The sequence below is a fragment of the Amblyomma maculatum genome, chromosome 11 (genome assembly GCF_055883805.1).
Source record: "Amblyomma maculatum isolate TAMU_Amacu chromosome 11, ASM5588380v1, whole genome shotgun sequence".
NCBI lineage: Eukaryota > Metazoa > Arthropoda > Arachnida > Ixodida > Ixodidae > Amblyomma > Amblyomma maculatum.
In genome coordinates this window covers 42,591,313-42,879,670 of record NC_139354.1, presented here as the reverse complement: position 1 = coordinate 42,879,670, position 288,358 = coordinate 42,591,313, and the positions used below count along the sequence as shown (strand labels likewise).

General features: G+C 44.7%; 6 protein-coding genes across 9 annotated transcripts; 3 read left to right on the top strand and 3 right to left on the bottom strand.

Moving 5' to 3' along the window:
- Nucleotides 1-62,969: 62,969 nt before the first annotated feature.
- On the bottom strand, nucleotides 62,970-73,821 carry LOC146173649 (uncharacterized). The gene is made up of 7 exons (XM_084585238.1): nucleotides 73,776-73,821; nucleotides 73,577-73,714; nucleotides 72,613-72,720; nucleotides 71,626-72,003; nucleotides 68,878-69,515; nucleotides 65,187-65,809; nucleotides 62,970-63,420 (listed from the first exon to the last, which is right to left on the bottom strand). Exons 1-7 carry the CDS (start codon nucleotides 73,819-73,821, stop codon nucleotides 62,970-62,972), a joined length of 2,382 nt encoding a protein of 793 aa, XP_084441364.1.
- A 28,965-nt stretch (nucleotides 73,822-102,786) lies between these two features.
- Nucleotides 102,787-121,336, top strand: LOC146173648 (uncharacterized). The gene is made up of 7 exons (XM_084585237.1): nucleotides 102,787-102,832; nucleotides 102,928-103,026; nucleotides 106,675-106,782; nucleotides 109,832-110,197; nucleotides 113,082-113,719; nucleotides 117,706-118,328; nucleotides 120,886-121,336. The coding sequence occupies exons 1-7, from the start codon at nucleotides 102,787-102,789 to the stop codon at nucleotides 121,334-121,336; spliced, it is 2,331 nt and encodes a 776-aa protein (XP_084441363.1).
- A 9,668-nt stretch (nucleotides 121,337-131,004) lies between these two features.
- LOC146173647 (WD repeat-containing protein 46) lies at nucleotides 131,005-150,927 on the bottom strand. Its single transcript, XM_084585681.1, has 14 exons — nucleotides 150,809-150,927; nucleotides 148,044-148,265; nucleotides 147,871-147,983; nucleotides 147,727-147,814; nucleotides 146,948-147,009; nucleotides 144,734-144,989; nucleotides 142,673-142,808; nucleotides 141,227-141,326; nucleotides 140,748-140,901; nucleotides 139,509-139,656; nucleotides 138,580-138,674; nucleotides 136,116-136,211; nucleotides 132,806-132,892; nucleotides 131,005-131,158 (listed from the first exon to the last, which is right to left on the bottom strand). Exons 2-14 carry the CDS (start codon nucleotides 148,263-148,265, stop codon nucleotides 131,060-131,062), a joined length of 1,656 nt encoding a protein of 551 aa, XP_084441807.1. The 5' UTR covers nucleotides 150,809-150,927; the 3' UTR covers nucleotides 131,005-131,059.
- A 242-nt stretch (nucleotides 150,928-151,169) lies between these two features.
- Nucleotides 151,170-222,929, top strand: Wdr81 (WD repeat domain 81). Of its 2 annotated transcripts, XM_084584337.1 has the most exons (33): nucleotides 151,170-151,681; nucleotides 159,592-159,767; nucleotides 161,215-161,392; nucleotides 162,463-162,556; nucleotides 164,510-164,744; nucleotides 164,984-165,257; nucleotides 170,529-170,744; nucleotides 175,221-175,364; nucleotides 177,059-177,262; nucleotides 178,261-178,473; nucleotides 179,245-179,313; nucleotides 179,770-179,852; nucleotides 180,860-181,052; nucleotides 181,808-182,007; nucleotides 183,658-183,907; nucleotides 184,970-185,242; nucleotides 187,853-187,947; nucleotides 189,572-189,821; nucleotides 190,458-190,607; nucleotides 191,820-192,039; nucleotides 193,183-193,316; nucleotides 193,785-193,904; nucleotides 195,889-196,162; nucleotides 199,127-199,282; nucleotides 202,975-203,080; nucleotides 203,594-203,745; nucleotides 206,326-206,479; nucleotides 206,917-207,268; nucleotides 209,897-210,027; nucleotides 210,477-210,678; nucleotides 220,467-220,566; nucleotides 221,043-221,143; nucleotides 221,567-222,929. In XM_084584337.1, the coding sequence occupies exons 1-33, from the start codon at nucleotides 151,595-151,597 to the stop codon at nucleotides 221,693-221,695; spliced, it is 5,715 nt and encodes a 1,904-aa protein (XP_084440463.1). In that variant the 5' UTR covers nucleotides 151,170-151,594; the 3' UTR covers nucleotides 221,696-222,929. The 2 variants fall into 2 exon arrangements, with proteins under 2 accessions (XP_084440463.1, XP_084440464.1); XM_084584338.1 differs by lacking the exon at nucleotides 199,127-199,282 and having other exon boundaries at nucleotides 151,171-151,681.
- Nucleotides 222,930-225,470: 2,541 nt separating this feature from the next.
- On the bottom strand, nucleotides 225,471-250,300 carry sotv (exostosin glycosyltransferase sotv). The gene is made up of 11 exons (XM_084583914.1): nucleotides 250,214-250,300; nucleotides 246,084-246,408; nucleotides 244,154-244,351; nucleotides 242,346-242,549; nucleotides 240,350-240,545; nucleotides 238,050-238,189; nucleotides 237,278-237,503; nucleotides 235,770-235,953; nucleotides 232,984-233,150; nucleotides 232,062-232,205; nucleotides 225,471-230,856 (listed from the first exon to the last, which is right to left on the bottom strand). Exons 2-11 carry the CDS (start codon nucleotides 246,380-246,382, stop codon nucleotides 230,506-230,508), a joined length of 2,109 nt encoding a protein of 702 aa, XP_084440040.1. The 5' UTR covers nucleotides 246,383-246,408; nucleotides 250,214-250,300; the 3' UTR covers nucleotides 225,471-230,505.
- Nucleotides 250,301-250,468: 168 nt separating this feature from the next.
- On the top strand, nucleotides 250,469-268,145 carry LOC146173644 (protein LTO1 homolog). 3 transcript variants are annotated; one of them, XM_084583712.1, is made up of 8 exons: nucleotides 250,481-250,565; nucleotides 251,000-251,212; nucleotides 252,769-252,828; nucleotides 254,555-254,620; nucleotides 258,499-258,604; nucleotides 259,384-259,454; nucleotides 259,597-259,711; nucleotides 264,114-268,145. In XM_084583712.1, exons 2-8 carry the CDS (start codon nucleotides 251,199-251,201, stop codon nucleotides 264,201-264,203), a joined length of 522 nt encoding a protein of 173 aa, XP_084439838.1. In that variant the 5' UTR covers nucleotides 250,481-250,565; nucleotides 251,000-251,198; the 3' UTR covers nucleotides 264,204-268,145. The 3 variants fall into 3 exon arrangements, with proteins under 3 accessions (XP_084439841.1, XP_084439838.1, XP_084439839.1); XM_084583713.1 differs by lacking the exon at nucleotides 254,555-254,620; XM_084583715.1 differs by lacking the exons at nucleotides 251,000-251,212; nucleotides 252,769-252,828; nucleotides 254,555-254,620 and having other exon boundaries at nucleotides 250,469-250,565.
- Nucleotides 268,146-288,358: the final 20,213 nt, after the last annotated feature.

Below are 288,358 nucleotides of genomic sequence, written 5' to 3'. Positions count from 1 at the left end.
CGCCAGTGAGAGGAAAATGCATAAACATACTTACATAAATATAGAAATAACGTTTGACAAACTGCTGCGGTTCATCAGGGCATGTGCAACATGTGCTGATAAATCCTGCAGCTGGAAGCTCAACAATCGAGCATCAAACTATGAACTTCACTTGTAGCATTTTTCTTGGCGACGGTATGCAATTAATTATAGCAGCGATGAAAATATGTCGAATCGGCCTTCACATGTCAAACATTGTGACTTTAGAGCGAGAGCTCGGCTAAGCCTGGCATCGCCAATGCAACGGGTGGGACGATTTGAACTTGAAGGAGTTTTCAGTTTCGCTTATGTAGGCTGCTTAACATGGTGTGAACCGATTGCATCAACGTTTAACTGTAAATTTCAATGCGTTTACCAATCATATAATGAACTGGACCTCTGGCGTTCGACATTAAGTATATATTTTGCCTTTGAGCATAGCATGACACTCGGAGGTTGTATATCTTGTGCGTCAATGGCATAGACATCACAGAGGTGTATACACAGAGATGCATAAAAGGGTGCGATAATGCTTTTCGCAATCGGTTTTCCTATGGAGGAGAGTCCAGCCGGACCGTGTGGATCTGCTCTTTGTCGTAGACGGCAGGTAACGTCGGAGCACCCGGTCAATGTAGGTCGTCGTGCCGCAGCTTTAAATGGGAAACAGGATGCTAAATAGAGAGCATAAACCTGTCGACAAGCGTAACCAAGCCACATAAGTTTTAGAAGAGGTAAACAACTATAAGGTTTTTCTACAGCCGATCTTTCTGCAACCCAGTTTCTTTCAGGACATGGTCTCGTGTCGGGGCGTATAGTAACTAGTGAGATTTATTAGCATGAGCGCAAGTGAAACACCCTATGCCTACATCATCTTTATTACTCAACTACAAGCAATTCATTGTAATATCTAATTATCGCCCTCAGTTTGGACCTTAATCCTCCTTTTACGTGTCCTCTGAGCCTTGTCAATGTAGTGAAGCAAACAAAGTTCCCCTATCATCAACCCTCTCCACTTTCCTTTAATTAAACTACTTTTACTTTAATTACTTTAAAGTAATTACTTTAATTACTTTTTTTTAATTCGGGTGAACAGCGTAGTTGAGGTCTACCAATCAGTGTAGACCACCTGGGCATCTCTAACAGCGTTGCGCCCAGTTTCGAAGTGGGGCACAGGATGAATACCTGAAAGCACTACTGAGCCACTGTATCTAAACTATAACTGTAAATATAACTGTATCTAAAAAGGTGTCCAAACTGTCCTAGAAAGTCCTCAGGAGATACGAATGTATTGACTGCAGCTGTCCGAATGGTTAGCGCAGCTGGGTTTAAAACGAAACTATTTGTTACATAGCTTGCCGAAGAACGCTGCCCAGGATCATTCTGACATAAAGTTCTTCGCTGGAGCTCCGTTCCGGATTTCCAAGCTACTGAGCAGTATCGCTTTATGTAGCGGTTTCTGCACTGAGCACAAGCATATATTCATTTGCTACGTCCACCATTCCCTGTATTGCTGAAGAATTACGTATTCTAAAGGATAAACGCCGGCATCTGGAAGCTAAGAATTGTTGAAGATGCGCTTTGTTCTTTTACGCGCTACCTCAAGAAATATCTAACAAACGAAATGGGTTCTTCATCCAATCTGTAGAGGTGTCCCCTCTATATTGGGCCTGAGGGCCCAAAGGGGCGCCTCTCGCAATAACGCAACTGTGTTTGAACCAAACTCATATGACATTTCAATGTCGTTATTTGTTATGTCACAGTTTTGTTAAATGTACAATATAGTATATTGTCAGCACAGATGAGAAACCTCGCGCGACTGAGCTCTGCTACAAATACCGGTAATGTAAAGGTCGCTTCTATTGAATCGAACAGCTGGTCACAGCATTGTGTATGTCAGCTTAGCCAATAGAAACATTTGCTTATTTTATTCAGTATTTTTGCCACAAGCCTGCCAGTACAGCAGTCCAGAAAATAGATTGTTAACAAAATCAAGGAACAGAGCTGACATACGAAGGTAATTGTCATCTCTTTTGTGTTGGATTCTCTTGATGACAATCCAGACAGAAATGAAGTGACATTCGGGCTATTTCGCGATACCAAGACGGCTTTTAACACGGTAAACCCTAAAAAAGTGGCTATTAAGTTATATTCCTACGGTATTGGAAGTTCTTTCGTTTCTCCGAAGCTATTTGTCTGAACGATCAAAAATAGTTCCACTAGGATCAATTCAAAACAATTCTGTCAGCATTCTGCGAGGCTCAATTTTGATTCTTCTTTTTAACCATCATATTAATGGAGCTTGTGTTACCTCCTCCTCTCAACTATTTTAATACGCGGATGATATATTGCTTGTTTCAAATGATGCGGATTCTATTGCCGCCATTCCTGAACTTCAAGATAATGCTGTTCTTATATCTTATTTGTGTAAATTAAATATGGTATACAAATCAACCCAGCGAAAACTCAAATCGTTTTTTTTTTTTTCACAACCCTTAAAAAACTGTACCATCGGACTGCGTAGTTTTCACCGCGCTCTTGTTATCCTTTTACCTGGCGTCCTTTTGCGAAATATTTTAGTATATATATTGGCAGTGACTTTTCCTTGAATACACATTCTTCCTTTGTCTGTAAGCGGCTTCGTATCGTAGCCTGCCTGCTCTACAATGCAAAACAGTTTATGCCCTTCTCAACGAGAAAGCTGGTTGCGCATTCCCTGGGAAATAATGTTCTATAATATGGTATCTGCTGGTTTTATAGTTGCATACGGCGATGGGTCTGGATCTTCCTGGCCATCCTGCTAGACTGACGGCTCCCTTCTCTGGTTCTTTGTGGAATCCTTGCGGCCTTCTCATCTGACGAAATTCAGGGCCTTCGTATGTTTCCGCAACAAAGGCAGCCATTCGGTGCGTCGCCTGTCTGTTAATATGGAGAGGTAGCAAATGATTTTGGCAAGCAAAAACGTGCGTGACATGAGTACCTCTAGTTTCCTTCGTGTTCTTCTTACCCCACTGGGATCAGAGATGTATGTCACTTTTTCTGGTGAGGAACTCGACAATGTTCTTGCGGGATGTTGGCGTCTATCTTCAACAGTGCAGATAGTATCACATATGCTGCTTTATGCCACCTTAGCCACGATGCGAGTAAGAGCTCCTCAAATATTATAAATGCTCTTGGCTCGAAAGTGTCCCTCGGGAAGGGAAATTTAGTCGGCTAATACCTTTAATAAAACCAGGGAAATCTCCGTTCGACCTCGCCTCACAATTGCTTTGGCCAATTGTCAGGGAAATGTCATGGAGAGTAATGTATACACAAGTTGAATGGTACCTCGATCACGAATAAATATAGCCAAATAGAATGAGTGGTTTTCGGCGTGGTTGATCCTCTTTCGACAATGTTCTTAATCTCGTGGCCGAAGTTAACGACAGCAATAGATGAAACGCCGTTCCTTGACGATTTTCTGATGTGAACGGTGCCTACAACAATGTGGCCGCTGAAGCCCTCCTTGACGCGTTAGAAACAATGCCCATCGGTGGTCTGATATTTGCGTGGATAGAGTAGTTCACCGGCATGTTCACATCACTTCGTAATTCATCATCATCGTAGTTAAACCTCAATGCTGACATCATTTCTTACTACAAATCTCATAGTTTCATAGGGATTCCGATAGACGAAAATATATTATGAAGTCATAATTGCAGCCTATTGATAAAAGCTAACATCTATCGCTCACTTCACTTTTTTGGCGTGGAATCATGGTTTTGTCTATTCAGTCAGTTCTAGCGTTACAAGGAGCATACGTTTTAGGATTCTTGCGGTACAGTGCGCCCGTAATTTCAAGTATGCGCTAGACAAATTTCTGCGGCCTCCAGAGAGTCCAGCGTTAAGCCTTAGTACATGTCCTGTTCTCCCTCGGAGCGAAACATTGGGAAGCCTTGCACTTGCTAATCCACCGTCTTGCGGCGTATTTTGCCCTATACTCCTTGCGAATGAACATACCTCCTATTCCAAGAACTTCACAGCATCGCCTTACGCAAGTTTCTCTAAAGACACCATATTCTGCATTTGAATTGGTCATAGCGGTGCAACAGTCAACCGTGGCAAGACAATTATACAGTTCACTTCTGTGGCACTATATGCCTCTTTTGGGATGTATGCGATTCCCATGTGTGTGCACTGATATCCGGGAGGTAGTGAAGAAATAGAATTTAGCAATACCAACCCTTAAGCAACTCACAATGTTTATGCTGCACTTTTACTATCGCTACAATACTCACGTCTATACAGAAGGTGGGATAACCTCATTTTTTCTGCTTGCGCCGTAGTCGTTTCTGCAAGACAGCCAGAAATCAACCAACAAATTTCAAATCGGACTACCTCTACTGGTACAGAACTAGCTGCACTTAGTGAGGTTCTAAAGCCCGTTTCTCAACAAACAGTTCAACAGTGGGCTACACTCTACGACTCTAATGCTGCCCTACAATGTCTACAATTTACCTTAAGCCATGGTCACCGTGAGAAATTTTTGGCGGAGGTACGTCATCTGTCCAACCAGGTAATAGACGACTGTCCCGAAATCATCTTCCAGTGGCTACCGGGTCGTAGCGGCATTGTTGGCAACAACTTAGCGGTTGATGATGCTATATCGGCTCACGATACAACCTAAATTGTCCATATACCACTCAAATGTGCCACACAGCAATGCTTCTTCCAGTGGTCGGCTGAACAGGGACTATACATTCAAGGCCTAGCCCTGGAGGCTGGATATCCGGTTCCCGCCACTTTGACTTTTTACTTCAACTTCAAATCCTTTTCGGCCTTTCCCGCTGTGACGGTATGTGTTGTACTGCCTGGGGCTGTCAGTGACGTTTGCTAACGCTTATTCTATTTCATCGCAATGGCAGACTCTCAAACGTGTGAGCAGAGTGGTTGTGACGAAACTGTCGGGCACATGTTTTGTGACTGCCCTCCTTTTCAAGCGTTAACCTGCCCTCCTGGGCCGCTATACCATGCGTGGCCGCTATACCATGAGCACTGCCGGTGTTCCGCGCGAGACGTCCCCACCATATCTTTAGCATATAAGGTAATATTTTGCAACTAGCGTGCGCAGGAGCTGATTGATCAGCGTGTTGTGTGATATCGCGAAATGACATCATATGCACGAGAAGGCCAAGGCTGCAAATTTGCAGTTATGCTTTGAAATAGAATGCTATACGACAATATATTCCTCAAGAAAACTTGCACGTAAAATCAGGCATGCTACTCGCAGTCAATCTCTAGGCATTGCAGAATAAAAGTAGCGGAATCTGACTGCACTAGCGTGATTTACAATGAAACTGGTTACGGTCGTAAGTTAGCGCACCTAATGGGTAATTGAATAATTAAACTTTTGCCAAATAACGTTACTCAGACTGCAACAAACTCGAGCGGGTTTTGATGTGTTGCTTTCCTTTTGCTAACTTTCAAAACGTTTATGTAGAAGTGGTCGATATTTTTTAGCCGTCCTCTTGGAGAGGCTAGGAGCCATACTAAACGTGCTCTCAAAATAGATGCCAGAAAGAACAACAGTTTTATTTCGTATGAACACCTTCCACACAGGCTTGTGCTTTCTAAATGCTTCAATTGTAATGAATCACGTGCTTTAATGCTCTGAGTTGCTTTTATTGTCCTCCGAACTCTTGAAGAATCTTGCAACATTTTTAAAATAGTCGCGTCAAACAAGATTTCTTGCTCCTTGTTTCTGCGAACGTCAAAGATGATAACGAGAATTTTCATCGCGAGCTTTTCATGACTGTCGAGACGAAGTAGCGACTAAAACAGGTATCTTGAAGCAAACTGTGAACTAAGAACCGAAATAAGCATGATGCATGAGGCTGGCATGAAGTTTGTTCATTGTGGCAGGATGCAAAGGCTCACATTGCCTTCGCAAACCCTGCCTTTAAAAACGTTGAGCAGCATGACGGAGCGGCTAGCACAACCATTCTAAAGAAATAGACGGTAATTAGGCAATCCAAGGGCTGGATCGTTTATTTATTGCTGACAGCATCCGAGTCCAATAACAAAAAATCTGAGGGTAATCGCCAGTACCGCTGGCTACCCCCGACTCCCTGACGGGTTATATGCGTTCCTGTGCGTGGTTCTAGACTCTTGCCTCGTGAAATACTTGGGAAAATGATGGTTACTTAACTCACTCTCACAGGCAAAAACCTAATAAAGTTGTCATTTTTATTGTACGTTGGGGAGACCATAGTATCCTGTTCCTAAGTGATTCTAGAGTGCGTTTGAAAATCGCTATCATGATCTTCTACATTTCGTACATCTATGTGTATCTATATAGCAGATCTATATGTATCTATATAGAATATAGGAAGTATTTGGTCCTTGCAACTTGTTAAAGTAAAAGCAAGGCATCAGATAGATCTGCCGGACGGTCAGACACCTGTTGTGAAAATTCTTTTAACCCTCATGCTTCAAATGCTGCTGTTGTGTAATTATTTTCCTGAGTGGTTTCGTGAATTTGGATCAGCTGCACTCTTGGAAGTTGCGTAAACTTCGTTTTGGGCTAATGTGCCATGTTAAGTGGATTTTAGTTGCTTGGCTGTCCTTCTTGTTGTCGCGCTGTTTACACTGAGCGTAGGCCAGGGACTGCGAAGTGTCCATGGGCAGCCCCCTGCCTAGAATATGGCTCAGGAGGTAGCTCCTGCTTCTGGAAGCAAGAGACTTTAATCAGCCTCTTTCTCTGCAAAACTTCTCAGCACCAGCATTTTCCCTTTGTGACAGCAGTGCCAATGTGTACAACTGAGTGGTTGGTTCAGCATTTTTTACTGGAACATCGTCCCCTACAGGTACGAATACGAGGTCAAAGCAAATGCATGAACCCTGAATTTCAACTGATTTTCAAATATCAGACAGAGCTCATGTGTTTGTCTTACTTTCGTCTTCATCCCTCATTTAACGCTTCTCCATTCGACAATTCACTGGCACTCTCTTTGCAGCAATAAAAATTGAAGCAACAACATTGAACTGAACAGAATTAAACCTGCCTTTCTCAAGACTATTTGCAAATTGGACTCAGGTGCCTGTAATGAGGGGATCAGAGCGCATCAGCACCACAAAAAAAATATTTAACACATTGTCAGAGAATTCCACAGTGGCATCACCCACGACCAATATTGAAAAGGACCTGTAGTCCACAACACCCAGTCCTAATCAACTCGCCACTGATGAATATGCCACATTTAGGGGAAGGAGCCAGACCCAAAACGATCAAAAAAGGGAAGTGAATAGGACCACTTCCAAAAGCAGCTAATTTCGCAGCTGAGCAAGCACGCAGCAAAAAATGAAGCTATCGCGTAGTCTGCTGGAATGAGCCTTGACAGGATGCCAAGCAGAATTTCTTCTTGCTTGAAGGTAAAATAATGAAACTCATTGCTATATGTCCACTTTAAGGCTCAATTTTACGTTATACCTTTTGAAGTGTAGGTTGAGAGCAAATATATGTGCACTTTGTTTCTTTTGATAACCTGTTGTTCACTACCTGTTCATTTTTGCACTTCCTGCCATACAGCACAGTTTTCTGATATCATTGTGTAAGCATTCCTGTTGTTTAGTCAGTTGCATAGCTGAGATATGATGATTGTAACACTGTTGGACTGTTTCATGGCAAGTATTTTAAGCTTGATTGTGGTTAGTAGACTCCAGACTCTTTCACCACATGATTTTTTGACAGTGAAACCGCCTTAGTGGTGCTGTGGTTACGCCGCTAGACTACTGTGTTCAAGGATGCGGCATCGAATCCCAGCCGAGGCGGCCGCTTCTCGATGGAGGCGAAAAGTAAGGCGCCCGTGTGCTGTACTTTGTCAATGCACGTCAAAGAATCCCAGGTGATCAAAATTTCCGAAGCCCTCTATTATGGCGTCTCTCATGGCCTGAGTCGCATTGGCATGTTAAACCCCGTAACCAAAATCAAACCAAACCATTTTTTCACAATACAAACTGTGACCTCACAATGGCAATTTGATTATATGTTTAGAGTACAATTTGGCAGCACGTAGGAGACACATGCAACAAAAATTCCGGATCCTGCGTTTGTGTTTTTCCTATATCCTGTCTAATTTTGCATATAAAATTCTTTTGACGCACTCTTACAAGTGGTCTTATGCTATAGAATTCTCCTGGTGAGAAACGAGAGGAAATGAAGTGCAGGCCTACTGAACTTCCGCCATATGTTTATTTATACAGTTCATGTTGCATTATATATCAAGCGCCTACCGCAGTATATATTCATCCACACCTTGACATGTAAAACAAAACGTTAGACGAGAAACAAAACGTATAGCATTTTATACGAAACAAGCACAAATATTTATATTAGCTTGATTGTAGAATAATTACAAACACGAATATTACAAGAATTGCTGAGACAATAATGTGGCATATCACCAGTAAGAGTCATTTAACTCCTTAACTGAGTGTACACTAAACTGCTAAATAAAGTTTTACGTTTTGTGCGGACATGTGTTTTTTGCTTGATTTTCATAGAAAAGAATTGTTCACCGTTAATAGAGAACAACTTCATAATGTGCGCTAGCATCGCCAACTACCCTCAGTTGCTATGGCAAGGCACCCCTTGAGAACATGAAGCATTCTGCAAATGCGTCTCGAATTTGGATGGCTTGTGAAGGGGAGCGGCTGCCATTGCCAGTACTCTGATGGTTTATGTGCACTACACGCTGCTGCCTCCAGCCGCCTTCTTGGAGTCTGTCGCGACGGACCCTGCCACCCTAACCAGTGAGCAACATACATTGACAGACAGAAGAAAATTGTGCAGGCTAATTGTAACAGGCCGTACTAACGATGTCTGTTAGCAGCTCCACATCACCACTAATGATTCCCAGGAAGCAGCGTCACAGGGAAGTAAAATTGCTGATACGTTCTCTACGCAATGACGTGCTTTTGACATCCTATAGAGGGGCACTTGACTGCTAAATGTTTGCCATCTGTGAACCCGATGCCATTAGGAAAGTCCCACTTGGTGTCCAACCCGCCTCTAATGAATGCCCATTCTTCTGAGCTAGGCTGACGCAGCACAATTAATAAAAAGCTGTCCCAATAGAAGGTAGATTTTCCTTTACACTGCCAGAGACCCTACAAAAATGGCTACGATAGCTCATAGCAATGTCCTTCATTTAACCACCGGTTGACAGCAAAACCTGTGAATGGTAGAAGCAGAAAAAAATCAACTATACTACAACATTGCTGCTTGCTTTAAGAAACAGATTTCTTGGCTCTTTTGTAGGACGCGTGTTAAGTGCCACACAGTTGAAAAGGATTGTTAATGTACGATCAATCAAGCCAATCTGAAAGAGGGGGGGGGGGGGTGGTAACACAGCTGTCATCGGTTATGTTCAAGAGTTAATTAATTTCTGACGCGGTCCGTCTTTTTTTTTCATGAAAACAAATTACAGAAATGCGCGACATGCACGTGAAAACGAAATGTATGGTTGAAAAGACTAGTGCGAGGAGTAGTAAAACGACATGTAGTCGTTTTCTGCGCTGTTGCACTGCATAATAATAAGAACAATCTAAACGGCAAACCATTTCTAAACATTCTTGGGAAGTTTTGTGCTCGCTGTCATCTGAAATCCTAGGAAATGCTTATTCCCAGTGAGAAACACAAGGCAACATCGTAGGTAAAGCTCTGTCAGATAAAAATATGCGTATGACGGTTAATAGGCTGTTGAATACAAAGTCATAATACTTACTGAAACGTGACTGCCCGCCTTTCTCCTGGGCAGATAAGTTTTTTATGGTTAGGTGGATGTAGGATGCGGCCGCGCACAACGCTCAAACGTTTACCGACGAAGCCTTGGTCATTCTGCGCGGGAACAGTTGTCAACGGGGACTAAGCTTATATAAAAGCGACAACAAATCTCATTAGGAGATGTCACAAGCAGATCACCTAAAATTTAATTGTTCTGTCAAACAGCGTCATGGAGGAGGAGGAGGAGGAGGAGGAGGAGGAGGAGGAGGAGGAGGAGGAGGAGGAGGAGGAGGAGGAGGAAAGGCAGGGAGGTTAACCTGTAAAAGAAACCTGTTTGCTACCCTGCACTGGGAGAAAAGGGTGAGTGGATATAAACGTTGTGAGAGAGGGATGGGTGAAGTTAGTACAGTCAAATCACAGACATACCACATCCCAGTCATATCACGTAACTAAACAGCAAATCATAGTCTTTCGATTAGGCCTGCGCTTTTCATAAAGCGGAGCAGTGCCTGGGAGGCCTTCACCGTAGACGATCGCTGTGGCCAGGGACCTAAAATCTTAATTTCAGTCAATGGGCGTCCATCTAGATGCTCCAGCGCATGGCATAGACACTGTCCTTCCTCACTGTGTAATGGGGCACTCACAAAGAATGGGGCCCATAGACTCGTCGCACCCACAGTTTGTACATGCAGGGCATCATGGAGAGTGAAAGCAATGTGCCTACAAAATATGACAATACGTGCCTAGCGTGACAATATAGTACCGTTCACCACAGTGCATTCTCACAGAAATAATAAGAGCTAACAGGCATCACAATGAGTTATACTTTACCCAAGAAGAAAATGCACCCTTTGTGCAAAGTCTTGAGATGGCACTCTTCTTGGTTTTGAGATGATACTTGAGATGGCACTTTATATGGTTGGTGATAGTGTTCCTTTTGCCATAGTTCTTGCACAAGCTAGTGGTACTTGCTTGTGCCTTTCTGATCAGAGAAAATCTCTGGGACATACATCGAACCCTGTGCTTTTGTCGCAGGTGGTGTACTAGTAACGTGATAGCAAGTTTCCGCCGCACGGATAACATCCTAGCCATGCTTATTGGTAGCCGCAGTGCCGTGGATGAGGTTAATTGCGAAGGGCAATGGGATGTGGGAATGGGATGCAGACGGCACGTTGGTCGGCGATCATTTCGCACATGTTCCAAGGAGAGCCGCCGATGGTGCGCCCTCTTCGTAGAGACCTCCTACACATATACACAGTTAGATAGTCATACAGTCTTATACCGAGAGCACTCATCCAGTGCGCACCTTCTTGTGTATGGCTTTCGCCGCCAGGGTTAGAACACTACGGGTGGCCTGGCGCTACTGTAACTCTGTTGGTAAAAAGGGCATTTCTAATTACTTCAAATATGTATCAGCTTTATCAATTTTCTAAGTCGTCATATTTTCAATATCTATCCACGCTGTAGTGCACAAGCGCCTGTTCTGCGCGTGCACGGCGGGTAGCCCCAGTGCCACCGCACAAAGCGGTGTGACTGTGTTATGAGAGAAAAACTTTATAAGAGATGATAAACTCTCGGTAAAATAAAAAAAACACAAAATGTTCCGAGTATAAGCCTCATCAAATATTTTTCTTAGCACTTTGGATAGTTTGTTTATTTTACTTATATATATATATGACCATAATGACAGACGACGAGGTCAACTGAGCACCTTTATATAGCGAGAAGGTTGGCGAAAGTTGCCGCACGCGGCCACTGTGTGCGCAGGTCTTTAATTCAGTCGGTCTCGTTATAGACCAACACCGTTTTTATAATAGAAAAGGAGGCGCTAGCGAAACCGCAGCATACTGGGGTGAAATCTAGGCTGAGCACCCATAAGAATACATAAAAGCGGAAGATTCCAAAGCAGTTTTCTAATTTCACGGGGCACTTGTGATGTCGTTGTTTGGTATAGAGCAACTATGTACATTCTATAAGAGATCGCGAAGAGATTAAACACCATTTCAGAGACGCAGTATTTTTAAAACAGCGCAAAACGTATTGTGGTGCGAGTTGAGAGGACGGCCGTTAGAAACACATGTACACAAATTACCGCTACATTTTTCTCGTTTCTCAGAGCACTTGATGAAGTGGCTGGTCTTTAAACTTTAGAGCGAGTTTCGCAGAAATGCGTGACAAAGTATGCTACATCATTCCGGAGGCAATCTGTTTTTAAAACGCTGCTAAAATGTGTGTTGTAAAGGCGCGAGTACCGCCGACACGCTCGTTATTCGTTAGGAATTTCTGCGAATCCTGAAAGCTTCGCTTGTAGCCTGATACTCTAGCGAAAAAACCGTATGAGCCACAATAACCTCATACAGATTTGTCATAAAAACTCATACTAACCTCATACAAATCCCATACAATCTCATATATTTCTAATATGTTGATTGATATTTTATGAGACTATATGAGAATTATAAGAGAAACCTGTATGAGGTTATTGTGACATAGTTTTTTCGCTAGGGTATGCTGCCATGTGCTTTGAAAATGCTTTATAATAACGGTGGTTTAAAATGTGCAGTGTAGGGAAAATTACACTCGAGAACCACTTCTCAACCGTCATGACAAGGGAACGAAAGCGAACGGCCCACTATAGAAGACGGCAGCGCAGACGACGCAGTCCGCCAACACGACTTTTGAATTCCAATCTCCGATTTAAAGCACTTCCAGAGCAACATTTTTCACTCTTTGCAGAGCACCTGTATTCTACAAGCAGATCCGGGAAAATCGCGTCCTTCAAAGGAAAATGGGGGGGGGGGGGGGGGGCAATCGCTCAGCCAAGGCCGCTGCGCGGAGCCGAAATCGATGGAGCCGGCCGGAACTTTTCTCTCTCCATTTCCAGCAGCTTGTTATCGTCGTCGCGCAGGTTCCGCTCTTCGCGCTTTGTAGCAACACACTCAGTACTTGCCGCTGCTGAAAATTATCGCCGTGACGTTGCGCTTTCTCTCGGGTACAGCAACTCGGAGAGTAGCCTCAGCATGGAGACCGACTGCAAAACTATGCGTGGAAACACTTTGTGCGTCTATTTTGTACGCTTGAAGCCGCTCAATCAGTTCTCTGCTTTGGGGGACGGAAACTGTGCACCCTGACATTAATTTCAAAAAGTACAGAACTCTCAACCATGTGCGCCTACGTTCGGCTGTGTAAGCATAAATGAAAATTGCGTAGACTGTGGATGTCAATGTCATTTCAAGGAGGAGAGCGGGCAAGTAGATCCATTGCAGGTTTGAAAACAAAAGACACGCGCACATGAATATGGCAGGCTCTTGCTCTGTCTGTTGAAGCGAGCACCATCTACTAGCTCCGGCCTGAGCACGAGTGTTCTACACGAAGAGTCAGAACGCGTGCTCTCCGCCCGATTCAGGGGCTCTGTTGCGAAGCATGCATACTGCTCTGGCTCAGCGACTGTAATTCCCCATTTTTGTGCGTAGACGTTGCATTTTGGTCGTCTTCTGTTGCGTGCAGTCCATTTAGCGTGCTTTGTGAGGAGTGCCTTCAGCTTAAAAGTTTGTATCAACTGAACAGCAGTGTTTAAGAGGGAACGCCTGTGCGCCAGCCTATGCGACGACACGAGAAGCTGTCGCAATTACTAGAGCACCCAACGGATAGCTACTTTTTTAGCTTTTTTGCGGTATGTCGGTCTTTACAGGGCACGTTTATCGAGTCGTTTTAAGCATTTATTTTTTCCAAAATGACGTAGCATACAGTCATACTTTTTCATCAAACCATCCGCTAACTCTTTAACATCTGCCGTGTTTATTGGTGCTCTTCGGATCCGGAATATTGTTTTCTTGCATGTTTTTTCTTGAGACGTGCTCCCGATTTGTGTCCCCGTACGTTTTGCCTATACAATAAGGTTTCATAGCTTCACAATAGGCACTACGATGTTCATACTTACTCTGCCCCAAATGACGACCTTATATTTGCGTTGAAAAATCGGAAAACTGTTTTAAAATATTTTTGTTCCATGTATTCCTATTGGCCCTAAATCTTATCTTCACCCCCAGTCGGCCCAGCCTTAATATAGCAGCGCCACCGGATCTTGCTTAAGTCACTGATTGGTGTTGGACTATAGACGGGATATATTCTGTCTGGGGCAGTGTGGGTAATATAAAGGAAGAAATTCATGGCACGTGAATACATTGGTAAGCATGCACAAAATATCGTACCGGCGATGCTCAGATAGCAAAGAAATGAGACCTCCTTGCGGGATAAAACTAAAGGTGATTTGCTAAAGATACCATATTGCTCCATTGCACCGTTAATTTTTCAAGCAATGAGGTATCATTTCGTGACTGTTTTTGAGTATTGCGGGTACGTTTTGTTTTAGGTTTGCGCTAGTATTTACGTGCCCTGCCTTTTTTCTATATGTGCCCCAGACTTATGAATAAAGCCTTACATGTGAGCTTTGCGCTTGTCCCGTGTCAGCAGTGGCGCGTGCAGGAGCGCTCGCACTATGCCCACTGAGATTCATTAAAACATCTCACAATCATCGGCCATCTACTACTCTCTGTTCTCCTGCGTCCCTCCGCTTGTCATCTCGTAACATTTTGGTTGGAGGTGTTGGGTACGTCATCATCACTCGTCAGCCAGGCCCGGAGCTTCGGGGCCTTGTGTCAGCTTGCGCTGTCGGCAGCGAGTTCCATGGAGCGCATCGTCTGGTTGTTCCCCAGCCTGCCGGACCGCACCCGACGCGACGTTGCTGTTCCTTCGCCCCGACCTCCACTCCGATCACAAGACACGACGAAAGACAGAGCCATTGATCCCACCGACCCTATAGGCCACCCACGACCACAGGCCCCTCCCTACGAGAGACCTGACTGGCCTGATAACCACACTGCCGAGACACTGACCAGAAGACCCCACCGACTCAAGACGACACCACATATGAGGACATGCCCCGCCCATGCCATGCAGTGAGCGTCTGGGTTGCGGATATCGGATCTAGGCCACCTGTGGCCGGAAACATCTTGGACCAGGAGTCATCAGGGAATCATAATGGTGGCAAGCCGTTGTCTTCTTCCTGTTCTCCATCCAGTCACGCCAATCGTCATCCATTGATCTCAACCACATCGACAAACTTCCTTGTCCACGGTCGGGGCTATCTTTCCGTGGCCCCGGGAAATGTTAGCGGCGCTCGCGCTCGCGCTAGGCCTATTACAATTCATTAAATAATCTTTCTGTCATCGGTTATCTCTCTGTTCTCCTGTGTTCATCGGCTTGCCGCCTCATAACAATATAAAGTCTTGTCCCATATTAGTAATATCATTAGATTAACAAATTAACTCCGGTTAATCCTAATTCAATTGCGATAGCCACGGCTGAAGTTCCTTTTGCCTGCTACATTATTCCCCTATCACGCCTCATCAGTGTAAGGTGCAACATTACTGGGGATCCTTAAGCTCATCCTTTAAGAGCATGACGCGAGAGCGTAAGCTACCAGTCCACATACAAATGAGGAGGGTTCAATGCTGCTGAACCGAATTTGGAGTCATTAAAACTTCCTGCTGGGCGAGTTGGTAGTTCATCTTGATGTAGGGTTTTTTTTTTTTGCTCAAACAAAGACAAAGACATTCTTGTTGTCTTTGTTTTTGTTTGCGCTAAAAAAAACCTACATCAAGACGAATTTGGAGCGAAAGCATTAGCTGCTGGAGACCGAGTGTTCTCCTTTTTCTTTTATTGCTATCGCAATAAAGGTAACTCATGGTTCTTGACGCATTTTTTGGGAAGTAAGGCGCAGTATACTTCGGGCAGACAACAAGAAATACTTTATTTGTCAAGGTCACTTGAAGTTCAACGGTGGCGTCCGCCGGGGATACGCGACGGCTCGAAACATGGCGCAGTATCGCTACCGCAATAAAACACATGGCGACTCTTTTTTTTGTCATCTCAGATGGCAAGCTTTCTTAGTGCCCTTTGTAGTACAATTTAAGGAAAAGGCACTGAGGCATCATTTATTTCACTTATTTTCAAGATCCTTGATTTCATCGCCTCAAGTTGTTTCTGCTATCATTTTAGGAGATAAGAAATTTTGAAGAGCGTATACCACATTGGTGGGCACAGCAGGCTGTCATAGTCTGGCTTTTTATTTGCTAAGAAGCTATTTTTTTACCTCTGACCATTAGCTTCGTTGGTTCAGTTTAGGAGCAACTTCCTCAAGCTAGAGTTTCAATTGCTTGGTGTCAAGCTGGAAATTACCAGCATGATGTGACTGCACATTTATTATAGCAAAGGGTGAATAGTGTCTTTTTTTGCATTCAGCCCCTGAGCTGCATTTTGGCCTGCATCTCCCTTGCTTCTTTCTTGGGCATCAGCATTGTGCGGGCTGCGCTATGAAAAAATAGCAAATTTTACAAATGTAGAAATTGGGCAGGCAGTAATTAAAACGTTTAATATACCCATAGTGAAGAGGTTTGAACTGCAAAATGTTTATTATAAGGAGAGGAAAATATCTCGCCTCATTCTAAGCTGAACTTCCTGACATGGGTATCATAATATGTTTTACGTTTTTTTCTTTAGTTACTCACCAGCTAAGATGCTTGGCTAACAGGAAACCTCACGTTTGCAACGTCTATTTCAAAACGACTCTAGTTACTACCGTTAAAAACTTTCTTAACGTTTACAGAACGAAAACAAGGGGCTTGATTTTTATCAAACGAAGGAATCAAGAAATGGTGAAGTAAGCATGTATATGAATGCATTTATTTACATACAATCCTTGCTTCAAATGCATGCTGAAGCTGATTTTGGCCGCCTGATAACCCTCATCCAGTCTGACAAGACCTGGCAGCACTACAATAGCATGTGGCAGCACTACTGGCAGGATGCATACATCATGCGGAGGTATGACGATCTACAGGATACTTACGCCTGCAAGACTGTGAGACGCTCCCCTGCTTGCAGCATAACGTGCAATACGGTTGTTTTGACCGGGTATGGCAGTCTGACCCCTTATGTCAAACCTAGACACAGAAAACAACAAACCTGAAGAAGTTTCGATCCGGAGGTATTATGCTTTGGTTTGAGGACATTCAGGCCTTCTGCTTGAACGTTAACAGGGTATTTTGCCACTGGTCTTGAAGAAAATGACCAACACTTCTTCAAAAACTTTTCAACGACGAATATGTTGCGAACTTCTTAAAACGTTTTTGCCCCGTCCCCACCGATCAAAGAAACTGAAGAGTATGGCCGTGTACTGCTTCCCGGTCTCACCGTCGTGGTCTTTACTGCGCAGAACGTTTTCCCGGCACCCTTCCGCACTGAATCAGAACCATTGCAGGAGCGCTAGTTTAGCCTTTTTGTAGTCTAGGGAGTCTTCGGACGATAATCTTTCGAAAACCCTAAGAGCTTATCTTCCTAAACACAGGCTGAATGCCATGGCCCACTTGTCTTTTGGTCAACCCTTACCAGATACAGCGTGTTCAAATCTGTTAAAGTATGTGTCCAGATCATCGCGACCGTCATCGAAAACGGGAATGAACCCATGAGGGTTTATTTAAAACCTGGCAACACCTTAGTCAGCATCTACATAGCGCACGCCGCCCTCCATACGCCTCACTTGTAACAGTGAATTCTCTCTCCTTCTCCAGACGTTTTATGAATGCTTCCCGCTCAGTGGCCTTTTCCACCCGCTCAGCAGCCCTCTCATCGCGTGCTCTCCTACGCTCCTCCTCCACCCAACTCCGAAACTCTGCACGACGCTCTCAAAAAAGGGGTGGTAGGAGTTTAAGTAGCTTTAAGATTGAGCAGCTCTCTTTGCACCACTGAGTACAAGAGACGGTTATCCACAGTTTAGCACAATAGCGCTAAAGGCCCCATTTTCCAGAAAATTTCGTCGACATTCTGTGCGAAAACTCCCGCGCATGGCTGTGGCAGGCAGCATCTGCAAGCTGACATGACTGGGTAATGATTTGTCGTTGGGCTATGTGTGACGTCACAACATACCCAGCCATATTTGGCAGGTACACCAAAGTCATTCTTCGTCTCTGCGATGGGTGGGTGGATCGGCAGCCTTCCCTCCAGGGGTCTTAGACACCAAATTAGAAAAGCTTTCTACACTCCGCAGACATTTTCATGCGTTTTGCTTGAACTCGGTCCTCATACTTAAGTCAGATGGATGGTTATTGAAATAAATAAATATGTAGGAGGACACAGCAGCTAGGCTAAAAGATTTGGCGCGATCGCGTCTTTAGCGTTGTTTTTTACTCGATCTTTATTTTTCACTCTTTATGTTTCTTTCTGGTAATAGGAAAGTGCAGTACCTGTCATACTACTCGGTGTGTGGATACCTACTGGTGAAAATAACGTCATATAATTCGAGTTACCTGTGTTTTCGGTTCGCATATCTGTAAAAAACTAGCCTCACGCTTGACTAGCAGATGCTAAATGAGAAGTGAGATAGCATGACATCAACGTGAATGGTGCTTGAAGTGCGGTTGCGTCATAATTTTAATATAAATTTGCGTCAAATTATGCTCCGGCGCGTTTGGAACACTGCCAAAATTTTTCCAGACAATTTTAGAGTATGGCGGCAGGTACTCGGCACAACGAGCCCAGTCCGCTCTTGCGTAAAAATGTAACATTAAAGTACAGCAACGTGTATGTGCATGAACTCCAAAGGGAGCTGGCAGACCGGAGCCATTAAGACTCTCAAGTCATACATTTAAAGGCGGACCTTAGTATCCCCATTTGTTTTTCACTGTCGACATTAATGTGCAGCCTAGTATGAACCCCACTTTTTCTCCTCGTGCACAGCACAAATGTCAGTCTCACAAGGCTGCAGCCTAGGCAGATATGCTGCCTTTGAGTTTAGCTTTTCACGCAGTATAGCTCAAAGGTTGAGAAGTTTTTTCACCCACCAACAATATAAGGAGACATCCAATAATTCTGAGAAATGGTATTCTAGAAGCTGGCTTGCTATCTCTCGGGCAGAACTCACAATCTGGTGCGTTTTTAAACAACTCGTAGTTTATTTATTCAAGTTATTGCTGTTGACATTGTTTTTACAGTCGAGTTTGTATGGCTGGTACATTTTCGTCGTGTCGCAACGTTGGTTGAAGTAAGTCTCGCAGCTCTGTGAAGGACCGCCATCAACAGCGCTGTCTTTTATAAACATTTCACAGGTTTCCGAGTCTGAGAGGAGTGTAATCAGAAATTTTAATTTATCATTAGTTGCTAAACTGACATAGAAGTTAAAGGCTAGATTTTATGAAGAACACGAGGCTGTGCTTGATTATGCACAAGACTAGCTTGTTAGGATGGTATTGACGGAGAAGTAGTAAACCTAAATCGGTTATCAGGCCACACACAAAGTATGCACATTATCACGCATGCCGATACGGACATACGCGCTCGACGGCTATGGATACCTTGTGAGAGTTCGCGGTGTGATGCGCATGCGGGTGGACAAAAAGCACTGTATCAATGATATAGTTTTAGTTGAAGAGCAAGTCTTACTGAATTCTTAAGTGGGTAATCATCATCTGCATCATCATTTGCATCATCTAAATGTGAGAGTGGAATTACCAACCTGTCTACATTTTCGAAAACAGATATTTGATTATAGCATGTTCTAATAAAAACTATAAAAATAAAATATTCCATTGATGTCAAGTACTTGTAGAGGACTTAATGCGACTATAAATAATAAAGGACAGCCTCGAATATAAATATTACATAGCAGAAACCACATTAAACTAACATAGCAAAGGTGAATAGGAGACATTTTGAAGCCAAAACCACATAAGATGCATGTAGCTCAGCGGGTACAGTCAGAGAAGACAAATATAACTGATGATAATGTAACCCTATTCTTGACATTTTGTTTTCAAAATAATATTATACTGGGTGACTCAGGTGAAGATAAACCAGAATTGTTTAAATAGTCTTGAAATATCAAGATAGCTTCATCAACGTTGAGGGGCTAGTGTTGACAGGTGAATCGTGCCATCCAGTAAGCTATAGTTAAATGAATTTCAAAGTTTAATTTCAAATATGATACTAATTTGTTTTGACTTCTTCGGAGATATGTAACTCAGTGAGAGCCAATCGCTTTTCGAAATTTTTAAAATCGACTTCTGTCGTTATTGAGGCTGAAAATATTTCGTCCACCGCGCACCATTTTTGAAAACGTGGCTCAGCGATGGCTTCGAGGTGAAATAAATCGCTACGCATTACTGCATGGCACACCCTAATGTGGGCGCTTTCCTGCATGGACTGCCGCAGCGAACTGAGGTGAGCACATCACTGTGTGCGAGGCGCGGTGGTTAAGTGCTTTGCGTTGAAGATCAGCTGTGGAATGACCTGCGCACGAGTTCTGATGAGACCCGTAGGATGACAATCTTGGAGCCACGACATCGAGCGAACGCATGCCGTCTAATTTCTAAAGAGATGTATTGTTGTTAATAACGGGTGGCTAATATCTCTGATTACATACAAGCCATTAAGTATATTCTATAAAAGAAAGGATTTGAATTTAGGCATATAGTTTACTATAGCTAGCATGAATAACTTGTATTTCATTTATTGTATTTGATCCACACACTCCCAATTTCTATAGGCAAAAGTCTAGTTTGGCGCATACTTCCGTCTGCCCATTTTGCGGGGAACAGCATTTCTTGCTGTTTTGCCGCCGCTTCACCATGATAAGAAGACGGGTTTTGTAGAAGCCGTTGCAACTGCTTGTACTTAATTTCAGCCGCCAGACTTTTTTTTTTTTGTCGTTTGGAGTCACTATACGTAGGTACAGCGAGAGGTCGGTTTTACAGCCATTCCAAACTTCTTACATGAATCTAAATGTCTGCCAGGGTAATTTAATTTTTTTTAATCAAGGGCTGCAGATCTCACAGTGTTCGCCTCCCGCGTGCGTTATGATTTATCCTTTCTATTTCAATGTTTTATCTTTTCATTTCCTTCTGTCTTTCAAAGCAACCATTTCTTTTTTGGCGATATAAATATACATCTGCGACTACCTCTCTGCACAACAAGCAGTTTTTCAGCGCGGCCTCAAGAATTTTGCTTGTTAGAGGTAGTTTTTGCAGCACCGTTAGATAGTAAAGCAGTGTGCTGTCAACATATGCTTTTTCAAGCAGAACCATTGATCGGCATTGCTGCCTTAGCGTGTTCCGCATTAAATATGAAAACGTGTGATGCTGCTTTGATGCTGTCCTGAATTTTTTAACCTGTGCTGGGACCAAGGTCACCGTCAGTCATGACTGTCAGTCATAACACTCAGGAATCACTGACTCAAATTCAAATTCAAATTGTATTCTGCAAACAAACGTTTACATGGAGGACAGGACAAAAGCTTTCAGAACAGCTCCTCAAGCTGTTCTGAGCTGTTCTGAACTGTTCTGTCCTGATCCCCAACCACACGGGCAGCAGAGCAGCGTGCTGCTAAGGGAAAACAGTATAATGACGAAAGCATACAGGATTCATGGAACATCGTTTAAAAAAGGAACATTATAAAGCAAAGAAAGTGAAGTCGCTATGTTAAATCATTGTACAAATACTAAGCGCAGTTCTCTTGGCGATATACGATAGATATCAGTGTCAGTTTCTTTAATTATTTGATTAAGAAATGTGCATAATTAGAATTTCAAAATCTGATGCCCATAGATTATTCTACATTTGGTAACATGCCACCTTTTAGGATGGTGTACATTATAAACAGGGAAGTTTTCTGTTAGCCGTGCGAGGCTTGTTATGGCATCATAATTTTTTTAATGCGCCAATTTTAGACATGCGGCATAGCTTGTTATCATATATTGATTAAACAGGAATTATGTCGTGTTTCTTAATTAAACCTGCAGTGTGAAAACTATATGGAACTTTACACTCTAGGCATAAAGCTCTTTTTTTTAAGAGAGCTAGTTTGCTAATGTTTCCCGCTGCTGTTGTTGACCAAACCAGAAATGCGTAACTTAATAAAGAAGAGAAAGAATTGTATATGAGAATGTTAACAGAGGTAGGGAAGAAGTAGCAGTGGCAGCGCATAATGCCGATCGTCCCTGACAGTTTATCAATAGTGTAGTTCACATGATCATCCCATGTGATGTTTTGTGAAAAGTACACTCCGAGCAATTGAAAGTTTTCAACCACTTCGATTTCAGATTTATTTAACAAAATATGGGGTAATTGTAAATCTGTGTGGCGTGGGTGAAAAAAACTGCTTTCGTTTTATTATTGTTTAGTTTTAGGTAGTTCATTTGAGCCCTTGCATTAATTTTGGAAAGCGCGCTATTGGCTTGATTACCCAAATCGGCACATGGTCTACCTGAAAAAGAAAACTAGTGTCATCGGCATAAATTAGATAATGTGCGGTTGCATCAACGCGGACTATCTCATTGATGTAGAGGATGAATAGAAACGGTCACAAAATGCTCGCCTGAGGGACACCTGTTTTAATGTATTTTATCGAGGAGTGTTCTCCTTCAATGATGACAAACTGAGAACGATATTGCAAGTAGGATTCAATTAATTTGTGTGCGATACCTCTTACGCCCTAGTGATCAAGATTTTTAAGCAGAAGTTTATGATTACTTAAGTCAAATGCATTGAAAAATCCAGAAAAAGCCCAAGTACCTTATTTCTGCATTCAAAGTTTTCTAAAATGTATTCCTTTTGGTCAAGTAATGCGAGTTTTGTAGATATGGTTTTGCGGAAACCATACTGTGAAGAATTTAATAAGTTGAAGCGGTCAGTGAAAGAAATCAGGCGTTTCAAAATTATTTTCTCCGAACCTTTCAAAAACATCGGTAAAATCGGTTAGGTCGATTTGGACATGTCATTTTATCACCCTTTTTAAATACAAGTTACCATTGCTATATGTATATTGCGGGGAAAATGTCCTATCGACAAACAAATATTAAAAATATGGGTAAGACAAGGTGCCAGTAAATCGAATACCTGCTTTACAGGCTTCATTTGAATATGGCCGGCATCTACGGTTTTACTATTGTTCAGGGCTAAAACTAAATAAATAACGTACAATGGTGTCAAAAGTTCCCAGGCCACAGGTCTGCTTCTGAGCAGTATAGTAAGGCATGCAGCTATGACGGCCCCAAACCTCAAAATACATGTGGAGGGTAGAAGAAGCATTATTCTAACCTCCGAGATAATTTATAGCTTTAATGGGATCTCACGTGTCAAAATGTGCTGACCAGAAGCAAAACCTGCGGCCTGGGAACTTTTGACCCCCCCCCCCCCCCCTGTACATGGCGAGCGAGCGATATTGTACATAAGGTACATAACATACAACGAACGTGACGCGCTTCAGATGCAGATATCACAAAAGTACCACGGGAGACGACCACGGACTAGATGAAGGCTGAATTACACCCCGTTGTAGCATGTCGTCGACCTGCTCAGCAATAGAGAGTTTTAGCTTACCGTGATCCGCGATCCGCTACTGGGATCCGCCACCGCGCGTTCCACTGCGCATGCCCAGACCCCCCTTGACGCCGACAGATGGCGCCACATACTGGATGTCGGCACACAGACCTGCCACATCGGGACCAATCAGCTTGACCGCCCCGCCCACGCGCGGTAGAGAGCCACGGTGGCGGATCGCGGATCACGGTAAGCTAAATCTCTCTAATAACACGGCGCTCCGTTGGCGAAACACGGTAAGGGCGCTGGCGAAGAGGGGCATGACTGCCGGTGTCGATATGGTGAGAACCTCGGTCGCACGGCCCAAGGAAGTCGTCTGAACGTCAAACGAAGAACGGAACAGCTTGATGAGAGCAAACAGTTGCTCAAGGTGAGTCGGGTCGAGGTCACTGGCCACAGATGATTGAAAAAGGTCCCAACTCGGTATATCGGAAGACGCAGTAATCGGTGTTAGGGAGGCTACATGAGCACTCTGTGGTAAATACCCATCAAACTCAAATGGCGATATGAGGCCAGCAACTTCAATATGGTCAAGGCATTCGCCAAGAAGTAGCGAGACCACAGCAATTCAGACATTCGCAACAACAATGTCAGCGGCACTGTGGTTAATATTGATGATAGCAAAGGGAAGAAGGAGGGGACGGCGAGAAGCGAACATGGAAGAAGGCGCAAAAAGAACAGTCGCATCGAAAGAAATGAGTACATTCACGGGAACAATCACTGCACAGTTGGGCGGAATGTCGGTGTCGTCGGCGACAACACCTCTGGCGCAAAAAAACAAAGACGGCGCATCATCAAGAACCGCATCACAAAGCGCACAGAAGGCGACGTGTGCGCGGGCGCAGTCAATAACACCATTATGGTGCGAAAGGAAATCCCAGCCAAGAATTACGTCATGCAAGCATGAAGCAAGCACTAAATATTCGACGATGTATAAGACGTCCGCGATAGCGACACGCGCTGTGAAAGCAGCAAACGGACGAATGCAATCGGCGTCGGCGGTGTGATGAGAGTCAAGAAGTTGACTTTATGAAGCGACCGGCAAAAACTTTCGCTAATGACGGAGAGAGTGGCCCCTGTATCGACGAGTGCAAGTGCACGAACACCGTCAACAAAAACTTCGAGAACGTTCGGCGGAGACAAACGAGGGTGGTAGGCCAATTGTGCTCAGTTCGTGCCCCAGGAACTGCGGCTGCCAGTTTTTCGAGTCTTGTGTCACGCTGCGACGCCGCATTAGCTACAACGAACGACAGCGAGGGGACGGCGAGCGGTGCAATGGAATGTGCTGGCGGCCCAACGAGCTCTGCGGCTGCACTGGAGATGTCACCGAAGGTGGGCGCAAGGTGTCGTACTGATAACTGCAGTCAGCAATAGTGCGCGCATGGGCAGAACGCAGAGTACGACGGCACAGGCGGACGACGTGGCCTGGAATACCGCAGGCATAGCAGATAGGCGGTTGTCATTCGTGCGCCAAGTATTGTAGGGAGGCGTCGTTGATCGGAACCGTGGAGCGACAGACGATGGCGCCATAGTCAGCACGTACGCAAAGGCAAGTGGCGGCGGAGGGCGGGCGGTAACTTCTGCATATGTGGGAGGCATCTTTACTGGCACAGGTAGAGGTGGCACGACAACAGCGGGGCTGTAACTCAATGGTGCAGCGAGATGTGTGGGCTGCAGTGGAACAGGGTCGACATGAGGTGCGCTGGCTGGCTAAACTGTGAAGTGCATCGGCAACCTCCTGCGTGATGGTGTGTCGGATCGTAGGGGTAAGCAGCTGGCATGTAGACAACGGGCGTGGGCCAGACAAAAGCCCAGGCTGTCGGGAGACCTCATTTCGAACGTAATCCTTTATGTGAGCCAAAAGGTCGCTGCTCACAGTCATGCCAGAGATGGAAGAAGCAGATGTGGGAGGGCGACGAGTGCAGAGGCGTTGCTTCAGCAACTCGTAGAAACTTTGACAAAGGTTGTATACTGAGGCCACCGTGGTAGGGCTCTTTGCCCACAGCATTTGAAATGCATCGGCATTAATGTCCTTCATTCTGTTCTATATCTTTTAGCCTGATCCATAGACGGGTCGACACGCTTGCATAAATCCACGACATCTTCAATGTAGCTGGTGAAGGTTTCACCTTCATGCTGAACTCATACGCGCAAGACTTCTTCAGCGCGTAGTTTCCGCACTGTGGGACGACCGAAAACGTCCGTGAACTTTGGCTTGACGTTAGGCCAAGTTTACATGTCGGCCTCATGATTTCGATACCATAGATTAGCAACGTCACTCAGGTAGAAGATGACGTTGTTGGTCTTCATGCGGTCATCCCGGTTGTTATGACGACTCACCCGCTCGCATGAGGTCATTCAATCTTCAACGTCCTGGTCGCCGTGCCAGCTGAAAGCTGCGGGGTCTCTCTGCCGAATGGCACAGGAGCATGAGATGGACTGCGAAGGGGCTGCCACTGGCTGTTGGCCTACCTCGTTTGTCGCCATAGGTATCGTACGGCTGCGGAGCTCCACGGGGATCGTGTCTTGTAAAAGTCGTACCCCGGCACGTTCCACCAAATAAAGAGAGGTTTATTGGGGGTTGCCCGGAGGACCGGAGACGGCGATCGGTGACACAAGATGACCGTAGGTCAAAGCACAATCTTGTCCGAACAAGGCAGTCCGAGCTTTCAGTGCACGCGCCAGCTGATCGGCCAGGAACCCAGCAGTCTTCATCGTCGTTCTGTCGGCGGTGAATTATCTTTTTTTCTTACACTGTGTATTTCGGACGTTATATGTCTCCGACGGCGTTACCGATAAAGAAAGTTTAAAAACTGGGCGCAGCTTCTATATTCACGGCCTTAGATTTCTTAACATAATCTTGGCCGCTAAAATCAAAAGAGAAACGAGAATAAATAATTTGCCTAATTAATCGTTCACCGCCAAGGTCTATTACGCACATAACGTCCACCTTGCTGTACAATCCCCCCTCACAAACCGCACCGGTGTATTTCTCGCAAGGTTTAAAAATACTCTGCAAACGGCTAAAAGAACTTCTGCCATATATGTATGACTGTGCACGCTGTACTAAAGGTATCTATTATCTAGTGATATTTTACGCAACGTTCATGCAACTTTGCAGGCAATGAACTAGGGCAAGAACGCTCGCATACAATTTTTGTATGAAAACTCCGCATGAAAGCTACGGCGATAAAAACTACTCGAGGAACTCGTACTTAGTTTAGGTACCCGTGACAAGGTCGCCATGCAACCTCTCGCCATCAATTACAGCAGAAATAGAGCTCAGTCATGTAGTGAAGCAAAGCCACAGTAATAATTCAAAACCAGGCAAATGGATTTTCATGGCCCTGTCGCTAAAGCCTAAGAACGCAACATAAAGTGACGCAAGATGGGATGTGGTTGGCTGTTAAGGTAGAATTCCCTGTAGGTTCTAGCACTGTTCGATGTCATGTTTTGTTAAGGTATTTCCCAAATTATACAAAACAGAGAAGGGCCCTGGTCTCCAAAAAGGCTGCATATGTATTGAAAGAAATTTTTTTTCACATCACCTAACGCAGGTCTTACCGCCTGCTGTAGCGTAGTTTAGAACACTGATGGCAAACACGCTGCAGTTAAAGGTAATTTCGTCCGTGTATCGGAGTGTATAAAGGAGTGGTGTATCTTCTCCAGCAATAAAAAAAGAATATTTTACAAAAATCGTAATGGTCATCGACATTTACTTCGGAATGGCCGATGACTTCTATATTCTGTTTTGCAAGAGATACTGATATTGCCCATATACCTAGACAGTAAACAGGTACCTGCAAGAAATACCAAATTCTGTAGATCAGCAGTGTAGCCAGAGGTTTCCTGATTAGTGATTGTATGATTTATACGAAAATGAAAGCTTTTTGCGCTAACACCCTATGAAGGAAAAAATTCAATATCTATGTCGGAAGCTTTTAATACAGTATACAGTTAACTTTTACGACAAAAACCTCCAGGAAACATTCTTAGAATAATGTGTTTCTCGTTCCTCGTTCACACAGCGCTATGTATTATCAACCGCGCGACGTTTCAGCTCATTGTCGGTTGTTTACGAATGAAAGGGCTTGTACTCGCGTCAGCGCTTGCATGCGCGCATTGCTAATATTCTTCTTCCTCCTGATTGGGTGTGTGCCCAGAGAAAGGCACAATTTTTCTACCATTTCATCCCTTTATGAAATAAGAATATCAGCGCATCAAAGGTCTCCTTTATTTCAACTCTTTTTACACTACACGAGAAAGCCCTTGATAAAGTGTTGTATTTAAATATGTCTTGAGATTGACGTTCAATACGGGCTACGAGTAGGATCTGAGCCCTGGAAGAAGCGTCCGGAAACAGACATTGGATCTCGTTGATTTTGTTCATAACGTTCAGACACGAAGTAAATACTATGTTTACTGCTAAACAAGCAGCAACCCTAATTGCACTAAGGTAGTCAGTCACAGATCGGCTGCGTCTGGCGAAGGATCGTTAGCAATTGTCACTATTCGATTGCAGCAATTGGGCAAGCAGCAACTCGCTACTGCGAACACCTACGCTGATTCTGACCACTGAGCAGGTTCCAGTAAGAGGCGATTGTAGCACACATCAGATACAGAACGGCACAGTACACGCCTTATGAAACAGCTTACCTTTCAGCGCATAAGAGTGCGACCGGTTAAAAAATAACACACATTTTCAAGGTGACCCATCGAACTTTTCACTAATGGTATACAGATCGCCGATTTCGCGCACACTTTATTCGGTTGCAGCGGTGGATGGGCACCATGCAGACACGTCTTTATCACGAAATAAACAAGGACGCAGGGGCTACAAGAACGCCTTCACGTAGTAGCTTACAGCGTCAGCGCGGCCAGTGCTTATGCAAGTACTCGCGAGCTTAATTCCATTCGCAAAGCTTTTTCGGCGCCGCGTAACCCTCGTGTCTGGCAGTAGTAGGGGATGTTTCGAATCGGACAGCAGCGGTTGCTGTGGCATTGCCGACGGACTTCAAACTTACTCTAATACACACGCATTAGTTGAAAAAGTGAGAAATGTCGCCGTAGAGCACACCCGACAGAAATGCCACAGCGTACAGAATACGCACCAACCGGCGCCGAAATGCCGGCCGCTAAGCTTCGACTAACTCGGCTACTTCCAGTTGCATGCCCCTCACTCATGTGACACCCTAGATGCTTTTCAACGTCGTCCAGCCGTGCAACCATAGCTTGGATTTCACCGATGCCGACGTCAAGGATCGCCGTAGGCACTCTCTTTCTCTCTCTGATGTCGCGTATTGAGCGTCATGGCTAATACTTTCAGTTTAGCGCTACCGCTTACCGCTACCGTCTACCGCTATCGCATGAGAGTCAGTACACTTGCGCGAATCACCCCGATGAACACAGATGGCGCCATGTTCCTGTCAAATGCCGTTGGACTCGGCACGCAGGGACCAATCAGCGCGTGATATGCTGGCAGCGCACGATAGCGATAGATGGCCACGGTCAGCGGCGGCGGTAAACTAAAAGTCTCGAATAGCAAACCTTCAAGGACGTAAAGTGAATAAGCTCTATAGCAACGCCCATCAAGCGAGATGACCCACAAGACTGGTGGCAACAAGAGATGTTTGATGAGTAACGTGCGAGCCTTTCCGTTTGTATTATTCACGTTTCTCTCTAGCTTATGCACAAGCAGAACATGTCCTTTGGGAAAGGCGCGAAAAAAAATTGTAATATAGGACTCCACGCATCACAGTAATCCTATTTGTGTCCCACTGGATGCGCATGAAAATGGGGTAAGCAGGCCTGTTTTGCTGGAGCAGAAGCAGCGCACGCTGTAGCCCCCGTGCAAGACTGCTCACAGGTGTCTGGCTTTCTAGGATACAGGAAGAAAAATGGCAGTGGCTTAAGCTCGGCTATGCCAGGATATACCTAGCTGGAGGTACGTTTCCCTGGCTGAGCTTCTTGTGTTCATGTATGTTTAGCAATGAAAAACATTGGGTATACACATCTTTTATTCATTTTGCTTGGCAGAGACGAAGACTGCCCGATGATCTGTGAAGTAGAATGCAGTGGTCTCAATTTTGTCAATACATTATTTCGATTCCAAACGCAAAGTGCCACACAATGGATTACTCACCGATGTCAAGTCCATTTGGTGCCCCAGTCTGGCACACACTACACATATGTGTTCCAACAGATGGTTGACGAAGTCTGCTTCAAATGTCCATGTCGCATATGCACCTTCGGAAACTTGAATGGAGTTATCAGTCACAAGACGTGCCTCTACATCATCTTCTGTTGGTTCCCGTCGACTGAAATATTCCACAGGCCCCATTTCGGCGGCTGTGGGCCGTTTATTACGCTCGGCAGCCTGACATAGTATAACCATTTGGCTAGCCGTTCCTCTCTCTGTTCAGTCGTCTGCGTAGCTCTTTTCATCTTCTTACGCTCATTCTCTATTTGCTACTGCTGTGCGCCGCTTTTTGAGCTCTGCATCTTGGCCTCTCTGCTTAGCAAGACGTTCTTTTTGTTCGGACGTCTCTGCCGCTTTGCATCTTGGCGTCTCCGCTTGCCAAGACTTTCTCTTTGTTCGGGCGTCTCTGCTGCGTTGGCAGTGGAGGCGGCACGCGGCCGCGGCGGCCGCGAGCGCTGACATCATGCGCAGTGTACCTGTTCCTCCTCTCCGGTTTTCGCGCATGCGCACTAGTGGCCTCCCTCGCTCGCGCCTCCAGCGCTCCTAGTGGCCTCCAGCGCTCGCGGCCGCGGCGGCCGCGAGCGCTGACATCATGCGCAGTGTACCTGTTCCTCCTCTCCGGTTTTCGCGCATGCGCACTAGTGGCCTCCCATACACGACGAAATGCTCAGCTGGGTAGCGTAATGTAGCTCTCACTACAAAAAGCTTTGAGAACACCACAGAAATCTGCATTGGATAAATGCGAAAAATCTGCGTTGGCTGATCTTTAGTAGCTCCTAGAGTGTGATGTCTCAGCACTTTTGGGTGTCATGACTTGGCCCTTTTGTCTTTCAAGACTTGGTACATTTTAATGTCATGACTGGGCACGTTAGATTACGATGACTGTTTGACATAAACAAGTCATGGGCTCCATAGTCACACACTGGTTCTCTGATCTGGCTGACTCCGTACCAGTGACTATGAGTTATGACTAAACAGAAATGACTCGCATGGCATGATATGTATGTACCATTCGTCATTAAATACACATTCATGAATACCAGTCTCATCTTAATGTGACATCATATCACACATTACATTGTGCTTCCATGTTTTGCTTCGACTTTTTGCGGGCAAGTTTTCACGAACATAGCCAAGTAAGAATTCAGCATAAATAAATTTGCGACCCGATTCGTTAGGAGAGCAAGAAATGGTAAACATTGCTGAGGCTAACGTGGCTGAACCTAATATAGCGTGCGAAACCACTATTTTGGCGTAGTTTGTCTTACTAGATGGTGGGTGTAATTTACATGATTCCAGTCTTCTGGTCATCACCTCTCAGAGATGCTTTTGGGAGGACCGTAATGTATACTAAGCAAGTTGCGAGGAGCGACATAGATTTAAAGCCCTGTTTTAACTCTGCTTGCGTGGCCTATGAGCAGCATGTCTAACTCGATAGCCAATGCGCTAGAAAGGTTGAATGTTCCCTTATTATCCCATTTTAATGGCGAAGCCCCAAAAGCCATTGGCTGCTGTTTCGAAGACGCGGGAAAGTTTGACCCGGTTGTAACTCGTGAAGCAGTAGTTTTGTGCTGGACTGCAAGCAATACGAGCTGCATTTTCGTCCAGACCCACCTTTTTTCCCCGCGTCCCTTCTGAATAATGCGCAAAAACTCTGCTGGCAGCCTCCACGCTCGTGACCTTGCGCCTCTGGGCAAAGAATGTAACCGATGCAGCCTTTATAGAATGGAAATACAGTTTGGTCGCATGCGACGTGCTATTCGGGCTGCGTGGTATGCAAACGCTACCTGAAGCGGTAGCCTAGCTCTTACGTCCGCTGTGCCATGCACACCGTACCATCTTCAGAAGACGTCAATATCTGTGCATGTCGCCTCTAGCCTCTTTGAAGCCAACGCAATGAATATTTATTAGTTCCGTGACAAACGTGGCTACACTCTGAGGACATTCAATCCTGAATATAGAAGTTAGAAGCAGGGTAGAGTAAACAGAGATTGCGCTACCGTTGTCCAGTCCTCTGTATCAAGCCAGTCGACCCAGACTTCAGCTCGGCGCATGTATATTTGTTACCAACCCCTACACTTGAGCGACACGAGCAATGATTAATGGGAGAAGTTCTGAGAGTAGTGGCAACCGTTGAGGGAACGCTGCGAAAATACATTCGATGAGCTCTCCTGAAAATGGGATACGTAAAGAGGTGGGAAAATGATTTTACGTTATTTTTTGCGCGGTGTGGAAACCTATTTTCTCATTCTTCTTCTTTATAGGCAAATGCGAGCACGAACCATTATAGTCGATAACTTGCATGGACTTAGGAGGAATTTCATCTTTGACAAATGTTCCCACATAACATTTCAGTGCTCTGAAAAATGACAAGAGAAAGAGTGTTAAGCAAGAGCTTCCCCTGCAGTAGCAGAAAGTTAGGGTTCCGCGCTCTACTTTTGTTGCAAGGTTTCCATCCTTACACCACAATAACAAGATTGGAGACGATACCGCGCATTTTTAAAGCAAAACGTTGAAAAAGTTGTATTGCGCCATCTTATTCACCCATACCTGGTACACACAATCCAACTTTACTAATCCGAGAGCTCACAATGGCCGGATTTAAAAAGGCTTCAATTGTGATAGATGTCGATACTTCTGAAGACAGTCACCAAAAGGCGAAAAAGGCAACGTGCAAAGGACCTCAGAAACAGTATACATCACGACTGCGGTATGCCTCACTAAGATGTCTCCAAGCGATCAGATTGGAATGAGCGTTAACTCACCCACCGCAAGTCAGCGATTACCACTTTTTGGCGAAATAAAGCTCCTTGTGCGAAATGAGCGGCTTGACAATCTGACAACTTCACCTCTTCGAAATGAGTTTAAGCTTCCTGCGATGCATTTGATTTGTTTTTATTCACATAGACTCTATGCTGCGTTATCGCTTTTTTCTTTCTAAGATGCTTGAGCGCCACCTTAGATTCAAAAGCTCTCATTACGCGACCACTAGGGGGTAGATTGAAGGTAAGTATGTGCGGGTATATAATTATGGTGTAATGTTTTTGCATCTTCCAAAACTTACTGGCATACAGATGTCCTATAACATACGTACCTGTTTCTGTGCACAAGAAACAGGTGAACTTTGTATTGAAGGACTGTGCACATTTCCTTTTCAGATTAAATTCTTGCGCTGACTCGAGTGAATATGAATACTGAAACGTCTGTGCTGTAGTCCACAATAACTTATCGCTGGGTATAGTTAACAAAATTTGGTTTGCAATTTGCAAATATGCTTCATAGACCGATAAGGTAAATCCATAGATTAGCTACGGGGGATGTTATTTAGAAGGCTTCAGCCGCGAAATGTAGTCAAGTTGCAATGCAACTTTGAGTAGCACAAACTGCGTCAAGCAAGGTAAGATGAGTCCAACCTTATGGAAATCTAGTTTATATTTCTCGTGACATTTACCAATGTAGTAAAGGTTGAGCTTCTCTTTGCTTAAGAATCTGTTTGAGCACGACATGCATTGACGTGAACATCTTTCTGGGCCTGAATAATCGATGTGTGAAAATACAGCGGAGATATTCATTATACACCCTGAAAGTTTTTTTTTTTTTTCTTGTAAGAAAGCGGGGGCTTTTTTATTTTACGCCATTTTGTTTCACTAAGTGCCACGTAGCTCCTGTTTCCTGTTGCTAGGTTTTTCTTAAATAATCAAATATTTTGAATATTCTTCATCCAATTTCATCAAAACTGCCAACCTTTTGACGTAAAATGACATGGAGGTTATAATTATCCTGCTAACAAATTAGTTGGTGCTTGTTACAGAAGCTCCAGTGCGTGATACCAGTTACACCAGAGACGGAGTGCACTTGCGGCAAAGTGAACAGCACGCCAGAAGGCCACTCACGTGCACCGATGTGAGGCCGCACTGTTGCTTCAAATGACAGCTATAATCGCTCCGCCACTGTAGCCTTTCCTTCACTGATAACACGGCCGTAGTCGAGTAGAGTTCATGGAGTAAAAAAATCTATATGTCCAGAAACTGAGCGCTTTTGAGGCTAAAGTGTGCAAATATTTACTTATCTTGTTATTTACAGTACCCTCAAGGTAAAAATACTTTTATAGAGGGGAAGGGCGAGCATAAACATTGGGGAAAAAAATCACAAAGGCATAGTAAGTACCATTTCAAAGATAGGTTGGGAAATCTCGCAAGCTGATCATGAAACATTGTATACACTAACTGATGAAATAAAACGCAAAGCCTACAGGAGAAATAATAGAAACAAATCGATAAAAAAGGCAGGGAAATTTTGTTAAGCGCAACAAGAAAGTGAACAGCAGAGACGTTGCTCATTATTAGCTCGCAGAGTTATTTACCATTTATTTAAAGAGTGTTGGCTCAGTAGTATCAACTACTGACGCAGGCAAATTATTCCATTCAAATGAAGATTTTGGCAGAAATGAATTGACTAAAGTAACCGCTCAGCAAGACGATATATGAACTTTGTGTTGGTGGCCATGACGGGCAGAGGAAAATGAAAATGTGTGAATCCAAGATTATAAGAGTGACGTGTTATGGTAACAAATTTTACGAAAATGACTGATGCGTGCTATCTTCCTGCGGGTTGCAAGAGATTTAATGTTTGTCAAATATTTAGAGGAATCCCCCAAGGTGGAGTAGATTTGTAATAAGGGAGTAATTACTCATTGCATCCACCCAAGCGCAGCCATACGGCTACAAAGGAAAGCTAACAGCTTTCTCAGAAACTTCGTAGTTAAAGAAAAATTCGTCCTGATCCAGGAAACACCAGCTTTCCTTTGTAGCCGTATGGCTGCGCTTGGGTAGATGCAATGAGTAATTACTCCCTTATTAGAGATTTAATGTTTAGACCCACTTTCATTTGTGTGGCACTGGCTGTGCGGCTATAGTTAGCCAGTATCAAGTGGACTTGTCAGCTTTGTACTGCTTCTAACGTTTGAGTAGTGGGATATAGTGGGGATCGTTACAAAACAAAATGTAGTGTTATGCGGGTCCCTTATTGATAAAGCACATTCTAACTGTGGTCGAACAAATTAATTGCATAGTTCAGTTTTTAGTGAAGATGATACGAGAAAATATTAGGCTTCAGGTAACGCATCGTTTTACTGGCTTTGGATGTGACGGATTGTTTACGTGGTTTTCAGGACATTGCGTTATGTGAACGCCAATGTAGCGGTGCGATACATCGGTTTCTAAGGGTAAAATTCTCCATTAGCATACGTTGAGTTGGAGTCTTAAAGCGGGAAATACGCATTTATTTACATTTTTTTTTTCATTTTAGGGTCTATATGCCGTGTACTAATTAATCACATTATTCAGGTCAGCTTCAGGAGGACCAGTTTAGTAAAGTTGGGACCTTTGGTTATTTCGCGGTATATTACGCAATCATCTGCAAACAAGCATCGGAAGAAATTACACCGGCTAAGTCGTTTATGTATATTACGATGAGAACTGATCATTGAGGCATCCAAGATTTGACGTATAGAAGAGGGGAATCAGTGTCGTTAGTAGTAAAGAATTGTACGCGGTTAGGAAGAAAGGCAATAAACCACTCAAATACAGTTGAGTAAATGTTGGGACATCGAATCTTATGCAGTAGAAGACAGTGGTTAACGTTGTCAAATGCTTTATAAAAATAGAAAAATATGCCGTCAATTAAAAAATCTGAATCGAGAAGTATGTGAACGCTCTGGGGGAAGGCAAAAAAAAATGTGTATTTCATGAAAATGATTTGCGTAATTTATGTTAAAATGGTAAAAAACGTTCATAACTGCTAGAAAGTTAACAAGGAGAGTTAATATTACATGCTCCATAATTCTGCAGGCTACTGATGAAAGTGTTATTGATCAATAGTTGAACGGGTAATGCTGTTAACCAGATTTTTAGATGGAGGCTATCCTTCCAGTCTTGCAGTTTTTGTGTAATGATTCGCAATTGTTACGTTGGGTAAAATACGCTGGAGAATTATGGAACTGTACAAACAGCATTTTCTACAAACTTCGTAATAAAAAGGTATATTCCGCAGGATGAGCTCTGTTTTAGTTTGGTGATTATAGATTTCATGCCACCAAGATAAGATACGAAGGGATTGATTGCATTATGATTGGGCTCTGGATGTGCACTAATCTGACTATTTGCCGATTTCCGTGAACACGATTCAATGAAAGCGTTATTGAGCAGTGACGCAATCTGCTTTCTGAGCACTGAATCAGCAGGTGTTGATTACTGTGATATAATGTGCATTTTCTGTTTTTGTAATTGTGCTGGAGAAATCTTCGTTGTTAGGTAAGCATTTTTGGAAGGATGGTGTCAAAAATGAAATCTTAGCTGTCTTTAGTGCCGATGTATATTAAGAGGTGTGAGCGATGTGTAAACGATGATAAAGAGGTGTAGTAGGCGCCTCCTAAAGGTTGTTTTTCTCTAATTTAGTGTTGTGGAAATAAAACTGTTTTCATGCTGTAATAAACGGGTGAGATACCATATAAACAAAATGCTGAGGCCAAAGTTTTTAACGCGGTGCCTAATAAACTAGTTTTCAGATATTCACATGAGCATTCTCAAAGAATCTCCCATGTGCTTCACTGCAAATAAATGTAGCGGAACAAGCTAACAGCCATTTACACCAAAGACTACCTAAGGGATTTTAAGCCCAATGACAATTCCTACGCTTGAGAGTCGCGCTGTGATGTACAGAAAAAATATTGAAAGCGAGAAATAAGTGAATCCTGTCCCCGTCATGACTCAGACAACCACCTTGTATGCCCCCGCAGAGCACGCTAACGCCAACTTCCTGATAATGAGTCCTTCCTTAATTATCCTTGCCTAGCGTAAGCGTGCTTTCGTATTCCGTTTTAAGGCGAGATTCTATATTTTTATGTTTCACCGTTGTTTTCAGAGGCGCAACAAGGGGGAACATGCCGTGGAAAGGAAGCAGCACAGCCGAGAGAGGGTTCTGAGAAAGTGCAACAGAGCACAGTCGCAGAGATGAGGAAATTCTGAACGGACGAGCTGGAGAGCTGCACCGCCAGGTGCAGTCCTTGGAGGGAAATGTCACCGGCGGCGCCCGTAACGTTTTCAGGAAATGGTGGCTGCACGCTCGCAGTATACTTGGCTACCTTGTACACTCTTCAAGTGAGCTCCGATCTTCATTCAACATCTGTAAGGGTGGCGACGCGCCAGACGCTATTTTCGAGCTTGGAAGACCCATAAAGGGTGCCCTGGTGAAAGATGCTACCGCAGTAGGGGAATAGATGCTGAAGATGTATGCTGTAGCGATTGAACAGTGTAATGGGAGAGTTGGGTGCAATGGAGCGTGAATCAAAATCTAACATATTTAACGAAACTTCCAATTACGCTTTTGTCTGCCCATCCTTGGAAAGTTATTTGCATCTTCATGAAGTATTTTGATCTTGCTTAACTAGAAATAATCTAATCATGAGGATAATCGATTAGAAAGAACAAACAATCACAAGCCACCGGTTTGATCCGAGAGCAGTACTCCAAATTTCACACACTCCGAATTTCGGGTCCCGAGATATCTAAATAAAGCTTCAGTCCACTTACATTGCCTCACCCAATCGCATTGTCTGCGTGAAGTTGTAGTGCTTTGCTGACAAACCGTCTTTTACGTTGCGGATGCAGGTGCCTTTCGTTTTAGTACCATGGTGTCCAGGAATTGCATCGGAAGTTCTGTATACCCAAAAGTCATCTCCTGTTTCGAGTACCTGTTTACGGGAATCAGAGCAAGTAATTAATGACAGTGGCAAAGCAATATACTGCTGCGATTCCCCGCATCAAGACGTTAAGAAACACTCAAAGGGACACCCAATGTCTCCTTCTGGTAGACAGCGGCTATTTATCCGAGGGCTCTGATAGTCACTCTGTCTGTAGGCAGGTAAAGCTTTCGTCGAATCCCCACCCCCCTCCCCCGCCTTCAACTGAGTTACAAAGCTATAACCGTAGTAAAGTTATCGCCGTGAACCATACAAGCAAAGAACGAAGAAATTTCCACCTGTAGCAGCTATAAAAGGTTATGCGAATTGCGTGTACACTGCAGTCAGCAGCAATCTGTCACAGTGCTCAGAATGTCACTGTTTGTTGTCAGGTAAGCTGCATATATATGTTTATTTTTGCATATATATGTTTATTTCTGCAGCTGACTGTAACGCGATTCGTTGTGCAGCGTTTCATCTAGTACTATGACTGATAGCAGTACAAAGTGTGGTTCGTGCCATGCGGTTTTTGTAGCGGGACGTAGCATTATTTACACAGGATGCAGCTTGTCTTACCATTTCGGGCAGTACTCTCCTAGATTTGCTGAGGCGACATACATGTCAATGAGTTCTGTGAAACGCAAAAAGTAACGTTGTCGTGACTGTCGCGCAGTCTAGAGCTACAATAGCTTCTGAAAAGCTATCGGATGACACCTTTTCAGACATATTAGCATGATTAGTCTTCCTACCAATGCACATTGTTAACTTAGAGCTACGACAGCTGAAATAGATGGAGCAGTCACGGTCATGTCATCAAAATACGACGAGCTTCTGGAACAGTGTACCCACAAGCCACGATGAAACTTGGTCAGAAATTCATCTGCCTTGAGGAGACTACATCAAATCAAACAAAAAGATTAGCCGCCTACAGATGCACCTAAGTGACGCTGAGCAGTCGCCGAGCTTACCTGGAAATAAGCGGATTACCAGTTATGACAAATCAAAACTTGTAGGCAGTCTTTTCAGACCTGGCTGGGAGGCTTTATTTGCATGACCGCACGACCGAGCAAGTAAGCGCTATTCATCGCTTAAGAGGAGGCCAAGGAAATGTACCAGCGGTATTGGTTGGATTCGTGTTCCCATGCATGAGAGAAACATGGCTGCAGGCAAGAGGTAGACTCGCGGCATTGACTGAAAACGAAACGACTCCTGATATTTTCTTCAGCGAAATCCTGATTCATACAAACAGTCACAGAGGGTTCTACCACTCTAAAATTTGTATCAATAAGTCACATTGATAAGATAGTTCAGGTTTTGTACTCGCAAAAGTTTACGGCCGTTTCCAGAGTTCATCTCTTTTGTTAAGACCTTTCAGCCAGCGTTAGTTGTTCTTCCACCGTCTTCACATTAATAATCAGAGCATCAGCAAATACTGAGATTTGTGGTTACGGCCTATGCACCAATTTTTCTTGATGTGTTTGCTTTAACAAAAATTAGCATTACCGACACTCTAACCGGTGGCATTAGCTTCCCGGTTACCATGCCTGTTCTTCAACAGCAGCTCCCTGCGCATCTCGTCTTCAGTGACTTCCCTGGAAAGCACGAGAACCGAGAGGTAAAGTAAACAGCGCTCTGATGTTCTTTAGGGCTGCATGATGCACCGCTTCATACGTAAACGGCAAGTATAATTTAGATAGCTTCATGAAGGAACGGGCGACACGAGAAACGTTTTGCGAAATCAAGATTTAAACTTGGCTAATTGGTTCATGGCTAAGTGGGGAAAGAACAGCGCGAAAATACGAGGACAAAGGAATACACGCAAACATAGGACAGCGCCCCTCCTGCGCGTGATATTTATTCGTCCTCGTTTTGCTAAAGTATCATAGATGAGCACATAATCTTAAAACAATAGTGGAGGTTACTAATCGACCTTCTGTGGAAAATGCTGCACTGTAGCTGTTTTCCTCAATGTAGGATGTAATGTATTATTCCTTCCTATGGGGTCTAGAAGCAGCAGCCCCCTGTATATGAACCAGCAATTTCCTACGCTTACGGTTATACTTCATAGCTATATTGCTTGCAGCGCTGCCAAAAGTCTTTTAAAGTGGCCGCGAAAGTTTGAAGCCAACAAAAGACGTCAACTGAGCAAACAAGACACATTTGCCAAATCAGCACGTTTGTTACAGGCTGGAATGTTGCAGGACAGAACGGGGTTCAAATGGCAGTAAAGAGTTCAGAGCGATCATGTCCAGAGAAATGATCGCAGTTCTTATTTTCGTTTACACCGGCCTTAATTCCCCTAGAACTACTTTTAGCATATGAACGACTAGTACTTTGTTGGTCCAGTGTGTGATGGTCAAGAGTTTACTGATAGACAACTAGTTTTTATATCCTTTTGAATTGAATAGACATCCATTATCCTGTAACCAGATATTGTTATAACTTGACTCCGTTAAACGCCTCGTTCTCTAGAAACTCCGGCGCCGGCGTGTTGTACATACCATATGACGTGACCAAGTTAGCCGCAGCAGCGAACTTGGGTAGGTCGTTTTATATAGGAAAATGAGCAAGGAATTGATTTCCGAGCCCTTGTATTCAAAGTAAGATACGCTGACCACAGGACAAGCAGGCACTTTCGTACGGCTCGCTTAAAGCCGATGCTTTATACCTACTTAGAGTGGCTTTTTAAATATAATAGGCTATGGCTGTATGCTGAAGAACAACTGTGTAATAATAGAAGCACAGTTTGAGGGATTAGCAATCAATAGAGAAACAAAATGAATGCAAGAGTTCGAGGACCCAGGATCGTCAGAATGTTTTGTCATGCGCAGTTTAAATATCCCCAAATTAGTTTTACAAGGGCTTTTCTATAGCGTGATAATGTCGTCGCAAAGTATTTTCTTCTCCTTCAGCCCCTACGGATTGACATTGTCAGTGACACACTGGGAGTACTTTGATAGAATTGCCAGGAGTTGTCATCAGCTGTACTTCTAGATTGGCAACAGAAGTTTAACTTCATTTTAAAAATATACGCAGCGCTCGTCTTTCAAAGAAGGCTTCGCGGGAGTTCTTTCTGACCTGAGGCATGCGTGGGCCCAGACCAACAAAAATAAACAGCATGTCTACCTTACTAAGTTGAGTCAAGAGTTCGGCCATGGGCGAAAATGCATTTGCATACCGCCACCCTTTAGCAAGTCTTCGCGCAGCATATTCATCAACTGGAAAGCGGAAATACATCTTTCCAAAGCTATTCGCAGCTGGCACTGAAAATCGCAGCTGCAAATTGCCTTGTCTACTTCTGACCTTTGTGGTGTCTATTGTTAATTTCGATGCTTTCTTGTGGCAGCCACTGCTGCTGGGGAATAGCCTTATTTACTCGGAAGAAATATTCTTGTAGTAATTCTCATTATTTTCAATAGCGCCGAAACACGCTCTGACATGGAGTCTCAGGAGGCGAAAGCGCTTGTTGAGAAAAATCTCAATGGTGAAGCATTTCGGTGATGTCCTCAGGTAACTCACGAACTGGGATGTTGACAGAGAGTGTTCTTCGTTGCAAACCTGTCTGCATGCATATGGCTCTTTCAAGGATTCCTAACTCAATGACTTCAAACTCTTTCCTGCGGTCGTCAATAGAGGACACATGATATGATTTAACTATGCAGCAGCCGCTTACGACCATGTTTCGGGCGGACATAGTTTTTTGTATGTCGGGATGCCTAACTGAAAATGTCCCTTGCAGATTACAATATGAAATCTAAGAGTATGTTTCCACAACTCGCCTTAACAAGCGGACAGCTTTCTAATGTGATAAAGGTAAACCTGCTCGTGCTGAGTTTAAATATCCTGTTCATTGATGCAAAGTACGGTGTTTCTAATAATTTAATTACTCCCAGCAGCCTCTAGAGTTTATTTTAACTGCGAAGAGGACGACAGCGCCTTCTCAAAACGCACTACTGAACGGAACAACTTCCGGTAGCTTCGAAACGGCAGGGATTTTTTGTCGGTGCAGATGCGGCAGTATTTATGGATTCGATGGAATGCATGCTTCATTTCAGGATACATGTGAATTTTCTCAAGTGAACATTTCAATCAACGAATTGAGAGTATAGGACGGCTATAATGTTGTAGTGGGGCCGAATTAAGACCGGCCTGCACTTTTCCATGACGCGAATAAGTGCTGTCAAAACTGATGACGGAATAGTGGCGGACCTGTTTTTGATTTTACGGAGAGCGCGAACACATCGCTTTGTAATGTGTAGGAGGTGCGTCGGAAGCTTTTCGGGTCACCTTCACAGTGCAAGCGGCGAGTATGGGAGGTACTTTGGGGCGGGTCTAACTTTTAGTTTTCAGTGAACGAATTATTTCGCGCTCGATTTGTCATTGGTAATGCCTGCGGTATAATCCACTTGAAGTCTCATATGCATAGTCTCAAGCAAACCCTTTTAGCAACCAGACGGGGTAGGGCGGCACGCAAGCGCATAGTTGGCATACATGGAACGACAATAAGAATGTGCTACGTCAATAGCTAAGTTTACCTTAAGAACGAACACTTTCATGCCATGCAACATATGGTATGAGCTCAACAATGTGAATGTCTCACGCGTTCTAAAAGGGCGTCTCAGAAAAGTCTATTTTCTAGAGCGAGTGCCTCACCTGAAGGAAGTCATATTGCCCACTAGTTGTACACAGCTTCAAGCCATAACTAGTTTCGAATACTGCTGGCAATGCTGCCAGAGCAGAACACCATTCGTTAAAAGGCCACTTATATATATTTCCCCTCCCGGATAAGAAATTAACCCGCAGCCAATCAGTCACGTTACGCTTGCTCCAAACGAACTCATACCCCAACCCCTGGCGCATGAAGCACATCGACCCAGACTACGACGGACAACATGTGTGTGAACGGTGCAGTGACCGTGTAGACTTAAACCATATGCTATGTGGTTGTGCATCGAGCGACGCCTACGCCAAGAACAAGGAACGTTGGGACAAAGTGTTAAAAAGTGCTTCACAACATGATCAGCTTCGGGCTGTCCAGGAGGCCCGCGTGGCGGCGGAGAGCTTCGTGCTCTCTGTGCCGACGTGGGAGCTGCCCTGTACACCTGGCGCCTAGCCGAGTGTCCTCCAGGACCCCTACTGTGGGAAATAAAGTTTTACCAAACCAAACACGGTTAAGAAAATCTCTGTCGCCGTATGACTAATTTTGGCTCTTATCGTGCCCCCTTTTCTCAGCTGCCCAAAATGAATACATTTCCCTCTGTGAGCTGTGTGCACGAGCGCTAGCGTGGCTCGGGAATTCCTTTTGGCGAGCGTGGTTATAAAGAAGGCTTACCTTTGTGATATTGAGATTTTCGCCATTGTCATCCAGAATGGCGCCGACCACGATTCTGACGTGAATACATGATACAACAGAAAACAGCACCCAGGCAAAACGTGAACCCCACATGATTTTTCTGAAACAATTTGTTCAAATCTGCATCCGGCTTCCAAGCAAAAACCACATCGCTTTTCCTCCTATCTACCAATCTTGGCGGCAGCTGTAGACTCAATACGTCAAAGTGCGCTCTGCTGTTCTCACAGTGTTTAGATCACACTCTAGCTTTGATTTATTTTTTTTCCTACAAAGAATGGAAACGGGTATGCGATTATGAATGTGTGTAGTGCGCATATCCCGTACGCGCTATTTCATAAGTAAAAAGACGAATACTATGAATCATATTAACTGTCAAAATTATCCCCAAAATTGCTTGTTGCGTTTTTAAATATCCGACATTTATTACAACTAGCCCAAAGACCCGCCGCGGTGGCGCAGTGGTTACGGCGCTCGACTACTGTGCCCAAGGACGCGGGATCGAATGTCGGCCTCGGCGGCCGGTTTTAGATGGAGGCGAAAAGCAAGGCGCCCGTGTTCTGTGCGATGTCAGTGCACGTTGAAGAACCCCAGGTGGTCGAAATTTCTGGAGTTCCTCCATTAAAGCGTCTCTCATAGCCTGAGTTGCTTTGGGACGTTAAACCCCACAAAACAAACAAACAACTAGCCCAAAAGTACAATTCTTATAGGCGCTTTGGCTGCACTAGCATACATGATTGAATGACTGTTCTCCGTTGCGTCTCTACTGAAACGCAGCCGCCTGAGGTCGGGTTCGAAATCGGGTACTCCGGTATAGTAGCCACTGTGCCGAGTGGCAGGCAGGCGGCAGGGCTTAATGCGAGGGTTTGAGGAAGGGAGGGCACAGCATACCTTTAAGTGTACACTACGGAATCCTGAACACCGACACTTAATTAGGTCACATTGACTTGAAGGTCAAACGCCTGGCAACGGCAACCTTGGCTTTGGCTTTCGCATATCAATGATAGCGTATCAAATGATGAGCCGTTTCAAAGGTGTGCGCAATGCTAATGCGAGCCGAAAGAAAAGTTTATGGACACAAAAACCTTGAATATTTTCGTGCCTGCCGACGGGTACAGCGTCCATTCGACATTACGTGTTGATGTTGTTGTTGTGGCTGTAAGAAGAAGAAAAAGAAAATGCACGGGCCTGCTACTGGCTCTGTAGCTGAGCCACCTCCGCTCATTTATTTATTTGTTTTATTTATAAGAAGGGAAAAGCGCGGTAACTGTCTCACTTGTGTTCTGTGGACACCGCAACCGCGCCTTAAGGGAAGGAAGGAAGATGAGAGTGAAAGTGGAAAGAGAGAAAGAGGAGCCGTAGTGGAGGGCTACAGAGTAATTTCGACCACCTGGGGATCTTTAACGTGTGCTGACATCGCACAGCACACGACGCCTCTTCGTTTCGCATCCATCGAAACGCAGCCGCCGAGGTCGGGTTCGAACCCGGGTACTCCGGCACAGTAGTCGGGCGTCTTACCACTGCACCACCCCGGCGGCGCAGCACCTCCGCTGCCTCGTGCGGACAGAAAGGAAAATGGAGAAGGAAAGGAAACGTAGAGGGAGAGAAAGAAGCGCGCCGCAACAACAGCCGTTGTCCACCATCAAAACGGTGGCGGGTGTAATGACGGCCTACAACAGATAAAAATTGGCGGCTGGCTAGCCCCCGCCGCAAGCGGCATTGACCTACCGTCCCAGCCTGGTAGGGCCAGGAACTGCCACCCTTCACCACCTCACCAAAATTCCTTTGAGCACTCATGCGGGAATCGGCACTACATGTACATAAACTCAGTAGTCAAAAACAGCATATTTTTTCGTTGCTCTACATGTCCTCTGATCATTACGGAAAATTTTCCAGATCGTTCGAGGTATGCGCACGCCACTCTAACAGCTTCGTCCTTTCGCTGCACTATCTCCACATGTGTAAAATCTCTAAACATGTCTAGGAATACTGCAGAGTGCTATTAGTGGGATCAGAGCCTTCCACACTCTCCATAGAGGGTCCCTCAGCGATGGACTTCCCTTTGACTTTTGAATAGCTATGCACATCCTTGATCTGTCTTGCATGTCTGGCATGGGCCCTGTGATAAGGAGACTCACGCCTTTTCATAGGATGCATTGATTCACGCAGGTGCAATATTTGTGCTGTTTCCACAAGTTACGTTCATAGGACTAACTGGAACCCCAGGTTCCGGCATCTAATCCAGACCTCCCCGCAAAGCAATATTGTTTATATAAAAAATTAGGTAGATTTTTCTGCAACCTCACTTGGAGTCATTCGCACGTGCCTCCTTACTTTCAAACATCGCGGTAATTCGATGAGCTATTGACGCCATGCTTCATTTCCGCCTGAAAAACTACGTACATTTTGCGGCAAAAATAATGCACCACCAACTCATGGCTTCCCAACGGCTTCGCGATATCATTAGTGAATACTTTTGTAGAAAGTTCGAAGATGGTGACATTACGCGTTATGGAATTAATGAGTGCATTGAATCCTGGGAACTGCTGTGGAAAGAATGCAGGTAAGTGGAATTCGTTCCTTGAATCGTTGTTCATTTCTCCTGTAAGGCCGCATTGAAAAGCGACTCGCGCGTGGAGTCAAGCTGGCGGTCAAACCCCCCACGCGCCGAGTCCAAGGAGCGAGCGCTGTTGTTTTTTTTTTTCTCATTTTCTCCCCTTTTCTTGGGCGCGGGCGCGCGGGAGGCTTGGTTTGTTTCGCCCCTTCGCCCCGAGGCGTCGCCAAGGAGCGAACGGCAGACGCATCCTTACCAGCCGGGAACAACAGCAGCATGCTTCTGCTAAACCACTTTACGGCCAGCTCATCCAGCAATGTCCCGCCGTGGCGCCAAGCATGGGTGCAGGGAGACGCCGTTAATGAAGCTTTTTGCACTGCCACAAGCGCTCACTAAATGTCCTGCAGAAGGCGACAATAGGCGCGACCCTTGGCCCTCCCAAGTAGGCAATCAGCCCAGCGGCCTCTCGCTGTGTCGCGAGACATTGGGTCCGAGCAACGGCGACTGTACACTGCTCTGGGACAGTGCCCCCCCCCCCCTTTTCCTCGAACGGGACGGCTGGGTGGCCTAGTCTCCAGATCCCCCGCGGCGTTTCTTTCACAAAGGCGCCAGCTGCAAGGTCGCGTCGCAAACACGCTGAGGAGGGGAGGCAAAGACAGGCGCCGTGTGAGAGGGTTTGGGGACCAGCTAGTGGAGAGAATGTGTTTTGAATATCGTATTTTTATTTGGCGTAATTAAGGACCTGGGTCCAAGATTATTCCCAACCCACGGGAGTTGTGGCATGTTTTTAAATAATTTGATTGGCTGCTTCATTTTCGGGGCGGATCACCTAAGGTGACCGCCCTCGGGTCTTTGTTGACGTTTCTCATCAAAAAGCGGTCCTCGGACCATGTTTCGCAGTCAAGATTGAGGCTCCTGGCTTAGCACGTACTTACACCCCCTAGGCTTTAACCGAAACGCTCGGTAGGAAAGTAAGGGCCTCTAAAGTGACTTCTCTGTGTGAGAGTCTTCATTTTCTTTTAAGTTACAGTTGTCTGTGTGACTTGTTGCTGTAATTATGACTATGTATACTATTTTGCTTCTGTAAATATATATCTCCTCCTGGCCATCATCAGATCATCGTCTTCTGCTTCTTCACTGCCGAATGACCACATTTGGAGAGGCTTCAGCCCCTCAGAAGATTGGCAACGAACGAGCTAAACATCACTGGCGCAGTACGACAGGGTTCGGCAACCAGCGACCACGAGCATCACCCAGAGCACCCAGGCCCTGGGAACCCACTAGGCAACAAGCGTCCGCACGTCCAGCCAGAAGCAGCAAGGTGATCCAGGCCCCGAACCAGAGGCAGCGTTCTGGGGAAGGACTCCGACGAGGCTGCGGCACCAAGGGACGGAGGCCCCAACTGGCGACACCAGCACGGGTAAGCGGGATTTCTTGCGCTTTGTTGAAGTGGCTATGGCTCAAGTGTAAAGTGACGTATGGTTTTAACACGGAGCATGATGGCGAGCGTAGGTGAGAGAGAGACAGGCGGAGATATAACAGATGACAGCGAGCAGTCGCAGCAAGCGACAACTCAGCCTGTAGCAGGAGCGCTACGTGAAGTAGCGGAGATGTCGGTATCCGATGCGGTTGCAATTCGCCGGATGGAAATAGATTTTGAGCTAAAAAAAAATTGAAAATTCTTTCACAGGAACGCCTAGAGTTACAGAAACTTGGGCTAGATCCAGCGGTTGCAATGGCGATAGCGGGAAGTGGGCAGACGTCTGTAAGGTCAGACATTGACGATCAGCGTCGAATGGGGCCCGATCCAGTCTCCCAATGCTCTAAAGTCCTTAAGGGACTGAAGCTGCCGTGTGACGCGGACGTGCCGTTATGGTTCGAGAAAGTCGAGAGAATTTTCACGACGTACAAGGAGCCAAATGAAAGCCACGTTCACTTATTCATGCCAGCACTAGCTGAGCGTGTCAGGTACCTTCTCCGTAGCCTCGGGGACGATGAGTGTGGCAGCTACGAGTCGGTAAAAACAGCCGTTTTAAAGGAGCTGAAGCTTAACCCCTCAGAATACCTCGAGCGCTTTGAGCGCGCGACGAAATTCCGCGATGAAACTTGGGCGCAGTTCACCTCGCGCACTAAGACGTACTTTCAGTACTGCCTTCGGTCACGGGACGTAGAAACCAAAGACTACCTGGTATCATTGATCATCGCAGATCGCATAAAGGGTAACTTGAGCCCTGAGGGCTTAGAGTATGTGCGTCTTCGTGAGGAGGAGAGGTGGCTAAAACCGGATGAAATATTCGACGTTCTCCAAACGTTCGAACAGGCTAAGGGCAAGGGGCGCGCAGCGAAACAAATTGTTGTGTATGCGGAAAAACCGAAGGGACCCCCGCAAGCGGCGAACAATGATAGCAAATGGCCAATTCAGTGTTATGAGTGCCGCGCATCTGGCCACCGAGCTAAGGAATGCCCTCGCGCGTCACAAAACGTGCAAAAGAAGGAGAAACGCGCTCGAGCTCAAAAACTAGCTGTAGCCAACGTAGAGGCATGCGAAACACCGGCGTCAGTAACCTCCCAGACAACCCTAGTAGCAGAGATGAAAACGCCCCAGTTATTCGACGAGGTACGCAAATCGAAGCTACAGCAGGTGGAGATTGAGTGCGCAGGGATACCGGCGACAGCTATAATTGATACCGGTAGCGAGATAACCGTGGTTAGGGAAGGCCTCGTGCCAAGTATATGTCGGGAGCCATCCGGCTCGATAAAGCTGGTTTCGGCTTTTGGGGAGGCGGTTAACGCAAAACTGGTCACTCTTGCGGTAAGCATCAGGCGGCCCACCGCACACATAGCAGGGCCCGAGGCAGTAGACATTGTATGCGCGCTTTCTGATAAGCTGGCGGAGGGAGTGGATTGTTTGCTCTCCAGGGAGGATTGGGAACTGCTTTTGGAGATAGACAGTCGTTACGAGGCACTTGTTATGAATAAGGCCTGCACTCTGTCTGAAGCAGTTAACGCGTCTGTCACCATGGCGGAGCAGAGCGCAAAGCTGAGCCCTACATCACACGAGGAGCAAGCGGCGGGGCCTGAGGCAGACAAACTAATGAGTGGTGAGCAGGGTGTGGCGACGGAACAACCCTGTGAAGTAGATCTGGAAGAAAGCGAGAAGGAAGATGTAATCTCGATCCAGGATGACGCGGATGCAGCCCTAAAACAGCGCCAGGTATTCAGATCCGACCAAGTATCAGACGAAACCTTAAAGAAAGCGTGGGCTGACGCAAAGGCAGGGAAGGCAGGCATATTTGTTTCAGACGGCTTGTTGTATCACTGGGACTCGATCTCCGGTAGCAAAGTGAAGCAGCTTGTGCTCCTCCTTAGCAGGCGTGAAGAGGTACTCTGCCTTGCGCATGAGTCCCTTTGGGGAGGCCATTTGGGGCCACGGAAGACAAAGACCGGAATTAAGTACAGCTTTTTCTGGCCAGGCTTAGAAGGGGACGTAACGCAACACTGCAGGACATGTCACGGCTGTCAAGTCCGCTCAGACAGGCAAATTAAAGATAGGGTTCTCATCACACCTCTCACCATACCCGACCATCCCTTTCAGGTCGTAAATGTCGATATAATCGGGCCGCTCGATGTTCCGTCGAGCAGGGGTCATAGGTACGCTCTCTGCCTCGTTGACTTGTGCACGTGGTGGCCGGAGGTAGTCTGTTTGCGATCCCTAACCGCTAGGGCAACATGCGACGCCTTGCTTACGATTTTCAGCCGCACAAGCATACCTGAGGTAGTCTGTTCAGATCAGGGAACGAACTTCGCGGCGCAGCTGACGTGTGAGATGTTAGCAAGACTGGGATGCGCACCGCGTTTTTCGACTCCTGAGCATCCGGAGAGCAACGGGACAGTGGAAAGGTGGAACCGCGTTTTGAAGAGCATGTTGTTCCATGTTATTTAGAAAGATCCCAAGAACTGGGATAGACTGGTCCCGTTCGTTCTCTGGGCGTACAGGGAAGTCCCCCATGACACTACAGGCGTGGCGCCGTTCCGGCTCTTATTCGGTAGAAACCCTATCGGGCCGCTGGCAATTCTGCAGCGAACATGGACAGGCCAGCAACCCCTCCCGAAAACACTCAGGGAAGAACCCGCGAAGTATTTGCGACAGCTACGCGAGCAGCTAGAAGTAGCAGCAGAAGTAGCGGGTTTGACGTCGAGCGCACGTCAGGGAAGTTACGCGCAGGCGTATAACAGGCGCGCACGGAGCACGTTTGTCGTCGGAGACCAGATATTGCTCTTTGACACAGACCCTGGCAGTAAAATGGCCCCCAAATGGCTCGGTTTATTCGTCTCAACCGCGCAAGAGAGGCAGAACTCGTACAGAATCGACAAGGGAAAAAAAGGCTACAGCGATAGTGCATGCGAACAGGCTGCGACCCTACTACGCACGTGTCAGCCATGTCGGAGTAGTTTTCGAGGGAGACGAGGAGTTTGGTGAAATCGAGTACACCCCTCGGTCTGTGCCTGAGAGATGTAGTGGTTGTCTGATAGATGCGGAGAAACTCGTACACCTACCTACTCAGGACCGCCTCAAGATCTCGGAGGTGTTTGCCGCTTACGCCGATTTGTTCAGCGAAACGCCGGGAGTCGCACGAGTTGGGGCACATAAGATAGAACTGCACAAAGGCCACCAGCTCAAACGCACTTTCTCATATCGCGTGCCGGAGTTATTAAGGAGTGAGGTGAGCCGCCACACTCTAAAAAAAAAAGGTGTGATCTTAGTCTTTTTGGGGGGTAAACTGCTTGTCGCTGAGCTAACACCTTTTTGGGGTAAGGTTACGCTGTGTCTTGGAAGACTAAGTATTTATACCATTGCATGTAGTGTAACATTACGCTTCTGGTAGCATAAACTTGCACCTTCACAAGCAGTGTAACTGTATTCTACCTAGGCATAACGTTGTACCTTTCATAAAGGCCTATGTTTTAGTCTGTCGATGGCATAAGCATACCCTTGCATCAAAGGTGCAAGTTCGCACCTTGACAACATAAACTTATCCTGTATGTACAGGTGCAAAGTTACCATTTTAGAGTATAAATTTATATTACGACAAAGAGCGCAAAGTTTTGCACCTTTATGGTGCAAGCTTATACCACCAGGAGAAGGATAACGTTGCCCTCCAAGCAGTTTAAAGTAATGCCATATTACATAGGGTATCTAAGCATCATCTTGTGGTATATATATGCTATCCACACAAGAGTACTATTACCAATCTGCATCGTAAACTTGGTCAGTGGAAGCAGGAATAAAGCTAACCAATACATTTCAAGATTTTCTGGAAGGAAAGATTATGTTGAAACATTGCAATATCTTTGTGTCGTCTGGAGTGTGACAGTGAGCAATGTTTCAGGTGAGGTAGGCTGTGTCATGTTGTGTTCAAGCCGTAAGTTATGTTGCAGAGTGAACAAAAAGAATTTACAGAACAATCGGTTAAGATAACATACCATGGTGTTTATTTCACCTCATTATACACCGAAGTTGCAGCAAGGGACTGGATAATCTTCTCCGCACAGTCAGGGCAGGGATGTACCACGTATTTGACCTGCATAGAAAAGAGAACTTGTAATCGGTTACTCACGAAGAAAGTCTCACAAAACATGCTTATGGAGTAATTAATTCACATATAAAAATAACACTGTACAAAGGGCAAGTAAAAAGGAAGACAGATGGAAATAGTGCACCAGTACAGGCTTCCAAGTGTTTATATAATGAGAATTGTGAACTCACACAATATATAGATCAATGAAAATTCTCCAAATCTGAGCTTTACCTGTGCCACGAACACACACATAGACAACTAGCACATTGCAATCTCAGAAAAAATTGACAATATGCTCAATAAGACACAATATACAATGAGACATATTCTTGTTAGGAGCAGGGTCAAGCCATAGGCATCACTGATGTTGGACTACCCAGAGGGTCATTTAAAGAAATATGAATGAAAACATATTGATAAAATAGAAGCTAGCCTAATAAAGGCAAAAGATGTGATTTAAAAAACCCCTCCCTCTACTCGTTCATATGTGCAGTTCTCCTTTTTTTATCATTAGCTTTTTATGTTAAACTGTGTTTTATCACCTTCACTTTCACCTTTGTTGTTTGCTGGTTTCCACTCCAACACCCAAACATTATAGTTTGCTTTCACACCTGACCATACCAGTGGTCTTGTTTCTAGTCACTATGGTCTCACCCTCCTAGAAAACACTGTCTCTGGTCCTTCATGACATTATCTTATGTTGCCTATAGTGTTAATGTTTTCCTGAGACTACACTGTCTTTAGTCATCTGATCATCCATCACAAGTGACAACTGCAAATCTCTTCTTCTTTTTTTTTTCTTTTTTTTTGGGGGGGGGGATGGGGGAGGTTCTTTTGTTCTTGCATTCGTTGTCATTTCTCATGAATATAACGAATGAAGCTTGTTCCTGCAGAGCTTGCTCCTGCAGGGGTATGTCTAAGGCCATTCTATTGTTTCTGCCTTTAGTGCAGTTTACATTCCTGGAAAAAGGCATGAATATACCACAGAGGCTATGCCTTATAAAATGCGGGATACCACTTCTGAAAGATGGAACATTTCATGCTAAAAGAGCAATGATAGCAAGGCACATCCAAAGCACCTTCTGCACATGTGCATTACTGCAGTGATGTCACAGATGCAGAATTATGTAAAGCATGACAATAAAATGCAACTTTTACATAAGTTCATTGCTAGTTTCACACCACATCAGCTTATGCCGATGCCAAAAACTTCTCGAGACTGCCGTTTCACTTCAAAACTACATTATCTTGCTCAGGAGGCAAAAAACAATACACTTCAATACCCCTATAATTCCTTGAACAAACCACAAAGCTTGAGATTCTATGTATTGCTGCTTCATGTAATGCTCGCAGCACATGCAGCAGGAATAAAACCTCTCATAAACTGCAATTTGCCAGAACTGTCAACTGCTTATCTCTTTAGATGCCTAACTAATGAAATTGTAAATGCTGACCAATATTATACAAGAATGATTATTAAAAAGTGTTTACAACAAATTTCTCGAAGATTATGTTCTTTACCTTTACAGATTGCAAATCATAAACTATGAAGAGACACCCGTGCAGTCTCTGCCGGTGGGTTGTGCAGCAATGTGGACTTTGGGTACCTGGTACAGCTTCAGGATTAGACTTAATTATCTATTCTTTTTGTTTATAAAAGGCAATATGAAAACTGCAAAATTGAAGGCTATTAATGAGTGAGCCTAGGCCTAAAACCCTCCTAATCATCTATGTGGTCTAACATAATGAGCATGAAAAATATTCCTTTAAAAGCTTTGTAAGTTGGTTTTTCCACATTACATAACTAAAAAAGGGTGTTGCTGACATTTCTTATTCAGATAATATAGACATATTTTGTGTTTTTGATGATGCAGAAGAAGCTAACATGATTCTGGCAACAATACCAAGTGCAGCAACATTTTTTACATGCAATGTGGGAAAGCAAGACAATAGTTTTCAAATATGCCTTTCCTTGTTCAATATTCTGAACTACATTGCTCTTTCAGAAAATTTAAGAACTGGGCTCACCTATAATATTGGGGACCCTCATTTCTGGTATATAATACTGTCCCCTAAAATTAAAATGCAAAAGTTAAGTCAATTTTGGTTGATTAGCCATTCAACCATTATCCTCTACCACAGACATGTCCACTGTGCTGCACAATCCAGTTCTAATTGTACTGCAAATTTCATTTCATTCATTCTCCCTTTATAGGCACATAGACATGACATAAGGGGTGGGGGCATATATATATATATATATATATATATATATATATATATATATATATATATATATATATATATATATATATATATATATATATATATATTTGTTAAATGGTAGTGGTGGAACACAAGGAAAATACGCTGAGTACAAATGGCACAAAACAATATAAAGAACACAAAAGAAACAATAAAGCTGAAAGTGCTAAAATACCGTCCATTACATATCACCTGCAGTACTTCATTTTTAGTTTCATTCTATTGTGGACATACCTAGCAACATAAGAGCATGTGAGTTGTTGAAAATTACACCCATCAGAGAACATAACCTTACTGCTGAGAACCAAGTGCAAACAATTTAAATATTAGGTTTTGAAGAAAAAAAGAAAAGAGGCATACATTAACAGCTCACTCAATAAAAAGAAGTCAACATGTTCAGATCGATTACATACTGAAAAAATTCCTCCCTTGCTAACTTGCTCAATAGCACTGAATGGTTCCAAAATCAATGTAATGCCAGGGCTATTGCTCCTCAGCATAGAAAAATATGCTCTTTGATAGACATAAAGCAACAATGAACAGACCACAATGCCACAGCTATGTCGAAAAATACATACCACATAAATCTTGCCATAAGTAGTCGTCCAGCGCTGAAGAAAGCAGGTTGATCTTTAGAAGCAGGAGTAACAGCACTTCTACACCGTATTCCTCCTACTGGCAGGTACGCTGCAGCAAAGGTATCATTCATAACATTAGCATGATACTCGTAACTAGTACATACATAACTATAGTACAAAAAGTAATGGCACCACACATGCCAAAACAATGACTCAAATATTTTGACAATGAGCTTAGAAGCTACAACTCCTGTTCCTAGATATATCTGTAACAATATCTGCCACCTCTTTACAGTCGAAATAACTGCTTAAATAAACTAGAATAGCAGATTTATGACAAACTGCTAGCACAATGACAATACACATTAACTTCAATGAGGGAATGTCTCAGTACCAGTGAATTGTAGTAATGAGTATAACACAATGTCTGACAACAGAAACTACAGAAGGAAAAGAATGTGTTGTTATTGGTCAGGCATAGCCTCCTTTCTATGGGTCAGGAGGCTGAAAAGTTCAGAATGGAAATAGCTGAGTAGAAACTATAGCAAATCCCCAAATGAAAAATATTAGTGATATAAAAATTTTCCTTAGCTCGCTAACGAAAATTAGCACATTTAATCAAAATAGCTGTTTGGGCCAGTTGGTTCATACTTACACCCTAAAAGACCAGCGAAAAAAAAGAAAAAAAAAAGAAAACAGGTACAAAGGAACACAAAACGTATTTCAGTGCCCGTCCTGTCATTTTTTGTTCCTTTGTCCCCGTAATTATTATTTTTTTGCGCTGGTCTTTTTATGTACCGATTACAAAAAGAGAGTCAGTCTTAAAGCAGAGAAGGGGTGACACATGGTTTGATTCAATGCTGAAGACATCTGATCACCAGCTAACCCAGATTTTTCACTTGTTAAGTGATTTGATCGAGTCCAATATTTATTATCAGTTCTTAACATAAGTGATCAGCAAGTTAAATATAACACTATTTACTCGCACACGCCCTCAAACACAATGAAACTCAGTTGATAAGTCACTGCCTGGGCGTGCACCATATTGCACGGCATGAGCGAAAATGGCAACACGCAAGGAGACACACACATGGCACGCGACATAAATATTCTCCGACGAGAATCCCAAGCAGTATACATTGAGGCAGATGTCAGTGATCAGCAATATGTGCCACAAAAGTGCGCGTGTCAATTTAAACGCCCCTTTCTGGACGGAAATAATGCTTTGGACTTACCACCACGGATAGCAGAGACCAGTTTCAAATTCTTTGAAGAAACGACAGTCTACGTTCTTGCGCAGACGAGACGAAGGACTTGAGCCTGCAGCGAAAAAAAAAAAAAAGCGTGAGAAATGTCTTTCCTGCATATTGCGTCACTGCGACAGTATACATGTACACGAATCGGCTCGGTCCCACCTCTGGTCTCGACGCCATCAGCTCAAAGCGTGACTTTAGGATATCAAGCGCGCTGCCTTCGAACGTACAGGTTGCTGGCAAAAGAACCGTAAACTTAACCCATCACCCTGCATGCTCTCCCGCATTTATGGCAACGTTCCCGTAAAGCAGCAACAACAGACGATCAAAATCGATTGTAGGCAGCGAGCAAAAATAATGCGGCATGCAAACACGCATTAGCGCTCGTCGACGCATACTTTCGGCCGCGGGATATGCTTGTGAGCGTCGTAGACGACTAAAAATGCACCATTAACATCCCGCAAAAAGGTCGTGACCATCTGAAAATTTTGGGATGCGCCGCTCCTCCAGTCTGAACTGAGGAAGTAGTATGCTCAGGTTGGGATCCAAGACGTCGTACTCAGAGGCCGTTTCACAGACAAACAAGCAGCGTCGCGGACGTAAGCAATAACAAAACATGGTCAGGCCAAGTTAAATAGCACAGAAAAACACGTAAAACGAAATGTAAAACGTCACTTACATGCGCGGCTGAAATTTGGCGCCAAGGATCCGTTGGAACACCACCACCGCGACGACCAGCCATCCGCCGTTTCATTCCGAAGTTCACTTTCACGAAGTCGTTTCATAGTGAGGCATCGATGAGCGCACTCGATGAAATAATCGCTGAGAGCAACCGAACTTTTCTAAAAACACAGATGAGTACCAACGACAAAGAGCACGAACGCTGACTCGTGCGGCAATCGCCGTCGTCGTCTTCTCGGACTCGCAGAGTCGCAGGGAACGCAGGCAGGCTCAAGCAACTACGAACACGTGACGCTGCGTTGAGAATAAAAGCAACAAAACTAAAAAGCAACTGCTTCGCTTCTCGCCTAACCACCACTTCCCCCTCACCTCCCCTTTCTCCCTGTTTTGCAGCGTACACACTTGTCTGTCCGCCCTTGTTCTGAGTTCGGCCTTGCTCCCTCCACGGTCAAGCTCGCGTAGGAGTCAAAAGACGGGACAGGGGTGTCGGGGGGGGGGTGAAGGGGGGAGGCACCGCTTTTTGTAAGAAGATAAGATGCTCCCAGCTTTCGACGATTCCCCACCGCCTCAGGGGAAAAACGGGGGTCCTTTTGTGGTAGCTCTTGAAAGGAAAGCTCTTGAAAGGAAAGGAAAGGAAAGCCGCACCCAGCTTGAAACCGGTTACCATCATAAAAAAAAAAAGAAGAAACAAGCGGCAAACTTTTTTTTGCTTGAGCTGCAGGGACGAAATGGTGTAAAGTCATGCGAGAGAGACTAACGTCTTCCGTGCGGGTGATTGCGCAGGGTATATTTAAGACATGCGGTTTCAGATAGCATAAATCCCGAAGTTACCCTCCTTTTACACTCTTTTTTTTTAGAGTGCAGGTAAACCAGTTGCTAGACCTCGGGCTGGTGTATCCGGTGGAAAGCGAGTGCGCCCATCCCGTTGTATGCGTGGGTAAGAAGGATGGATCGGTGCGCATGTGTGTTGACTATCGCGCTTTAAATGCAGCGACGCGCACGGATGCCTTTCCAATGTCACCCCCTAAAGAGCTCATCATGAGGGTGGGCCGCGCTAGGTATATCACTCTTATCGACTTGCGACGCGGATACTGGCAGGTGCCGGTAGCTCCAGAGAGCCAACATCTGACCGCCTTCGTAACTCACGAGGGACAATATGCTTGGCGCGTCATGCCGTTCGGGCTAAAAAACGCCGCGGCCCCCTTTCAGCGGATAATGAACACCCTGGTCTCGAAACATCAGGCTTATGCGGCCGCATACCTCGATGACATCGCCATTTTCTCTTCCTCGTGGACTGAACACTTGCGGCACTTAGAAATAATTTTTGATTTGTTGCGCGACGTCAAGCTTAAAGTGAGCCGGGGAAAAGTGTCAGGTCACACAGGCCCACATTAAGTACCTAGGACACATAGTGGGAGCCGGAACCCATGGGCCCGACCCAGAAAAGATATCGGCCATTCGTGGGCTCGTGCCCCCCGCAACAAAGAGACACCTACGGAGTCTGCTAGGCTTATGTGGTTACTACTGCGATTACGTTGAAGGATACGCCGAGGTGGCCACACCACTCACGTCTTTGACGAGGCGAGGTGTACCTAACACGATTCCGTGGAGCCAGGAAGCGCAAAACGCCCTCGACAAGCTCAAGTAAGCTATGTGCGAAGCTGCATCGCTGAACACCCCCGACATTAAAAGGCCATATTGGCTGTTCACCGACGCGTCCGACGTTGCAGCGGGGGCTTGTTTGGCGCAGATGGGAGACGAGGGACGGGAAAGGCCGATAGCGTTTGCCAGCCACCGATTAACGCCAACGAAGACCCGCTGGTCGACGATCAAGCGGGAAGCATTCGCCATTATCTGGGTAATAAAGAAATCTGATCATTGGGTGTACGGGGCAGAAATTAACGTGGTGTCTGACCACAACCCCCTCTCCTATCTCACTACTAGTACGCCTCATGGGGCAAAACTCGCGCGATGGGCGCTGGCCCTACAGCGCTACAATGTGACGGTGACCCACAGGAAAGGGTCAAGCAATGGTAACGCCGACGCGTTAACCCGTGTCCTCAATGTGACTTGGGGCGTAGAGCAAGCACACGCTTGAGCCATGGCCGTTCGGCGACGCGTGAATGTTCCCGCGTACCCGGTGCAATGTGTGATGTGAACGGTGGAGTGCGCGTGAACTTGGCGTGAGGACATCCAATTGCTCGCGCGCGGGACTTTCACGAACACTGCCCGGTCCGCGGCGCCAGCTGCAAGGTCGCGTCGCAAACACGCTGAGGAGGGGAGGCAAAGACAGGCGCCGTGTGAGAGGGTTTGGGGACCAGCGAGTGAAGAGAGTGTGTGTTTTGAATGTTGTATTTTTATTTGGCGTAATTAAGGACCTGGGTCCAAGATTATTCCCAACCCGCGGGGGTTGTGGCATGTTTTTAAATAATTTGATTGGCTCCTTCATTTTCGGGGCGGATCACCTAAGGTGACCGCCCTCGGGTCTTTGTTGACGTTTGTCATCAAAAAGCGGTCCTCGGACCATGTTTGGCAGTCAAGATTAAGGCTCCGTGCTTAGCACGTATTTACACCCCCTAGGCTTTAACCGAAACGCTCGGTAGGAAAGCAAGGGCCTGTAAAGTGACTTCTCTGTGTGAGAGTCTTCATTTTCTTTTAAGTTACAGTTGTCTGTGTGACTTGTTGCTGTAACTATGACTATGTATACTATTTTGCTTCTGTAAATATATATCTCCTCCTGACCATCATCAGATCATCGTCTTCTGCTTCTTCACTGCCGAATGACCACGTTTGGAGAGGCTTCAGCCCCTCCGAAGATTGGCAACGAACGAGCTAAGCATCACTTCTCCTGACACTAACTTTGAGGCCTTTCCTCCATCCGAAATCTGCGTGCTCACATCGTCATTTTTTGTGTTGACAACACATGCGAAAAGCATGAAAAGAGTAGCAAGATGAAACATGCCACAAATATTTTAAACATTCAAATCTGGTTGCCTCTACAGCACTGTCAAGAGCTGTTGTACGAAGTGGCCTGCAGGAGCGCAGGTATTTCTTTCTCATATAAGGAAGCATTAGCTGTGTGTAGAAGCACTCATCACAGACACGGTCTTCTCTTTTCACGCGGCTGTGAAACGTTTCGGAAACACCCCGCAGCAGCATATGCGCACATGACTATTTGCTTAAGACATCTCCTTTAAATTTATTTCTTTTTAGTTGGTGTCTCAATGCGCTTCGCCACGTTTTACGATCCACAGACCTAGACAGTATAAGGCTGAGCGAAAACGTCAGTTCAGCAGGAGACCGTCATGATGCCTGGTGTCAATTTCGGAAACACCCCGCAACAGCATATGCGCAAATGACTATTTGCTTAAGACGTCTCCTTTAACTTTATTTCGTTTTAGTTGGCGCTCAATGCGCTTCGCCACGTTTTACGATCCACAGACCTAGACAGTATAAGGCTGAGCGAAAACGTCAGTTCTGCAGGAGACCGTCATGATGCCGTGTGTTTGTTTAGAGCCGGTGCAGGCAAGAAACTCTCCTTTGTCTCAATCGTATTTGCTGCTACTGCTCTGCTCAAAGCATTGCGCATGCGCGAAACGCGCCACTGTCGACGAGGGTCTGTGGAAGCATGCAGAAAACGCTTTCTCATGAATCAATCTCGATGAATGGTTTCCCCAGCGAGGTTTAAGTGTGTCGCCTTCACGTGAGGCACAGGGGAGCATGGTGTCCGCTTATCTATCTTCGTGGAGAGTCACGCTGCCCTATGCTTGTAGCTGGTGGTGAACTAAGGACCGCGCCCAGCTGGCTTTTGTCAGAGTACTGTAGCACTCGGTATTGACCGCCTGCCAATTAGAGATGTGGTGGCCTGTATGTCGTCGGTTGCGCTCAGAGCACAGTTCACTGTCACGTCGCGGCGTACTACGTCTCATATGTGCTGCCGACGCGTCAGCTGCACAAAGCAGCAATGTCACCCGGAGAGATAGGTGCACTGGTCTCGGCCAGCGGCATAAAGCGACTGCAGTGTTGAAGAAAACCCTGCGTATTGAAAGACTAATGAGAGAATAGCTCTGCAATGCACTCCAATTCACTCTCTCATCATCTCCCCGTTTGTATTGCTGGTACACCTATGCACTCCCGCTTAGTGCTGTTGAATTAAATTCTCCTCATTTAAGCAGGAGACATGTCCATTCTTAGGGGTGTGAACTAAAAGCTGGAGAAATAAATTCACAAGGTTCATGCCCCTTGATATAGGCTGACAGAGCAAAGAGGTTCACGAAACATGAAATGATACCTTATACACATGTCCACTGTGCATACTGTTTCCGGATCAGAAACTATAATAGGAGAAAAAACAGAACAAAATATCATGGAACCATCACCGTATGCAACTAAATTTAGGTCATTGGACAGATTTCACAATGTAAATGTTTTTCTATAGTTTGCTCGAGCACGTGGAACGTCGTACATTAGCCGTTCTTCTGTTTGCAGGCCGCCGTATTTTCGCATTCAAACGCACCATGCACATAACCAAGCCATTCGCTTCACTTGTGGACGACGTGCTTTTTCCTGCCATTGCGAAATGTGCGGAAGTCTTCTCATGATGCTGAAATTTTCTTTTGACGATTTTATGAGCAGCCAGCCGGGAAAACTTAAAAAAAACTGCCTAAAAGTGCAAGCGTTATGTATGCCCGAAGCCGCTCGACCTGCTTCGCAGACCAGAGCCTTTGTTGCCCTGAGACGCCTATACATGGCGCTATGGCGCTCTCAAAGTGGCGGCAGTCAGTTTACCCACCGCGTTCCATTAAAATGATGCCTGGGCAGATTTAATCATTTGCAAGAAAAAATGCATAAAGGATGTCTTTTACAAGTTTGCACTTGTTCTTTTTGCATTCATTGGCGCTGTTTGGAATGCTATCCATCGATGCTGGTCATTCGTGACTTTTGCAGAACGCATGCTGAGGACCATGCTCTACTTTCTACCATTCCACCTCACCGAATTTGCGCGTCGTTTATCAACAAGACGTCAGAGGATATTTGATTGCTTAGAGGGCTACCAAAAGATTTTCAGAAGCATCCCAAACAGCGAGCCTTTTTGCTACCATGAAATGGCAGCCGTGCACAAACATATACCAACAAATGTCGACACGCGATGACAGCCTTTTGTTTCCCTCAAGATATCCTAAAAAATTTTCATACCTGAGAACAGTGAGTTATATACTGGGACGCATGAGGAACATTTCTAGAGAAGAATGTTTTTCCCGATGAAGTGCTTGAGTCATTCTAGCGCCTCAAAAGCGCAGTAGATATGTTTTGCACATGTCCACTGCATTCAGTACAAGCCCCTTATATATGGTTTAGAGAACTTCTATAGATTTTTTATAAGGCCTATTGTCATTATGTAGACCGATTTCTTCTGTCTTTAGACAATCTATCGATAATCTCTAGGCTAAGGTCTACACTCCATAATTTCCACATACTGCTCAGTACGAGTAAATTCATCTGAATACATCGCGCTGGACGATCGTTTCACTTTTGTGGGATATTCCGCCTCCAGTAACAATGCTTCATCGCAGCTAAAACTTATTTGCCCGAAAGAGTACAAGTAACTTGCTGTGCAGGCACGTCGAGTTTTCTTTTATTCCTGTGGGACGCTTGCAAAGTTCTGTACAGGCACGGCGCTTTGCAAGTATTCCACAGGAATAAAAGGAACCTTGACCACAGTTGCACTTTCTAACCTACGCCTATATAGTTTGCGTAACGCGGCTACAGCGTGGTACGTAGCCAAACGGCAGGAAGCCCAGGCGGTTAGATAAAAATTGGCTTACAAGACAATTTTTATAAACTAGCTCTTTAGAACACTTAAGCTAGGGTATAAACACTATGCCTAAAAAAGAAAGCTTGCATTCCGCCGACCAGCGCGGCCAATCCCCGGCGACTCGAGTGCTTCGTCCTACTATGAGCTTGCTCGTTTTAAGACTAGGCGGCGCTGCATGTCGGATTCCTGACGTCCGCCCGGGCAGTTAAGGTTCTCTATGTACCACCAGTTTACACAACGCAATAGCTTACAGTTGTATTAAAATGACCATATCTGCAGTAATACAGGCGATAATGTGAACCACAGATGGAGTCCTTGAAGCTGCCGCATCATGCTTAACGGCAATGATTGAGCGTCCCCAATTTTCGTTTTTGTTTACAAGGGGAAGATTTTTTTAATGCAGTGTAATACGCCCTTAGGAACATTGCGTTATTAAATTCTATACAGCAGAGTGATGGCTTTATTTCGCTCTTTTTTTTCTCTTTCTCAAAGCGTCCGAGCTTTCTCAGAACGAAACGTCACGAAAGCTTCTAGGTGTTCTATTTTAACGAAATCCTCGTTATGGGGATTTTAGCGCTATAATAAAGAATACAGTTAATGCTGTTGTATGCGGAGAATGAGATTTGAGTACAACGCCCGACGACTTCAACTGCTCCAGTCAAGACCCAAACACGCCCAAGGCAACGTGAGGAATAGAGAGCTTAACTCACGAAAGCATCAGCAGCTATGACGGTTCTGGTGCTTTTTACGGATTCAGATATTAAAATGAGCCTAGAGTACTTTCACAAAAAGATTTAAAAGTAAGAACAAGATGAGCAAAAACTACCGTGGCGCGTAAAGATTACCCTTTACGATTACTTTCTTTTATGCATAAAAATAGCAAAGGTCTTGAAAATGCTTCCATAGTTTCAGGTAGGCAGGGCAAGCTGTCTCAGCACCTTTTTGTCATAGTAATTTTGTATACTTCCTTGATAGCATTCAGGAGACGCATACTTCGTAATGCTTGTGCGATGCAATAAAAAAAAGTTATATATTAGTAGTGTAGTTCCTTTCAACGTAAACCCGTGTCAACCCGAGAAATAACAATTATGAGGAAAGGGTTACTTACTTTGGCTCAATGTTTCGGGGAATCCATGAATGTGTATATTTGTAATTAGAAGTAGACTACTCATTAACATTCACATAAGCGCCTCCATACGGCTACGAAAGAAAGCTATTAAGCTTTTGTTGAAACTTCATTGTTAGTTAAGAATTCATGGTAAAGTTCTCTCGCACAAAGGAAACCACATTTTTAGTTTTGAAGATGTACGATTGCCTGCTGGAATTATTTTCTATTAAAACTAAAGCAAAACTAAAATAAATTATTGAACAGCGAAGCCAGTGACCTCCGGGATACAACAATGATCCCATTGTGCCAAATATGGGAAATGTGGTGATCACGTACGTGTGTAAGGCTCAAATTTGGGTGCAGCCTGTTTTTCCTTCGAATCGAGTGCTGCGAATTGAAAAGACCGAAAGCAGAACTGGGGAACTATTCTTCACACTTCCGTCTATTTTCGCGACAGACAATTGCATCATAGGCAGCACATGAAGGCAGTGTCAAATATTTTAATCTCTATATCTTTTTTTTTTTTCAAAGTGCCTTGTAATCAACAGAGGAAACGCACTTGAGGAAGCAGATGGAGTCCTCCTTTGCAGGCAAGAACAGTTAGAGGTAAGTAAACTGAGCGGACGACGCGCACCACCAGTCAAAAAGGATAGCACATGTCCTGCAACATCTTGTATGATTCGTTGCGGCATCCGAACACAGCCGCGAATTCCGGCATGCTGAGAAGGGGCCATGAGCAACGCTCACTGGGCCTCAGAGGGTCCTGGCGCTCCGTTCCGCAAGACAGCAGGCAGAAGCGCTTGAAGAACTGCCTTTGCGCCCTGGGCCAGTACACGTCGCGCGCCAGTCTGCTGCGGTCGTCGTAGTAGGCGGCCTTCATGGCATCGTGGGCGACTCGAGCCGCACGAATCCACCCGAAAGCGCTGCTCTTAAACGCCTCCGATGTTCTTGGCAGGACTTCCCGGTCAGGATTGCGGAGCACGTCCTCGTCGGCGCGGGTACGCAGGCAACCCAGCCGAACCAGGGCGTCCAACACTGTGCCGCTAGACCACCAGGTTTCGTGTGAGGTGTGTGGAGTGGTCGCGTTTAACCTGCATAAAAGCGCCTCGCGTAAAAATACTTGGCCTCTTACCGCGATCTTCAGAAAGTTTCGTTGACTGCTTCCCTTTGTATTATTTTTTTAATTACATTTCCAGAAATCGAACGAGAATACGTATATGGCTGGCTCTCAAGAGCTCCCAGTCCCTTTCACTACTTACCTGGCTCCCTGCTACAAAGACAAGAGCAAACTTTTTACGTGCTATTGCGTGATGCGCTAAAAGTTATAAACTATAGCAGTTACCCTAATCCTTTGCATAGAAATGATAACCTTTTTTTTTTATAATTATTTGGGTCATTCTATGTCGAACGTCCGCGGTGACTCTCGAGTCACTGAAATATCGCTCCAAAATTTGTACTAATTAGGTAAAATAATAATATTTTGATCGTTTTTGCTTGAAGGCCTACATTCAAAAACAGGCCCAGCAGATTATGTGGCAACCTACGCCACATTTATGATGGCAATGGGCGCACAGTCATATCTATAGAATGACCAATCACATGATAGTCATGTAGCTGCATGCACATGGTCTGCGTTCTGAATCCGTCGGAGGGGGATTCATGTAATACTTTACGCCAAAAGAAGAAAAGACCTTTAAAGCCCCCATATTCGCCTTAATCTTTCACTGAAAAGCAGTGATAATATACCTAGCCCAGCAGCTAGAACTGCACAAAAAGAATGCTTCGACTGAAAATTAGAGTGGAGTAAGAGTTATACTAAAGCTTGCTTCTGGCTTCCTGCCGCACTGAAGATAAGAATCTAGAGCAAAGTTACCACGCCTTGAACGAGATTGTTTGGGTAGAAGCAAAAATGCTGTCGGTTGCATCTTGAAAAATAGTGGGAGTATCGAGGCGTCCAGTTATGGACTTAAGTCTTAGTTTAAACGTTAGCTCTGCAGCGTAAAAGCTAATCTCTTTTGCCCACTAAACTTTTTCACATGCAGCCATTTGTTAGCTCCGATGGAGACCAGGCATGATTCAGGAAACGTTTTACGCATTGCAAGAAGGTAGTGTATATTCGCTAACTACATGCAGCTCTGCAGTCAAGATAACGCAGAAAAGGTAGGAGGCTTCTTCACGCACGTCACTGTGCCAAATCCGTCGTAGAGGACATTACCTGTAAATTTTTCGCTCATTTGCATTTAGCTATCTCCCTTACTTTAATAAATGAGGAGGCAAAATAAGCCATGCTTTACACGGAAGTCAGAGATGCCAAGCTATTGGGTGGACGTGATGATGGCGACCAAGATAGTTTTCAATTGAACTAGATTGGCATCGGCGCGGCTGACTCCATGCGCGACATTCAAGTTATACAACTTTCGCGGGCGCATCTGAGAAGCTCCTAAAAAGAAAAGTAATGAGGCTACTCTTAAATGGATTTTGTTCTGCTCGTAGACAATATTTCAAAAGGTAATGCATATAATTCATCACCATTCCTGGCTCAAAATGAGGGAGAGAAAGAAAACGTTTCGTATTTTTTCTCCAATGCTCCAATGCTCAGTGACACTGTTGTTTCGGTAGTTCAACTTTGGCCGCAGTTTCCACCATGGTTGCCTTCAAATAGTATGGCTCGATCTCTATTCAATTGGTGTTTCTCATACATAGATACCTTCATATATCCTACTAAGATTCTTTCCCCCCATTAATTAGAAAATATTAGAAATATCATTGTTAACTCAGCTGAATTGGAACCTGAAATGAACCCTCAAGACATTTTCAGGAACCCACAACCGACTGCGCAGTACACAGTCAAACTTACCTTGCATAAGGACCGAGGGCATCGGTCAAAGCCTTGGCCAGCGCTGCTCCAACTGTGCCGTAGAGAAAGGGTGCTGCTTTGTGACCATTGTAGAGTAACGGGCTGGTAAGGTACACTGCCGGAAAGAAGACCTTGTCGAAGAGGATATCGTAGACGGGCCACTTGTGTGCCCACAGAGAAGACACGCGGGCGATCACCGCGTCCGGAGACTCCCGCAGCATGGCTTCCTTCTGCGCCTCCATGCGCAATGTGACGTAACTGCCAATAAAATGGCGGTTTGTTCCCGTAATATAGACTAAAGCGCGGCGTAGATACGTTGTGTCCACATTCCTGCTGGCTGCGTAACCGGATGGCGCCAAACTTTCTAAGGACGTGCCGTTAATTTTCTGTCGTGCTAGCGCAGCTGTTTTTTCGTCCAGCCAGTTTGGTACGACCACCTGGTGGATCTGATGGAACATGGACTTCAGCTCGCTGATGCCATCGTGCATGTTGCCAACGGCCACCTCACGCAGTACGATGTGCCAGTGAAGATGGAGGGCGCGGTTCGCGGCGTCGAAACACAAGTACGACGTCTCGCGGCTGTGGGCTGAGTGGAAACGTCTGGCGAAGTCGTAGCGGAGAACCTGCACAAGAGGTAAATGGTGGAGCTGCAGGTTATGTATCATTGACATGTCTCAAAGCCTTCACCATTAATTCACTTCAACTGAACACCCCCTTACAGCCAGCGGCCTAAAGAGCTCCGCAACCTACAGCATAGCCGTGAATTGGCGGCTTCCCCAGACTACTAATAAAAACCGTAAAGATGAAAATAATCATTGGTTTACTTCTTCTGGTTCTTATCATTTATTAAACAGCCTTAAAATTTTATTACTAGCCGCAATCAGACATCTGTTGTGGTAGCCGCCTGAGGACTAACCGTTCTTGCAAGAGGGGGGAGGGGGGGGTCAAAGTTCGTTGTTGAAGTTAGCGCCTCATCGTAGTGCTGCAGTCTGTAAGGCACTCGACTTCCACACCAAGAATGCGGAATCGAATACGGCTACTTTCCTATGGAGGTGAAAAGCAAGGCGCGCGTGTGCTGTGACGTTAAGTGCACTTAAATAAACCCCAGGTGGTAGAATTTACCAGAGCCGTCCACCATTTACTATATCTTATTTACTTATCGCATCAACCACAGCGTCGCGAGCGGCATTATGTAGGGCCTCTCACAGTCTCATTCGCTTTGGAACGTTAAACCCGTAAACCAACCTAATGATTATTGCAATTAGCCTCAATTTGTATATTCTAAGGCAAAATGACAGAAACAAAGCCCTTGAAATATGCTCCCGCTGCCCGCACAAGCACTGTTAAAGGTAGATAGGAAACACTATCAGCGAAATAAATTGGTTTCGTCATCATCATTTCATGCATCTTTGAATTGATGTTACTGGATAACTTCCACTGTTTAGATAACACGGTTCACCAGCCAATGTCAATCATTATATTTCACGTTCGAATAACTTAAACCTCTTGACAAATTCGATTTCAATATACGACATCTGTTGTACATATCAGTGCTGGTAGACATTTGTGTAAAGGTACGTAACCCCCAAAATCATCCTTCGATGGTGTCAGCTTCCTATTACACAGATAGCATGCAGTTTCGGGTGGCTTATGTGAACAATATTTACATTGTGAGTGCTTTTTTTTTTAACCTTGCGTGGTAAAATACTCAGGCAATGACCTCCTTCACTCTCTGATGTTTTCACAAAGTAACTTTCAGTGCAGAGCAGTCTGTTCCAATTCACGCGACACTACCTGTTGTTCTCAACTTTGAGTACATTATACAGTGATTTTTGCATGAATATATAAAGTCACTCTATCTTGAACACTGGAAGTGCCACGCTCGGAAACCTGAGGTTTACTGCAAGAATTTGGGCTATTTGGATAAACGGAAAATAATAACTTCATAAAAAATTGTTTTACTGAAACTATTCTCGCCTCTCTTAAAAAGCCCTGAAGATGAGTTTTGGTGCTCGACACAAGCATATAAAAACAATATTTCAGGAACTGAAGCATTAGACACTTAGCTGCACTCTATATTACTCCTACAACTAGAAAACTTCCGCCATAACGCTCTATGGCCTTATCAGAGTTTTCGTATTCTGATTCTTTCCATGCGGTATTTGTATTTGTAGCCCTGTACTGTTATCTGTAAAATGCTGTGATAGTGATTTCTTTTCGTTGATGCTTTTGTGCATCCAATTTGGTGCATTTGCAACATGGTTTACTAAAAATAAAAATACTAGGCAGAGCGCACAGTATTTTGTAAGCGACGGTCAATTGTTTGCATAGACTGAAAAACTCAGTCTTGAAATGACAAATTCTATATATATTTTAGACAATAGAATATAAAAGCCAAAAATGGTGAAATGAAATCTCTTCCACGCTTATAAGGGCATTGTAATGTAACGCAAGTAGATGTTAATATACATGAACTTCGCAATTTAGCAAGCACTCCAATTTTCACAGCAATGTTTCCGATGAGTAGCTTAGCAAAAAGGCAAATATTCCTTCAGTTTCTAAACCGGTCACTTGTTTTTCTCACCCGAATGATTTTGGGAGATCTGTATTCTTGACAAACCCAAACTGAATGGCTTTTTTAATTATACCTTAGATGACCCAGCATCACACGTGGTAGGTTCTAGATGGAATGATTGACCCTAAATCTTCATTTCAAGCAATGCACAATTTTCACTCACATGGCTGTTGGTGCATATTAGTGCTAAATTGATGCGGTGTTTTCCCGTTGTAAATAACTTCATTTAGTTAACTGATTATTGTTTCAAAACAACTGTTCCCAATGGAATGCTTTTATTCGATGTTATATCAATATAAACAGCGGAAATGCGAAGCAATTTGGGGAGATTGATGGAAAGGTCGAGCTCTAACTGTAAGCTTCGAATTCCGCGTTGCAAAGTGCAGCTAATAATTTCTTGACATCCCCTTCTATTTTCCCGTTATTTATGTTACTATGCCGTTCCTACTTGAACAATAGGTTTGGTTTGTGGGGTTTAATGTCCCAACGCGACTCAGGCTATGAGACGCCGTACTGAGGGCTCCGGGAAATTCGACCACCAAGGGTTCTTTAACAGGCACTGACATCGCACAGCACACGGGTGCCTTGCATTTCGCCTCCGCCGAAAAGCGGCCGCCAAGGCTGGGATTCGATCCCGCGTCCTTGGGAACAGCAGTCGAGCGCCGTAACCACTGCGCCACCCTGGTGGGGTCTACTTGAACAATACATGGCATGCAGTATTAGAAAGAAATATGTAAATCTGGTTGAGGAAGCTGGTACGAGCAAACTTCTCACTGATGGAACAATTTTCTCCCTTCAACGCTTTATAGCTCTTAACGTGGCAAAGCGACTCAGGCTATTGGGAACGATGAACCATTTAAAAGTTCTACAATGCTATATAAAGTTTCACGCGAAACAAGCAGAAAAACAGAACGCTTTAGAATTTTAGACTCCATATTTCACTTAAAAAATTGCTAGCCTCGCCCTTCCGGAAGATATTAGCTCTCACTACAGGCAATTCAGGTGTGGTTAAATTACCTGAAACACTTGAGGTCATTTCCGAACAAGGACGCCAAAAGGTATGACAACCCTGTAGAATCCCGCGCCGCTGCACATATATATATTGCCACTTCGTACCTGTGCAAGAAGGGTGATGGTCAGGTACCACACTGTTGTGCGAACGGGAGCAAAGGTGAGGTTCTGGAAAAGACTTTGGGTCTGCTCGCAGCCGGTGAAGAGGACGACTCCACTATCTGCCACTGTGAGACCCGATTCGCCGAAACGCAGGAAAACATTTCTCCACACGTCCTTCGGGAATCCAGCATGCTCTGTGATCTCGCCATACGTGAGCCATTGGTGTCGCACGTCCAATTCAGCAACGGCTTCAACCTCACTGTCCATGTCCAAAACGTCTCGAGCGATGGCCGTGGCCTCTCTGGTAGAGAGGACATGTTGGACGACGTCTTCGATGTAAGGTTCGACGTACTTATCCGTCGGCTCCGCTCGCAGTTCTTGGCGTATAGATGGGGCGTTGAGAAGATGGAGGTACGGACCTTTGTCAATTTTTCTGCGTTCGATGACTATCGCGCTGTGGAGGCCGGAGGTGAAGGAGATGCCAATGGCGTGCACAAGTGCACTGCTGGACGTACGACTTTCCAGAAGAGATGTCACATTGAGCATCTCCATCAGTGTGGGGATATCATGTAGAAGCAATTGGTCGGTCGTGTTCATGTAGGCGAAGCAATCTTCTAACAGCAGCCTCCCGATTTCAATGACTGTCCAAAGAGAGGAAGACTTCCTTCAGTGAGATACAACTCTCCTGCCGTAGGCAGCATGTATTGTAGTTTTAGAAATCTTAGTTAAAACTTTTGATGTATGCACATGCGACTATTAATCAAGAGATTAGCAGTGAATACATAAAAGTCAAATAAACATGGAACAGCAGCACAATCCGTCTTTTTCACAAAATGTGGTGCCTTTTGGGAATGGTTGAAAATTAGTCTGATACTGGTTCAAAAAGTCCTTGGGAAACGTAGCTTCCAGCGAAATGGCGGTCTGGGTTCTCGACAGCTACCGCCATCTGTCGCATACGTCTGTCACAAATATACCTGCACATGGCCTCCGAGATCAGTTCCGGCTGCGCCGATCGTGGAGGCCAATAATTGCGCACGCGCCGCTGGGGTTGGTGGTTTGTTTTTAACCAGGGGAGTAGCGCGCATGCGCAGAGCGACCTTGTGATAAAGGCGGCTTACCAAGTGTGCTTGCGATATATCATGAAACAGAAAGAAAAATGTTAGCGGGAGGCTTAAACTTCATCTCAAGACTAGATACGCAGCGCCTTTAGCACCTCCTCAGCGGGATTTTTTAAAAATTTTCTCTTTTTTAAATCATTTCAGTTTAAAAATTACCATTGCTGTGACAGTACACAACCCAAACACACGTAAGTCATACGCATCACAATGCGCTCATTAGGTACCCCTCTAACCCACTTTTTACCAAGGATTCTTCTTGACCTATACGTTGCTTGCCCGTTAGGAATGCAGCGGACCTTGTGTTTTGACCTGAATGACGAAAAATGTATTTCTTTAAAATATTTCAAATTTCTGAAATGTTTAAACAAAAGAATGAGTCTCCTCGTCTATTTTAGGATTTATGTGGGCCCTTCTCAAATTCGGTATTTAGTTTTATTTTTGATTCGGAGTGTTCGAAATTGCCAAACGAGGTCATGTGATGCGGACGTCATAAACCGCTATATCAATCAGGATTTTTCCGCACAAATATTTTTGAAACGCGGTCACGAATACTACTGCGCCGATGGCTTTTCGATTGAACTAGCTGTATATGCTCCGTGTCCTAAAGCTCGCCGAACTAAAGGGGATTTACAGTAAGAACACAGGAAGCTACGAAAACGGGTGTTGAAGCTTGCTGCAGAGAACAGACATATGCACAACTGCGAGTTTTTCAATGCAAACATTATTACCCCATTTTAAATCCAGGTATTATTCCTGTGCCCTCGAGCTTTAGCGACAGAGCTGGACATGCAAATTCAAACATCTTCCTGTCCCGTTTCTTCCTGTTCTCTAGTCAAAATACCCAAAACACACCATCATCATAATCAGCCGGACTATACACACCACAAGCCGAAAGCATCTCTCATACTCCGTCAACTGACCCGGCCCAGTGCTAATTTTGCATCCACTTCACCGTACAAACTTAACCTCATCCGCCCAACTAACTGTCTGCCACCCTCTGCTATGCTTTCCTCCGCTGTAAATACAGTTGGTTACCGTTTAAGGACCATTGGCTATCCTCTGTTCACACAAAATGTGCACCGAAGCAGTCTTGGCATCTGATGAGAGGACTCAGACTCCATGTTTAGAAAAGTACGAAACTAATTTAAGTGCTGACAATTTTTCTCAATGGTGTATAATTTCGTGGAAATATCTTCAACGCTAGTTTCAACCGAGAAAAAAAAAAGCCTGTAGAATGCACGTATGTGGTAATCATAAATGGTAAAGCTTTCCCATTAGCAAAGAGTAGCAGTGTCGTCATAGAGCTGTAAGGGTGTATATATGCCACTACTTTAGGCACAGTATCTGACCGCAGACGGAAGCATTCTGAGAAGCTCGGAGACCTGATGTGCTTTATATAAGCTTTCCAGATGTATTCATCCTTTGTCGTGCGTCATTTCAAACGTTTAGCAGACCTCTCCATATGATAAACTCATTTCATGGGAAACACGGACATCATGTCTACGGGACAAAATGGGGGGCATGGAGTAAAGGATGGATGTAATAACTATATGAAGCCTGTACGATTAGCTGCCGACTGGGTGGCGTCTATAGCACATCTCTATACTGTTCGCAACTAGCAGAGGCCACACACCTGGAGTCATATTCTCGCCCAAAGCACCGTCATCCATCTGTAGTAGTCGACGTCGAAAGCGCCGGAGGAACAGGCTGAAGGCGTCCGGCACGAAGCCGACTCCCTGTCTGCGAATGGTCCACATTCCGCACACGTGCCGGTAGATGTCCACGCAAGGGTCCATGTCTTCCTCGACGATGGCGGAAAGGTAGCGCGTCGCGCTCGCACATTGCTCCGAGCTGCAGCTGAGGACATCGGTCCGCCGCCTGGCTCGCTGATTTATCACCGCTAGCGTCGCTACGCCGATCACAATGAAGGCGATGACGCTAAGGCTGAGGCACTGTGTCGCGTTAACCACCTTGCGCTGGAAGGGAGTCATCTCTTCCTGGCCTTCATGTACTGCGATAGGAATGAGAGAGGGCCCAGCTGCTCTTTTGAGCCCCTCTTGAAAGTTAACGGAATAAATACATATCAGTGCTTCCAGTTTTGAGTCTCTTTTCTGTCCGCCTAAGGGCTGCTGCATGATTTTGAAAATGATGTATTAGACTTGTAGAAAATAATGTTTACAACAAGATAGCAAATGTTGCAGTGTAAGATATCCTTCAAAATCTTCGCTCTTTTCAGCCAATAGTAGATGCTATAAACTGCTAGTTCCAAAATATAATTTTGCTAAACACTACTGATGACATGTGAGGTACTTTGCTTCTATGGCGCTTAGGTTACAACTGCAGAAAACAGTACTACTAAGGAAAAGGTTTAAACAGAGTCCTACACGAGGAAAGTAAATATATTGACGGAGAATAATTTTCGAAACCAATGCGGTGAATCTATTTTGTTTCAAAATTGTATTGCGTATTTTGCAGGTGACCGCTCACTAGAAGCTCTAGCTATATCTTCCTCTAATCAGTTTCATTCATAGCCACTATGTGAGAAAATGCATTTATATCGAAATTGCACGATATCATGAGCGCAAGCTTAAATTGTTATAGGCCAGAAAGAGACGCTCACCAATCGGAGGAGACGGGGATACTTGGTTGGAGGAGCCCACAGCCTTGCCATCTTTCGTTGCAACGTCGGGCTGATTGTTTTCCACTCGCTCTTCTGAGGTCAATCGAGCTAAGCAGATTTAAACAAAGCTCACAGTTAATGGCCGCAATGGGCTCGCAAAGCACACCAGTGAGCAAGAGAGCGCAAATCAATTTTCACATAACTGCCTTCAAAATGAAAGGAGGCGGCGCTACATTGCAGTATTGATCCAAATCACTGAACCGTGTATAGTCAGAAGACAGAATATGTGTAAGACTGATGGGAGTCGGCAGTGATTTCGAGGTTAGAAGTTTTGGCAATTACGGGTAATTTGTTTTTTCTTAGTTTATTCAAGCCTTTCACTGCTACACTGAGATGTTTTTCTGTCCAACAAATTGCTAGCTGGCTTGAGTAGTCGTGGCATAATAGAGCTCAGTTTACTTTCAAAATGTGGATATGTGGTGTTAAGCTTTTTGGTGATAATCGAGAAATTTTAAATATGAATCCCTTAGCGCATGGCGAAATCAGTGGACATTTGGCGAAATAGCGTTTCATTGTAATAGCACGTGTTACTGTAATTTATCGTAAAATAACTGGACCCGGCTAAGGCGATAAGGGACTCTCTTCGAAACTCATATGAAAAATTATTTCTTAGCCTGAAACATGTAAGCACACTTCATTCAAAGTAACAACATGAATACCAGACTTTTTTTTTTCAAATAAAAACCTACTTTATAGTTTCGATTTATTACGCTTAAGTACAGCGGTTCTAGACAGGAGCTGAACCTATGATTTAAAGAAATGGCCACATGCAACGGAACCTTACGCTTTATTGCCGTTAGGGCCAGCCACTAAGAATGGGCTCTAAATATTTCATCACATAGAAATTGCTGACTGGAGCAAGTGGAGAAAAGTATTTTAGTGCCGGAGTCGAAAGGGCACTCACTACTAGCATCTGGAACCGTCCTGTCCCTCTCGTCAGGCTGTGTTGCCAGCGACTCCGGAGCATGAGATGGTAAAGTAGAGACTTCAGTATCTTGCGTCCCGTCTGAAATAGTTACATTTGCATTGCGATAAAGCTGCTCTAGAACACATTGCAAACAGGGAAGGTCCGGTGCACTAATTTCTTCCTTTTTACTACGTACCATGATCGGATCCCGGAGCAGAAGAGATCTCTGAACGAGAGGCCATTGTGTAACTACTTCTTCACAGCGCGTTCTCACGCTCCACATTAGCATTCTTTGTCATCTTCTTCGCGGCTGTGTGATGATGTATGCCCCATATGCAATAATGATGGATAATGATGAGTCTGAGAGAACACAGAGCTATGGTAGGCGTCCTAATGCGACCGCACTGTATACTTGCCAACACCCGAAAAATATTGTGGGTTTTTTAAAAAAAACTGATCGATTTATAGGAAGCGAAAGGCGCGGTAACTGTCTCACTCGTTTTCCGTGTACACCTCAACCACGCCGTAATTGTGGCTTGAACTTAGTGATAGAACGAAAAATGTGTGTTTACAATTGGTTAACAGGAAAGGAACAGCATCTCTCGCCCTGCCGGGGTGGTGCAGTGGTAATACGCCCGACTACTGTGCTGGTGTACCCGGGTTCGAACCCGACCTCGGTGGCGGCGTTTCGATGGAGGCGAAACGAAGAGGCGTCGTGTGCTGTGCGATGTCAGCGCACGTTAAAGATCCCCAGGTGGTCGAAATTACTCCGTAGCCCTCCACTACGGCTTCTCTTTCTCTCTTTCCACTTTCACTCCCACCTTCCTCCCTTCCCTTACGGCGCGGTTGCGGTGTCCACAGAAAATAAGTGAGACAGTTACCGCGCCTTTCCCTTCCTTTAAATCAATCAATCAATCAACAGCGTCTCTCACACTTTTTATGTGGACACCTGAACCGCGCCGTAGGGGATGGGAGAAAGATGGGAGTGAAAGTGGAGAGAGAGAGAGTAAGAGAGAGAGAGAGAGGTACCGTTGTGGTGGACAATGAGGGACAACGGCGAAGCCGCAAAACTCGGGAACAGGTGCCGAATAGCTGCCCACTACAACCCGCAGGTAACCCATCTGGGCCAGGTACGGACGGCTGTTTGATGCCTTCCAGCACAATTAGCACCCAATCACTCGCAAGTGGGGCACACAGTCTTGCCTTGTCAGATGAAAGGATGCACTAGGTGCGATCTTCCTGGGAGGGTACTCAACCTGTATCCTAGGCTCTTCCTGGCAAAGCCTCCTATACCACATGGGTGACTCGCCTACCTCTTCAGGAAAAAAAAGAGAGGAAAAAATATATTCAGCACACCGATGAAATTGCAGCAAAAAACATGCGCTTACGTATTGTAACGCAGAAAAACGTAAGTTAAAGCACGAGGAAATCAACGATGTTTCTCTAAATTGTGCGCTCCCATTGAAAAAGACAATCAAATTATCTGCAGCTCTTTGGGTTATCAAAATGTGGGCCTAGGTTTATTAACACAAATCTTAATTTTAATGCTCCTAAGACACGCATGTTTCTGCGTAGCAAGAAGTTTTTAAATATAACAGGTAGGCTAGCTTCACACTAAGTAGGCGCGATCTGTCGCGCCTACTTAGTGTGAAGCTAGCCTACCTGTAATATTTAAAACTTCTTGCTATAGAGAAAAATGCGTGAAAAGGCGTGTTAACAGGGCCCTTTCACTCCGCGAGTTTTCAGCACTCAAAAAAACTGATTGAAAGGCGCGGTAACTGTCTCACTTGTTTCTGTGGACGACTCAGCCGCGCCGTAAGAGAAGGGAGGAAGGTGAGAGTGAAAGTGGAAAGAGAGAAAGAGAAGTCGTAGTGGAGAGCTACGGAGTAATCTCGACCACCTGGGATCATTAACGTGCGCTGACATCGCACAGCACACGGACGCCTGTTCGTTTCGCCTCCATCGAAACGCAGCCACCGAGGTCGGGCTCGAACCCGGGTACTCCGGCACAGTAGTCGGGCGTCTTACCACTGCATCACCCCGGCGGGGCAAATTTTTTTCCAGCTGGCGCAGACTGTGGGGAAGTGTTGAATTGGTTCACAGGAAGGGAAAGGCGCAGTATTTGTCACACTTGGTTCTGTGGACACCTGAACCGCGCCGTAAGGGAAGGGAGGAAGATAGGAGCTAAAGTGGAAAGAGAGAAAGGGGAGCCATAGTGAAGGGCTACGGAGTCATTTCGACCACCTGGACCCCGCCGGGTTGGCGCAGTGGTAAGACGCCCGACTACTGTCCGGAGTTCCTGGATTCGAACCCGGCCTCGGCGGCTGCGTTTCGCTGGAGGCGAAACGAAGAGCCGTCTGTGTGCTGTGCGATGTCAGCGCACGTTAAAGACCCCAGGTGGTCGAAATTACTCCGTAGCCCTCCACTACGGCTCCACTTTCTCTCTTTCCACTTTCACTCCCACCTTCATTCCTTCCCTTACGACGCGGTTCAGTTGTCCACATAGCAAGAGTGAAGATACTGCGCCTTTCCTTTCCTGTGAACCAACTATTTATTGTAGGATCTTTAACGTGCACTTACATCGCACTGCGCACGGACGCCTCTTCGCTTCGCCACCACCGAAACGCAGCTGCAGGTGGTCGGAACCCAGTTAGGAGGTGTTGGTGCAATACGGCCTACAACAAGTTCAACCTCCGGTGTTTTCACTTCTTATATTGGGGGGGGGGGGGGGGGGGGGTGCTCCCGGCCCTACGGGGCTGGGACAAGCGGCAGTTACCTACTTGGGCTAGCCTGAAACCATATTTTTATCTGTTGTAGGCCCTTTGGTGCAGTGCTAAGGATTCTTCACAAGAACATTTGCCGCCGGATGAATGGCGAAGCTGTCGACGAGAACAACAAATCAGAAAAAAAACAAAGCTGGAACAAAAAAAATTAATAAACTCTTTCCTTTTCGTAAACATGGTCGGTTTTGAATTATTCATCAGCAGGTATTTTGGGGCAAGTTTTGTAGCGCATTTTCGAGCGAGCGATTAGCTCCTCCAGCAATTCTCGCGTGCGGGTATCTGCTTCTGGGGCGCCCAGGGTGACTCTAAGCGTGACGTCGCGACGGGAGCACTGCGCCCATGTTTGCCTAGGTGGCCCCTGTCTCCGTCTGACTTCTTTCCAGTTGAGAGATTCTCACTGGCCTCAACAAGCAACCGTGATATTAGCACAACTGAAGAGGTCGCAATAGCGCTCGCATACACTGGCACGAAGGTCAAAATTATAATCAGCGACAGCAACAGGCTGTCTGGAATTTTGCAAAAGGACGGATCTCAGAGGAGGCCAAAAAGATTCTTCTCACAAATCCCATTACTAGAACCACATCCATCATATGGATACCAGCACACTAGTCGGCCCCTGGCAGCAAAGCTGCGCACCTGCTGGCCCGAAATCTCTACCACCGGGCAGCAGTAGAATAGCCCGAATGCAAAGAAATAAAAGATTGCGCTATCGCATAGATCACTGAACCTTACACATTACATCGAAAAGTCTACGCTCCCCCAGATCAGGTTCTCACTAACAATGAAGCACGCATCTGGAGGCGATTACAAGCCGGTAACTACATCTGCCCGGTCTGGGTTTTCTTAACACAGACAGAGGAGGAAGAAGATTCTAAATGTAAACATTGCAGCCAAAAAAGGCAGATAGATCATAAAATATGGAAATGCGCAGACTCCCCAGGCGCCGGAATTAACATTTACATTAGAGAAGCGTGGGAGGCTTGGCTGCGGAGTGTAGATCCCACCGTTCAGCGGCACACCACCTGCCTGGCGGCTGAGGCTGTGAAGAGTGCTTGCAACCTCACCTGACCTCAGCCTCCTGACCCGCGCTCCGGCCTGCGTTCCGGGGGCGGAAGAGAAGGGCTCCTTCTCAGTGGAGATAAAGTTTTAATTCATTCATTGCCTAGGTAGTGATGACCTGCTGGGATGCCGCTATCCTCCTCCTGTCTAGCAAGCGCAGCCAGCGGCGGAACACGCTGCGGGGAGGTGGTGAAGGGGGGCTGTTCCTGGCCCTACGGGGCTGTTGTGGCTGTAGGAAGAAGGCAAAGAAAATGAAAATAGAGAAGAAAGAAAAGGAAGGAGGAGAGAAAGACGCGCGCTGCAACTGCAGCTGTTGTCCACCACCGAAGCGGTGGCGGGTGTAATGACGGCCTACAACAGATAAAAATTCGGTGCCAGGCAAGTCCCCGCCTCAAGCGGCAGTGACCTACCTGTCCCAGCCCTATCAGGGGACTGGGCGGTCAACACCGCTTGCGGCGGGTGCTAGCAACGCCATCTCGACTTCGTTAGACTGTCACCGAATTTTTATCTGTTGTAGGCCGTCATTGCACCCGCCTCCGTTTCAGTGGTGGACGACGGCTGTTGCGACCCGCGTCTTTCTCTCCCTATTCTTTTTATTTCTTGTCTATTTTCTCTTCTGTCTGCCCGAGGCAGCGGAGGTGGCTCAGCCACGCCGGGCGTTTAGCGCTTCTCCCATTAGGTGCGCTGTAGTCTAATAGGGGGAGTGACGTCATAAGCGAGGCTAGGATGGGCTACCAAGTCGGCTCTTCAGCATAGCGTGGCTCGTAGCCACACTGGGCGCTTCGCGCTTCTCCCACTAGGTGCGCTGTGGTCTAACAGGTAACAGCGGGAGCTTCCGAAGTGTCAAATAGATGAGTTCTTTCTTTTATTAACTTTATTTCGTTTTCAGCTAGTTAGGTTAGGTGCAGCCTAAAGAATAGATTTTAGCTCTTTGTCCTAGCGGCCTGGTTTTTCGTGCCGGCAGCTAGGTTTTCTTGGCGTTCATTCTTTAACTATTCTGTTTAGATAAATACTTTTTTTCTAGGCTATTGGCATTCGCAGAATTGGTTTTTAACGCGTGTTTGCTAGTCGTTTCTTGTGTCTTCTTTTGGCAATTTGTATATTCTGAGAATTCGTAATAGATATAGTTCAGTCGATGAGCGCTTAAGATGTGCAATCAAAAGAAGGTAAAGTTGACTAAGTGTGAGGCGCAGGTTAATCTCAAAGAAACGCGTTTTGACTCTGTAGGTGAAGCGGAAGGCAGCGAAGGCAGTGCGCGTCTAGATCGATTTGATCAAGGAAGGGGCAGTTTAGTGTCTCGTGTGGATGATTTAGAAAAGGAAGTACGTTTGCTAAGGGCGGAAAATGAGAAACTGCTTGGACAGCTTCCTGAAAAAAAGGGGGCCGACTTTATCCTTGGAACCAACGAGGACGAACATTCCAATGCAGGCCACGTGGCTGGGGCCAGCACTGGCATGGAAGGCATAAGCAAAGTAGGTCAGGCGGATCCGAACCGTCCGAGTTATTTAGAAGCAGCTAAGAAGCCGGAAAAAAAGGAAGAATTAATGAAGAATGAAAATCCCAGAGATAAGGACACAGATAACCGAAAGCAGGAGCCAACAGTTGGGAGAGGGAGAGAGAAAGCCCAGGTGCTTATCGCCGGAGATTCTACATGAAAAGGTGCAAGCGAGATATCTTGAAACGTGTAAAGGGTGATAAGAGAGTGTTGGTTGGAGCATTTTCCCAGGGAGAACAATGAGGGCAGTACTGAAAGAGAGTAAAAATAGGCTGTTGAAGAATTGCGCAGAGCGCAGTATGGTAATAGTAGCCGCGGGGCTAAACGATGTCCTAAATGGTGACGCTGCAGGAGTGGTGGAAAGTTTAGCTAAGGGAGTTGACGAGATCAGGGAGATAGCACAGCAAACGCAGATAGTTGTATGCACAGTACCAGAGGTGCCAGGATTGAACGGAAAGCTGGAAAAGGACGTGATGACAGTTAATCAAGACATAAGAAAGGTAAGCCTGGAGAAGCGTTTCGAAGTGGTTGAGGTAAACAGGGAGGTACATAAAGCAGGTTTTGGTAGGGCTTTTCGGCGAGATGGCATTCATTTTAACAGAAGGGTGGGAGCAGAGATCGGCTGGCGCCTGGCAGGCAGGGCTGTAGCCTTTTTAGGGCGTCCGCGAGGACTCCGTGCTCAGAGGTAGTTAGAAGTGAAGCAGAAGAAAGTGTAATAATGGAGGCTGAGCCCCCCAAAATGGCAAAGAGTAGGACGAGAAAGAAAAGTACAAAAAAGAAATTTAGCACTGGGATCAGCTACAGAAACGTGCAAGGAGGTAGAAAAAGAGCGAAATGGCTAGAGATAGAACAGCAGTTGAAGGATGGCAAAATAGGTGTGTACGCTCTTTGCGAGACTCATCTCAGGGATCTAGAAGATCCGCCGTTCATAGAAGGCTACGTCTGGGAAGGGTGCAACAGAACGAAAACGGAAAAAAAGGGTGGAGGGGTAGGTATGTTGATACACCACGGAACAAATTGGCAAAGAATTAAATCATCTTGTAAAGAACATATCTGGGTATCAGGAACAATTGCCGGCATAATTAGGGACATGGCTAGGGGTAGTTTATTTAGGAACAGGACACCAATGCAGGCAAGAAAACAAGGATCTTGTTGAATGTCTCAGTAATGATATAAGCCAGTTTGGAAACGGGGCCAATATTATTCTACTGGGGGACATGAACGGCCACATCGACGATCTGGATGGATACACGGATTGTAACGGGAAGCTAATGCTAGATTTCTGTGAGCGACACGATCTGGTTATAGTAAATAGAGAATCAAAATGTGAAGGCCAAATCACCTGGGAATTCCGCAACAGGCAGACGACCACTGACTATTGTCTAATGTCGCAGGAAATTTATACCAAGGTCTCAAAAATGGAAATAGACGAAGAAGGGGAGTGTAGTCTGGGAAGTGATCATAAACGTATTAGTCTGCAGATGGGGCCCTTGATGAAAAGAGAAATGGAACTTAGACAAAACGTAAACGCAACATTAAACGACGATCAAATAGCGCAGATAGCAGCAGACATAGAGGAAGCAATAGAGACAAGCCCCATGGAAGACTGGGATTATGAACAGGTAGAACTACTCATAAGGAGGAAAATTCAGGAGATTAAAGTAGCAAACCGCTGGAATGGAAAGAGGAAGCCACGGAGCTGGTGGAATAAGGAAATCAGGGAAGCTATTGAACAACGACTGGCTGCTTCAAGGGAATACCGAGTGGCAAAGAAAGCCCAGGTATCTCAGGAGAAAATTGACCAAAAATGGGAATCATATCGACAAAAGAAACTTGAGGTACAGGCCGTCGTCCAAAGTAAAATAAAGCAGTCCACCAATTGATGGATGGCTGACATACATGATGCCTCTAGAGGCGGAGCAAGAAAATTCTGGAACCATATAAGCTGGCTAGGGACGAAAAATCAAAGAAAGCAGGATCGGATTCAAGATAACGAGGGAATTGTTTAAAGGGAGACAACGCAGTGAACTACATTACATCAGTTATAGCTGAGTCATTTAAGAGCGACGATAGGGCAATCTCCGCCAATTAGGAAGCAACACAAGGTAGCAGAATACAAAGCAGCTTAGAACTGACCAATCTAAACTGGAAAAAGGCAGAAAAAAATATTCCTAAAAACACATCTACAGGAATAGATGGAATTCCGATCAAGCTGATTAATGAACTCGGTCCAAAAAGTAAGGAAACGTTGTTAAAAGCTCTGGAAACAGTCATAACGAATAAGCAAATTCCGGACAGCTGGCGGTAGAGTAAAATGAATTTGATTTATAAAGGGAAAGGAGACAGGATGCACATAAAATCCTACAGGCCGATTACCATAACATCTATGTACAGGTTAGCCATGCATGCGGTGAAATTAAAGGTGCAAGCATGGGTAGAAAGTAACAAGATACTCGGAGAACTTCATAACGGCTTTAGAAATGGTAAGCGCTTCGATGATAGCCTGTTCGTGCTTACCCAATGCATCGAAATATCTAGAGTGGAAAACAGACCTTTGTATTTGGCCTTCCTGGACATAAACGGGGCGTACGACAACGTAAACAGGGAACTCCTGTGGAACATATTAAAAGAAGAAGGTATCGGTTATGAGATAATAGAGTTCCTACAGGAAATATACCGGGATAACAAAGTAGAAATTACGTAGGAAGGGATAAGAAGTACGGAGGATGTCAAAGTATGCAAAGGATTAAGACAAGGCTGTCCTCTATCACCGGTGCTGTTCATACTTTATATGATAAACCTGGAACGGAGGATACAAGACAGTAACCTAGGTTTTAACCTGTCATATAGATTAGGTGGAAAGGCGGTAGAGCAGCGCCTCCCCGGTTTGATTTATGCAGACGATATTGTGCTGCTAGCTGAGAGTCTAGAAAAATTGCAAACTCCAGTTAAGTATTGCGGAGACGAAGGGGACGCTCTAGGCTTTAGTTTCAGCGCAGTTAAGTCGGGTCTGATGATATTCGACGGCTCAACTGATCAGGGTCTTAAAATACAAGGGCATGAAATACCTAGAGTAGCAGAGTATAAATATCTGGGGGTATGGGTAAACGAAGGATTGGCATACATTGGAAAGCATTGGAAAGGTCAAAGGGCGAAGGTGCCGGAATAATGCAGCATAAGGCATTGTGGGGATACAATAGGTATGAGGTTTTGAGGGATATTTGGAAAGGAATTATGGTGCCCGGACTTACTTTCGGAAATGCGGTTTTGTGCCTAAACTCAGAAGCACAGTCGACATTAGAAATAAATCACAGATCCGTTGAACGATTAGCACTAGGTTCCCACGGCAAAACTACAAATGAGGCGGTACAGGGAGATATGGGCTGGGCATCTTTCGAAGTACGGGAAACTCAGAGTAAAATATTATATGAGGAACGCCTGAAGAAATTGGACAGTAACAGATGGGCAGCTAAAGTATTTAAATACATGTACTTAAAAAGCGTTGACTCACAATGGAGGAAAAGAACTAGGAACTAACTAGTAAGTATGCTAGTCACAAGGACGGAGAAATAAAGAGCAGTAAGCAACAGGTGAAAAACACAGAAGGTAAAAATTGGATAAATTCTATGGAAAAGAAACAGAGTGTGCAATTATACCCAAAGTGGAAAATGCAGATCAGGAAGGAAGATTTCTTTGATAACTCAAGAGGCAGTGCCCTACTTTTTGAAGCTAGATCAGGGTGCCTTAGAACACGCAGCTACAAAAAGAAATTTAACAATGCAGATGACGCATGTACTGTATGGGGTAACTCCAGTGAAACAATTGACCATATTATACTCGAATGTAATGGTATCCATCCGGAAGTTGATGCAGGCGCAATCGCTGTTCCTGAAGCTCTGGGGTTTAGAGATAACAGTGGCTGGGTGAATAAACCGGCGGTGTAAACTAGCAAAACACGACTGGAAGATTGGTGGCTTAAGAGCAGAGAAGTGACATAATGTTAGTAATGTAGGAACAAAAATTTAATAAATAGAATGATGGTTTAGTTAACCATTCTAAATCAATAATTAAGATACAGGGAGAAAAATGAGCATGATAGCTACTGCTACCACCCCGTTTCAAAGGGAACGCTCCTATATTCCATCCATCCATCCATCCATCCGGTAGGGTGCCTCGATGCGCGCGCCCCCCTTCGAAGGCGCGCACATCGAGGAACCCTAACAGGTGGTGTCGTCTTCCATTGGAGACACTTCGCCTCTCTTGCTTTCGCAATCTCCTAGACTTAACTACAGCTAAGCCACTGTGAGGTTTTAAATGTTATTTGTTAATTACAAACATTACGCTAAGTTTTCAAATTTGACTCAAATACACGCAAAACCCCGCTCTATAGATTTCTTCTCTTAAAATATTACCCCAAATAACATTTCAGGGGCCCATGCAACCTACATTTTAAGCCGTGAAAAGTTTGATTTAGTACCGACTGAATGCTCTGGAATTTTATCTCGTGCAACATGCAAATTCTTCCAATTGCTTCAAGCAGTCCATTTAAAAGTGGAACATTATTTCCCGCAATCAAGGATTTCATACTTCTCTGTAGACGCACTTCCTTCATTTCTCCGCAAACTAAAGAAAAGGGAGTTGCGCACGCGTTACGGAGTCCAGCCATTGAGAAGGAAGACCGAGCGACAGCACAGCTTTCCAATGAGACAGTGAGCGTGTCGCAATTGTGGCCGTCATGGCCGTATACACCAGTAGCAGTGTTGTACGAGCTCGTATTACTACGGACTGAGCAGTCCCTTGTTGCTGACGCTCCCTCATATTCGGCCTCCCTACCTTTGTATTAGATACCTTTCAGGCTTCATTGAGAACAAACATGTTGCTGCGGCGCTTCCGAAACATTAGCTCAACGCCGCTCATCGCACCTTAGAGCATATTGCTAACCCCCGCGTACCTTAATTGGCGCTTGCCTTAAAGTGCACTTCCCTGCTCATCGGTTACCGTTCTTCTCCCTATGTGCCTACTTTCACAGCTAACCAAGTGTAGAAGTGCGTTGATAGCTTTTAATTCTGAGATGCATTGGTATATTGAACTGATTTGCTGAATATATTATTTCAAAGGCATTAATACTTATTTTCAAAATCATGAACATTGCGTTTTGAAAGTCGATTTTCTGAATGGGCAGTTGTGTACTATCGTGGAAAAAATTAGTTCTGGTTTAGCTCTGGTTAACCCTAGTTGAATTGCAATAGCAACGGCAGAAGCTTCTTTTGCCTTCTTATATTAATCCCCTATCATGCCCTATCAGTGTAAGGTGCTACATTATCGGGGACTGTTAAGCTCATCCTTTAAGAGTATGACGCGAGAGCGGAAGCTACCACCCCACATATAAATGAGAAGGGTTCAATGCTGCTGAACTGAATGTGGAGTGAAAGCGTTAGCTGCGATTGACCGAGCGTTCTTCGTCTTCTTAGTCTTCTTATTCTTCTTGGTCGTCTTCTTTGTCTTCGTCTTTTTCATCTTCGTCTTCTTTGTCTCTTTCTTCGTCTTCGTCATCTTTCACGGCTGTTCAAGATCAAACATGGTCCTTCCCGGGACTACGCGACGGCCGAAACCCGGCGTAGTATTGCTATCGCAATAAAAATAAGAGACCATCCCTTCATGTTTCAAACCCTGTAGCATTTGATGCAGATGTTACCCCGCAGTGCATCGTGGCCCGCATTTCGAAGGCAGGTCCCTTACTTCCATTGCTCATTGTAGCGCTTCGAATTTTATTAATTCTGCTAGGGACTGTCAGAGTACAAATTGTGTTGTGTTGTGAAAGCAACACCTTAATAAGAACTCTAAGATACAAGGAAATTTACAAACGGGATGCAGCTCCGTCCACAGACCACTGATCAGTAAAATATTAACAAATAGACGGCGGTTATTTATGTCGACACTTCAGCAACTTATTGCCCAGACCCGGTCCATTAGGAAAGCAAGAGTCCAATATAAGTATATTGGACTCTTGCTCTCCTAATAGACCGTGGTGGCACCGCTAGAGAAATTCCATCGATTTTACTCCACACGCATTCGTATCCCTAGTGAAAAAAAGCTACGAGTCACAATAACCTCATACAGGTTTCTCATACGAAACTCATACCAAACTCATACAACTCTTAAATAATCTCATATGTTTCTCTTAAGCTTAATGATATTGGTATGAGATGATATGAGATTTGTATGAGTTTTGTATGAGTTTACTATGAGAAATCTGTATGAGATTATTGTGACTCGTAGTTTTTTTCGCTAGGGATATGGACCGTTTGGACACCAGATATTGTATTTGCTATATCAGACTTCTCCTCTTTTCCGCGGAGCTGGACTACCTCGTTCTGCGGAAGCCCTAGAACACTGATATTCCTAAGCTTTTTTTTTAACTGCGCTGCGAAGCCATTGGCATTTTTTATTACCTCACGTGCTGATTTTCTAAAGTTGTGCTGTGTTGGTCGATGCTTTCTAAATCAATGCCGTAAAACTATTTTGCGAGTCCTGCATCCGCGCACACATATTTATACACTCCAGATGCCCTACACTGTAGCTCAAGGTTCAGATATTTATTATTGAAGTATGGGGGAGTCCCGTCACTGACATAAGTTGTATCGGTATACATTGGAGCGCTGTCCGCAAGGTGCGCCTTGGAGTGGTCCAAGGCAGGGAACAAGGCTGCCTTTCGCCACAAAAGGGATGAATGCCTGCCTACTGTTCTAGAAGCCAGCTAATTGCGTGATTGTTTAAGGTCCGATGCTTACAGACAGAAAGTGTTGGACGTCAGCATATCCGAAGGCTAGTGTGAATTTGCGGTCACAATAACGTGAACGCCCACGTGCGCGAAATGTTAGCTGCGTTTTATATTTCTTCAGTACCGAAACAATTGGTTGCATGACTCTTGTAAAAAGCATAATGCGTGAAAATGCGGATTCCTGGTATAGCTAATTAGACTGAGGCGGGCAACCAGCGCAGCCTTTTGTTCAAACGTTCTAGCACAAGCGACATGGTGGTGATCCCACCGGTGTGCGGGGGAGATAGAAACAAACGCCACTGGGAACGCCTTAAGAAGATTGTGCTATCCTTAAGACCAGCCGTAGTCTTGTCCCGAGCCTTATTTCCGAAAGGCGACAGAAATTTTATTTTTATAAATAATATATAGCGCCACCAACTAATAGAAGAAACGAATGCGTTAATCGCTTTCCATTGTGTTTTCTTCAGCTGTAGTCGAACTTTGTGCTTCTGTAATGCTCACGTCGTCAACGTTCCCACGTGTTGTGTCCGTAAACGTACGCGCCGTTCTTTGGCTAACTCCGTAGGTTTTAGCTGCCCTATATCGCGGCACTATATTTGCAGCAAACTCATCTGGGGGCGCAATCGTTGGCAGGCCGGTCGTTTCCGGGTCACCTGCACCAATGTGAAAGCCGCGGGCAACGACACTGAGCTGATAGAAGGCCATAATACACACGACTGCGGTTACAAGCATAAATAGGTTCATAAACAGGGCCTTCATCATCTGTGATCTCGATTCGTCTCCGGTGGTGACTTGGGTCTCCCTGCTGGAGTGAGAACCGGCGCCGCTCTCCTTTACGATGTAAGACGAGGACGTCATTATGGTTTTCTTCCCGTCCACACTTTGCACACGTGAAGCTAACGGCTTCCCCCAGGGCGATGATGCGCGAGCCGGTTTAGACTTCATGATAACCGACCGCATTAGCCCCCAGAAAAGCGACCGCCAACTCGTTGTCAGCTGCGTCGAAAGAGAGTCCACGTTCAGCGAGGCCTGATCACGCGTCGACTCTGTGGAAGACCTCTCCCTCGGACAACGAGGCTTAATATCTCTAATTTCGTTCAGTCGCTGACCGGGAGGTGGGGACTTACTCTGAATAAGCGTAGCCATAGGCTGCGATGATGATACAGATGTCGTCATCCGATTAGATGTGGCAGCAGTGGAGCGTCCTTTTTTGGTTTCTGAGCATAGGGCTGCAGCTGAATGCTCCGAAGGGGTCGGCGACACGGGTCGCATAAGAACTGCTTTCTTCATCCGCGATCCCCGCAGTGGCCGAGGGGTGTCATGTTCGTGGATGGGAGTAGGAGGGACCCGCCTCGAGACAGCTTTAGAACCCACAGAATTCGCTGGCTGAACATGGAGGTTTTTATCGTGAAAGCACTTCACACAGGCTTGGCTCACCACTGCAATGACCGCCGTCGGATGGGCTGGACCTGATGATGTCTTCTTCGGCTTGGGAGATGGAAGGCATTCCAGTTGGATGTTAGGGACCGAATGGGATGCTCCTTTCGGACAGAGCGGCTGACTTTCAACCTTTGTTGAAGATTTTCCACTTACTGGCCGAAGGGGCTTGTTGGCTGCCATATTGCTCTTCAGTTTCTTCTTCTACTGTGGCATGCAGCCGAGCTCCTTCGGTAATCTGTCCTGCATCTCTAGTTTTGTGTAGCCATTTTCTGCACACTGTCATAATGCAAAATCCTAATTATTAAAACTACAGCGGGTGGTAAATCATCATCATTATCATTATCCGACTTTAGCCCACTGCAAAACAAAATTTCATCCTAGCTGCCTCAATTATGCCTACAATGTTTTTTTAACTACCGGCAATCGACTTTTCGGCTGCCCTTTTTCGCTTTCCAAACAATAAACACGTCTATCACCACGACAGTACTATCGCTAAGCTGGATCTTCAATCTGTCTGTTGGCGGCTGATAAAAATATAAGCTTGAAGACAAAGTGGTGGCGGCGGCTCGCCGCCACCGCGGTTTGAGCATAGTGACAAAGCGTGCAAGTCTACGACCCTGTGCCGTGTGTTTGCACGAAACCATTCACTTGAGGACTGGACCTCAGATCAACCTCATTGTTGGCTGTGCAAAAGCAACCATATACAGCTGATAATGCAGACTACCTAAAACGTACTGAAGAACAGAACTTAGAGATAATCAGAGAGAAGGGCTGCTCAAGAGCAGATGCATTTGCGCTTCTGGACATGAAAAAAGAGTGGTATGGCAGTCGTGTGCGCTGCTCTGTTAGGGACATTGAGTTCAGTTTGGCAACATCAATTGTATCGACTGTTAAAAAGCCTTCAATATTGTGGTTGGGCGTATGATGAACACCTTTTCTGAGGCGTTGGCTCAGATTCTAGAAGATCAATGTCTCATAATCAACATTGGTTCTAGCATCAACGTCTATCTCTGCCAGCTTCTACAGACAGCGCTACCCGTTCATCGGCCCCTCCTGTCCTGATGATTCTCAGGCTCAAACTGCCATGTATGTTTCTAGTAATGCACATCGCACAGATATATGCGCCGCAGATGTTGAGATGACGTACTCGCCTCACATGCGCAGTGCTTCGACACCGTCAGTCTAGTCTATCTCAGTAAAAGCAAAAAAAAAACAAAAACAGGATCACTAAAATTCATTTCTAAAACAAATAGATTATTACTGTCTCTTTAATTGATCAGTTAATCATGGCAAGTTTTAAAATTTTACAATAGAATTGCCACTCCGTCCTGTCTTCCCTACCTGATTTAGAATTACTTCTACACAAGTACAACACTGATATTGTACTTCTATAAGAAGCGTGGCCATCTCCCTATAAATCATTTTCAATGAGAAATTTCAGAATCTTCAGAGCCGATCGCAATATCGGCAGAGGAGGCGGATTGGTGACATTGATATCCAAAAATATGTCATAAGGCATCTGTAGGTAAAGCAATTATATGCCCTGACTGTGAGCTTTTAGTGGTCAGTATTTCGCTTTCGCAGTGTGCCACAATAAAAATAGCTAATATCTGCTTCCCTTTAGGCGTGCTCAGGACAGACTTTTTGAATAGGTTATCGGCCGGCGCAAGCAGTTCTGCAATTGTGTGTTTGTGTGTGTGTGTGGGGGGGGGGGGGGGGGTTATTCGCATCATAGTGACTGGGACAGTCGGACAGATTCCTACGGCCAGCTTTTCTGGTCGTGGATATCTACAATTGGTGTACGCTGCCGCAATTCCGGAGCTGTTATATTTATGCGAGGAGTTTCCTGCTTGATTATTTACTTTACCTTATCAATGGGTGAGATAGTGGTAACTAATTTGCCCACAGAGGATTATGGAACATATAGTGATCATTTTCCGATAACCATTATGCGTTTATCTCCACGCAAAAATATTGCTGCAACCTAAAAAAGTCAGTCCTTAAATGAGTGAAAAATATGCCTGTACCAGGGGGAGCAAAAACTATTTTTCAAGCCTCAATAGCAATACACTAAAAGTTAATACCTATTTAGAAAGGAGGGATTTTTGTACCTTGGGGAAATCACTGCTTCATATGCCGCAAGCCTAAAACTATCGAACACGTTTTCTTAGACTCTTGGGAAGCCTTTTTCTTCTGGGACATTCCACAACGAACGATTAAAGAAGACCTACCCGTGGATGCATTCGGAATTTGATTTTTACCAATTGGAGATGATGATGGGCTACCGCTGGACATGATAATGTTATCGGGCCTGCATAGTATCTAGCGATCCGAGTGGCTTTCAGGCATGCGGAAGAAAATACGGTAATATGTTCGGAAGCCGTTGCGAGCGTTATTTATTTTTTAAGGCACAAGACTAAGTGCCTGAGTGGCTTCCGAGAATGGGAGCGTTGCTACATATGCCTGAATTTTAATGGATGACGCAGCCCCAGCTCGCGTGGTTTTAAAAAACATTGTTGTGTGTTTGTCGCTTAATATTCTTTATCTGTAATATCTGGTTTTGAAGTTGGCAATACAGAAAAACCTATAAGCGAGCGCACTACCTCAGGGTGTATTTTCGTTTTCTTCCTACAGTCGCAAGAACAACAACAACCAAGACCTTCACGAGCGTTCGTCTAGCGCAGTGCCGCTGTCAAGGAGGGTACGCGTCGTGGGCTCCCCGGCGGCCGTCGCTGTGCGACTACAATTGTGTCCGGCTAGTAGTCCTTGACCCCCGTGCCGGCTAGTAGTCCTTGACCCCCGTGCTGATCGTGTGCTGTAAATAATACCGGCTTCGTTCCGGTTGGCGTAACTTAACCTGTTGCCAGACCAAATTTGACGGCCAAACACTCCCACAAGTTTGACGGGCACACTGTGGCTGTTTCCAATCCGTCCACCGCTCGCTCACTCACTTCCTCGGAACTTTCCTCCTCGCAATCCCACGCTTACAATGCCGAGCTTGCCGCTGCAAAATAATCGCCGCGCTCACTCACGCGCGCTCGCTATGACCGTTGGCGGCTGCGAATTTCGACTACGCGTGCTGTGAAACTTATCCTAACCTAACCTGACGTAACCTAACCTAACCTAACGTAACCTAACCTAACGTAACCTAGCCTAACCTTACCAAACCTAACCTAACCTAACCTTACCTTACCTAACCTAACCTAGCCTTGGGAGTGTTTGGCCGTCAAATTTGGTGGAAACACTGGTAGCATAATACTGTACCAAGACACCTTTCTTCATATCATCGATGCTGACTGTTACATCGCTACCGCCAAGGGAGCAAGTGATATCGATCACGATACGGGTGACGTGAGTTAGTTGCCATTCTCCTTCGGCACAATAGCCTGCTCCGTAGGTGATGACTCTTCGCCGCTGGAGTGCAGCACTGTGCCGAGTAAAGGCTCAGCCTCTAGCGTTCTGTGCTTCGTCGGCTGCCAGCGTGGCCGCAATGAGGAGGATTGGTCGCCGTAGTGGGAGGCTCTGGAATAAACCCATGAGCTAATGCTCTTGCACTTTAACGTCTATCAGTCGGGGGTAGCATTTTTTTCTGCTCCAATAATTTATGTGCCTGTTTACATACTATAGGGCTCACCAAGCCTTTTAGAAATCACTGATTGTTGTGTGTTTTTTTCCTTGATTGTTGCCGTGTTTATTGCTAGGCCAATTGCAATTTATTCAGAATCGTCTAAGTATTTATTAATCTGTACCTATGAGCTGGTCAGCTATCTTCCGTTGTGGTCAAATGCGGTGTCTACTGCCGCTTTTCTTCTGAGATATGGACTGGCATCTACATAGAGAGGGTCGTTGTTTTCTGGTGAGGTTGTTTTGTACGTGGCAACGCCTTGCTTGTCGTCTTTCGATGTTGTGCAGGGGTTCATGTTTTTATGGGGATTCAGCTCTGCTTTAGGGATTGAGTGCTTCTATTCGAAGATTTAGTTTCTTGTTGATGGGCCGCCCATTACTTCTAGCGGATGTCTTCCAGTCCGATTTTATTCCAGTCTGCGTTCTTGGTAGACCAGGATAGATTCCTTGTGTTCTTCGTAGGTGGTCGAGATGCTTGCCATAAAGGTTTGTTTGAATGCATGGCTTGGTGATCCGATTTTCTGTGCTGCCGTTTTGGTGACATGATCGTACGGGCTATGCATCCAGTGGGGTGTTATCAGGCATTACTATTCTAATCGCGTCATTTTCCTTTAACCAACCGTTCTTGTTTGCTATTCTGCGGATCGTGCCGCAGACCCGGTTTGGTGTCCGAGTCAATGGCGTCATTTTGTGCATTCTTTTGCTGATTCTGTGCCACTAATTAGTATCCTCAAAGTTTTTACTTCTCCGACTTCTTGGCTAAAGTTGGATTTGAATCGGTTCTTTCTTAAAATATTTCTTGTGAGTCGTGATGAACTCGGTTTTCCAGCGGTGCATTGCATGCCATTTTTCCTTGCAATTTCTTCAATGGCTTCCAGGGACTTTTTCAATATATCTTGCTTTTCTGCCTCCGAGCCTGTCGTCGTCCTTATCGTAATATCGTTGGCGTAGAGTGCGTGACTAAACTAAGGTATGCTTTCCAGTTTCCTCGTTGTCGTCACCATGGCCTGATTAAAGAGGAGCGCAGATTAATCTTTTTGGGGTTTCTTTCCGAGCAGTTTGATCGTTCTTATAGCCTTGGGCCTACAGTTATCATTGCCCTCCGGTCACTCAAAAAGTCCGGCACATAGCTGTACACGTTCCCTCCCAGCACCCTGTTTCCGATACGTTATCGAGAATGGCTTTATTGCTGGTATTGTCGAAGGCACCCCACGGTTCACTGCGAGGAGAGTACCTTCGTTTTTGGCAGCTATTCGGTTCAAGATTACATGCATGATTTTCAGCATCCCGTCCTGCATTGACATATTCCTCTTGAAACCGAACATCGCGTTTGAAAGTAGCCTTTCGTCTTCTAGGCATTCTGTGAGTCGGTTAGTGATGATTCTTTGGAAACCTGTTTCCCATGCAGGATGTAAACAAAATGGACCCCAAGTTATTCATACCTAGCTCCTTCCCACGTTTGAGGAGGGCTATGATTTCTGCTTAGGGTAACAAACTGGATTCCAAGGGAAGGAAAGCGTAGCAGGGGTTGGCAGAAAGTTGCGTGGGCGGATGAGGTTAAGAAGTTCGCAGGGGTCAAGTGGATGCAACTAGCACAGAACCGGGTTAATTGGAGAAATATGGGAGAGGCCTTCGCCCTGCAGTGGGTATAGTCAGGCTGATGATGATGATGATGATTATTATTATTATTTCTGCGTGTTTCCATTCTTTTGGTAGCTTTCCGCTAATGCATATTTGATTGAAAATTGTCGTTATTGCCTCCATTTTTTGGGCGCTGAGGTTTCCAATGGCAGCGTTACTAACCCAGCCTCTGACAGGTGCGGTGTTTTTGAAGAAGGATATAGCCGTGGCATGTACTTCCGCTGCTGCAATGTCCGTGTGCAATTTTTGGGGTTGAGGGTTCCCGTGTACTTATGAGGGACGTCGACTGTTCAATCTTACTGCCTAATGTATCTATCCCAGATCTGATTAGCAATCTCCGGATATATCGATTGATAAGGTGAATTATCTCTATTACCTTCCTATTTTCGCTTCTGGTTTTAGTGGAGTAAATTAGGTGTAAATTTACCAATGCCAGATTTGATCCACGATCTCCGAATCTATCGATTGGTTCAGGTGGAGCATCCTCTCTATTGCCTTCCTATTTTCGCTTCTGATTCTACAGGGATCCATTAGGCATCTATTTAGTTTCCAGCTTTTGGCATTGCCTACGTTTCCGTTGAGTTTATGGCAGATTTGGTTCCAGTTGTTGCGGGCCACCGGCTGCCTGTAGCTTTGAACTTTGTCATTGAGTTGAGTGAACCGAAGTTTAAGTTTCCTGTTATGTTTCTGCTTTTTGAAGTATTTGTTGAGCCCTCTTCTCGCGTCTCATAGGTTGAGTAGCTGTCCACCTACTTCCTTCCCATGGTATTGGGCTCAGATCACTTTCATATGTTTTTTTGTATTTGGCACGAATCTGATCGGTTCATTGGGGGGATCGTGTCTCCTTGCCTAACACCTTGATCCTAATACGCATTCACATTCTAGTGGGTGTATCCTGTTCTTTGTGTCCGTGTGTTTTTACTGCTACCAAAATGATTCCAGCAAGCGATTGCCAACTAGCCCAACTTGAAGATTTAACGAAGTGGTGGCTCAGGGGTTAAGGCGCTCGACTGCTCACTGCTGAACTCAAAGTCGCGGGGTTCCGCAGTCCCGACCGCAGAAATTTCGTTTCCATAGACGCGATACGCTGGCGCCTGTGGATGTCCATGTTAAGGAACCCCATATGCTCGAAAAATTTCAGAGCGCTTCACTACGGCGTGCTTGATAGCCTGAGTCACTTTGGTCCCTTTAGACCAAACAAAACATTTCACAAAGCTTAAATAGCTTGCATTTCGCTTCCATTAAAATGCGGTTGGTGTGATCAGCATCCCATGTGCGCTCGGACCACTGACTCTGTGGCTCGGACTTAACAGCCCAGCCAGCACAATCACGGACCAATATTGGTACTATGTTGGGAGCTCATTGGCCCTATGTTGGGCCAACATTCGCCAATACACTACCAATGTCGGACCATTGGTTTGTGCTGCCTGGGAGCACGTTATCATCACCGTTGAACCATCGCATGCAAAGCTAGCCAATACAAAAATACCGGTGTAGGTTACTACGCAACACGTTCCGGTGTTGCATTACGTCTCTGATGCTTGTTTTATAATTTTTATACCCTGTATTTCGGTTTAGAATCCTGATGAAACTGGTTAGTTTGTGGAGTTTAACGTACCAAAGCAACTCAGGCTATGAGAGACGCTGTAGTGGAGGACTCCGGAACTTCTGGCCACCTGGGGTTCCTTAACGTGCACTGACATCGCACAGCACACGAGCGCCTTGCTTTTCGCCTCCACCGAAAAGCGGCCGCCGAGGCCGGGATTCGATCCCGCTTCCTTGGGAACAGTAGTCGAGCGCCGTAACCACTGCGCCACCCCGGCGGGGTATCCTGATGAAACATTTTATACTTTCACCAAATTCATATTACCAGATAGCTTATGCAACTTCTTTGTCGAAAAGGCTTCGCCGTCGCCATAACCACGAATTGAAGCAAACGCATCGAACAAAAATCACTTAGAGGGTCTCTTAGGTGACTCTTAAAGCTTTGAGGGTCGAATTATTATAAAGAAACTTTCCCAGATCGTCAGTTTACTTTACTGCGGATTTTTAAAGTTCAATATGACAAAAGTCAAGCAAAAGCTGTAGAAAAATATGAACTGTATTTTTGAGTCAACGATGCTCGACATTGCAAACTCAGGAACCTCAGAAAACTCAGTAAATAAGGAGAACAGGAATACCTCGTGAGCGTCAATGACAAATAAGCTAACAGCAGCCCTAATAAAAATGGAAACCGTCTTCCGTGGCCCTTCACGGGAGTGGCCGTAAAAATAAAAATCAAGTTTCGCGTGCCTCCGTTGCAATCACGCGATGAAACCGAACCCACGCAAGGGCATTGCCGCAGGCCCCAGGCGACGCGCTGCAGCTGGGAATCAGTTTTGTTTGTCCCCTGCACGGAAGCGCCTATAAAGATAGAAATGAAATTTCGCGCCTCCGTTGCGATCACGTGGCGAAAGCTTAGTGATCGAAGTCCTAGTTTCTTAGTCATGATTAGTAATGCTTAGTCATTGTAGTCATTACCACTTATTGCTAAGCGTTTTTACTCATTCCCAATCAGTTGCGGTCATTACAAGTCATAGTTTGACATATTGGTCATTACAAATCATCATTTTAGTTATTAGCATTATCATTAACTCTATCGATGTCTAAAGTTTTATTCATTACTATCACCATCAATCGTTTTTATTCTTAACCTTCTTTCTCACACGTCCGCAATTTTTGAGTGAGACTTCAGCGCACAGATACGACGTACAGGTCACGAGCACAGCTCCTGCGCACAGATTTTCGCTCCATGAACCTAGAAAGGCTTTCGCCTCAAAAATGCTGAAGTGACATCGTACAAAAATGGTAACGCAACCGCTTTTTAACCAGTGTTCAGTGGTAAGACGCCCGACTACTGTGCCGGTGGTAAGACGCCCGACTACTGTGCCGGAGCACCGCGAGTTCGAACCCGACCTCGGCGGCTGCGTTTCGATGGAGGCGAAACGAAGAGGCGTCCGTGTGCTGTGCGATGTCAGCGCACGTTAAAGATCCGCAGGTGGTCGAAATTACTCCGTAACCCTCCACTACGGCTCCTCTTTCTCTCTTTCCACTTTCACTCCCACCTTCCTCCCTTCCCTTACGGCGCGGTTGTGGTGTCCACAGAAAAGAAGTGCGACAGTTACCGCACCTTTCCCTTCTTATAAATCAATCAATCAATCTAACCAGCGTTCAATAGATTGTGTGAGCCTTCCACGGATCTTCTTTCTTTTGTACATACCATCGTCATCGTCCCGCGGCGCCGGCTCCAGCACGCGCCTGGGTTCACCATCGGATTAAAACGCTGACACGGCGTACCTTGCCTTGCCGTCACGACTTTGGCGTCTCGACCTGGCCTTCTTTCACAAGTGGTGGAGGTGCGGGGTCCTTCTTTCACAGTATTTTCATATCATTTATGTTCCCATTTAGCAACATGAGCTATAATAAAAGTGGAAGTCTGCATGAGATATGGACCCAAACCGACGACATAGGTGCTTCCAACTTCATGCCGTTAATTGTACGTATCCATCGACAAGTCATCCAAATATCGCACTCCCTTTTCACCAAAGACGAAGCCAACTGAAGATGTTCAACACTTCACCAGTCTGTGTTAGCTGGTCTCTCAATGCCTATAAATTCATCACTCAATCAACACTTCACCAGTCTGTGCCAGCTGGTCTCTCAATGCCGAAACTTCGCGGAGTGAAAAGGCGGTGTTAAAGGCTCTGTCGTGCCTACTGTGTGTGTGAAGCTGCCGTACCTACAATATTTAAAAATATTTGCGATGGAGAAAGATGAGAAAGATGCGTGTCTTATGAGCCCCCAAATTAAGATTTGTGTTAATAAACCTATGCCCACATTTTTATAACACAACGACCTGCAGAAAATTTGAAATTTCTTTTGAATAAGAGCACACAATTTAGGGAAATGTCGGTGATTTCCTGGTGTTTTGACGTATGTTTTTCTGAGTTACAATACACAAGCGCACGTTTGTGGCGGCTATTTCATATGTCTTTGGGGTGCTGTATACTTACTCTTGGGTAAGCGTTAGCCTAGGGTAATGGCTAAAACCATGTGGGGTTGCATGCGTGATTCCGTTCTGTCAACGTAGGTTCCTCTGAACAGCGTCACCTAGCGACAGGTAGCAGAAGTATTGTAAAAATAAGAGCGCATTTCAAGCCTCCCGTATTCGTTGCTTCAGTGGCGCAAGGTACTATACAAGGAATTGATAGCAATGCTTTTTGCGCCACCACTGTATCGTTCTTTATACTTTGTTTGTAAGGGTCATGGTGTGTAAAGAGAGTGCGTAAAATGCAGATTTCTTGCACGAAAATATTTTTCTTTAAATACCATACCGAAGTTCTACCTGTTAACACGTGGCTCCATAGGAAAAATACTTTTGTATCTTCTGTAAACTGCCGTCTGTGTGATGTGCCTGAAACAATTGAGCACTGTTTCATTAATTGCAAAGGCGCAATTCTCTTTTGGGACGGGCTGCAAAGTACTCTAAAGAAAGGCTTTGTTCTAAATTCCTACAGTGTGCGGTATCTTTCTGTTACACTATCTAATTACAAGCCATATGACATGTTTTTCCTTATTGGACTTCATAGCTTGTGGAAGACATGCATGTTGGATCGCAACGCTAAACCTGTTGTTCCACCTAGACTCCATTTTAGCAGAATTATGCTGCAATTGAAGGACATTTATGATCAAAATGACTTTCAACCTGATTGGTTTCCGCTAGTGACACGGTGTTTTTCTTTGCCTGCCTTTTAGTTGTGTTTTCTGTTGTGCAGCTCAGCAACGTCTGAGTACTTTGTACATAACCTTTTCTGTACATAACCTTTTCTGTACATAGCCATGTGTAATAAACACCATGTCAGAAAAAGATAAAAAAGCTTCAGTGGCGCAAAGGATTGGCACTACTTATCTCACCACTGAGCGAATCAAACGTCTGTTCTGATCCTGTAATTGAAACTTTTTTTCTAATTTTTTTAATGTGATGTCTTTAATTCTTAATAGTTTTTATTTCTTAGCAGCTTTGGGTTCTTCATTTTGCTGAAATATTGTGGGAATTGCGCCTTTGACAAGGCGAGCCCGTTTTTCTTTATCGAGTATTACATTTCCTTTATAACTGCTCGTGTATATTAGGGAAAGAAATTCACTTTTTACATGACGCGCACACTCCCTGTGCTTTTGAGTTAATTATCGCCCAATCAGGGAATGTTCCGCTTCCACAGCTCGAAAAGCTTGGAATCAAATGGCAGCCGAAAACAAGGGGACATTGTCGTTTCCTTTGCCGAATCTCGAATTACAGCGGACGACAAGACACTTCATCGCCTGCTCTACCCCCCCCCCCCCCCCCCCTATGCGCATATAAAAAAAGTGCACAGTATGCGCTCCTAGCACGTCTGCCGTGCTGTGTGCCGTGCAGTACGTACTGGTGATGTCGCTGCGTGGTTTGCCGCCTGCATGCCCATGTCGACTCATTCTCAAGAGAATATACGCAGACGACAAGATAAAAACGACACTGGCGGAGCTTTGTATTATTATGCCGTAGTGGAGGGCTACGGAGTAATTTTGACCACATGGGGATCACGTGCACGACATCGGACAGCACACGGACGCCTCTTAGTTTCGCCTCAATCGAAATGCAGCCGCCGGCGGACAGGATCTCACCTGGGTACTACACGTCCTATTTTGCAAGATCTCATTTGAATGTACGAGTAGTGTGTTGTGCCCGGGCGTTGTGTCTTCGCGTCACTGACCTTGACAGTAGTATCCAGGGCCCATAGTGCAAAGATGTTGGCAAAGTTGATCTCCGACACATTGTACCCGGGGAGTTCGCTGCTCTACTGGCTGAGCCAAGAAGGCGTTGGCTGGTCATGGTACGTAGAGCGTTCTTCCAGGAGAGGCACACAGGAGCGATGTCCGAGAAGCCGCTAGACTATAAACTATTTCACGCCTGCGGCGATAGCTACGTGTCCTTGAATATATTTCTTCCGGCACCAATTCCAGGTGGTGGTGGTGAACTCTTTTATTGCACCCAAAAACAGGGGACCAGTCAAAGGACAGGTCGCGCTGACTTAGAGGAGGTGGGCGGGGATCCTTTGTGATGCCGCGGCCTCCACCGTGCGCTGGATAAGCCAGCGTTGGTCTGCTGGCTCGGAAGTACACAGGAGAGACTCCCACGTCTCTGGGGTGTTTATGTTGTCTGTGTTGTAATGTGTACAAGTCCACACCATGTGTATGAGTGTGGCCGGTGCGGCGGTCGCATTTTCATAGAGGATAAAATCAAGATACCTCCATGCTACGCGACGTTGAGAAACCCCAGGTGGTCGAAATTTTTGGGAGCACTCCTATTGCGTCCCTTACAGACCGAGTAGCTTTGGGAAGCTAAGCCCCAGAAATAAACCAGCGATGTCAAACTGGCATTAACCAAGCTTACTTCTTGGTTGGTTGGTTCACAGGAAGGGAAAGGCGCTGTATCTGTCACACTTGCTCTCTGGACACCTGAACCGCGCCGTAAGGGAAGGGAGGAAGGCGGGAGTGAAAGTGGAAAGAGAGAAAGGGGAGCCGTAGTGGAGGGCTGCGGAGTAATTTCGACCACCTGGGGATCTTTAACGTGCGCTGACATCGCACAACACACGGACGCCTCTTCGTTTCGCCTCCATCGAAACGCAGCCGCCGAGGTCGGGTTCGAACCCGGGAACTCCGGCACAGTAGTCGGGCGTCTTATCACTGCACCGCCCCGGCGAGGTGACCTTGACAAGGAATCTGTGCGTACGCGCACAAAAGGGGTGAGCGGACTCTGTCTTTCTAGACCAGCCTAGGGCATTCGATAAAGTGGTAGTAGTGAAAATATTTTAATGAAGATGTTCAGGAGGTTGCAGCGGCGGTCGGAGTCCTCAGTCCAGAACCCCATTGACGTAGGCAGCGGTCCGCGCTCTTTCGGCGAGTTCTTTTTGACTCCTCTCATCCGAGCTGGTCGGAGCAGCCTCCCACACCTCCTGTGTTGGCTGGCTATTAATAGCGGTAGTATGATTTCGTTGGCAAGCCCATACCATATGGTACAGGCCCGCCTTTTCCTCGCAGAATTGGCATTGTGAGTCAAATGACTCTGGACCTATTGCGTGTAGTCTTCGTGGGTTGTTAAAAGTGTCTGTAGCTTGCGAAGGTGTACCTCCTCTCCTTTGTCTAGTGTCTTTGCCGGTAGACTCGGCGTGATAATCTTACGTGCTGTGGTATTTCAGTGTAAGTTAGGAATGGGGTAGGAGGTTCCCCGAAATCCGTATTGGGTTCCCGGGGGAGAAATGCTCGGGCTGAGGTGAGTGCGCTCTCTTCGTCTGGGAAAGAACAAGCGCATCTTTTTGCATGCTTCGGTGCTACGGTTTCCCTGAAACGTTATCGCGTCGCACTGACCTGCTGTATTCGGGCCTAACAAGCGAGTTTCTACTAAATGACCAAAGCATTGCCCAGCTGTCCTCTGTCGCGAGGCATGCCCCAGAAGTGCACCCTGTCACCGGCACTGGAGCACAGTTCAACGATGGTACCACGACGTGCACTTTGGTTTCATTCAATGAGACTTTGCCGGCACCCATTTTCTTAGTGGATGCGTTACGTGTGCTGGCGTTCACTTTCAGCAGCGTGGTGTTCCCGCGCATACTAGGGACGATGTTGTTTCATGGACAACAAATGTGCTTGCAAGAGGGACCAACTTCCACCGGTCTCTTACAGCAAAGGTGATGATCATTAAAAAACAAGCATTGTACTTTGCGTTTTACGTGGCACCGTGGCTGTTGTGCAGCGACGAACTGTAGGACAACTGGCGTCTCTTTTCATTACTTTCTTATAGATGAGAAAACAGCAATGGTAGCCAGTAGGCTGTTAGTGCTGCGTGCAAACAGAGGAGGACTCGGACTACCATGTGCCTCGACAGTGTCCAGGGCCCTTAGTGCAAAGATGTTTGCAAAGTTGATCTCCGACACAGTGTACCCGGGGAGTTCGCTGCTCTACTAGCTGAGCCAAGAAGGCGTTGGCTGCTCTTGGAACGTAGAGCGTTCTTCCAGGAGAGGCACACAGGAGCGATGTCCGAGAAGCCGCTAGACTATAGACTATTTCACGCGTGCGGCGATATCTACGTGTCCTTGAATATATTTCTTCCGGCACCAACTCCCGGTGCAGCGGTCGTGTTTCATAGAGGATAAAATCAAGATACCTCCATGCTACGTGACCTTGAGGAACCCCAGGTGGTCAAAATTTCTTGGAGCACTCCCTTACAGACTGAGTAGCTTTGGGAAGCTAAACCCCAGAAATAAACCAGCGATGTCAAACTCGCATTAACCAAGCTTACTTCTATCAATTTTCAATTCGGTACGGACTATGAGACATTCTTAAGGAATTCTGTTTTACATTGCAGTATCTCTCTGATACTCGTCACCCTTTTTATGAACAACAGTGATTCGCCTTTTCCTTGTTGTAACAGACAAATGTTGCTAAGAAAACTTCGTTCACGTGTGGACTTTGCTGCGGCTATTGCTTCCTGTTTTCTTCTTCTAACACGGTAGCAAAAGGCCCCGTTCCCGGAAAATCCCGCGTAGGCGGACGACATCAGCGGTCGTCCGCCGGCACGCTGTATGAGCAAAAGGCCACAAGCATGGCGCTGGTGAGCGGTAGCTGACAGATGACCTATCGCCGACCAATATATAGACGTAGGGTTGCCTGACATTAGTTTTGGCAGCTTGAAGCTGCCAAGTCGGGCCTCTCCTTTTACATGGGGTGGGGGGGGGGGGGGGTGACATCAGAATCAGTCTGCCAGTACCTTGCATGCACGTTGCCCGTATGCCTTGCAGGCACATTCATTCGTGTGGCTTGGTTAAAGCAGGGCTTTATATGTGCGCTGGTAGCCTACGCTATCGCTTTATACCCCTATAGGATACCCTGCTGAAAAAATTGTATCAGGCAATAACCTCAAATTTTCTCACACTGTCTCACTCAATTCACATAAGAAATCATATACATGTCACATATAATTGCGTAAGGTCTCATAGCTTCTTGCATATTATCATAAATTATGTACGATATTTTATGATAATGATGTGTACTGTATGAGAGTATATGGGATAAATGAGATTTTATGAGGTTATTGCCCCGTAGAACTTTTGGTTTTTCAGTAGGGTACCGATAACCTTTTTCGTGCTGCTCTTACTACGAAAGCAGCGAAAGCAGCGAGAGGCAGGCGGCAAGCGCGCAATAAGGTGGTCGCGCCCCTAACGGCGGCGGAAACCGTAATGCAAAGAGAAAAGCTCCCGTTGCTTCCGCGGTGATTGTGTAGGGACTAAGAAAGAGCACGGAAAGCATAGAACAGAAGAGAAAATGTTTATTAAATTCAGCTCAAGTGTCGTGTGCATCCCATGCTTATCAGGCAGCCGCGATCCTTTATGGCCTGGTGGATTCGAACGCTCGCCCTACTGAAAAAATTATATGAGGCAATAACCTCACATTTTCTCACACAATCTTACTCAATTCACATAAGAAATCACGTACAAGTCGCATATAATTGCATGTGGTCTCATAGTTTTTTGTACATTATCATAAATTGTGTACAATATTTTATGATAATGATATGCACCGTATGAGAGTCAATGTGATTACATGAGATTTCATGAGGTTATTGCCCTGTAGAACTTTTGGTTTTTCAGTAAGTTCTATGATGGCGCCCTACTCTTCCGGGTAATAGCTGCTATGCCTTCTTCCTGTGCTGTGAACTGGTGCATTGGCGCATGTACAAACCGTATGCGACAGGCTCGACCGTCCTCCACATGTCCTACATTTGTCGTTGTTTAAACCAAGCAGGAACCTACTCAATGCGGCTGGGTTCAGAAAAGCGCCAAGCTACAACTGCCTCCATGCTGCTTCCTCCTTTTTGTTAATCTTCCTATGTGGTCTGCTTACCCAGTTATGTACTGCACTGTACTGTTGATTAAACGAAATTATTTGATTGAGATCCCCAATGACCTATTTCGCCCACTTTTGCATCAGCCCCTTGCAAAAATAGCCTCGCACCGAGAGTGACATGAAATGCGGCATGATAGCGCAGATATGTCGCATTCGGCCCAATAACTAAATCGGCTGAATTTTCGCCACCTGCACCCTTATTTCTGTTTATTATAGTAATTATTAATGTCTGAGAGATTTACAGCCCGGTCAGAATAGCAAACCTATATCTTAGCTCTGCTTTCTCTCAAAAAGGATGCGTTGTACATGGGGCATACCTCATTACCATTACAACAAAGCAGTGGACAATATGACAATGAAAGCAACTCTGAAGCGTGAGAACGTGCACTAAAGAAGAAGTAGTTACACAATGGCCGCTGCTTCGGAGCTCTCTGCCGCCCCAGCATCAGATCATGGTACATCCTTGAACGAGATTTTCGTATATCGGGCTTGCGCTCTTGACAGTCACTTCTGGAGCAGCTCAATCTTAACGTCAATGCTACTTTTTCAGAGAGGACACAAGATACCGAAGCACCCACGGCATCATCGCATGCGCTGGAGTCAACGACGCAGCCTGTCGAGGGAAGCAGGAAGTTTCCGGATGCTGCCAGTAAGTGGTCCATCTGCCTCTCCGTCTAAGCATTTTTTTTCCGCTATTGTTCCAATTGCGCGAGATTTATCTGCTTTTATACAGGATGAAACGTTTGGAGCACGTTCCTAGCGTCCAACCATCGAAGCGATTAAACCTAACCGTCCGTTGGATGTTCCCATTTCTATAAATTCTAGTTCAGTACTTGTTCTGAGCCCCTTCACCTATGCATATTAAAGAAAAACGTTAAGGTGGATTTTGTAGCGAAACCTACATTGGCCACGAACGAGGAGTTTCCTAGGGTGGGAGGCACAGAGCCGTTGCCTCGCAACCGCGGCAGCTGGCGGCAGCCGGGCGCTTATCGCGCCATCTGGCGATCAAGAAGCAACCAGAAGAAAAAGATTTCTCGTCTTTTATGCATTAACAACATAGCTAGAGATAGTGAGCAGCGCATCTTCTCCTTCTCTAGTGTGAGGGTGATATTAGTGATGATAGGCTAGTCAGCGCCGCATTTCGGGTGAGCGTGTACTCAGCTTTGGACAGGATTGATTGGTTGGTTGGTTGGTTTGTGGGGTTTAACGTCCCAAAGCAACTCAGGCTATGAGAGACGCCGTAGTGGAGGACTCCGGAGATTTCGACCACCTGGGGTTCTTTAACGTGCACTGACATCGCACAGCACACGGACGCCTTGCTTTTCGCCTCGACCGAAAAGCTGCCGCCGAGGCCATTGGACTGCATTAGATTGGACTAGATAGAATTAAACTCGATTAGACTGGTTTGGATTCAATTGGACAGTATTGGTTGTACTTGATTAGATTGGTTTGGATTGGATTAGATTAGGCTGTATTGAATTGCATTACACGGATTACATGGAATTAGATTGGACTGGAGAGGAGTGGACAGCCCAGCGCCAGGCACACATGCTTTCGCTACGTATATCCTGGACTAGCTGAGCTAAGCCACGGCCAATACTTTTGACGAAAACATTGGATGATGTTGTTTTCCTTTTTAAGTGGAGGCCTGTTCACACTTTCTATTTTCTAAGGCAAACACATGGTTAGTCCAAGCTTCAAATAAATTTAGCATAATATAGCTAAAGTCGACAACCAAGTTATATAAAACCAACTTGATAATGCCGTTCTATCACACGCACAGTTACGCGAAAGCTTCCAAAACAAATAAATGGCTTCAACTTGTTTCGCTCGACAGCCATCAAGCTCATTGTGCTCAGGCAGTTTGTTCGGGTAATGCTGCAACTGCCCAAGCTAGGAATTAAGCAGCTTGGCAAAAACACATCTCAATGTGTAGTAGGAAAGGGATACGAAACAAATTCTGAGAGCACGGCAGAATATGCACTAGAAAATGCGTAAGCCTGAGAGTTAGTGTTTTCCTCGAGATGAGTCAGCTCGATTCAGCGAGTGACAGATACTACACCTTTCCTTTCCTGTAAATTATAGAACGCAGGTGAACTTTGATGCGTTCAACGGAACGCTAGTTGTGTTCGACAAGGGGACGCGCGATGTACCGTATGCAGCAGCAATGTTCAGGCTATCGCATTTCTCCACTGCAGATTCTGCAGGGCTCGTGGAATTTATTTTTTCTATGACGTCCAGTGTAGCCAGGCTATGCCATGACGTCACAGCGCTGATTACCATATTAACCCTCTCTTTTGCTCATTTAAATACCTCTTCTGACACATTTGTTTCATTTGTGAACTTTTTCAGACTGCAGTTGGTTGAGTATCTCCCTTTACACACTTTCTAACCCTTCCTACCCATTTGTGCACGTAAATCACGCCCTTACCCACTCGTTCACGTTCAAACATTTCAATTTTCCTGCCTCCGGAAGTTAAGCCTACCTTACCGGAAATCGATCACGACGGGGGTAAAGCTGAGACCAAAATGAAGTTCCCACGTGTAGTGCCGCCATTATCAAACTCATTACCGTCTCATCAGCCACCATAGTTTTTTCTCGCTAAATCAAAAATGAGCAACGTTTGGACTGGAGTTTTAAAAACTGCGGTAGATAACGTAGCTGTACAAAATGTTTACGTGTGTGTGTGTTTTTTCAAGTTTTGAAAGACTTCTCAGAGATTGTTTGTGGCATAAAGAGTTCATTAATTTGATCTGAACGTCCTTTATTGAATAGGAAAGCTATTACTGTCTGGACTGAGGCAGCGGAAATAATCTATGCAGCAAGAGTTGATGTAGGACAATTGTGAACCATGTTCCCGAGGAGACGCTCTTTGAGCTTCGGTTTGAAAGTCCTGTTTCTGAGTGCTATTTGAGCTTGCAGTTGCAAAAGTAAAGAATTTAAAATAAGGAGCCGTCCGTAACGAAGAGCCGCTTGCACTATCATGCATCGCGATGGAGCCTCATGCATTGTATGGAAGGCCAAAGTTTCAAAAAGATCCGGCACATCTCCTCAGGCTCGTGTGAGCAAACGCGCCGCATTGAACTTCCGTTTGCAAATTTCATGGCAAGTTTTTCCTTTCACAAGAAGAGTTAAATCTGAACTATGGACTGCAAGGCGTGTGAACGAAAACAACCCGAGACAAATGACACCAAGCGAACAGAACATTTTTATTCGCCGATTTTTTTACGGGAACTTGTTCAGCGCCATGGGTTTACCTCCGTTTCAGTTAGACCAGAACACGCTGCTCTGCTCACAGAATTTTCAACCATCATTTATGAAAGAATAGAGGGCAAATAAAGCGAAAAAGTAAACGCACACGCAATCATCGTTTGACGTTTGCTGTACGAAGCGCTGGCCATCCAGAGTAAGCCATACAAATGAGATTCGTGTGTGCTCAATGGACGAAATGCACGTGAAGCAAGTAACAGTCACAGGGATAGCAGATCTTAAGATAACAACGCAGAAGAAACTTCACACCTATATGAGTTTACAATAGATACTCGACGCAACATACCATCACAAATGCTTCACACGCGACGATTTTGCGTTGTTTACAGCAGCTACTCTACAGCAGCCCTCAGTTAACAGCACGCCGCCATCTTCCAACGATCTATTTTGCCAGGTGCAAACCTTGTTCATATCGGCCAGATTTAGCCAGCAAATTTCATCCACTAACTATAAAACGGTTTGATGATGGCGGCAATCACGCGGTCACCGCTCTGATACATTGGCTGAACGGACAGCTTTCCCTCTAGAGTATGTGTATTAACTCTATGGTACTACGTAACCCCATTTGGACCTCATCCCTTACTCTATACGGCTACTTCGACATCCGATTGACTTAATTGGCTCTAATTAGTTACATAATTACTCCACAACCAACCGATATGGCATACCAGCTCTTTTTGTAATGCTGTTTCAGATTATACTATTGCTTTCACACTACGTCGTTCGATTGCGACATACTAATGCTCACACAAACTGCTGTCAAAACCCTGCAAACATAGGCATTTATTGCTTACGCATTAATAATGTGGAATTCATATATTAGTCATAAGGAGCATCAAACAAGCCATCAAAACCACTGCCGACTACTTGCACTGCTAGGGCGTTGTCTAAGTGGACACGATTGGACAATGTGGTCTGCTTTGGAATGAAGACAGTCCTATCAACAGTCCTATCCTGCTTTGGCTAAGTGGCGTTTTGCCAGCTATATTGGGTCATTAAATGCGCGTGCTGTTTGCCTTTTCTTAGCCCGACTGACCTCAGAAGAACGAGTGGACAGCGAGCCGCACGATGTTGCCACCAAAGGTGACAAGGCTGTGGGCTCCGCCAACCTAATGTCCCCATCTTCTCCGATCGGTGAGCATATCATATCTCATCAGTTATTCTGGCTCCCATGACGTCATGCAATACTGATATGGCGCCTTGCTATGCACAGAGGCTTGAAATTAATTAGTAGCGTCCAAGGATACACGAAACATATATCGCTTGTGAACTACGAGACAGTATTGTAGGTATCGTAAAACAAGACAGCAACACAGCAATCAACTGCTCTAAGTTGTTCTCTGTTCTTTTACTTCATTTTCTCTTCTTAGCGGGCGCGCATGCAATCACACTTCATCTTCATCACATTTCCGCCACACTTTAGAAATACGAATGTTGGAGAGTGAAGGTCCTCTAATGCAGCACATAGTCTTTGAACCTTGCGGGAAGTTTCTTTTCACGTGTGCTTCTGCGGGGCGCGGGAAGAAGGCATAGAAGTGCTGTTGTGGCACACGTGGATTGAAGTAGGTCTATTGGTTCTATGTTGGGCGAAGCCGGGCACGAGGGAGTGTCCGGGCTAACATCAGCGGCATTGGATTTATTCGAGGTTGAAATCTGGTGGAACACATTTCCGGTACGTGAACTGGTCGACACTGTGATGCAGTGGTTGCCGACAAACTGTCAATGAAGAGAGCCGCCGGAGCTGAGGACGGACGTTGGCGCTGAACAGCTGCTTGGCTAACAGCCGAATATTTGAACGAGTGCCACACACGCCCATCATCCAGCAGGTATGAGGCTGGTCCACGTCGCTCCAAAACTCTTCGAGGCTCCGAAAGCCGGGCAGCCGACTTGCCTCATACAGTCGGCATGCGAACTCTCACGTAGTCGCCAAGCTGAAAGTCGCGGTGCTTGGCTCCTCTCCGATATGGTCTGCATAAAGCTTATATTCGGCTTGCTTCAGCTCTAGCCGCTGGCATAAGAGCTTAAGCGCTCATGCAGGATCTCGCGAAAAGCACTAATCTGGCAAGTCTACGACGTTAATTCTTGTGCGAGGCATCCGGCCATGAAGCAGGATGGCTGAGGCGATTCCTGTCGTTACATGTGGCAGGCAGCGGGTAGTCCAAAATAGCTGCACGTAGTTGATGTCGCTCGTACAGATCCAGCTGAACGTATGCCTTCAAAACCCTATTAAGTCGTTCTTCTAGTTCATTGGCTTGAGAGTAATAAACCAAGGAGTAGCAGGGGCGTATTCCCCGTTCGTGAAGGAAGTTTACAGATCCGAGGATGAGAATTGTGGTCTGTGACCTGACACAATCTCTTAAGGATAACCTTCGCGAGCGAAGGTACCGAAAAGAAATTCTTGAACTGTTACAGTGTGATGGTATTTGTGAAGGGAACCTCCGGCCACTTGCAGTTGCAGTCAGTGAGTGTTATCGCAAAGCGACAGCCACTTGGAGCTTGGTCGAAAGGTCCCACGATGTAAATTGCACGTTTATCCCAAGGCTTGTCTGGGAAGGAAACAGGCTGCTGAGGAACTTGGCGTCCTGTAGAATAGCAGCACTACTGCAAGAATCATTTTCGACTTGCTACACTTGACCGGAGGGATCCGACGGCTTGCAGACAGAATCGAAATGTGCCATTTTGCCGCACCGACGACTCTTCCATTTGCAGGCTCGGCTTGCAGGGTTGTTCACCGGGTGGGTAGGAGAACCGCAGCGATAGCACGAGCCCTAAGTGCACAGGAAGATTTCTGTACGTGGCAATTGAATTTGCTGCGAGGAGTCTGAGATGCCCGTTCTGTTGTGCGCTCGCGTCCTACACGCTGTACTGAAGCGACCTCTTCCGATATCTCTTTTGTTTCATGGGAAGCTTGCTAGCACTATCTAGCAAGGGCCACGGCACCCGGCAGAGTCAAAGAGGTACATTCCATGAGAAGGCCTTCACACAAATGGTGACTAGTGGTCTTCTCCCCCATCTGGTTTCTAATCATGTTGTCCGCGTGACTCCCAAACCCGCAGTCACCGACAAGGCTTCAATGTGCAGCAACGTACTCATCGGCTATCTCTCCGGCAGCTTGTACTCGGCGGCGAAAACAGTGGCGTGAGACGATCACAATTACGGAAGACTAGTAGGGAGTCACCAAGGTCGAATTCGTCACGGCGAAGCGCGACGTCTAGGGAGTTGGGGGAGGGGGGGGGGGGGGGATGCAACAGCGGTAGCCGCTGAAGGAGACGGCGGCTGTAATGTATAGAAAATGCGCTGACCAAGTTCCAAGCAGTTGAGCAGGATGGCGTTTCGCCGATCCGCAGGAAGTATGGAGGCACCAGACACTAGCATGTAATTGTGGAATGCCCGCTCCCATTGCTCCCACGGAAGGGCAGGACGACCAGGCGTCGGCAGGAAAAAGGGCTGCTGCGGCCGAAGACCCTGGAAGCTCATGATGGGCAGTGAGCAGTCCATGTCGAGGTCCTGATTTAAGCTTACATCCTCGTCGCCAAAATATGTTGTATCGTAAATGAGACAGCAACGCGGCAATTGACTGCTCTTCAGCCGTTATGTATTCTTGCACTTCATTGTCTCATCTTAACGTACGCGCGTGCAATCACACTTCTTTATCATAAGCATGAAGTAATGAAAGATTGGAGCTTGTAACAAGCACTGCGAAAAAATTGGGACTTCATTTTTACATAAAACGGACGCACCATATTTTTTTTCAGACTCATATCCGTGCTTACCCTTTGTTTATCCATATAGGAATGAAAAAACTATGTTCCTCAACGGTACCCTATAGCGCAGCTGCAACTTGAATTTTGACGACGCAAGATCTGCCGTTGATTGTCAACAATCGTAAGCAGCATTACATTTAAGAACCAGCAGTCTATGGCCCCAGCATTGGCTTAAAGTGCCTGATATTACGCAAACTATCTGACGCTTTAAGTGTAAGTTAATTTTTATGCACACTAATTTCTCCTGATAGACTTCCTTTTACAAATGCTACGCGCACTAGCCGGGACAGACGGATGAAAAGGATAATCGAACGAGAAGCACTGAGATGCATTTCTTCCTTTATCTTTCACTAGAAGCCGAATTTAAGGACTTCGTTCGCGCACCTTGGCCACTGTTCTCTCTATCGCCGTACCCGCAGGCCAGGGAGAGATGACGCCCTTCCAGCGCAAGGTGGCCAACGCGACCCTGTGCTTCAGCCTTAGCGTCATCGCCTTCTTGGTGGCCACCATAGCAGCGATAGCGATCCACCAGCGAGCTTGGCAACGGAGCGATGTCCTCACCTGCAGCTCGGAGCACTGCGTGAGCGCGATGCGCTACCTCAGCGCGATCGTCGAGGAAGACCTACACCCTTGCGTGGACATCCACCGGCACGTGTGCGGAATGTGGACCATTCGCAGACAGGGAGTCGGCTTCGTGCCGGACGCCTTCAGCCTGTTCCTCCAGCACTTTCGACATCGGCTTCTGCAGACAGACGACGCTGCCCTGGGCGATAAAATGACACCAGGTAAGTGTTATCTGCTACTTACGAACAGTATAAAGATCTATGCAATACACATCACACAATGAGCAGGTTGCCGTACAGGCTTCAGATTATCACCACTGCCACTTTTTATACCAAGGCCTCCATTTTCTTCCCTAGGTCACGTCGCCATTTTGACCATCAAATGACCTCTTCATATGACAAGGTCTCCTAAAGGACATCAAAACGACGAAAGCCAAACCATGAATACGCTTTGCAAACAGCCTATGCACACCCCGTGTGAATTTGGAGATGCTCAGAATATACCCTATAGTGTGGTCAGATACCGGGCCTAAAGGAAGCACCCACAACGTGTCCCATGTGTATCAAGGTGTAATAAATGTAATATTAGAGTTAAGATACTGAAACGTCCGCGCGTAGACACAAGGACAAGCGCTCGTCCTTGTTTCCCTCACTTGTTTTTGTGTCTACGCGCAAACATTTCAATATGTAATAGTAGAGGTCGGCGAGTATCAAGATGTAATAAATGTAATATGAGAGCTAGGTGAGAAAACCGTGTACGCCTTGTGGGTAGCCACCTTGCGCTTCACAAGTTGTTTTTGTTTCACAATTAAACAATTGGATAATTACGTTTACCAAAATTACTGGACATTGACTTCAGAAAATAAATGGGATAATCAAATTTGTAGAGCACATTAAGAAACCCCATAAGCACACTATTACACGTATCTCTTTTTCCAGCTAAAAAAGAAAGGCCGCGAATTAATAAAGCACGGAATAGCGCACTCGTCTGCCAAGACAATGCTGCTCTCAACTGTGGTTTGAGCGAACGAAATCTCCAGCGGCCGTGACTCGACGCCCTTGACATTTCGGCAGGCCAATACGTTAGCGATGGTTCCTTCGTCCACCTCAGTCAGTTGGCACTCATAACTGATGCAAGTTGCAGCAAGCGCGCCGCAGCTCTAGGATAGAATCGACGAAGCTTCAGTAAGAGAAATAAAGAGGAGCCTTTTACCATTCAGTTGCACACAAAACAAGAAACAAAAACTTTGGAGGACTGCCATGCTGCGCTTATGAGTTGACGCGATAGCATACGCCTTGTGTGCATCATTCCGGTACGACTCTTTAGGCTCTTTGACTTGTCATCTGCTGCATTTTTACTAGATTCTTTTTCAGGACGATGATATGCACCGATGGTAAGCATCATCAATGATTAGCTCTCTAGTTTAAGCAGTTTGGCTCCATTTTTCGTTTTTTGCGATTATTTCAAATAATTAACTCATCAATTATAATCTATAAACTCTCTTCATTAGCATCACAAGGCTTTGGCTTTTCATTGTGAGCATTTTGACACCTTTGAATCTTCTTTCTCAATTTTTTCTCCTAACTAATGAAACATTCAGTAAATTAGAACGATTTAATTAACTCTTCATCGCCTATCACACGCCAATCGATTCATCAATCACTAGAACTAAAAATTACCATGATAAGACTTTTTTACATCGCGGCTGTGACTATACACGCTACCGTGAATTGGAGAGTTTTCGTTTACCGTGATCCGCCATCACGCATTTCACTGCGCATGCCCAGATCCCCTTGACACCGATAGATGGCGCCACATACTGGATGTCGGTAATGTCGGCATATAGACCTGCCGCGTAGGAGCCAATCAGCTTGTGCGTCCCGCCCACGCGCGGTCGAGGGTCGCGGTAGCGGATCGCGGCTCACGGTAAACTAAATCGCTATTATAGTCACGTTTCATGGCTTGGCTCACGCAACCCAAGAAACCATGGCCAAGATATCGGCTTACTGCGGCAAAAAGGCCGTCGGTCCAGGACTTACGGCAGCTGCTTATTTCGTTCGCCAACAGCACGGCACAATCGCTGCATGCTAATTTGCTAATAACATGGCTTTTTTTTATTTTGTGGACTTTTTTTCAGGTGGAAAAAAGATCACCATATAGGCTTTTTTTACCGCATTTAATGAAATTGGGGTTTCTGAGTATGCTCTCAAAATTTGCAAATCTCATTATATTAGGGGATATTTAGTACTTCAGGTTTTAATCTTATATAACCAATTAATTATATCAAATGTAAAACACCTGTGGGGCACAAAGCGACCACCAACAAAATACGACTGGTTCCTGTCGTCGGTTTCTGTCCTCTTACTTTTTTTTTGCCCTTGGCACATGTTAGGCCTGGCACACCCAGTATATCCTACCTATTGCTATAAGGCGACACCGAGACTCAGGCTTAATTCTCGATTTTGCCAAATCTTTGCAATTTCGAGTCACCATTATGTGTTTTCTACTGCATGTTGTTCACCACTGTAAGTAGTGCGGACTATATGTTCACAATACTATGTAGCATCAAAAAAAAACTGCCAGCACTTGATTTAGTTCAGCAATATCTTGAACCTGAAATTATTGGATTTTGGTTACTTGTAGTTCAGTAGATGCCAGAACAATTTTTTTCTGTCAGTTCTATGTCTCCTGCTTTACCAGAATTTTAATTTTTAAAAGGTCATCTGAAATGACTGCATTGCAAAAAACCTGCCATTGCCTGAAACCTGTGGCAAGCTGAAAAACCCTTTGCTGGCAGACTGATTTATCACTCTAAACTAAATTCTTGCTCTTTAGGCTGTATTCCCTTCTGTTTTATGGTATAGTAATCAGAACCATGCTGACCTGGAAGCTGATCTGTTGTTCTCTGTAACATCTGCATCTTTATGTAATAATTGCTTACTATTATAAGCGAGATGAAATGCCGCAGAGGTTCATAGATCAGGTTTCTATGACATTCCTTTACGAATGATAGATTTACAAAGCCGCATCTTGGTAAGGAAACCTCAATCACACAGCACGTGCGTAGTTGTGTCTATTCACTACACAATGTTTTCCTTTACACAGTCGTTCAAATCGGGAAGCGCCTTTTAGAAGACTGCTTCACCTACATGAACACGACGGACCGAGTTCTTCAACGTGACATCTCCTCCTTATTGGATGTCCTCAACGTGACATATCTTCTGGAAAGTGAATCGTCCAGAGGTGCCCTTGTACGCGCCATTGCCATCTCCTTCACCACCGGCCTCCACAGTGCGATCGTGATAGCACGCAGAAAGAGCGACCGAGGAGCGTACCTCCATCTCCTGAACGCGCCGTCCATACGCCAAGAGCTGCAGGCTGAGCCGACGGACGAGTACGTCGAAGCGTACGTCGAAGACATCGTCCGGCACGTTTCCTCTACCAGTGATGCAGCGGCCGTGGCTCAGGACGTTATGGACATGGACAGCGAGGTCGACTCCATTGCTGAATTGGATGTGCGGCATCAATGGCTCACGTATGGCAAGATCAAGGAGGATGCTGAATTCCCGAAAGACGTATGGACCAGGGCTTTCCTGCTGTTCGGACAATCCGGCCTTAGCGCGGCAGACAGTGACACCGTCCTCTTCACCGGGTACGAGCAGACCCAAAGAGTCTTCCAGAACCTCACCTCTGCTCCCGTTCGCAGGACAGCATGGTACCTCGCCATCACCCTCCTCGCACAGGTGATAAGCAGCAGGATTGTTGACGGGGCGCGGGGATTTACAAGGTTGTTATACCTACTAGAGACTTAGACCGCGAAGTATTTCAGGCAACTGCGGCCTATCTTGCCAACAGTGGAAGCTGAAATCTGACGCAAGTGCGGGAACAACAAACTTGTTGAGGTGACATAGGCCAAGAGAGTTTCAAATCCTAAAGCGTTCTTTGGCTAGATGTTTCTCGCATGAGTTTAAATAGGATTGAAAAGACTCCAAATATTTCTGGAACGAAATCCTACGCACGTACAAATATGTTTTGTGAGACTGGGCCTCTGCCTGTGCGAGTGCTTCCAGTCCTGAGCATTCCCACGATTTTTATGGCCATCAATTCTTATCAACGGAACCTAATATTGTTGTGCAATAATCAGCAAACTAAATGAAATATTTTTAAAAGGTAAACATTTACGAGCATTTGAAAAAGGAATGCATTGACAGGCATATCTCTGACAGATTTATGCTTTTTCGGATATAAACTGATTTGCATTCAGTCCACATTTATTAAAACGTCCCAGGTGTGGCGCTCGGAAAACATAGGTTTCGCTGAAAAAAAAAACAATAGCAATGTTTCTAAACAATTCCAATAGAAACAAATTTAATCGCTTGGTAAGGTTCCATATTTTGAACCGCTGTGCCAAACTATACATTTTAAAGATGCATGTTTGGTGTCACCTGAAGTTTATTTTTTCAACTTCTACATGCGTTCTATTGTAATGTTCTTAAAGGCAGGGAAGGAGTTCCTTTTTGTGGCTATCGATATGTATATTTTAGTATTAAAATGTGTTAAACTTTGACATTTGTTTTCTAGAATGGTGGTTTTCTCCTACACTTTTAGACCATTTCCCGGCATTTACGATATATTTCAGATGTAAAAAGAAAACTAAACTAATCACCTGTGTTTAGCACATATTCCTATAAAAAATAATAAATTCGATGAAAAATCATTTTTGTTATCTCAAGTACGCCTCCGCATTGTACGTTCTGGCGTTCCTTGTAAAAATGGGAGACGTGCCTCAAGTGAAAGGCCTTTTTTTACATTCTTCACGCCCGAGCGGTCTTAGTTGAACAATTTTTCTTTGATGATAGCAAACAATTTATAAAGCCGAGCAGTGCACGGATGTCAACGGGCACTCAGAGCATAATAAGTTGTGCCAGTAATGCCGTATTTGGAGTCAGCATGCCCTATTCGACCGGAAAGCCGGTCCGGCTTAATAAGAGAGTGAATGTTCCTTCTCAGCGCATTGCTTCCCCTGCACTGACCGCTGCAACAGGACGGTAGGCACGTGGAGAAAGAAACATTCAGGGGTTGCGCTTAAGTCTGCTTAGGTGGAGTAACGCGAAAGCATTTCCTTTCTGCTGTCGATTACTTTTTGCATGGTCGTTTCTTTAGGCATTTGCCGTTTCTGACAGGCGAATTGGCACTACGCGTCTAACAAGAGACTTGTTGTTTTTGTTTTGTTTTTATTTTGCATGAGCAGATTTCGAAACGTTTTAGTTCTCCACAATGACTCTACTTAGGTTCAAGCTTTTACATTTTTGTTAATTGTATGTCTCTTTTCTTACTGACTCTGATGTCCTTATACCTCAGCGCCACCGGCATCCTTACGCTAGAGAAGGACAAATACAAACGCTTTCCCAAGCAGTCAGCATAGCATCCTTTGCAGGCTCTGCTGAATAGCGGAACGATGGTGGTTCGATGGTGGAAAGATGGTGGCGCTGACACCATCTTTTTCACTTTGAACGTCTGTTCATGCGGACACATTCGATGGCAGGCCACTCATACTCCAAGAAATGTTTCACATTATATAGACATCTGATTTGACAAAACATTGGTTCATGCTGCCCAATTCTTCACGGACCACTTATTTTACAACTGTATCGAAGTCGGGTCTAGTGTTTTACGTTCTCTCACGCACTGAGCACACCGAAGCAAGATATGAAACATGAGCAACCTAGCACTATGCTTTTTAGTTGCCGACTGTTTTGGGTATGATGCGCTAAAATCTGCTTGAGGAGCTGATATAGCGATAACACTCACCAGTTCAAGGCATTTTCGGTGACAGTAAGCAGAGTACTGTAAATAAAATGCACGTGTGCATTATAAATTGCGTACTGCGTTGCGTCATGCCCCATAACTTCGAAGGTACCGAAATCTTGGATGAAGCCTAACATTTATTATTTAATCCACAGGAAGGGTGGTGTCAAGGACCTGAGAAATTGCACTGATTAGTTTACCATCCGTTATGTGCTGGTGTGTACCACGATAAGCGCTAATATATTCTAGGTAACCTTAGATTCAATGAGTCAAAGGTTCAGGCAGGTTTTCGGAAAGAATACTGTACTATCGATCAAATCCATACTGTCAACCAATTGATTCAAAGATGCTCTGGATATAATCAGCACCTATAGACGGTATTAATTGATTACGAGAAAGCTTTTGAGTTCGGGGAATGCTCTTCGTTCATGAAAATAATGCGAAACCAGGGTACAGATCAGCTATATGTGAAAGTACTGGAAGATATCCTCCCAGCAAGCATATAGTCTGCGCAAGCGATGAAATTTCAGTAAGGTATGGTGTTAGGTTAGGGGAAATGCCAACTCTCCTGTATTAGTCACCGCTTGCTTAGAGAAAGTATTCAAAGGGTTGGATTAATAATAGTTCAGAGCAAGAGAAAATAGAAATACCTCAGTTACCTGACAATCGCTGGTGACGTTGCCGAGGTGAGTAGCTCAGGAGATGAAGTACAATGTATGAAAGGATGTAAATACGTAGACTGGCAAAGCAGATGTTCAAAAGTGCGAGATGCCGGGGCTAGTTGGTAATGCATTCTAAAAACAGCGCAAGGTACGACACATGTACACACAGGAGAAAAGGACAGAACACGGCGCTGCTGTGCGTAGTCGTGACAAAACTATAAACTGCGGCTGTGTGTCTAACTCTTCAATGTTGAAATACCGTTTTCGGCAAAGTTTATCTAAAACACTCATATTTGAGGGCTTCTCTAGCTTCCCTTGATGAAAATATTTTGGAAGATTTTTATTTCTTGTATGCGCCAAAGTATGGATTTTGAAGCGCCGTCTCCGGCCGTCTGACGTCGCATCTCGGACGTTCAAAATGGAATACCCACGAAATATTCATGCAAAATGTGCTAGTCCTTGTATTCTTAACATTATTTTTGCATTAAAGGAGCCCTTTATTCTTCAGCAAGAACTACCTTGGACAAAATTCATACACTAAATGATTATGCATGGTACCTTAGTATTCTCAAGTACACGTTTACAAAGCATACGCACAAAAGACACTGTTTTGATCAGCAACTCTAGAGCAGATTTCAAATTATGCTATGGCAAGCGGCAACCATCCCATTTGCGCGTTAAGCAAGCGACACTCAAACACGCAGTGGGCGTCAAGTGTGAAAATAACGCAATTTCTCGCGGAAACTTTTTGAATTTATACCACAAGATCGAGGTTTGTTGGTGCGCTGTGTAATTTGTACAGCGATAATTAGCCTGCATACATCTATTCGAGTTCACAAAAATCGGGATTAGGAAACATTTGGTGATATTATGTTCAATTCACTTTTGACAGTTAGCAGAATCTCTTTTCTAACACCTTTCTTTGTTCTTCTTCCCAAAATATATGAAATGAGACAAAATCTAATATTGAACTCCCTAGATGAATGACTATTATTTACGAGAATTACTTAACTTATATCTGCTTCCGGTTAATAACAGGCTACTAATAACTATTTTCTGAGGTACCATGTATTGTGTGTCATTCTGGCTAGTAATATAGCAGAATCTCGGGAAACCGCCAATTTAACTCTTAAGCTGCATATGTTGCAGAGGTCTTTACGCCATTGGCTGTTAGAGGCGCCTTTAACTTAGTGAACCCTGACTGATTTGACATGGCACTCAATCATAACTTAAAGCTGTATCACTGCCTTTCCGTGCAGCCTCTCCGGTATGACTTTGCCAGACGCTTCCGGTCAGTCCAGGACCGAGAGACGTCATACCTCTGTTTCGACGCCGTGAACCGCGCCCTCCATCTCCACTGGCACATCGTACTGCGCCAGCTAGCCATTGTCTACATGAACGACGGCATTCGTGAGCTGAAATCTATGTTCCACCACATCCTCCGGGTCACCATACCCAACTGGCTCGACAAAGACACAGCAGCACTAGCGCGGCAGAAACTTAACCACACGTCTTTGGAAAGTTTGGCGCCGTCCGGGAGAGCAATTAGCGGGGACGTGGACACGACGTACCTGAGCAACGCTTCAGCTGCTTTGGCGGCATCAGACCGCAATTTCGCCGGAAATTACCTCACATTACGCACGGCGTCGCAGAAGGAAGCCATGCTGCGGCAGCCTCCAGACGCGGTGATCGCCCGCATGTCTTCCCTGTGGGCACACAAGTGGCCCATTTACGATGTCCTGTACGACAAAGTTTTCCTGCCGGCAGTCTATCTTTCAAGCCCGCTTCTCTACAATGACCGTAAGGCGCCTCCATTTCTCTACGGGACAGTTGGAGCGGCGCTGGCCAAGGCATTGACCGATGCCTTTGGTCCTTATGCAAGGTTCGTTTGCTTCTATGTTACGCTATCGATTGCGGGTCATTGAAAATAATTTGCACCACCTTTTCAGGGTCCACCTTGTCCCATTTAACTTTCAAGTTTATAAATGTTTTCGCTTCAGTGCGAGAAACAACGATTTAAGAGAAACAGTCGTTTCGCGAGAGACAGAACCACCCTATTTGGAGGCAACTATCTGTAGCACTGCAGCCAATGTTTGTGGGTGATTCCTCTGCCCGAGGGATGCGCACGACAAATACACAGCGGGCCGTGTAACAAACATCTTTAATCTCACAGGGATCGTCGAAGTCGGTGCTAGGTCGTCTTCCGGGGGGCTGCAGCCTGCGGGTCGTCTTCCATGCAGAAGCTCCAGGCGCGAAGCAGGAGCGAAGCAGGAACGAAGAGGCAGGGACCAAGAGAGGCGAGACGGCTGCGCGTTCCTTCTTTTATAGCCCCCTCGCGCGGGACCGGTTATCCCCGATCGAGCGGGGAGAGGGAAACAGGCAGCGCGCAGGGAGTATTGGGAAGTGGCGCGGCCTTCGAATGTGCGGCGCGCCACGAGCCCTACATGTTTAAGTAACGAACCACCACTGTCAATGGGCACCGCAGTATAATTCCGTAGGTCTGCCACCGTTTCAGGAGTGAAGGACAGTAATACTATATTGGTTAATTTTTGTCCTATTTTCGACGTGATAGCAAGATAATACCTCCTAATGATGTTATTACTATTTTTTGTCTTTAACAATGGCCACATGAGAATATGCACCCGTTGTTACTCCGACCACCCTATATTGTGACGATAAATTAACTGGCTTGGTGGCCAAATAGACGCCCACCTGATAGCATAGCATTCCTCGCTTCCGAGTAAAACAAGTTTGGCTTAAGCCTCTCGTTCAGAATTTAAATCTAACATTTAAGATGCAGATTGTGATCAAACAAAGTATTTGACGCAACCACGCATAAGGAGAAACCTCTTTACCTCTCCTTCGCAGCTTTGGCTGCAGTAAAGCGGAACGTTGTTCGCGATTATACACTGTTTCTCCGCAATATGTAAAACATTTTCAGAAGTGCATCCGCTCAATATCTGAGCAAAAAAATGGTCAGAACTGTGGAAGTGAAGTAACAAAAACGCATTATTCTGGAAGTGCTTCAGTTGGCTTTATAACCAGAATTACAGCGCAACTGGAAACCGATGTCAGTTTTAAATAAACTGAAACCTACCGCAATTTCGTTTCAAAATGTTCATTATCCTTCTATTGCTGTGAACAATTGTTTCTCGATTTTCTTTATTTTGTATCCCATGATCAGTATATTCTAGGAACTATATCCGTAGTAAGTAAGAATGAAACTTCATTACTGCCACTTGCTCCGCGCTAATCTTCTCTTTGTCTATATTTTTTGCACATTTCTTGCTGGCCAAGGAAATGTCATGTATAGTTGCCAATAAATGGTATTGGCCAACAAGTTGCAGATATGCGTCTTTGTGTGTGTGTGTGTGTGTGTGTGTGTGTGTGTGTGTGTGTGTGTGTGTGTGTGTGTGTGTGTGTGTGTGTGTGTGTGTGTGTGTGTGTGTGTGTGTGTGTGTGTGTGTGTGTGTGTGCGCGTGCGTGCGTGCGTGCGTGCGTGCGTGCGTGCGTGCGTGCGTGTGTGTGTGTGTGTGTGTGTGTGTGTGTGTGTGTGTGTGTGTGTGTGTGTGTGTGTGTGTGTGTGTGTGTGTGTGTGTGTGTGTGTGTGTGTGTGTGTGTGTGTGTGTGTGTGTGTGTGTGTGTGTGTGTGTGTGTGTGTGTGTGTGTGTGTGTGTGTGTGTGTGTGTGTGTGTGTGTGTGTGTGAAAGTTCTCGCACGAAGCGTCCTCCGTCGGATTCAGAGCGCAGACCATCTACATCCAATCACGCGATTTTCATTTGATCGGTCCCGTGACAGTCACTTGCAATATCATCACCAGCACCAGATTGTAACCATAAGCCCACTTCATTCATTGATGTAGCCCAGAATGACACAAAGCATGTAAGTCCTGAACTGTACTGTTGGTCATAGCCTTTGGCAAAAAGGAACACCGCAGTGACCGTTTTTCCTCAGTTTATATAAGGGGTTAATTGGAGAAATATGGGAGAGGCCTTCGCCCTGCAGTGGGTGTAGCCAGGCTGCTGCTGCTGCGGCTGCTGCTGCTGCTGCTGCTGCTGCTGCTGCTGCTGCTGCTGCTGCTGCTGCTGCTGCTGCTGCTGCTGCTGCTGCTGCTGCTGCTGCTGCTGCTGCTGCTGCTGCTGCTGCTGCTGATGATGATGATGATGATGATGATGATGATGATGATGATGATGATATAAGGTGTTACGCAGAAGGATTGAAAACATGACAGCTGTCTAAAGCCCTGAGCGAGACGCAGAGGTCCAAGAGCAGAAGGAACTGAGAGCTGCCAAAGGTCTTTCATGTGTAAAAATGTAATCGCTCAAGTGCATGAAATGTAAAGGAAAAGAAAAGACTAAGGTGGGAAGTGCTCAATGAAGCTTTTTGCAGAGAAAAGGAAGTGGCGAACTATTTTTCCACGAGGCATTTTTTTTCTGCAGGTGGAACGCCACCGCACCACACGCGTCACACGAATCCTGGTGGCCCAGTGGCACAGTTTTTGACGCCCAGCTGCGGCTAGGTTGCCTGCGCACCCGGGCCGACGAAGACGTCATCCGCCAATCTGACCGGGGCATCCAACCGAGGACGTCGGAGGCGTTCAAGAGCAGTGCTTTCGGGTGGATTCGTGCGGCTCGAGTGGCTCACGACGCCATGAAAGCCGTCTACTACGACGACCGCAGCTGGTTGGCGCGCGATTTGTACTGGCCTAGGGCGCAGAGGCAGTTCTTCAAGCGCTTCTGCCTGCTGTCCTGTGGAATAGAGCGCCAGGACCCTCTAAGACCTCGTGAGCGTTGCTCGTGGCCGCTTCTCAGCATGCCGGAATTCGCGGAGGTGTTCGAATGCCACAATGAATCTTACAAGCTGTTGCAAGACACGTGCTATCCTTATTGACTGTGATGTGCATCGCCCGCTCACCTTACCTGCCTGCCACAGACTTTCTTTTCCTGCAGATGACTTACCGGTTTTCTCAAGAGCATCTCCGCAGTTCATTTTATAGCAAGCCACTTGCAAAAAAAAACAGCATAGTGATTAAATCAATCAAACTCACATATTGTTTCTAAATGGCATAATTTCCTGATACAAAAATTGACGGAAGTGCGGAGAAAAGTCTCCAGCTTTTTGGCGTCCTTTCAAAGCGCATCACCCCATACCCAGCAAGATCTGTGCCAGTTTTGAATCATAAAACGTGCGGTCATTGCATTACTTAGACTTTGGATACTACGACAATACCTAACTCCAAGTCTTTGGAGCAACAGAAAACAGCAAAGCATGCCACTAATGAACCATTACCGTATCCTTCCTAAGATGGAAGTGCACTTTTTGAGCTGCAGTCTACATCAGCGTTAGCAAGAGGCCCAACCACGTTTCGAAAGACTATACTTTCTGATGATTTTGAGGAACGAAGTGTTTAACAATACGTCAACATCCACAGTCCGTTTTCTTTTAAGATGCTGCAGACATCGCTGTAACGTCACGTCTAAAGTGACGTCTATAACGTCCACGCCCGCATTGTGCTTGCTGCTTGTACTTGCTAGCTCTTTGCGACTCTCGATGTGGTGCAAGTCCAGCCATGCTAACATCTTTGCATTCACACGTCTTCACTCCCCGATGCACTCAGCGAGCATCACTTACCGACGTTAAGGCTCCAGAACATAACGCGAGGGTGTACTCCGTATCACCCGGAGCACTGTACATGGAACGGCAGCTGGATGCCGTGAAATCCACGGGCAATGGTTTTCCAGCATATATTTTTTGTTTCTCCGTGAGCCCGTAGATGGAACCTTAGCTGAGGTAACTCTCGCCGACCACTTTCGCTTCCGGCCAGCAGCCGCTCCTCTCCAAATTTGGAGGGTGCTTTAATCTCGTCTACTGGGGTGGCATTATATTGGGATCACACCAAGTGTTTATTCAGAAGCCACGCTATCAAAAGGGTCGTTTCAGGCCAACTGGTGTTTGACCGTCTTTGGTTTCTTTTGTAATAAGTCATGGCCTATTGAATTACTATGACAAACATTATCCCAACTTGTGTTTGGCGAAAATTAGTTTTCTGTCCGTTGGTACCGTATTAAGCTTGCAAGCAGTCGAAAAACCCAGTCACGCAATTTTAAATAAAATAAGCTTTCTGGCGCATAACATCAGTTTCTCCTATAAAGGTAATGCAATGCGCTTTCATATGCAGCAAATTAACTCTTATTTTTTTTAATATAAAACGCAAGAAGTACGAAATTATGATATTTTGAAGTTTGCTTGTGAAATTTATCTTCTCAGAGCACTCAATGCATCTTTTTTCTCTATTTTTTTAGAAGACAGAGAAGCCTATAAAATATACTAAAGATCAAGCAATGTCACCCAGTAAAAAAAAATCAATGGGTCCAATTGGGACGACCAGTCAAATTGAATTGGTTCTGCCTATCCCAAATGATTTGTCCAATAGGTACTGTTCAACCCAGCAGGTTTCTTCACTCCCAATTGGGAAGCCAAGTTGGCTGCTTCACTCCCAATTGGGACGCCCAGTTGGTTTCGTGACTCCCAATTGGGAATAAGGAAACCAACGGGGCATCCCAATTGGGATTGAATAAGCCCATCGAGCTAATTAGGAAGCCCAATGGCTTTCTTCAATACCAATTGGGATGCCTTCACTCACAATTGGGACACCGAAATGAAACCAATTGGGCTTCCAACTGGGCTTCTCATTGGTTCTAACTGGTCCAAAAGAAACATTCCCATCTGGGAAAGTCAAGTCAGTGATACCTTTGACTGAGATGTGCACATATATACATACCTCTATAAAGAGACAACAGTGAAAATTTTAAGTTCTCCATTTCTGCATCTCCATTTTTTTCAGCTATGTGAGTTCAAACCATTTAGGCTCAATTGGTATGGCATTTGAGTTCAATCAGTGAACCATTTAGTCTTCATGGTTGACCAATTATTTCCAACTGGAAGTACCAATTCATATCCAATGGCCAGGCCCAATGGGTGGCGAAAACACATTTCAGTTGGGAAATTCCCAATTGGACCCATTGAATTTTTTTTACTGGGAAGGTTCATGCTCAAAAGTCCTTTAGCGCAAAACCAAAGCCATAAAGTTTTTCACCTTCACCACGGCATCCCTCATAGCCTGAGTCGCTTTGGGACGTTAAACCTCATAAACCAAACCAAGCATCAAGTTTTTCAATCGAATTAAAAATACTTGTCTCCCCCGCATCACACCTGTCGTGGCACTACAAGAGAACGCTCAGCTCAACACATTAGATGAACTGGTACAGCAACAACGTGATACTTGTAGCCTTAAGGCGACAATTTTGCACTCACCGCGAGCACTCCGAACCTGTGCTACATCGCATACCATATGGTCACCGCCATCGCCACTTCTTCCTCTATGGAATTTTGTTTAGATGAGCGAGAACAAACCTACTGACCTACACCGACCAACCACATCTTATGCGGCATCATCTCTTCGTGAAAAGATCGCAGAACAAGATGCCAAGCTGCCTCAAGGCTCAATAATTATATATGTAGACGCCAGCATTGACGAATGTAAAACGACAACTGCAATTCATTGTCCTTGTAAGCCGGTGCTTAATGGGACATCCAGGTATCAATTTGCAAAACCACCTTCTTTCTGTGCTGAGCTGGTTGCAGTACAATACGCGCTTATCTCTCTATCCGTCATGACAGCTACTACCTATAGCTAAAATTGTCATCCGCACCCACACCCTTCAAGCAACATGTCTGCTGCAACACGTCAGTCACAGCCCAAAAATCTGCCAGAATATACATCGTCTGGCGGCTCGCATCTCGCAAGCCGTTCGAATTGAATGGGTCCCACGTGACCTACTCAGTCCACAAACCTCTGCAGATTCTGCAACTCGCCAGGCGATTCTACCCTCATCAATGACACGCTTCCTCAGTATGGATGATACCACCCTGCTTCTCACAAGAAAGGAGCACCTCTGGCGCGCCACACACGGGCTCTTATCCCACTGTGCGCCGTAACCCTCCACAGAGGTTTACCCGTGCAGATGAGGTTGCCCTACGGAGGATCCGGGTCGGAGTTGCCCTCAACACGAACATGGCCTCAATGCTAATATTTATATCAACGTTCAGGATGTCCTGTCTGCTAATCCCCAAATAATGAGGCAGATAGTCACCACTTGTGGGTTTGCCCTACACTGAAGCCGACAAGAATTCGGCTCCTGGTGGCAGTGGGCCTTTCGCCGAACAACCCATCCTTGTACATTGCATGGACGCTAGGGCTTTATCATCATTCTCTTGAACTTTATTAGAACAGCAACCTTTTTTCTTTCATTTAATACCCTCTTAATTTTTCACATATTCCTTCATGCCATGAGGCATAAAAGGAGTCATTAAAAAATGCTTAAAAAGGTTATAAAAGTTATCTACATGTCTAATACAAATTAAGGAGGGAACGAATGCGTACACAATGACATGCAGACACTCCCGAGTATTCAGCCCGCTGCGGCCATATGTACGACACACATCCTTATTTAGGCTGCCGCTATTTTGCACGAGATGAGCCCTCATTTAGGAAGCGCCAGCCCTCATTCGTAACAAATCTGACGAACATGCGGATGCGCGAGTTTCCGTTCCCACTAAGGCCGATGTGAGACCTAAAACGGCTTTGTGTGGGCAGCCCCGTGCTGTTTGCGCCTAGAACACACTTGCTGTTGCACGTGCCTTCGTTGCACGTGCCTTCAAATTGCCTAGAAGGGAATAATCCCTGTAGCGTGCGGGCATTCCCGCCTTCAAGCCCCATTACGGCCGATGTGGGATTTCAAGCGATTTAGCCAAGGCCGCGGCCTTATAAGGCTTCACGAGGGATTTCCCAAATTAAACTCTCTTTCGTATTCCACCTGCCCGCAAATAGCCTACAAGGGACCGAGTGGGGCAGCATGTGGACACGCCCGTTTTTTTTTTTTTTGCCCTACTACTGCCGATATATAGTTCCAACGGCGATTTATGCGAGTGGCCCCATTTCGGATCTATGAGAGCTTTCCCACAAAGAGCCCACATTGAAGTTTTATCTGCCCTTAAGTATCCGACAAGAGACCTTTGTGGTCTGGACGCAGGAATATGCTTTTGCGTTAGCCCGAGCAACGCTGATATTCGACCCATGTAGCAGGAACAGGAGCAAGCCTAAATGTGGCTTGCCCATATTTGCCCAATAGAGGACCGATGCTGGTATCATGACGATTGCCCCAGTCCTGCTTACCCACATGGGACCCTCATTCGGATCCACATTTTGTCCTACCTCCGTCGTGTCATGTTTGGCCTAACATTCCGATTCTAGTAGCTTTTAAATTTGTCAAGTACGCGAGGCAAACTTTCTGCGAAAAATATTTTTTTTTTTACATGCAGCCATGAAAGCGCAGTCCATGCTTATTTGGGTGCTATGAAAAACTCATTTTTTCTGCGCAGCAAAAACCCATTTACTTTGGCGGCGCGGCACATCCTAGCAACAAGAGTTGTGGGCAGAAGTCAACGCGCCGCGCGAACAATACAGCGGCGCCGTCAGGCAAAGTTGCGCAGCGCTACCGCTCCCGTCGCTGAGGGCGCCACTGACGTAGGTGTCGAGGCGTACGGGTACGAACGTCGACGCGAGGGCATGAGCGCTGTTATTCGCTCGCGGGATAACTGTCCCTAAGCATGAATCGTGCATACTTAGCATATTTATTTGTAAGGCCGATATCCTCTGAGCATAACAAGTGATCATGATACTTGTTAGGCACTGACACTAACGCTATGACATTTTATGTGAGCCAGATTCAAGAAATTGCGCATGGCTTGAAAAACTGCATGACTGCTCCGCTAGCGCCAATAGTAACAAAAAAATTACAGTGCTAGTTTGCGCTGCAGTAAGACAATTTAAGAAAGGCACCAGCATTTATTTACACATTTCACAACAGCAGGATACAAGAGTACCAGAAGTGGAGTGATGAATATAGTTGCCACAAGTAGGGAAAAATGTTCACGGTGACTGCTGTCACTGACAGTACACTTCAGAAGTCAGCTTTATTTACAGATGATTGGAACTGCATCGCAGTATGCCATTGAGATCTGTAGGGAGAACAATTTCGGTATCAGCTGTTACTTTCAATGATTCAGCGCGTCGTACAAACTTTGTTGTCTTTTTTTAACTAGAAAAACAAGGAAGACATATATACGCGTTGCATCTCTCTGTTTCGCTCACTCCAAAGTAATTGTCACGATAGGCAAAGCTTGTGTTTTTATTTTATCACAGAATTGCGCAGCTAACGAAACAATAAATGCGCTGGAGCACATATAACATACCACACAGACGAGCTAACCAGGGAGGAAGTTAGCACCGCAATCCAGAAAATATATGTGCACATTTAATATTATTATTACATTACTGATGCGCAATAAACACATTTTCTGATACTGTCATTATTTTTCACAGGCCTCAACGCGGTCGAGTACGTGTTTTAAGGTTTCCGATGCTAGAGCGAGACACAGCGATTTGCACGATTCGGTTTAACTCACTCTAAAGTAGTCATCTTCAAAATAGGTAAAGCTTGCGTTTCTATTTTATCACAAAATTTCGTAATTAGCGTATACTGCGAAAAAAAAAATACATTCAGCACATTATGCAGAGCTAGGCAGGGAAGCAATTAGCATTTCAGTCCAGAAAGCACACTTGCACATCTAACATTACTACTGCAGTATTGACGCTTAATAAACACAGTTTTTGGTGCTGTAACTTTTTTTTCACTAGCCTCAAAGCAGCTGAACACTACACAGCGATCGCCGGAAAGATAAAGCAAAGCTGGCATTTACCAGTTGGTGCAATGCTGTATTCCTGCAGCACCTGAAGGCAGAGAAAAGTAGAAGCATGACCTTGCACACTGCAAAACAGAAACAGCGAGAGCGATAACATGTGGCTATCCAGACCGCTTTGCAACACGGCGCACCCGGCACTCGCCTGGCGAGGGTGACCCTATGTCGCTGTCACCATCTCTCGGCAGCCAGCGGCGTAGCTTCTCAACGGAGGAGCGGCGGTGACGGCCGCGGAGTTGCCAGGCACAGAGAGTATAAAGGAGGCTATGGCAGAACTGAATACTTCAATGTTATGCCTTATGTCGTGCACAATGCCGATGTGCAGCATTCCTTTGCAATTAGCGTGAGGAAGGTGAATCGTTTCTGGTAAGCAATGGAATGGTTGAACCACTAATTATTCCGTAATCGAGACAGCGCTGTACCAAATTTCTGCCGAAAACCAGGTTTGGCCACCAAGATGAGTTTCGCTGTGCAGAGGAGCTGACTTTCAGAATTTTGCAAAGGGTACATTGCAGTTAGTTCCCATTCTTCGTAGCCAAACGGCAGCACCCGTACGCTGCTATTGTTGAAATGCTTACATCGCAAGCATTTAGCTCTGTAGAAAAATTACTGGACGCTTCCACTGCGACTGTGGGACTGATGTCAGTAGAGCGAGTTGTAGAAAACGACAGTTGAGTTTGTCTTGAAGCATATGCTTCAAGCAAGCCTACTTGCTCAATTTCTACGTTTGTGTTGATGGTTATCGTAGAAATGTAGCAAGAAATGTTCAAACATTTAGGCTTATATATCAGTAGCGCTATGCAGATTGCAACCCCAGTTTTGGACGTGGCATTAAAATCTTCGACCAAAGACGCATGAGACACACCAGCATGTCCTGTGGCAGGCATGGGTGTGGCATCAACATAACCTTATTGACGACCTGGGCATACATGGCATTACCATGTCCTTGCCGAAGTCATGTGCGTGGCATTAACACGCTAGAGATGGGCAAGATGGCTCACTTTAGTGAGCGGATCGGAGCGGCTCCGCTTACTAAAGTGACTTGGTTTGGTTTGTGGGGTTTAACGTCCCAAAGCGACTCAGGCTATGAGAGACGCCGTAGTGGAGGACTCCAGAAATTTCGACCACCTGGGGTTCTTTAACGTGCACTGACATCGCACAGCACACGGGCGCCTTGCTTTTCGCCTCTATCGAAAAGCGATAGAAGCGAAAAGCAAGGCGCCCGTGTGCTGTGCGATGAAAGTGAGCCGGCTCACTTACATCTGTAGAGGTGAGTGGGTCGTTCAGGAAGGGCAGGATCCTTTATATATACTATATATAAATATATTGTCACGTCTCGATAGAACGCCAAGGAGGGCCCAAAGATAGGACGGGTTTAATAGTCGGCCAGGACAAGTCTTGTGCTCAAACTTTCTTCTGTTCCAGCCTCGCGCTTGTGGTCCCAGTCATCATCTTTGGTGTCGTCTTCGATGCGGCAATATGTTAAATCTCGTTACAAGAGACATTCGGTTATAAGAGACATTTGAAAATGGTTTGGTTGGTTTTCCTATGTCTGACATGTTAACAACATTGCATACAAGAGACATGGTTACAAGAGACACTCGGTTACTAAGGACAACTTTTTCAGGTCCGTGGAGTATTCTTCACTATTTAGAAGAGACACAACCCAGGTGTACTCATGCAATGCATCTGAAACGTACCAACTCGTACATGATGCACTTCAGGTTCCCTTAGCTAAATTCTGTTCCATATGTGTCCTTTTTGTTGTGTATGTCAGGAACTGAGGAGTGCTTCCCCATGATTGGAAAGTCAAAACGGCATTGCATTACCGTTACCTACGAAGCAAATCAAAATGCATGAAACTCACTGTTAAGGTTTGATCGCAAGATGAAAGCTTAGAATCCTGATGTCTTTCTCTTTGTGAGTAATCTGAGGGTGACGAGCATGTAAGAGTACCTCAAAGGTATTAGAGCAAAAGGAAGGCTTGCAAAGTGAAGTGCTTTACCTCCAGAATTTGGGAATACACTCTGCACTCACAAAAATACATACTAGTATGAATAACTTCTTTAAGCTTTCCTGAATAATTTCCTGTTAATGCGTGTGAATGCATTTATATACTGATGTACAGTAAACTGATCAACACAGTGCTTTTAGAATTTTTGGTTACAAGAGACCTTGCTTACAAGAGATGTTTTTCGGGTCCCTTGAGTGTCTCTTGTAACGAGGTTTTATTGTATTATAGTAATAAAAAGTGAAATCAATTTTGGCCCTCACGTGACACAGCAAGCGGTGGCATTTAGCATCAATTTATGCCTGCAGTTGTGATTGCAGATGCCTATTCTGCCTGTTGAGACGACTGAGGAAGGCGCTACGAAAGAATGCGGAACATTCGGACCACTTCGCTCTGCTTTTCTCCTCTCTGGAGCATGGCTCCGCTCTGGACACTAAAAAACACCGCGTACCAAGCACGCTTGGAGTGTGACAACATTGGCCTCAATCAGTGGATGCAGCGCGAAGGCAGGAAGGTGGCATTGGTGCTCAACAATTGCACTGCGCACCAAACAGCTCAGAAGCTCTTGCATGTGGAAGTTTTTTTCCTCCTACCTAACACCACTGCTGGGCCCGTATTCCGAGTTTGCGTCATTATCGAAGTGTCGCTATCTCATGTGACCTCGAGTCATCCGAGTGGTCGAAACGCCAGAATCGGATGAGGTGGCAATATCACGTTTTGGCGTTTCGACCACTCAGATGACTCGAGGCCACGTGAGATAGCGACACAAACTCGGAATATGGGCTCAGGCTTGCAGCCTATGAATGCAGGCGTGATTGCTTACTTCAAGGCACTGTATCACAGACGTGCATTGAGCAGGCGTTGAACCTCGTCATTTCTGTCCGAGAACGCCGACCGGCGCCAGACTTGAAGATCTCGCTCCTGATGGCAGTGCAGTTCATTTTGGAGCGTAGGTAGAAGCTCCTCCATCATCATGAACTGCTTCAGGAAGGCGGGCTTCACTGGGGATGTCGGCATTGCGGAAGGTCGCGAAGCTCCTGCCGACACAGCAATGACCAAACTTTGGTTCACAGTGAGCGGTAGTGACGGCAGCACATCGGGACTTGAGGAATTTTTACATGCCGACGATACAGTCACGACAAATGGAGAGCTGACCGACGAGGCTACCGTCCCAGTAGTCACTGGCGCAGATGATGACAGTAGCGACGGTGAGGAACCGGAACCTGTGCAAGTTGCGTCTCATCAGGACGCTTTGAGAACGATTGACTCCCTGCAGGACCTTCCACTGCGCTGTGTTCAGCAGTTGGATGTCTGCAGAAAGATGTCGGCCAGAATGCCGTGAAATAGATGCTTACGGATTTCTACCCACCACGAAATAAAAAGTGTAAGCTACCTTGTCCTCATTAAATGTGTAGTTTAACGTTTCTTTGTTTTTCTCACCTAACTTGGTTATAACAATTATCAGTTATAACAATATTTCCATGGCGCTTCAATATAGTATTGTTATAAGTGGGTTTGACTGTACTCATTTAACAAGGCAGAGTAGAGCACAAAAATATAAAAGCAACCAATGTTTAACAGGAAGAGTAATCTGACCATGATGTGGAGGGCCAAAGTAATCTTCTTAAATGAAAGAGGCCAAAAAATAAACAATGTCATCTTTGCCTGCTTCGCATGTGGTCATTTTTATATTTTGCTAATTTCTTACCAAAGAAACTGCACCAACTAGCTCAGCAATAAGTTTTACTCGAGTAATATGTACATAAGTCGCAACTTTTGAATCATTTGGGTAGAAACCTGTCTAGGACAGTCTTCGGCATCTTCTCCCTGTGATCTTTTCGCTCAGCCTTTTTCTCTTGCCGGGCTTGCTTTATGTGTTCCTGCAGAGCAAAAGATTTTCATACACTGAGATGCCAAATCTCAATATTTCGACACTGCGTAACATATACTATCTGCACATGAAAACAAAAGAATTGCAGAAAAGCAGCCATTCCAAAAAAACAAAAACAAAAACAAGTAGCTGAAGTAGATAAATTATTATTATTAGTAGTAGCATGCAAGCAAAACACTACCAGCGTAGTTATGATGCAAGCTAACTACTCTTGCATATAAACTGTAAACGTCTTAATGAGCCACATCCTATCACTTTCACAGGAAAACAGTCTAAAACTTGTTGCACATATAAAAGCCAATTCCTTTAGTGCAGTTAAGTTTGGTGTTACCCACAACATGAATCGTTGCATTGATGTTACAAAAAAGTGTGCCATTCAGCAAGAAATTACCCAAATGTCAGAAAATGTTGCAAATAATAGAGCATCCCAATATTTTGCCGAGAATTTGCTTAAGTCCGCCCGCCAAATGGTTAACACGGCACCGATTGGACAAAAAATTAAATGGTTTGTTACATCACCATGGAAGCGAAGTGACAATAGTGAAACAACTTGGCTTTACACATGCCACAACACTTGTGCAGTGTGCTCTGGAATGCATTGTTCTCAGAGTGTGCAGTGTGTGGGAGCTTCATTCTTTCGCACCCGAATCGGTGCCACTTCTTTCGAGTTCCGTTTGAGCCAGATATTCTCTTCAATGATGAGCACGAGTAGTAATGTGCATTAGGATGTGAAACAATGGAACAGCGCAACCTCTGAATGCTGAGGAAGAACTTGTCTATTCCTAAAGCCAATGATAATTGTTCCTGATGCACTACAAGGCATAGACAAGTACAGTACAGTTCACTGTTAAAGGGAACATGAGGCCGCGTTGCTTCCGTGCTTTATAAAGCACTCCCGAGAGCCAGTGACAAACGACCGCAAGAGGTGCATGTGCAATAAGCATGGCAGACTGCCCTTTCCAAGCATGCACTAGCTGCCGCGGTCTCATGTTCCCTTTAACAGTGGACCGTACTGTACATGAACATCTGTACTTGCTGGGCGATTGCATGCATTCCTGTGACCATTTAAGAAGACCAAGAGGTTCAGCACTAAAGGATGCACCCTCCACCCCTTGCAGAGAAAAAAATATCCTTGTCAAGAGACTCCCTTGATGACAGCTTCCACAATGTGCCTGCTGTCTCATTGTTTGGTAGCGGTGTCCTACATGAAAGTCCACCAAAGAACGAAACTTGCAAGTATATCCCATTTTTCGAGACGGGTGCAATTTCTTAAGATAGTACTTATGCTACAGTGCATCACTGACTTTACCAGAAGCAAATGTGGACACTGCAATCAGATATAATTCAAGGAAGACGCGCCCCTTTTATGACACCTCGCAACCGATGGTGTCAACCTACTGCCACGACATCGCAACCTAATGCTTCACACCTGCCAAGAACACACTGGTAGGTACAATGTGGTTCAAATCATTGATTCGACAGCCTCTTTTTGAGCGCATCTTCTGCTTTCTTCTTGACTTGTACGAGACTGCAGCACACTTGGCAGCCGGAACGTGCCCGAATGGAATCGAGCAGACCCCTTTCTCAACACGCCTTGAAATTGCCCCCGAAAGCCAAAATTTTCTCTGAGAACTACCTTCACACTTTGGTCCTTCAAAGCTTGCTTTAGTTTTGAAGACTTCTTTTGAACCTTGGAAGTGTCAATCACCTTTGGCTTCACCCCCTAGAAGCATACAAAAATAATGGCATTACAACAGACTTCATATTCACAAAGGCATCACAAGTGAGGACGTGATCTAATGTTGCACAAAAAATTAACCACCTACGACTACAAACTAATCGTCTGCACTGTTTACTAGCTGCTTCAAACAGTGTTGAAGCGTTTTGGGTAGGGAGCTGCAAACATTGAAATATTAAAATACAAACATGTAGAACAAAATGCTTTTGAATATTGAATCGAGCACTGGTTCAGCATGATAATGGTGAAAAAGTCTATTAAAAAGCAAAAAGTGCTTGGGTTACAGAAGGCTTTGCCAAAGGAGGACACTATTGGCAAAAGCCTCTGTCCAGTCTGTTTTCATGAGGGCTCCTTACTCCTCAAAGCCCAAGCTGGACAGGGCTGCCTCTCAGATCTCTGACATTGAACAATTTATATTACGTCAATACCACTGCTATTTTCCTGGCCAGCCCATACTGATATGGTATAAATCTGCCTTTTGCATGCAGAATTTACACTTTCCTGAAAAAGACTATTCAAGACAAGCCTTTCTGGAGCAGATCCAAATACTAAAAGTATGATTTTGGCACTTTCACTAGTCACTGAGGCAACATCATATTCTAAAATGGCGAGAATTGGGCCTAGTTGGTTATTCATATTGGTTTCACCGCGCTAACACATTGAACGATGTGTTAGCGCGGTGAAACCAATATCATATTCTACATCAAGCAATATCAAGAATATGAACTACATACTTCATTTGATTGCACCCACTGACCATGACTGTGAACGTCAATTTCGAATGCTGCTGTACCAGTCCTCAACCCGCTGCTATCAGCCTTGAAGCTAGAAAACTAGTTTAATGTTCTTTTTAGTTTGGTTTTTTACTACGACAGAAATTTGACTGCGTCAAAAACCAGCGCACCGGTTTAAAATGGCTGCCTGTACGAACATCACCCATACCCTGTAATGTTATAGATCTTGTCATTCAGCCATAACTGCGGTTGATTTTGCTGATGATCTAGCGAGCAGCGACTCTGATGATCCTGCCTCGTTATACAACCTTAGTTCAGAATGCTAAGAAGATCTAAGGAACCAGCCCACCAACTCTTTCAGGGAGGGCGTTGACATTAACAATGTTATTTCTCTCATTTGTATGCTTCCCTCCTCGTTTGGGTAAAATTCTTTACTGCATACGCTGCGAAGGGCTTGCCTGACCAACTCGCCCCATGGCATGCCAAATAATAGGGCCTCAATTGATTGCTGTTTAGCAAGAAAGCTATAGCACTCTGATTCCCGAGATTTTTGCAGCACGAAGGACAAGGACGATCTAGACCAATCAGGATGACACGCACAACCTCGTTCATACACAGTGGGCAACAGGCATGTAGAAACACAATCATGTAGTGCTTGCCATCCATATTGGCCCAGGCCGCCCTTACCTTTTGCAGTTCTGCACACTGCATGTGAAACGAGTACAAGGATTACAGCTTTGATTTTTTTTTAAATTATTAGTTACTAAAAAGGAGACATTTTGCAGATTCCAAAGTTCCTGTAAGTCTTTTTCCTTTTAGATAAATGCATAATTTTCCAAGCGTTACTCAAATGCTGCCTAAAAGCATATATTTAATAAATAAAATTTGATACCAAGACATGACACAGTTTATCGAAGATGACAACGTTATAAAAATGTATGTATGACCGCATTAATTTTTATCTACTAAACAAAATTTGAAACCTTATAGCTCATGGACCAAAATATTTGAGCAAAACCCACAAAATACAGCCATGTTTCCTATGGTACGGAAGGAGTTCATTAATGAAAAACTGCTGATAAAGGCAAGGTTTGGCCAGGACGCATGTAAACACTATGGCTAGGGTGTCAAGAAGGAGAGGTGTGAAGAATGCGGCGAACTGCCTATAGAGAGGTGGGACCCTCCGCCCGTGAATGCCGCTAGAGGAGAACAGAGCACTGCAGTCAGGGTCACCGTGCTGTCAGCGTTTCAAAGTAGATGGTGAAAAGAAACCAGAGAGCTCGTGGTTCGGCATGGTTTGTCAGTGTGTATTTTTGCGTAGTTTAATGCGTGCGCTGCTTGTTTACACTAGCTGCCTGCTGCTAAGATACAATCAACGTGAAAAGAAAAAAATCTCAGATGGCGCTTCGTTTCCAAGTGCGACTCTGGGTATATATATCGTGCTAGCATAAAGTGTCCCTTTTACGTGCACCGATGTGCCCAAATCAGTTTGCGAAGTGGGCGCGCACCTTTCTAAAGGCCATCGAACCGCTGCACAACAATTCAGCTTTTGCGAAGGCACTTCGACAGAATGCATACAGTTTCTACACATGTTATTGCTTTTAAAACAACTGGCGTAACGAGAAACAACGCTGTAAAGCTGAAGCAGCACTTCTAATGATGCACTGCACATCTCTCAAGATTGTATTTACGTCTTGACGGTAACAGTGCAGCAAAGCGTTGATTTTTCTCCTCTTGTCTGTCAGCAGGTATATCCAATGCAAATGCACTGAATGCAAAATATCGGACATGACATCGTAAAATAAAACCATGCCTTTCTAGCTAAGAAATGCAACATAAAAATTCACTAGATTAAAAAAAAAAAGCAGAAAATGCGTTAAAAATTCGTATCGATCCCAAAACTGCTCGCAGACTTCCCTACTTTCTGAAACTGCAGCGTAACAGCAGCGTAATGCAATTTTTCATATCTAAAGAACTGCAATACCTGCTAAGACTTTGAACATTCAGTAAACCTCATTTCGACTAGAGCCTTTCCCTGCGCGATAAAGCAGACTCACCACGGGAGCTAACAGCACCCCTGACAGCAGCGCTGCACCACAGAATTCACACGAGCAAGGCGTTTCTCCCAGCCAGTTTTCACGCCTCCCCTTCTAGGCACCCTACTATGGCTACACAAAGAAGTGCATCTTTATCACCTCATCTGCATACTTAGCTGTCCTCTTTCGAGCTTTGATGAAAATTCAGCAATAATGGCAATTTATTGCTCAGGATCATAACAATATGCTAAAGTACAGTGCAAAGATGCATTAGGCTGGCAGTCAGTCTAAGCACATAAAGGCACACAAGCACAATGGCTATTAGCAAATCACTGACAGCATGATCTGATGACAGCTTACACATCCTATTCGTAATGACCTTGGCTGTAGAGCTACAACCCAAGAAAACACAGTACTATTGGCGAGCTTTTGACATACCATTTTCTTTTTGTATTCCTCCACCTTTGCATCCATCCGTTCAACATTCACCTTGCCAAGACGTTTCGGGTCTAAGCAGATCAGCTCTGGTTGAACCTGAAAGTGCCAAAATGCTAAATGTAACAAACTTACACACTTATGCTGGCATTACCTTAGTTAAGGGGAGATGCTCCTCGAAAACACTTTTTCTTTAATATTGAACCTAAGGTTATGAAACATTGGCCATTTATAGAGTTTTTAATGCTGATTCCAAATATGTTTTTACTTTTCACATATCTTTATTAGTTTTTGTGTAGAAGTGTCTGCAAAAGCACAATATAGGGCCTTTTGTGCACACTTTTTTGATAATGAAATGCATGTTTAGACCAGCTTGCAATAGCTCATTATGTTGCTTTGGTAATATAGTATGTCGAAAGCTACTTCAAATTTATTCATTTTATCCTATAATTGTAAAAAAAATTCAGGAACACCAATGTGTATATTTTGGGCACCATGTGTCAACATTCTGAATTTTGTTAAAAAAAAGTTCAAGAGATTTTTTATAACCAGGTAGATAACAACATTCTACACACTTTGAAGAGGCTGTGCGCAAAATTTCATCCAAATCTGACCACTGAAAGTACTCAAAATTTGTTGCACAAAATGTAAAAAATGCTGAAAACTACGAATGGAGAAAATTGCATTTGAAAGTTTCAAACATCTGTATTTTTTCATAAACACAACAAAAGCACATGAAACTTCTTGCCACTGCTTTCATGGCCGCACCATGAACTTTCTTGCCGATAGCAGCAAAGTTCTTGTGGTGTAATGGGTTCGGCAGGTCAAGAATTGCACAAAATCGCGACAGCTGTTCGTGTCCGATGCCAATCGCGCGCGCAGCCACCACCACCTTCACATTGACGGCGAAGCTGTCGCGAGAGCTTCCACTCCGATAGTCCCGATTTCCACTGGCGCTATCTGCAAGTCCACCGGGCACAACGCGTGCACAGCAGAAAGCACTGATGCTAGGCACTCGCTACTTTCACAGTGCAGCTCAAGAAAGGCCGAAATCCCCTTTCGCTTTTCCACCGGTTCGCGTACCGCAAGGGTACAGGTGCGGCACGTAGGGCAAGCAGCACCGCTTACCAGCACCGTAAGCGTGCTAATCTCGCATATCGCAACACTCTTAGAATATCGATGACCGCATGCTGCCCTATCTTCCTTGAAGAGTCCAATCTTCACCTCCGAGGTGCTCACAAAGTTCACCGCGGCATCGATCTCGTCCGAGTGCACGTTGGCCTGGTTAGGACTAGCTTGCGTCTCCCGCTGCAGTTTTCCGGTGAGGTCCGCGACGGCGTCCTCGGTACGGGTTCTTCGACCGAGACTTTCGAGCTCGGAAGTTGCGCTTTTGCGTGTCGTTCATCGCGAACTCAACAAATGCTAAAAGGCCGCTGAAAAGAACTAGCAGAGCACGATGTAGCGCGATCCAAACGCTGCACAAAACGAAAGCAGGAGGTAGGCTTCGCCACAGCGTCGTATCAGTCTAGGCCAATGACGGCCTCTCTAGAGCACCACGTGATTTAAAAGGTCCAGTAGGGACGCTCGAAGCGTGCGCGGAAAACGTTTTTTTTATTATTTGCAGCCGAGATACGAAACTGCGAGAGATGCTATCTACAAGAGAAAGGCTTGCTCAACCTCTCCCAGCAAACGGCAATGGCGGGCGACGCGGCGTTCTCGAAGTATAGGCGCACGAAAATTGACGATTTGCGCGGAAAATAGCACTTTCTCGAGCCACCGTGGTTGAATAAAATGGACTTTTTACTAACTTCACGATCGAATTTTGCCTTGATCTTTTAGAAAGTTGTAGCTAAATGTTCAAAGATAATTTTACAGGCAAAAACTCAAAACTGAAAAATTACTCGGAAAACTCGCTTTTTCGACGCGCATCTCCCCTTAATATGGTTTACAGGGTTTAGCATCCCCAAGCAACTCAAGCTATGAGGAACACCGTAGCAGAAGAGTATGAACAATTTCAAATACGTCAGGTTCCTTAATGTGTACTGACACTGCACATAAAGACTAATTTGTGCCTACTGAGCCAGGCAACCCAGGTCTTAATATGATTTGCTTTGGTTTATAGGATTTGACTTTCCAAATCGACTCAGGCTATGAGAGACGCCGTAGCGGAGGGCTCCGAAAATTTCGACCACCTGGGGTTAGCAATGTCAGTGCACGTTAAAGAACCCCAGGCGGTCGAAATTTCCAGAGCCCTCCATTATGGCGTCTCTCACAGCCTGAGTCAATCTGGGACGTTAAATCCCATAAACCAAACCAAACCAAGATAAAACCTGGGTTGCCTGGCTCAGCAGCGAGTGCCCTAACCGCCGAGTCGCGGCGGCTTAAACACATGAGAAAGTAAGCAAAGTAAGACGGATGACAGTTCTGGGGCAAAATCCACAAGAAGTGATGAATGATTGGCGCATACCTTCTCCAAGAGAGCCTTCACTTCCATTTCTCTTCGCTGCTGCTTTGTCATGTACGGGTTGCTTTCAAGTGCGTCAAAGTTTGGCTCTCCAGAGCCTGAAAATAGAACAGCAAGAATGACCATCACATGAATAAAAAGCAACTGAGTCATGTGCAGTTCGTACAAAAACCTTGATGTCAACAAAGCTCCAGTACGTCGAGCTGACCAATGACCAGGATTACTTGCCGTCATCCAACAAAAAAAACCTGCGTTAGGGCAAACTCTTTCGAACCACATTGTTAAACCTTCCATATCGAAGGGGTTAGACCAGTGGTTTGTCACAAATGTCCTCACTCATCCGCTAACCTAACAATACGGCAACAAATGCTCAACCTCAAAAAGACAGAGTTACGTGCTGCACTTCTGTTTTACAACTCACAAGAGCAGCCCCTCTCGACCGCTGTTGACAAATTTATGCCGTAAAACAACATTAGCATAATTTCATACGCACTTTTTTACCACTTGCTGACAAACAGCCACACGAGCAAAACACCGTTTCCTTTATGTAAAATGCGCGGTAAGGTTTAAGCAAAAGAGCGCTTTCTATTTACAAATCAAAATTCAAATTTTTGAAAATGCTTTCATATCTTTGCTTTCTATGATGCTAGCACAGAAGAACCATGCAGCCAACATAAGAAAGTGCTGGCTTCCACTACAGTTCTCCTGTTTCATTCTTACCAATGTTTCTAAATGACCTTATGGGGTAGATATGGTGCAGATGTGGGGCAAAAACAGTTGGAAAGTTAATTTTACAGAAGCATGTTGCTGGATTTGCCATTTGGTATGTTTGGCACAATTGGCACGAACTCAACCAATGGTAGCAAAGAGTTTGCACAGGAGTCCTGCGGAAATGGTCCAAGACATTGATACCAGCAGCCAAAATGACAAACCTGGAACAAGAATGCTGGTGAAGCCTCGCTGATGCCCAATACCCAACACGTCTTCATAAGGGCAGAACTCCAGCGAAGACACTGTGCCCGGGGCCTTGTGACGCAAATAGGGCGCAGTGGCGACACTGCCGCAACAATCCTTATACACCTGAACAGGAAGAGGTCAGAAAACATGTTTTACTGCTTGTGCATCACATTCACATTTTATCTATGCCTACAATCGTGTACAAAGCAAACTCGAAGCAACTTCTTTCATCGAACTTTGCATCCTTCATTTAGGAAGATTAAGACGGCACCACTCGCGACTGTGCTTGGCTGGATTTTGTCCGCATGGAACTATGTGTCTACGGACAATGTATCCCGTAGTTTCAAGGTGACCGGGATTTCAAACAGTTTAGACCGGACTGAAGACGACAATTGTGGGGTGAACGTGCACCAGAGCACAGCGCCAGCTATGAGTCTGAAGACTCTGCGAGTGACGATTGAATGGCAAACACCGCACATTCACTGATTGGTCTGTTTTTACTTGAAAAAAAAAGGCAATTTTTTTCGTATGTCGCACGTATGGGCCGCACCTCGAAAATTGGCCCTCTAATGTGAAAAAAAACAAAAAAAAAACAAAAAAAAAAACGCGGTCCTTACACAAGTTTTCACGGTATTACAAATACGAATTGGTCCAATTGGCAGTAGATATTGGTCTGATACGTGCGTAAATTGTCCTGGTTGTGCTGTTTTTTTCAGCAGCAAAGCGTCCATTTAATGCTGAAAAAATTCCCTCTGAAATTTCTCTTGCCACCCGACACAAACCGGCAAAGCTTACAATGAAAAGAGCTCTGTGGTCACTACCTTGGAGTGGATAGCAGCATGGATTAGCCAAAAAATGGCACTGATACATTATGCTTTACCTGTGACGTCTACATGTGATCATGACGCATGCAACATTTGACTTCCTTCACCTTTTTTCCACCTTTTAACAGCTTTGTGAAAGTGTGGCCTTTGCCATTAGGGCATGCGGCAACTGATGGCAATCCACTGATAGAGGCCAACTTCAATGGTTCTCAGTGACTCTTTGAAAGACCAATGGCCCGCCATATTTAATTCAGTGTCTCCCATTAGACATATAGTCATACTTACGTATTAAAGACAAACATAGCATGGATTGAGTGAGCCAACACTGAAGAGAAAGCAAGCACTGACTTTTGGAACATCTCGCTATACCGCATGGCATAAAATTCATACCTCAACAAAGTTCCCAAGTGACAATGCGACCATATCCTTCTGGCTGAAGGCAACATGACCAGGACCCGATTGAAGCTTGTAGGCATTCAGCGTTTTGTACATCCTCAAATCCCAAATCTTCAAGGTCCTATCAGCAGAGGCTGTGGCAAGGTACCTGATAAGATAGTTGCCAACAGTGAGTATTTTGCGCCCACAATAATTCCAATCATTCACAACAAGCAAAGCCACACTTAAAAACAAAAATGCATACATACTGCACATACTTGTCAATGTACTAATAAGACTCATTTAAAACAACAGGGAAGGCTTAGCGCTAAGCAATGTGAATCGCATTTCACAGAACAATGCCCTCACTACATAATTCAAAACACAATTATTTAATGAGTATAGCTAGGAGGTCGAAACATTCGACTTTTCCAAATTAAGAAAGGTGAAATCAACAAGGTTCTACTGCGTTATGTTACAGGCAGTTTACGTACAAACCGCGCTGATCCACGGCAAGGTCTCTGACTGGAGCCTTGGCACACAACATGCTCACAAGTGGCTCCTTCACATTCGGTGTCCACATCTTCACAACACCTGAAAGGAGAAAAAAAATTATCTTTTACAGCGGTGCTACTGGCTCAGACAATCTAAAATATTACAAAGTTAAAAGACATTATGACAAAAATACTATAAGACGAAAACAGGTAAGCTCCACGAGCTACGAAACAGTATTTACCATGGTTAAGCGAGGCAGGCAAGAAATAGGCATTCCATCACTTGTCACGCAACCACAAGAATTTTAACTTTGTTACGGCGTGAAAATGGCCGTTTTTGAGAGGTCTCGGAAGATATTTTTTTGCCAGTACAAATAATAGTGCAGTACACGTTGCAGCATACAGAACTGCACATAATGGAATGCTCTTTCCAAAAAACCTAACTTACAAAGCAAAAAATTTATTTGAGAACACACAAAAAATTAGAATAATTGCCATTTTCGTGACGAATTGATAAAAACAATATAGAAGAGGCACAATATCTACAGACTTATTAACAAAAAAAGTTTAGAATATACATTTTGAAGACCAATGACCCAGGAACACACTGCAAAAAAAAAAATTATCTGTACAACGGCGCTCTTCAGCTACGTAAGAAAAAAACTACAGGTGGAGACAGACTCATTTCTCGTTCTGTGAGTGTGAAGCAATTCCTGGCTTTCATGAGGCATAATGCTAAAGCTTCAGGAATGCGTTTTCGCGGAATAAAACCACCCGGACCTAAAGTCAAAGCTCACTAGTGAATAGCTGGCGCAATTTTCGGGTAATTATCACCACTCAACACCATCACATAACAAAGCCGACAATATGATTTGATACTTGCCTTGCTGGAAGTCTTTTGATCCCAAAAATTTGATGTTAATGCTTCATTACCACGAATGGCAGGTTTTTTTCCCTTCAAACACAGCCACCCGGCCCCTTTTCGCAACAAAACATGCACATGAGTTCTCAAAAAGGTCCATCAAAAATCAGAAATTCGCCAGAGCGGAGAAAGTTTAACTGGTTCTACAAGTGCAGTGCCTAGACCAACCACTGGGTAGCACTAAGTGCACGGGAAACGATTCCAGCATGTCAAAAACGACGATTTAAAGCATCGATCACCGGAGATCGATTTGAATAAGCGTGGTAACGAAAGAGTTAAGTGGTAGCATCAAGAGTGCTATGGGAGCAAAGTCGGGTTTAGAATTTCTAGTTTTTCATTAGAATGACATCGCAAAATAACTTATTTTTGGTGGTCACGCACGATTCGTTATATCGAGATTTTACTGTAAATGGCATTTCCTTTCTGCATTAAGGTACAGCTATGTCCCATACTTTGCATATTAATAAAAACCATGTGCTTTATTTGCGTCACGGGGCACTTTAACCCCTTAACCTGCTACTCACCAGTTGTATGTCCTGTTAGGATGACTGCATTGTATGGATTTTGCTTCATGACATTCAATCGGCCCGACTTTGCATTGAACTGAGCAACCATTTTCCCAATGGATGTATCGAGCCATGAAAGGTAACTCTTCTCATTCTGCAAAAAAAAGAAAAAAAAAATGGAAGGATTAGCGACAATCCAGACATTGCTGCAACAGTGGACTTCACTTAAACTGGAGGGTTTACTGTTTCCAAGACGTCAACATTTCTACAAAGTGAAAATCCTGCCATTTCTACCGTGAAGACTTGATAAGAAGGAGCTTGTTAATTAAACACCCATTAATTGAGAAATATGAAAATTCAAACTGCCGGCTTGGTCCCGGCCAACACCCTTGCGCAAGTCTATGGTATCAGACGCTCATCACATCGGATTCTATGGGTCTCATATTAGCTCATCCGCCCACCTGACATTCTGCCGCCCCAACTAGGCTTTCCTTCCCTTGGAATCCAGTTTGTTACCCTAAGAAACCATCGGTTATCCTCTCTTCACACTACATGTTCTGCCCATGCCCATTTCTTCTTGATTTCCACTAAAATGTCAGTAACTTGAGTTACTTCTCTCATCCACTCTACACGCTTCTTATCTCGTAATGTCACTCCTACCATTTTTAATTCCATAGCCTTCGGCGTTGTCCTCAGCTTAAGTATAACCATTTTCGTTGGCCTCCACTTTTCAGCCCCAAAAGGTGAGTACAGTAAGATGCCATTGTTATACACTTTCCAGACTTTACAACTTAAACCCAAGTACCCAGAAATGCACAGGATGGCTGTAAGGACATTGACACTGCTTCTTGCCAGTGTGTCGTTACTTCCGTAATTCACCTTTGTCTTAAGGGTCACCATATTTACAGTAAAGCCTCGTTAATTTGGCTCCCTGTCAATTTGAACAATTCAAACTGCTACAGTAGTCCTACCGGAATGTCCACGCAAGTATATGGCATCAGAAGCTAATTTATTCGGGCACCCCGGGCCTGGCGTCACTAATTAATTCAAACAGGTTTTCCGAAAAGGCACTGTGTCGAGGTGCGACTTGTTCAACAAGCGGCCATCCAGATATCCATGCACAGGTCTGAAGTGCATGTAAAGTTGTTTCCTGCATCCTTAACATGCCCACAATGGCAGGTGTGTTTACAATCAGCGGGACCCTGTATAGGCCAACAGTGTCTGACCGCATTTTTTCACTTACGGCAGTACACCATCAGCCCACAGTGGTGTAAGAGGGCGAAGCATCCAAAAGCAACAAAGGAAACGATTCCGGCTCATTATGATGGTTATGAACCGGGTTTTTTATTAAATCTCTTTCGTGCTTAGGATACTATAAATATAAAACGGAATTATGCAAGTACTGAATAAAAGTAGCTGTTCAAACTTGACATCAAGAACGGTTAATCTACTTTTTTAAGCAGTGAAGGTGTCAACTCTAAATGACTTTGTACCTCATTCTACAGTTACATTTTTCAAAATCAGGCAGTTCAAATGACACGTTTGATAAATGAATGAATGAATGAATGAATGATGTTTACTGACTCTCTCAAGGTTCAAAATAAGGTTAATAATAATAATGATGTCTGTTTTTTCTGCATTAAAAAAAAGTATCAATGAGATCTCACTACATGCCAGCCAGCTGAGAACAATAAGCCGTCTCGGTGATTTTTTTTCTAAATGTCGCAGCTGCAATGCCAATAAACACTTGCCTTCACCTGCGTGAAATCTCATTGTTACGGTCCTCCTTAATACACTTTCGGCATGTCTTTTTTTTCTTTCCTAGCCGAAGCATTCAGAGGTCATGCATTTTCGTACGGCTATTACAATCGTATTCCCTCGGGGGTTTGGATAATAAGATCGCGGCAATAAAAAAATCTCTCATGGTTTCGATTTTCGTGCCAAGAGGCAGAGACATTTCTAGCAGTAAGAAACTATACAACGACAGCAGCAACATGTCAACAATGCAAACAGCTGAAATGCGAAATGTCAAGCCCACCCCACCAAAGAAGGGAGAGTAGGAAAGGGGGGCCAACTTACAGCTGTGACCAGTAGGAAGTGGTAGGGCAGAAAGGCCATGCGGAGAACATTGTTCAAGGACTTGAGGCAATGCAGCTCCACACCCTGGCTGTCGTATATGTAAGTCCAGGACTTCTGAGCCACTGCGAACATGGTGGGCATGTGCAGCCACTGGACGGCGTGCACGGACTCCAGCACATTGGTCTCGCACAGGAGGTGCTTGGTGACCCAATCCAATGCCGCCACGTGACCCCGACCACCGCCTAACAGGAGGTGCCTGCAAGACGCCGCAGCACGGCTCACTTCAGTCGCAGCCACAACGGGCCGATCTCTGCCGAGAGCTACTAAGCCAGGTTGACAAAGCAATTAGCAAGAGAAACTATCAAAATACTAGCATGTACTTTAAACCAACGTCTCTTATTCTCGAAAGAGCACTAAGTAAGGGTTGAGGAGGAGCCTTAGTTTGGAAGCCAAGCAAACGTTTCAACAACAGGACTTGTCTTCGTCCAAACAAACACAAGCCAAAGACAAGTCCCTTTGGCGAAACGTTGGCTCGGCTTGTTGACTAAAGCTCCTCCTCAACTCTTATTCAGTGCTCTTTCATACTGTGTAGCCATCTTCTTCCTCTTGTTCTACCTTGGATCTCTAATAATTCGTGGTGTATTTTAAGAAATTTTTACCTTTCACACCTTGCAATTAGAAGAGAGCAAGGCGGATATGTGACGTGCATTCCTTTTATTTAAAAGGTTGTGCAGTAATTGGATGTTCACTGACAGTTGCGAAATTCTAAGTTTCATTGCAATTTTTTTACAATGAAGAAAGTAAAAAAAAAGCTTGCTCAGTTTACAGATGAAAATCCCGAATGAAATTCCACAAACAAGCTCAAAGTTATACAGCAGCAAAATGTTTACTAATAATTCCTTCTTTTTTTCTTTCAACAAATTTTGCTAAGCTTTTCAAAAAAATCTTGCCACGGACGTTGTAATGGCAAGTAGTAAACGAAGGAACGAATTGCAACAAATGAATGAGCGTTTAGGCAGACAGAGTGGAACGGTAAGCTAAAAATTATAAACAAAACAAAGAAGAGACCTTCGTCCTGCTGTGGCCCTAACTCTGCTGTTTTTGCTGACTAAGCCACAGGTTAAGTAAACAGAAGGCACAAATAAATGCACGTGAGGGGACTGCAACTAATCGTCCAAACCTGAGCTCTTGTGACGGCACACACTGCTCTTAAATATATTGCATCCTTTTTTTCCCGCATGCCTTAGCATCCTTCCCTTTTTGCCATAAATGTAAGAGAGCGCAGACACATGCAAAGTGTCTCGAAGAATTCCAAAATGCAATTACTAATGATGGGCTATTTATAGAAAAAGATGCCTTAAAAGCAATTGGTCCCAAAATAAACACGGTAAAGAAAAGGTGGGAATTTAGGTATGTATGGTTATATATGCTCAGAGAACATGAAAAGCATTCCAGGGAATCTTTATGGCATAATAGATGCTGTCACAATGCACAATTTGTTTCTGAATAGCTTTGTAAACTACATGCTCACATAATCTCCAATTCACCTCCATTCAGTTTCCCAGCACAACACAAAATTTCTTCTTGACACCAAGAATAATGCGATAGTGAATGCAAAGCTTGACCATATTTTAAGTTTTGATGACGATAATGATGATACTTGTAATTTCTTTGTAATGGAAGATTGACAGTGCGAGACCGGATCAAGCTAAGAAAATGGAGCGTAAAAAATGTCTCTCTCTCACACACATACACACACAACTTAAGCTTTTAAGGAACATGCCCATTTCGTGTGCATTACCAATGCTCAAACCACTGCTTAGTCATTTCGATTAACTTCCACAGTGGTGACTCGCTGGACTGGTGGAAACGAAGTGCCATCTCTAACGCTGCGAGGTCATTGACGCTGCTACAAGGTTGCCACTTAGCAGCTTTGTACAAGGTTGCATGACTTAATGCAATGGTGCTGATGACCTGCCAAAGGTTCACTGAATGGAATGCATTTAGTAATACATCTCAGAACTGTAGAATTCTATCATAATAGCAAACATCTTGCAATTGACTTCACACTCATACCCCCTTACAGGCTCTTTCTTTTTTTACAGGATGAATAAGAAACATTTCACTGCAAGGAAGAAATCTGTTGTTGCTTTGAACGATTATTTGCATGAGGTATGCCATAAATCGAACTGTACAGCTAGAAAATGTGCTTACCTGCTTTCTCGTGAGTAGTTAATGGAATAAGGGCCAAACTGTGGCAAGTTCAGGTCAAAGTACTGAAGAAGAAAAAAAAAAGCAAAGATGGAACTCACACAGTAGGAGTTATACTTAGCAATATTCAGCCAAGTCAAAAAAACAAAAAGCAAGATAATAAATCGCAGCAAAATTAAGTGCTACAAGGAGGCTATGAAGGGCACCCGTAGTGGAGGGCTCTGGAAATTTCGACTACCTGGGGTTCTGTGCCGAGATTGCACAGTACACCGGTGTCTAACTTTTCACCTTCATCAAAAAGCAATCACCGTGACGTCTTTCGGATTGGCAGTTAAGTATCCTAAGCACTGAGCCATCATGGCGCGGCTACACAACATGTGGGATCACTGATCAAAACCACACAGTGTTGCATACTAGCTTTGGCAAGTAACATGAAACGAGATTAAGTGCTGAAGAACAACAACTTTTAATTAGTACAACCAATACTGAAATGGAACAACAAAGAGTATCAAACCCTGACAGAGCATAACTAACCTCTATGGGCTCTCACTTATTTACGATATGCCTGACTTCATTTTGCAGCAGAAAGCTTTAATATCTGCACAATACCAGTAAACACGCATGCAACCTTCAAAGGAAACACAAATTCTAAGACTCAACAGAAGCCAAAGAAACTGCACTAAAGGAAGCCAATATTTACACAACTGCTTGAAAGGTGTTCAAAATCTAAACAAAGAATAGGCAATTCCTTTTAAAATAATGGAACAAAAATAAACAATTACCTTGGTACAGCTTGTGATGTCTACTGCATTTGCAATATCATGCTGACGCAGCTGGAACGTTTCTTCACCTTCATCGGCTTGTAGGTACCTGAAAAAGGAAGAATTTGTTTCACAACGAGAAGAACAGGGATGCTGAAAACTTACCCAACGTCTTCAGGTAACAACAACTCCGCACGAGCTGCCTGCAGAACCGACTGCCTCACTTTCTGAGCACTAGCTTGTATTTTTTTACGGTGAACTTCGGTTTTAATTCCACGCTAGGAAGAGGAAATAGCATATGTAAATAGAGGCGCGAACTGAAATGACGGATGACTTACAATTTTTACGCGGCCGGACCGTTCATACTTTGCAGCTGCCTTTTTCAACTCGGGTGGGAGGGCCACGGTTTCAGACTTCTTTGCCTGATGCCCTGCCATTTCTTGGACTTGCTTCTTTCTTTTTTTTGATAGCACTTTCTTTGGAGCTTCGGCCACATCTCTGGTGAACGGGTTTGTCTCTTTTTCGGATGGACCTGCTTTCACCGAGAAATACCGACTCATCTGCAAAACAGATAAACAACAGACAGTTAGCTGATAAACTCTTACACACAAACCTACAGCAACAAACCCAGTGAAGATGATAGTAAGTTAACACGAGCAAGTTTCAACCAAATATGCTTTCCATTGCAGTTTTTTAAAGGAACAAATTACACCGTGGATTGTAGATAACCAGTGCCCTAGGTATGTTTAGGTAGATGTAGGGGTAATTTAAGTGGGGTTGGGTGGTTGGTAAAACTTTATGTAAGCCACTTAAGCAGTTTAGTGAGGGTGGAGAAGGGCTAGAGGAATGAGCAGGATGGCAACAAGCCTCTGTGACGCTCTGCATGACTGGGTATAGGTGGCCCTCAAGGCCAATCCGAGGATGCATTGCTGTAGCGCCGGTTGTGAGCTGTCCATCCCTCCCATGATACCGAGCTCGAAAAGGGGGTTTCAGTTTATTAAGGGCAAGTTAGGCAAATGTGCGTGAAATCTGCCCTGGTGTTTGACTATATAATATAGAGTTTGGAGATTTGTCCCCTGTATGTGTGAGGGAGAGTACGAAAGGGGATGGCATGGTGGCCGTATGTAGTCAACGCCGTGCTACTTGCTCAGTTTTGGTCAGGGAATAGATAAGGAGGGCAGTAGATTTGGCGGGAGTTTCTATGATGAATAGTAATATCATGATAGATGAGGAGGTGGTTTGTCGCACTGCAGAACGAGGACAGGCTGTCCCCAGCCTCGTTGACGAGAGCAAGGGCCTCTTTGCGGGCAGCCATGTTGTCCAGGTCTCCGCAGTGCGCTAGAACCCAGAGGAGGGTGATGTGGTGACTGGGAGGGGGAGAAGATTGCAGGACGCTAGCGGCTGGGTTGTGGGTTATTTTGCGATCGGCTATCGATAGTTGAAGCAGCGAAAATTTTATTTTTTAGCACAGAAGTGGGTAATCTACTGCTGCCTTTTCCGCTCGATAGACTGGGTTGAGTCAGTCTCAAAAGATAGCATAAGTAACTAAATTATGAGCCTTGTCCGTCACTGCAATCATGAATGCGGACTGCTGAGGATATTCAGCAGCCTCCACATAGGAGAGGAGGGCAGGGGGTAATGCTTGTGAAGGGCCTTAGCTATAGCCTTCTGTCAGTGATTGTGCTCCAGATGGGTGTTTTTCAAGAGCATCGGGATGTAAATATTTGTGCTGATAGCCTTGGGAGGGGAATCTAGAGCTGTGGTTTGACCAGGGAGACAATGTGTCTTTCTTCGTTTGTCTCATTATCCCACACTGTTTTTGTCCAAAATAGTCAGTGGTATTAGCCCATTAAGTGTGCCTCAACTAGCTCTTCAACGGTATATGTACCCCTGCTGCTGAAGAAGCTTGGTGGCAGATGTCGTTTTGGGAAGAAGGACAGTTTTGTTTTTGTAGGCTGATTTCATCAAACTGTTCACCTGGTAGGGTAGGGTATACGTAATTCTCCATAGGCAAGAAAACCCAATAAGTGACAAACATTTCATAAGCCTAAAAAGGTGTGGAATCTTTTCGCGAAGCTCTGGAAGTCTGCTCTCTGCCCAGCAAAAGCCCTTTTATCAAAGCGGCCAAACCTGTCTTGGGAGCCTAGTACCTAGAAATGTGGCGCAACATATACAAACACATGAATAGAAACACAACACAGGCGCACTCTACCAACTGCAATATGAAACTGAACATGCGCTTCCTCATCAACACTCAGCCACAACTTCCTCTTCTACACCCAAGCACATCTCACTCGCACATTTGCCCCCCAAGCTGCTATTCCGTCTTGGGAGCAGAATTTCGGTGCAGCGTTGCAGCCATATTACCAAGCCCACATCCTGCGCGTCTCTGCCTTGTGTTGCTGTCACAAGCAAGGGATTAAGAGCAGTTTAGCCAACCCAATGCTCTGTTTTCGAAATCAGTTCAACTGTAGCAACTTTCTCATTCTCACGAAAATTTAATTCATCCTCGAACTTAAATTTAAATCTCGGCACTAGGCTCGGGAAACGAAATACTCTCTACTATTCTAGCTGCTGTTGACCACAACTGCAGGCATTGCACTTTTCATTACAGTACCAGCAACAATACTGCATGTTTAGAGCATAAATTCAGCCTGCAAGAGTGATCATGCGTTAAGGCGCAGATGGCAAAGGTCGTACTGTTGGACAAACAACTTGAAAACACTTTCAATCCTCACTGAACTCGATCTTCATTCAAATCAATGAAGATCGAAGTTGTCACACGGCACCTTTCAAGTGCAATCGAGCCCGCGCTTGCTTGACTCGAAGCCGCTTCCTCAATCGCTCTCGAGTTTTCAAGCACATTCGAGACCATGCGTCGCCACCCTCGACGTCACCTAACGCACACGAAGGAAACTTTTCAATGGTCATTCAAAACGCCCGTGTGGCACCGGATGCTTCAATCCTTCTTGAAAGCCTCGATGCAGATTGAGTTCAATCGAAAGTGCTCGTGCGACAGAGGTAAACACACCGCTCCATACACACACAAGCACTGAATTCACGAAGCACCTAAACATTCAAGCCTTCTAAAAATTACGCATACCTTGGCCAACAGCAATGGTCAAAACAGTCAGCATGCGTTCAAAATCACTGCGAAAACAACAATCTGCCACCGGCAACTGACACACACGTGTAGCATGTAGCACGAACAAGCGCCATGGCACGAACATATGCGCATCACTAGCACCACCACCTGGCATCACAATAAAACTTGGCTGAAAAGGCTGATTGAACAAAAAAAAAATATCGTCACAAATGACGCAAAAAAATTATGTGATGTTATTTGACGTCATGTTTGGTCTAAGTTTTTCTTGCGTTTCTGGCTTCGTAGCCGAAACCGAAACTGATGATAGTTCTGCTAAAAAACAATAGTAGTTCGTTTTGCATTCAGTACAGTAAGCCCATAGAAGCATAAAGTGCATACCGTTTAAAGCAATCCTAAAGATGTTTCCGTACATATTTCCGCATCACTTTGCAAAAATAGCCACGTAGGAACTGGCCACAATGAAAGGGGGAGGAACGCTTCAGTTGCTCTCCCCCTAGTCAACTGGTGAATGAGATCTGCTTGATGTTTGAGCGCAACTACGAATATACTACCGCTTATCAAAGGGAAGGTAGCCACTGTTTGTTTTAATTCTTGCCACTTTCAGCTCAAGTAATGGAGTGATAGCCAGTCCATCGCTAGTGCCTTCGGGAAACTTTCACTGAGCCGCGACCACGACACTTCCATTCAATGTAAACAAACTGCGTGCTTTAGTTACTTTAGTGGACCGGCTGGTTTGTACGCTGCGCGTAGTGTGTCATGCGTGCGCTCGACAACAGCTAGACGATGGATATCAAGACAGTTCTCAGAAACACAGTCGGCGTGCGTCCGAGTTACATCAGGGCGATCGGCATCGATAAAGCGACATGTCTGGTAAGTATGGATGGTGTGGATAATGGATCTATGCAGTTAAGATTGCACATGTTGATGATCTGCGAATCGTAGAACGTACGGCGGTCAACTGTCGAGAGCACTCCCACCAAGTTACCTAACTGTACACGTTGTACAGATTTCCAGAGTAATCGCTTTTATTCACACTCCATAATACTGTTATTTAAATAATAAACAAAGGGGTGAAAAAAAAAAGGTGGGTTGGGGGGGGGGGGAATTTAAGCTCCGCCTTTAGGGAATGACGTGGCGGCGTTAATGACACCTTTCAGTGGATCCTCGTTCACATACTGTACATTGCATTTAACTGCTCGCTTAATCACTAATCTCTGAATAAGTATGTGCCTCTATTATCTCACGTATCTCACCATAATGAAATCTGATTATGAGACGCACACGCACATCTGTGCCTTGTAAAATATCAAACTCATTGGCAATAAAGTAAAAGTTCAGCTCAGTTGTGTGCATGAAACGCTGAGAGCGCCATTTTCCTGTACAGTGCAGCAGTCGACCGTGAAGCGGGCCGCGCAAAGTGTCAAAGCGATGGTCTATTGTGCGGTTGTGGGCTGTAATAGCCTAACGCAGACTAAAGTGCAAAAGGGGAAGTCGGGACAAGACGACTGTGGGTTTTTCAAAATACCGAAGTTACGCTTGCATGAATGCGACAAGACCGGGGGCGATTAGAATGTCGCAGACGAGAGTGGCTTGCACGTCAATAGACGCATTTACAAGAGTCCAGACAAATACCAAGTGTGTGCACGTAAAATGAACACGTGAAGCTAGATTCATGAGCTCCTGCAACAATCCATGCCTCAATGTACAACATTCGAGGTGCACGCATAAGCCACTCTCATCTGCGACGTTCCGATCGCTGGTCTTGTCGTATTCGTGCAAGCGTACCTTCGCTATTTTGAAAAACTCGCAGTCGTCTTGTTCAGACTTCACCTTTTGCACTTTAGTCTGCGTTCATCTATTACAGCCAACGATCGCACAGTAGACCATTGCTTTGACACTATTTGCGCGGCCCGCTCCACAGTAGACTTGTACAGCAAAATGGCGCTCTCAGCATTTCGTGCAAGCTCCCTATATCCTCGTCTATGAGCACTGTGGTTCCATAATTACTGACAGAAAGCAACTAGCCCGACGACATACCGTGCCTGAGGTGTTAGTCCAGCATTGTGCTGCGTACTGCTCCCCCTTGTGTTCTTGTCTTTTGTCGCATGGTCCAATCATGTTCAAATCACACGAACTAGGCCACATTGTTGCCCTGTTGCACTCATTAAAGCTGTTTTACAACAAAAGATTGAGTAAATGCTCATGAGGAACACTTCATATTCATTATAAGTACTAGGACTGATTTATGCGGCAATTTGATCACAAAAGCTCACAAATATTTCGCAAATCAATCAGCTGGTGCCGCTTGAGTGATAAATGACGAATAGAGTCCGACTGGCCAATTCTGACAGGTGAAGCTGTCGACCAATAGAAGCGAGACTGATTGACAGGCTTGTGACAGTTTTTTGTGATGTGATTGTTGCATATTTGGCCCCTGAACTCAAACTTTTATGTGGAATGACTATCTGAAATACTGTATATTTAAGTAATGATAGCGAGATAGCATACAAGGCTTTATTGGGTATCCTGGGTCCCACCTGTACTACGTGCTTTCCAATAGACACAATGAGATTAGCACGGTACAGTCTCAAGCCTCCAAAATAAGATAAGTTTATCAAAACTGAATTTATGGCCTTAATATATTTTTAAAAAGCCTTTTGAAATCATTTTGGTAAAGAATAGAAAAGGAAACCAGGAAAGGATAACATATTAATCAGTTTGAATCAGCACGCAATCATATCCTATGGAAGAACCTGAACAGCCTAATAACTTGCAAAAGAAAAAAACAACTTTACTTTCAACATAAGATATAAATCTTTAATGTGCCAGGATATAACTTATCAGCTTTAAGGAGTTTTTGTTCACCTTTCTAGAAGAATGATTGTACAGGATAATCATAACGAAGTTCCTTATGTAGGGGATCCTTTATATGTTAGCCATGTTGATGACTACGAGATAATAGTGACTTTCAAAAAACTTAAAGGGACACTAAAGAACGTTTTAAAGGAGTGTGAACACCAAATTTTTGGGTTGAAGTTTTATTTTTTATAATGATGCGTCAGGCATACATGTACAAATGTAACCCCTGCTGCACTGGTGCAGTGGTTAGTGTACTTAACTGCAATGCTTAAGGATGCGGGATCGAATCCCGGCGGCTGCCACTTTTTCATGAAGGTGAAAAACAATGTGCCGTGTGCTGTGTGATGTCAGTGCACGTTAAAGAACCCCAGGTGATCTCTTATAGCCTGAGTCGCTTTGGGACGGTAAACCCCATAAACCGAACCATGCTCACATATAACCTTATGATATTTGCCTATGACAGCAAAATAATTCATAATCGAATTTCTTCTCTCACCTGTTTTGATTTCAATAGCCATGCGATGTCCGAGACGTCAAAATAAAGCCTAGGTGGTATGAGAGATGAAAAAACAGCGATAGAATCGTTTTTCTGTCATATTAATTCACAGCAACACTAAAGCTGTCCTGCCTCAATAACCAGAATCACAATAAGTTAAGAGCAATTGTATCGCTGCATTCTTTTTCATTCCTTACGTGACCTTAACTTGTCTTTGCTGTTGCCGCCATCCCTTGGCTGTTGAAACTGAAACCAAAATAAATGAGAGAAAAAAAAGTACAATATTACATTATTTAGCGGTTTTAGGCGAAAACCACATGGGGATCTTCATACAGTAATGTTTTACGCATTATTAACAAGAAGAAAAGTGGAACCAAAATTTAGCGTCTATACTTTCTTAAATGTTTTGTTTTTATGTTTGTTTTTGACAGGGTTTTAGCCACAAACAACACAGTCACAAGTTAAGCTCGTGAAAATAAAAATACGCAAGCACTGTTTCCTTTTGCAAGGCCCAACCTATTCACTCTGTGGTGGCCAATGAAAACAGTGTAATCTGTGAAGTTACCAAAATATTTATTACTATTTTTAGATGTGACTTAAGTAATGCTTTGACAAAACCGCTACATATTTCTAGTTCAGAGAAGGCATCATTGAAACCAGCCCAAAGCTGTACGGATTATGTTCTCTAGATCACTGCTCATATTACTGCACCGACAGCAAAGTAGCAAGCTGCCATGCAACCGCCTCAAAAGGCACTCCGCATTTTGGTTGACTCCTCCTACAATCTGGAGTGATTTAAAAAATAAAAAGGTGGGAACTGGGGTGTTAATTTGATTTTAATAGCAAAATCACCAGCACAGTAATCATTTGAAGTTTATAAGAATACTTGGAGAGTGTACATAGTTTCTGCAATCAAAAGATGAGCTCAAAATTCTGTTTAATGCATCTTCGATAGTACAACAGCATGTGAGTTTGGTAGCTTAAATATTAAGCCTATTGTTTGTCGCTCATTTAATCTTTATTCTATGTTGCACATAATAACCTATGCATCTTTATAGCTCTGCATGTATAAATTCGCCAGAGTCAAGTCAAGTAAGCCTGTCAAGTAAAATACCAGTTTTTGGGTTCATGTATGGGTTCATGAATGGGTTCATGTGGGGTAAAGTAGGCGGCAGAATGGGTTAACTCCCTTGCAGGGGGTAGTTTAACTTGCGACTAGGAGAGTCAGCGAAATTCAGGGCTTTCTAGTCCTCACTCCTCAGCTATAAGAAATAATAAGCGAATCTCTCGACTGTAAAAGTGAATGGAATCAAACACAAAATGAAGGTTTCACAATAAGTGCAAATCTCGATGCTAGGTGCCACTGCTATACTTACTCGCTAGGAGCGAGTTCATGTAGACACCAAACAGGTTGAGTAAGGTTGACCTTGCCTACTTAATGCTCACTCAACCCAGTGTTGTCAAGTTCATGTATACAGGACTTAATGCAGTGTTCCCACATCATAAAGACGGTTGCAATGCTAAATGCAAACCGCCATAATGCTCTCAGTTAAACTGGTCTCTTATAAGCGCTCAAATTTGGCGCACAAATATTGTACGACCATCTGTAATTTTCAATACCATATTTGCATGTTGCACGCGTACCCTGTTCGATTACAATTTTTGCAGTCTAGGTGTGTCAGTCAAGCAGCTTTTATGTTGACGATGATGATGATGATCTATTATGTAGCTGATGCTGGTGGCGCCATCTTGTGCATATCTACTGAGTGATTGTTTTACCTTGAAGCTGCAATGATTAGTGGGCGCGTACGTCAGCATTATTGAACAGTTAGTTTGAAGATGATTTCTCAATTGCTCCAACAATGCTGAGAGCAGAAAACGTTTGCACGATTTACTGCCACAGTTCAACAAGTTTGGTTCGTGCCTGCCAAAATAAAATGATGTAATCGTTTCGTGAGTGTGCATTAGATGGCAACACCTGTATCAGTCATGCGAAAGCTGCTTGGTTTTGAATCGTCAGTGTTGCTGACATGGCAATTTTTAATAATTTCTGAACAAATCCGGTAAATGATATGATCCAACCATCCTGCTGAAAGTTATAGATAGCCATGTGCCATCTGTGGGCCAAATTTTGGCACGAATAAGTGAGACGCTCAATCAAGAGAAGCATTCTGCAGGGTGCATTTAGCATTCCTTCTGTCATACATAAGTTGGGCATTTTTGGTGGTTGCTATAAAAGATAAGAACAGTTTTAACAATTATAGACTGACATAGCATTGCTAATGTTTTCAAAGATAAAGGGAAAGGGTATACATAGATGTTTGGCTTCCCTAAAATTTTATGATCATCGCATATTAACCCCTTAAGGGCCAAATAAATAAAAAAATTATGTTCCCAATTTTATGTTGCCACATTTTTTTATTACGTTAAATGCTTCAGTAACATGTTTGACACACAAAAAAAATCAGAGAAACAATTTCTGGCAGATAATTACATTTTATTAGTCATTACCTGCCCCCTTGTGCAATACTCCATACCTTACAACTTTGAGGAGCATTGAGAAATAAAATAATAAATTCTGCCTTTCGCTTCTGACTCGCTGTCGGTATAAATGTCGTCCCTATCCTCTTCACTTGAAGAACAAAAAACGGAATCGTCATCACTTGCACTATCATCTGGCGCAGAATAATCTCCCGCACCAAATCCACGCACGCATGATGCCATGTTTTAGAAAACGTGGGAAACGGGATGCAGGAGTTCCACCATCTAGTGTTCAAAAATGCGTTCAAGAAAAACGCCAAAGATGGGACCCATGCTGCCATCTATGTTTTATGTGGTAAAGTTCTGTTTCAAGAGCTGGGCTCGCCAAAAGCACCTTGTAATATTGCGGAAAAGCTATGACGACCTCAGCTCGTCATAAGCAAAAAAAGGGCCGATCGCTTGTGACGAGCTGAGCTCATAAGCCCTTAAGGGGTTAATTGATTTAAAGTTTGATTTTTGAAAACACTTATTAATGGAACTTACAATTGCTACAGAAGAAAAATACAGATTCAAAAAAGTTTCAAAGAAACAGGATAATGGTTGGTATCTTCATAGATATCGCCATGGCATTTGGCGTGATAAACTATAACTCTATTTCGAAAGTATTATTATTATGCCATATTAGGGCATGCTACATCACTCTTGAAACCATATTTCAGCACCAAAAACAAGCAGTATCCTTTTTTGAAGACCTATCAATCTTCAGCAGCATTCCACAAGGAAATATTTTAGGTCTGTTTCACGTAAAAATATGTATTGATGCTCTGGTCCATATTGCATAACTTGTAAGCTTTATGTTGCTCGTGGATAACGCAAGCTGGTTTATAACAGCAGTAACATTGACAGTTTCAATGAATTTAACCATTCACATAAGAGCACAATTAGACTCATAAGCTCAAAAAATTTCAGTTAATTTTATTAAGATGGAACCTATCTATTTCAGAGCTAAGTTCATCGAACAAATGCTTGAACAAATGAGGAACAAATGCTTTAGGTCTCTTCCATTGGAAGTTTCGTTTCATTTAAAACATCACATACTATTTTAAGCGGAAAGATGTGCCGGTATGATTACGTCAGTGTAGAAACATACGCGTGTGGCCGCAATCAGTCGAGATACAAATCAGCAAATCAAGATTATAGGGGCTTACAGCAATACAAAATTGTCTCATATTTCGAGTATTTTCAATTGCAATTGTCGTTCACTACTAACTTGTGTAAAAATTACAATATAGCAATCTTTGTTTCATTCTTGCCTAAATACCAACATATTTAATTATTCATTTATTTATTTATTTATTTATTATACACTTAAGGTACATGGTACATTATAGAGAAGAGGAGAAAATAGCAGAGGCAAATTACACAAACTTGAATAAAGATATATAAAAAGTAGAAATACAAAAATTCAAAACAACTAAAAAGGCAAACACAACAAGTCTCTATCTGGGGTTTAACAGTGAAGGAATAGCTGTGAAACCTCCACATAATACAAGGAAGCTTTTTATATGTAATGAAAATTTTTTTTGAAATATAAAATAAACCGTCTATACACCATGTCGTATTTACAGATGAGGACAATTTTTAAATGTGTGCATTCTTTGAGCACTGGTGATTCGCAGAAGTGAGAACAACCATATGAAACCTGGAACTGAAATTCTTAAAAACTTCAAGAAACGCTGAAAGACAATATTTGCGGCAATATTCTAATGCAGCAAGTTCAGAGATGGCCTGTGTGAGTGTTCAAGTTTAAGAGGTCTGCATGTTCCCTGTAATTTAGAGATAATTTTTTTTAAATGTTCCTGCCGACCGCTTGCAACCAAAGTGGAGCGACACCTCACTGCATGTTATTAGCCACCGCTTGCCGTTCATGTCAACTTTTCTTTTTGGGTGCATCCAAGCGACACGGATTTGATTGGGTGTAGTAATGTGTTAAGGCAAACTTTTTCTCTGAAGTAAGCTAGCTCTCAAATTTTTGCCTTGCGGAGATGACTGACTGATTACCGATTCTTCATGCACGTTTCCTAGTTTCAGTAAATAGCTTTTCATGGCCCTCTCAATGCATACTGAACGACATGTCACGTATAGCCTGCACACATTAAAAAGTAAGCTGCCTGCCCGTTCATTTTTTCCCAATTAAGCATCTTGCATCCAGAATGAAACTTTTATTTTTTTTTTATTCAGCATCATCCTGATACTAGGATGTTTTATGATAAAAAAAAATAGTTGACATTCTTTCGCAAGAAAATGTGCACATCCTGCCAAACTTGCTTTCCCTTTCATATGCTTTTTCTTTTATTTTCCCGCTTTTTTTTTTCACGCACACAAAATTTCTCTTGTGTACATTACTGTCATGCAATTTTGATTTGTGACCCTGCAGTGTTTATGAACGCTTTATTGTTTATTTTAGTATGCTCTGATTGAAATCCTGTTCGTGCTTATATTTTGACCACTAATATGCCATTGCCCACGTGGGAGGGAGCCCAAGACTCTGTCAAGCTGCCACAAAACAGCTTTTACTTTAGGTCCTCACTCACTTAAATATTGATGGCAAATACCTCGCCATGGTGGTGCAGTGGTTAGGTCACTTGACTGCTGTGCCCAAGGATGCAGGATTGAGTCCCAGTCACGACGGCCACTTTTCGGTGGAGGAGAAAGTCAGTGTGCGGTAAGGAACCCCATGTAGTTGAAATTTCCAGAGCCCTCCACTACAATGTCTCTCATGGCCTGAGTCGCTTTGGGACGTTCAACCCTATAAACTAAACCAAACCATTGATGTCAAATAAAACTTATGTTATGACATTCTTGCCATGACATGCTTGTTAAACTTTATGCCGAAACACTCTCAACTCCGTTTTCCTCATTCTCTCTCACCTGATAATGCAAGGTTTACAAGGAATGGCTGAGCGCGCTGCTGAGAGAGAGGAGTGTCCCCGAGCTCTTTGTGCATCGAGAAGACCTGACCGACGCGGAATGCGCTGTGCTGATGCACGAATCACCTTCGACCCTTGCCAAGGACTTCACCTTTGTCACTGTCATCAGAATAGCAAAGATGGAAAACAGGCAAGTACTGTACTGTGATACTTCGGCCAGAATTTCGTTGGTGAGGATGGGGCTAGACAAACTATCTGGTGCGTAGCGGTGCGGCCCTTTTCACGTTCATTCAGTAGTAAGAAACTTTCGTCGTTAAAATTTAAAGTTGAAATTGCAGTATTTCTTTATAGGGGAGTTAATTTTTTTCAATGTTTCTTGCCACCATTTGCAGCAGAGATGGAACTGAGATTGTTATGGACTTTGTGATTGCTTTTTTAAAATGGTTTCGCCGCTGTGGTTTAATGGTTAGAGCGTTCTACTGCTGAGGCCAAGCTATTTTTCAGCGGCAGGGAAAACTAAGACGTTCATGCACTGTACAGTGTCTGTGCACGTTAAAAAATCCCAGGTGGCTGAAGTTTCTGAAGTCCTCTCCAGGCATTAAACCTCATAAATCAAACCTAACCAAACCAGACTAAAAAAAATTTCTTAAAATTGACAGCGGCGCGGTCCAACCTTGGATGCCTGCCTTAGATAAGTAACCAATCACTATGGTTGCAGTGTGCTTGTGTGATGGCTGCTGTACGGAATAGTATTTCATTTTTTATTTTTTTCAGAGAATGTAGTCTCTCTATAATTACAGCCTAGTAAACAAAAAATCAATGTTGGCCTACTTTAATTTTTTCTTAGTATGTTTTAGGCTTAAGCCCATGCATGGGCACAGTAACTGTGGGGGTCTGGGCTTATCGTAGAGCTAAAGTGTCTCTTTGCTGCTTTATGGAGATCATAAGGTTCCGCTTCGGTGCATTTAGATCCTTTCCTTGAAATGGTATTTAAAACTGTAAGAAGTTTTCATATGTTTTCAATCAATATCTGGCATGGTGCTTTGTTTAAACCCACAGCTTGCCACCCTAACGAATTTTTTCATTAAATGTGACATGCCAGGCTTTTGTCTGGACTTGAAAGGGTCAAACGTTTCGCTACATATGCTTAACTGGCTGCAGTGCTTTGAAATCTTGAAACTTCAAACTAGCCTAATTTAGGCTGGCAGCTTATCTGAACTTATCTTGTCAGTATGAAGTGCATAAAAGGTTGTTGCTTAACGCTTTGCATATTTAAAGAATCTTTTGGCCCTGATCGTATTCGAATTACAAAAACTTGACTGAACTTATAACTGTCACACAGTTGACAGGGCTGGTATGCAATCATTAGTGGTCAGTGAAAGATTGTCCGACCGTCTTTTGAACAGAATAGTGAAGGCGTTCGTTACTCATTCCACACTGAGCACTGGCATCTTTGTACTGCAAATCTGAGACTACAAAAAACCTGCACGCGCGTAAAAATTTTTTTTTTTGCCCGGTCAAGTTCTACTATTGGGGAGATAGACAGGAGTGCACATGGAGTAAGTTGCATGAAAATGATTGTTTCAAGATAGGGTGCAAGTCTTTGTCATGCTGACTTCTTTACGATGCCCATGCAGGTACGTGTCTCTTCGTCTGAAGGAGCCCTGGACTCGATCTCACGACTTGGGCTACTTGGAGCTCATCCGCTACGTCTCTGAGACCAACTACCGCAACATCTGGAAAGAAGCCAACAGCTCCATTTCCAAGACGGCAGACAAGCAGGATGAGAACTTTGTCAAGCTCAAGCCGTTTAAGGTGTGTCGCCATTCTTGAAATGCCAAGTTTTTAAAGAACAAATCACATTTTTTAACATTGTTTTTTTCAAACAAACAACCTGGTACCTTTTGCAAAAGAATCATGATCCCATCTTGTGGCAGTCTAAAGGTGCAGGCAAAATTGTTACCTTTACTGCCGTAACTGAAACTGAAACTCTTCTGTTTCACATTCTTCAATTCCTTTTGATTGTACTTCAACTATTCGCAAGTGTAATACTTCATTTTCCTCATCACTCTTACGTGTTCAATTATGCCGTTTACTAGAGTAATTGTACCATCACGGCCATAGGCTTGGAGAACGAAGAGGACAAAGCGCAATGCTTGCTTGAAGTATGGTCACGCCCATGCGTCACAGATAAGGTGGCGTGGCACTTGCGCCTCTGACGGATGGTGCCGGGGGTAGTGCTTAGAGCGCGGGTTTTACAAAAGAGGCGAGAGACCCAAAATTTATTGAACCACAGCACTGAGCGTAATCGAGGGTAATTACTCACCTGTTTTTGTATGTCAGCCAACACCGGTAAAATTGCACCACAGAAGCCATCTTTACGTCTCAAAAAAGGCGACCGTTAAAAACGAATAGCGGGCTTACTTGAAACACATGCATACGCGTACATGCACGTGTGTTGTAATGAGCCCCACGCACGCAGAGCTGTTGCGTGAGTTGTGCACAGCAGGGAATCGATGCTGGAGGTGACGGCTAATCGCTGTAACAATTCTTCTCATTCTCTGATTTTATTCCATTCACATCACCCCTTGCACCATCCGGTAGTTCGTCATAAAGGGAGTCCGCTGCATTTTTGTGGTACTCAGTCTGCCTTACTTTCCGGTCTATTGCTTGGGAGCTCATAGTTTAACTGCAAGAACTAAATTCCATAAAGAAATCCCCGTGATAAATTTTCAGGATGCAAAGCACATATTGGCCCATTCACTGATAAAGCACTGCTGAGCAGAATTGATTGGCCTTCCCTTTTTGTAACGCAGTTATAACAGCTGTTGCATGTTTGTTTGGAAAGGCAGGAAAAATTTCCCTTTTTTGCCTTATTATCTTAGGACTACAACAGTGCTGTTCGAGAGATAATCTCCCGTCTGTACGGCTGTCCGATCATCAAGACGAGTGGAGGTGGCCCTGAAGAGGATCCAGAAAGTAAGCGCTTGTTTCTATTGAACCGGAAAAAGAACTATTTAGCGAATCTGTTATATCTTGCCGCAATTAATTTAGAGAAATCTCATGAGACCGCTGAGTGTGTTATTTCCCATTTTGGCACATTATTCTCCTAGTGAGAGAACCAATTATACACGAGCATGTCTTTTGTTAAAGCAGCTTTAAACCTCATGTGAATTCAGCCTTGTATGAACGTTTGCTTTTAATAAAGAGTATCCTAAGTACACAGTGCTCTGTGACGGGAGCTCGCTCTTTAGAAAGAAAAGGTACAAATGTCAGATGTCCTTGACAACTCACTGTACAGCTTGGAATATAGGAAACAACTTTATTTCCCAAGGTTGCAGGATCGAATCCCGGCTGAGGCGGCCGATTCTCGGTGGAGGCGAAAAGGTGCCCGTGTGCTGTGCGATGTCAGTGCACGTTAAAGAACCCCAGGTGGTCGAAATTTCCGGAGCCCTCCTCTACGGCGTCTCTTGTAGTCTGTGTCTTTGGGACGTTAAACTCTATAAACCAAAGCAAACCATTACATCTCATGTTGCATAGACATGGTAAATCTTCGAAAAGACAATTGCATATCCCTTACTAGTATAGTTTGTGTTTAATTTGCAGCCTGTTGTGTCCAACATATGCATAAGGGTCAAGCTCACCTATAGCAATATCAAAGTGTCACGACAATACCATTGTTATAACCAGATTAAGCAAAAGAAACAAAAACAAAGAAAACATTACAAGCTTGAGAAATTTTATTGAGAGGGAAGAAGCTCACACTTTTCACTGAATCCCGGGCAGAAACCTGTAATCAGTCAACTCTGACTGCCTGACAGCAACCTTCTTGACATCTCTCTGCAAGGCATCCGGTGCGGTTGCATTAGTATTTGTGAGTCCTTTTTTTTTTATGTTAGGCTTAGCACTCAGTGACCAGACTTAATTGCTACAACTGATAGTCTACCTTGACAGCATTGCTGTATGCAATGTGTTCTACCATAGAATACATGGTAAAGCCTACTGTGCCGCGGTTGTTCATTGTTATACCGGATACATTGTTCAAAACGATATTGGTATAAGTGGGTTTGACGGTAATATTATTGTATCGAAAGCTACATTGGCCAGGAACAAGGAGTTTCGCGTGGCAGGAGGCACAGAGCGGTTGCCTAGCAACCGCCACAGCTGGCGGACGCCGCGCCATCTGGCAATCAAGAGGCAACCAGAAGAGGAAGATGTCTCGTCTTTAATGCAACCACAACATAGCTAGACATAGTCAGTAGCGCATCTTAATTCTTCTCAAGCGTGAGGATGATAGTACTAGTGATAATGATAGGGCTAGTCAGCGGCACATTTTGGGTGAGCGTGTACTCAGCATTGGACAGGATTGGATTGGACTAGATTAGATTGGACTCGATTGGACTGGTTTGGATTGGGCAGGTTTGGATTGATTTGTATTTCACTGGAGTGAACTGTACTTGATTGGACTGGATTTATTTGGATTGGATTAGATTACACTGGATTGGATGGAAGTAGGATTGGAAAGGAGTAAGCAGCCCAGCGCCAGGCACATATGCTTTCGCTACGTATATCCTGGCCTGACTGAGCTAAACCACGGCCAATTTATGAGACCTCATCATAGATGAATTTGGAGAGCACCTGCTTACACTAGCGAAGTGTACTTTCATTGCACTAGGCTAAGTGTGTCCATAGCTTCAAGGTGTCTAGTATGTATCAGCATGGGTGGTCATTCCTCTTTTGGTGAGCTGTTTAGACCGCTTTAAAGGAGGACGCACAACATTTTTTTGTTGCTGTTGGTATACAGTGTTTGTATACGCGTGTTTGTCTGTTCTGCATCCCCTCGTTTTTCGCAAATTCAGGCTACACACAAATAAATTTTTGTTTCCTTTGTTCAAATTCTCTTCTTCCGTCGACCCCGCATCTGTGGAGCAGGTGAAGAGGAGCAGGCGCCACTGCACCCACACCTCGTTCCCGCGCTCTGTGCGCTCGAGACGCCGGCCGAGTTTCTCCTTTTCCTGGAGTTTCGCGAGTACAGCATCGAGCACTGCGGCATGTTCAGCACATCCGCGCTGGTCGGCTCGCGGCTGCTGTTCGTCGTGTACCAGCTCCTGCGAGTCCTCCGCTACCTGCACGACCTGGGCCTCCCTGTAGGTCCCCTGACACTTGCGTGAGTCATCGGGCCTCCTTCCTCTGCCATTTTGTTACTATTCTGTTCTTGTCACAATGTCACGATGGGTAAAGTAGCATATCCATTGTGATGTACAATCGTGACAGGTCGAGGAATTTAGCGGGATGTTATTGGGGGTAAAATAGTGCCTGTTTATAGACCGTTCTAGACCAGTTCGGACATTCTCGTTTATTTTCGGGACGTGACGAGCCCTGCACATAGCCTTTGGTCTTTGACAGTGACCTGAGCTTGGACCATCGCTTCTGGCTGCAAGTGACACCGCCCTGGTGGCTGGCACTGCAGGCTGACTCATGGGAGGAGTCGTCGCTCACGGGACAGCTGCCGGCGAGAAGTGCAGGCTCACGGAGGGTGTCACGCATGACGGCTGTCCCCTCGACATCCGCCCAGGAAGAGATTGTCGTCCAGCAACCTCTTCCACCGTTGAACGAGCTCGTCGACAGTTGGGTCAGGGGCAAAATGAGCAACTTTGACTACCTCATGGCACTAAACCAGGTCTGCGAGCAATGATGGCTGTCATGTTCATGTTCATGTCCTGTTCATATCCGAAATGTTTCCAGTAGTTGTAGGGGAGGCACACTGTTGAGAGCTGTAGCTGGTTTATATACAGTAGAATCTCGTTGATATGATTCCCACGGGCTCCGACAATAAAAGCGTATTATCTGAAAATCGTATTATCCAAAACGGACTCCAAAAGATCGCGAATAATACATGCTTGGCACAGAACTTGCTTTTATTAAAGCACGTTAAAATAATCCGTCACTTTGCGTTGCACTTTTGCTTTTCGAGGTCCTGAAGAAAGCTTTTTTGGAACTCGTAGAAACGAGTAGCAGTTTCCTCACTCAGCTCCGCAGACGCGACAAAGCCACGAAGCCCGTCCAAAGCTTGGAGTGCACCGTCAGTATTTAATGGCCGACGATCGCCGCTGCAATCTCCGGCGTCTTGGTTGTCATCGTCGTCGCTCTCCTCTTCAGCGGTAACATCTGCAATGATGTCTTGGACGGTGCGCAATTCGCATGTTGCCAGTTGGTCGTCCGCCGATACAAACTCTTCCGGAGACACGCCGACATCGAGGTCACCCCAGTCTGGGATGTCAATCTTTGCGCTGTCAGCTCCATGTTCCTCCGTATCGCCAGATGCACAAAAAAAAGCCACACTTCTTGAAGCAGTTGTCGATGGTGTCGGGTTTGACGCGATCCCATGACATCGCTAGAAAATGAATGGCATCAAGAAGATCCACCTTCAAGCTGGCATCTTTCCGGTCAATCTTGGCCAAAAAGCGTCTGACCAACAAGCTCCTAAAGTGAAATTTCACGTTTCTAATGATTCCTGCATCTAGGGGCTGCAAGTGGCTGGTGCAGTTGGGCGGCAGGAAAATTACTCTGACGTTTTGCAGCCACGAAGTATCGACAGGGTGCGCGGCACAATTGTCGAGAAATAGAAGAATTCTACGGTTCTCGGCACGCATCCGGGCATCCAGATGGGTGAGGAACTCTGTGAAAAGGGCTCCGGTCATCCATGCCTTCCTATTCGCTTTGTAAACGACAGGAAGGCGTGGGTTACGCGAGAAGCAGCGTGGCTTCCAGAACTTGCCAATGACGGTAGGCTTGAGCTTCTCGGTTCCATCAGCATTGCAGCACAACAATACGGTGACTCTTTCTTTGCTTTTTTTTTCCACCTTGACACGTCTCACCTTTCATACTGAGACTTTTTTCGGGCTGGAGGTTGATGAACAACCCAGCTTCATCTGCGTTGAACACGTCCCTTGACTGGTATTGAGCAATCACCGCCGGCAGAGTCAAAAGCCAGTTGGAGACCTGATCTTGGTCGGCAGACTTCCCTTCGCCGGAAACGGTTTTATACGACAGGCCATGTCGTGTTTTAAAACGATGGAGCCACCCGCCCGAAGCTTTAAAATCTTCAATGCCCAACGAGAGTGCAATCTCATCAGCTTTCTCTCGAACAACTGTCCCGTCCACGTTCACGCCCGCCGCCCTTACTTCCCTGAACCACGCCAGTAGAACCTCTTCCATCTTGCCATGCTGGGCGCCCCTGTTTGCTTCACGCCGGCGCCGAAGACTTGAATGTTTTTCCGAATTTCTTCTCGCTTGCCGACGATCGTGTTCAGCGTGGAGACAGGCAAACAAAGTTCGCGTGCCAGGTCGACACGTTTCTTCTGCGGATTGTCGTCGACTTTTACGAGAATATCAAGTTTTTCTTTCAGCGATAACGCTTCCTAGACATGGTGAAGCGCACGGGTGAAACACGGCACCAAAACAAAAACGATAAGTGCGAAGTGCAAGCTGAACGCTCGGAAAACCAAAATGGCAACGAGAAATGGCAAACACAAAGCCAACAAAGCCTACAGCATCGTCAATGCATGCGCCAATCACTGCTTCTTGGTCACGTGATTTTACCGTGATTACTATGTCTTAGGATAGATGGCGCTAAAAACCTTCGGTGCGTAAAGCCCCTCTATCTGCAAAGTAGCTAAACTCTCCTCCCTTCGGCTGCTTTCCTCCTCAATTCTCCTCTGATTTCACTCTCCCACCGGCGGGAGCGCTGCGCATGCACGCTGAACCTGCCTCCGCTTGAAGGGCGCCGTGGAAGGGTCACTGATAGTGAATGGCGGGGGCTTTTGTGCTGCCTTTTAAAGCGTTCTTTTAAATCTGTTTTGCACAGGTAAATAATAATCGATTTGAAAATGTTATGTTTGGTTTTAGCGGCACATAATGTTCGCAATAGCAAAGAAGGAAGAAGACACGCTTAAAACGGCAAGAAATGTTTGCATTCAGCATCGCGCTCGGGTACTCTGAAGCATCAAGAATGGGAAATAAACTGAGCAGGCAATTATGGTGTCATCTGTGTTGGGTGAGAGATAGATGACCTTGAATGAGAGCCAATGCCCCCTTCAGAAATCTTCTGCATCTTTGCGCGTGAGCGGCAAACCGGCGAATTCTGACATCGATCGCTTCTGGATAACCTATAAGCAAAAGCGTCAATTGTTGTATGCTTTCATTTTCAAATCGCATCTGTAAGAAAATGATGAAGCAGTGTTCCTACAGCTGCTAATCAGAGGCAGTGTAGGTGAAAAAAGTGGCTTTTCTTTCTTCGCAAAATCAATTGATCAGCAAAGTGACTCACACAAAATAGGGTCTTATTTTATTGGCACAATACTGGTTTGCTTTAAAGGTCGTAAGATGTGGCACATACAAAATACGAAGTCCCAAATACAGAAGAAATGTAGCGATAAACACTGTTGCACATTGGAACCAAGTAGCATCTTTGATTTTACTGACACAGCACTGGTCGCTTTGAAAAGGGTCCTAAGACTGGCGCAGGCACATTAATTCAAAACACACATTTTCAAATAAAAATAAATGCACAGACGAACACTGTTAGACAGTTGGAAGATGCTGAGAACCCTTAACGAAATGAAAAGATATGAAAACGAAGCGCAAGCAAATAATTTTCGTACAAAAAGTTTTCACACACGCTGCAATCCAATTTTAATTTCGATGATTATAAGCTTCAGATATGCACGAGAATATCTTTAAAAAATGCAAGCAGTTACCAGAAATTTTGAACAATTTACAGATTCATTCAGGCGACAGGCAAAATATTAATTGTACGCAGATTTTCAAACCACAACTTTTACAAATGTTTCAAATTAATAAAACATGAAATTATGAATGCATACTGTCACCGAATCTGAGCTGCAGTGACCCGCATGCCTACGCTTTTGCTACCGCATTTACTGCTAGTCACTGGAGATATTTTGGAGGCTTCATCTCGGACAAAAATCTGGATCCGTACTTTCACGAAAACACTCTCAATCTCTTTTACAACATCGTGGCGGGCTGGGAAGCAAGATACCAATGAAATGCTATCTTTTATCCGGGCCTGCAGTTGTGCAGTGCTGATTGAATTTTTGAGGAGACCCTCTCTGTTACTACGGAAAAAGTTCTCAGCAATTTTTAGTTTCGATTACGGCTGGCGATGGGTTCGTCAGTGACACGTGAGACTGTGAAAAGTTCAGCTCAATTAACCTTGCTGGTGCCGTGTTGGTAATCAGCGAAGCGCGGCAGTCGTTCTGTTCTATTATTCTATGTTCTTTTTCTGTTCTACTTGAACACTGAAACGCGCAGCAGCACGGCATCGCGTGCACGAAACTGCACGCGCGCAAGCCACAGGAACGGTACGATGAGGCAGTTTAATGGCGGCAGCGAGAAAATAAAAAACAAGAACAACAAGATTTTGCGTGCGCTGATGACGTATGGTGACGTGTTTGTCACGTCAGGGGGCCCGGCAGCCAACGACAAACCAGAAAACCCGCCCTCACTCTCTCTTTGGAGAGGGGAGCGTAGAGCAGCAAGGAGGAAAGCGCCGGGTGTGGGAAACGGCGGCAAAGATCTTACAATTTCGCTACTTTCCAGAGATAGAGGGGCTTTATCGGTGCGCTTCGGCGCTTTTGTTGTGCGAGCTTGGGAAAATGGCTCCCAGAGGCCGCCACACTGCTGCAGACGCTGTGCTGAGGCACGGCCGGACTCGAGCCGAGCCGAGCCAGGCCAAGCCTCGAGCATACGAAGCGCATGTCGTCGCGTGTTCAGTCCGCCGTGCCTGTAGTTTCGCTCGATGCGATAATTTCAGTAGCTCTGCCCACCCTCTGCAAAGGACTGGCTCTGATGTCATCATCATAGTTGGAGAGATGTGATTCCTACACGTGTCTAGCAAAGGTCATGTCCAACATCGAAAATCGGCCACGAGCGCTAGGGGAGTTACGACCACTGCAGCTACTGTCAGATCCCGCTAGGACACTTTTGCTGCCTCCTGGCGCGAAAATCGAAACTGCGCGAGATTTACGGAAGACATTTCCACGATCGTATTATCCAAACCGACGTGGAAATACGATCGTATTAGCCGTACAAAAATGCATTACCTCTATAGGGCATCGGCCGGGAACGAAAAAAAAAACTTATTATGCCGAAAAGCGTATTTAGCCGAATCGTATCAACGAGATTTCACTGTATGTGTATATAAACAAAAAGCTAAAAAAGAGAAGTGATTATATTTTGGTTTCCGTATATAGTATAGTAGTGCATTGTTTTGTGTCGTTAAGATGGGGCATTGGCACATTGAACTGCACACTCGTGATTAAACCTGTGTCCGTGATCTACGCAGGCAAAGGCATTCCATGACTAGTTCACATAGCTACAAGAAATTTATGGAATTTTTCACTTAATATGTACACAGCCAAGTGATGGAACTTTTGCTGTAGCATTGCTAATTTGTATAATTAGTAATTACTTGTCCCATCTTTCGTGTGCATTTCGTGTACTTCGATTACCTGTAATGCTAGACGTCATGTGGGATGTCTAGCGTTGCAAAATATTTCATCCTATGCAATCACTTACATGTTAACTTATCGACTAGATTCTGTGTTCTTACACTAAGGGTTTGTGGCGCCATCGTGGCAATTAATAATTTTGCATGCGCATAAGATATCAACCCAGAAACTTAACCTGAAAGAGTTAAAAGTGAAATGTTTTTTCTTTAGCATTAACTGCTGTTCAACAGGGCTTCCTTGTTCTGAGCAATGTGTAGTATAATTTGTGAATTAAATTCTTGAGAAAGCTGAGGGCGGTGAGCAAGGGCAGTGAGCAAGCAGTTGAGTGAAGGGGTGAGGCGAAATATGCAAGCTTGACAGTTAAAAAATTCTGATCATCTCTCAATTTGATCCTGATTCGGATTTGTTGTCGGAAGCAGCTGTGCGGCCGGACCGGAGCCAATCCACAGCACCACCCCGTGCTGCCGTGGGTGCGGGACCTGTCGCAAGTGGAAGGTGGCTGGCGAGACCTGAGCCGGTCCAAGTTGCGCCTCACCCGCGGCGACGACCAGCTGGATGCAACGTACAATTCGGCCACGCAGACGCAGTCCGGATCGCAACCCCAGGGGTACCTGCCCGTGGACCGGATGGTTCAGGTGGGCGCGGTCGTGTCTGCATGCAGAAACACTGGAACCAGATACCATTGCCACTTCTGGTTCCAGTGTTACCACCAGTAAGATGACTCGAGGTCAGGGAGATAGGGACACTTTCAATAACGACGCGAACTCTAAATGCGGGCTCCGACTATATTGAACGTAACACTGAATTGTGACAAGAGCGCTGCAACAATATGGTCAAGTCTGTTAGTTTGTTAATATTTGGGGGACGGAAAATTTGACCGGACTCTGTGGCGATTAGATCGGGGAGGCCTTGTTGTGAGTGGCATGCAAGTGTTAGTTTGAGAAAAAATAGGACATTTGAATTAACACTTTTAAATGTCCATTTCGTTTCCATACAGAAGAAATATTTTTCCATCCAAATAGCATATTCAGGCCTTAAGGAAGACAGTTATTTTTCCAGTGGAAAATAATAATAGCTGTTCATTTGTTTGTGTGGACATGCAAAATTTCATACCAAGTGTCTTACCGCGTTTACTTGCGTAGTGAACCCGCGCACGTTATGACTCCCTCTTGTACATACACAGGCTCTTGTCATTTAAAATTTACTTTTTTAATGTTAAATTCTAACGCATTCCTCAGTTTCCTCATTTGTAATAGCACGGACCTTAGCAGTGTGCCGATAACATAACTGTGTTTTGTATCTTTTGACGGGAGTTTCTGGGATGGTGATGCATTCGGCGAACTTGGCTGAGTACTCAAACATCGGAGAGGAGTGTAGTCATTATACCACAACGTTGCTTAACGTCGTTCACGCTGAGAGGCTCTGGAGAAAGCAGGGCCCTCAGGCCCCCTGGGCAATTTGGTGAAGTCGAGGTAGTGAGCAAAAATCCCTAACCCCTTACCACATGATACCTACCACGCTTAAACATTAGTTTTACACACTTGTGACTGTCCTACGAGTCTTTAGTGAAAAAGGTAGGGCGCATGAAAAATCCATACCTGACCTTCAATAACACTGTTCAGTATGTTTATTTCGCCGCAATAGGCCGGCATCGTACGCTACCGCGAAAACATCAAAGACGCCTTTAGAAGTAAACAGCAACAAAAACTGGCGACACGGCGATTGTGGTTGCCCACATACATTTCTTGTTGATTGATAGACTAGTCTTCTGGTGAGCTGAGAGTGGACGTACGAAATGAAATTTCGAATCTCATAAAAGAATGTTTTTTTCTCCATTTGATCAGCCCTAACCCCAGTTGATGTCAGTTTTCCTTTAAAAAAAAAAGCGGGTTTATGCATGAGTAAATATTATAATGGAATGAAAATAGCAACTTCAAAGTGCTTGGACTTTTCGGGTAAATGCCCTAGACTTGTGAAGAAAAACATTTCTAGTTTCAAAGCGCTGATTACATTTGAAACTGTAAAAAAAGAACAGAAATTTGAGTAAAATGTCCCCAAAATCACTGAGAAGTGATTTTGGGGACTTGGTAAAACACCATGTGAGTCCATGTACAGTCAAACCTCGTTATAACGAACATGCATATAATGAATTATTGAATATATTGAACTTTTCCGAAAGAATTTTGTCAAACACATGTATATTTAACTTCCCATAGCGAACGTGGTTCGGCATAAAATGGATATAACAACATTAAAACTTCCTGCTGGGCGAGTTGGTAGTTCATCTTGATGTAGGGTTTTTTTTTAGGCCAAAGACAAAGACAAGAAAGGCGAGACGTACACACACAAGAGCAGTGTGTACGTCTCGCCTTTCTTGTCTTTGTTTGTGCTAAAAAGAAAATAAAAAAAACCCTACATCAAGGATATAACGAACTTCGCGACGCCAAGCACTACCTCACTTTAAAAGCAGGAGGCAGGCTTCGTTGCACTACAAGTGTGTTGTGCGGCATAACAAGTGTTCAGGACTACCTCGTAGGCGCTGACAGCGCCACAGATGCCACGTCGGCATTGAGAGTAGACAGCCAAAGAAATTATTCGCACCTCACAATCGCTGACAGCGCCGCTTCAGCAGCAGCGTAATTGAATGTTGCTTTTGCCTTTTTGCGTCCTTTGAGTTGTAGTGTTAGTAGTGTAGCAGCGGTGTCGCGGCGTGGTCGTCGTGTCGAGTGTGGTGTGCGTAGTGCTGTGATGGTGGTGAACATGAAAAAAGAGCAGCACTGACATTAAAGACCAAGCTTAAGATAAAATCAGGGCCTTCAAGGTAGTTTACAAGAGGAGACTGATTGACACTCTTCTCGTGAAGCTTCTTATGAAGCAGGACTTGAAGATCGACTTGCTGAGAGCATTGAAGCGGCATCGGACAGCGTGAAAGGCGAAGCGATTGCCAACTACTTTCGGCACGCAGGTTTTGTTCCAGCGGAGGCCCGTGCATCAAGTGACGATGGGTACGATCCCGACGAAGCAGAAGCAAAGCTCCGCGAGCTCGATGAGCCTGGAACGATTTTTCGCGTTTTGTTGGTGACATGCCCGCAACAACGACTGTAGAGGACTTTGTAGGCGGCGACGACATCGCGGCGACCACGGCTGTACTGACGGACGCCGAAATCGCTGTGGAAGTTTCTGAGCATCCCGCAGACGAAGCTCAGGCTGACCTTGCAGACGATGAGAACATTCTGACTTCACAAGAAGCGCTTGCTGCATTGGATTTACTGCGCCGCCACTGCAGTGCTATTGAGAGCAGTGGGTTTGCCCCTGTTGAATGTTTGCAAACTGTGGAACAGGGCGTGACACGGAACACAATCAACACAATTGGCTGTGGCTTAGCTTGGGCCTGGTGATTGCGAAGCAATACATGGTACTACTATTGTACCTCTTGTGGTGATGCTTGGCTGTGCCGTATTCACCATGGTGATGCTCCGGTTATGTTTGCTGTTATGGCTATGGTGACGCTTGACTGTACTATGTTTAGCTATGGTTTTACATACGTCTGGAAGAAAGGCGCAGTATCTTACACACTTTCTCCGACAAGTGTGCGTTTGGATTGTACACCATCGCTCCTGTCTCGTGGCGTTACTTGGCACGCGTTTAAGTTTGGGATTGGCAGGAACGCTAGACAAGGTGAGACTTCTCAGGCTTTCGCCATTCACTACTTTAGTCGCCGAACTGGTAGTGCTGCTAGTAGATGCACGTTCCAAACTATTGGACAAATTCGTACCTTCCTCTCCTGCTTCTGTCGTCAAATCTGCTACCGAAGACATTGACCGCCTTTTCCGTCTAGCTGCTTCTTGCGCTCGTCGGTTGGAAAGCCGTTCTTCTCGCTCTTCTTCTGTCTCTGTGGCTCGCTTTTGCTTCCTCTTTGCAGCCTGCGTAAGCGCTTTGACTGTAGACGGCATCTCATGGCTTGACGAGAGGAGCGGAGTCAAGCCATAACTGCCACCGCGCAAGGCGACGGTGAGCCCCCGTTCTTACACAGATGGTATGACGTCACGCAGCGCCACTGGTGAGAGGAGCAGAAGTTAGGCGGTAACTGCCACCGCGCAAGGCGACTGCGTGAGTTGAGCCTCGCTTTTACACAGATGGTATGACATCACGCAGCGCGCAGCCCCACTAGTGAGAGGGACAGAGTCAGGTCGTAACTGCCACCGCGCAAGGCGACGGTGAGCTATGACGTCACGCAGCGCTCAGCGCCACTGATGAGAGGAGCAGAAGTTAGGCGGTAACTGCCACCGCGCAAGGCGACTGCGTGAGTTGAGCCCCGCGCTTACACAGATGGTATGACATCACGCAGCACGCAGCGCCAGTAGTGAGAGGAACAGAGTCAGGCCGTAACTGCGACCACGAAAGGCGACGGTGCGAGTTGAGCCCCCACTCTTACACAGATGGTATGACGTCACACAGCCAGGTCACGCTAAAGGTCAAGCGTGGCTGCCACCGCGGCGTCTTTTGACGGGCTGAGGTGGTAGCTAAAGTAGTATTGCTTCGCAATAAAAGCAGGCCGCGATAACACAGATCTTTGCGCGTAAATAAATGGATGTGACCCAAGTAAGCACCTTTCGAGTTGCTGTGCCTTCTCTGATTGAATTTTGCTGCTTTTGCGTGTATTTTCTACGAATTATGGATATAACGAACTATTTTCTAATTTTTTAACTGTTCATTGTAACGAGGTTTCACTGTATAAGGCTTTTTGTTTCCCTGTCTTGTAACCCATGTTTTGTGCTTCTCAGCAAATGCGTGTTTATAAATATAATAAAACCTTGCTTCTTTGGGGTCAGAAGATCATTTGCTGAAGAGGTAAATTGGATACATAATGCAATATATAATACATCTGGTACATAATTCCTAATAACCCCACCTCAGTGGGCCAGTAAGTAGTTAGGGTGCTCTACTATACCATGCCCAAGGAGACAGGATCTAATCCCGGCGGCCGCTTTTTGGATGGAGGCGAAAAGCAAGGTGCCTGTGTGCCACGTGCTGTCTGTACGCGTTAAAAGACCCCAGGTTGTCGAAATTTCCGGAGCCCTCCACTACAGCTGTGACCTTGAACGTCCTAGGTGCCCCACCACTTGTCTGAGCTGCTCGCGGACATCACCTACTATGTGTACTTTGCGAGGCGCCTACCGCGAAGCATCCTCTGCAAGCATGTCCGCCAAAAGTGGGTTGCCGCGGAGTACCCGGCTTCCATTCAACGGCTTCAGGTATGGATGCCAAGTGGACCTTTCTCAAAGAACTGCAACGTTAAATGGTGGTATTTCAGGTTATTGCTGGTGCCTGTAGAAAGAAAAGCCACTCATATTTTTATGCAGGAGCCTTCAAATTGAGCTCCTTTGGAGCACTCTTTACTTCTCTAAGCAGCTGAAATCATACTTGCCTCATAATGTCTATGGTCACGGACATGTCCAAACTCTTCGGTCGTGTTGATTAATGCAAATAGAAATGTTTCCTGCTTTTATGTGCAAAGGCAAAAGTAAGTGCAGTAGACTTCCGTTCGACTTGGTCAATGAGAATGCTCAAATGCAATGAAAAATTTGAGACCATCGGTCACCTTCCGAAGGAGTTTTTTTTTTTTCATTAAAAAAAAGTTTAAGGGAAACTGTTTTGCATGTTCATCAGTTGAAATAAACTTTTGCAGCGACCGCAAACCATGGCCAGACCGCGCAACAGCATTTAACGCAGCATTGAACAGGTTTAACGCAGTTAAACTGAGCAAGACGTGCAAAAGCACAAGGTCGAATGCAGTCAGTCATGACCCTGGCCAGAGGTCGAAGGTCAAGTGTTATGGAGGTCAAATGCAGTCAGTAATTACAACCAAAGGTCAGAGTCATGACTCTAGTCAGAGGTCAAAGGTCAAGTGTTATGGTCAGTCATGATGATGAGTGGTTAGTCATTAAACTGAGTAAGACGAGTGAGAGCATAAGGTCGAATGCATTTAATGATAACAACAAAAGGTCAGAGTCATGACCCTGGCCAAAGGTCAAAGGTCAAGCATTATAGTCAGCCATGTTTTGTCATTAAACCGAGTAAGTCGAGTGAAAGCACAAGGTCGAATACAATTAATGATTACAACCAAAGGTCAGAGTCATGACCCTGGTCAGAGGTCAAAGGTCAAGTGTTATGGTCAGTCATTATGACTAGTGGTTAGTCATTAAACCAAGACATACGAAAGCACGAGGTCGAATGCAGTCTGATTACGACCAATGGTCAGAGGTCAAAGGTAAAGTGTTATGGCCAGTCATGATGACCAGTGGTTAGTTATGGTAAATATTCAATATTGATGTTATATCACAGCATGTCTTGGTTTAAAAACTCACTGTTTACTATGCTGAGCATCAGGGTCTTTCTAATGACAAAAAACACGAAACCTGAGGTCAGACTTAGCACCTCATGGAGTAGCACTTTCACACATGCTTCTGCACAAGAAAAGTGCACCCCCCACAAGATGGCTTCCGCAGACCTTTGGGGAGGACCGCTGGAAAGGTGTCTTGTTGGAGAATGTTTTCAGAGGAGAAACTTTCTTGCTGGCACAGAAAATTAACCGCTGTGAAATACACCAAGAAAGATGAAACAATTTTATTTTCAGTTTGGCCAAGTTCGAAAAATAGATGGGTTGGCTGTAAATTAGGCAGTAAAGAATACAAGTCAAAATTCGGGGTTCTTCAGATGCCTTTGATAGGTACTGAAGTTTCCCCAAGGCCAGCACAAGGCTGAGCAAATTTAAAGCTTTTAGTGTCTAGGAGTTTTTGTTGTTGTTGTTTTTTTGCACATGACAGGACTATGACCAGGACCCAGTGTTACACTAAATAAACTGCATGTCTTCAAGCAATTCGCTAATTGAGACAAGAAGGTCGATGGCTGTGATATCTCTCCATCTTCTTGCAAATGCGTCTGGCAGGCATGGACGGTCGACGAGTGCATCCCGGAGTTCTTTACGGACCCGACTATTTTTGAGTCCATCCACGACGACCTGGATGACCTCGAAGTGCCAGTCTGGTGCTCCGGTCCCGAGGACTTTGTCCGCAAACACATGGCCATGCTTGAGAGTGAGCGTGTTTCCGAACACCTTCACCAGTGGATTGACATCACCTTTGGCTACAAGGCAAGTAACTGGCTCTCTTTGTCATCGCATTGGGCGATGATTTTTGTATCTACTATGCTACATATTAGTAAAGGCTGTTATAATTGATGAAAACTGGTTATGACAGCTGCGTAAAAACTTCTATTTGTTGCTGCACGCGAGAACTGCTAGGTTTCGTTTTCAGCTGTTTGATTTACAAGGGAGCTAGCAAGAATGTGCATGGTTACTGGAGAATGATGAAAAGTTTGCCTTTTCTAAACTATCATGAGTGTATGGGACACAGTGTTGAAAGATGTTATTGAAGGTCAACCGACACTTTAATGAACTCTGCAGCCTCTTCAGGTGGTAAAGCATCCACTGCTTTGGGTGCAGTTTGGACGCTGTCAGAATCATTCTTGCATCCAGATTATTAGATGCAATGATAGCGTGCTGCAGTCCAAAAATACCTTGCTTGGTATTTTTGTAGACGTTTGGTCATATTTTATGCAATAAATAGTATATTCTCCTAGCCAGTTTGTTTGTTGGCCTTGGGAATAATTAACTCTACTGTTCAGATGCACTTGAACTGTAGTAAGGGAAATTCGTAATGTTTGGAAAGCACCTCACAGGTGCTCATGATATTGATTGCTTTGCAATTTGAGTTGTAGGGCTAGAAATCACGGGAAAATTCAGATACTTCAAAGTAAACAAGCTAACTCAAGCTTCTCAATTCAGGGGAGGGGGGGGGGGGGGGGTGGATGAGATGGCAACTGGACCCTCCACCATGGGGTTCCGAGTCGAAGGCCTTACCCCTACGCATTGCAGGCATGTTTGTACGGCGCACTTAAAGCGAGGATTTTTATTTATGTTAGGTTGTCTTTCACATAATGTGGTAGCTTAATTACTGCCGTGTGCTAATGAGTATGTGCGAGGTAACAGAGGCAAGAATTAAAGGTTTTGCGATTCACTTTTACATAGTTTTCTGAATAGTAAAATGTGTTGCGAAGGGGTTAAGCCAATGTTCTTTTTTTTTCTTGCAGCTGACTGGGCCGGCTGCGCTCAAAAGCAAGAATGTGTGTCGTCCCCTGGTGGATGGCCACACCTCGTTGCACAGCTGTGGCATGGTGCAACTCTTCACCGCTCCACACCCGCACCGAGCTGCATCTAGCTTGTACCTGTCGCGTTGCTCTGCACCCAAGACATTCCGGCTGCAGCACAGCTCCGGGGCTGCCCTGGGGTCGCCCCAGTCACGGGTCAGTGCAGGTCGAGGAAGGCCGTGCGCTCACTGGTGAAGCAACATGGAAGCGATTGATCAAACATTATTGTAGTTAGTAACAGTTGGCACTTTCAGATGCTATGGACTATGGGGTGGCAGCTTTCCGAGAACTCCAATAGGTGTATTTTCTGGTGATTAGTAGATGGTGATATTGTTTCAGTGCAACAAATGCAGGGAACAGGAAATAAAAGATTACATTCATTCATTCATTCATTCATTCTTTCATTCATTCATTCAAACATTCACTCATTCGTTCATTCATTCATTCATTCAAACATTCATTCAATCAAATACCCTAAAGGCCCTCCGGAAAGGTATTACCTAGGGGGGACACACGAGCAGTATTCTTGTACAGTATTCTAGAAAAATATGAGGAACAAAATCCAGTTTGCCCGTTACAGTGTACTGTTGAATAGCAGCGCTGTCAGAATGACTTGTTGAAATACTATATTCTAGTTTAAATTAACAGTCTCGTATCAGGAGCTTAGCGAAGTTGAAGTTACACTCTTCCATGAAGACAGCTTTTACCAGGCTTTTATATTGCTACACGGTTCTCTTTAACTTTATACACAAGTAAGCATTGAAGTTTGTCTTGTGCGTTCGTTTAAGGTGCAGTCTTTCAAAGGGAATAGGTAAGATTTTTGTCCAAGATATTGAACGTCGATTTCTGTTGTTTAGTCCAGTTCGGTGAGCTGGCGGAAGCTTGTGAGGCCACTTAGTGTCGGCATTTTTTCAAAATTCTTTTCAGCCTCCGTCAGGCTCAGTGTCATCTCGGAGGAAGAGCCGTCAGGATACGCTCGACAAGGAGCTCAGTCTTGTGAGTTTGCTAGCCGTCAATTCTTGTTGTCATTGTTACTGTCATTGCCATTAATAGCTTTTATCTTTGTTTCATTGTCTTGAGGGAAAATTTGGAAGGAAAAAAACACTTAAGTAAGCAATGAGGCTTTTCTTTCTTGTCTCTTGTATCAGATGTGGAAACATCATTGCAGGATGTTAGTTACTATATACTGCAACTTTTTTCTTTTACATTGCTTTCACGTGATTAATGTGGGATATCGTTTGTCATGTTTCTTTTCTTTTTCTGCGAATCAGTGTTAGGTGCATTAAATAGCATTGGAATTTATTTCACGTTTACAGTAATGCGAACGAAAAATTAATGTTCTGAAAACGAAACTTGGAACTCAGCGCAAAAGGTGTGCATGGGACAAACTTATCATGTAAAGCCGAGTAAAGTCATGCAAAACTTTTTTTTCTCACTTCTTTAAAAACGTAGCCGCCTGAAGCCAAAGACAGTGCCGAAGACGAGTCAACTACTGAGGCTCCCCAGAACAAGAGGAAGTCATCGACCATTGTCAAGTAAGCCCCGCCGGGGTGGTGCAGTGGTAAGACGCCCGACTACTGTGCCGGAGTTCCCGGGATCGAATCCCGGCCTCGGCGGCTGCGTTTCGATGGAGGCGAAACGAAGTGGCGTCCGTGTGCTGTGCGATGTCAGCGCACGTTAAAGATCCCCAGGTGGTCGAAATTACTCCGTAGCCCTCCACTACGGCTCCTCTTTCTCTCTTTCCACTTTCATTCTCACCTTCCTCCCTTCCCTTCGGCGCGGTTCGGGTGTCCACAGAGCAAGTGTGACAGTTACTGCGCCTTTCCCTTCCTGTGAACCAATTTAATTTAATTAATTTAATTGTCAAGTAAGTCTGCCGGTAACCTTAAAACAAGGCATCGTGGCCAGGGCTTTGGCTGTGTATGAATTAAAAGTGTATTTGCTGATTTGGAACACTTTAAGGTAATTTAACAGTGATAGCTGTAGGTTTTGGTAGGAAGGAGACTCGGTCATTACTTTAACTTCACTAAAGAACTTTGGGGTTTTACCCGTGATTGTTTTGCAATAAAAAGCGACGTTACGAAAATTTAAACATTTTATGTTTTAGTCCTGCATCTGCTACTGTTGCCGTCTTGGATGTTGTTCATCTCCTGGGTCAGTGTCGCTGATCTAAAATTCATTATATTAACTGCTCGCCACATGTACGCTTAAGATTGTATAACTCTTCCTCAAAACTTAGTGACCATTGAAGAATGTGTGGGAGAAATGTCTGTGTCCTCAGGGGCATGCAGGCCCGTAATATGTATTTCAGCATCAGCACGCATCCAAATTTTTTATGATAAGAGCTTCTTTTTTTTAAATCTTATTTTCTCATTTGCATACTGTTAAATGCACCCCCCTACTCTGGTCCATCCACATTATTAGGCATCCATTTCCTGTCATCGTAACTGAATAATGCTGTCAAGCATGCTGATGGGTGGCCTTGTTTCCACATTTGTCTGTGCATATGCCAAGAGTGAGTCTCCCGACCTTCAACGTGCAGGTCAAGGTCGGTGGGCCAGCAGCTCGCCTCGACCAGCGGTGGCACGGTGCCGGCTGAGACTCAGGTGATTGTCCTGCCCAAGGACTACACACCCCTGTCAAAACTTCAACAGCTGGAGTCACTTTGCACCTTCTGCCTGCACCATCCACCTCACCGCCTACCTCCATCCGTCAGCCTGGCCTCGACTAGCCAGGCGAGTTCTTTTCGTGACAATAAAGACTGGGCATGACGAGGAAGCTTAGTTAGAGAGCGCCACAGCTTATGGCTGTACAAGGGAGCTCAAAGATCCATTTTTGCCAAGCGTATTGTCTTGAAGTAAGCCGAGCACCAGACACCCAGCAGTACCTGGTACTGTTACTAGGTGCCCTCCGTTTCCTCCCACCACTGGAATTTATTGCCACTAAAGAAAGGGAGGTGGATATCAAGGAGTCAAAAGTAAATCTGCGTTAACAGCTAGCTTTCCTAGTTCAAGCTTCTACGTTTGAGATAAAACTGGCCTCTGTAGTCGGGTACAGTTCTAGAAAAAAAAAGTGACGAATGCGACCACAAGGTACCCCCGTGCAGCCATTGCTGTGGCCAGCATCCGGTTATGCGGCAAACACACCCGGTCCTCCGCCACTGTTTTATCGCAGGAGGCAAGAATGTCACAAGCTCACTATAACCATGCACGTGTCTTATGACGTAGTATGGCTTGTCCCACTTGAATTGGCTGCATTTTGAAGGAGGGAAAATGCGGAATGCACCCGAGCTGCTGAGGTGCAACCTTAGTGTAACGTTCATGCAGCATTAGAGTTCCCTAGGTGTTCGAATCCAGTCTGGAGCCCTTCACTACGGCGACTCTTGTAGACCATGTGTTGCTTCGGGACATGAAACCCCTCAATTTTCGATTCCTTATTTCTTTCTTTCTGGTTCTTTCTTTTTTCTCTTTTCTCTTTTTTTTCGCTGCAGTCTGGGGATGATGAGCAAGATGGGAGTTTCCCTCGCCACCGAAGCCAGACATCCCATGCCGCAGATATGTACCTACTGGGCTGCCTGCTCGTGGAGATGTCGATATTTTCAACAACTGCTCCGCACGGCTCGAGGAACCTTGCTGAGCGCTATGTACACGCCTTACAGGTGCTCAGGATTCAGTCGTCAAAGCTGCCCAAGTAAGTTTTTATTCCTTTTTTTTTTTTCTTTTCTCTGCTTGTGTAGCTTTCATTATAAGAGACTTAACAAGGTTCCAACTGCATTTAACATGACGGTAGTTTTACAGGAGATTGAGGTTATGTCACACAATGGTTGGATGGTCTCTTCAATTGATCAAATTATTTTATTTTATTATTATTATTTTTTTACTGCACTACAGATAATGGGTCAGAGCATATTTTTGATATCATTCATTAATGCTTTGCTGGCCTGTGGGTTTTTTTTTTCTCTTTTGAAGGAAACCGCTGTCAGTGCCACACCTCACAAAATTGTATGTAACACCACTTCCCAACGGCCAGTTTGTCCGCGTTCAAATTTTACATACATGACATTTGGAAGTAGGCGTAAAAATATGTTTCTTTATTGCCTTATTTGTGTGTGTTGGAGGGGGGGGGGGGGGGGAGATAGGGAAAACTGCTCTTTTGTCAGTGAAGCTTGTTTCTAAGAGAGTTGGAAAAGCCAGGCGGGCCTTTTGAATAAAACAGTGGTGGTTGTCTGTTAAAGGGAAGAAAATAAGCAGTTGTATTGTAACCCTCTGTGAATTTTGCCCTTTCCCAAAAGATGGCGCCACTTGACTGGTGCACAGGGCTAAGAGCCAGGCTAGGATGACAGCGAGCCGTTTTCGCTGTCTGAACCAGTAAAGTTTTAGTACATCTATTTAAAGTGGTTTTGCAAACTGCACTTGACAAGGAGTGCTGTAGCAATGTACTTATCATGCATTTGTGGTACACTTTTTTTGTCTTGATTCATGGTTTTTCTGTCTTCTTACGGCATCTCCATCACACCCGGGGTCCAGTACCTGTCTAACTTTTTCGATTTATGATGCTACATTTCCAGCTTTCAGCAACTTTTTCGTTATGTCATTGTCTGTCGTTACAAAAATGTTTTTCATTATAATTGATCATTTCATTATAGTATCTAAGTATTTCGTTATATGCAAATCTTTCTCCATGTCCAATTTTTCGTTGTCGGTATATCGGACTCTTTCGTTCCAGGACAGGGATTTCACGACCACGTGCGTCTTTTTTCACGGTAGCATGTCTCTTATTGCTAATGCAATAAAAACCTGCTTAAAAGAGTGCAAAAATAGGTCACGGATGCCTAGAAAGGCAAACTCTTCACTGAAATTAATCTCGCTGGCTTGTCACACATGGAGCCAAAAAGAGAGAAACAAGGTATTGTCACCTCTCGACATCCCTTTAATGTTTGTTTAATTTTTTCTTCTTGCAGGCATTACACAGTTAAAGATTAATCAGAAACAATACAGATTCTGTATCAAAAACACAAAGTTCTATAAAACAGGAGTGGACAGACAGAGAAGCCAGGTATGCACGAATATAAAGTGGGAAATTAGTGGGAACGGCATCAAATTTTTTTGCTGGGTGAGTTGGTGGAGTTGGTGACTGAACATTTAAAAAAAAAATAGTGTTCCTTTGTCCTGCCTTTTTATGCGCTGTTGTTTGTACGATGAAGGAAACTGGTACCGGAAAATTGAGAAAACTGCTAGCGTTCTTCCTAATTTTTACTGCCATGGCTTAGTCAGAGTGATTGCACTGCAAAGTCTCTAGTGCCAGCTGGCCTGTGAGTAAAATAGCTTTTTCTGTTTGTAGGTCTTTGCAGAATGCCGTTCAAGTGCTATTGCAGACCGAAAAGCCGGTCACTGTGCCACCTGCCAAGGGTGGCGGCAGTGGTGGGCGAGTTGAATGGCGCTACCCCTGCGTCTGTGACGGCGGACTTCCTCCGCCTTCCGCTCACCAGCTTCTTCAGCCTCTACTTTCCACCATTCCATTCCCGACCTACTATCCAGCCCTGTACGACTTCCTCGCAAAGCTCGATTCCCAGCCGACGGCTCCCGAGAAGGTGCGATCAAGTTGTAGTTGGATTGGATTTTTATGATCTTGAAAGCTTCTGCCAGAGAAATGTTCTGAAGGGGTAACTAAAAATAAATTGAAGTTTGCGTATAACAGGTGATTACTGCATTCTAAAGACACAGGGGCTAACTTTACTGCAAACAAAGCTTTCACAGTGCACCCTAGGGAAGGCCAAAAAATGAGCTGTAACCATTGCTGTCGGCAGACTTTTTTTCACTAGCAAATTGGGATGATAACGGCCTATTTTCTTAATTTTTATTATTGTATACCTCTGATCCTGGGCCAGGCTGACGTTCACTTTCAACCATTAATTGTGGAATCCTTAATGGTAGTCTCGATGTTGCCATCAGTACCAGGCGTTGATGAGAAAAAAAAAAGACATTCTTCTTGAAATTCCTAATTTCTCAGCAGCAAATGCTGTCAAACAGTGGCGTCAATTGAGGTGCAAAAAGTTACACAACTTAGTAATTTTAATGAAAATTAGAGGTGCGCGAATATTCGGAAAACATATTCGAAATTTTGGAACGTTCGAAAACTGCCAAACGTACCGAAAATTTTCGCATTCACCGCAGTTTTCTTCGTACTGCACGCTTCGCCGCAGTGCGCGCGGGTTGTGCAGTGAAGCATCCTCAAAACGCGACGGGGCTGTGATCAGATATTCGATATTCGAAGGCATTTTTTTCCATGTTGATATTTTATTCATATTCCAAAAGTTTAATATTTGGATGCCCCCTATCGAAAATTAATGTACGATTGAGCTCTCTTCATCGTCTCTTCAGCCGTTCATGCCATGATCAGAATAATATTGCCCTGCTATAATGTGCAGTTCACAGTAGCGTCCAACAGTCAAATAGATGACTCATAGTATAATCGTGTGATTGCAGTTTTATGTTTTTATTTATTTTTTTTACTCCATTCAACAGAAAAAAGTGCTGGTAAAGGCTGACCTGTAACAGTGTGCATCTTAAGGGAACAAAAATCCGCGAGCTGTACATGTAGTTACGCTGGCATTCATGGTAACGGACGACTACACGGTTGTGTTGTATTTCAGGTGTACTTCGTGGCACGTGAACTGCCGCAGCTTTTGAGCCAGCTGAGCCAGGTCGACCTTGACCTCGTCATGAACCACCTGAGTGACCTCTTCTCGAATCCAGACTCCTCGTTGCTGGCTGTGTGGCAGCTGTTTGACCTTGTTGGGCTTGCCCTGGGGCCTAAGGTGCTTGCCGAACGCCTCCTGACTGTCCTCATTGGCCTCATGACGACAGACCAGCCGACTGTGCGACATTTTCGGCTTTTCCACCGGTCCTTCTTACTCAAACTGCAGGTGAGGCTTCTTTGGCTGAATGATTATTGACTGGGCTGTGATTTGAATGGTTATTGATCAAGATGGGATTTTCGGAGAACTGACTGAATTGTATGTTTAAACTCAGAAAGAATGCGTGTCCATAGGAATCACAAAATGTACATATAAGAGGATTTTCTTCAGTGCAGAAAAATGACAATAAAACTTGCTATGTTTATGACACTAAACCTTATAGCTGCAGATAAAGCGGAGACTAGTTTACTTCAGTGCTTTATACTAATACTTGTTTAATGCTTTTTTGTGAAGAACAGAAATTTGTCTATCTTCATGTACAGTAAAAGCTCTTCGACTCAAACTTCATGGGGGTCGGTAAAAAATGTGAATTATGCAAAGTTCAAATTATTGACTGGCGCCAAAAGAAACTGATCAGATTATGACATTTGTGGTAAATTTATTTGGCTAAAGACTGGGCATTAGCCGCCTGCTTTTTAGACTGAACATTGCGGTATGATGTCACCAATAAATGTCCAAATTGTCATGTAGCGGTAGCTATCGGCTGGCATAAACGGCGTGAAGCTCTCAAAACAAAACTGAAACTAACTAGTCAGCCTATTCTCAGAGACAAGGCCAATGAGGCCATCAGCTTTCACGTGCCTGCCATTGTGGAAATGTCAAGGGTGCGCGGTCAATTCTACAGCACGTAATTCAGGCTTAATTAGGGCTGTTTTAACAGTCGCTTACTGCGCTTATTTGGACGTGGCCCAAGTGGTGCAACGTCCCGTTACACCTATCTGACGCCATAGCCTTACATAGCCATTAGCTGGGACCTTGCCGACAGTAAGACTTATCTATATTTTCATATTGACAGGGGTCGAGTTAACGAGTTTCAAGTTTCAAGTCTCGATAGATCACGTGCTCATTAATGTTGTTAATGTGCATCCCCAGGATCACTGAATAGAAGCGAGAAGTTTAGTTGATGTGAAAATGATGCTTCCTCTTCTTAAAATGATTGCCATATTATGAAAAAAAAACCTCACTGAGTCTTTTCTTTTTCACCTCATGGTTCGCTACTTTGCTTCAGAATTTCCGTTTTATCTTTCATTTTATGGTCTGTTTCATTTCTCGTAGTTCATCGTGCAGAAGTGCCATATTTTTCTATTGCCTTTGCGTTTCTTGATTCTAGTTGTTCATGGTCATTTCCCGACTAGTACTTGGAAAGCATTCGCAGAAAATTTATTAGTTCTAGGTTATAAATATAGTTGCATGTTTCAGTTATCATTGGTGCAGTAAGAAGAAGGCTTGGGCCAAAAACAACATTGCGTGTAGTGCTTCACGAATGTACTGTCATGCTCAGTATGAGCTGCAACGCAATAGTCATCATCATCATCAGCCTGATTATACCCACTGCAGGGCGAAGGCCTCTCCCATATTTCTCCACTTAACCCGGTTTTGTGCTAGTTGCATCCACTTGACCCCTGCGAACTTCTTAATCTCATCCGCCCACCTAAATTTCTGCCAGGAGTGCGTGATAGTACCTAGCCATGAAGCGAGAAGTGACGAATGACTTATGTGGAATAAATATTGGGCACTCCTGGCAGTTTTAGTGAAATAAGCTAAGGAGCCCTGGAGTTTCGTGGTTTGCTTCTTCCAGCTAATATAACATTTCTGTTCAGTATATATTGTTTGTTTGTTTTTGTAAAATCAAAATGTATTGCTTTTTGGGGGCTCCTCTGCTAACGCTTGTTCTATCGCAAAAGACATATTTATCACCGAGAAATTCAGACCAAGAGATGGAATTTCCTTTTTTTTACCACTTGATGTAAACTCGTGGCAACGATGACGGGGAAATTGCGTGATATGTTCTATCCTCACATAAATTTGCGTATAAAGAAGTACTCAACGCTGTCAAAGCTTGCTTGCAAAAGTGGCTGCTGGTATAATAATGCCAGTGTAGTCCAGTTTGGGATTTTCTCCGTAATATAAAAGCTTCTTATTTTCTGTTGATGTAATTTCTCTACCGCATGCTCTGACCTAAAGCAGAAGTCTAGTTGTGAGCATCTGTATTGAGTAGTTGATGGAAGATTTATGAACTGGGGTTGACCATTCGACTGTTCTTTTTTTTTTTTTTATTTCTGTGCCGTAATCCGCCTTTTTCACAAAAATGCGGCGCCGTCTGGGAGTGGTTGAAAATTCGTCTGCTACTGGTTGAAAACGACCTTTGGAGATGCAGCCGCCAGCGAAATGGCAATGCGCGTTCTGGACAGCTACTGCCATCTGTCTCATACGCCTGTCACTAATATTAACTGCACATGGCCACCGTGATCAGTTCCGGCTGCGCCAATCGCGGAGGCCAGGAACTGCACATGCGCTGAGCAGCCTTGTGAAAAAGGCGGATTTGGCTTTTCATAGTTTACTTACTTTCCGGCTATCCACCTCCCCTCCACCCGCAGCTTTTTATACTTTCACAGTGCGCTGTTTGTTGCTGCATTTCAGGAAAAGCTTGTTCCGTAGGACAGCCTTGGGGCTTTGGCTCTAAAGGCTAGTCGAGGAGCATTGATCGACATTCATTGTTACGGTGTGCACTTTCCTTTTGTATGCTGGGAGCATATCGGCTGCCTCTTTCATGTGCAGGTTCGACTAGGAATGCGCACTTTCCTGCACTGTTTTGTGACCCTTCTCGTCGAGGCTGTTGGCGGCTACCGAGATACCAGCACCACCCAGATGGGGTAAGATCACTGGTCGAGCTTTTTCGAGACGCGCTTTTCATGTCTCTTGAATCGTCATCTTATTTCGGATTGCAATAGAGATTCTGTGACTAGCGTCTTGTCTATGTCTTGCTTGACTAGCTTGTGGCAGACATCTTGGCATCATGAAAGGAGTGCGCGGCACCTCAGTGGGTCAGTTTGTCACACGCTAATGATTGCTTTTATTGATGGCATGTCTATAGCTGAGAAACATACAAGACATAGCAGCTTGTTCGTGAATGTTGTTTCCTTTTTTTTGTTTCTGTAGTGTTTGGAATGTGTTTTTCTTCTTTTCTTTACTGAGCTCTTTCTTTTGTCACGTACAGTGTAGTAAAGAAGAATCTCCTTGTGTAGAAGTCGATACAAACATTAAAAACAGAAAAACATGTCGGCTAACGAAAATTTGTGAAATATGTTGAAGTTTTTAGTCTTCGTCGCGAACGACGGGGAAACTAGGATCCCTAGAGATGTGTGGCATGTTGCTCCAATATTTTGTTCTTTGTGTTCAAGAACAACTAGAGATGAGAAACACGCTTCAGCATTTTACTGTCCAGTATCGCGAATTCATGACATACTATTTGTCTGCCATCTATCGTAAAAACTGGGTATCGGTCACAGTGAAATATCCGTCAACCCCGCCCAACTTGCAAATTATGAAAAGTGAAAAAAAAAATTATTTGAGCATTCAATGTATTGAAAGCCCTTATTTTCTAACAGATGCGACTCAGCCATCTGCACAGTGATGACACTATTTATATCTTCATTTCTTCTCGCCACTCACATCCTACGGTGCGTCATCCTCTACGTCATCCTGTGCATCACTGATGCTAAGTCTGAATCATTGAAGGACATTGAAGGGATTGTCAAGCTTCTCTCTAAGCATCCGTTCATTATAAAGTCTGCACACTCAATCTTTAACTGGCTCTTGCTGAACCACTTATTGACCGCCTGCAGCGCCACCACTCGATGGTGATGGAGGCGCTTTACTCCAGCAGCCAATTGTTGCGAGAATCCCGTAGTTTTCTTAGGCAAGGACCGGTTATGAGATGGTGGTCGACTTCCATCATGGTTTATTGAAAAAGTACAACTTACATTCTTGTTTTTAATGACATATTAATTTAATGACATATCAGCAGGTAGCCATTTTTCAGAAGGTTCAACATCCCCTTGAATGTGCAATTTCTAGCCAATGTAGTCTTAATGTGACAAATGTGAAGGGGAAAATGGAAAGTTGTGTGTAAAACAAAATATCTTATGCTGTTCTAGCTCCTTCATGCTTTGTTGAGGTTTTTGATTTGGTTTCTTACTCAACTTGGAATACCGGCACAGAAAAGACCAAATGCTAACTATGGCCAATCGGCGACATGCCACTTTCTCATATTTTGCCGTTGCTAACAAATTTTGGGGTTCACTTTTGAATATGGATACATTGACTAGCATAACATGGCAGTATGGACTGCTTTCGTCGATTCCTTCGTAATCTGGGCATTAAAGACTCGAACATTAACAAACAAAACTTTTGCTGAGGTGTGAAGAGTGTATAGCTTCACTCGTTCCTTGCTTCAAGAATCTGTTTGTCGTGCTTAATTTCTCGTTCCTTTCACAGGGAAATGCCAGGCGTCGTCCGGAAAGGCTCGCATTTAGACAATGCAGAGCTGGACCCTCTGCATCAGACCAGCACGGCGTCTCGGGAAGCGTCTCCCATGCGCGGCCCCCATGGGAGTTCCTCTTCTGAGCGCGATGCGCTGCCGTCGGCTTCTCCGGAGCCAGCAACGTTTGGCGAGCCGGAGATGTTTGAGCTTGACCAGGACCAAGAACTGGAGCAGTCTTCGTCGTCATACACGTTTGAGCGAAAGGTATGAACTGTGTATTGTCTTGTCCCCTTATAGGAAACAAGCCACAAAGCGTAAAATAGTTTGATACATAGTTTGATACAGCTAAAACCTCTGATGTAAAATTTTGTCTAAAACCTATGGAAGAGCAGTGCAGTTTGATAACCGAAGTAACAGCAGTACAGGAGACTCTTACTAGATTATTTATTTATTCATTTAATCAACCTACTGTAAAGGCCCTTTCTGGAGGGTATTACTTGGAAAGGGGTGTGTGGGATAGGGAAGGAATTGGCAAAATTGAAAACATCAGGGGCAGCAAAAGGGCAATACAGTCTCAATCAAAGGGCTAGTTATAACGTGGTAGTACATAAACTAATTACTTGATGGTCAATGTAGAAACGTAGGTGGTTAATAAAAGAATAAAGTATTGCAGCACATGCAAAATTTAGTGGAGTACTCCATTTTGCTTGCAACCAATTGAAGGAAGCAATTGTGAGAGTGAAAAAAGACAATAGCAATATAATTATTCAAGGCTGGAAGGAGTAAATGCTATTCAGTTAATGTTTCTTTTTTTCTTTCTTTTTTTTTTTCCAGAAAAGTTTATTGTTAAAATAGACCGCACTGTTACTCCATTTCTCTGGTTCGTCTTTTTGCTCCCAGGAAACAGGGACATTTCCCGGAGGCGCAACTTGGTCCCCCTCGGGTGACAAAGACGAACAGCTGAGCGCTACGAGCCATCTAGACCAGCCTGAATCCGAAACAACAGATCCTTCGTCACAAGTGCCGGCTGTTTCTAGCATTCCAGTTACTGTAAGCCCCGTCATTTTCATTTTTTTTTCTCTATGGAGTTCCCAGGAGTAACAAAAAATTAGTTTTTTTCAGTCAGTCGTGAGAAAAGTTTTTTTTTTTTTTTTCGCCAATATGGTGTGGTCGATTTGTTTAAATATTTACACTTTGCCGTCAGTGTTGTGAATATATTTGCCTGACCTAACCTAATCGCAGCTTTCGCTCCAGCCTCGAATTTATGGCTTTACAGAAACATGCCCATGAGGCTGAATAATTATTTTTGGATATTTGTGTCCAAAGTTTACGTCTCGGCTGGAAGGAAATGAAAGAGAAACACATTTATTCTCTAAGATATCATTAATTTGGTACTGTGATTAACATGCTGCTTAATTATCCAGTTGGGGAGCACTTGTGGTGTACTGCGAATGGTGAACAGGAGAAACAAGTGCTCTAGAATTCTTGTTCTTTGTGGCTAGGTAGTTGGTGTTCATTCGCAAGCAAAAGGCTCTTTTAATCAGAAGTGTCCTTACAAGTGTACAAGCCATAAAAGCTTCATTTTTTATGAAAGTACTAGGTCTGTCATTACAGCGGATTAAGCGATTGATACCGAAGAACTCTTTTCTCCCCCCATTTTCTTCAGTGTTTTTTTTTTTTTTTTTCTCATTTATGTAGACATTGCACATTACTCTGGCATTTATGGCATAGCAGCTACCTTTCCAGCTGGACTTTTTCCTTTTAATTTAAGGGACCCTGAGTACAAAAACCAAGCTGATTTTTGTTCTGAGTAAAAATCGATTGCACATCTCTCTGGCTACATCGCCACTCGTCGGGCAGCGAAAGACGCACTTATCGCTAAGAAAATCACAAGTAGACAATTTCCCTGCAGCTCGAATCAAACTTGCGACGTTTACACTGGAAAGGACTCTGTGATCACATATTGAAGCGGCCGGTTATATATTACATAGCTCTGAGGTCCTTTCCCCAAAAACAATGTGAATACACCGCAACGAACTTGCAAAATTAATGCGTGATGGTGAACTTTGTTTTATTTTTGGCCTTTAGTCACTTATAGAGGCTCCATTTTTGCTAATTAAAATGTGGTACCTCATCAATAATGGCCTACTCCAATTGTTCTTTGGTATCGTTAAGCGTTGTTTTCTCGGTGGTTCATCGTTGAATAAGGCTCCAATTTTTGTCCTGTCTGGCACGCCCACCCTCCCCCCGAAAACTTGGCAGGAAACGTACGAGATCACGGCTCAGGATACCAGCTCGGAGAGTGGCGGTGGGGGTTGCAGCCTGAGCGACATCGCCTCAGAGAGCGTGGTGTGGCTTGCGCACCGTCTGGGGCCAGTGCTGACGGCCAAGCATCTGAGCCGTAACCTGCTCCGCATGCTCACCCTCTGCTACCTGGGGCCACAGCAGCTGAGTCCGGCCAAGGGCGCCCTGCTCGAGGGCGGTAAGTCATCCCACGTCCCTTATGGGGATGGCCTCTTTATGGCCTTTATGGCCTCTGCCCCTGCCTCTCCTTTGTTTCTTTTGTTTAGGACTAGTCACACTGTAATTGCTTGTTGCAGGCCACTTCGCTGCACAGCCAGTCAATGTCAATTTAATTGGAGCAATTCTTGGGGTGCACGTTCCTGAAACTCCCTTTTCCTTGTATGCTAGGTGTTCTTGCTCCTCGGCACTATTTGGACGCCTCAAAGTTGCCCATAATTAAATTGATCGAGAATGTCTCACGTACAGTTTCTAGAAGGATGCTGGAGAAGCGTGCTGTGAAAGTCTGAGAAACGGTATTTATACCAGTGTCATTTTTCTGCTGTTTGTTTGGTTGCTCAAAATTCTCTTGAAGGCCTTGAAGTGATGAAAGAAGGAAATGTAATCTGAAGCTCTGTGTGAAGCAATAGTTACCGCATGGCTTCTTTGTGCTTCCTACCCCCAGCACCAAGCTTCGTTTTTTTGGCAATCAATCCCATTGTTCTAATGCCACTTTTAAATGTGAATGCAGATTTCGAGCCCATTGTTTGTTATGAACAGAAGATGGTCAGTGTTTCCTTGAGATCGAGGATTAGAATCCTGGACAATAGAAGCATAGCATGCTGTGACACTGTCATACCTATGTCACCTAATGTCACTTTGGGACGTTAAACACTAAACCAAACCAAACATAGCGTCACATGACTGGATAAGGGAAGTTTGCGGGGATAAGGCGGCAGCAAGACTAGCAGAACAGGATTAATTGAAGGTCAATAAAATTAGCTATTTCTCTATTGTGTGCACCTTCTATATTGCTTTATTTTATTCAATAAGCACTCTTTTTTTTATGACCCCCCTAACACAGCACGCTCTCTTTCTCTATCCAGTGGTTTTTCAAGGCAGAAGCTGGCAACTATTTCAGTAGAAAAGGATAAGATAACTTGTTTATGTTTGTAATAGTGGATGATTTCGTCTTGGTGCAAAGCAGTTGTGACCAGTAAGGCTATCAGAGGGCTCTCTGGTAGAGCCAAAAAGCTGGGCTGGAAAGTGTTGAGAGCTGCTGTAACCTGTTGAGAGCTGCTGTAACCTGATTGTTCGGTTTTGTCTGGTTCCTCTTTCTTTCCAGATGTCAGCCTTTTTGAGCAGGGTGTGGTTGGGGACCAGACAGCTGCAAAGGTTCTCGAGACACTGGCCAATCTGGCAATGCTGTACGGGGAAAGCTTCATCACGCGCCAGTACTTGCCCCATGCCGTCGAACTGGTAGGCGCTGCTTTATATGTAGTTATGCTGGTTTTTAATCTGCGTTGCTGTGTGGCAGTAATTAGTAGCATGTTCTATTTTAGTCGAATCGTAATGTTTGAAAAACAGGCCCTTGTTTTCACGACTGCACGAAAGGGTTGCTGCGAAGTGCAGAAAAAACAGGATTGCCACCAAGTCTGGAAATGAATTCCAGTCTGTGAAATTCTGAGAAGCCCTCTGCATTAAGAAGTTCTTTAGCAAGCATAGCTTTACCCCGTCATTATATTGAAATACCAATTGATTTGGCTGGTTCTGACCGTGTTTACAAGCTAATTTGAAGTTCTGGCAGTTTTAATTTCCAGGTTTCTTCATTTTACTAGCCTGTCCTTATTGGCAGTACTAATGTGCAGCATGTTTCCCATAATTGATAATCCTTGCTTTAGCTAATTTGAATTACCATTTTTTTACCTTTCCGTGTGTTTTCCCCAGCTGTGCATGTGCAAGAAGCACCTCACGGAGACTCTGGAGGCTGGCCTCATCGGAGCCATCACAATGGTCAAGCACGTGTTGCCATTCCTCTCCGATACAACGCTGATGAGCCAGCTTCAGGTTGGTGCCTTTATTTTCATCATCCCTTACCACTTCTTTTCAGGGCTAGGGGGTCTGCTTCTGAGCCACTTCGTGCAGTTTGTAATGCATTTCCAGTGTTCGGAATCTCTTGAAGGTGAGGAGATTTCTTGTCCTACCCTCTCTACTGAGAAGGACCTCCACTAATGCTAAATCAGCGCCACTCTGCGGCTCAGAAGCAGACCCCTTGGGCTCTACACTTTTGACAAAGACTGTACATATCGAACTCGCATCTTTTGCCGAGAGTTGAACAAGGCCTAGCAGCAATTTCTTTGTTTCAAAGGTGAAAGCCTTTAATGGCTCTTGACTCGTCAGCATGTCTGTTCATGCGTCTGAGGCAGCTGTCATTCATCTTCAGAAGGATTATGATGGTTTCAGTGCTGATAGTTAATCAATCAATGATGTAGTAGTAGGTGTATGAACATTAGTTAACAATAAATAGTTAATTAGTTGACAGCATCTTTATTTAATCAAGGTCAATTAGTGATGAATAGTTGATGATGATCAGTTAAATAATCAGAGTTAATTAGTTAATGTTATTAGTTAATTAATCAATGGTAACTAGCTAATTAGTGAACTTTGAGACATCTTAAATGTACGTACTTCACATGCACAGTGCCCTCGTGCATAAACCTCAACCGACTCCTAGTGGCCACCACAATTACACAGTGGGCTTTTTGCCTCTGCGCAGTTTAGATGGTCAAAGTGCCCCCTGAATTTTGGGCAAATTTAGCACTTTTTATGTTGCCGCTGGTATATTGTTTGCCGATGAGTGCCGCAAGTGTAATCCCTATCAACACGGAGAGCATGACGCCGTTTCCTCAGCTATAACTGATGTAGGCCGATTTTGTCAGAAGTAATGGTATTGTTACGGGTTCGGGTTAATTTTTTTGGGCACAACAGGGCCTTCCGACTCCAGCTCGGGTTTCCGCTTGCTGTCCAAGCACCAGTGTGATCTTCGTTTTTCTCATGCATTCCCGGTTTTCGGTGTTCTAGTATCATGCTAATCTTTGAAACAAAGCAATGCCCCTATTATCCCTCCATGTTTGTTTCACAGGTGCTGGCATTCTGACGCTGTAGTTTCCGGTTATTATTAGGCTTTGTACACAACTTCTTGCGTGTTGGCAGAAAATTTGCAGTTGGCGCTTCACGTTTCTAAGTTTATTGGGCCCTTTCTGACACTTTTCTTTGGATGTAGATGGGAAGATATTTGTATTGAAGTGATGAGTGGCACCTGAAAAGTCTGAATAGTTTGCGAATAGTTTTTGCTCTACTTAGCTTCCGCCGACGTCATAGCAGCTGTCAAGTTCACGAACCAGGAGCACTTCGAGTAGGTGCGCATTTTTCTAATCCAGTTACCGAAATTCATTCCAGCCTTCACTGGTGAAGCTTTGCGGGGCCCGTTGCCATGGCACCTCAGGCATCAGGTACAGGCTGTCTGCGTGAATGCCTTTCCTGTGCTTCTGGAGGCTGATTTTTGTTTGTCTTGGTGATATGAATTTTCGGATGATACGAATATTTGTGACCCTGTGAGATTCATATCACCAAGATTCTACTGTATTTGAAAACCCATTTTTATTATGCACAATCACTTTGCAACCGAAAGTGTAATATTTTCATACCTGTTATGCAAAGGCGTCAATTATTGTTTCTCACTTTGGCTTGTGCAAGATGAGCTGCTGGGCAGTCAGCATCATATAAAATGTGAAAAAGGCAATGGATGTGTGAACAGCACAGTGAGAAGGTCTTAGTTCAAGGAGTCTCATTGTACCTGCATAAATGATTTTACCTTTTGAAGACACAATGACGCTCTGTGGAAGTGCTAATTGGACGTGCTTGCATTTTCTCTACATTAACTGATAGTTTAGTGTTCTTTATGTTAGCGTTTCAGATTTCCCTCTTCATGTTGACCTCTTTGTTGCTGATCCATTTTATTTCGTTATTTTTGTGCTCATCTTGCTTAAAGGAGGTGGTGCTTAAGAACATCCTCTACCCTCTGGTGCAACTGGCCTCATCGATCCAGCACTGCTTTCCACGAGGGGTGGCCAGTCGCCAAGTCCTCACCAGAAAGATTGCTGACACCCTGTACCTGGTCGGACTGCGCATCGGGTTCCAGATGTCCCGGCGGCACCTCTCGGTGCTACTGCGGCGTTTTTTTGCCTCGTTCAACCGTGCCTTCCCTCCGGGAGACATTGCAGATGTGCAGCATTTGACTCCTCTGCCTTCCGCAGCAGACAAAGGTAACGTGGATGTTCACTACCTTTTGAAGCGAGAGCCTCACTACGCTAGGTAGAGCCGGTCTTCTTATGGAACTAAATTAGACCTTTACCAAACTAGAGGTCATGCATGGCTTGAAGTCTCTCCACAGCTATGTCCTTCAGTGTAACCTTGTGGGCCTCTCAAACTTTGACCTCTCAAACTTGGAGCCGAGGAGAGTAGAAGGTGGTGAGTACGTGATTAATCATGTGGGTGGCTTCACATCACGCCATTGCGCAATAGAAACAGCTATGATGTCAGTCGATAGGCGTAAAAACAAGAAGTAACCGCGCCTCGATTCAGAGCCAGCCATGAATGCCAGTGGCGATGATGCTGCACTTAGCCATCTGAACCATGTCTGAATAAAGAGTTCTACCAAGCGTAACCACACTGTGAAGCTTTTTCTGGATACCATGTTTAACTATGCTAAACCTCAGCTAATATTTTATCATTTCTTGCAATTTAGATTGATGTGCTGTCTTGCTCTTGTGCGTATGGTGTTGGGCTGTTGAGCACGCTGTCGAATGCCTTCCTTTACAATCGTAATTTTATGGAGACAAAAGATGGCCTGTGTGCTTTCTGATGTCCAAGCACGCTTGAAGGAATGCTGAAGACCACCCAGTCGAAATAGTTCTCGGTATAAATTGGCTCTCTGGCTCTTTGGATGCATTACCTCCGTACAGCAGTGAAACACACAATTATGGCCGATAATATTATAGTTTAAAATTTCCCGCCACTTAATTCAAATTTGTGCGACGTCTACGCTCAGAAGGACTGGTCGCTGCTGTCCTGAAGCGAACGGGGGTGTAGCTCACCCTCGGGGATCCTCGTCCCATTCGGTGTCTATGCACGCAATTTACTTGCGAAATTGGCCAGTGATAGCAACATTTTCGTTTTTATATTGCTAGAATGCAGTATAGTCTACTGAATACCTCAGTTTGCCTGTAGTGTTTTATTAAGAACTCCCGCTGCACTGATTACTTGGAGTCTTCCGCTACTGTAGCTGTTCCTTTGTGTTTGTTCCACCTCTCAGCCCTTACCCTATGTCATGGTTCAGGTGTTCACTCTTGGGTAGGGTACTGCATTTGTCCCCTTCCAATATAACTTTTATACTGTGTTAGTAGAGTGGTTCTTGTTTCCTCAAAATCTGTTGTGGGCCTTGGGACAGGAGAATTGTAAAGACACTGTGAAGAAGTGCAGTAGTAAAAGAAATGGCGAGGATGGGGAGCAACCCTTGTGGTAGTGAAAGAAAGCAAGCAGGTGCGAGTGGAAAGGGGAGAAGAGGATAAATATAATTAGCACCATCGCCTTTTTATTAGGGTGACAATAATTGCCCCCAGCCGCTAAGTCCGAGGGTGCTAAATTGCTTCGCATTAACTATTCTTTCTTGTTCCCATATTTTTTCCCTCCACCAGCAATTTTCTAATCACTCCTTTTACTTGCTTTTACTTTGTTAATGCTGAGCATGCCCTAGCTATTCGTAAACCCTGGCAAATTTTGGCTTTCTGGAATGGTGCACTGAAGGGGTTCTCTAGTAAGAGTTTGAGGAACTAGCAGAGAAGGAGCGTTCAGCACCAGTACCCCCCAGGGCTGTGAAATCGTAAAGCAGCAATTTAAAGTAGATAATGTAAAGGAATTTGAAAAGACAAAAATTAAAATGATACTTGTGACGCAGAAATTGCACGTCACATTGTGTCATCACCTGTAAAAATTTTAGAGCGTAGCGCAACTAGCCGCAATCTCGGATTCCGACGCTGTCTGTCCGAGGCCATTGTCTCTCTTCTCTCTCTTTCCTCTCTCCATGAACTTGAAGCACAAATGAGAAGGTGATGACACCTCTGTCGCATGAAGCTAGTGAGGGAGCAGAGAGTCTGCGCAGCTGCAGCCAGTCAGAGAGGGGTGCATATCACGGTTGCAGCCGTCACCAGGCAGCATTGTACAAACATGTTACGTTGCGCGTGTGGCATCAACTTCGGCCTCTCTCCCCTCCTGTCAGTCACCCCTCATCCTTCATGGACAGCAGACGTATGTGCGGTGCTCCCTAGACCTCGACTCCGCGTCATCTTTCTGCATTGTGAAGCAGCTTGTTCTCTTCTCCGCGTCTTAATGGGCGCTCACCTGAAGAGCGCTTCCTTGCTCTTCGATTACCTTTCTTTGCACCAAGCAAAACCAAACGTGTAAGAGTGCATAGAAAACTAAAGTGAGGTAAGCAGTACTAGCAAACCTACTTTGCATTTGATTAACCAATTCTTTTTTTTTATATGTCAACTGCCTTCCGGTTCCCACAAATGACGGTCTTCTTATGGTTGAATAACAAGTATCAGAGGCTGCTGTGTTACAGGCAGCTCCCGGAAGTTGCTTAGCAGTTTCCTTTGAAGCCTCAGCAGGCCTTGAAGTTCGTGAAACAATTTCAACCTTTTTTTTTTTTTTTGCTCGTTCTGAATTCTTTCAAGGTGTTTGAAGATTGCAGTCATAGTTGCTGGAGTGGGCTGTCAGCTTGCCGATGGCTTCGTGAAAAGAAAACGTCTTATCGTAGTAAACATGTTTTACAAAATGTTTTAAAACCTTTGGAGGGTCCTTGATGTTGCTGGTTACTCGAAGAAAAAGAATGGTTGCAGTCTATTAAAGTCATTGAACTATTGGTATGCTTTCAAATTGTTTTGAGCTCTCTGGACTTTTCATATAAAGTATTTCAGAAATTCTTTCGTGTTGTATACATGAGTACTTGCGACCAAAGCAGTCGTCTGAGGCTTAGCTACAGAATCGCTTGCTTATGCTATTTCAGTGAGTTCCAACTAGGAGTTTCATGATAGGTGTTACGGAGAAGCAATTCGTGCGATGTGAATTTTAATTTTCTCTGAGACAAGCTAGGCTTAGTGATTTGCTGAGCAGCGATCGGTTCTTATCATACACTTTTAGTGACTTGTCTCCTCCTCCCAATTCCGCAGAAGAGCTCTGCCGATCGGCGGAGGAGTATCTCCCCATCAAACGGGAGGCTGACAGCCAGGAATTGAAGATCGGCACACCGGTCAAGTTGTCCTCTGTGCTCCAGTTCCGAGGTTCACCACCCTACCCTCCCACTCCCCCATTTGAGGAGAAAGAAGGTGCTTCGACGCGTTCCTCCCCCTCTCCATTGAACATCAGCGATTGCCGTCAGTCTATAAAATATGTGTTGTAGTAGATTAGGAAGTACTGTTACTGTCTCTGAGGGTTATCTGAAGGTGGTGTGCTAAATATTTCTTAATGCCCTGTAAACACCAAGTATTAGTAATCAGCTGTCAGTAATCTGACCTAAAGAGCGGGTCAAAAATTTTCAGCTGTGCGTAGCTGAAATTTTAAAGGGGCCCTAATGTATTTTGCGATGGTGACACCAAAATGTCTTGAGTAATAGTACAAATTCATGAAAATTTCCTTGAGAGATACCAAATCTATCCTTGGAATTATTGAAGGAATATACACGAGGGAATGAAATGAACCTGCCTCTCGCTGCTTCCTAGACATAGTGTAAAATTATAACAATGCAATGATTTGAACGTTTCGATAATCTTGATCGTTTGGGTTCTGGGGAACAGAAATTAATCGATAGTTCTCAAAGGGCGAAGTTCAAAGTGAGGCCAGTCCGTACAAAACAAAATTTTCGCCGTAAATTCAGCTCCAATAGGTTTTCTATGACAGCTGAAAGGTTTCCCGATAAACCTAAATACCTTGCTTTAGAGTAGAAACTGTGTCGCTGTGGAAAAAAATGGTTTTATTACCTTTCTGTGGTCGAGGTGGTAGTGTTTCCTTTGCATTCACAGCTTCCATTCCATCTGTCCTTGCTTTCAGAAGTTGATTTTTCAATAACATAAAACGTTGCAGGACTTGGTCTCTTTAAAGTCTTCTATTAGCACAAGAAAGCAGCTTTGTTTCTTTGCTGAAACTTCTTTTTTTTTTTTCATTTAGCAGCCCATGTGAGTAGCACAGTTGGATTTATAAATCGCTATTGGAGGGGACAGTTTGTAAGGGAGGAGTTCTATTTTAACTAAATATCTCTTGGATTTAATTTGCCCTAGAAATGTGGTTCAGTATGATTTTCCTAAGCAAAATTCTTTAAACCCCCCCCCCCCTCCCTCCTTCCCTCCCCAAACGAATCCACCTTCAGTGTGACCTGGCTTGAATACTACTAGTTTTATGTCCTGATTTGCAGGACGGCCAAGATTTTAATTAAGTACCATAGTCGCTCATATATTTCAGAAACGCAAGAAAAGAACAGTGTGAAATGAGGTTGAAGACTAATGTTTGTTTTTTTCCTCACATACGTCAGTTGGTGTGTTGGCATGTCTCTGTGAGATACACCTTGTCTGGTGTCACATTGTTTAGGCTACCGAATGTACCAGTTTGGCTGGACATTTTTCGTAGCATTGCCTTTGTCTTCGGGTGTGTTACACCTACTGCGAAAAGTACTGTGAAGCTGCATAAACATAGGTATTGGGGCCTTTCGCAGCAATTCTGCAACTTCCGAACTCTGAAGGGGTGAGGAGGGTAGTCCCTCTCACCCGTGAGAAGTCTGAAGCCTCAGAAATACAAAATGAGCTGCACACCGTATCGGCCGAAGCAGATTAGCTGCGCGGTTTGTTTTTGACTCGCATATTTTATCGCAAAAAGTTTTCCACTTTGGTTCACACTTTCTTCTCCAAGTGGTTGTGACTTTTTCCGTCATTTGTCGCAAAACTGCTTCTGAGTGAAGTAGTAGGCCTATGCGAATATTTGATGATTCAGTCGAATTAGTAAAAGTATTTAATACTCAATCAATTAGTAAAGTATTCAGCTCAGGCTATAAGGAAAGCCATAGTGGAGGGCTCCAGAAATTTCGCCCACTTAGTGTTCTTTAATGTGCAGCGACATCGTACAGTGTGAGGGTGCCTTGTTTTTCCCTCTATCGAAAACCAGCTGTTGCAGCCGGTATCGAAGCCATGTCCTTGGGTTCATCTGTCAGGCACGGTAACCACTGAGCCACCACAGTGGGGTGTATGCAATGGCTTTGTGTTTTAAAAGAGTAAATGATTTCGAAGATGCCTATTGGGCCGTTCAAACTGTTTGTGTATATGGCAGAAGTAGTCAAAAATTCTGGGAGGCGCTTAAGACCCCGAGCGAGAAGGCAAAAGCCTTTCAGCAGCGACGGCATACTCTCGTTGTGCCGCTTGGTCTTCACAGCTGCCAGCAGATGGCGTACGGCTGCTACCGGTCACACTCCCCCCTTGGAGACAGGGATGAATCACAGCCGCCAGCAGATGGCGTACGGCTGCTACCGGTCACACTCCCCCCTTGGAGACAGGGATGAATCCATCATTGTTGCACCCCTACGTTGTCATGGAGACGGCAGTAACGCTAGACGAGGAGAATTAAGATATGTTTCTCATGTGCCCGGCATGACGTAGTTGGTTAGCGCCCTCGACTGGTGATCAGAGGGGTAGGAGTTTGATTTCCAGCGGAGGAAGATTTTTTTCCTTAAAAGTTAAATTCTGGTCTGGCTTGTTATGTGGCTTGTGTTGGATTGGCTTTAGATCTGTCTTGTCTGCAGATGCCGCTCATGAGCCAAGAAAGGCTTTCGCCTTAAAATACTTGCTTCGCATTCACTACGAACAAAAAAAACAGTTTGCACTGGCCTGATAAAATGTCTTGGACCAGTGTGGGATGGCTTTAGCGGACCGCATTTAAACGTTGACTGTCTTTTTTTTTCTTTTTTTTTCAATTCAAAACATCCTTGTTCTATGGTCCTTACTGTGTCTGCAAGATAACATAATTTGTGCATGAAGCTTCTGGGGTCAGCTTTAATCAATGCAGTATTTGCGTTAGTGGCACAGTTTGGGCCTCCCTTTCAGCTGCATTAAATATCTGGCTGAAATTTCTACAATGTGTTAATATGAAAGAGGAAAAACTATGGAAGGATGACCAGAAAATTCTGGCAGTTACTAAATTGAAAGCGTGCATTTTAATGTGAACCAATTTGACAATTGGTTTACAATAATTTTAAACACGCATTATTTGGTTCGTTTGCCAAATTGAAGCAGACAGTATTGGCTGTTGGAAATGTTCGAAATAGTCGCACAGTCTTATGATGTAGTTTTTCTATTGATATCTGGGTTATCGATTGAGCCTTTCTCACTCACCTGATCCAAATTTGATCTTCCCCGATGTCCGCAAGTGGTGATTAACTGGTAGTGCACAACTTAACATTAGAAGTTAACCTCAGTGCCATACACCAACAGAGTGTCCACGGAAGGAACAAACGTCATGCGGCAGGAAGTTTAATTCTTTCCTTTTTCTTGCCAGTTTGCACTACTCTTATTACGCCATCGAATTTATGGTTGCTGTGCGTAATCGCAGCATGCAACCGGTTCTTCTGCTCCTTTCGGAACAAACCTCAGCAAACTGTAATGCAGTTTAGAATTATTCAAAATTCTTCCCTAATTATCTTGTCTAGAGAGAACCCAGAATTTAAGGAAGGACAACCATTTAGACCTGTTTTGTTTAGTGGGACTGCACTCAATGTACGAAATGCAAGCAATAATGGTGGTGGTGGTGGTGGTGGTGGTGGTGGTGGTGGTGGTGGTGGTGGTGGTGGTGGTGGTGGTGGTGGTGGTGGGTAGTGGTGGTGGTGGTCGTAGTGGTAGTAGTGGTCGTAGTGGTAGTAGTAATGGTAGTAGTAGTACTAGTAGCAGTAGCATTAGTGATATGGGAGAAGCACTCCTCTCTTTGTTCCGTAGCGGAGGTAGCCATACTGACTGTCATGATGATAGCAACAACATTCTTGCAGGGGACGACCGCAACATACCCGAGCGTGCCCTACAAGAGGTCAAGGAGGTGTTCACCGCCGAGCTGGCTTTCATGACCTACATCCCGCTGTGCAAGCTAGCTGGAGGGTAAGGAATGGACGTTTGCAAACACACTTCTACAAACCATTGTGCACCAACTCACTCAAGAAGTTTTAATGCAGTTCCAGTGCAAACTATATCACGTAGTGGTCTAGGCGACAGCGACATTTATTCTCCACTAGTCAGTGCTCACTAAAGCCATTGCAATCACTGCAGCTTTGCTGCAGTTTTCAAGCAAAGAGGCTAAAGCTGGAGGTTTGATATTTGATATTGTGGAAGAAGGCCAGGTCGAGACGGCAAGGTCGAGACGGCAAAGCAAGGGATGCCGTGTCTGGCGTTTTACTCCGATGACAAAACCCAGGCGCGCGCCTGAGCCGGCGCCGCGGGACGATGATGATGGTATGTACAAATGAAAGAGGAAGATCATGGAATGAATAAATTAAAGAACATCCACGGAAGGCTCACAATATATATAACACATGTATGGTGTTTATTGTACCAAAAAGACATGAGCAGCTACGGGGTTGAAGGAAGATTATGTGCACTTTTTATTGTTTCCAGTATCTACATGGAGCAGACGCTGAACAATCACGAGCTCATACTGGAACTGTGTGCTGTCCACGACTCCGCCCTTGCCATGGGTGAGCCGGGCAGCGACGCGTCCAGCGGTTCCCGGAAGTTCAGGAAGGGACATTACCGAATGCCTTCGGCAGGTAATTTGCCAGCCGTGGATTTTCTTGGAAGTACTACCAAGCACGATGTGGTCTGTACCTAGTGTTCCACTCAACTGGAACTAAAAAAGGAAGAGCGTTTATTTCTCAGCATCCATCTCAGTACTGCTGTATATATATCTGCAAAGGCAAGGAAAACCACGTAGTGCAGGACACCCTGTATGACTTGCAAGAAGTGTGGACCATTTGACAATGGTCAGATTGTTCCCGTTTCCTTTGCGTTGCTGAATTGAAACTTCGTAACGTGGGAAACTACCTTTCCTTTGACACCTTCAAAAGCATTTCTTAAGCTTGCGTATCGCCTATTGCCATTCCGATATCTGTCCTGCGTAAAAATGCATCTGGTGTTTCACTAAATTGCCCCAGTGACAACAGGCAATAACCCGTTAACGTAGTCTTTACAGAAAGGAGCAGCTATAGTTAAAGTTACATTTAAAGTAGATTTCATTACTTGATAAATCAGGCAAAGAGAAAGAAGGAAACAGTAGGGGTACTGCCAAACATTAATAAAAGAATGTCAACAGAAAGCAGTTGACTGGAGAGAACCACATACAAGGCACACAATAAATGATAGTAGTGTATAAAATTATGCTAGTCTCACTGTATTCAAGTGTCATAGTGGCACACTTAGGCATTTGCAGCATGTTGAAGTCATGCACCACTTCAACATGCATCAATGTGCAACAGGTTTTTTATTTTATGGGAAACATCATATAAACCGTATTACTATAGGTCGAGTGAGAATATAGGGAAGTGGACAAAAATTAAAAGGTAAAGCAGCGCATATATTTACATCGGCTGTGTCCCTGCATCACCGGAACTACAACCTCACCCCAAACTTTCAGCAGCATCGTTGGAATACGACTCTTTGCTGCTCACCACCTCCTAGAGTGTGTCATCTAGTTTCATCAAACATGTTGCTTACGCAGAATTTCTTGAAAGGTTGCATGCGAACAGCTGATCTTATCCACAGCACCGCATGCTTTTTTGTCGCTGAGAGAGCGGCCACGTTACCGCAAACATTACTTTTTCTGGAAAGCTACTGTAAACTGCCTTCACATGCCATTATTCATTGCTAAAGAGACATTTTATACTGTCATAGATCGAACGAAAGAGTGCACGCAAAGATAAATGCGCTTGGGACGGAAAAAAAATGCCAGCAACTACAGGATGTCGATACAGTTTTGGCTGTCCGTTCATAAGCAGGCACGTCACTTGTTTCCAGCCTGTGCCTCAAATTCTGCTAGATAGATATATAAGTCGAGGGGTGACTTTAGCTTGCTTTTTATTTTTCTAAGAAAAAATCTCGACCTATATTTCAGTTTATACGGTAATTGTGTTTATTGTAGCAAACTTGAGTTGTATCATTATCAGCTCATGTTACTCTCTAGTTACCAAAGTACTGCACATTTCGTCGTGCACATTTGCAATATGCTTTTTGTGCAAAGTCTGAGCGAGACTGCTTTTCTAGCAAAGTTTGTGACCTGGCAAGCTCCTGTGGTTTAGTGCATCTGCATACAACGCAGAAGTTGACAACCTAACAAGTGCTATACACCTATTTTTCCGGGCACTTGTTCATGAAAATTTTCATCTTTTTTTTTTTTCAAGGAACATTTGTAATTTTATCTGTTTCCAAAAATTTTGCAGTTTTGTTTTTATCCTCGTCACTGTAGCGGCATTGTGTACGTGTTTAGTCTGCAGCGTATTGCATCGCTATTGTTTTGATGTACCGAATGATATATCAATAATTAACTGAAATTCTTCAGATTACTGTCCTGATAAATTGGCCTTCTTGTATTCCTGGGATTGTGTGTTTGCTAATGTACTAATTAAGTAAATTGGTTTGGCTTGGTTTGTGGGGTTTAACGTCCCAAAACAACTGAAGCTATGAGAGACGCCGTGGTAGAAGGCTGCGGTAATTTCGATCACCTGGGGTTCTTTAACGTGCACTGACATCGCACAGCACATGGGCACCTATTCATTATTAATATAAACAGCGCGAACACGAAGACAAGGGACAAGAAACAAGAAAGCCACAGTACATGCGCTTTCTTGTTTCTTGCCCCTTGTCTTCGTGTTCGCGCTGTTTATATTAATAATGAATAAGTACCAACTCGCCCAACAAAGTACGAGCACCTAGCTTTTCGCCTCCACCGAAAAGCAGCCTCCGAGGCCGGGATTCGATCCTGCATCCTTGGGTGCTGTAGTCGAGCGCCCTAACCACTGCGCCACCCCAGCGAGGTACTAAATAAGTACAGTCAGGGACAAAAGTTTTCGGGACGTTAGTTCCTGGAAAATATTTATTTCTGTGTGTTGTGACTGGGCAAACATAGTGAATGAAATGTGCTGACTCACGAGGGGAGTTCCTGGAAAATATTTATTTCTGTGTGTTGTGACTGGGCAAACATAGTGATTGAAATGTGCTGACTCACGAGGGGACATGCCTGCCTCATTCAGAGAACAAAACATTGCGAGAAAAACTAGGGAGACAACAAAGAAATAAATGCTTTTCCAAAACATCGCATCCCGCAATTTTTTGTCCCTGACTGTATATGTTTGCAGGGCAAGATGAATCTATCGTGAGTGGCGAGTTTGGCAAGAATGTGGCCATGGTTGGAAACAGAATCGACGTACAGCTCGGTGAGGAGAGTCACCTGGTCCCTGCCGGCGAGCTTCCAGATGCAGCACCCAAGTACGACATCAACCTCCTGATGAGGTGAGCTGGATGTCGCTGTCAAGAAGCTTGAGTAAAACGAAGGTTCAGACCGTCTGAATTTTGAGTAAACCGGAAGTTTTAATAATTCAAAAGTTCAGATAACCTGAAGGTTTGAGTGCGCTATAAGTTTGGGTAGATAAGAAGTTTGAATGCACTGGAAGTTTGAATAAACCAGATTTTTCTGAATAAACGGTAAACACGAATAAGGTGGGAGTTATTTAAGTTGGAAGGTTGAATTAAACAGAAATTCAAGTCAAGTGAGTTGAAATTAATAATGCTCTGCTGTGTACATTTAACCTGTCATTTGGTGCATGATAAGCTAAGTTGCTTATGCGCCCTAACGACCGGTGCAACGCACTACAGCACACTGTGCACAGCTACATGGACTAACCACCCTTGTATCTTTCTTTATCCCGGGGCTCCCTCCTCTTCTGCAGAAAGATGACCAATGGCCAGCGTCACCTCAAGGGCAGCTGGCTAGCCTACTGGGAGCATGAGATCGGCTGCGGCGTGGTCAAGGATGGCCACTTTGACTTCAAGCAGATCAGGCTGCAGACGTTTACTGGCCACACGGGCAGCGTGCGCTCCCTGGAGGCGCTCGAGAACGAAAACTCGTTCCTTTCGGGCAGCAAGGACCGCACGGTGAAGCTGTGGTCCCTGCGCAGCTGCGGGGACGGCTCGACGGTCGTGGCACCCCAGTGGACGTACCCGCATCACCGCAAGTCGGTCGCCTCAGTCGCCTTCCTGCCCTCCCTACGCCTGGTGGGCTCCAGCGACCATGGCGTACATGTGGGTGATCCTCTCCCATTGTTTCCTGCTGCTTCTGTGTTCCGGTTCATTTGGGGAAACACTGTTCATTGTTGGTATACTGTGAAAAGATCAACTTTCTTGTCAGTGTTGGAAGCAAAACTAAACAGCACAGAGTCTGTGATTTAATAAGTCTGAATGTTAGTCATGCGGGATTCCTTGCTGGCCCAGCTACTCGCCTGCCAAATTGGCTCTGACTTTCTGCACTGCAGGCGGTGTAATAATGGGGTAGTCGGTCATTCGCATCCTTAAGGGAACTTCTGCACTGCAGGCAGTGTAATAAGGGGATAATTGCTGATTAGCGTCCATAAGGAACCTTCTGCACTGCAGGGAGTGTAATAAGCAGGTAGTTGCTCATTAGCATCCATAAGGGACCTTCTGCACTGCAGGTGGTGTAATAAGAGGTTAGTTGCTCATTTGCATCCATAAGGGACCTTCTACACTGCGGGCAGTGTAATAAGGGGGTAGTTGCTCATTAGAATCCGTAAGGGAGAAATTACTCATTTGAATCTTCGGCCAAGCAGGTGCATTGCCATTTGGATTCGCTTGGGTGGATGATAATGAGTGGTAGTTGCTCCCCGTTTAGAAACTTACTCTGTATCTGGGGGCTTCCCTGAAGCACATTAGGCAGGAAGCACGTTCTGCCTTAGCCCTCTGCATGCGCATGCATCATGCTAGCTTCAGCATTGCATCTGTGGATTAGAGGCAAGGATGTCGACCTACCGCCAGTTGCTGTGAAAGTTCGAACGGTGTTTAGCGTCAATATTAAGTCCCTAAATTAGTAGCTCATTGGTAACATGAGTCCTAGCAAGTAGCTTATGACCTTACTGGAAACTTTGAAAAGTGTCGTGATAAGGTTTGCTTTCTTGCAAACAGACTCCTTGAAGAAATAAACCCCACTTTTGCTTGACTCTGCATGTTTCGCAGTAATGCATGGATCCACTTACTGTGAAATTTGGATACAATGAACACTATTCGCTTCATGACCCCATGAAAATTACTGATTAATGATAAATAATCTACTACTATTAATTAGTATAATAATGATACAGTAAAGGCTCGTTAGTTCGAACTTCACGGGACCGGGAAAAAAGTTTAAACTATCTGATGTTTGAATTATCGAATGGCCTCGAAAAAACTGACAAGAACCATTACGGTAAATTTACCGTATTTACCCGCATGAACCCACCCACCCTTGATTTTCGCCTAAGAATTTGAAAAAGAATAAGGCGTTAGTCGTTAGCGTGTCCCTCCATTTCGCGCCATCACCGTCCACAACGCATTTCTTGGCTGTGCGCCAAGATGCTGCCCAGCGATAACATCACTGTGGGTTTACTTTTTGACGTTAGATCTAAAAAGGGGGAGAAGGGGGGGGGGGGGGTAGCAAACTTGGTAGAGTGCCAGTGCTTGTCTGGTTCGGCAAGCCTAGTTTTCAGTATGTTCGCCTTATTATGCTATGGGCGATTGGGGCGCCCTTCTGAAAGCTAATGTCTTCTGAAGCGACGGATGCTAAAGCCAGCATCATGATCGTGGCTGATCACGTGCTTTCGTTCACGACTGGTGGGTGGAAGGATGGATGACTCTTACACAAAAAAAATAAAGAGGTTTTCTCACGTAACCCGTATTGCCCATAGCCTTTCTTGGGCTTTGGCTGGGATATCGCCAACAGTATTTATCAATTTATCTGTATTACCAAATTTACAAGGTTCGAATGAATGAGTATTTAGTTGCAAGTTTCAGGGGTTGTGCAAGAGCAGGCAGCCGTGGCCGCCAACCCCTACCCTACGGCGCTGGCCATAGCACCATTTAGGCTTTACCCACTCTTCCATGGTTTTACTGGTTTTGGCCGTGCGCAGATCTAACTATGCCGTTCTTTCGCGAAGGTGCTTTTTTTGTTGTTGTCGTGCTGTGCGCCAAGCCGCGCCTAGATGTGGTGGCGCATAGTTCGTATAATCCATAGTAGAACCAACTCGCGTTCCAATTAATGCGCTTTTTTGTACCCAGATCTCTGTGGAGCTTGGCCAGGGTAAGTAGTTTAATTCGACTTATCTGAAAATTCAAATTATCAAGGTTTTAATTAACGAGCTTTCACTGTAATAATAACAATAATTGATAATTAGAAATTTAATACCCATAACTAACTAAATTTCTAAAAAGGGAGCAACTACTACTCATGATCTGCCCATGATAAGTTTGTTGTGTCTCTGCTTTTCTGAATGCCAGTGTGGAATGCCAAACTAAAACGAGAGGTGTTGTATTCGTAGCTAATCTTTGCCGGTTTACTACATGCTGAAGCAACACCACAGGTTATAAGGCACGCCTAGTAGGGGGCTCCAGATCAGTTTCATTTTTTCGGAGGCCTTTGGCAAGCCGTAATTTTTCGCAGTGTGAGCTTCATCACTTACGGTTTAAGTGGATCTCCTTCTAAACTAAACACTCAGCTTCAGAAGCTCTCAACTTCTTCTAAACTGCACAAAACTTTGGAGCGTCACACTTCCTCAGTTGGCAATAAATTATTGCCTGTGAAATTCTTTTTGTATTAAGGACACGCTGTTTGTTGTTTATTGGTGTTCCAGAGGGATATGCTACAAGATGTTTACCACATTCCAGATCTGGGATCCCTTCATGGGGTCTTGTCTGAAGCAGTTCGACTCGAGCAAGACCCAGCCGGTCACAGTGTTGCTCGCAATGCCGTCTCCAAGCACAACGTTCCTGGCCGCCACGTCAAACTCAACTGTTCGGTGAGCCATTCTAACGTTTTGCAGCATCAGCTGTGGCACTGTCATTCTATCTGGCCTGATTGTTACTCGGCAGTTCTTGAATGTGCTGGATTGGGCACAAAATTGCAGCGCGCTGTACATAGTGAATGAAACTGCATTCGTGCGAGCGGCTCAGAACACACTTAAACCTGTAGATTTTCAGCTGCAACTTGCCAGATTCATTTGTTATTCAATTGAGAGTATCCGATATCAGTTGATTCTAGCAGTTCTGCTGAATTAAATTCAGCTCGTTACCACTGGTGCACAGAGTTCTGCAGACAAAAATTGCTCCAGTGCGGCCACTAAAAATCATGCCTTCCTTAAAGTTATTATATAGCTACTATACAAGTTTTATTTACTTACTTATTTACTCATTGTACCTTCATATGTTCTGTAACTTAATTGGTTTTGTTTTCTTTTCATAACTGCAGCTTCCTGGACGCCCGCACCATGCGCTACACCCACGAGCTGCGGGTGTCCATTGGCTCAGCCGGTCTGATCCGGTCCCTGGCCGTGGGTCCCAGTGGCAACTGGCTTGCCGTGGGACACAGCTCGGGAGTCATGTCGGTGCTTGACGTCAGGACGGGCTTCATGCTCGGCTCATGGGTGGCCCACGACGGAGAAATTCTGCAGGTAAGGAGTTCTGCTGATGCCAGCTTCAGTTTCCCATTCAACAGACTGGCTGTCATCTGCGTGGTTCCGTTTTCTCTTTGTTTAGCTTTCACTTGTATACTTAGGGAGGACACTGGAAAAAATGAATTAAGCAAAAAACAGCGCAACAACGGAGACAAGAGAGTAGAAAAAAGACGGGACCAGCGCTGGGTCCCGTCTTCGCTGGGTCCCGTCTTCTTTCTCTGGGTCGGTCCCGTCTTCTTTCTACTCTCTTGTCTCTGTTGTTGCACTGTTTTTTGCTTAATTATGCACCAACTCACTCAAGTTGCCGTTTTAATGGACAAAATGTATGTAATGTATGTAATGTAATTGGTTCACAGGAAGGGAAAGATGCAGTACAGTAAAAGCTCGTTAATCCGGATCTCAAGGGACCGGAAAAAATGTCCGAGTTAACCGAATTCCGCATTATCGAATGGACCATGAAAAATGTATGGCGCATAAACATACCTTTATTGCATGAAAAACTGCGTTATTTTTGTTTGCCTAGTCGCCGGAATTTGCGCGAGAACGATTTTCTTCAACCCCATCTGGTGGTGGTGCGCACGCTCACTGTCGCGACACTCTACACAAAATTCCTCTAGTACAGCGAGGGCCTCCGCGGCCTCCTGCACGGTGCGACGTCGCGACGGTGGGTCGCGATCGTCTTCATCGGAATGATTTTCGTCCCCGTCGAGCACTTCCGATAATATGTCATCGTCAGTCAGCAGGCCAGCAACGGCAGCATCATCGTCTATTGCTACGTAGTCGGCAAGCTGGACACCACTTGGTAGGAGAAATTCAAAGCGCCTGTCATCCACCTCTTCGTTGTCCATATTTTCAGTGGGCTCCGGGGTATCCTCTGCAGTCACCTCTGGAGGAACGTCACAGTCATCAGGGCGGACAAACCCGCTGTGCCTGAAGGAGTTGGCTATGACCTCGGCCGGCGTGTTGTTCCAAACTTGCACTAAAATATGAATTGCACTGAGGAGGTTTAGGTCATATTCTCGCCCTGCCTCCTTGCACAACAGCATCCGTTCTAGCACATGCTTCCTGTATCTGCATTTTACGTGCTGAATTATGCCTTGATCCAGCGATTGCAGTGCAGCCGTCGTGTTCGTAGGAAGGAATACGAGCTCGATGCACTCTAGCCCTGTCACTCGGGTGTGCGCGCTGCAGTTGTCCACTACAAGTAAAACCTTGCGCTTGTTAGCGGAGAAGCGACGGTCGAGCTGCCGCAGCCAAGCTTGAAAAATATCCGAGGTCATCCAGGCTTTTCTATTGGCTCGATACTCCACAGGCAAACGGGGAATGTTCTTAAAACATCTTGGGTTCTTTGCCTTCCCGATGACAAGTAGTGGCAGGTGCTCCGTGCCCAACATATTTGAAGCGAGAAGCACAGTGACCCTTTCCTTGCTCCTCTTCCCTCCAACGCACGGGTCACCCTTAAAGGTGATTGTTTTGTCTGGCAAGGCTTTGAAAAACAGTGCCGTTTCGTCGGCATTGAAGACGTCGGCAGGTTCATAACGAGCCAGATACTGAAGAAGCTCGGTTGTCTTCCAGTCAGCAATGCGGCGTTCATCCACCGCTGCCTCCTCCCCACACACGTTTCTAAAGACTAATCCGTGCCTTTCTTTGAAGCGGGCGAACCATCCTTCAGACGCACTGAAAGATTCTATGTTCATTTTCTGTGCGTACCTGTCAGCTTGCTGACAGATCAGCGGGCCACTCAAAGGAAGCTGTCCATCACGCATATCTGTAATCCACCGTAGCAGTGCTTGTTCCAGTTTCGGACGCGCAGCCGTCCTTAGCCTTTTTCTCTTCCTGGTGAATTTGCCGCTGTCAAACGCTTCAAAAATTTTTTCTTTGTTTTTCACGTAGTCGCTGTAGGGCTCGTGGCGCGCCGCGCATTCGAAGGCCGCGCCACTTCCCAATGCTCCCTGCGCGCGTGCCTGTTTCCCTCTCCCCGCTCGCGCGGGGATAACCGGTCCCGCGCGAGGGGGCTATAAAAGAAGGCACGCGCCGCCGTCGCGCCTCTCTTCTTGGTCCCTGGCGCTTCCTGGTCCCTGGCTCGTCGCTCCCGCTTCCCTCCCGGCTCTCCACGGAAACGACCCGCAGCCACCCGGACGACAAGATCCCTGTGAGATTAAATATGTTTGTTATACGGCCCACTGTGTGTTTGTCGTGCGCATCCCTCGGGCAGAGGAATCGCCCACAACTGGCACCCAACTGGGGCTGAATTAGCACCCATGTGGACGATTTTTCTGCCAACGTGGCAGCGCACGGCAACACGACGGGCCGGTCCTTTGTATGTTAGGCGCGACGCCATTTTGAGTTTAGGGCTATCGTGTGTACAGATGACACGGAGTGTAGTATAGTAGTGTTTGTACAGTGTTTTATTTTGTTTTGGGTTATGTGCGTGTTTGTTAGTGTCGGGCGGTTTGTGTTTTAATTTTTTTTTGTGCATATGTTCGTTTTATGAAGTGTTTAGCCTTTGTGACTAGCCTCTTGATGCGGGCTAGGTGGTAGTCGTGTGCGTTTAGGCTCCCGACCGGCCTTAGTTATTGAGTGAAATGCCTCCGAGAAAAGACGTGCCAGATAGGGCCGCCGCTTCGGACGCCAGTGCGTCCGGAAGTGAGGTAAAGGACGCGGTAGAGTCTGTGCAGGTTACCGATGCGGCCGCCTTGATGAGGCAGATGAACGAGGTGTTGTCGGTGTTCGCCCTTCAGCTCGGTTCGGTGGCTAGCGCCAACCAAGCCACAGCTGCGGCGGCAGTCTCGCGTCCGCGGATAAATGTAGAGGTTCCCTCCTTTTCCGGCTACACGGACGTGAAGTCAGTCCACGAGTTCTTGCAAGAACTCGAGGATTATCAGACGGCACTGGGTTCCCCAGACGACGTGGTGCTAGCGCAGGTAATCCCCGTGGCACTTGTTGAGAGCGCGGCGCGGTGGAGACGCTGCCAGCCGGCCTTCCAGTCGATGGCAGACTTCACAGATCGCTTCCGCGCCGAGTTCTTGCCGCCCGATTACGAACGCCGGATGCTTGAGGAGCTAGCGTTGCGCACACAGCACCCGGAGGAGAGCCTCCTCGAGTATGTACGCGCAATGCAGGAGCTCTACAAGAGGGCAGATCCCACGGCAACCGATCTAGAACAGGTCACGCGCGTGATGAGGCAATGCCATCCGCGCTTCAAGCCGTATTTGCGGGGACGTGGTTTTGCAAACCTCGAGGCCCTAGCACAGGAAGCGAAGGTAGTACAGGCGGATTTACTCGCTGAATTGCGCTACCAGCCACCCCCCAGGCCAGCCGAATCGCTAGAGCCGCGATGCGCCTGGGCCGGAGGCCAAGACTCCGCGCCGCGCGCCAGGGGCGCAGACGTAATGACGGTTGGGCAGGAAAGGCCAGCGGAAGGCTCCGATATTCCTCGCGCTCTTGACCCGTACGCGTTCGAGCAGCGGCGTCGAGCTGGGCTCGCCAGCGACGTCCGCATAGGCGCGGAGAGAGGGGAAATACGTCCCCAACCGCTTCGTGGAACGCGGCATCCCCCGACCGCGCGGCAGGTGAACGATCGGCTTTGCTGGAATTGCAACCAGCCGGGCCACGTGGCACGAGAGTGTCAAGCAAGGCGTACGCAGGGAAACGCGGACCGCCGGCGGCCATAATTGGTAACACCAGCCTGTCGCCGTCGGCGGGAGAATTTCGTGGTAACCACGGCGGAAAATGGGAAATGTACTCCCACGCCGCGTCACCGGGCGACCGCCCCGGGGGCGCAGAGGCTTTTGTCCCCCTCGCCTGTAGAGCGCAAGGAATGTTGTCGCGCTCGAGCCCTTTTATGCTAGTGCGGTTAGTTGGTCAAAGCTACTCGGCACTCGTTGACACGGGCTCAACTCTGTCATTGGTCGGTGATGATGTTTTCGAAGCCTGCCGTAGATGTAACATCCGTGTAAGGCCAGCAGAAACCACTTTGAGCTTAGCAGCAGGGACAACAAAAGCAGAAGGAGCGGTGCGTCTGGTCCTGCGTTTTGACGGCAGGAAGCGGAGGCATCGCTTCGTCTATCTGCCCGGCTTAGCCATACCAGTTATTCTGGGAAGAGATTTTCTTTCGAGGGAAGGCATTGTGCTTGACATGGGGGAGAACGGCTATCGCTACAGCCCCTTCACCCCCCTCATTCCCTTTGTTAGCGCACCCAAACAGGAATGCGTCGCTGAGCGAGCGAGCGTTCACGCTTTTGTCGCAGAGGGCTCCCCCGCGACACTGAATGGTAGCCCATTAGAAGCAATTATCGCGTCCTTCTCGGGAACCGGTAGTCAGCGCCGAAGGCTCGTAGAAACTTTACTCCCGTTTTCGGATTGTTTCACAGAGAAACCAGGCAGGACCGACTTGCTTCAGCACGAGATCGAAACGGGTGATGCGCGCCCTTTCAGATGTAACCCGCGGCCGTTAAGCGCGCATAAGAGACAGCTTCTCGACAGCGCCCTCGACGAGATGATTGATACCGGCGCGGTGAGACCCTCACAAAGTCCCTGGGCGTCCCCAGTGGTTCTAGCGCCAAAGAAAGATGGTTCGGTCAGGCTGTGTGTTGATTATCGAAAGCTCAACTCACTGACGCCTACGGTTGCGTACCCTTTCCAGTCGATCGAGGCTGTGATGTACGCGTTAGGGAACGCAAGGTTCTTCACAGTCCTGGATGCAAGCAGAGGGTACCTGCAGATTGAGGTGGCGGAAGGTGACATTCAGAAAACCGCATTCACCTGTCACCGCGGGCTCTTCGAATTTACTCGACTCCCGTTTGGTTTGTCTAATGCACCGAGCACGTTCATGCGACTGATGGACATCGTGCTGGGCGATGCAAGGTTCAACTACGCGATGGCGTACCTCGACGACGTCGTGATATTCTCACAGTCGTTCGAAGAGCATCTCATTCACTTGAATTCCGTTCTTGAAAGAATGAGACGTGCGGGTATAACGATCAACCCAAAGAAAGTGCAGTTGGCATCGAAGAGAGTTAACCTCTTGGGATTTGTGGTTGATGATGGCACTTTGAGACCGAACGATGACAAACTGCAGGCAATTCTGAACTACCCCTGCCCGACGGACGTGAAAAGCTTGCAGAGGTTTTTGGGAATGGTTGCCTTCTACAGACAATTCATCCCTAGTTGTTCAGAGCTCGCTAGGCCGTTGAACCAGCTGTTGCGGAAAGGCTCGAAGTGGGTCTGGGGCAAGGAACAGAACGACGCTTTTGTTGCCTTGGCTCGCGCGATAGCGAACACCGCTAGTTTGCGCCTCCCCGACCTGAACAAGCCGTTTGTCTTGCAGACAGATGCTAGTGATGCCGGTGTAGGAGCTGTTTTGTTGCAGGAACACGAGGGCAAACTGCGCCCTGTCGCGTTCGCTAGCCGCACGCTCACATCGGCGGAGCGGAATTACTCCGTGACCGAAAAGGAATGCCTGGCGATAATGTTCGCATTGTCAAAGTTCGACATGTACCTAGACGGAGCGGTTTTCACCGTGCAGACAGATCACCAGGCACTTTCGTGGTTAAAGAGGCTGAAAAACCCCGCAGGCAGACTCGCGAGATGGGCGCTGACGTTGCAACGTTACGCGTACGCCATTGAGTACCGCCGGGGCAGCATGAATAAGGTGGCCGATGCGTTATCGCGCGCACCGTTGAAGGCTGGCAGAAGCGCAGAAGAGGCGCAGACCAGCTTTGATGAAAGCGGCGTCGCCGCTAGTGGAGAGGAGGAGAGGGCGGACGCGAGTGTCGCGCCCTGCGTAGGTAAAAAGAGAAAGGAGGCGGACAGAGTTGCCGCGCGGTGCTGCGAGAGAGAGAAGACGCAGCAGCTGGTGGCGGCGACTACTCGCCTGCCAAGAAGTGAGGCAGAGAGAAATCTGTCTTGGGGAGTAGCGGTCAGTAGGGAAGAGCTAATTGAGGCCCAGAAAGCAGATGGTCTATGCCAGCGGGTGCTGACAGAGCTTGCGAGTAGTGCAGCTTGCACCGGGAACGCTGAGGGCAAGTACGACGCGTATCTGCTGGGCGAGGATGGCTTACTGCTCCGCTACATCCCCCAACTTGACGAGGAAGAGGCGATTGCATCCCCCTTCCGAGTCGTGGTCCCGAGGAAGTTGCGGAAACGATTCCTCCAGTACTTCCATGACTCAGCGCTGGCAGGCCATGGCAGCGGCAGTAAGACTTACGACAAGTTATGCCGTGTCGCGACCTGGCCAGGTATGAGAAAGGATGTGCTGGGTTACGCCCGTACATGTCCTGTTTGCCAGGTAGCCAAGCCTCGGGCGGGGAAACCCGCTGGCATGATGAAGCCGGTAGTTAGCAACTATCCGTGGCAAGTGGTCGCGTGCGATATCATGGGACCCCTCCCTCGCTCCGCGCGCGGACACCAATATATCCTGGTAATAACGGACCACTATTCCAAGTGGGTTGAGGTTTTCCCCCTTAGGAAGCTGGTGTCAGAACGGATTTGGGAGAAACTGTTGGAGACATTCACTCGTTTCGGTTTCCCTTCCGACTTGATTACAGACAATGCTTCGTATTTCACAAGCAAAGTCTTTGTTGATTCCTGTCGGGCGCTTCAAATCCGCCACAGGAAAACGAGTCCCTACCACGCTCAGAGCAACATAACCGAGAGAGTGAATCGGAATGTTAAGAGTATGCTGGTCGCGACGACCGAGCAGCACAGAGATTGGGACGCACGGCTGTCCGAACTGGCTTTCGCCACTAGAACAACCGTGAACAGGTCGGTAGGTATGACACCTGCTTACTTGAATTTTGGGAAAGAGATCGCTTTTCCGCTAGAGAACGCCCTACTTGACGCGGCGGGGCCCGCGCCCCCTCCGCTTACACAGTACGCGGCAAAGCTCCGCGAGCGCCTTGAGGCAGCGCAGCGCGCGGCTCGTGAAAACCTCGATGTCGCGCGCATGGAGCAAGCGGATCAGTACAACAAAGGTCGTCGTCACGTCGTTTTCAACACGGGCGACTTGGTACTGAAAAGAACGCACCCGCTTAGTAACGCAGCGCGTGGTTTCGCCGCGTCGCTAGCGCACAAGTGGGTTGGACCGTTCGAAGTTACGGCACGGACTACGCCACTCACCTACCAGCTGCGGTTGTTGGCGAGCGGTGAAACCGCTGGTCCGGTGCACGTCGCAGACTTGAAAGCTTACCACCTTCGCAAGGACGATAACTGCGAAGCGGGGGAAGCTCAAAACGATGCAGGTAGCAACCCGGTTCGCAACCGACGCTATAACCTAAGGCCAAGGTAGTGCACTACTTTGTCTAACGTCTTTGCTTCTTTCAGAATGCATTCTGATAAGATTTTGCAGCAGCCAGATGAACCACCGTCGCTGGGGCGGGAAACCGCACCCAGCGCTTGGTTCAAGGAGGGGCCACTTAAACAGGGGGTACCCCCCTAGTTTGTGGCCCATTATTGTGACCAGCGCGGCCATGCTGGCCGTCTTCAACGCGTCTGGAGTGGAGCCCGCTGCCCAGGCCTGGAGTAGGGGCCTCAGGAAGCCAGGTGTGCCCGGGGCGAAAACGCCTGCTGCAATGTACATCCAGCACGGCGCCACGTGGAAAGGGGTCAACGATGTAGAGCAGCAGCTCAGGGCCGCTGCCAGGCGTATCCAGGGCCAAGCCCAGCTGCGCTGTGACCCCGAGGATGTGGCCGCTGCTGGAGAGGGACCAGCCGGAACAGCCCCGCCATGCCTGCTGCTCCTCCCGTCCCACGGACCAGCTGAGATGGCATCCCGCCAGAGCCAGGCGACAAGCTTTCATATTTTACGCTGACCCGGGCTCGGACATGGACATGGCCCGGCTGTTGGCGGAGCCCGGGTCGGACGCTGAGGGGGGGGGAAGATGTAGGGCTCGTGGCGCGCCGCGCATTCGAAGGCCGCGCCACTTCCCAATGCTCCCTGCGCGCGTGCCTGTTTCCCTCTCCCCGCTCGCGCGGGGATAACCGGTCCCGCGCGAGGGGGCTATAAAAGAAGGCACGCGCCGCCGTCGCGCCTCTCTTCTTGGTCCCTGGCGCTTCCTGGTCCCTGGCTCGTCGCTCCCGCTTCCCTCCCGGCTCTCCACGGAAACGACCCGCAGCCACCCGGACGACAAGATCCCTGTGAGATTAAATATGTTTGTTATACGGCCCACTGTGTGTTTGTCGTGCGCATCCCTCGGGCAGAGGAATCGCCCACATCGCTTAGCGTGCTTCTCTTGACGCCATACTTTTTCATTATCTCTTGCCGAGAAATGCCTTCGTTCAGCTCCTTCAATATCTTTACTTTTCTTTCTAAATCATTTGCTGGCTGCTGTGGTCGTTTCGCTGGGGTGGCGGTCGCCATCACTATGAAGAACGATGGCGATGGCACAACGCACAAGCACAGTCGACGAACGCAACGTACACCCACAACACAAAGAATGAAGCAGCGCTACAGGGGCACTGTAGCGTAAAGCGTAGCACTGTCACACGTGGCGTTGAGCAGCAGAACAAACCGTCCCGTCGTTCTTGCAGCTTTCAGTAGATGCTGGATGGTCCCAGCGGCCCAAAGCCCCAAACCCATGCATCAAGTGGTGGCTGGCGCCACCTAGCCAGTGCTCGCTCATTCACTATCATCATCATCATTCTCAAGCTCCTCATGCAGCTTTCGTTTGGTTTCGGTTTCTTCAACTCTCCTGCAGTCTCCTGCCACGCTGTCGGTTACGGCAAGGAGTGTGTGCCTCCGAACCGCCGAGTATTGCGCGGCTTACTGGAAGTTGCGATAGCCTTCGGGAGTTGTCCGAGTTAACCGGTGCGCGGCTAAATTCCTCCGAGCTAACGAGCATTTCACACCATTGAACTATGCACAGTTTTTCCGGGACCGCGCCGCGAGTCCGAGTTAACCGAATTTCCGAGTTAACGAGATCCGGATAAACGAGGTTTTACTGTATCTGTCACACTTGCTCTGTGGACACCTGAACCGCGCCATAAGGGAAGGGAGGAAGGTGGAAGTGAAAGTGGAAAAAGAGAAAGGGGAGCCATAGTGGAGGGCTAGAAGTAATTTTGGCCACCTGGGGATCTTTAACGTGCGCTGACATCGCACAGCACACGGACGTCACTTCGTTTCGCCTCCATCAAAACGCAGCCGCCGTGGTCGGGGTCGAACCCGGGAACTCTGGCACAGTAGTCTGGCCTCTTACCAATAAAGTTTGCCTATTTTGATAGATAATCACATTCTAATGAAAACTGAGCTGTTTTAAACTAGGCGTGGTCATTGAAGATGTCATTGCCAGCTGCCATGTCCACACTCAAAACTCGAATGAGGTGAATAGCAAATTTTTTATTCTTTTCCAAGCTTCTGCGGCTATGCCACATCCCCATTTTCTTCCAAATGGTACTTAAAGGGTTCTTTTCATTATTGCTGTCACAAGGTCGAGTTCAGTGAAAAGGAAAAAAAAAAAAAAATTTCTACACTTAAATGCAGTTTCGTCGGAAACATTTTTTGCTGCCAAAAAGACATCAAGATAGTCATGGAAAGCCAAACTGCCAATTATTTACTAGCTGCCCTCAATGGTCCCCTTTATGCTGGAGAACACTGAAAATTGAATTGCAGTCAATTGAAGGCCAGACAGTTACAATCTCCTATCTCCTCACATCATTGTGTTAGCAGATTTGCCCCTGAATCACTATTTTAGTCTCAGCTTTTTTATCACTGTACAGCATATAACAAGATAGCAGCATTTAGTCTGAAATCTACATTGGGGGTGGTTTGTGTTTGTTTATTATTCCAGACCAAGGCCTTCAATGATACATACTTCATCTCATCTTCGCTGGACCATTCCATCTCCGTCTGGAATGCAGCTGAAACGAAACTGCACTATCACCTCAAGGGTAAAACCTTTGTTTTCAGGACTGTCTCGGTACAAAAGATTCTCAGACTAATTTGTGTTGAAATTCAGGTCTTTTTTTGGATGTAAAATTACTGGCTATCCCACTGTTAAAAAGATGAAGTGCTGTTTCATTTTTTGTTTAACCATGAAATTATTTGTTACTCACCAATCATAACTTATGTAATTGCGCCTTTTATGGTTAAACTTGCTCTGTACACTGCTGCGAACGCAAAAAGAGCTCAGAGGACAGCACACGCAGAATAGAATCTTTTTTTCAGAAGACGAAAGCAGAAACACATTTCTTAATGGTACTAATGTGCCCTTGAGCGAATGTGATGCTTTGAGTGTGGTTACCACAAAACACTGTTGTGAGCTTCTTGCCTTGCACACTCTTTCATGCGTTTGTTTACATAGCAGAAACAAACGTAGCGTCAATGTTTATTCTGACGTTTATTTACTCCTTCTTTCTTTGTCCAGGTGCGACAGAGCCCGTAACTTGCCTAGGCTTGCACAACGCTGGCGTCGTGTCTGGGACCACTGCTAACAAAATCAATGTCCACACTACTATTGATGAAAAGGTAGTTGTTATCACTGATGTTTTTCTGTCGATATTCAGGATCTTCTAGGCACTCAAGGGCATTGGGATTTGGTGACAAGATGATCGCAATCAGCATTTCTACAGTGCATGCATTGCTTAGAGTGCCGTTAGCTTTTCCTGCTTTATGTTCGTTTCATACTCGTCAAACATTTCGAACATTCTTTGAAATTTCGCAAGAAATTCCATCTCTTTGCATCAAACCACCTTCAAATCATTGTCAGCGCATTTGTTTGGTATTCGTGAGATGGTAACGCATGCGCTGTTGTCTCGTGCAAGGAAGTCGAGGAGCGACATTCTGTTTTCACCGACAAACGGGAACGATGCAAGTAACGTGTTTTGGAAACTTCTTCAGGCGGTTTCTCACTGTTAAGTGTGTATTTTTCGATTTTTCTGTCCCTTTCAGGGCATGTTCACAAGCACAAAACTGCGGTCGGAAACATTCCGTGGAGTCATCGCTTCGATGGCAGTCCTACCCCTGAACCGCTTGCTCCTCCTGGGTGCCGACAATGGCGGCATCTCATTGTTGTGCTGACGAAACTTTAAACAATGTTGCTATGTACAATGTCGCTACGTTTTGTTAACAGAACTCGCTGTGAGACTCTCGTTGCTCTCCACTGTGTAATTGAGCTACGTGTAGTATACATTCTAACATTCCCGTAGTCGTAAGGTAAACTGTTTCAATGCCTTCACTTCCTGCAATGTTTCATGGGAAGAATCGCTGCATCACCTGGCGATGAAGAGTGATTGCAAGCAGCATTTTATCTCCTCAGAGAACACGCATCGCTGGAATTGAAATGAAAAATTTTCTTCAATTTGTCACAAGGATCGTCTTGCCAGAACATTGTACGCAAGCCGCTCGCCTTTGTCAGCTGTATCGATTCGTTCATGATTGGCGATTGCGGTGCTATGATTGTGTTGCCTGGAGACTTTCGTTTTAACGGTTGCGATAAAGCTAACTAATATGTAATGAAATTAGCTTCGCTCACCGTTGTACAATTATGTGGCAGAGTAACAGTTTGTAAAACAAACCTTGTAATGAAATTCTAAATCATGGGAATATCAAATTTATATGAACTGTATGATAGTCAATGGGTCATAGGTATGCTGCTAAAGATGCTGGTATGAAAGAGTCATTAGCATAACTTTAAACGCGATGACATCTTGTAAATAACATGGGACCGTAAAAAGCCTTCTGTATATTTGTTTCTCTGTAAAGTGCTGGAACTTTAACTGGTTCGTTTTAATGAATATTTAATGTTTGCATACTTGAACCAGTCTAATTTTGCCTCAAACTTATGAACGTACTTATATAGCAGTGATGTTTCGTTAATTCTTATAGTAAATGGAACCACATTTTTTACTGTGGAATTTCGTGCATGTTTTATCAGAAAGTTATAATTGTGATGTCTCTTTCCATAAGTACTTTTGCGCATGTTTGTTGTAAGAAAATAGTGTCAACAATTTTGCATACGTCAGTTTCTAACGAGCGAAATGTGCTTAGTTGTGGAAGATCCATTCCTGTGGTGGGCATTTTTACCACAATTGTTTTTTCTTTTTATGCCTTTATTATAGAATTACTATTATTAATGTAGGCAAGTATTTCGTTTAGAGAGCGCTTACTTGTGATATTTTACTTTTTTGCACAGATTAAGTCTAGCAAGCACAATGCCTCATACCAAAGATGTGAAGTCTTCCTTCCAATCCTTGTCTTTATTGGATATTATTTATTGCTATTATCTTGTCTGTCTTTCAGTGTATACATGGTGATACTATATGCTCTCTCTCTTACTGAAATAAACTCCATATTTCAAGTTGAACTGGAAAACATTGAGCAAGAAATAACTGCTGTGAAGTTCACGGCTAGTGGTCTCTGTTTTTTCTGCTAATTCTTGACAAAAATAACTTCGAAACAGCTCTTTGTTGGCCATTTCTTCAAGTTGGCAGAACGCTTTTTATTGTCATGAGAAAAACAACAGAAAATTAGTTTATTAGAAAAGGTGCACAGATCTTTGGCCACCTGCAAAAATGCATAGCCGTTCCAATGCTTGGCATCGTATGTCAACTGGATTATATTCACTGCAAGCCAATGACCTCATCTCCAAGCACCCCTACCCTGCACCAGTCTCAATGACCATGTTCAAATTTCCTAACCTTACCTCTCTCTACAGCTTCTGGCCATTATAGCAGGTCATCGTGGACTCATTGAATGTCGCTCTGAAGCCCATTTTTTACCTCATATCCACTGGGAAGTTTTTATATTGAACTCGCATTTTAGCAAGATTTTGTCACTATCCATAAGTGATCTTCGAGCAGTTCAAAACTACTTTATTTTCATGGTAGGATAAAACATTAAAGAACTGCAGTAACATATTAACAGGCAACGGTTTCGTGCTACCTTACTATGTATGACTATATCAAACTAGCCAGAGACGTAAGAAATTCTTTAGCCCACGATTTTGTCCTTCGAGTGGCCTCTTGTTCAGATCAAAAAAAAACCTTTAACAACAGACTTTGCCACGGGGGCCTTTTGTACGGAGAGTTTAAAAATATTTTGAATATATGTGACCCTCCTGATTGCCGCATTGCAAGGCATTCTGGCCATTTGGCCACCTCCTGCTTGCACTGTGCACGTGCACTTCATCTTGATGACAGATGCAAGCGACAGATGACAGAAGCTGTCAGGGCGGGTTACTTGCCATATTGCAGGTGCAGATATCCCAGCCAACTTTCTATTGCACCTTTGGACGGTGCATCGCCTACCACAGAGCCTGCCGATGTCAGCATCCACCTCCTCGCCCAACTCTCCCCTGACGGGACATTGTCTGCAAACCCTTTCCCCCATCTATGTCACCTTCTAATTCTATCTCACTAAATACCCATCCCAGTGCCATTACTGCCAAAAACAACCCACAATATACCACTTCACATGGGCCTATCAAGAAATTATGGGGGACTCTTAAGCTTGCACCTTTAAGGGTATGACGCGATTGCACAGGCTACCAGCCCACATATAAAGCCCCGCTCTAACCAGGCCGTATGAACCAACATGTCTACAGCTAAACAGCTAGGAGGAGGATTATCCACGATATAACATGCACTTCCTTCATACAATGAATGTATTTAACATCAAGCACAGCAGGCATTTCGTTAAAACTGGATCACGTCTGTCTCCTGCGTGTTTTCAACCACGTTTCGCTCATCCCTCGAGGGCTTCAGCTTTTGAAAAAGGCAGACTGGTACTGTAAAGGTGACAATTTAATTTCTGGAAATCAATCCAATTTTTGGCAACAGTAGGATGCCCAGCTGCTACAGAAACTTTAATCAGATTATTGCATGTTCCTCACCACCTTATTGTGATGAAACTCTGGCATCTCTTTTACCTCAATCTGTTTTACTGAAACTGATCCTTTGTGACAACTGCCACCAACAAATGTGGCAAATGTAAAACGCTTTAGCTCAAGAGCATATTTAGTTTGTTCGCAGGCTCATTCGGGGCAACTACGGGCAATCTTGCGTGTACTATCTTACAAGCTGCATTTCTGTGGATGTTCATTTTATGTCTAAAGAAATTTTGAACTTGTTTTCACTCATTTTGGGCAAATAATCGAAACAGTCACGTAGTCGCCAGTTTGACCAACACGCACAAGACAGCTTTTGGACAGTAAATGTGAGGTCATACTTTGCTGAAATTATTTTCCTTGTTCTTGCTATTTTATAACTGCTTTTCTCACTATGGTTAGCTATTTATAGAAGCTTAGACAGGATCTGATAAATAATGCAACAGTGGACCAAAAATGCTCAAAAATCAGCTGGAGTTAGCTATTAAGCAAAACTAAGGTGCCACAATTCTTTTTCTATTATATATTCTAGAAAGAAACTATAATGCCCTATTCGACTCTTTGCCCATCTCACGCACTTTTCATATATTTTGATTAATTCTACTATATAATCACTGGTGACTTCAAAGTATGTAAGGTGCTTGTGGTTTAAACTGTGCTGGTTTTGGTATGCTGCCATAACTAACAATTCATTATTAACAGAGCTGATAGGGCAAAATAAAAAAGAATTAAGTCCAAATATAACTTATTCTATCCTTAATTTCTCCGCAGTTCCTGCACGAAGATATGGCCAATGGCAAAAGTTCTGTTGAAGGTCTACAAAGATAACAGTTTTACATACAATTTACTTTCCTCAATAAAAGAAAACTATCCACAGTAAAATGTTTGACAGCCTTGCATTTAAACTATTTTTTTTTAGGTATAGAATGTGTGTGCAGCTTGGCTTATCACTGTAAACGAAACCAAACATTTTAGGCTGACACAAACATGTTTAATAAAGATGCTTTTATTCACTGGTGAACATTCCCTTAACAACTGGCCCGTGGCATTTGTCTCATCTTTGGTTGCTGTTTGCACACGAAACCTTGTTCACTATTAATGCAGCAGTTTCTCTTCACTCATATTCAAAAACAACTGTATTGCACATTGACGAATAATATGTACCACTGATATGTGTTGCAGGCATTGGTTCATTAACAACACCTAGGCTAACACTCATGACTCTGGTATGTTATTGTTCACAAAGATTTGAAATCTCAGCGGCCAGTAACAAGACAACTTGCAATCCACTCGGATGTAGTCGCGTAAAGAATACAGTTGTTCGAAAATAGCTAGTGATGAACAGCGAAGTTGAGTAGCTTTGTACAGACTTATAAAAAAAAAGCTAGTGATATAGAAACACCATACAAAAAAGGAAATATGGAATGCAGATAGAAAGGAACATAGAAAAGAGTGAAGAAAGCCTTTGCTTCAAAAAATGCTCGTACTGACAGCATGGTCTCGACAGCTTTCTTCAAAGACGCGTATTGCACAATATATCTTTGTATAAAGATGCCACTCATAGATTGCTACATGCTTCATCAACGCATCCAGTGAATGATGCTAAAGCATACATTCGCTTTACTGTGTTCCAGTCTTCAACCATGAAATCGGGGTCTTCAAACTAACTCAATACACACACACACACACTGCATGTTCATAACAGTGGAAGTTGTCACAAAAAAAAAAAAAAAGGCAAAGTTCCAGACGCGTTTTCCTCTTGATAAAACAAATACAGTCGAACCCGGATATATCGAACTCGAAGGGGATCGCGAAATAGTTCGATATATCGATAATTCGATATACAGAAATCGGCTTGTGACGGCACTTACGATGCGAAAGAACGATACCGTATTTTTCGCATAATCAACCCACTCGTATAATGAACCCACCCTCCACTTTTGCACCGAGAATCTGAAAAAAAAAAAAAAATGCGTTAAAGCTAGCTCGCTCACATGCAAGCGATCTCAGCAACGAGCGGCAGCGACAGAGCGAAAAATTTCAAACTTGCTGGAACTGCGTCCCTCTCGTTGCTCGAGCCACCGCAGCAGCTCAAAACAAGGTTTCCGTGTCGCCGCGGCAAAAATCGGGAGCGTTTTCGCTTGCATGTCCATGGCGCGCGTCACTCCGTTTCGGTCGTCTCATCTACAGCTCATTTCTTGGCAGCGTGCCAAGATGCTGTGCAGCGATAACGTCAGGGCGCGTTTATCTTTTGATAGCTCCTGCGGTGGCGGAGATCGAACTTGGCAGAGTGCCCCTGATGGCTTGATTGCACAAGCCTGGTTCGATTTATCACGCCGCGCTTGGGGCGGGCGTCATGATTGCAGCAGCTGACCGCGTGCTTTCGTTGATTCATACATGCAAGAATAAACGACTCCCGCAAAAAAAAAAAAAAAATGCCGGTTCTTAACGTCCGAACAGCACAACGATAAGAAAGACTGACTCGCAAAAAGAAAAACAAAGAGAGAGCTGCCGCTTTTTAACGTCCGCAGGCGCCATAGAGGGTTCGCAACACACGCTGGAGAGAGCGTCCGACGCCTGTCTGAATACGGGCTGAGCTGGCTTGGCGCATGCGTAGCGCGTGCTGAAGGAGAGATATAACTCGGCAAAAGGAGGGCACACCCAGGCACATGGCTTGCAAACGTCATGTGTTGGCGCGCGGGAAACGATAACTGCAGATGCGCGCGCCTTCGGGGAATGGGCGCGGCGCTGCCCAGACCAGACCAGCCGTCGCCGAACTGTCCCCTCATTCCTTCGCGTGGCTTGAAAACGTCACGCGGCAAACGGCCAAGGGTGATGCGATCGTCTTTGGGGAAGGCACACATTCCAGTGCGTGGTGCAGAGTTCAATATATCGAACGACCGGTGAAATTAAGTTCGATATATGACGCGACTTTCCTATTCCTTAACAACGGATTTTCAAGGGGATATTCCGTGAGTTCGATATAACCAAAATTCGATATATCCGGGTTCAATATAACCGGGTTCGACTGTATTGCTTTCATAGACGACTTAAATTTCGTCTGTCGCATAGAATAGAAACATGCAGATGCGAAGCATCTGAATGCACAGTGCTAAGGTTTATTCTCTGGACCTTTCTGGAATGCATTCAGAAGAAACACTTCACCCACAGTATGTTCATCAGGAGCTCGATCGTCTTATTTTTTGTTATTTCTATCTCTTTACAAGCTGCAGCCGTTAAAGTAGTTGCTCAAAGCCTGAGCTGCTTGTTACAAAATAATGGTGGGGCTGTCCTTGAGATATGTTACTTCAGTACACTAATCCAAGACCACTTTCTTGTTCTCACATTTGGGTACATAATCAGCTATTCGCAAGAAAATAGCTCTCCAGTTTTCTTGGTTGTTGTGATATGTCATAATAAGACCACTAAGGGTGCCTATCTTCACCTAGCAGCTTTCAGGCTGTCTGATTATCTTATCTCAGCCCCCTCAAGCTTGTGTTTGAGAAAACAATGAGCCTTCTTGTGGTCTTTTGTTCAATGTGCATGCTTCGGAAAAGCAAGCAGCCTATAAAGAACATAACTACGAACTAGAGCAATGGACAGTGAACAGAGCTACAAGAACAATACACCAGTTTAAAACTCAAAAGATATGTAAAAGAAAAGCAAAATAAAAGCAAGAACAGTCAAGAATACATGGTGCTCAGAAGAGCTTGAACAACCCTGCATAGAGTCATACATTTGCAGAAGTCGTGTGGACAAGAAATGTTCAATGTAGCATCCAAAACTACATAAGTGACATAAAACAAATTTTCAGCAAACCTTTAGCAGGCCCTCTTCTTAACAGCATGTACCAACAATTTACAGCTTAATGAAACTTCACAAAGGCTTAAAAAACTGACCTGCTTTCCTTCAAACATCACGACATCCTATTGACATTGAATCAGATAAAACTTTCTGGCAGTAAGCGAAGTAAATTAAGAAAGTAAAGCATCAGTGAACAACAGAGAACCTCCTGCTTAAGTACTAATATAAGTGGAATGAGAACTCCAACCTGTATTGACACAAGACAAAGTACAAAATATAGTCACTAAACCATTTTACAGTACCTTATAACCGTTATACAAACAGCAACATGACCAAAAGCTGCCAGAAATGAGTTGCACACAGCCTTTGACCGGGCAAAGTCGACAAGCTAGAACGCTAGTAATCTTTAAAAGGTTGAACAAAATGTAGATAACCAACAAAGCATTCTATGGCACAAATAAGTTGAAGGTGGGCAAGCATTCCTAAACAAAATCAGATCTGGTTCGAAAATGCATTCAAACATCATAAACATTCTGACACCTGCCAGTGAAGCAGAAATAACCAGACATCACATGCACACGACAACATAATTACTTGTAGACAACATAATTATGAGGTGGTAAACCCAGCACAGTAGTACACAGCAATCCTAAACCACAAAGCCGTTAAGAGAAAACAGCTGATAACTTGCCAAGAGTGTAAGCTCTCTCAACGCAAAAAAAAAAAGACCCCACAAACTGCCAGAAACTCGAGAAAAGTGGTCAGAAGCAGAATTTGTACTCGAGTATGAAAACACTTTTCATCAAAACGGTAAATATTTTCCTGCTATGACTGATTATTGCTTTCCAGCCGGTGGACTGTCTAAGCAACAAAATTTGTTCAAATTATTTTTAGGTCAGCATTTAATTAGCAGACATCAGTCAGCTGACCCCATAAATTCTCTTCTGCTAAATCCGTATCAGAACGTAAGCTATGGTGGCAGTATATTGATTCAGCAAGCCCCGTAGCTCTGAGACTGAAGCTTCACCAGTCAAGGCAGGTGGCATTTCCAAAGCAATATAAAAAAAAAAACACACAACGGCAAAAAAAATTTCAGTTATAATCTAGGTTAATGGCATACCAAGCACACATTACGAAAACTAAAAGCGATAATAAGCATCGACCGGCTATCACAGGTTTTGGCAGATTAGCTATCAATGCCCTCAATGTTTCACAGATGTCCATAACTGACACACTGGCCAAGCCAACAGGCAAGCTGTCCAAAAGCACCAGTTCCCTTTTGATGAGTGGCTGTTGCCACAGAACACATGTAAGTGAAATACAGAATTGCCTATTTTAACTACGACTCCATCTAACTGAAAAAGCTGTTGTTTCTCAGCTATTGACACAAAACACATGCAAGTGAAATGGTGAAATGGAGAATCATTTATTACTATATTTAACTACGATTCCAACTAAACTGAAGAGGCTCTTATTGCTTCTCACTGGGAAAACATGAGTCAGCCATTCCAGTCGACAAACACGCAGCTCAAAACGAGTGGGAGTCAAGGGAAGGATCCCATAACTTTCGCTCTTACAACTGTACAGGAGTGAACAGAAGCAAACGACGAACCCCCCCCACCACTGTTCCAACAATAACTCATGCCTGCAATAGTGCATCTGTTGCACCAGTGCACGAGCGTGTATCTGACACTGTTGACATCTATGCGGAGACCATACTTTCAAATCTCTTGACAGGCAACCGCATGAATGGAGATGAAACAGAGTGCTCTATTTGCAGGCTGGCTCAATATAAAATAGGACACCTCATTTATCAGCCTGGTACATGCATCTGTGAAAAAAACTAAGATTGGTGTCAGGGGACAAAACAGGAGTAGTATTTTAGGATGCCCAACCTAGCTGCCAACAGTGCACCACACAAGGAAGTGCGGTCTTGGTCTTAAGCACCAAAATGAAATATGCATATTCTTTCTCCTCACTTTTCCCTTCCTCGAGGTGAACATTCCCAACGCACTTCGTCCCTCTCACCCTCTCGTCTCGCTCCCTTTCTTCCTCTCCCATCTGTCAAGGCTACACCAGATATCAGACTACAAGGCATCCACCAGGAAAGGGCGCACATCTCCATCTGCTCACCACCTACCAAGTGTTCCCTTTTACACCGAGACAGACTGTACTCCTGACCCCACCTGAGCATAGCCTACTACAGACTTCCAAGGTTCGAGAACCTCTTGAGTTTCTCTGGGAAGTTGTCCTTGAAGAGCACGGGGTCTGCTCGGAACTCGACAGTCTTCAGCGGCATTCCGCCAAAGGCCCTGGCAAAGACGTTGACGCACTCTGACCGGGCCGCCATGTGTTGCAGGTCGTTGGAGAGGTTGTCCAGACGGGCACACTCGGGGCACTTGAACTTCTTGCGAGGCGCCACCTTGATGGGGGCCTTGCCCGTGATGTTGGCAACAAGGAAGTTCATGGCAATGTCCTCGCAGTTCATCCGCTCGTCGACCCAGCGGCGGATGTCGGCGGGCAGACGGTCGAAGTATTCGTGGCTATAATGCTGGACGGCCATATTGTATGCGACAGAAGCGCACGTTATTCATCATCATCAACAGCATCAACAAAGCGAGGCAGCTTGCACCCATATATATGCAAGTTCCAATTCCTTTATCTTATGTCACACTATGTCAGTGCACGTTAAAGAACCCCAGGTGGTCGAAATTTCCGGAGTCCTCCACTACGGCGTCTCTCATAGCCTGAGTTGCTTTGGGACGTTAAACCCCACAAACCAACCAACCAACTACCTAAAAGCTTCCAACAGCATATACACTCATTTACCACATTTCATGGAAACAAATTTGTTAACTAGTTCTACTTTAGACGAACAATAGGGATAAAAATTACTGCCTCAAGCAATACACTGAATGATAATTTTGAGAAATCCATCATAAGTGCATTAGACAGTGAAGATTGTTAGTTCGAACTTAAATAATTCAAATTTACTGACAACTCGAGCAGTCTGACTTCATCCAGCCAAGATGCATAGAAATGTGCGTAAAAAAGAGCCCAAAAGTCAAACAAGAATCGGTTCTGCCACGGATAATTCGAACTATGAGTTACCACGCCTGAACGGTGTGGCGCCTGCCATATGGACAGTGAGATGCCCCCACAAGATGACAGGGCCAATGTGTAGCTTCAGCAATGGGAAAAATCCAGCTCCCACTATTATCATCATCATCATTGGCCAGACTATACCCACTGCATGGCGAAGGCCTCTCCCACGCTCCTCCAATGAACCCGCTCCTATGCTAGCTGCATCCACTTGACCCTAGCAATCTTCTTTGTTAACCTCATGCACCCACCTGACTTCCTGCTACCCCCTGCTACGCTTTACTTCCCTTGGAATACAATTTGTTGCTCTTTGCGACCATCGGTTATCCTCTCTTCGCACTACATACTTTGCATATGCCCATTTTTGTTCTTGATTTCCAATAGAATGTCATTAACTCAAGTTATTTCTCTGAACCACTCTGCCCGCTTCCTATCTCTTAACGTTACACCCACAATTTTGCATTCCGTAGCTCCCTGTGCTGTCCTCGTAAAGTAGAACCCTTTTCGTTAGCCTCCACGTTTCAGCCCCACTTATTATGAACACCACAAAACCTGATTGAGGTTTCAGCACCTTTAAAGCTCAAATTATCAGAAGCTGGCGCCATACAGGCTTACAAAAGGAATGTAGAAAGCTATAAGTACAGAAAGGCTTACCTTGTGGTAAAACGCTGCACCAGTGAGAACCATGGAGATGTCGTTGGTCCACTCCGACTCATACTTCCAAAGGGACGTCGCATTGTCCCAGAGGTGGACACGAGACGGAAACCCGACAATCCTGTCCGGGAACTCACGCCACACCTGTTGTTGCCACGAGAAAAAAAATTGCAGATTTAAGCTTGAAAACCTACCTGGGTGAACTGGTGAGAGACTCTCTAGCATGGCTAGCCTTGTCGTGGGTTATTTACCGTGGGTTATTGAGCTCTTGAATTCTTGTCATTAAAATCAGCTGAACGATCGAGACAAGCTACCAACTTAAGAACTGCCATTAAATTATTAAAGAAGTAAGGTAAGAAATGCATAAATTAACATTCGAATGCACAGCTGGGTGTAGAGAGTATAGCACTGTAAAGCAATGCTTCTTAATTCATTCTTAATTAATTCTTGACTCAAAACCAGAGATAATCTTCAATAGTTCAGCCTTGAACATACTTTGCAAGTTAAGTAGTAAATGCTTTCAATTGAATATACATTATGCTAACACTATTATGAGTAGGAAAACTATAGCTACTGCCATCTCGACTTAGCATTAGTTTTATGCATAAATAAGCAAAAGTATGCGGAGCCATCTCTTGATAACTTGACCTGAACGGGTCAAGATTTCATCCCAATCATGTGGAGCTTGAATTAACCCAAGTGTTTTTAAGAAACACACTTCATAATGACAAGATGTAAGTCCCCGGTCCAAGTGTGATCAAATAAGCCGGCAACCTGAATTAAGCAAGTACAACTTGACAAGCAACAAATCTAACCTAGACAGTTGGCTTCATTTTCAGAATGGTTTCCAAGGCACACTTCTAGACATTCAGTCCACATTAGTAATGTTGGAGGTACGGCAGTTAAGGTAGCACCTACTAACCTCAAAGCCAAACTCCAGCTCGTCTGACGTAAGCATCAGGATATCGTCATCGATGGCGAGCACAGCCTCCGTTTCAATGTCCTTGTACGGGTAGAAGCGGTTGCTGAGCTTGTTGGCCTTCGTCCTGATCACCTTCAGGGGTTTGCTCAGCTTGGGCCAAGCAGACGCTGTTGTGCACAAAAAAAAAATAAATAAATAAATAAACGAAATAAAAGAGAAAATGTCTACACTTGCGGCTGTCATGATCTTCAAATGACACTAATGTATTTTTGTGTGTGTGCGTGCCAGAAATCTGGACACCTAGATTATTCAGACAGCTTCACAATCTGCAATAATACAAAGTTAGAGGTAGAGTTTGTTTTCTGTGCACTGCAAAATTCCTTTTAGCACCCTCCCTTCTTGAAATGAAAAAAACTGGTCGACGATTGCACACACACACACGTCTCTAAGGTAGAATTGGAGACCCTTTGGAGTCTTCAAAGACAATTTTAGGGTGTGTGACGTTCTTGTACAGTAAAAGCCAATTTCAAACTCGAAGGGGCCAAGAAAATTGTTCGAATTAAGCGGAGTTCGAAATAGCAGTCGGGCACTGGAATGAGCACCATCGTGGCCCACCGTGCTGGCCGAGCCCACATGTTGGCTTATTACCATGAGTAAGAGGGCTAGGCGCTACTGCATGTTTACGGAGGGCGATTCCGATAATTTTTGCAATCGAGCCGCAACGGCGAATGAACGGGACTAATCGGTCAGTCATGCGCCGCAAACAAGAACCGGAATGCATTCGTGTGAGTAGCGAGTTTCAAAACATGTTTATTTACACGGAAAAATAATTGGTAATGTGCGTTTGCTTGCGTTTCTTGTGCCGCGACTCCACAAGCATCGACTGCAGCTTGCCCAAGAGTTCCAGCGCAGGATCCGAATTCTCATTGGCGGAGAAGTATCGTGCAGCGAGATCGAGCGCCAACGCTACTTCACATGCACTAGGGGGTGGCAACGGATCGTCGCCTTCGTCGAATTCTTCATCACTTTCAGCCGTGTTCGCCACCCGTGAGCCCTGTGGAGCACATGCAGCCACGATTATATCCTCATCACTCAAGGGCCCAGACGTCTCCACACCGTTGTCAACGTCAACGTAGGCTTCAAAGGCGACACCCTCCGACAAAGCCGCGTAGCCATGGTCGAGCACGATGGAGTCATCATCAGACGAAGCCTCCGCTACCTCCACGCTGCATGCTTCTGGGGCGTCACCGAAGCCACACTTGCGGAAACAATTTTTGATAGTTTCCGGCTTGACGGTATTCCACGATGATTTGCCATGTATTTACCGCGGTTTGCCATGGCTGTCACAATCGATGAGTCGTCGCTGGCAAAGTGGTGAGGCAACGAAAACGGTAAAACTTGGACCACCGTGGCACGAACAAATGCACGACACCGACAATTGCGTTGTGCACACAACGTGACCGCAGGACAAAAAGAAAAAAGGCTTGTCAAAAGCGCACCCAGCAACCGCGGTGCAGCCAAAACTTGCAACGGCTTGCGCCGGACCGTTGGTATGATGGAGCCTGGCGGCACCCGGCAGCGAAAACCTGCTACGGCATGCACCAGAATGCTCACTGTGACTGTCGAGTGCGCACCTCATCTCGCGCGCGCAAGCAGATTGGAAAGATTTTGTTTTTGCGTCTTTAGTAATCTTTCTGCGCATTGTACATGGTATGGGCCGACTTCTGTCCGCGAGGAGCCGTGTGAGCCACGGGCTCCTAGTTCGAATTAACCGTTGTGGATACTGGAATGTTCGAATTATCGGGCGTTTTCTCCTATTGAAATACATAGGGCCATGCCGGGACCCGAGCGTCAGTTCGAATTAACCGCAAGTTCGAATTAACCAAGTTCGAATTAACAAGGTTTTACAGTATCTCCGTTGGAGCCCCTAACATTTAATAAGCCAGAAATGAAAGTGATACATGTCGGAGAGCTAAGCTTATGAGGTTTTTGCAGTTTCTCTTGTAACGGCAGGAACTGAACATAGCACAGTTGGAACAAATCTCTCTCTCTCATATACTCAAGCGCAATCTGCCAACACATACAAGATAATAATGTTGGGTATTATACAGCCTTTAGAGGAGTTCCTGCTTTTATCCTTGTGCTGAAATAATTTCTAAAAAAAGCCTTCTGCAACATGTGGTTTCTAATGAAGACTCCACTTCTTGCATCAATATACCGGCCGGACCATAAAACAGCACTTTCGCTACATGTTTCAGACATTAAAAAATGTTCAAATTCAGTTAATTTGAACCCCAAGTTTCCCACTCAGAATGCTTATTTATGAAGAACATCCACCTCAAGCCGAGCTTTTTCAACTAGACGGTGGGGATCAGTGCTTGCTTCAGCCGTCTGCTTTGTTGGCATACCGAAACATTTTTTTTTTTTTTTCTTACACAATCTTTGCAGAATTTGAAAGAATTGTACAAAATTGATGAGTTAATTCTGTCAAACATTCAACGGTATGTGCCGCAACCACTACCTTGATGTTCATAGTGAAACTTTTCCATGAGTCTCAGTTGGCATTGTTTTCTGGAGCAGCACACTGTGATGACTATGTCCATGACATAACGGACACGGGACATGCTATATTGTTGCAACTCAATTACAGAACTCATAAGATCCCTCTCTGCTCATCAGACATTTCGCTGTTTTTGTCAAAATTTTTCGACCTGCCTTAAACATACTCCTCGAGTCTTCAGCTCGGCTAATTTTGGGGCAAACATCAACTGAGGTTGGAACATCACCTGGAGGCGGCGATTTCCTCTGGTTGTTCCAAACAACGACGACCTTGACCAGGCTGGGCACCTGGGTCAGCTGTTGCACGACCTTGAACAGGCTGTTGACCCGGTCGTAGGTCAGAACCACAGCCGTAAAGCCACGGCTCCGTGGAGCCACGAACGGTATGGCAAATGGGGCTGGTGGCACAAGCTGTTCCAGAAAGAGATAAGTAATTTCTGTCGGTCAAACACTCAAGCATACAAACAGACTTACTAACGCAAAAATTAACAGCACGATACTTAGGGCATACAAAGCACAGAGACAGGCACTGAATCGCAACTGAAACAATGACAATATGTAGCATGCATAGGTCATGCCGCAATAAAAATTTTCAGCTGCTAGCCAGCATCCACGTTTGTGTCTTTTTATGCATCCTGTGTTTTGAGTTGCTGAATGGCCCAGCTAATTTCTGTCTTCAACTTACTGGTACATTTAAAATCTAACTACAAGTAAAGAGAAACGTTATCAGATCAATATTCTTTGAGATAAGCAAAGCAGTATAGTATTTTCAGAGCCTTGGTTATACTACATAGTAAAAATTGAGGCCTGTACCCGGCTCCATTTTTCAATGAAACAGCATTAATTATAATTATAACTGACTTACAACACAATCTAGCCCACATTTGCTGAGAGCCCAGGGGTCACAACGAAATTTCCCAATTGGTCAACATAGTGACGATGTCAGATGTTGTGATAGTGCCCAAACATATTTGATTTTTGAAAAAAAAAAAAAAAAAGGAAGGGCAGTTCAGAGGGCATCAAATCACTGCTACCTTCACATCATTCAAGACCTATAGTTAAGTGTTCAGTGCGATAGTTTAGAGGCCGTGTGCGACTGTCTCATACCTTAGAGTGCACACAAACTAAACACTGCATTACACTAATGCTTAGTTGAAGCTAAGACCACTCTGCTGCATCACACAACTAAGCAGAATTACCACTTAGGTCTACTACTTAGCACTACTAGTTAAGGCCATCACTTAACAACAACACATAATGTCTAAGCACCAATGCTGTAGCATCAACTTTTAAGGTGTCCTTAAGATCTTTTTTCCCTGTTCCACATCCCCAAAAGTGACCCGAGTTATAATCATGGCAACACTACATCTGTGTAAATAAGGTATTCGGTACCAAGGAAATGAAATAAATAGAAATTCCTTTCTTTTCCGTTTTTGTTTCGGCAATTTTGGGCCACACAATCGCACAATTACAGTGGCCATATATGAACATATAGGAACATATATAAATATATGTGGCAGGAACTAAGACAAAGCGGAATGCACCGAGGAAGCATACAGAATCTAAACAAGCATGGCAGCGGTAATGTCTAAGCAAAAACAAAATAAAAAATTGAAGAAACACGGAAAAGTTGAACATGTATGCCAGCAGCTAAGTTTAAGCAAAATGCAATTATGCACGACAGAAGAGAAAGCACCACGCGAATCGAACAGCAAAGACAAGGCGTATAGCATACCCCCGGAGGAAGGTCGTTCCACTCTTCGTAGCCCTTCGCGACGTGCGGAAACAAGCGGTCGTTGACAATCTCCAAAGTTGTCATCGTGATCTTCGCCATGCTGCTGAAGTAGCGCTCCCAAATGAGAAGCGCCTGGGACCTCATCTCTGCTACTCGGGCCTCCGAAAAGCTCCTCAGAATGCCCACCACGTCCTCAAGCTCGTCCTCACGAATTTGAACCGCCGCTCTGCAGGACAGGATAAAAAAAAAAGAACTCAAAACACATCGTATAGGCTATTCCCATTCATTTTGTTCTTCTTTAATGCACACTCCTCAGAGATTCTGGAACCGGAACCAAATGGGTTCAAAGTAACGACAGGGGAGTTGATCATGTTGAGCACGTTAAGAAAAGCAAAACGGCACGATCAAGAACACTCGTAAAAGCCAAGTTTATATCAAGCCGTTAAATAAACGTGAACATCCTTCGGTCTCAGTATGAAAAATGAGAAAAAGATGCAAGTGGTGCAAAAAAAAAACAACTGTTTACGTTACTTGCAGCAACTGATTACCATCGTCACAAAGGTATCAATCAGATGGAAGATTGAGTGAGCCTTGACAACGTACTATGAGAGAGTGCTACACACATCAATTTGACATAAACGAAGTATGCAAGATCTATAGAAATTTCAAGTTACATGACAAGTCTGTAACCTATATGTCATCTGCACATAATAACCCATTCGTACATATACAGACAAACACATCTGTGTAGGCAGTAATAGGGCGTACTTGCCTCTTCCAATCGAGCACCTCGGAGAAGGGGAGCACGTATTCGTCAGCCACCACTACAGGAATGCAGCCGGCAGAAAGAGAGTCGGATAGTGCCATTTGACCAAGTCTGGCTGCACGAACGACTAAACAAAATTTTCCCTCCTAGAAAAAAAAAGAAAAGAAAACAAAAAATAAATTTCAGTCAATTTGTGCTGGTTTAAACATCTCGAGTAGACGCCATTTTCGTTCACCAGATGTTTTGAAGGGACAACTACAACAGCTATGAAAAATTTTTTGATGTTGCAAAAATCCGATGGCGCGGCATTTTAATGCACTTGCTGTCAGGTCATCGAAGAACGCATTTGCTGCCGAGATATTTCGAGCTGAAGTTGAAAAGGTTTTCCCTGCCATTCTGACTCACGCTCGCCTTTAACACTACAGGCGAAAAATGACGCGAATCGTGACGCAAACACTGACTCCTTGATTGCTGGCAACACAGGAGCAGCGCAAATCGACCTGATCGATGAGCAAAGATTGCTATGTACAGGCGTTTTTAGATAGTAACAGGGGATCAACCATGTACTGCGGCAGAAGAAAAAGCAAACAAACAAATAACACAGGGACTATTTTGTGCAATTTCGTCTGCTCCCTTTGCAGCTGTAGTTCTTAAGCTGTCGTTCAGGGCTTCCTTCAGTGACTATACCCGTAAAAGGCCCGTATGAAGATAAATTGCACGTTATGCCATTAGTCGATGCACCAGATAGCTCTGTGTGCAGTAATTACATGATTTCATAATGTCCTAATTTTCAAAATGAAGCAATTATGACTTGCCCCTGCAAAGCCAAATTCTTATTGAAGATGCGGGACATTGGTGACACTGCCTCAAATGCCAATAAAAAGATTAAACACGCTTACACTTCAACCAGTCAACTGCAATCGCAATTTCAACACATTAAAATAAGAAAAAAAAAGAAAACACATTGTAAAGACGTGCAGTTACACTACACAAGTAATAATAGTTCAAGCAGTTTCAACATTCAGCGTGGCATAGTGGTTAAAGCATTGGTTGAGGCTTTGTACATCTGTGGTTCAAACGCTGTACAGCACCTTTTTCTTTTCTCGTTTTATTCTTTTTATTTCCATAATATGCAGCCGTGCTTTTTCCCAGCTTTATAAACTCATCCTCCAGCCTTTCTTCTCTACCCCAGCACCCAAAACGCCAAATAATACAGTGACAGCCTGTACAACAGATCTACCCAGTTCTATGCAGGTCCATCCTGTACAGTAAAAACTAGTATACCCCAGTCTAGTATAAATTTCGTATTTCGGTTCTCGCCCTTTTCTACCTCACGGGAGCTCTGTTTTCAGTAACAGCGGTGTTTTTGCGACAAAGAGCAGGAATTCTGTCGACACAGGCCAACTCCGTTTTCTCTCATCAGTGTCCCTCTACCTTAAACTGAATTAGACCTTGTCCACAACATAACCTTGACTGCACAGGAAACTATGCTTTCAGAGTTAAAAATTACAATCTTTGTAGATTTCTTGGCAGGCACTGAAGTGGTCCAAATGCCAGAGTTAAATGACCTTCACGCTTGGCAAAAGCCACTTTCAGCAGCCAATTCCACCATCAAAAAAAAAAAAAAAAAAAAAGAACCTTTCCTTTCCTCGGTAAGATATGCCTTCATAAGTCGGAAGAAGATGCGAGGTCACAACACTGAACTTGACGACGCTTTGACCAGGTGATCACTGCTCGACCAAACCTGAGTTCCGTAGAACTCTCCCACCAAGGTCATAACCCTCCGCACGTCATTTCATTACAAGATAACGAAACATTGCATTACAGTTCATGCTGAAAGGCCTCTCAGCTAATCGTAAACAAATACTACAAAAATTCCAAAGCTGCCAGGAAGATGGCACTACCTACCCATAATTTGTATAGTGTATCCACAAAAAAAAAAAAAAAGAAAATTATATTACTAAATGCAATACGTCTCACATCCCCTAACACCCAAAAATCAAATGTGGGCTCCACAACAGTAATCTTGAATAGGCTATAAAGAAAACTACACAATAGCTTGATCAGGCCCTTTCATTTCTATGGATTGTTTCTAAAATGCATAAACAAAGACAAAACCCTGGAGATTACAAATCATTCTTGCGTGACCTGCACGTAGACACAAAAGTGTACTACAAACTGTTCTCACATCCCTTCAGGTATGCTGGCCCAATCACACTGGCTATAAACCAATACTATACATTGTTTAAGGCTGCATGTCACAGCGGCCGCTCCCCGCTCTCATGAACAGGAAGAGCTCAGCTCACCGTCAAGACCTCCGGGTACTTGTAGTGCTTGTTGCCATGGCAACGTAGCCTGTTGCTGGTGCCATTCCAAGCACGGTGCCCACAGCTGGTCAGGTTGAGCACATCATGATGTGCCGCGGCCAACGTCGCCACCTCAGCACGAAACTCATAATGAATGTGCGTCTGGGACGAAATCAGCAGCCATGATCGGTCTGGCCTACGGAAACAAGCGAGGAAAAGTTAAGTAAAGTCACCACCAAGCACAATCCCTTCTAATATGCTGACTACTGTATACTTTTTAAGGGCATAATTGAACAGAATGATCACTACATTTTGCAAAATTCCCTTTCAGCAGTTCATGAATGGTGGGATATGCAACAACTGAACCTAGAAAAAAACTGCCCTTTTGTGCATTTCGCGTAAAATACATTTTAGTCCTTTCTCTTACTGTCTGCTAAACTATCTAATCCAGGAAGTCACAGATTATAAATACATAGGAGTTACATTAACACATGTTTTAACGTGAACTTCCTATATAAGTGACGTATGTTCCTCAGCAACTTCCACTAGGGTGGAAGCTTAAAGGTGCACCGAATAAGCTAAAATTTCTTACATACTCAACATTCATTGGTCTAAATTAGAGTTCACTTCGGCTTTATGGGTTGCATTTATAAAGACGGATACTATATATACCAGACAGAGATGGTGTAAAGGAAAACTGTTAGGTTTATTTAAAACAAATACAGGAGATTAGACTCACACTCAGCACTAATGAAAGCCAACCATATCTCACTACTTGAAGTATACGCAGAAAAATGCGTCGTTTATTGTTTATGCATAACTCTTGACACATAAATTAAACATACCACGACCCACAATGTTTTCACCCCGAACACATAATTCACGAAGTCAATTGCACGAACCCATTTTTGCAACGACTAACCCTTTCAAGAAATTTTTTTTTTTTCTGTTTTCCTGAAGGCCATTTTCCAGTCTTCCGATTGAAGTAAAGCTTTAGAGGAGCATTTTCTCGAGTAAATCACTGCTATATTTACCGATTTTACTTACTGAATTGCAATCACATAAACTAATTTTATTTTATTTTTTTATCTGTCAATATTTAAATGTCTTGTATTGCCCCTCCTTCAGACGGCATTCTTAGCGCAAAGAAACACACACACACACACACACACGAGAGAAAAGGAGGGACATGGGACAAGCACGGGAAGCTGAAAACCATCTAGCCTGTCTACAAGTTCTTTTAAATCAATTGCCCCTGCTGCATGGGCCGAAATATTGTCCTGCAGTATTTTTATATAAATAAGTAAATAACCTGCAATCAAAGCTAGCTTTTCAGCCACAAAACACCCCGAAACAGTGCGGCTAAACAAAGTCAATACATCAGCAGTGTCCCGACTACATTCATAAAAGGTGAAAGGCCCAATGACTAATCAGTCACATACTCACTCTATCTTGAGCCAGCTGGGGCAAGATTACCGTGGAAGATTATCAAATCTTGACTGCCCACCCACCACCCCCTTTGCTCCCTTAGAATATACTCCACAACTCTAAGCGACTACTAATCTCCGCCATTGTGGAGCAGTGATTAGGGTGCTCGGCTACTGTGCCCAAGAATACGGGATCGAATCCTGGCCTCGGTGGCTGCTTTCCTATGGAGGCAAATAGCAAAGCACCCGTGTGATGTGTGATGTCAGTGCACTAATTAAAGAACCCCAGGTGGTCGAAATTTCCGCAGCCCTACACTATGCCGTCTCTCACAGCCCGAGCCACTTTGGGACGTTAAACTCCACAAACCAAACCAAACCAAAACTAACCAACTACTGGTTCTCTGCTCTCTTCACTTTATACTAGCATGGTACCATTTTTCTCTGCTGGCAGAAGACAAAGGTATTGTTCTGGGAGGCTTCTATGTTCATCCATAACGATAGTAGTAGTAGCAGTGGTAATGGTAATCGCTGCTGAATGAAAAATTTGACAAGTAAGCCCCCACGCGTACCTCCGGGCAAGCGACGGCTCGAGAGGATATCTGGCCGGGTTAAAGACTGGAATGCTGATGTCATGAGACCTGCGGAATGTCCACGAGTCAAATCCACCCCCAGCAATTAGTGCTTCCGCGGTATTGACTTCAAGAGATGTTGCATAGCTTGGCGACGTTCCGGGAAGCATGTTGAAGAGCAAATGGTTTGTGCCATTGTTCCAGCTGCATAGAAGACATCAAAGATAAGCTGAGCATGTTTTCCCAAAAATGTGCACAGTCATTTTACTCCAGAGTAAAATAAATATGGCGTATTGCACAGAGCAAAATATACGTTTTACTCCCCAAATGGTCTTACTCATTTAAACTTTTTTGTACTCCAAAGGTGTGCTCGCATTACTTTACTTCAGAGTAAAATAACTATGGTGTATTGCACAGAGCAAAATATGCTTTACTCGTCAAATAATCTTACTCATTTTAAATCCTTTTGTACTCCAAAGATGTGCTTGCATTACTTTACTCCGGAGTAAAATAAATGTGGTGTATTGCACAAAGCAAAATATGTCTTACTCCACAGATAAACTTATTCCATTACACCTTTTTTACTTCATAAAAGGCAACCATAACGGAAAGTGGCCACAGAGAGAGTAAAAAAATTCATAATGCCTCGCCAAATTTTGAAACAAGGAAACAAACTAATGTGAAAGTTGGTATGCAATATTGCCGAGTAATTTGTTTGAATAGAATATTGGACCAGACGAACATTTCGGTTTCATCTGTGAGCACTAATTTGTACGAAATTCAGAGCTGAACTAATTTAAATTCACTGGAACTTCAGTAAGCGCCAAGATCAAAGGGCATTCCAAATGGCATAGAAAGCCGGTCTTTAACATGGACAATTTGACAGGCGACTATCTTGATGTGCCCTCAGTGAAGCTGTGAATCATTTGTTGTGCTTGAAAGTTCGTTAAACAGTGAAAGCATGCAGCCTTTGGCTACGATGACTAAGAATCAAAATATATTTGTTCCCGAAAAAAGTTTGGCAAATAAAACCGAATATAGATATGCCCCGAAGAATTATTTCCGTAAAATTAAAACTTCGTCAACTACACAAATAACCTGACTCAGTAGCTAGGTTCCAGATATTTTGATTTGGAGTTCTAATAGAAATAAGTTCATGAAAAGCAAAAAATTTATGGAAGCAGCATTAACATTAAACAGAGCGCCGATTTTCAACCTCTTCGAAGAGTTATTAGGGAATAATAGACGTTGCCCTGGAATGATAAGTACTCTAATATAATCAAAAAGAGACTGCTCCGGTTGAAAATTGAGCCAGAAAGAGCCTGAGAGTAAATATTTCACTGAGAACAATAACCGAATGATGGTCACCTCCATGTCCCTCTTGATGGACAAAAATAGTGATCTGTGCATTTCGTTACGTTAACTCCCCATGCAAACAGCGAAAATAGTTTTGCAAATCTGAGATCAGTGACATAATAGAGATTTAGTATATCCTGATCCGCAAGCTGCCACCGTGACCCTCTACCACACGTTGGCGGGGAGCACAAGCCGATTGGTCCCGACACGGCACGTCTATGTGCCGACTTCCAGTATGTGGCGCCATCTATCAGTGTCAAAGGGATCTGGGCATGTGCAGTGGAACGAGCGGTGGCAGATGACGGTAGGAGACCATTCATCATGGTACACTAAAACCCTCTAATAATTACAACCGCAGCAAGAAGACACCCACAAATGACAACAAAGTATAAATAATTGGCAAGACTGGCGCACTGCACTGAAGAAAATGTCAAGACGTGAGCCTTAATTACTGTGGCAGAGAGTTGAGGATCTGGGAAACAGCATTCAGGTTGAGGCCGTCCTGGTTGAGCACATCCAGTGAGGGAACAAATAGGCAGGCCTTCGAAGGATCAGGGGTGTAGAACCTTGACTGGTGGATTGTTTCCAGAGCTTCCATGAACTCCCGGGAAGGCTGGCGGGTAAGCCGACTACCACGCTCATCAAGGTAGCTGCAACAGGTAACGACGGCGATAGTAGTGTCGTCATACATGAAAACTATTCCCGAGCACTGCAAGAATGCTACTTTTACAATGCCGGCACTTACCGCATACAAAATTAAAACAAATTTAAGCATGCTTCCTTTGTTCAGCTCCAGGCATCATACAAGAAGGCTCTCAAACGCTGAACGGAGTAATTTGTAGCAAGCAATTAATTGGTGAATTAACGGGGAAAAGGTTTCATCTACACGAATTCTGGTCGCATCGCATAATCTGTGAAATCCTGGTAACACATTCCCAAAGGTAGTGTTCTGGATTAGAATCACAATTTCCATGCAAGAAATTTACTGCGTCCTCTACCTAACCGCAAGAGAGTGGATACTGAGAAGCATACTGCTCAATAAAAGGGGCCAAGCCTACTTTCCTGACAATTCCAATATTCCATTCGGGCTACCCTTCATTGAGTGATTTTCCACATTTTAGTTGATTTCATAATATGGCCTTGACACCTAACTTGCCAGCCGTAGATACGCTATGCAAAGCAAGTTCATTACTAGTGCAGTGCAGAACACAGTATTTATGTTTCAGTTAGCAATTAAAATAGCCTGTCTCTTTTTCTTCATCCATATCTATCAGAAATACAAGAAAAATCATGTTCCAGGGTATACTTTAAATTAAAAGACATAGAAAAGGTGCCAAGGATTTAAAAATAAAAGCTGCGTGACAGCAGTTCAATGCTTACGAGGGGAAAGCTGTGTACAAGAAAAGAGAGAAAGAGGAAGGAAGAAAAAATTATACATTTCAAAATAGCAGTCAAAACAACATTTCGCCACAAAAGTCACAAACTCTGCCTGATGAGGATCAGGGATGTCACCATTAAAGCTTCCGCTCTTCACTGCAAATCAGTGCAATGCGTTCGGACCTAAACAATCTCGCAGTTGCAAGTAATAAAGGCACCACCAGTACTCTGTTTACTCACTTTTAAAAGAAACAAGAAAAAACAAAAAACAATGAACTAGAGGTGAATGTGGCAAATTGGGTGCATTGGTACATGTCTGAAAAGATGGTAGCGCAAAAACGACAGGGATGGAGACGAGGTAACAAGGACGATGCTGAAGAGTGTTTCCAGACTTGAAGGAACATCAATGGGGTAGAAAAACTGAATGCTATTTTGCCTGAATTGACATATACTGTGTGGGCTCGAGACAAGCCTGCAAAATACGTAAATTAGTAAAAATCACGAGGGCAATCACGCCAAATGCAGATCACAGCACAGCGGTTTGTGACTTTCTCTCGACTTTCCCACATTTGCTTAATTGTATTATCTGAGATTGCTCTAAAATTTTCTATATTCTTCCCTCATAAATGACAAAGAAAAATAAAAATGGAGACTGGTGACAACAGCTCCAATTTCATTTACACAGACTTCTGAAAATATAAAGTGCTGAAAGTAGTTTCATGTTAAAAGCCTGTCTACAGCCTATACAAAACATACACAGTACACTGTTTCAACACCTTTGGCATCTCACAAAGTGTCTTATTCATTTTTTTACTCAATATGAACTTCCGGCCTAATTATAGAGCACTGAATAAGGGGCAGGCAATATGAAAATTAACTGACCAATAAACACATTCAATACACAATGAATAACAGAAGAAAGCATAAACAAACCACATAAACACAACAAAAATAAAAACTTTTCATTGTATATACACGAACAGCAGCTGCCAACCTCATACTTACTTGACTAATGGATAGATATACACCGTAATGTGATCGTGCTTGTGCCCGCATCGGTAGACGTCGAAGCACGTGTAGTATGAACAGGACTCGATCCTAGCATCGGCCAAAGGGCTGTTTGATGGAACTACTACGTCGAGCGACGACTCCAGAAATTGGGGCACAAACTCTGTCTCCACTCCGCGCCTCTCGAGGGGTGCAAACAGAAGCAGTGCACACCCAATGAGCGCAATGGCAGTCAAGACATAGCAGGCCACTGAACCTGCACTGCAGGTCTTTCGCGATGGAGTCCCGCTCTTCATCGCGATGTTGAGACGGTCCTACGGCCCTGTGATGAAAGGGGAAAGAAAAAAAATGAAAAGGCATACCCTCCTGGCTTCAGTTCATTACTCAAACCTGTTAGACAGCAAAGCTACGAAGAAGTGCACGAATCTCATGGGTTAATCGGCTTCTACTTGTCAAGGTAATTTTATGGCCCATGGGAAATGCTGCAATGGGGGACTCCAGATCCCTTTTGACAGCCTACAATCATTTTAACAACCACTAATATAGTGCATGGATAATCTTCCATTTTATTTTTACAAAAAAGGATCGTTAAAATGAGTCCAAAATTCCCAGGAATAAGGTACCCAGGAGCTAAAGACTGAAAATAAACAGCAAAAATAAGACGCAAAGAATATACAATAAACTGTACATGATGAATCAACAATGTTAAAGCTCAGTTATCACTGAAATACGCTAAAATGAAGCAAAAAATACTGGCATGTGAACATTGTTACCACCTACAATACACCAATACAAATATGCATAACCCTTGTGTAAGCACGTACAAGTGCCCACAGAAGTTCTCGGAACATGGAAGTAACAAAAAAGGCTAAATTTTCTCGTTGGCTGGAGGCAAACATGACACTGAGGGGTGTACCATGCAAGCAATGCAAGGGAGTGAATGCTTACGTCGGCAAACAATTTAATCTTTCGACATTTCTGTATTCCAAAACTTTTTTTTTTTTTTCTGACTTCACACATTCCACATTCCCACCTTTCACTTCAGGTAGCATAAATATGAAGCAGCTGCCCATGACCAGTATTAGCATGCTGGAAGCAAGCTTGCAAATGATGGACATTTCAAATAATCAAGAGAGTATATTTCACATTATGCTGTTTTAAAACAAAAAATAGCTTCATTCTAATAAGTATTATGTTGGTTCCACTCTACTAGTCAAGACATCGCAATTAACACAGTGACCAATCAAACATCAGCTTTTCTTTGCTGCATATGCTACTATCTTGAAATAACGCTTGTTGGTAATAAGATATATAGTCTCGAAATTTTTCTTCGTCTTTCAGATGACCATTCATCTAAAGACCGCTTCATGCTTGTATTATATTCTATTGCTTTCTTTAACTGCTATGCTTTTGTAACATAAGAGCAGGTCAAAACCAGGTCAATTGAAAAGCAAGCTCATCATCACAACATCTGGTCAACCGTTACCGACAGGGTGAATGCGTACAACATTTAGCACTGAAGAAAATACTAAATATGCGAGCCCTTAAAATCCTCTCCAAACCAACATACATCTATCCACACACCATGTCTAGCTAGCAGCCTGGTGTTTTAACGAGTGATGCGTTAATAGGCTTGCGGCACAAGTACGCGTCAGCAAAGTGTGTTCGCAGAAAGCGTGTACACACCCCCAAAATTCGCCCTATAGGCCCCAGCAATTTGACTGGAGCAAATTTGGTACCCAACCAATTCGAGTATAGTCAACATTCTGGTCCACTGGACCCCCCCCTAAATTTGACCACTTCAGAACTTGACCAAAATTAATGTCTAATCTAATCTGAGTATGGCCAGTTCAGTGGTGACTCCCAAATTAAATTTGATCCCTGGACCCCGAAAATTTGACTTCGTCTAAATTTCACCAGAACTGGTGCCCAACCAAATCTGACTATGGCCATTTCTGTGGCGCCTTCCAAATTTAGATGGAACGCCCAAACATTGGCCTACCGACCCCCAACATTTGACTTTGTACTAATTTGACCAAAATTGGTGTTCAATCTATTTAACAATGGCCAAATGAGTGGTGTCATCTTAAAATTTGACCTCCTGGGCCCCAAAAATTTGACCTCGTCAGAAATTGAGTAAAATTGTTGTCCAAGCTAATTTGACCATAGCCAACTCAGTGGTGGCTTACAAATTAAGGTAGACCACCCCCAAAATTTGGTCCACCAGACCACCAAAATTTGACTTCATTACAATATGAGCAAAACTGGTGTGCAACGTTAATTGACTATGGCCAACTCAGTGGTGGCTTCCAAATTTAGATGGACCACATGGGCTACCAGACCCCAAAATTTGACTTCATTTAAATTTAACCAAAATTGACGTCCAACATAATTTGACGATGGCTAACTCAACAGATATTTCAAAATTTCGGTGGGCTACACCCAAAATTTGATACGCTTATGCATTCTTCATGCGCAGAAGACTACATGCACCATTGGAATCTTTTTAATATCACCAAAGAAAAAGAGCCTGCTGAATGACGCCTCGAAGGCAAACCATTAGATTCCCAGGTAGCGATGCAGTCACACTCTGCCTCAATCAGTGTATCTATTGAATTGCAATACGGTTTGAAAAGCTTCTGTTAGCAAGCTAGGTTTAAAAACAACACATAAGATGAAAAGAATGATGAAGAGAAAGAGGATAATGCATCGAAAAAACCTTTAACAGCCGGTCACTGTGTGTGAACAGTAGTTTTTCTAAACTGACTTGAACATGAATAGCATAGATAAAAAGTGATTTGAATAAAAACAAAAAAATTCATACTTCTATTCACTACTGGTGTGAATATGTGAATATTCATGCGAAACATTTCGGCGACAGCGGCGGTGTTGCACTACGGTGCTATAGCATAAGAACTTGACACTATGGCTGGTAAAAGGCGCGACAGTAATCTACACTAAGCAGTCGCAGCATGGAGGCAGACCTTCAAGTCATACGTATAGGAAAATTATCTTTTGCTACACTGAAGCCACATCTTGGCGCAAGGACAGCGGTTGAGGTAACAATATGGGCCTTCTTTAAACCTTGTGCAGCAGATTGTATTTTTTTGCAAACCCCTAAACAATGACACTAGTTCATAGTTTCATTTGCGTTTGTATGTGCTTAATGAGTCAAGCGGGCCAACAGCGCGCTGTCGATGACTCTACTTAAAAAGAACATAAGTAAAGCAGTACCTGGTGAATATTTTATATTTGCCTTGCTTGTACAAGTCAAGCATTTCTGTGGTGATAAACAGCCCCCACTTAAGACACAAAGCAGAGCACCAGTTTCGTGTCTAAGTGTGCGTTGTTTTTCATCATGAATCTTTACCAACTCGGCCAAACATGTTTTGCTACGAGCATTTCTAGCTTTGCAGACCTTTAAATGAAAGTCGCAAGTTCTGGCATCAGTGTCCTGCTCTGAGGCATCCGTCATAGCCAAAGCGTTGCTTCTATATGTGCAGCCCGGCACCCTTAATTTTGTATGGCAATCTAGCTATATCAAGTTCGGTAGCGATAACAAAAGAAAACTACCAGGTTCACGATACTGTATGAGGCGTTTGCTGTGGCATCACACAAGTTACTTAGCAGAAACAGTACTCCGCTATATATGCATACATTTACTATAGTGCACTACGTTCATCATCAAAACATGGCCTAATGCTGCAATAAGTAACAGATGAATTTTCACTCACGTTCCTTCCGTTCCTCACCGCGCGCGCGATTTGGTTAACAGCGCCGACGCCCAATGTAACACAAAGACTCCCCATCCATCACTCAAGCTTGGCGTGCAATCCCATGTGATGCTTCAGCAAGATTAGGAGACTGTACAGTTTGTGCGAAGTTACAGCATAATCTCTACCTTGTACCACTGACAACAAGGAACACTTTCAGTGCCGCTTATGGCTGTCAAAGTCAAGGGCTTCGAAGTTTCGCTTTATATGACCACTTCGGACATGCCTGCATGAATTCATAGTTTCAAGCGCTCCGGTCGTGTGGGTCTCTAATGAGCGCGTTATATTTTTCGGCCACTAGCTTCCCGACGTGCCCATCTTCGAGTACGCGGCCCAGGACATCGACAAACTCACCGTCATCGAGTCAATGTAGCAAAATCATGAGCGACAAGTTAAGCGATCGCCGAGCACGTCCATGAACTTCAAGTGGCCGACGTACTGATTCAGGCATACTTAGATTCGTAATCGATGCTTGTTACGTATTACAACCAGTGACTTACACTCCATTATAAACAAATTTTACAAAACTTTATTAATATTTATTAACGAGCGTAGATTCGTAAGAAAAGCAAAAGGCCCCAAATGTCAGAATTCGCAACTGCTGTTTTATTGTAAGCACGGCCGAAATCCACTACTCTCCCGAAACTGAAAATATGGCGATGGATTTCAACGATGTGCTGGATGACATAGTGTTGGCCGAAGAAAAGTGCGTTTTTTGATTTCCTCTTCCTAAAATTTCTTCACATTCCCGCGGTAATCACTTACAGGGTGCTTTATGTTTACACTTAGGTTCGCATGTAACAATTCTCCGTGGCCTGAAACGATCAGAAAGCTCGTGCACTAATGCTACTGTACGCCACGGTTAGCTAGCATTGGTTGGAAAAACATTTTACGCATATTATTTATTTCCCTGTGGCCTTCTCTCACACGAGCTCACTCCTTGCTTTGGCCCAAATATTGACCTTTCTAGAGGACCAACCAACTATGTGAACCGATTTTGTTTTCGGTAATCGATTGTGTCAACAGATAGACACGCTAGGTGAATGGGGTACCTGTCAGCTTTAATCTGACGGATCGAGTTGCTCACCCTTCGATACATATGCCATGTTTTTTGTTATTCTGTTTTGTTTTTGTCACCAGGCGTTCCTTCCACTCCTTGCGCCGCTGTAACGTGTGCGGAGAGTGTGTGTGTGTCTGCGTGTGGTATGTGCGCGGGACCGTTGTGAAACCTAAGGACTCGCTCCGAAACTGATTGTTTTCACCTCGGGCTACTTTGGCGCTAAGAAAAAAAAAAAAAGTACGACTCCTAGGAACCTCGAACACTCCACATCAAGAAGAAATGGAATTTCAGAGGTGGGTTTGTTTCGCGTTAAATAATATAGCGCGTCTCAATGGTTTCGCTTTTCACGTTTTCTTTCTTTTTTTTTTTTTTAAGTCGCACGCATTTTCTTTTTTTTTTTTTTTGCATTACATAATGTTGTTTCATGAGTCCTATACCGGTGTACAGCGACTGTTTTTCCCACTTTTCTTTTTCCTTGCTGGACACTATGTCCTACGGTCTAACGAGCACTTTCTTATCGTGATACTGTCGTCAGTGGCGCGACAGTTTGTGTTTGGGGGAGCTTTGTTTCTCTATCTTTGGCTATTCACCTTTAGTGTTGTCTGCAAAAATGCGTACAATGTGCCTTTTTATATTTCTTTCTCAGAAGGCTCGGGCATTTGATAGGAACTTTCGCTATGTGACCAATACTATACTGTTGTAAATGGCACGGGGAGACAAAGACTCAAGGAAAGAAATATAATCACTGGAACTCGGAGTACCAGTGACTTTAGAAATAAACAGACAGGACTGCTTTATGGTATTAATATCAGCTAACATCTTAATTGGTTTCTGGTTTCAGAATGGTTTCAAATCAAGAGCAGTTAGGAGTCGTTGGTATCAAGGTTGTACTACGGCACGGTGTAATTCTCTTTTAGGGGCAGTTCCAACATTTGAGCTACTGTGAAGTCTTCTGTCGGAAATTAGCATATCAGAGAGATGCTTTTTTGTTGAAGGATAGCCATAGTTCATGAGTTACATGAGTTACTGATTTTTCTTATGGTGTCATCTATATTATAAATAATCAGTTGGGCCACAGTTCAACCTTTTGCTAAAGTTTTGGTGGGAACAGGGACTGAACATGTACACATAAAACCTTGATTCTTCGGCATGTCCATTCCTGTCAGCTGCATTGAAGCACTAGCTGGGACATGGTTTCATCCTTGTCAAGCATCCTTTAACTTTATTTGGTTATACTAAAAGAATTTAATTAAAATTGACTACAGATTACCTGCAAAGGAAATCTGTCTTAAAAGGTTCTGAGCAATCCTTTCTGGGGTGAATGCAAAATATATACTTCTCTACAACAGGTGTTCTGGCACAAGAGAACGGGATAGGTGGACCATAGGTAAAAGGGTCAGATTGGTCAACAGTATTAAAGGAAAAGTTATTTTAGTGTGTTATGCTTTTCATTATCCTCCATAGTAGTCAGAAATTTACCTCCAAGCCAACTAGAATCTCTCTGAGCTGTACCTTGAGAATATTGTGTATATTTCAAATTAATCAGCTACATTAATTCATTAATTAATTATCAGCTTTTCTGCTACAGTCAGGTTTATAGTGTAATTACTCCCCTGTTGTACTACTGCTGCATATTCGGGGCTTCTGTGATCCAACACGCTTTTTGCAACAATTTTTTGGGAAATGGTCGTTTTTTCTTGTTTGTTTTTTTTTTTCGAGTCTGCAAAAACTAAGTTGGATATATTTACTGGGGTCGGTTCTAAATTAGACTCGACCTAGACAAAATTTTTTTATTTTTGTTCTCACTGTACCTTTGATTCTTTTTGTTCATCACCGTCGGTTGGCTCAGGGGTCGACACCCTAAACCGAAACACAGCTATTCCGAAGAAGGCCCTCCCATCGATGCCAGGTAACTGTGTGCCGGCATTCAGTCACTGAACTTTTTGCTCTGTCTTTCTGTACCCGTTCTCGGAAGATAATTAGGCCTGTCCAGAGCTTTTCGTTGATTGACTCTGGTTTTGACTTGATAAAGCTTTGCCTGCAAATGTTTAATTTTGATTGCTTTTTCTCTTTCTAGTGTGCATAGTGGTTATTACCTACTTCGAGCACTCATACTTTTTTTGATGGCTCTTTGCCATTTGATTGCACTTTGCATGATATCAGTTCCTCATTCAAAAGAGGCTCTAAAAGGGGTACTGGCATTAAACTCGCAACGAGCCAGTATGTATGTGTAGTTTGGTTTTATTGGTACGCATTGTCCAGAAAGCACTGAAAGAGGAGCATTTAGTTTAGTAGTCTACAAACTTTTCCGACATTCAGTAAAGCAGTACTGCTACTGGTGATGCCCCTACTGATGGAAATTTGTCTGGGGAGTAGGTGTAGGATATATATGGGTAGGATATATATAGTAGGATAGTATAGGATACAGGTACAGGATACAGGTATAAGATATAGGTATAGGTAGGATATGTATATTATAGGTAGGATATGTTTGCCAGCCTGCATTATGACCATTTATGTTGCTGCAGTAATGATATATGACAGTATAGAAAACCAGTTATTATTTATTGCAGTGTAATAAATTATATTCACAGTTAGAGCAAATAGGATCCCAGTCATTTCTTGGCGGTAAAAAAGTAAAAAAAAAAAGAGCACACCAAAAAAAAAAGCCAAATTTCGGAAAAACATTTTTGTCAGTACTCTTTTGCAGATCCCTCTTGGTTCACCTGAAGATACCATGCATGTCTACTTTCTTGCTCTTTAGTTTAGTCATTCATTACCTGGACTGCAATATAATACCAGCCATATATTTCTGCTGGGCTTTTCGTGCCTCTCACTTTGAGGCTCAGACTGGCATGTCATCAATATTCTGGCACATATTTACTCTGAATTGTCTTTTAATCTCCTTTGACTGAAGAATTGTGCTTTCTGCATGACCTGCACGTAGGCCTTCATTTTTTTTTTCTTTTCAGTAGTGTTGTAATACCGTCCTTAGTGTTCCTAGTAATTCCTTTGTTTTGTTTCCAATGCATGGTTTCTTCTAACTTTGCCTCAGTTGTGGGTAGTGACTTGCTTGAAAAGCAGCTGCACTGTCTTTTGTAGCTTTTTCTTCTCTGAAAGCTATGTTCGGATACATTTTATGTCTCCTGGCGAAGATTGCATGGGTATTGTGAGTCGTCACAGTACCAACAAAAGCTTTTATGGTACTTCTGCATTTTGATTCAGTAGGTACTTTTGGGCTGCTATTCCAGCTTTTTTAACTACTTTTGGATTTTCAACACCACTGTTTTTCACAGTGCATATTTTTGGTATTACATGGGAACATTTTTTTAATACTGCATCAACAATGTGATTTTTTTTAAATTATGTGGATTTCTTTGCATTGTTAAAGCCGAGATGTCTTTTCATTTTTTGAGGGCACGCTGAAGTCTTCTTCACTCGCTTTTTTTTTTTCTTTGCTGTTTTACATGCACCGTAGCCCTGTAGTCTCATCAAGCACTGTCTTTCTTTTTTGTCCCTCTTTCTCTTTTTCCCTTCCACTCTGCCCTCCCTTGTGCACCTAACCTTTTCTTCCCACTTCCGCTGACCCCTCACACTCTGCTATCTTCACCTTCCCCTCCTCATCAACGCATTAGGCCTAGGGTTTATCCCAAACCTAGGCATAGCAACTCGGAAGAAGGTCCGGCACCTGTCGATCAGAGGTACGCCAGGGAAGCTCGGTCGTCTTGTGCACCATTGTTCAGATTTTACTTGTGATTTCTTTACAGCAGCGGCAGTTAAGGGCATAACTTCCAACCCTGCGTTATTGTTGGCATGACGAGGAAGGGAAATGAAGAGCAAAGGAAAGAGGTGCCATTCGCTCTGCTACGGACCTGTGGCGCCCTCTGTATTCAGTGGTGCTTTGCTGGCCAGAGAGGGCGCCATTACGTTGCGGGGCCAACAGTACTGAATACTGCAATAAATGGGTGTTGTAACTATCAGCAAGTTTTTCTTGACCTCCTGACATATGGAGCACATCTGAGCTTTGTACAGAACAGGGCAGAGGACAGTCATCAAAGCTTTTCTGGAAAACTGAATGCAGAGTGAAGATTGGGATAAAGGCTGTGCTATCAGCCAGTGCTGCAGTCTAGGATTTGGGCCAGTCCTCGCTGGGATGTGCGTAACAAATATTTTGGGTGTACAAGAATTGGCATGCTTTCGGGCATGTTATACGCATTTTTTGTCTGGGTAGATTTGGCCTATTTCTTTTGTTAGTTTCTGCAAATGAAGGTATACACTTATAATGTGAAATGGTGTATTTCGTTGGAAACAGCAAGGGAGGACAGAAAAACTACGCAACGACTTGTAATGAAGCCAGTTTGTAATTTGCAGCGTTCTCTTATTGCTTCCAGGGGTTACACATAAAAAATTTAAACAAAGAGGGGAATGAAAATTAGGACGACACTTAAGCTCCACCTTAAGAGTGCGGTAAGAGACAATAGTAGCTATGGCCCCCTGAGGTGCTTCCGCATTGAAAAATCAACATAGATATGCAGTTTGCACTACAACACGGACGCGCCATCTGTCTTGGCAACTACGTATCAGGTCTTATAGTTCCGGTGGCCATCACATGCTGGCGCAACATGTTTTTGCCAACACGTTTTTGACTTGCCTTTGAAATCTCTCTTTCACAGTAGGGTATGGTGACAGCATTTCACCACAACGAGCCGAGTACGCTCTTGCATAAATATTTGACAGGAGCGTAACGACTCGGCAGATAACATAAAGGAAGTAAGCGGCATTAAGTTATCATTTCATATAGATGACTATTTTGAGGAGGAAGCCTGAGTATGATAATAACACCTAATGCTCAGAGGTGTAATGAGAGAAGTATAGATGATAAAAGGTATACAAGTTGATATGGTGGTTAATTTAAAGGGACAGAATGCACAACAAGGGAAGGAAAACACATTTTCAATCCACTGCATGGATATGATAATAATTGGGCTGTCATGGTGGCTGTAGTTCGAACACAGTTGGGGTTATCAGATGTCTTTACCCTGCAAGAGCGAAACCGAGCTGGCAATAATGGCTCGGTCGTACTTCTGCACTTAACCAACTGTACTTACTTGGCTGCTAATACGCTGACGTCACATTTGGTGACAAGTTTCAGCTATCTTTTCACCGGGACTATTGTGAATAAAATAATAATAATAATATTTGGTTCACAGGAAGGGAAAGGTGCAGTATCTGTCACACTTGCTATGTGGACACTTGAACCGCGCCGTAAGGGAAGGGAGGAAGGTGGGAGTGAAAGTGGAAAGAGAGAAAGGTGAGCCGTAGTGGAGGGCTACGGAGTAATTTCGACCACCTGGGGATCTTTAACGTGCGCTGACATCGCACAGCACACGGACGCCACTTCGTTTCGCCTCCATCGAGACGCAGCCGCCGTGGTCGGGTTCGAACCCGGGAACCCCGGGCAGTAGTCGGGCGTCTTACCACTGCACCACCCCGGCGGGGCGACTATTGTGAAGCAAGTTCTATTTTCTGGTATGATGTTCTAAGCTATTGGGGCCTCCAGTTAGGCGCGCTGTTAAATGTGGTCCAGCATAAAGCGTAGCAAGCAAGTTCTATTATCTGGTATGATGTTCGAAGCTATTGGGGCCTCCAGTTAGGCACGCTGTTAAATGTGGTCCAGCATAAAGCGTAGCAAAGCAACACTCCATTTAATATTTATTTTTATGTAGTGTAAGGGCAGTACATTGGGGATGGGAGAGGGTGAGGCAATAAAATAGGATTTAAGCGTGAAGAATGAATGCGCAGCAATACACATGCTTTAGTATGTTTAGTCAATACACTACTCATCATAAAGGCTGTGTTAGGATGTCATGATCTGAGCTCTTTCAGGCCATATTTGAGTGTTTAGGTGAAGATTTTCAGCAAAGCATGCTGCAGCAATCCAGCATGAAGCCCACCTGAAAACAAGTATTTTTATTTCTTTGCTGCTGCTGCTGCTCCGAGAGGCTTGAATGCTTGTAATGTTATTCCTTTTGTGTTGCTCTTTACGGATTTGCATTTGGAAGGATCTGAGATGGGAAGAAAAGCAAGCTTGGCAGAGCTAGAAATTACTTGGCATTCCTAACTGTCAGCAGCATGGTATCATTATGCTGATACTAGTGAGCACAAAAAGTGATAACACCACAAAGCTGGGATCTGTGGGCACTTAGTATTGAAAGGCTGGCCAGCCTCTTAAAATTTTTGTTTCACTCTTTGCTACCACAGGAGATGGAATCTCTGCTGGCTTCTAACAGCAACTATTGACCGTGCGGAGAGAGAAAGGCAGGGAGTACTAGTTTAATAACACGTTAAACGTTTCATACTTCCTCTGCAGCCTTACCTTTCAAGGTGTCATGCCAAAAACGCAAAACATTCGTGTGGGGCATGACATTAACCGAATTATTCACATTGTGCGCTATATACGCTATAACAAGAGGGGTAATAAGACCGACACTACAGTGTGACCCTGCGAATACAACGGAATGTGCTACATGCTCAATATGAGCTGCAATTCACAAGATATGGTAAGAGCTCAGTTTTCGAAACACTGTGAACCCAGGCACTCGAGAAATTAAGGGAGGCGGCAGTCATTGCAAAAAAGCGAAGTACACCAAATGTTTGAGGTAATTGAATGCTCTGTGTGAAAATGTGTCGATTGAGTAAAAATTAGTAATTTGAGCGAGTTCACTTTAGACACATTATAAGTTATATCAAGCGTAATTGTATTTGCCTGCAGTAGTGCTGTGGAACTAAAGGAAATGCCTTGTTTCTTGTTTTTTGGTCGGCCAGTGCCTCTCATCTTTTACTGTAATTACATACTATTTCACTGGTATTAGATTAAAAAATTGTCGTGGATCCCGTCATGAGTGAAGGTGATATACAGTATCGGCGACATCCATTCTTTGTTGTTTTAAAATATGTTTCCTGACAGCGTTTCTTTTTCAAGCAGTTAATGCCAACGAAACGTCCTTGCTCGTTGCATTTTCTACAGTCAGCTCTCAATAATTCAAACTGGAAGGCGACGTAAAATATGCTTAATTTAATCAGAGTTTGAGTTGAAGCCTTTTTGACTTACCTGGTGTTGGTGAGGCTAGTTAGCATTAGTTCAGAGAAACTTGTGGTTTGAGTTAATGAGAGTTGGCTGTGAATACATATCTTTGCTGCACATGCAAGCTGACTTGCGTCTCCGATTTCTTGTCTCGGAGTGGAAGGAATGCTTTGGTTGCTTTACAGAAGTGTCGAGACTGAAAGCCAATGCAGTTTTCACTCTGTGTCATAGGTGTCGCGTAACACATTCTCTGCAATTCAAATAAATGCGCAAGAAATGAAAGTAGTAACACAAGCAGTGTACTGCCCTGGTTGTCCCCCCATTTCTTGCGCATTTGTCGAGCTTCGAAGTGAAATGTTCAGAGAAGATGAGTCAACTTGCGATTGAAAGTAGCACTAACCTTTATCGTGCTTTTTGTCAGCCGTGCGCTGCTCGTGTGGAGGCCGTTTTCATGACTGGCATGCCTGTAGCTCACAACGCTTGTTCTCGATGCAGATATCGGCAGATGGGCTTTACTCGTGGTTTCAGCCTCGGAGAAGAAGTTGGATGGAGAGACGGCTATCAACTCGGATTGCAGAGGGGTGCCCAGATTGCCACTGAGGTTTGTCTCTTGATGGGTTTTGTTGGACAGGGTAGCATTCACTTTTTTTTCTGGGGTGCCAGTGTAATTAGTTAATGCTGGATACGCTAGTTTGACAAGGAAGTATAGCTTGCGGGAATGGAAAATTATAACAAGCTGATACTGCCTAGTGTTGTCAACATTAGGCGAATAGCTTGTGCCGCCTGGGTTACAGGTGAAAATATTTTAATGCACATTCATCTGTTAGGCTATGCTGGTAGCCAAAGGACAGGGTTAATTTAAGTATTATCAGAGAGGCCTTTGACCTGTGCAGACACAGGTTGCTGCTGTTGGTGATGATGATGATGACGAAACCCAAAAAGTGAAGTCTGGATATGTGTTGCCTGCTATGGCCACCAAAATGAACATCGTGATGCCTTTGTATTGGGCCTCAGTTTTGCTAAAGGCAATTGAAATTTCCACCTCTACCCTTCTTAACTTTTCTGATCTACAGTAGCTGCTTATACCTAAATAAATCCTTGTCAGCTCTCCTTGTCAGCTCTATGGACTGGAAGCAAATCTTTGGCCTGCAAAAAGAGTAATCACTCGGTGTATTCAGTTCATTTCAGCAGCTGCTTAATTACCCAGTCCTCTTGTGCTAAATTAATTGGAAGAGTTAAAGAAGAAAAGCTTCCCTGACAAAACAAGTCTTTGTATGTAAGCAGAGTGGTTTGGTGAATGCATTTTTCTTTTCTTTTTTTTTCTTTTGCTGTCGGAGTGTGTCTTCATAACCTCTTGTGCATTCCTGTGCATTGTTTCAGCTGGGGTTTTATCAAGGGTTCGTTCATGCTTGGATCACAGTTTTGGAGCGTGAAGAGATTGCGAAGCAGAGGTGTGTTCTCTTCGGCTGCTCGGGGCGCTCGCAGGCGCCTCCCCTGCCAGGGGGCGCTTTCGAGTGGCCCGTAGCGTATGGACGAGGTAGCTGTGTGGTTGCGACTTGAGAGTGTCTAATTTGCCCTTTGCGCTGCTTTCAGAAAAATGGTAGCCTTAAAGGCCCTTCTTGAGATGACGAAGAACTTTCCCCAGGTCAACATAGCAGATGAGGACATGTTTGAGAAGCTGCACAAGATCCGAGCTAAGTTCAAACAGGTGAGGGAGAGCAACATGTCTTTTTGTGGAGATTGAAATGCAGTGGACGATGTCAAGTGAACGGAGAAGGAACAACTGTGTTTTACACAGTTCTGGGATTATTAAATAGAGTGCATGTCTGTTCTAATACCCGCCGGTACTGTGGTGCATTCACCGATTACACTCGCATCAGCCCACACCTCATCATCACCTATCACTACCTTCTCTTCCCCTTCTTCAGAGTTGCAGGTCAACCTCTGTGCAGTTCTAGTCTATCAACTCATCTGTCTGTTTGTCTGTCACTCTTCCTTTCTCTCTGTCTCTCTAACATATACGTATATAAACTGGAAGTTTGGGAACTTTACTGTTGAACGAAAGCAACTATCCATAATGTGCTGAACTTTTTATTTGTAGTGGAAGTACCATTCAGAACTTTCTGGCATCTTGTTTTAAACCTAGGAGGTTCCCTCTGGATCCTGTGGAACCATGTTAAGGCGAACGCCTTTAGCAGCTCATAATTGGTGTCCGCAGAAAGTGTGCATAGAAACTGTGCATGAGATGTGTTGGCGAGATTCAGGGGAAAATCGGCATGGTCCCGATATATAGTGACCGATAGTTATGGTAAATAATAATAATCAGTAATGAGAGAGAGGGAGAGCTCTCTCACAAACAAAGAGTGAGAGGAAGAGGGTCTCCATAGAGAGAGAGGGAGAGACTCTCCCTCTATCTCTCCTTCTCATTATCTCTCCCGCTACCCTTCTCTAAGGTATTTTACGGGATCCGAACTTGGAGTTTGCGTTGTTTACAGAAGTGTTTTTTTCACCCTCGCCTCACGTCACTGATTGATGGAAATGACTGAACCGCAAGTGGTGGCAACCGAACTGACATCCGGTTCCAGAGGGCAAAAATGGTGAAAACAGCATTCTTCTGAAAACAGCGCAAACTCAGAATATGGGACCAACTTATATGTTCCATTGTGTAGGATTTTTTGTACACGATAACCTATCATAGCTCATTTTCAACATGATTACCGTAAAAGCCCGCATATAGTACGAACCCGCGTATAGTACGAGGTGCAATATGAGGTAGCGAAAATGGAAAAAAAAAGTTTTCACCCGCAAATAATATGAGGGAAGAAGGCCTTTATTTTCACAGCATCTCGTTTTCACTCGTCGTCCGTTTCAATGTCAGAAGACAGTGAAACGTGTGACAGTTTGTCGGACAGCTCTTCCCACGAGAACTCGTCCTCTGTGCCGTCCAGTGCATTGGAAATTGCACACTTTTTAAACGCCCGAACGATGAGCTCCTCAGGGATGGTAGCCCATGCGTCCGCGATCCACTTGCAGAGGACTGCTGGAGAAGCCCTCTTCAGTCGCCCCGATGGAGTCACTTCGGGGTCTCCCGACCTCTTCCACTCAGCGTAACAGCATTTCACGGCGTCTTTAAAAGGCTTGTTTATGCATACGTCGAGCGGTTGCAATTGCGATGTCATCCCTCCTGGGATGACGACGAGCTCGGTGCGAGATTCGCGTAGCAGTCTCTTGACAGAGTCTGCTAGGTGGCAGCGGAAGGCGTCCAACACAAGGATTGACAATAAACCGAGCAGTGCTCCAGGCCGCCGACACCATACGGACTTTATCCAATCCAGGACTAAAGTCTCGTCCATCCAACCTTTGTCCTGGCATCGGATGACAACATTCTTCGGAATCTGCTCACCTTTTGGCAAAGTTTTCCGCTTGAACACTACGTAGGGTGGTAGCTTGCGGCCATCCGCAGTGCACGCCAACATTACGGTCACCCATGTTTTTTCATTTCCGCTCGTACGCACACAAACTTGCCTGCTGCCTTTTTCATGCACTGTGAGTGCAGAGGGCATGTCTAGGTACACCGGAGTCTGATCGGCGTTGCCGATCTGGCCCAGCGGAAAGTTCACATTTTTTCGCAGCGATATAACGTACCGCTGAAACGCCACAAGTTGCTCCTCATAGCTTGCGGGTAGCTTCTTGGATATTGACGTCCTTCGACGCAACGAAAACCCAGTGCGGTGCATATACCGAGACACCCAGTGCCTACTGGCTTTGAAATCGCTCCGTGGGATGTCTTTTTCCGCTGCGATCTCTCTTGCCTTTGCTTGGAGCAACTCGATGTTCACAGGCAGATGTCGTCCACGCTGTTCCAAGGAGGTCAGGCCTTGCTCAATCTCCGGATATGCTCCGTTTTTTGGCCCCCGCTTTTCTTTTGAAAGCAGCTGAATATTGCTTCCGTGGACCCGACATTGTCACTGACATGCGCGCTTCGCCTAGTCGATGTCCAAAATGGCGACAATCGCGACGCATCAACAGAGAAAGAAAGGTAGCTGACGCCACCACTAGACGGCGCATCCTTCGTTGCAAACCTTGATGATGATATTTCCGGGCTGTAACGAAACAAGAACTACGAACTTGGGGCTGAAAATTTTGGGACCCGAATATTGTCACCAACACACGTAGCAAGCAGCACAACAATCGAGCTGGCCCTTTTTAATCAAGCGAAAACTCGAGCGAGACGAGGATGACGCTCAGCCACGCGCCAAGACATTCGGCCACTTGGTGGCACTAGAAGATAGGCAGCGGTAAAGCCCCTCAATAAACTAAAAGTAGCGCCAACATGTGAAGTTTGCCGCCCGCCCCCTCTCCTGCGCTCTCCTTCGTCGTTCGACCCTCTCATTGGCCGAGCGCTGTCACGTGCGCGCGCGCGCTTTTTTTTTTGCTGGGCGTGCAGCTTCCTCCTTTCCAGCGGGGCGGGCGGCGCGCGCGCGGCACATATCGTCGTGTGTTTTGCTGCCACGCGGACTGCTACTAAATCGTTCCCGCTGGCTATTTAATTTTTTTTTTTCAAGCATGTTGCGCTCTTTGGCCGGCGGCTGATAGAAGCACGGTGGTGAAGGCGAGTTCAACCAACGCAGACATCGCGTACAAATTGTCACGCACTTACAGTTGAAAACGGAACCGTTTCAGCGCAAAATATATAAAAAAAAGCTGCTACCACGCTTCTCAAGTTTCACGGTAGCTTACAATTCAGTCCAACCTGCAAAGAAACCACACAGACTGCAGCTTCCGCCGCCTATAGTTAATTTGATCTGCAGCTGAAGTTGAAAATACATGGAAGACAGCTGCTGCCACACTTCTCAAGTTTACCGGCAGCTCGCAATCCAGTAAACACTGCAAAGAAACCATACACAGACTATTCCAAAATTGTTCCTCTCCGCCGCCTAGTTACAAATTTTATAAAGCATGCCGCTGAGTGGCCAAAGTTGGTGAACTACTGACACACGGAGATAACGGCGAGTTGAGCCAACGCCGAAATCGCGTATATGTGGTGTATGACACTCACAGCTGAAACTATTCTGGCGGGAAATCCCTGTCAACATTCGGTAATTATGTTTCAGCAGTGAGTAATATGTTAACCTGAACACACTGCGACAAAATGCAAGGCTCTGGTGAGACCCGGCGCACGGCCGCCTCGATCGGCGCGCGCGCGGCGCTGATCGAGACGGCTGTCAAGGGTGCCTGCTCCGGAGAGCGCGCGCTAGTCGCGCACCCCGTAGGTGGAGCCACGGTTGAAATGAGAGAGGAGGAGCGGCGCCGCCGGAGGAGGAGAGAGGAGATGGCGCTACTTTTAGTTTATTGAGGGGTTTTAGGCAGCGGCAATATAGTACGAGGCGGAAATTTTACATCCTAAAATTTTGAAAAAAACCTCGTACTATATGCGGGTTTTTACGGTAACTCTGCCGTTCTACTGAGTACTCTAATCAGGGTTGATACACTTTTGGCATATCTAGCCTTGGTCATCTTGGACTGCAAATTGATGTTAGCTCAGATGAAAGAAGCAACGCTTCTGGTAGTCGGTGCATATACCACTTAAAGTGGTATATGCCACTTGGAATGGTACCACTCGACTAAGAATGGAAAGCTGGGCCAGTTGGTTCGACATTACCAAGGGTGCAAACAAAGTCAGGTTTCCATTCAAGGTGTAGTGGCATTCTGAGGAAGGTTGTTACATCGTTCAGAGTGGTGCAACATTTCTGGAAAAGGTGTGACTTGCCTTGCAGAGCAGTTTCACTGAGGTGCCCGCGAAACTGGCCACGGTAAAGGAGGCCATAGCCCTCTTGGAAAACCTCAACCTCTGTGGTTTCTAAGGCAAAGCCTCTGTGGTTTCTAAGGCAGAATGTTGGGAGCTTCGTTTGTGCTTTATGGTTAAAGGACTATAAGCCTGGTTCACTATTTGTAAGTATTGTTTCCTGTAAGGGGTCTTTGCAAAACTCAGTGTTAAGGGCTAAATGAGGAAGTGTATATTGTTTTTTTTTTATCGTGCATTCGTTTGACTTTCCACATGATGTGCCCTTCGCCACGTGGCTAACATAATCATTCTCCACGGCATCCAGGTTGTGTCGATACTGAACATCAACACGCAAGAGTCTGAACTTCACCCGGAAGGGGAGCCGTCATCGCCACGACCTGAAATGTCCTTCTGATGACCTTTGACCTCCGGGGAGGCACCCGCAGAGGACGGTGTGGGTAGCGAAAGCCCCGAAACTGAGGAGGTCCCACCTGTGGCATCATCGCCTTCGCCGCCTACAGAGGCTGCACCTGCCGTCGCCGCTACCACTGCCGCTGTCGCCGTCACATTGTCGTCGCCCCCCAATGCTCAAAGAGCGACGCCGCACCCCGTAAGACCTCAGCGGCGCCGGTTCTCCGCGCCAGCTTCGACGAGCTCGACACAGCCATGCTCTGTACTCTGAGCATGGTGACATCTTCGTGGACAGTTTTGGCTTTGACTCGACTGGCTGGAATGACAGTTCTTCCGATAACTACTGACGGGGGCGAGACTGAAAGTAAAGAGCGCACAGTAAGTTGTGGTGGTGGTCGTTATGGAAGTGAGGAAAAGAGAAAATTGGAAAAGAGTTCAGAATAGAACTTGCTTCTGTAAATGTCCACAGACAGCCAGAAGCATTGGGACTGCTGAGAAAGAGCGCTGATCATTTACTGTTGAAAGAAGTGGTGAATACAGTGGCTTGATAGCAGACAAGAAATTCTCAGACTTTTCTCTGGTACAAACATCATAAATGTAGTTACATCATGAAGCTTTCCCGCAGTTGCTTGTCAGGAGATATGGCATTTGTCATTGCATTTTTTGCTGCTGCGTTTGTTATTGGAAATCGCAGTTCCATCGCAGGATACTGAATTGAATGATTGGCATTGAGCCAGTTCTTATAGTGACTTCAGGATAATTCATTTTGTGCTCAATTTTGTGTACTGCCGTTCCCCGAAAACAGCAGCAACGGAAGTGCCGGATGCGTCACTCAAAAATAAAACAACATTACATTTTGTTCGAGCATGAAGCGCAGTACGGAAATTAAAATGAAATATGAATAAAATAGTTTGATGAATTAAAATTACTTAATGTAAAGTGCATCCGTAAAGTAATACATCGGTGGCGTCCGTTGCGCCATCTGTGCGACATTGAGTAAGTTAACCTGAAAAATCACTGCTACGTAAATCCTTTAAAAAGAGTTTAAAGCTTGTTAAAAGGCGATTGTTGCTGAGAGCTGTCTCTGAACGCGACCTAAATAAAGGTAACATACACTCACTGAAGACAGGAATTGATTACGATGAAGGTAATTGTATAGTGTAACCGTTGTCATATCGTCACATCCTTACTGCGTTTGCTGCTGGTTTTGCTGTTATTAAGAATGAAAAAAAACATGGTATTATGCAACCTAAAGGGAAACATACCCCAGGAAATATGTTCGTAATTTATTTGAATGTTGCAAATTTAAAAATAAAAAATTTTACCCACAGGAATTGACCACATGCCTTACAATCAGTACATGGTGTGAACGGCGTGAATCCATTGCGCCGCAGAAGCGACGGGTTGTGCGGTTTTTAAATGCGCTCTTATTCATCTTGATTCAACGTACTGAAGTTGGCGCGACGGATGCAACTGGCATGATCAGAGAATTACTGCAAGCAGTTTTATACCAATAAACTATTTTATTGCGTATGCGTTTTAGTTTATGCACATCAATGCATGCTAAAAAAAAACATATAGCTTTATTGACTTCCTTTTTGCTGTTTTATTTTTTAGTGACGCCACCCAGGGGCACTTCCGTTGCTGCAGTTTTCAGGGAATGGCAATATGCCTCAATTTTAACGAGTTTTTGTTGCATTTTGGGAAATGGTACTGATTCTTCTGCGCTGTTAGTTGCCAGTGTGGGTGACCACCGAGGAAAAGTGGAAAACCTGCAAATTTGGAGAGAGCTTTTTTTTTTTTTTTGCAAAGTGAGTGACATGGTCAGTGAATGAAAAAAATGAAAACTAAATAAGGCCTAGTTAAAAATCTTGGCAAATATAAAGTCTGCTTTTAGAGCTTGACGAAGCAATGCAGAAGGCACACCAATAGAAGATTGGTGCTGACTGCCTCCACTTCTCACAGTCAAGTGAGCCTTTATTTATAATACTGCAGTGAAAGAGTGGAAGAAAAAATCATCACAAAAAGTTCATTATGCAGATGAAAAGGTAAAGGTGACATCCTTCTTTAATTAGTTTTTCACTTTGCTTTGGTTTGCTCATATTCGGCTCTGTATTTATTGTTACATTAGACACTGCTTGATAAAAATTCTTTTGTGGTTAAGTTCTTTGGCTTTCTGTGTAAAACATTTTTTTTTTATCCATTACAATTTATTTTATGATTTGATGCCTTTCTTTTTCACTGTGATTTTCGACACTGTAATGCTAGAATTATCTTCGGAATGTTTTCTAGAGCACTTTGTAACTTTAGGTGATGCTTTGTTTTGATTTCTGCATCTTTTCAGCAAGGATGCATGCTTGTTATTTTTATTACCCAGCTTTTTGGCCAAAGTGCCACGTTTAAAAGACGTCTGGTGGCTCTTGAAATATTTCTCACGCATTACTCATTGTGCATCTTTGCTTTCAGTTGTATTTTCTTGTAGCGTATAACAAATCAGTTTTGCTCGACGGGTAGCGGCTTTGGCTGCAATTTCGTGCTCACTTGGCTGATTAATAAAGTAGGCAGTCAGAAGTCATTTTTCCGTAATGGTTGTGTTTTTTCATTTTTGATCTTCTTGAACTCCAAAAGTATGAACTAACTGGCCTGATCATCTTGCCAAGAACGATGAAAAATTTGTTTGCATGGTTTCGCAGAGAATTCATGTGACAAGCAATTCCTTTCTGTTTTGTGTTGTCATTTCAACGGGTACAAGCATTATTAAATTTCGTTTCTGCATCTGTTCTAGTTTCCTCGCAGTGACTGTATTAAGGCACAGACATCTGGGTTATTGGTGTTTGTGAGTGGATATTATCTCTGGAGGACAGCAGGGATTTTATTTTTTGAGATATTGGGGAATCATCGGGAAACAGTTCTAGCATGGTGAATATATTAGTGCGAGAGCATCAGGCACTTTACAAAGCTATACATGCTAAATGTTGAATGTTGCCAAGTGCTTGCCAACCTGTGAGCTGCATGCCTCTGGGCACAAATGCAGAATCACGAATAAGCTTGTAGGAAAGCAAGAACTGCATTTTTTGTTAGTTTGGTTGAGTAAAAAGTATGTTTTTTTTTAACATTCTTCCAAAATACCTATTTTTCTGTTTGTTTTCTCGTGTTATTTAAATTGTATAGGTGTGCACAGGGTTGGCAATATACATGGTAAATAAACGTTATGCCTGCTTATGTTATTTAGTTGAAGAAAAGTCGACAAGGTTAATGAAAACTTTGTCTCATTTTGGGTACAAAAACTGGCAGAGTAGCAATTTCTTAGATTGGATAATGTATCGTCGATCTCATTTAATGAATGTTGTTCAGTACTGTATATTTTGGCGCAGCACTAGTTACCAGCTTTGCGTTTCGTCACCACACAAGTCATCGTAGAAGCATTGAACCATCATTGCTGGCTTTACTTCTATGCCTTACACAGGTGTCCACTGTGAAGCATTTGTTGGTTCTACATGATCTGTTCTTTGAACTGTGAATGGGTCCCACTTCTCTCAAGGGTCTCACAAATGTAACAAACAGCAGTAGCCGTAGTTTTACACAATGCTGAGTGCCCAAAGCACGGAGGTGTCTTGTCCTATTGTGAAACTGTCGAGTTTCTGTTGTAGTTCAGTCGTAACATATGTTTGGCACCCGCTACTGCTCATCACTGTCAGGTGTTGGCAAAAAATTGCATCCTAGCTTGATTCTAAAAATCTTGGCTTGCATGCCGCAAGCCAGCGTTACAATTTGTATCAAGCATGGTCACACATGGAAGTTTGGGAAGTGTGGCATGCAACATTTTACTGCAAAGTGTAATGGTATGTTGCACTATCTGCCCATCGCCACTGCAGCTGCATTGAAATGCCATGTGTTTTGGGTACAACTTCAGCTTGTACTAATGGGTTAATAAAATGAAACACTATGCGAATGCTTCATAGTGATGACTTATTATAGGTTAGGAAGGCGGTAGAAAGGATGACTAAGATGGATATGCATGCACATTTTCGTGTAGTTCTTTCTTTCCATGCCTTCCTAGCCTATATTGTAGCTATACTATGTCACATTGAGGCTGTGTTTCATTTATTGGGCAGTTTTGTGAATGAGAGTTAACGCAGTACCAAAACATTGAGGATCTCTTCGCGAGGAGCTTTTTTTGTAGTCTTTGGACAAAAGGGGGGGGGGGCGAGGAGATCAATGATGGAAGGGTGTCAGAGTATAAAACAGTTTCTAATAGAATGCTATACCCATTGTTACGGAAAACATTTGAGTTTATCAAGGTCACAGACAGGTGTGCTTCAGGGCTAGGCCGTGAACCTGGGGCCGCTGCTGTTTTTTGTACCACCAACTGCGCCCTGACGCGTGATGTCATTGCGAGGCTCTCCCCGTACTTCCCTTGTGCCAGCGTGTACAAGGACATGTATGCACGTCTTTATATGGAAACTCTCCGAGCTGCTGTGTCAAAACTATATTATATACATGTTTATGTATATGTATACAGACTGCCTTTTTTCTGACGAGACCCATAGTACACTGTGAGCTCAGTATGTATCCACTGCCTCACGTTTGCCTGTGCGGGTGGTATGGCAGCTGAAGTAGCTTAACTGCTAACATGTACAAACATTTTACACACTTCGTGCTATCACCGAATGGTTCCCAGACTGTTTTTTGCTGCCAGAAAGAGGGCTTGGACTCAATGCCTGCATAAGTATTGCTTCCCAACTGATGTGCATCATCAGCTTTGGCTAGGGCACATTGAGCTGCCATCGGGAAGTAGAAGTGATGTGCGTCACGGCCTGAAACTGTGAGCGTTTTTTCTTCTTAGTGTTGCAAAAATTAGAACACATACTTGAAAAGCTCTTGTGATTCTAAATAGTAATTGTGGATCCCATCTCTTCCTGTGGAGGAGAGAAAGAAGACATTTTCGACCATCTCTACGAACTGTGATTTTTTTCATTCCCTTTGTTGTTCTTTTGAAATTCCATCTCATCATTGGCCTCGTGGTGGACTGCCACCAGAACAGGTGACTTGATCTGGCTATGGTTGCTGGTTCGAACCCTGGGCCAGAATGAATTTTGGTCCGTTTTAAAAGACTCGGGCACAATTAAGTGATGCTTATTTTTAGGCATATAGTTCTTGCAGGTTCACATCTTCTGTAGTGTTTGGGGAGAGCTTCAACTATCATATGCGACTATAGCTGAAGAAAGATTATTTGTTGAAAGCAGCAAATATGACAACAGGATAACTAGTATGTTCCAGCATCTGCACTCACGCTTAGGTTTGTGTGCCCGTTTTTTTACTTCTTGTGAAGTTTTTATTTGTGGTTTGTGTTTCATTGATGCCTTATAACAGTTGGTACTTTAGTTTGTACCTTAAATAGTAATTTCTCTTCTGTCTTCAGTAGATGATTTGGCAAATTGCGGTGTGCCAATAAAATCCACAGCACTTTGCTTCAGTGCAACACTCTTCAGCCACAGATCGCTTTTCATTTTGACATCACTGCTTGTTGTGCATAACGCACTTTTGTAACGAGAGGTTCCATTGCCGTGTGGCAAGGCAATTTGTGTGCTTCTCTCTGGGCCAGCCTCCACTTCTGGCATGTTTCTGACGTGTTTCTGACGTGTTGCATTGTTTCTTGTCTGACGTGATGCACCTTGTTCATGCGGCCGCTGCCACCGCACTGTTTTCTTTCTCTGCACTTGCTCTCTGATAATGTGCTCAATAGAGCTGGTTGTACTGTACTGTTGGTCATATTCTTTCGTGCACTGTGGTGATGAAGGTTTGTGTGCATGTGTAGTAGTCTTGTGGTCGTGTTTGTTTTCTATGGGACTTAATTCTTCCGGAGAGAGGCCTGGAACATTGTACTCACCTGACAGGTTTACGCCTTTTTGGCGTCATCAATTTTTTGTTACTGTGGCAGCATCAGGGCGCACTTTTTGGCTCTGTAGAGTCGTTATCGTAACACAAAAGACATTCGGGTGGCGCCCTCTGTACACAGTAGCACAAACTAACGTTTGCACCACTCGCACCTGTGCATGCAGAGGGCGCCGTGTGGCAAAACGGCACGTTCACCGTCACAAGCAGTTATTGAATCTTTCTTCGCAAAAGCACGGTTGTCGTTGATCAGTTTCTTCTACTGCTTTTTGCCTGGATTAGACTGGCCATTTGGCATATAGTTTTTTTTTTTCCATGCATGACTCCAGCTTTTTTGAGTTGATAAAAAATTTTGCTTATAATAATATACAGAGTCATGAGCAAAAGTGGTATACAACACTCAGCCGGTGATGGAGCTCCGGAAAATTGCATCTAAACATCATTTAGCGAATGAAACAGTGGCAATGGCACATGCATGTTGATAAAATGGACCACCACAATTAGTCGTTGCTAGATGGCATTGAAATGCAGTTTTCCCGAGCTTCGCCATCAGCTGCATGTTGTATATCACTTTTGCTCACGACTGTACAGTTCCGTACAGTCGTGTAGCTTTACACACAGTGGTTGAGTTGCGAGAACGAAAGGATTAGTTATTCAGAATATAGAATGATAAGCTTGTTAGCATTTTCTTTAGTTATATAGTCATGCAGACAGATTTTAGAATCGGCATTTAAATTATTTTCTTTGAAGTCCAAAGCACTTTGTGCCTCCTAGAAAACAGTTATCCACAATCTCTCGGACACTTATTTACAAGTCCAGACGATTTCACTGTTACAGTTTTCAGCCATCTTGCCAATTTGTGCATAATTTTGTTTACCCTTATAAGAGATAAACAGCTGGCGTTTTGTGCTTAAAAACTAGTATCTTTTCTTCACAACTCTGGGATACCTAATTGTAAATAAAATTAATACTAGTAATTGCAAGCAGTGTTTGAAAGGGTTAATAATTTAAAGCTTTTATTTCATGACCAACTGCCACAACTGTGAAAGCTTTCTGTTGCCGTTAAGATACCTCAAATTACTTTGATGTTGGGGATAAGCAATATGTCTAAGGTTTGTTATATTGCGCATTACTAGTGCTGTTTGTTGTCCAGCGTTAAAAAATTTCACATTCCACTCTCTCTTTTGTGAGGCCATTACCAATGTGCTCCGACACCTCTCCGGCAGTGTTAAGCCTTCTTTGCTCCATAAATTGTTGATGAAGTGTTATCTGCTCTTGCTGCTTAACAATTTGGTGCAACCAGCAGCAGTGGCATTCTCTTAACCAGTGCACCACGTAAGAGGCAGTGGATGAAACAGTATTGTCTACTTCACTGCCACATTTTGCACCAATTTGCCGTGTACACAATATGAGTACAAAAGCGTGCATGTGTGTAAAGCGGCTGTACGAACTGGAATGGCCCGATCGCTTCAGTAGAATTTGATCCGTTTGTCGTAGCTTTATTACTTGCATTAGCAAAAGGTTCCGTTGTTCTTTTGATACCGCAATTTTTCACCGAAATTAACTTGTGGTGTGATCAAAGATGAGCAGCAAGAACGCTAATTCTCCTAAGGAAGTTTTACATTTCGTACGAGTATAGTAACTTTGAAGGAGACCGTAAAAAAAATATTTACTGAGGTTATAAAAACTGTGCCAGTGACCAATATTCTTACACGTAAGAAACGGTCATGATTACATCAATTGGGCCCACCCGATGAAAAGGCTCGCCCAGATTTGCTGTTCTGTAAGAACAGAAAGGGGCAGTTGACAAAATTCACCGAGGTGTCGCTTTTATTGGATTTAGGCATCAAGTTTTAAAAGATTGGTTAAAAGGCCCACAAAGAGTTTTCAAATTTAGCTCCGCGAATACTCTAAGAGGACACCTCAGCAGATTCCTTGCATTTTGATGGTTCCTTTAAGTTGATAATAAAAATATCTATCATGGCTGTCAATTTACATGCAGATGGTGTTAGAACACTAAATTTAATATTTTACATTCACAATACTTCATTCATTTATTTATTGAATACGTCTTTATTGTTAAATGCATCGTAGAAATGACTTTTCTTGAAGTTTTCTGGCAAAATTTTTATTGGAGCTGAACCTGTGGAAGTGGGTCTGCTTTGCTGTCGTTCTTTTAGAGCTGAATGCCCTAAAGCTTGAATAGCTGCTATGTCTTATTGATTATTGATGTCTGGCATATTGATGCAATAAGGACTAAATATGGGTAGCCGTGCATGATGTTTTAACTTCGAGCCAGTAATGACGAGCGCCCAGGGAACTTTTTACAATTCTGCATTTCCTCGTCGTGTTCGTGTGGTTAAAACGGGAAGGAAGCTAAGTCACAGAACTTGTGGTAGCACCTTTGCGGTTGGATCCCAATTTGTTTGACTTGTTGCACGTTAACATGAAGCCCGGATTTGTGTCAAGTGTGTTGAATGTGCATTCTTCATGCAAAGATTGTAAAGCTTGTACCAGACACGTTAGGCGCTGAAAATCTGTTGTCTAGCCTACAGCATCATTTCTTTTTTTTTTATATATATACTGCATTGCTGTGAAGGCATTTGAAAGTCCAAGTGACCGCCAAAGCAAATAGAGCATGGTGTAAATGTGGTCATGTCTATCCAACAGAACTTTCGAAGCTTAGTGTATTTATTGCAGTGTGATGTATGTAGAGTGTTGGAATGAGGCTGCTTGCTATTTCCGGTTTTGTATGTACAGTCTGTCAAAAATAGTGGTCCAAGGGATTCGCTTCTACGCCCGTTAACGAGGCTCCTGGAAGTAATACTGGAATATATATTCGGAGAAGACTGAGGATGAGATTTGCCATATACGAGATTTTGAGCGCTGGAGATGCGCAACGAGCTTCGTTATGGGGCTTAGAAGCAAATCCTTTGGGCCGTATATTTTTGACAAAGACTGTACTCATACATTTCTCTGTTCGGCCTCGCATAGGGAAAGAAAATGCATTACCTATTTTTTGTTCTGGTGCGATGCCTTCACTGAGCGATTATATACGCAAACTTTTTGAGAGGCCTGATATATCAATAAGCGCTTGGTGTTTTCACAATAATATCACTGTGCACAGTTTGTCATGCCATTGCCGACGCATTATCACAGTTTCGTCCCCCATTTCCAGGTTTGGCTATTGTGAGCAGTTAGCATTAGTAAGGACAGTGATGAGAACTGGAAGCACTGAACTGAAAAAATGCTCTGGATAGTGTGATGTTGCTGTTACAGCTTTGTAACCAAACTCGTGGTTGTACTATAGCGTACTGCACTGTTAAGCATGACACCCTTTTCTAGCTTTGACTGCAGTTATCGAGCCTGTAAACCTTGTTGCATTTCAGTATTCGTACATGCCCTACTCAAGGAGCACTCTGACTTCGGGAAAAAAAGCGGAAAAAATCTTTATAACGGCGAGATTTTTTTTTTAACAGCAAAGGGTTTTCTCGAATGCCGCGTGGTAACACTATGGATGGCTTCTGGTGACATCATTGCGGCCGCAATGTTGCTGAACAAACCTCTTCGTTGAAATTTACGCATCTTGCTTCAGTTCAGTTCAGGCGTTCAGTCGTGTCCGACTCTTCGTGACCCTATGGACCATGTCACGCCACGCTTTCCGGTCTCACGCATCTTGCTAGTCATCCTGTTTTGCGCTGTAGACACTGCAAATGGAGAACCATTACGACCTGCATGATGTCCCGAGCTAGTCATCTGTAGAGACCATGTATTAGTCAAGGAGGGTACATTTACATCTCTGTATGATATAGCTTAACGTTTCCATTGAAAAAAAGTTCTAGGTCTCACGTTCTGTATAGAAACTAGGTGGAAAGGGATAATGCAGCTCGTGTCTCTAGAAAGTACAACTTAAGCGGTTCATCATATACGGCATGATGCATTTACAGCATAGAAAGCACTGTATGTACTATTGGGGTGTCTCCTCTATAGTATTGTTTCTGTCAGTCGTAGTTGAAAGCTTGAGCGGGCTTTCATACGGGCTCAAGTGCAGAATCTGTGAATTCCGAGCTCATTCTATGCTCACCTGCATTTTTGGCCCCAACAGGTTGGCATTTTGTTTTTGTTGTATACAGGAGCTTGCTACACTCGTTTCGAATAAGGAAGAGATTTAAAAAGATGTGATAAAATGTTGCCGCTTGCTCAAATTCAGCCTTTAAATCTTCTCATCTGCATTTGTGAACTAGTGAGTACTATACTGCATTTCAGTTTTTCCACTAAGTAAGCCAAAGCATTCCAGATGCTGCAGTAGGTTTTGACCTTTCTGATGCAGAGAGAGCACATCTGTAGCTTATGTATCTAGGATGGGCTTTGTTATGCTTCTCTCTCTAAGGTGGTTCTGTTTTCCTTTTATGGTGTGGATGTGGCTTTCCTGGCTATTGAAGTCCCAAAATTTGCGCTGGAATTGCCGGGACAGTCAACTCTGGAATATTCGTAAAGTGAAGAGAAGTAGAGCAGAGTGCCAGTAAGTCAGGATGGCATTTTGAATGTGTTTTATATTTTTACTAGAGCTCAGCAGTTTCATAATTCCCACTGCATCTGCTGTTCTTGAATTCCACACAGTAGCCAGTCCGGATATGATCCGAGCAAGACCTCCACAGGACCTTTCACCAATCCTAACTTTGTCCGTTACGATTTTGCAGAGACCTTGGAACTATAGTTTTTTTCAACGGGAGGGTGGGAGTAGGGTTAGACTGAATTTTTGCTATTTCTTGCTTTACTTAAATTGCTGTAAAAGGATTTGTTTCTGAGCTAGCTGGTTCATCGTGCCACTTAAAAACAGACAAGATGCTGTGTAGTGTCTTTTTTTGTTAGCTGTTTTTACGTGACTATTGTAACATTCAATTAATTTCATTTTTGTTTATATTATGTTTGCACTGCTCAAAAATTGTTTTTAGGGCGTATGAAACCTAAAATAAAATGGGCAGCTTTATAAAAGCGTACACTAGAGGTCATCGACTGCTTTTAAAACCCTCAATTGTTTTAACCAGGATAATGGTCAGGCAGTCATTGACTTTTGGAACATGAGGGGTATAGATTACTCGAAACAAATAGCTTTACAACTGGCTATGAAGTCAACTAGCTGAGCCCCACTGTGCTTCACATTAATGACATCCTAGAATTAGTCCTAAAAATCTGATCCGAATGCAAGCAGTTGAAATTCGGTAGGGTTCTCTGCCTCTCCTGGGGGAGGGAATGAAACCAGACCCATCCTCCCTACTTTAGAGTCCCTGATTAGGAGTGAATTGACCAGTCACCTGTGAGGAAGAAAATGGCTGATTTTTCTTTCTACGACATTGCTCTGCTCTGTGCCATCGGCACTCGGGCTCTATGCTTGAAATGAATCCCAAGCCCTCCACCACAGTATATCTCATAAGTTTTAGCACAACCGGCAGCCTTACGACAGATACAACACATTTCTGTTCCTAGTGTTGCCTGGCTTGCTTAGCTAGCAACATGGTCGCAGTTATCATAGTTTGTAATATGGCTGCAATAAAGTTTTTATAACCCATGCGCAGTTTCGTTAAAAGGCCGTTTTCTTTATATATTTAATATTTTACTGAAGCTCTTATGGTAGGTTCTATGGAGCCCTTTTATTCTTTGTGTGAAGGCCTTCAGTCGGAAGGTTGTTTGCTCGCATAAAAATGAATTTTTGTAACTTTTTCCGATTTTATGTTGCCCTTAGATGCTTGACGTCACACTCTGCACATCTATTGAATTTTGTGTTGAAGGGAAAAAAATTATTATTTCAGGCAGATGATCATCGATCACTTGCAGTCAAGCAGCTGTTCTGCACATTTACGAGAGGTTTTGTGGCAGTATACCTGATGTGATTAATACCTTAACCTGTCATGACATACATTGTTCGAAATCCAATTTCCATTTCCTGGCATTTCTGCATAATATTGTTACTTTAAAAGAACCATGCACAGCATACCATACCTCTATTATGATGTCACTCATCGATTAAAAGGAAGACAAGTTCCAGTTCATGATCGAGCCAAACCTGTTTCAACAATGTGAATTTCATTGGTACAAAGAAAAAACTATAGTCAGTTGTTTTCTCATATTTTGTTTTTGTTTGTCATAAAATACTTTATTTAGTTCTAAACTTTTGGGGAACAGCTTTAAGCAAACAAGAATAAAAAATATTTTAAAATATTTTTGGTATGAAACTGACCAATTCTAATCATTTACATCATACATTTTACTTCTAGGCTGTTCTTTCATAAGCTTTTAAGAAAGCATTACATTTTTCATGCTAAACATTGTTTCATTACAAAGTAAATGCATTATTTTTCTGTAAAGGGATTTGGCAGGTGCCATAAAAAGTGTAATGCTGCACTCGGCATGTGGCTTTGAAAGGAAAAGTTTGTTTTAACCTGAAGAGTTAAGTGTAACAAAGCCCTGTTCTGGATGCACGGGTGTCATGGTTAAACCTGAGCTGGTTCAAGGACGACTTAATATGTTAACGTGCGCCACGATGAGGTTTTTGTGTACTGTTCTTGGCACAGATCCGTGTATGACAATGCCTCAAAGTGTAGCCTGTGAAAACACAAACATGTAGTTAATCGCGTCTTGTATGGCGATCAGCTCTTTATATACGCTCCGTTTTCAGACCGTATACTCCAACACCATTTCTATATGACGGGTTTTGTGACAAACAGCCAAAGGAAGGGAAATACTGCAGTGTATAAGTGGCATACATGTTGACTTTTGCAGAATAAGGGCTCATGACAATTGGAGTTTTTCTTTTGTTGTTCTAATGAACTCTTAACGTATCCATAGTGTTCACTGTTTGTATTTCATAATGTGTACTTAAATTTTAATTTTTGTAATTCAACTGTATTAAAACTAATTTAAAACAATTCGATCTGCTTTGATTTCAGGTTATTGAGAGGTGATTGTATAAGTTGCTGTTGTTGTATGGAGCCCACATTTGGGTTTGAGTTTGTAGTGTGCTCAACATAGTTGTGATTTGCAACGGTGCACAGTATGGTCGTGGAATTTAGTTTTTGCAGTTGCTAGGTGTGGCATTTGGGCTCTAAACCTCGTGATGTCTTGCATTGAAAAAAACTAATTCCTGCTTGTATGCATATGGCGGCCAGTTGGTAAACACCAGCTGTGAAACTATTTCTAACATTTATTGAACTCCTGTGCTCATTGCTTAGTCTTCAGAGCACCAGGATTAATAGCATTGTCAATTCTGTGGAAATCACTGTTCTGTTCAAACTTGCCTTACTAGCTCATTTACAGAAGACATCATTCCGCTTAAAAAATGTTATTGCTGGATATTTCGAGTTTCTGTGTTCAACACGTGCCAAGCATGCGTGATTCATTACATTGTTTTCACCTTGTTGATTATGACGGTTCCGAATGTAGAAAAAAAAAGGGAACACTGAGTCGCTATAACGTTTATATTCCTCTCGATTGTGTAATAAAAAGAGTTCCATGATTGCCACGATGCGCGTGTTCGCTTGCAAGTTCTTCAACGTAACGCTTGTGCTAACATCACACTGACCTCCATATTGGCGACTCAGGAGTCTGCCGTAGGCTCGGACACCCTTCCAGTGTGCGACGTGTGTAGGATATTGTAAAATACTGTATGCGCATGGTGATGGGAATGGTCTAAGCTACCGATGCATAGTGAGAATTTCTTTAGATTTTTTTCCTGCACTCAAGCTTCCCGTTGGTGTCCTATGTAGGACACCTATGTCCTATGTAAGGACATACATACATAAGGACATGTAAGGACTGTATGTCCTATGTAAGGACATACAGTGGCGCCACCTCTCGGAAGCTCCCGCATCACGAACCAACGAATTAAGTGAGATAACGCGCGTTGAATTGGTTGGTTGGTTGGTGGGGTATTTTTCTGCTGTGAGATGCTTTTCTGGAACGTTTGGTTGCCGAATAATATTAAGTTCATTTATTTATAAATATGAACCTCGGTCTGGGCCTGTATAGACTTAATTGGAGGTACTAGGCCCATTCATTCGGCAAGCACTTCGCCGAACCATCGAGTTGTCGAAGTTGCAAGTTTTAGCTACTGCGGCGACGACATGCACCGGCTCCAGCGTTACTGTTATTTAAAGAAACAAGCTGCCACACAACCACCGTTTCGGTGGTGGACGACGGCTGTTGCATATACGCGCGTCTTTCTCTCCCTCTTTTAGAGCGCAGTTCTTTGGCGCCCGTTCCTGGGTTTCACGTCGGGGTCGGCCTCGTAACCATGCTCCGCCCCCCTTTCATCCTCACAGTTCGAGCCGGCGCTTCGGCAACCGGAGCCTCGCAGAAAGAGAAAGGGGTGGGGAGGGGAGGATACACTGCGGCGAACGATGGGGGCAGGAGCGCGCGCAGCAACCGGAGAACACGAGAAAAGGAAGGGGGGAGGGGGGGGGGGGGTCGCCGGAGGCAGCGCTAGCAGTGACTGACTGGTGCCGCTGCCGCCGCTAGCGAGTCAAGACAACGTGACTGCGTGATCCATTCTGATGGATCACGGTGCGCGCACCCCGTTCTCACTCGCTAGCGGCGTCAGCGGCATCAGTCAGTCGCTGCTATATGTTCTTCACGTAACGTTCCTATGGGCCCACGCGTTGCTTCCCCCAACTTTACGATAACTCAATTGCTCTCCATTTCTTCGACCACAAAGCATCTTTCATGACAGCCAAGAGCTGCTAGTGGAGTATTTCTTGAAGGAATATGTGCGAAAAAATAAAAATTTGTAATTGTTCATACGTGTCTCGCTCGAAATTTTTGCCTCAATCCATCGAAAAGGTGAAACAGCTGATAAGCTGCGCTCAAATTTTCCATTAGGAAGTAACAGAATCGTGGGCAATTTTTTCTTTCTCCACTATTTTCTCTTCTGTCCCCACGAGGCAGCGGAGGTGGCTCAGGTATACAGGCCGTAGCAGGCCCGTGTATTTTAATTCTTTTCCTCCTTCTCAGTCGCAACGACAGTCTGAGGTAAGCTGCTACTGAATAATAATAGACCTCTCCCTGTTTGCAAACAATGTGACGTCAGGGAGGCTCGTGACGATGGGGGCGCGCCGGGCTTGGTGGGCGAAAGCGTTCTTTTCAGCCGGGTCTCCCTGCTGCAAGGAGCGGAGGGAAACTGCCCGCTGCTGCGCAATTTTTGCTTCAAATCTTGCGATAGCCATATTCGCACCCGGCACAATATGCGGCACTCCTTAGTACACGCACCTATTAGCAATTTTTGCCTTGAAAAAGGTGAGTCTCGGCAAGCATGCATGCAATTATTTTTATTTAATGAACTGGCATGGCCGCTTGCGGACGACCTGAAGTCCTACCAAACGCTTGAAACTCATAGGATGTAAGCATGCTGGAAAACGGGTGAATGCAAATTGGAAGCATCATTCTTTTTTTTTTTTTTGTAATCTTCACAAAATCGACTGTGATCCCCACGAAGAGTAGGCAGTTATGAGCGAAAACAGCAGCGCACGCGCGAGCTGCGTGCTTGGCTGGCTCGCCACCACATCCACGGGATGGAAGATCCTGCGGCCGCTTTTCGATGGAGGCGAAAAGCAAGGCGCCCGTGTTCTGTGCGATGTCAGTGCACGTTAAAGAACCCCAGGTGGTCGAAATTTCCAGAGTCCTCCACTACGGCGTCTCTCAGCCTGAGTCGCTTTGAGACGTTAAACCCCACAAACCAAACCAAGCCAAGATCCTGGGTAAGTTTGGACTACAAGATAGAATACCTGAAAGAAATGCACCAGTAAAACTGCCGACCGAAGCAAGGAAGGCACTCACTATATTAAACTGCTACCAAAAAATATGCACCTTGCTTTTCATGCAGGCAGGAGACAAGTGAGTCCAAGTTAGAAGGCTCTGAATGCACTGTTATGCGGCGGAATTCGAAGGAGGCAACTCTTTTGCTACCGTGAGCGTGAACGACTCGGGTAAAACATTAATAGCAGGTTCGATAAAAACAAACAACACAGGGACAGCGCAGGAGGCGGCTATCGCCATGGCGATGGTCGGCACCAAAGCTGTTACCACAATTAGCGACTCCAAATCTGCTATAAACAATTTTACGAGAGACATGATCTCCAAAGAGGCAGAGCGAATTTTAAGATATAAAGACTGGAACCAAAAAGATGTGGAATTAATATAGGTGCCGGCACACTCGAGGAACAGAGGAAACGAGTTGGCTCACGGTATAGCTTGAGGTTATGTCACCCGAGCAGTGAGCCAGGTTGATTCCCCCAATTTCTCGAGAGATGCACTTATCTCATTTCATGACTACACTAATCACTAATAGAAAAGCGGGTATATCCTCCACCAGACAAGAAATTTCACAAAAGGCAGGAAAGTAATCTGGCGTCGGCTCCAGACACGTGCCTTCTTCAGCCCTTCTAAATTAGCACACATGTACCCAGCACAATACAATCCAAATTTTAAATGCTGCGGCGAAATAGCCGGGTACGATCACATATTATATTTGGAGCCGCAAAAAGGTGCCGCCACCGGCGGACCTACTACCAGCCACTTCTCGAGAGCGGTTCATGGGCGCTGCCATTTTGTGTATGTGGCGCCATCTAGCGGCCGAGTTGTGAATAACCGCCATGCTGGTATGTGGGGTCCCATCCGCGGAACAGGCGGCAAGTAGCGAAAATCGGCATTTTGGAGCTTTCGCGTGCAAATTTTTGCTTTCTGAAAGTACCTAGCTGAAAGAAAAAAGAAGTTTCCAGTAGCAGCGAGGCCATTCGGTCAGAAATGACAAAAAATTATGCCCCTGATCAAGTCGGCTGAAGGTTACAAGCCTGATTACAATTAGTGTGTAACTTTGTGGCACAGAGAGGCGGCGGCGCACCACTGGCGGTGATGGCAGCTTTCGATCTACTTTTTATTCTTAAATGATTTCTAGAGACGGCTTACCGTAACAATTTGAGAAAAGAAAGAAAGCGAATGTAGCGGTTTCATGTCACGTTTAGGAGCAATGCTAATCGCGCTAGATTTGTTGGGTCAACCGATCCTTCATATACTCTTTACTGCTTGAGCTGCTACTGCGGAAGTTCCCACACCTCCACTGGGGTTCTATTCTTAAGTATCCATTATCCATTTCGGATCCATTTACTCTACCCTGGCTACTTTTGTTGGGTGACAATCAGGCAGGGTGTTCAAGCGTCCACTACTAGGCAATCGGATTTCAGCATTGCCTACATGACTCGACCACCTGTTTGCCGGTATGTGCGGGGAATGGCGATGACTTGTCAACAGCGGAAGCTGCTATCCTGCAGTTTCTCTGACTGGGCGTTAGTTGCGTTTGTCTGACACTGCCGTCATGCTGACATTAAAATACAAGATAAAATGGACAAATGATACCTATGGAATAGGGACCTTAAATTATGTCCCATAATGACCTCATCAAAAGTTGCTTTTGTCAACAATTATATAGTCCATTTTTCGTCGCAAGGTTTGCTTACTGCAAGCAATCGCTGCTATTCCTATGATCATATTCCCAATTATTAATGGCAGCAAAATCTTACGAGATACGTGTTTTAAAAAAATATATTTTAGCGCTGTTTCACTAAATAGGGTGACAACCAATTTATTAGTATATCGTTGTCTTCAAGTGGGACAGGTTCTTTCATACTTGCATTAACCTCAGGTGACTGAATCGAAATAGTTCTTTACCTGGCGGCATCTCGTAAATATTTGCCGCAAGGAATATCATCCGCTTGTTGCCCAAGTCTGCCGCTGTTGCACGGATATTGTTTTTCCGGTCTCTACGCTACAAGCACAGTGTTTGGAACTCGAACGAAAGGCTGCCAAAGCGAAACATTTTCGGTTGCGGCTTGAAATTCAGAAGCTGCTCGTCTTCGCCCAATTGAGTGAGTTGCAAGTGCAACAGTGTAGAGCAACACACGCGCATACCACCGCTGTTAATCTTTTATCTTCTGTTAATCATCTCCTTTTGGTTGTTATTTTTTTTTTTGTTAACGCAAACAACTGAGTCAATAAAAAAGATTGCGTTAACCGCGGCAGCTCTTAGCAGCTAAACTGCGGCCGGTGGAAATGAAACGACCAAGGAAATGAAGGAAAGAAAGGGGCGAAAGAAGAAAGAACAGGGAAAGAAAGCACATCGCTCACATCAGCTAATCGGCTTAGATAGCTATTCAAGACATTTCTTGTGCAAAAGACTGCAATGTGGGCCCTTCCTCCGTAGAATGCCCTGCCGCCCCCGCTGCTATCCCCGCGTCCCCACATACCAGACAGGAGGAGCCGCGCAGCGCGTTCCGGTTCGAGGCTATTTTCCTCCTCGCCGCGAAAACGGCCTATACTGGCCAGCTCAGACCCGTCGATGCAAATTCGGGCTACTGAGTGGGTTCATAAGGTCGCCGAGAGCAACAGACTTGAGGCCATCTAAGTGCAGTGCCCACAAATCGCTCATTGCTGACAATAAATGTTTTCCGATCCAAAAATCCAAATACATCCCAAGTGCAGACATTTTTAGTTTTTATGTTCGGCCAAGACAAAGAAAAAAAAAAAAACATTATTTCCGCATAGTCTTGTAGTACTGTCACCAAAACTGCCTTACAAGGAAGCTAGAAATAACATGCAAATGAGTGCGTCCCGTGGTATATGGAAAGTAACAAAACGCGATTTGTACCACAAAATAATATTCATGCAAGGCGCACAAATATTCATAAGGGCGCTGAAATGATTTCAGTGAAAACACTTTTCGCTTAGGACATGATAGCTTTTGAACGAGCTATATAACGATTAATTCCGGCAGGGAATGCTGTTGTACCTCTGCGATCATGCCACTGACATGACCTTGGGAGCCGTTTGGGGAGAGAGCTAGCTCCTTCAACATGGCCTACTGAACTTGAATAAATTCAATGCAGAGAAGTAATCTCTAAAAGCGCTGCAATTGATCGCATGCCGCCCGGGCCTTTTAGAGCGCGATTGGCCAGCATTCAGCACGATTCGTTCGGAAAGACAATAAAGCAAACTAATAAGTGCTTGTTCCTTTTCCCAGAATTACGCGAACGCACTTGTATACCAGAAAATTGTGCTTACTGTCGAGAACAATGTCGAGGCCTGCCGGCGCACGACGTTTGTCACTTATTGGCTCTTTGCACAGCTGAAAAACACATTTGGACATGTAGTTGGTGCCTCGCCGGGGTGGTGCAGTGGTAAGACGCCCGACTACTGTGCCGGAGTTCCCGGGATCGAATCCCGGCTACGGCGGCTGCGTTTCGATGGAGGCGAAACGAAGAGGCGTCGTGTGCTGTGCGATGTCAACGCACGTTAAAGATCCCCAGGTGGTCGAAATTACTCCGTAGCCCTCCACTACGGCCCCCCTTTCTCTCTATCCACTTTCACTCCCACCTTCATCCCTTCCCTTACGGCGCGGTTCAGGTGTCCACAGAGCAAGTGTGACAGATACTGCGCCTTTCCCTTCCTATGAACCAACCAACCAACCAACCAACATGTAGTTGGTCATCTGCGATCGAACATCGGATCACACCACACGAAATCTTGACGGCGTTGCGAAAAACACAGTAAGTTGTCACCAGACGACACCAAATCCTCCGCATCATATGCCACCAGCAGCGGAATGTTTTGTCCATCACGAGGTGGCCGCCCCCTTCGCCCCTCCTCCGATACGTCATTCGTGACGTAGCCGGGAGAGGTCTATTGGTTCACAAGTAGAGAAAGGCGCAGTATCTGTCACACTTGTTTCTGTGGATACCTGAACCACGCTTTAAGGGAAGAAAGGTGGGAGTGAAAATAGAAAGAAAGAGGATCCATAGGGGAGGGCTACGAATTCAACCATCTGGGGATCTTTAACGTGTGCTGACATCGCACAGCACACGGACGCCTCTTCGTTTCGCCTCCGCCGAAAGGCAGCCGCCACGGTTGGGATCGAACCCGGGTACTCCGGCACAGTGGTCGGGCGTCTTACCACTGCGGTAACGAGATTTCTCTACAAGAGTAGCGGAGCTCTCACATGCCTGACAGATGCTGTGCACCTTCGAATAGTGCAGGCGGAAGTGGCACCATTCGAATGCTCCTTTGAATGTATTATAAGAGCAGACAGCTGGTTAGACAAGGGAGGAAATAATATTTATAGCAAGTACGTTCCACGCAGCGAATTATTGCGCACTGCCTGCCTTCATTGGCACTTTTGGTAAAATAAATTGTTTTAAAGGAAAAGAAAGGCGTACATGACACTTTTTTGCTGCGCCGAAGGGGAGTTTTCTTTCTTCTCTACTTTCTCTCTTCTGTCCGCACAAGGCAGCGGAGGCTCAGGTAGCAGGCCCGTGCATTTTCTTTCCCTTCTTCCTACAGCCACAACAACTCCGTAGACATCCACTACGGCTCCTCTTTCTCATACCCCAGATTTGAGAAAAGCGTGTAGGAACAGACACTCATGATATCAGGTGGAAATTGTAACACAACCGTTCGTTTCGCTGCCTTCGAGGCGGTGCCGAATTATTTCGCTTCTCACGTAGCATCCATCTCATAGTCGAGTTTAAGGCTGTTTAGGGATACCAACGGCATATGTGCAGGGTCGTCCACTCAATTTCGAAGCGGTTCCTATCTTCAAGGCGCTGTTTCGTCCTGCGCGGCTGCGTATCGAATCAGTGACGAAAGCGTACATAGCAGTAAATATAATAATAATAATAATAATAATAATAATAATAATAATAATAATAATAATAATAATAATAATAATAATAATAATAATAATAATAATAATAATAATAATAGTTGGTTCACAGGAAGGGGAGGGCGCAGTATCTGTCATACTTGTTGCTGTGGACACCTGAACCGCGCCATAAGGGAAGCGATGAAGGTGGGATTGAAAGTGGAAAGAGAGAAAGAGGAGCCGTAGTGGAGGGCTACGGAGTAATTTAGACCACAGTAGTCGGGCGCCTTACCACTGCCGCTTATTTATTTATTTGTAGGAAGGGAAAGGCGCAGTAACTGTCTCACTTGTTTTCTGTGGACACCGCAACTGCTGTAAAGGAAGGGAGGAAGGTGGGAGTGAAAGAGAGAAAGAGGAACCGTAGTGGAGGGCTACGGAGTAATTTCGACCACCTGAGGACCTTTAACGTGGCTGATATCGCACAGCACACGACGCCTCTTCGTTTCGCCTCCATCGAAACGCAGCCGCCGAGGTCGGGTTCGAACCCGGGTACTCCGGCAGAGTAGTCAGGCGTCTTACCACTGCACCACCCAGGCGGGGCATGGAGGCGGTGTACAGGTCCTCTCCCCTGATGGGGCTGGTACAGATGGGTCACCGGCGCTTGCGGCGGGGGCTAGCCTGGCACCAAATTTTTATCTGTTGCAGGCCGTCATTGCACATGCCACCGCTGGTGGTGGACGACGGCTGTTGTTGCGGCGCGCGTATTTCCTTCCCTCTTCCTTTTCTTTCTTCTCTATATCTCTACTGTCTGCACGAGGCAGCGGAGGTGGCTCAGCTACAGAGCCAGTAGCAGGCCCGTGCATTTTCTTTTCCTACTTCCTACAGCCACAACAACAACAACAATATGGAGGCGGTGCTTCGCATGGGACCGAGAGAGAGAGAAAAATTACCGACGATTACGTTACTTCCTAATGCGAAATTTGAGCGCAGCAAAAAGCTGTTTCACCTTTTCGATAGATTGAGGCAAAGAAATCGAGCAACACATGTATGCGCTATCACAGAATTTTTTTTTTTATTTTTCACACGTATTCCTTTAACAAAGACTCCACTAACAGTTCTTGACAGTCATGAAGGAAGCTTTGTGGTCGGAGAAATAGACTGATATATGTTCGACTTGGTACACCAATGCTTGATTCTCAAAGACGAGATCTATACAAGTGCCTCGCGAGGTTGTCACAGCCGTGGGACGCGTTACGAGCGAGAGGAACGGGATACGAAGAGGCGTCCGTGTGCTGTGCGATGTCAGCGCACGTTAAAGATCCACAGGTGGTCGAAATTATCCGTAGCCCTCCACTACGACTCCTCTTTCTCTTTCCACTTTCACTCTCGCCTTCTTCCCTTCCCTTGCGGCTTGGTTGCGGCGTCCACAGAAAACAAGTGAGACAGTTACTGCGCCTTTCCCTTCCTATAAAAAATAAATCAGTTTTTCTACGCGGTAATGCCCCGCCGGGGTGGTACAGTGGTAAGACGCCCGACTACTGACCGGAATACCCGGGTTCGAACCCGACCTCGGCGGCTGCGTTTCGATGGAGGCGAAACGAAGAGGCGTCCGTGTGCTGTGCGATGTCAGCGCACGTTAAAGATCCTCAAGTGGTCGAAATTACTCCGTAGCCCTCCACTACGGCTCCTCTTTCTCTCTTTACACTTTAACTCCCGTCTTCCTCCCTTCCCTTACGGCGCGGTTCAGGTGTCCACAAACTCGTGTGACAGATACTGCGCCTTTCCCTTCCTGTGAACCGATTATTATCATTATCTACGCGGTCACGTTGTCTTGACTCGCTAGCGGCGGCAGCGGCATCAGATAGTCGCTGCTAGCGCTTCCTCCCGCGACCCCTCCCCCCCCCCCCCCAAACCTCCTTCCTTTCCTTCTGTTCTCCGGCTGCTCCGTGCTTCCTGCGAGGCTTCGGTTGCCAAGCGCCGTCTCGAACTGGGGGGATGAAAGTGGGGAGGCGCTGGTTACGAGGCCGACGCCGACGCGAAACCCAGGAAAGAGCGCCAAAGAGCTGCGCTCTAAAAGAAACAACTTATATTGCCAAAAGAGTAATCATTAAGGCATGGCCTGGCGTAGCCCCCAGGTGGGGGCGACGCTCTGGGTTCACGAGACAAGCACCAGCTGCGTCTTCTCGTTGAGCGCGTAAGAAGTTGGTCCCAGCTCTCCTCGGAGGGAGCCGGCAGTAAAGTACGAGGGGGTCGTCTTCCCCTACATCCCCAAGGGCGTGTGCCAATGCGGCCGTTACTGCACAGTCGCAATTGGGGCAAATAGGGTAGTATTCCCAGTAATCAGTGCCAGTTTCGAATAGCTGAGAATAGAATTTGTTTGAAGTTTACGGAGCATGGTGGCCTGCGCTCTGTCAAGGTCAGGATGGGGAGGCGGGAAGCGTCGTTTCGTCTCTCTGTGTAGGTTAGTGATTTCGGCAAAAGTCAAGGGGGCCTCAGCGAAGGCCTCTGGATCCGCGAAGCCGCCCGCCCGGTTTGTTAGACCTCGGGCTAGTCGGTCTACCCCTTCATTCCCAGAGTTCGTTCCCAGAGTGAGAGAGAGAGACCGAGTGTAATGACGCTTTGAAGGCAGTAACCATGTTCAAACTAAATGTGGAGTGCCTTGTACCTCCAGCTGTGTGAAAAATAGTAAATTGATTTATAGGAAAGGCCCCGCCGCGGTGGCGCAGTGGTAAGGTTCCTGACCACTGTGCCGGAGTACCCGGGTTCGATCCCGACCGTCGGCGGCTGCGTTTCCCCGATGAGGATCCTAAATCTACTTAATTAAAAAGATTCAAGCGCCGCCAATACTCGTCGCTGACATTCGTAGGTGGCAATTTCGTCCACTCAGTTGCACAAGTCTGCAGGGGCCTTGCGTCGATTTCGTTGTCTGATTTGTAGCCGGTAAAATTAACTCAGCGGTCTAATCACGGCGGCGGTGGATAAAATAGGCTTAAAAACGCCCTGCGCCATAGCGTGGGGTGTACAAGAGGGAGCGGTATACACGATGTTATTCTGGTGGAGCATGCGAAGCCGTGGCGTGCCTCCGGGAATCCTTTCACTCCACACTGAGTGTGGGCCTCAGTTCATTTCCGGGCTGCCGCTATTTTGTTTGAGACCTCAATACGAATCATGGCTGAGAGCCTTAATTTAGGCTTCGATCCTGAGCTGCAGCGCAGGGAGACGAATCTTGAGCCCCCTATGTACAGAAACGGATCGCTTGATTAGGAACACGTGCAGTTCATTTCCACGCTAGGAGAATGCTTAGTTTCCGTCGGCGGAAGTCCGGATTGCTGCATATAAACGAATTGAAAATCCGAGTGCAAGATACCAGAGACAAAGGGGAACGAAGGTAATCCGTTCCAAAAGTGCCGATGATTGTTTTTCATAGCTTTTGCTTACATAAACTGCGTGCATTTAACTTGCCTTGCTGCTTTTTTTTTTTTTTTTGCTTATTTGCTTTTTGTTCGATATTTGAATAAAACATATTTTGAACTAGATTTGCTCAAAAAAAAAATATATATATGTACGTGATGCATTTGGACCAA

Excerpts from the sequence above, each read along its gene's own strand:
- LOC146173649 (XM_084585238.1), bottom strand. The coding sequence starts at position 73,821 with ATGGCCTCTCGTTCAGAGATCTCTTCTGCTCCGGGATCCGATCATG. Across the intron at positions 69,516-71,625 it reads GGGCGAGAATATGACTCCAG|TCATTGAAATCGGGAGGCTG; the intron begins GTGTGTGGCCTC and ends CTCTTTGGACAG. Across the intron at positions 65,810-68,877 it reads CCATCACCCTTCTTGCACAG|GTTCTCCGCTACGACTTCGC; the intron begins GTACGAAGTGGC and ends CCTCTTGTGCAG.
- LOC146173648 (XM_084585237.1), top strand. The coding sequence starts at position 102,787 with ATGGCCGCTGCTTCGGAGCTCTCTGCCGCCCCAGCATCAGATCATG. Across the intron at positions 102,833-102,927 it reads CGCCCCAGCATCAGATCATG|AGAGGACACAAGATACCGAA; the intron begins GTACATCCTTGA and ends CTACTTTTTCAG. Across the intron at positions 106,783-109,831 it reads GTCCCCATCTTCTCCGATCG|GCCAGGGAGAGATGACGCCC; the intron begins GTGAGCATATCA and ends CCGTACCCGCAG.
- LOC146173647 (XM_084585681.1), bottom strand. The coding sequence starts at position 148,265 with ATGAGTCGGTATTTCTCGGTGAAAGCAGGTCCATCCGAAAAAGAGACA. Across the intron at positions 144,990-146,947 it reads AACTACTCACGAGAAAGCAG|GCACCTCCTGTTAGGCGGTG; the intron begins GTAAGCACATTT and ends GGCGTCTTGCAG. Across the intron at positions 131,159-132,805 it reads TGAAGGACCAAAGTGTGAAG|GAACACATAAAGCAAGCCCG; the intron begins GTAGTTCTCAGA and ends TTTGCTCTGCAG.
- Wdr81 (XM_084584337.1), top strand. The coding sequence starts at position 151,595 with ATGGATATCAAGACAGTTCTCAGAAACACAGTCGGCGTGCGTCCGAGT. Across the intron at positions 165,258-170,528 it reads ACCTCATGGCACTAAACCAG|CTGTGCGGCCGGACCGGAGC; the intron begins GTCTGCGAGCAA and ends TGTCGGAAGCAG. Across the intron at positions 177,263-178,260 it reads ACATCACCTTTGGCTACAAG|CTGACTGGGCCGGCTGCGCT; the intron begins GCAAGTAACTGG and ends TTTTTCTTGCAG.
- sotv (XM_084583914.1), bottom strand. The coding sequence starts at position 246,382 with ATGAAGAGCGGGACTCCATCGCGAAAGACCTGCAGTGCAGGTTCAGTG. Across the intron at positions 244,352-246,083 it reads TATATCTATCCATTAGTCAA|CTACCTTGATGAGCGTGGTA; the intron begins GTAAGTATGAGG and ends TACCTGTTGCAG. Across the intron at positions 230,857-232,061 it reads GTGCAGCGTTTTACCACAAG|CATTATAGCCACGAATACTT; the intron begins GTAAGCCTTTCT and ends ATGGCCGTCCAG.
- LOC146173644 (XM_084583712.1), top strand. Across the intron at positions 252,829-254,554 it reads GGCCCTCCCATCGATGCCAG|GCCTAGGGTTTATCCCAAAC; the intron begins GTAACTGTGTGC and ends TCAACGCATTAG. Across the intron at positions 254,621-258,498 it reads CCGGCACCTGTCGATCAGAG|ATATCGGCAGATGGGCTTTA; the intron begins GTACGCCAGGGA and ends TTCTCGATGCAG.